Source organism: Bufo gargarizans, chromosome 6, assembly GCF_014858855.1.
Source record: "Bufo gargarizans isolate SCDJY-AF-19 chromosome 6, ASM1485885v1, whole genome shotgun sequence".
In the NCBI taxonomy this organism is placed as follows: Eukaryota; Metazoa; Chordata; class Amphibia; order Anura; family Bufonidae; genus Bufo; species Bufo gargarizans.
In genome coordinates, this window is record NC_058085.1 from 42,348,268 (window position 1) to 42,613,914 (window position 265,647).

The 265,647-nt window shown below is 45.1% G+C and overlaps 1 protein-coding gene across 1 annotated transcript; it reads left to right on the plus strand.

Moving 5' to 3' along the window:
- Window positions 1-1,865: 1,865 nt before the first annotated feature.
- STX8 (syntaxin 8) lies at window positions 1,866-238,743 on the plus strand. Its single transcript, XM_044299901.1, has 8 exons — window positions 1,866-1,925; window positions 6,272-6,371; window positions 20,695-20,789; window positions 21,745-21,855; window positions 40,948-41,066; window positions 48,753-48,845; window positions 177,343-177,444; window positions 238,469-238,743. Exons 1-8 carry the CDS (start codon window positions 1,915-1,917, stop codon window positions 238,534-238,536), a joined length of 699 nt encoding a protein of 232 aa, XP_044155836.1. The 5' UTR covers window positions 1,866-1,914; the 3' UTR covers window positions 238,537-238,743.
- Window positions 238,744-265,647: the final 26,904 nt, after the last annotated feature.

Genomic DNA, 265,647 nt, shown 5'->3' on the forward strand with positions numbered 1-265,647 from the left:
CCGCTACATTAGTATCAGAACAGCCCTCTACATTAGTATCAGACCAGCCCGCTACATTAGGGTCTGAACAGACCGCTACATTAGTATCAGACCAGACTGCTACATTAGTATCAGACCACAGACCAGACCAATTATTACATTATATTACACCCCAGATCAGACACCTAGCACATGGCAGCCACCTATCCACTAAAATTAGGGAAGCCTCTGAGTATTGGATTGGTGGAGGTCCATTGGTTGGACCCCCTCTTCCCCCCACAGATCACACATTTTTTTGGCATGTGATTTGATAGTGGATGCATGGAATAGCCTTCCTGCAGAAGTGGTAGCTGCACATACAGTGGAGGAGTTTAAGCATGCATGGGATAGGCATAAGGCCATCCTTCATATAAGATAGGGCCTGGGGCTATCCATAGCATTCAGTATATTGGGCAGACTAGATGGGCCAAATGGTTCTTATCTGCCGACACATTCTAGGTTTCTGACGGTAACACTCGTCCGTGACCAAAGCCCGCTGCGCAGTGCTACAGCAACGGAAATGACCCACAGCCCTGGAACCAGAATCCCCAGAAAAATCACTGCTGGAATTTTTGTGATTCTGGAATGATGGCAACTTGTGCATCACACAGCGACCCCCTTTAGTTCCATGGCTGCCCTGCTACATGGAGGTCTTTGGTCGTAAGACCGCCGTGTGGCCCCAACCTTATGACAAATATCACCTTCACCCCCTGGTGATAACATCATTCTACAGCGATGCTGCCCCACTGACTGCGCAGCTTAAACTATATTATAATGCACACATAAAATGTCCCAGCAATTAAAGGGTTAATAATCCAGCCCCTAATATAGGAATATTACCGCAGTGCCCCCCAGCCCTTGGTAAACTACAACACAGCATGGGACTTGTAGTTCTACAGTGTCTGCTTGGAGACCATTCCCATTAAACCAGGGCCACTGGGCGGTTACCAAAGCTAAATCCATAGAGCAGGATGTGTATCGCCTGCCTCTGTTCAGACTGCCCTGGCTGTGCGGTATATAGAGACGCCTGCCTCTGTTCAGACTGCCCTGGCTGTGCGGTATATAGAGACGCCTGCCTCTGTTCAGACTGCCCTGGCTGTGCGGTATATAGAGACGCCTGCCTCTGTTCAGACTGCCCTGGCTGTGCGGTATATAGAGCCGCCTGCCTCTGTACAGACTGCCCTGGCTGTGCGGTATATAGAGCCGCCTGCCTCTGTACAGACTGCCCTGGCTGTGCGGTATATAGAGCCGCCTGCCTCTGTACAGACTGCCCTGGCTGTGCGGTATATAGAGACGCCTGCCTCTGTTCAGACTGCCCTGGCTGTGCGGTATATAGAGACGCCTGCCTCTGTTCAGACTGCCCTGGCTGTGCGGTATATAGAGACGCCTGCCTCTGTTCAGACTGCCCTGGCTGTGCGGTATATAGAGACGCCTGCCTCTGTTCAGACTGCCCTGGCTGTGCGGTATATAGAGACGCCTGCCTCTGTTCAGACTGCCCTGGCTGTGCGGTATATAGAGACGCCTGCCTCTGTTCAGACTGCCCTGGCTGTGCGGTATATAGAGACGCCTGCCTCTGTTCAGACTGCCCTGGCTGTGCGGTATATAGAGACGCCTGCCTCTGTTCAGACTGCCCTGGCTGTGCGGTATATAGAGACGCCTGCCTCTGTTCAGACTGCCCTGGCTGTGCGGTATATAGAGCCGCCTGCCTCTGTTCAGACTGCCCTGGCTGTGCGGTATATAGAGACGCCTGCCTCTGTTCAGACTGCCCTGGCTGTGCGGTATATAGAGCCGCGTCCTCACAGACCAGGAGCGATCCGCGCTCACTATTCTGACCCGCAGGAGGACCCGTCTGCCACGTGATACAAACAGGAAGTGTCGCTCTTCCCTGCAGCAGCTATGGATCCTTGGTGGGTGCAGCAGTATCATCCCGGAGCCTTGTCTGTACATGTCATGTATTCTGCCTGATGCACTACAAGTCCCAGCAATGCGTGCTGCTGGTGATATCTATGTATCGTCACCTCATTCTCCTGTACCCCGGTGTCATTGTTCTCTGGCCATACACTGGGGATTGGGGGGGACCATTTTCTTGGGACTTTGGTGTGACTGATGGTAACAGATCTGCATCTCATCAGTGAAGGACAAGTCCACAGATCTATCTATCTATATATCTATCTATCAATCATGTCTGTCTGTCTGTCTTATATCTCTATCTATCTATCATGTCTGTCTGTCTTATATCTCTATCTATCATGTCTGTCTGTCTGTCTGTCTTATATCTCTATCTATCTATCATGTCTGTCTGTCTTATATCTCTATCTATCATGTCTGTCTGCCTTATATATCTATCTATCTATCTATCTATCTATCTATCTATCTATCATGTCTGTCTGTCTTATATCTCTATCTATCTATCATGTCTGTCTGTCTTATATCTCTATCTATCATGTCTGTCTGTCTGTCTGTCTTATATCTCTATCTATCTATCTATCATGTCTGTCTGTCTTATATCTCTATCTATCATGTCTGTCTGTCTTATATCTCTATCTATCATGTCTGTCTGTCTTATATCTCCTATCTATCATGTCTGTCTGTCTTATATCTCTATCTATCTATCATGTCTGTCTGTCTGTCTTATATCTCTATCTATCTATCATGTCTGTCCTGTCTTATATCTCTATCTATCTATCATGTCTGTCTGTCTTATATCTCTATCTATCTATCATGTCTGTCTGTCTTATATCTCTATCTATCTATCTATCATGTCTGTCTGTCTGTCTTATATCTCTATCTATCATGTCTGTCTGTCTGTCTGTCTTATATCTCTATCTATCTATCATGTCTGTCTGTCTTATATCTCTATCTATCTATCATGTCTGTCTGTCTGTCTTATATCTCTATCTATCTATCATGTCTGTCTGTCTGTCTTATATCTCTATCTATCTATCATTTCTGTCTGTCTGTCTTATATCTCTATCTATCTATCATGTCTGTCTGTCTGTCTTATATCTCTATCTATCTATCATGTCTGTCTGTCTTATATCTCTATCTATCTATCATGTCTGTCTGTCTGTCTTATATCTCTATCTATCTATCTATCTATCTATCTATCTATCTATCTATCTATCTATCATGTCTGTCTGTCTGTCTTATATCTCTATCTATCTATCATGTCTGTCTGTCTGTCTGTCTTATATCTCTATCTATCTATCATGTCTGTCTGTCTTATATCTCTATCTATCTATCATGTCTGTCTGTCTTATATCTCTATCTATCTATCATGTCTGTCTGTCTGTCTTATATCTCTATCTATCTATCATGTCTGTCTGTCTGTCTTATATCTCTATCTATCTATCTATCATGTCTGTCTGTCTGTCTTATATCTCTATCTATCTATCATGTCTGTCTGTCTGTCTTATATCTCTATCTATCATGTCTGTCTGTCTGTCTTATATCTCTATCTATCTATCATGTCTGTCTGTCTGTCTTATATCTCTATCTATCATGTCTGTCTGTCTGTCTTATATCTCTATCTATCTATCATGTCTGTCTGTCTGTCTTATATCTCTATCTATCATGTCTGTCTGTCTTATATCTCTATCTATCTATCTATCTATCATGTCTGTCTGTCTGTCTTATATCTCTATCTATCTATCATGTCTGTCTGTCTGTCTGTCTTATATCTCTATCTATCTATCATGTCTGTCTGTCTTATATCTCTATCTATCTATCATGTCTGTCTGTCTGTCTTATATCTCTATCTATCTATCATGTCTGTCTGTCTGTCTTATATCTCTATCTATCTATCTATCATGTCTGTCTGTCTTATATCTCTATCTATCTATCATGTCTGTCTGTCTGTCTTATATCTCTATCTATCTATCATGTCTGTCTGTCTTATATCTCTATCTATCTATCATGTCTGTCTGTCTTATATCTCTATCTATCTATCATGTCTGTCTGTCTGTCTTATATCTCTATCTATCATGTCTGTCTGTCTGTCTTATATCTCTATCTATCTATCATGTCTGTCTGTCTTATATCTCTATCTATCTATCATGTCTGTCTGTCTGTCTTATATCTCTATCTATCTATCATGTCTGTCTGTCTTATATCTCTATCTATCTATCATGTCTGTCTGTCTGTCTGTCTGTCTTATATCTCTATCTATCTATCTATCTATCATGTCTGTCTTATATCTCTATCTATCTATCATGTCTGTCTGTCTGTCTGTCTTATATCTCTATCTATCTATCTATCTATCTATCTATCTGTCTGTCTGTCTCATGTCTCTATCTATCTATCTATCTATCTATCTGTTACCAGAAGACCCCATCAAAAATCCCAACTCTATGGCCAACTTAATGGGGTCGTCCCATAACAACCACCTATCTGCTGCCCACAGGATAGGGGATGTGTCTTATGTTCAACCTCTGGGGCCCCCGCCAGTCATGAGAACGGGGCCCGTGTTCCTTTGAATGGTGCTGCTATCTGCGGCCGTCCCTAGAGCGGTATGCAGCAGTGGACACACACGCATATCAGCGGCTTCATTCAAATGGGGGAACACTGCTGGGGCCCCGGCCGATCACAAGAACGGGGTCCCAGCAGTTCCCCCTCCCCCCAATCAGGCAGTTATCCTTTGGGTGGCAGATAAGTTATGTAATGGGGTGACTTGTATAATGGAATCATCTGCAGCGTTCCAACAGGCTCTAAGCTTCAGCGCCTCCTCGTTTTCAAAATCTCTGCTTGCTGTAAGTGGGAAGCGGCACAAACCCTCTGTTCCTCACAGATGAAGATTTGTTACAGTTCTGCCCATTGTAGACTGTTCTCTGTGAGCAGCTTGATGCAATTCACCTTCGCTGATACATTGTAACAAACTCCGCTCCACAGAGAGATTTGTGCCACTGATGTGTTTAGCTCATTGTTACAAACCCTCAGCTGTGAGATGGTTTGGCTTCACCTTTACCCGTTAGAAGAAAATAATGTTGCCGTTCGCTGATCGCAAGCATAGGTTTCGAAAAATGGCGACTGTTCTGTACTAAAAGTATATTAGAAACCTGCTACAGTGTTCCCTTATACAGTCATTAAAGGGATTGTCCCAGCATTTAAAGGGGTTTTCCCAGAGAAGAAACTGATGACCTATCCGCAGGATGTCAGACCCCCGCCGATCACCTGTTTGAGAAGGCATCGGCGCTCCTGTAAGCACGGTGACATCACGTTCATCGGTCACATGACCTAGGAGCAGCTAAGTCCCAGTGAATAGACCTGAGCTGCAATACCAAGCATGGCCACTATACAGTGTATGGCGCTGTCCCAGAGAATAGTTATCAGTTACAAAGTCTTGGAAAACCCCTTTAAACAGACACCTTTATCCACAGTGTCCGCTCCGAGAACAGGGTCCTGTGCCCCCCCTATGTGCACGGAGCGGCGGACGAACACGCATGCTGCTTTTCCGTTCATCTCTAGCTGATCTCTGTACTCGGCTGCTCTCTGGCAGTCGCATAGAGATGAATGGAGCACACACACATCGCTGCGTTGGTTGGTGGTCCCAGCAGTCGGACCCCCACTGATCAGATACTTATCCCCTGGCTTGGGACTACCCCTTTAAGCTTATTTTATATGGATCTGGACAGTCCCTTTAATAGCGTGTTGCTGTGTGCTATCTTGTCCTTTTTCCACTGCTCTTATTCACTATTTATTGTGTACACATGGCGGCAGGGCTCCGACGCACACGCGTGTTTTCCACAATTTGTCATGGCGTATGCAGGTTATTATAAATCAGGTCATGCCCCTGATGTGCCGCCCAATCGTATAACCTGAACACTAAGGGGTGAGCTCCGGTCACCCCAATATCCGACGCTGTTTGTGCAGAGACGCAGCAGCTCTTCAGAGTGAAGACCATGTCCCCCACTAGACTGGAGCAGCGGTTGAGCATACGCACTTCCCATAGAGATATATGGAGCGGCAACGCGTATGATTGATGCCACTACAGTAAAGCAGGGCACGTGGGACCCCCATGGGAGACCCCTTCCCCCCCGATCAAACACTTATCTTCTATCTTGTTGGGTCAGTGATGAATTGTCGTCCTTGGACAAACCCTTTAGGCCACAGGCACACGCTGCATCCGGTAGATAGGGGGCTCCGTTTTTTCAGCAGGTGCTGGTCCATATATTGGGGGTACTGTGCCTTTAACTGGTGAAGGCTCGGGGTATGTGAATTTATTAAACGACTGATGAAGATTATATTTTCGTTGCAGGTTGTCCATGTATGAGTCCACCTATCAACTCGCACGAGAGATTACGGAGAAAGTCCATAGGCGGAATGTCTACCTACTTAATAAAGAGAACCCAATTAAGGTAAAAAAAAAAAAAAGAAAGTTTAAAGGGGAACTCCAGTGAACTTCCTGTGTCTGAAACCAGTGCTGTTCCTTCTGCCTGAAGGAATTAGCATGGGATGTTGCCTAGCAACACACCGTCCATGCAGCGGGTGATGTGCTGTTGTCACGGAGAGTTCCCCTTCATGTCCCTGGTATAGGACCAATGGCTTCCTCTCTACAGTGGAGCTCTAACCCCCTCAATGCTATGGCAAGACCCCACGTTATGAGGCCGCCTTTGGAAAACCCCTCACCACTCCTGCATCAACACTTCCCGGGTCCCCACTGGTCTCTTCTTCATGGCAGTTAAAGGGTTAGTCCCATCTTGGACATTTGGGGGCATATCACCAGGCACCTATCCTTAGAACGGACACCGCAAAGTGAGGGAGCACTGCGCATGCCCAGCCTCCCTCCATTGGCTTCTATGGAGCAGCCAAAAACAGCCGAGCGCCAGGCTCGGCTATTTTCGGGAGACCCACAGAAATGAATGGCAAGTGCAGCTGCTGCTCCTATCACTTTTATGAGGCTTGCGAAAATAGCCGAGCCTTCGCGGTGCACCCTCCGTCACTTTGCGGAGAGGTGCAGATCCCAGAGGTAGGCCCCGCACCTATAAGACATTGGGGACATATCCTAGTGATGTCCAAGATAGACAACCCCTTTAAGGTGTTATTCTGGTTACTAGATAGAGGATAACTGTTAGATGTACGCAGGGGTCCAACTACTGGGGTGCCCACCATTCGCAAGAACGTGGTTGAGCCTGCGCGATATCACTGAAATCACACTGTGCACCGTAATCCGCTCTCTCCGCCAGCCCAATAGAGATAAATGGAATGGCGGTGCACATGCTTGACTGCGACCCCCTATTCCTGTGATTGGTGGGGGACCCCACTGACTAAGTTATATCCCCTATCCAGTGGGATAGAGAGAGCTTATTACTGAAATGCCCCCTTAAAGAGGACCTATCGCCTCCCCTGTTTTAGTAACCACTTGCATTTCCCATTCATATAACTCTATGTTGTTTTGTTCCTCAGGTATTCCGACTAAAAATGTTTTTTTTTTTTTTTTTTATTAATTTACAACATTTGGGGGGGGGGGGGTCTCTGCACAATCTGACACTGATGGCCCTTATTGGACAGTATCAGACTGTGCAACGACACCCCCAAACTGTAACACTTAGGCCTCTTTCACACGGGCGTCATATTTTTGGCCCGGATAAGAGGCGGGTGCGTTGCTGGAAAATGCGCGATTTTTCTGCGCAAGTGCAAAACATTGTAATGCGTTTTGCACTCGGGTGAGAAAAATCGCGCATGTTTGGTACCCAAACATTGGATATTGATGTTCTGGGCTTGGGATTGATGTTCTGAAGATTTTATTATTTTCTCTTATAACATGGCGCTGGAGGGGTTAAAAAAAAGTTAACTCGCCTTCTCCTCTTGATCGCGTAGTTCCCGGTCTCTTCTTTACTTCTTTAATGATGAGCTGTGGGCTAAAGGACCTGTGGTGACGTCAGATCACATGCTCCAATCACATGGTCCATCACCATGGTGATGGAGCATGTGATCTGACATCACCACAGGTCCTTTAGCCCACAGCTCATCATTAAAGAAGAGACCGGGAACTACGCGATCAAGAGGAGAAGGTGAGTTAACTTTTTTTTATTTTGTTTTAACCCCTCCAGCGCCATTTTACTATGCATTCTGTATTCAGAATGCTATTATTTTCCCTTATAACCATGTTATAAGGGAAAATAATACAGTGAATAGACTGTCACCTAGCAACCATGCGTGAAAATCGCACCGCATCCGCACTTGCTTGCGGATGCTTGCGATTTTCACACACCCCATTAACTTCTATGGGGCCTGCGTCGCGTGAAAATCGCACAATATAGAGCATGCTGCGATTTTCACTCAACGCACAAGTGATGTGTGAAAATCACCGCTCGTGTGCACAGCCCCATAGAAATGAATGGGTCCGGATTCAGTGCGGGTGCAATGCGTTCACCTCACGCATCGCATCCGCACAGAATACTCGCCCGTGTGAAAGGGGCCTTAGTTTCAAATTCATTAATAAAACTTCTAGTAAGAATAACTGAGGAACGGAACAACATGGAGTTATATGACGATGCTGCAGAGTTGTTATTGTGTGGGGAATGCAATGATTTACGGAGGCATGTCACTGTCCTCTTCAGGTTCTGTTTGTTTTCTTTTTTCTAATCTGTCATGAGACACGCGATCATTAGCACTAATTACGGTCATTATCTCCGTGTTGTTGCTCTGTAAACTGCCTGAAATTACATTTTACGATAGCGACGGGCAGGAGGTAAGATGAATTTGTGATTTGGTTTGTTTGGTACATTTTTAGCCCCATCATGATGAGCTGATTAAGTTCTATATAGCGGTCACAGCTCCGTTTTCTGTTACAGAGCTCCAAACCCTCTGCCTAGGTATAGAATGAAATGAGGACTTGTTGTCTGCTTGCAGCCCCCACTAGGGGGAGCTCACGGCATGCTTTCTGTACACTGCGCTCAGCAATATGCAGTAAGCACATAAGCTCCCCCTAGTGGCGGCTGCAGGTGATCAGAATCTTAACAAGAGCGGCGTCTGCTTTGGTGGACCTGACGTCTGCACAGGTTTCACCCTCTGGATATAAGAAAGAACAATTCTGTTCACCGCAAGCAGAGATCTTAACAATAATGATCAGGCTGTAGTTGGATAAAATCTGCACTATTTTGCTGTCAGTAAATGGGAATTACTCCAGTGGGTTGAGTACTTGTACTGGCTTAATACTTGGGTTGTTACAGTTCTATCTAGTCTAGACTGTAGGTGTGATGCATGTTACCTGCACTGATACATTGTAACAAAAATCAGGACAAGGTTTGGGCTGCTGAGGTATTTAGATAGATACATTGATAGATAGATACATTGTAACAAACCATCAGACGTAAGAAGTATTAGGTCTGTGCAGGTTTCCAGCCTCAGGATGTAAGCAAGATTGCTTCTATTCACTGACAACAAGCATAAATTGCAGTTTTTCTATATGGAGCATATGAGTGTACATACAGAGCATATGAGTGTACATACAGAACTCCCCTGGGTTGTCATAGTCCTAAAGGGGTTTAAAAAATGTTACTATTGATGGCCTATACTTGGAACAGACTGTCAATATCTAATCAGAGGGGGTCCGACTCCCTGCACCCCAGCCAATCAGCTCTTTAGAAGTAGCTTTGGTGCTAGAACTACACAGCGCCATCCATTGTATAGTGGATGGATCTGGTTACTACAGCTCCCATTCACTTCAATACCCAACTTCCTGCTGCAGAGTTACTGCAGAACAGCTGATCGGTGCGGGGTGTCGGACGCCCAACAATCCTGAGGATAGGCCGTCAATAGTGAGCTCCTGGACAACCCCTTTAAATGATATATATCGCCATTTTTTTTTTATTGTCTCAGTGCATCTATAATGAAAATGAAGCAATTGTTGAAATAGAGCGTAATAAAATGTTTCTATTGTTCTACAGCTTCAGTGCTGACCTATGCGTCTCCATGGTAACAGACAACGAACAAACCCTGTGTAGTCGGATCCTGCAGTCATACATTCTGTCCCCCACTTCTTCCTAACATATGTCTTCAGGAAGGTGAGGAGAGACTGTAGAAAGTAGAACTACTGGACATGATCCGACTACACAAGGCTTATTTGTTGTCTGTTACCATGGCGACACGTAGTCTGCATAGGAGCTATAGGGACAATAATTAGTCTTTAATGAAGCCCTTTTGTAAAGCTGCTTCTTTCTTTATTTTAGATGCACTGAGGCAATTAAGAAAGCATGGAAAATCAATGGTGGCGCTATTTTTATTTTTTAAGAATGACCCCCATTGTCTGTTTTCTTCATTCCCCCCCCCCCACCCCCCTTCTATAATCAGTTATAAAAGAAACGCACATCTATTATTACTGCTGTTACCTTTGTATGGGAAACGGCACACGGTCCCGGAGACCTGTTACTTAACCCTTTCAGCCCCAGGCCATTTTTTATTTTTCACTTCATCTGTAGTTTTTATTGATACCATTTTGGAGTGTGTTAGACTTTTTGATCACTTTTATTCAATTCTTTTGGAATATAAAGACACCGGGCGCCATAATAACCTCACCGACCTGTATATTATATATATAAAGACACCGGGCGCCATAATAACCTCCCCGACCTGTGTATTATATATAGAAAGACACCGGGTGCCATAATAACCTCACCGACCTGTGTATTATATATATAAAGACACCGGGCGCCATAATAACCTCACCGACCTGTATATTATATATAGAAAGACACCGGGTGCCATAATAACCTCACCGACCTGTATATTATATATAGAAAGACACCGGGCGCCATAATAACCTCCCCGACCTGTATATTATATATATAAAGACACCGGGCGCCATAATAACCTCCCCGACCTGTGTATTATATATAGAAAGACACCGGGTGCCATAATAACCTCACCGACCTGTATATTATATATAGAAAGACACCGGGTGCCATAATAACCTCACCGACCTGTATATTATATATAGAAAGACACCGGGCGCCATAATAACCTCACCGACCTGTATATTATATATATAAAGACACCGGGCGCCATAATAACCTCCCCGACCTGTGTATTATATATAGAAAGACACCGGGTGCCATAATAACCTCACCGACCTGTATATTATATATAGAAAGACACCGGGTGCCATAATAACCTCACCGACCTGTATATTATATATAGAAAGACACCGGGCGCCATAATAACCTCACCGACCTGTATATTATATATATAAAGACACCGGGCGCCATAATAACCTCACCGACCTGTATATTATATATAGAAAGACACCGGGCGCCATAATAACCTCCCCGACCTGTGTATTATATATAGAAAGACACCGGGTGCCATAATAACCTCACCGACCTGTATAGTATATATAGAAAGACACCGGGTGCCATAATAACCTCCCCGACCTGTATATTATATATAGAAAGACACCGGGTGCCATAATAACCTCCCCGACCTGTGTATTATATATAGAAAGACACCGGGCGTCATAATAACCTCCCCGACCTGTGTATTATATATAGAAAGACACCGGGCGCCATAATAACCTCCCCGACCTGTATATTATATATAGAAAGACACCGGGCGCCATAATAACCTCCCCGACCTGTATATTATATATAGAAAGACACCGGGCGCCATAATAACCTCCCCGACCTGTGTATTATATATAGAAAGACACCGGGCGCCATAATAACCTCCCCGACCTGTGTATTATATATAGAAAGACACCGGGCGCCATAATAACCTCCCCGACCTGTGTATTATATATAGAAAGACACCGGGTGCCATAATAACCTCACTGATCTGTATATTACATATAGAAAGACACCGGGTGCCATAATAACCTCCCCGACCTGTGCATTATATATAGAAAGACACCGGGCGCCATAATAACCTCACCGACCTGTGTATTATATATAGAAAGACACCGGGCGCCATAATAACCTCCCCGACCTGTATATTATATATAGAAAGACACCGGGCGCCATAATAACCTCCCCGACCTGTATATTATATATAGAAAGACACCGGGCGCCATAATAACCTCCCCGACCTGTGTATTATATATAGAAAGACACCGGGCGCCATAATAACCTCCCCGACCTGTGTATTATATATAGAAAGACACCGGGCGCCATAATAACCTCCCCGACCTGTGTATTATATATAGAAAGACACCGGGTGCCATAATAACCTCACTGATCTGTATATTACATATAGAAAGACACCGGGTGCCATAATAACCTCCCCGACCTGTGTATTATATATATATAGAAAGACACCGGGCGCCATAATAACCTCCCCGACCTGTATATTATATATAGAAAGACACCGGGTGCCATAATAACCTCCCCGACCTGTATATTATATATAGAAAGACACCGGGCGCCATAATAACCTCACCGACCTGTATATTATATATAGAAAGACACCGGGTGCCATAATAACCTCACCGACCTGTATATTATATATAGAAAGACACCGGGCGCCATAATAACCTCACCGACCTGTATATTATATATAGAAAGACACCGGGTGCCATAATAACCTCACTGACCTGTATATTATATATAGAAAGACACTGGGTGCCATAATAACCTCACGACCTGTATATTATATATAGAAAGACACCGGGCGCCATAATAACCTCACCGACCTGTATATTATATATAGAAAGACACCGGGTGCCATAATAACCTCACCGACCTGTATAGTGTATATATAGAAAGACACCGGGCGCCATAATAACCTCCCCGACCTGTATATTATATATAGAAAGACACCGGGTGCCATAATAACCTCCCCGACCTGTATATTATATATAGAAAGACACCGGGTGCCATAATAACCTCCCCGACCTGTATATTATATAGAAAGACACCGGGCGCCATAATGACCTCACCGACCTGTATATTATATATAGAAAGACACCGGGCGCCATAATGACCTCCCCGACCTGTATATTATATATAGAAAGACACCGGGTGCCATAATAACCTCACCGACCTGTATATTATATATAGAAAGACACCGGGTGCCATAATAACCTCCCCGACCTGTATATTATATATAGAAAGACACCGGGTGCCATAATAACCTCCCCGACCTGTATATTATATATAGAAAGACACCGGGCGCCATAATAACCTCCCCGACCTGTATATTATATATAGAAAGACACCGGGTGCCATAATAACCTCCCCGACCTGTATATTATATATAGAAAGACACCGGGCGTCATAATAACCTCCCCGACCTGTATATTATATATAGAAAGACACCGGGTGCCATAATAACCTCACCGACCTGTATATTATATATAGAAAGACACCGGGTGCCATAATAACCTCACCGACCTGTATATTATATATATAAAGACACCGGGCGCCATAATAACCTCACCGACCTGTGTATTATATATATAAAGACACTGGGCGCCATAATAACCTCCCCGACCTGTGTATTATATATAGAAAGACACCGGGCGCCATAATAACCTCACCGACCTGTGTATTATATATATAAAGACACTGGGCGCCATAATAACCTCCCCGACCTGTATATTATATATAGAAAGACACCGGGTGCCATAATAACCTCCCCGACCTGTATATTATATATAGAAAGACACCGGGCGACAAAATAACCTCCCCGACCTGTATATTATATATAGAAAGACACCGGGTGCCATAATAACCTCACCGACCTGTATATTATATATAGAAAGACACCGGGTGCCATAATAACCTCACCGACCTGTATATTATATATATATAAAGACACCGGGTGCCATAATAACCTCACCGACCTGTGTATTATATATATAAAGACACTGGGCGCCATAATAACCTCCCCGACCTGTGTATTATATATAGAAAGACACCGGGCGCCATAATAACCTCACCGACCTGTGTATTATATATATAAAGACACTGGGCGCCATAATAACCTCCCCGACCTGTATATTATATATAGAAAGACACCGGGTGCCATAATAACCTCCCCGACCTGTATATTATATATAGAAAGACACCGGGTGCCATAATAACCTCCCCGACCTGTATATTATATATAGAAAGACACCGGGTGCCATAATAACCTCACCGACCTGTATATTATATATAGAAAGACACCGGGTGCCATAATAACCTCACCGACCTGTATAGTGTATATATAGAAAGACATTGGGCGCCATAATAACCTCCCCGACCTGTATATTATATATAGAAAGACACCGGGTGCCATAATAACCTCCCCGACCTGTATAGTGTATATATAGAAAGACACCGGGCGCCATAATAACCTCCCCGACCTGTATATTATATATAGAAAGACACCGGGTGCCATAATAACCTCCCGACCTGTATATTATATATAGAAAGACACCGGGCGTCATAATAACCTCCCCGACCTGTATATTATATATAGAAAGACACCGGTGCCATAATAACCTCACCGACCTGTATATTATATATAGAAAGACACCGGGCGCCATAATAACCTCCCCGACCTGTATATTATATATAGAAAGACACCGGGTGCCATAATAACCTCACCGACCTGTATATTATATATAGAAAGACACCGGGCGTCATAATAACCTCCCCGACCTGTATATTATATATAGAAAGACACCGGTGCCATAATAACCTCACCGACCTGTATATTATATATATAAAGACACCGGGTGCCATAATAACCTCACTGACCTGTATATTATATATAGAAAGACACCGGGTGCCATAATAACCTCACCGACCTGTATAGTGTATATATAGAAAGACACCGGGCGCCATAATAACCTCCCCGACCTGTATATTATATATAGAAAGACACCGGGTGCCATAATAACCTCACCGACCTGTATAGTGTATATATAGAAAGACACCGGGCGCCATAATAACCTCCCCGACCTGTGCATTATATATAGAAAGACACCGGGTGCCATAATAACCTCCCCGACCTGTATATTATATATAGAAAGACACCGGGTGCCATAATAACCTCCCCGACCTGTATATTATATATAGAAAGACACCGGGTGCCATAATAACCTCCCCGACCTGTATATTATATATAGAAAGACACCGGGTGCCATAATAACCTCCCCGACCTGTATATTATATATAGAAAGACACCGGGCGGCTATAACGTAACTACATGCTCAGTTGTGCAGCATTAGACCTTTCTATCTGTGTGCGGTATTTTTTTGTCAGTGAGTGTGTATAACGTATGGCCAGCCATTTTCCTTGCACAGGTAAGTACATAATTGGTGTTTCCGTATCCCTGTTATGACAGGAAGTGTTGTCATGAGGACGTCTGACCGCTGTTCTCTCTGGATGAGCGGCTTGACTTTGCTGACAGGCGCACAGCTCCTATCTGCTTGTACTGTAAACAGCTGTCCTTTGAGAGGCGCCGGCCTGTGTGTTTGTGTTGACAACAATGGCGGCTGACCCCGCCGCCGCAGATCACCGCGTTACTCTGAGTGGAAATTCTAGAGGGGAAACTGATGGTTTTATTGCAAGTTTGTTTTTCAGCTGAAAATTTTCCACAGCTTTCAAGGTACAGGGTAATGCCTGCCAGACACTACTGGTTCCCCCACACCACACTATTGATGTACATGACGGGATTAGATATACAGCTCTGCAGACAGTATCACACAGGATAGGATCAGATACACAGCTCTGCAGACAGTATCATACAGGAAAGGATTAGATACACAGCTCAGCAGACAGTATCACACAGGATAGGATCAGATACACAGCTCTGCAGACAGTATCATACAGGAAAGGATTAGATACACAGCTCAGCAACAGTATCACACATGATAGGATTAGATACACAGCTCAGCAGACAGTATCACACATGATAGGATTAGATACACAGCTCAGCAGACAGTACTCACACAGGAAGGATCAGATACCAGCTCAGCAGACAGGACCACACATGATAGGATTGGATACACAGCTCAGCAGACAGTATCACACATGATAGGATTAGATACAGTAGCTCAGCAGACAGTATCACACATTATAGATTTAGATACACAGCTCCGCAGACAGTATCACACATGATAGGATGCAGATACACAGCTCAGCAGACAGTATCCACATGGTAGGATTAGATACACAGCTCAGCAGACGTATCACACATGATAGGATTAGATACACAGCTCAGCAGACAGTATCACACAGGATAGGATCAGATACACAGCTCTGCAGACAGTATCACACATGGTAGTGATCGAGATACACAGCTCAGCAACAGTATCACACATGATAGGATAGATACACAGCTCAGCAGACAGTATCACACAGTATAGGGATCAGATACACAGCTCATCAGACAGTATCACACATTATAGGATAGATACACAGCTCAGCAGACAGTATCACACATGATAGATCAGATCACAGCTCAGCAGACAGTATCAACACATGGTAGGATTAGATACACAGCTCAGCAGACAGTCTTCACACATGATAGGATTCAGATACACAGCTCAGGCAGACAGTATCACACAGGATAGGATTAGATACACAGCTCAGCAGACAGTATCACACAGGATAGGATTAGATACACAGCTCAGCAGACAGTATCACACAGATAAGGATTAGATACACAGCTCAGCAGACAGTATCACACAGGATAGGATTAGATACACAGCTCAGCAGACAGTATCACACAGGATAGGATTAGATACACAGCTCAGCAGACAGTATCACACAGGATAGGATTAGATACACAGCTCAGCAGACAGTATCACACAGGATAGGATTAGATACACAGCTCAGCAGACAGTATCACACAGGATAGGATTAGATACACAGCTCAGCAGACAGTATCACACAGGATAGATACACAGCTCAGCAGACAGTATCACACAGGATAGGATTAGATACACAGCTCAGCAGACAGTATCACACAGGATAGGATTAGATACACAGCTCAGCAGACAGTATCACACAGGATAGGATTAGATACACAGCTCAGCAGACAGTATCACACAGGATAGGATTAGATACACAGCTCAGCAGACAGTATCACACATGGTAGGATTAGATACACAGCTCAGCAGACAGTATCACACATGATAGGATTAGATACACAGCTCAGCAGACAGTATCACACATGATAGGATTAGATACACAGCTCAGCAGACAGTATCACACATGGTAGGATTAGATACATAGCTCAGCAGACAGTATCACACATGGTAGGATCAGATACACAGCTCAGCAGACAGTATCACACATTGATAGGATTCAGATACACAGCTCAGCAGACAGTATCACACATGATAGGATCAGATACACAGCTCAGCAGACAGTATCACACATGGTAGGATCAGATACACAGCTCAGCAGACAGTATCACACATGGTAGGATTAGATACACAGCTCAGCAGACAGTATCACACATGATAGGATCAGATACACAGCTCAGCAGACAGTATCACACATGGTAGGATTAGATACATAGCTCAGCAGACAGTATCACACATGATAGGATTAGATATACCCCGCTCAGCAGACAGTATCACACCTGGTAGGATAGATACAGCAGCTCAGCAGACAGTATCACACATGATAGGATTAGATACAAGCTCAGCAGACAGTATCACACATGATAGGATTAGATACAACCAATCTCAGCCATACACACAGCTCAGCAGACAGTATCACACATGGTAGGATTAGATACACAGCTCAGCAGACAGTATCACACATGATAGGATTAGATACACAGCTCAGCAGACAGTATCACACATGATAGGATCAGATACACAGCTCAGCAGACAGTATCACACATGGATAGGATTCAGATACACAGCTCAGCAGACAGTATCACACCATGGTAGGATCAGATACACAGCTCAGCAGACAGTATCACACATGATAGGATTAGATACACAGCTCAGCAGACAGTATCACCACATGATAGGATTAGATACACAGCTCAGCAGACAGTATCACACATGGTAGGATAGATACACAGCTCAGCAGACAGTATCACACATGGTAGGATTAGATACACAGCTCAGCAGACAGTATCACACATGATAGGATTCAGATACACAGCTCAGCAGACAGTATCACACATGATAGATCAGATACCAGCCTCAGCAGACAGTATCACACATGGTAGGATTCAGATACACCAGCTCAGCAGACAGTATCACACATGGTAGGATCAGATACAAGCTCAGCAGACAGTATCACACATGATAGGATTAGATACACAGCTCAGCAGACAGTATCACACATGGATAAGCTCAGCAGACAGTATCACACATGATAGGATAGATACACAGCTCAGCAGACAGTATCACACATGGTAGGATTAGATACACAGCTCAGCAGACAGTATCACACATGATAGGATAGATACACAGCTCAGCAGACAGTATCACACATGATAGGATTAGATACACAGCTCAGCAGACAGTATCACACATGATAGGATCAGATACACAGCTCAGCAGACAGTATCACACATGGTAGGATTCAGATACACAGCTCAGCAGACAGTATCACACATGATAGGATAGATACACAGCTTCAGCAGACAGTATCACCACATGGTAGGATCAGATACACAGCTCAGCAGACAGTATCACACATGGTAGGATTAGATACACTAGCTCAGCAGACAGTATCACACATGGTAGGATTCAGATACACAGCTCAGCAGACAGTATCACACATGATAGGATTAGATACATAGCTCAGCAGACAGTATCACACATGATAGGATTAGATACACAGCTCAGCAGACAGTATCACACATGGTAGGATCAGATACACAGCTCAGCAGACAGTATCACACATGATAGGATTAGATACACAGCTCAGCAGACAGTATCACACATGATAGGATTAGATACACAGCTCAGCAGACAGTATCACACATGTAGGATCAGATACACAGCTCAGCAGACAGTATCACACATGTAGGATTAGATACACAGCTCAGCAGACAGTATCACACAGGATAGGATTAGATACACAGCTCAGCAGACAGTATCACACAGGAGGATTAGATACACAGCTCAGCAGACAGTATCACACAGGATAGGATTAGATACACAGCTCAGCAGACAGTATCACACAGGATAGGATTAGATACACAGCTCAGTAGACAGTATCACACAGGATAGGTTTAGATACACAGCTCAGCAGACAGTATCACACAGGATAGGATTAGATACACAGCTCAGCAGACAGTATCACACAGGATAGGATTAGATACACAGCTCAGCAGACAGTATCACACAGGATAGGATAGATACACAGCTCAGCAGACAGTATCACACAGGATAGGATTAGATACACAGCTCAGCAGACAGTATCACACAGGATAGTTAGATACACAGCTCAGCAGACAGTATCACACAGGATAGGATTAGATACACAGCTCAGCAGACAGTATCACACAGGATAGGATTAGATACACAGCTCAGCAGACTATCACACAGGATAGGATTAGATACACAGCTCAGCAGACAGTATCACACATGATAGGATTAGATACACAGCTCAGCAGACAGTATCACACATGGTAGGATCAGATACAGAGCTCAGCAGACAGTATCACACATGATAGGATTAGATACACAGCTCAGCAGACAGTATCACACATGGTAGGATCAGATACAGAGCTCAGCAGACAGTATCACACATGATAGGATTAGATACACCAGCTCAGCAGACAGTATCACACATGGTAGGATCAGATACACAGCTCAGCAGACAGTATCACACATGATAGGATTAGATACACCAGCTCAGCAGACAGTATCACACATGGATAGGATTAGATACACAGCTCAGCAGACAGTATCACACAGGATAGGATAGATACACAGCTCAGCAGACAGTATCACACATGATAGGATTAGATACACAGCTCAGCAGACAGTATCACACATGATAGGATTAGATACACGCCTCAGCAGACAGTATCACACAGGATAGGATTAGATACACAGCTCAGCAGACAGTATCACACATGGTAGGATTAGATACACAGCTCAGCAGACAGTATCACACATGATAGGATTAGATACACAGCTCAGCAGTCAGTATCACACATGATAGGATTAGATACACCAGCTCAGCAGACAGTATCACACATGGTAGGATCAGATACAGAGCTCAGCAGACAGTATCACACATGATAGGATTAGATACACCAGCTCAGCAGACAGTATCACACATGATAGGATTAGATACACCAGCTCAGCAGACAGTATCACACATGGTAGGATCAGATACACAGCTCAGCAGACAGTATCACACAGGATAGGATTAGATACACAGCTCAGCAGACTGTATCACACATGATAGGATTAGATACACAGCTCAGCAGACAGCATCACACAGGATAGGATTAGATACACGCCTCAGCAGACAGCATCACACAGGATAGGATTAGATACACAGCTCAGCAGACAGTATCACACATAATAGGATTAGATACACAGCTCAGCAGACAGTATCACACATGATAGGATTAGATACACAGCTCAGCAGACAGTATCACACATGGTAGGATTAGATACACAGCTCAGCAGACAGTATCACACATGATAGGATTAGATACACAGCTCAGCAGTCAGTATCACACATGATAGGATTAGATACACAGCTCAGCAGACAGTATCACACATTATACTCCCCTGTGTATGTGACTCTTCTGTCTCTGCAGATAAATATGACTGTGCGGCCTCTTATGAAGCGGTTACACGTGAGCATCGGACATCTGGGGGACTCCCTGCAAACATCGGTCTCCACACATCGGATGTATCCTTCACCGTCTAATCCCTGTGATTGCAGGAGTCCGCCATCTTGTTCTCCTTCTGACAAAGAAGCCATACGAGACTAGCACGTCCGTGGTGGGTAGTAGTAGGTGGCCTGTCTTGGATGTGCACCACTACCATATGCAACTCTATGGGAGGGCAGCCTAGGGGTCTCCTGTCCAGCAGAAGGTGGGGGCCTGATGACGGGGGATACATTGTAATGGTTGCCTAATACTGATTTTCTTCCCACAGTATTGTACTGGCCCATCTTGTGCACACCAACAGAGACTGTTCTTGCCTGCACTCCTGGTTAATCAATGCCACCCCCTCTAACCACCCAGAATATCTTACTGGGGAATTTTTTTTTAAGAATTAAAAGACTTAAAGGACCCCTGTCAGCAAATTTGTCCCTATGACGCTGGCTGACCTGTTACATGTGCACTTGGCAGCTGAAGGTGTTGGTCCCATGTTCATATGTGTCCGCATTACTGAGGAAAATTATGTTTTAATATATGCAAATGAGTCTATACGAGCAACGGGGGCGTTACCATTACACCTAGAGGCTCTGCTCTCTCTGCACTTTGACAGGACCAGGCAGTGTAAATGTAATCACACCTTGTCCTGTCAATCAAAGAGCAGAGGGCGTGGCAGTTGCAGAGAGAGCTGAGGCTCTAGGTGTAATGGCAACGCCCCCGTTGCTCCTAGAGGCTCATTTGCATATATTAAAACTTCATTTTTCTCTTTCGGTCTGTGGGGGCGGAACGCAGTGATGCTCCCCATGCCATGCAATATAGCCTTCGGTGACGCAAAATGCGTTATCACAATGCTACTATAGAAAAGCACCATGGTCCTGCATTTTATGGAAAGTGATATAAGCACAGCGATGCTTTTCTTTAGGTCCGAAGTCTCCCAAGTATACGCCATTACTATATTATTGTCTTAACCTAGAACCCATGTAGCACGCAACTAGAAGGAGATCGGAGGCAGAACCTCATCGACGAGCTCATCACCACACAGAAACAGCTGCAGATATCCTTTCTAAGTGAAGGCACAGAACCCGATGTCATAAGGTGAGAGTCCGAGTCCACCCATGTCACAGGAGGGGAGGTGCCCACCAAACCCTGATATTTACCTGGTCTCTGCTCATCCTGGGACCCTTGGGGTCTTCTTGCAGGATTTTCAACTTGTGCACTTGTGAGGAAGATATCGCCTTCCTGTAGACCTGCAACAGCCCAACCTGTGGCCGTCAGGGCATGTTGGGAGTTATACTTTTACAATAGCTGGACCTCCACAGGCTATGGAAATGAGACTATTTTGCTGGCAGATCTTGAGACAGTCTTTTGGCTGATGATTGTGGGTATTTGCACGCACAGCAGAGTTGCTTTAGAAATTTCTGTAACTGAAAATCTTCTCCATACATCCAGAGCATGGGTTTTATGCACTCTTATTTTACCCTTAGCAACCGCCAATACACCGTTTTTACAGGGGTCACTAACAGTCATTTCGCTAGGATGTTGCCTTTTTTTTACGGAGGTCTAGTCTAAGCACTGCACGGGCGAAGGTGCAGCCTTGATAGTGCTTGTCAGTATAGTACTGACAGTATAATACACTGTACTGCATGAGCAGTACAGTGTATTATAGAAGAGATCAGAAGATCACATGTCACAGTCCCTTTTGTGGGACTAAAAAATTGTAAAAATAAAAGTTAAAGTTTTATGAAATGAAAAAATACTATTTTTCCATTGAATGAAAAAATTCTAAATCCCCTACACATATTTGGTAGCGTCGCATCCGTAAATTCCTTAAAAAAATAAAAAATAAATGCAGCAAAATTCATGATGTAAAAACTCAGTTGCAGTGTTGCTGTTTTTTCCCATCCCCCTCCTCCCCAGAAAGAGTTAATAAAAGATAATCACTAAGTTATGTGTCCCCCAAAATGGTGCCATTAAAGACTTAACTTGTCGCGCAAAAAAAACAATCCCTCATATATCTGCACCGACGGAAAAAAAAAAAATGTACAGCTCTTGGAACGTAACGATGAAAAAATTGAAAAAAGAGGGAAGGGGCTGTGGCCACCGCACCACCAATGAAGATAACTAACCTTTTAATACAAATACAGGTGGCGGGTGCCGACAGCAGAATCGCACACCCAGCACCCGACCTCTATGACAGGGAGCTGCAATTTGCGGCAATTAACTTCTCAGATGCTGCATACCAACCACCCCAGTATTAAAGTCATTGGCTACAGGGTTCTCCCCCCTTCTCATTGGTGGCAGTGGCCCCAGGGCCCCCCCTCCCTCTCCATTGGTGCAGTTGCAGTTCCGATCGGAGCCCCAGCAGTGTAATCCTGGGGCTCCGATCGGTTACCATGGCAGCCAGGATGCTACTGAAGCCCTGGCTGCCATGGTAATCTCCCTGCTGCTGTGTGTACTATGCACAGGACAGCAGGGAGAGTGTGAGGTCCCATTCACCCCCACAGAGTTCTATTAGGGTGAATAGGACAAGGGATTAGAAGATCCCAGGTTCTAGCCCCTAGGGCCCCTTTTCACACGGGGAGATTTCCGCGCGGGTGCAATGCGTGAGGTGAACACATTGCACCCGCACTGACCCATCCGGACCCATTCCTTTCTATGGGGCTGTGCACATGAGCGTTAGTTTTCACGCATCACTTGTGTGTTGTGTGAAAATCACAGCATGTTCGGATGCAGTGCGCTTTTCACGCACGGTTGCTAGGAGACGATCGGGATGGAGACCCGATCATTATTATTTTCCCTTAAAACATGGTTATAAGGGAAAATAATAGCATTCTGAATACAGAATGCTTAGTACAATAGCGCTGGAGGGGTTAAAATAAAACAATTTAACTCTCCTTAATCCACTTGTTCGCGCAGCCCGGCTTCTCTTCTGTCTTCTTCTTTGCTGTGCACAGGAAAAGGACCTTTGATGACGTCACTGCACTCATGACATGATCCATCATCATGACCATGTGATGGACCACGTGATGAGCACAGTGATGTCATCAAAGGTCCTATTCCTCAAAGAAGACAGAAAGGAAGCCGGGCTGCGCGAGTAAGTGGATTAAGGTGAGTTAAATTATTATTATTTTTTAACCCCTCCAGCGCTATTGTACTAAGCATTCTGTATTCAGAATGCTATTATTTTCCCTTATAACCATGTTATAAGGGAAAATAATACAGTCTACACAACACCGAACCCAAACCCGAACTTCAGTGAAAAAATCTCATATGTTCCCGCAACGCACCCGCACCTTTTTCTGCAACGCCCGTGTGAAACCAGCCTAAGGAAGAAATAGTTATTAAATAAAAAGTAAAAAAACAAAACAAATGCCAAAATATTAAGTTTAAATCACCCCCTTTCCTAAATTTACATATAAAATATATAAACAATAGATAAATAAACATATTGGGTATCACCACATCTGAAAAGTCCAAACTATTAAAATATTTTAAAAAAATCTCCTAATTCGCCATTTTTAGTCCCCTTGTCCCCCTCCAAAATTAGGATCGGACTGTTCTATTATGGGCCGGATTTTTGGGTGTTTTATTTCTTTTGCGTGGTATCGAGTATCACAATACTTTTTTTATGGTATCGAATCAAAATTTTGGTATTGTGACAACCCTAATTATAAGACCCACCGCACGCCCTCAATTCTGAGCTGATCCCCCCCCCCCCCCCTCTGTTCTCAGTGGGGTTAGACAAAGAAGGAGCGCTCCCTCTGTCCTTCTTTGCCCCAAAAAACATTTTATATATTTATATCCTATTTATTTGTAATTTCTGTTAAAATATCTAATCGTCTATCCTGCACAGTGAGTGCCAGAATTAGTAATAAAAAGTGATCAGTAAGTCCATGTACCCCAAAATGGTACCAATATAATCTACAGCTGACCCTGCAAAGCACAAGCCCTCACACAGCTCCATACACAGAGAAATTAAAAAGTTATAGGTATCAGAATATGGCGCCACTATTTTTTTTTTTTTTTTTAAAGAGTTACTAAACTTTTGTAAAAATTTCTTTCAAATTGTTTTAAGTAGCCTTTACTTTATTTATTATACTGTTTTCCTACTCGACTAGGCATCCAATGTTTTGGGTGCTATCACTCCTTAAAATCATTATCCTAGTACAGCGCTGACATGTCAGCTCTGTACGGATTTCACTGGGGGCTAAATTCCTGTGCTCCCCTCAAGCTTGGCCAATTTCTGGCACAGCCCATTGGGCCCCTGTACCCAGTACACATGTGCTATGCCAGGATTTAGCCAAGCTTAAGGGGAGCACCGGCAGGAGCAGCGATTTGTGCTATGACCGCCAGTGAAATCCATACACCGGTACAGCTCTGTACTAGAATAATTATTTTAAGGCGCAACAGCACCCAAGACTTTGGGTGCCTAATTGAGTAGGACAACGGTATAATCAATTATTAAAGCATATTACCAAAATCATTTTTGGAAAATTTTAGAACATTTCAAATAAAGTACAAAAGCTTAGTTGCTCTTTAACCTGTTAGGGACACCTGACGTACCGGTACGTCGTGTGTATTTACGATCACCGGCGTGCAGTGATCGAAACAGAGTTCCTGCTGAAATCATTCGGCAGGGACTCTGTGACAATGCCGAGGGGGGGTCCTGTGACCCCCCCCCCCCCTTCTCTCCCCCCCCCCCCCCCCCCCGTATCGGCGATCACAGCAAACCACAGGTCAATTCAGACTTGCGGTTTGCTGCGTTATCCGGGTCTCTGGTGACCCGATAACCCGGAATAGGATGGCGATCGGTGGTGTGATAATACACCACCAATCACCATCCTTAGATCTTGAGAGGTGATGGTGACATCACCTCACAGGATCGCTTCCTATTGGCTGCACGGGCGGGCGGGGGTTAACTCCCCCCAGCTCTCCTCTCCTCCTCCATTCTGTGTCCAGGAGAAAGAGCAGCCCGCGTCGGATCTCCAGAGCCAGCACCCCCCTCTGACAGTCCACAGTGCCATCTTGCACTAAAAGATACTTTAGGAACAGGTTAGGGAAAGGTTTAGGTTAGGCAGGGATATTCAGGGAAAGTTTAGAGAAAGGGGGAAAAAAAAAAAAAGTTTGACTGTTGCATCACCCTGATTTGGGTAGCTAGGGTCCACAGCTCAGCTGTGTGACCCTACACCCCCCAGGCCACTGTTAGCGCATCGCCCACCCCACCGATCATCAGCTTCGGACGGCTGATCAGCAAGTTTGAATCTCTTTATTTATTTTTTGCATTTTTGGGGGGTTTTGACTTCATTTTTTTTTCTGTTAGGTTTAGGGCAAAGTCCGCAAACACCCGTGCCTCCAATACACACACACACACACACTCACACTCCCCTATGCCCCGCCGGATGTTCTCGTCCGAGGAGGCATACACCCAGCTTACCTCCGACTCAAAGAGCATCAGTGAGGACGAGGATGACCCCACTTTCCTCTTGTCATCCGCGTCCTCCTCATCATCTAGTGATGATGATGAGCCCCCAAGGCGGCGGAGACGCCACCAGGCGGAGTAAGGGGACCGCCATGCTAGGGACACTGTGGCCCACACAAGTAAGAGCAGCTCTGGGGCTTGTACTAGTTTTCCGGCCCACCAGATAAGTCTTACTTAGAAACCTAGAATGTGTCGGCAGATAAGAACCATTTGGCCCATCTAGTCTGCCCAATATACTGAATACTATGGATAGCCCCTGGCCCTATCTTATATGAAGGATGGCCTTATGCCTATCCCATGCATGCTTAAACTTCTTCACTGTATTTGCAGCTACCACTTCTGCAGGAAGGCTATTCCATGCATCCACTACTCCCTCAGTAAAGTAATACTTCCTGATATTACTTTTCAACCTTTGCCCCTCTAATTTAAAACCATGTCCTCTTGTAGCAGTTTTTCTTCTTTTAAATATTCTCTCCTCTTTTACCTTGTTGATTCCCTTTATGTATTTAGCAGTTTCTATCATATCCCCTCTGTCTCGTCTTTCTTCCAAGCTATACATGTTAAGGTCCTTTAATCTTTCCTGGTAAGTTTTATCCTGCAATCCATGTACTAGTTTAGTAGCTCTTCTCTGAACTCTCTCCAAAGTATCACTATCATAACTTGCATGGTGTACCCCAGTGGATTTTGAGCCTGCGAGTCTTGATTTTGTTGGCCAAGCAGGAATCCAGGTTCCCACAGTGGGCTTCACTGAATATGACTATTTTGTCTTTTTTCCAGCGACCACTTTGTAAATCTGACGGTGGAGCAAACAAACTTGTTCGCCCAACAGTTCATTGCTCAACGCCCGGGCTCCTTTTTGGCTAGGGCCGATGGCTGGACGCCGGTCAGTGCAGCCGAGATGAGGATGTTTTGGGGCCTCGTGCTGCACATGGGCCTAGTATATAAAAAAAAACTGTCGGGCATTACTGGAGTGGGGACGTCCTCTACCAGACCCCACTCTACTGTATGGCCATGACATGTACCCGGTTTGAGGCCACCCGGAAATGCCTGCATTATGCAGATAATGCAGCATGTCCCCGCCCCCCAGGTGATCCTGTCTATGACCGTCTGTATAAGATACGGCCGGTCATCGATCACTTTGGGGCCAAATTTGTACAGGCCTATGTACCTGGAAGGGAGGTCGCGGTTGATGAGTCTCTCATTGCTTTTTAAGGGGAGACTCCTATTCCGCCAGTATGTTCCCTCTAAGCGGGCGAGGTATGGTGTGAAGCTGTACAAACTTTGTGAGAGTACCTCAGGGTACACTTATAAGGTTTGTGTATACGAGGGGCAAGATTCCCTTATTGAACCCCCAGAATGTCCCCCCACTCTGGGTGTTAGCGGGAAACTCGTGTGGGACCTTATGCACCCACTGCTGGATAAGGGTTGCCACCTGTACGTGGATAACTTTTTTATACTAGTATCCCCTTGTTCCAGTCTCTCGCCGCCATATCCACGTGCGCTTGTGGGACCGTGCGGAAAAATCAACGCGGCCTCCCTACGCACCCCCTCCAGGTACCTTTCCCCAGGGATGAGACCCGTGCACTTACCAGTGGAAACCTGTTGCTGGTCAGATATAAGGACAAGAGGGATGTCCTTGTACTGTCCACAATTCACGGTAACGGCATCACCCCTGTCCCTGTGTGAGGTACCGTGGCAACGGTCCTCAAGCCCGATTGTATCATCGACTACAATCGGTATATGGCAGAAGTTGATCTCTCTGATCAAGCCATATAACACCATGCGCAAAACCCGGGCATGGTACAAAAAAGTTGCGGTCTACTTGGTGCAGGTTGCCTTGTACAACTCTTTTGTGCTGTCCCCGAGCGCTGGCAACACAGGGACAGTCCTTCAGTTCTATAAGGCAGTCCTTAAGGCCCTGATCTTTTCTGACCAAGAAAGAGCAGGCCGGAGTACCTCGGGAACTGTAGGCGCCCGGATCGTCCCTGGCCAACACTTTCCAGGTGTGGTCCCCCATACTGGAAAGAAGCGACGGACCCAAAAAAGACACCACCACTCAGTGTGAAACGTGCCCCGATCATCCGGGCCTCTGCATTATTGGTTGCTTCAGGGAGTACCACACTTCCATAGAGTACTAAATTTATAATCCCCTTCCCCAATTTTAATTCCCGTTAGCCACTGACAATCAAAAAAAAACCTATGGTTCTCAGACTTGAGACGCCAAAAAAAAAATACAAAAAAAAATGATATTTTGTAAAACTAAAATAAATAAAAAAGTTGACAAATTGGGTATTGCCGCGTCCGTAAGAATCTTTTCTATAAAAATACCCCATGACCTAACCCCTCAGATGAACACTGTCAAAAAAAAATAATAAAAACCATGCCAAAACAAATTTTCAATTTTTTTTCCAGTAACAAAGCAAGGGTTAACAGCCAAAAAAACCTTTAATATTTATTACCCTGACATATGGGGAATGTATAGTAACTTTTTTTGGAGGTATTACTATTTATTATAGAGGTAGAAAAATAGAAACTTGGATATTTGCTAAACTTGTTCCAAATATTTTATATTTTTATTTGCAAAGAATGGCCTGGTCCTTAAGGTGAAATATGGCCGTGTCCTTAAGGGGTTAAAGGGGTATTCCGGTTAAGTCTCCTATCCTTTGTGATAACTATTAGATCCTAATAGCTGCAGCTATTGATTATTTTAGTAATCAAGTATACTACTGATTAATCCAACAATTTATCAAGTACTCTAATGAGGAAAAACTAAATTAAGTTTTTTATAAAAACTCAACAGACCCCCCCCCCTGTCATGAGTCCCCTCTCCCCTGCCATCAATCTTCAGTGCCATCAGCCCCCCCCCCCTCCATGCCATCAGTTCATTCCCCCTCAGTGCCAGTCAAATACGTACCCTTCCTGCTAGGGGCGCCACCGACACTCCACAGCTCTTCCATCCTCTTCGTGCAATGCACTGGGACCTGACATTACGCAGCGTCGGGTCATAGTGTGCACTTATGTGCATTACATCCTGACAATGTGTGTACGTCAGGAGGACAGTGCAGCGCAGTGCCGGCCGGCGGGAGACCACGGAGCAGTGAGTAATAGCAAGCACTTCACTCGCGCTCTGTGGTCACATGGTACAAACGAATACTCGTTGCAATTTCTTTTTGTGTTGAGTTACTCGATTGATTAGAGTAATCTTTTCAGCCTTAGTCCTACCACTGGGACCCCCACTGATTACAAGAACGGGGGCCCTGTACCCCTGCAGCCCGCTGAAACGATACAGCCCTCTGCTATCCCCGTAAGTCCCATAGAAATGGATGGAGCGGCAACATGCATTCTTGTGATCGGCGGGGGTCTCAGCAGTAGGAACCCCCACTGATCAAATAGGATAGGTGATAACTTAATGTAACCAGAATTTTCTTTTAAGTAATAAAACAGAATAAAAACTATTAAAAAAAGTTAAAATTTTGGTATCACTGTAATTGTACTGCCCCGAGAGTAAAGTTAACATTTCAGTTTTACTGCACCGTGAACGCAAGCGTAAAAATAAAACCAAAAAACCGTGGCAGAATTGCCAAAAATTTTCCAGGATGTTACATGTACAGTAAATTATGCCATTTGAAAAAAAATACAACTCGCTCCTCGAAAAACAAGCTCTTCTATGTCCGTTATGGCTTTTGGAAGGCAGGGCTGAGACAACAAAAAGGCTAAAAGTGGCTTTGGTGCCACACCTATTGTGGTCTGAATTGCAGTGAATTTCCATTGCAAAGTCTGCACTGACAATGTGCTGGGCGCAAATTCCCCCCCAAAATGAAATGTATAATGTACATAAGTGTACATCGGCTGGTTGCTGCCTGTGTATGTCTATGTGTATTTTGATTCCTTAAATTATAACCCCTTGTTCCTATTGAGTATATTTCCACGCCGTTCGGACTCGCACAGCATGGAACGACCAGTTGACAGTCTAATTTAAACCATTACAACTGCCAGTTTGAATAGGGCACAGGGGCAGAGGTACCAGAGCGATGAATCCGCCCTTTCTTCTTACTTAAGAGCTGGAAAGTTTTGACTCCTGTTCCGGCCCTTCACTCCGTGTCCATCATTCCCTGCTCCTTGAGCTGACAGTTTCCGCCCCCCTTCCCCTTTGTGACGCTCTACGTTCCACTTACTGCTCTGCTGATCATATGAAGGTCCCCGTCCCCATACCCACATCTCCCTTTCCTTAGAAATTAGGGAAATTAATCTGAGTTTATATTTGGTCATAACTCACCGGCTCTCGGTCAGACAGTGGACGTTTCTCCCGGTCCTTGCTTTTCTGATGGAAATGTCACAATCAGCCGGATAGAACATTGCAAAAAGCAACATGACAAATATATGGGACGTAAATCTGTCGACGGGAATAATTTTTCTGCAGTTCTTACAAATTTTTCAAAATGGCTGCTCAGTTGCTGTATTTTTTTTTTTTTTGTTTTGTTAAAGGGGTTGTCCCATGGAAAAATTCTATGTTTTTCAAACCAGCACCTGGATCTGAATACTTTTGTAATTGCATGCGATTAAAAATTTAGTTTAACCCCTGAGTTTGATCAAATGTGTCTGTATAGTACCTGCTGCTTGTTCTTTTCCTTATTTCCTTATTTCCTTGTCCACCTCAGTAACATCGCTGAGGTGGTTGCACATGCTCAATTTCACCCTTCAACTGCCACCAGCCCTATATATAACTGTTAGAAGCTGTGATAGAGCTGCAGCAGAAATGACACCACGCCCCACGAGAAAGGACACACCCCTGAGGTGCTAGGCTGAAGAGAATCTAGCAGAGCAGTTGGAGCAATCAATGAAGAGATCTCTGTATCCATGTGAGGTACAGGGCTGGTTCTAGAAAGGTATTACCATGTGCTGTATGATTTCTAATTTTCATTTTTTACATTATTAATAGGATAACCCCTTAATTGATTTTATCCTGGTTTCCAGTCTCATGTCATTGCGTCCTGGAATCATGTAGAACTTGGCTATACACTGACTGACAAATATCCCCCTTCATGGCGGCGTTGCTCCCTAGTGGGCAGTGCCCTCTTGCATCAAAATAATACTCCAGCCACTCTGAAAAACCAATGTTCTGGAATGGTTTGAGGAACATTACAAAGAGATCAAGGTGATGACTTGGCCTCTAAATGCTTGAGATCTCAATCCAATCGTCATCTGTGGGATGTGCTGGAAAAACAAGTGCAATCGGTGGAGGCTTCACCAAGCAGTTTACAGGATGCGATGCTAACTTGGTACCAGATACCACAGGACACCTTAGACAGTCCATGTCTCAATTGGTCAGAGCTGTCTTGGCGGCATAAGTCAAAGTAACATCCACATGATGCCAGGATCCCAGGTTTCAAGCAGAACATTAACCACAGAATCACACTGCCTCCACCAGCTCGTCTTCTTCCCATAGTGCATCCTGGTGGCATCTCTTCCCCAGGTAGGTCATGTCCTCGCACCACATGATGTAATGGGATTCATCAGACCAGTCTGCCTTCTTCCGTTGCTCCATGGTCCAGTTCTGATGCTCACATCCCCAATGAGGGAGTGGACCGGTATCTGCATGGGCACTCTGAACAGTCAGAGGCTAAACCAGTCCTCTCCAACCTGCGGCTCTTCAGCTGTTGTAAAACTACAACTCCCACCATGCCCTGCTGTAGACTGATAGATGTAGGCAGTCTGGGCATGCTTGTAGTTGTAGTTTTGCAACAGCTGGAGAGCCTCAGGTTGTCAATCCTTGGGCTAAAAAATCCGATACAGATCAAGCCGCAATGTCCTGTTCTTCTGACACCTTTCTATCATAGGCAGAAGGACGTTTTTCAGTAGCTTGTGCCTCGGCATCTCTCAGAATTGCTGTCTAGCCTTCACGTCCCATGCATGAACCTCGAGTGTCCATGACCCTCGCTCTAGTTTATCAGTTGTTCTTCTTTGGTCCCTTTTGGTAGCTACCAACCACTACCTAACTGGAACACCCCACAAGACCTGCCATTTTGGAGACAAACTGACCCAGGCGTCTAAACATCACAGTTTGGCTGTGTTTTAGTCGCTTAGACCTTTTATGCTTCTTCATTTTTCCTCCTTCCACCACATCATCTTCAAGACCTGACTGTTTTCTTGTTGTCCAACCCTTGATAGGTGCCATTGTCACCAGATGTCGGATTGGTGTATAGTTCTGTGTATGAACTATGCTCCTCGGTGCAGTCTTTGTACTGATTTACAATGGTCTGGTGTTTATCTTACTTGCTCATTGTATTGAGGGGGCAGCGTACAGTTTTGGGGTAAAACAAGGGTCCTTTATCTGCCCCGCACTGGATAGACCAGCGATGTAACCCCCCTCGTCCTGCTTTCTCTTCATGTGTCCTTCTTAACAAGTGTGATAATTAGTTAAATCTGCTGGTGTAATCAGAAGCGATCTGCACAGTCCAGCGCACAGCCATGATTTCAGGGGTTTAGGCGATTAAGTGAACACAGGCGGTGGGTGGCTAATTGGATAATCTTTAATCTTCACACCAGCACGAAAGCTGAGCCGGGCCGATCACAGGACGTGGAGGAAGTTATGCCTCGTCCTGCCAGTAAGCGCTTACCAAACATGTCAGGGAGATTACACTTTCCTGCAGAGATAATCGGGCTATGTCTCCGCGTCAATATAAAAGAGGTGATAAAGAACGGGTGGGAGGGGGTACTCATTTTTTTTAATGAGTTGCCGCTTAAAGTGATTCAGTCCAGAAGAAAGAAGAATACCTCATCCAGTGTAAGAGGAAGGACTTCAATCTGTTTACCCTCACCTATGAGCGCCTTCTCTCCTCTCTTGGCCATCTGATCATCCAGTGTAAGGACAGCTGCCTAAGATCTAGGCATCCATATGTTCTGGTAGATGCCCTATGTTACAGCCATAGATGTGGAGATGTTTTTCTACTATCGGTGGTGGATTCTGGGACCAGATGAACTTTGCTGCAGGTCCTAAAAAGTTCTCCAATAGTTCTATGCCACCCCTTTATGGAGGTTGATATCTTGGACCCTCACTACTATTGAGCTCTGGGTGTGTCCTTTACAGGGCGGCTGTCCTGGCCAGTCCACTACGCCGCCCGAGCTAGTCAATTGCATATGGCTGCCTATAGTTCCTTTCACAGCCCCGTGACCAGGAGTAGATGTAGACTGGATACAATGCTACACCAGTCCTACGGAGGTACCGGAGGTCAGACATCCACAGATCATGAAGTGATGACAATACTTTACAAGATGGGAACACCCTATTCATTCTATGGTGCACACTCAAAATATCAGCCTATGGCCCCAAAACGTACCAACTGCAGTCAACCTCTCTGAACTGGGCTGGTAATTACTGTGTTCCAGGCTGTTAAATTTATTGGTTTCTGAAGACATTGTAAAGTCAGTTGTTCCTAGGTTACTCAGGTCAGGCCATTTTTGTGTAAATTGACCCACTTTGCGGATTTTAAATCCATGGCATGTCAGTTTATGCCGCAAATAGTCACCCTGTGGAATCGCAGCACAATCTGCAGTGGAATTTCCACCCTGTGTGGTGCCGTACAGAAATTGTCTTCACTCGTATAAGTCCATGTTCTCATTGGATCTAAATTCCAAATTAACCTCATCAGGATGTGGGAGAAAACCGGACTACCCGGAGGAAAGCCATACAAACATGGGGAGAACATACAAACTCTGTGCCGGGGTTGTCCTTGATTGCATTCAACCCCCAGAGCTGCAAGGCACCAGTACTAACCACCTTTTTGTCAGATGTATATTGAAGGACAATTAGGAGCATTTCAGAAGTTTTTCAACTTTTCTTGAAAAATCCATCAGGTTTCTGCAAAGACTGAATATTTCCAGTGTTGGTCCTTCTGTTTCAAGATTTCTGCCATTCGCCCTGGCATGCTGGATATCAGCTACTGGCCCAAATCCTGACCGATAGCGACCTGTTCTTGCATAATTAATGCTTGGAATTTATCACAATTTCTGTGTTTTTTTTGTCTAGCTGTTTTTGTGGTGCAGAGGTGGTCGTGCTTGCACACTGTAGGAAAAAGAGTTGGCCTCTCTGGTGGCCGGGATCACGGGAGCGCACATGGGCAAATATGCACAGCAGTTCCCATCCCAGGCATCTTTGTCTACATGATAAATGCCAAGTGAGACAACCCCTTTAAGGTTGTAAGCTAGCAAATGAGACAGGAGACCAGATTGGGTATTAAACCTACAAAAACCCCAATCAAGCACTGTGCGGCATAACACTTAATTACCCCAAAAAGACCACACATAATCGAGTATAATACAACATTTTATCAGTCCATTAAAAAATAATATAAAAATTCCCACAGCATAGGACATCTACAAGTGCTGTTGGAAACATTGCTCTGCTGCCCTTGTATGGTGCGCTACATAGCGATTAATATCTGCATACACTACTCTCAAAAAGTTAGGAATATTTGGCTTTCAGGTGAAATTTATGGAAAACATAAACGTTCCCACTCAGATGATATTATATCATGAAAGTCGGGCATTTAAGTAGAAGCAGCAATGGAGATTTCCTCATCTCAAACAATTTAGTGAAACAAAAGCCAACACCAGTGGTGGGTATACCGCCACAAAAATGTCAGTGTCTCAATAACTTGTCATGTGGCCTTGAGCATCAATTACAGCTGGACAACGACGTCTCCTGCTGTTCACAAGTCCACTTAATGTCTGCTGAGACATGGCATCCCATTCTTCTTAAAGAGCGGCCCTCAGGTAGTTGAGGTTCTGGGGTACAGAGTTACGAGCCTCTACACAGCGACTCGCTGATCCTATAAGTTTTAAATGGGATTCAAGTCTGGAGAAAGTGCAGACCACTCCATTTGAGGTCCCCCAGTCTCCAGCAGCCGTTCCCTAATGATGTGACCTCAATGAGCTGGGGCATTGTCCTCCATGAAGATGAAATTAGGCCTGTGTTGTTCATGCAGAGGCACAATGACTGGATTAATGGTGTTCTTCAAGTAGTATGGGCTTGTCACTGTACCATTCACACAGTTTCGGGCAGTTCTGTATTGACTAGACACACCTGCCCGCACTGTAACACCACCACCACCAAAGGCTTGTCTGGTGACAACAGTGGCTGATGCACAGCGCTCTCCTTGACGTCTCCAACATCATTGGCGGCCATCATTTCTGCTCAGCGTGAATCGACTTTCATCAGTGAACAGCACTGAGGCCCACTGGTCCCTCGTTCAGTGTAGTTGCTCCCTGGCTTATGTATGACCATGATGCCTGTGGTCAGGTACACTTGCAGGTCGTCTAGCGTGCAGACCACGTTGATGTAAACAGTTTTTTGAACGTGAAACTTGGGTGCCTCTCACCTCACTTAAATGTGTTTTGTGCCATTCATCATCCGGTTCTGCAGAGCATTGTTCACAATGAAGCGGTCATCAGTGTGGGATGTGGCCAAAGGACATCCACATCTATTCCTTTCTATGACTCTTCCAGTCTCTGTATCTCTGATACAACCTGCTGATGACCCTTAGGATACCAGAGTTTTTTTTTTTTTGTTTTTTTTTTCGCCTTTTTATTTTTCTTCCCTATCTTCCTTGAGCCATAACTATTTTTTATTTTTCTGTTCACATATCTGTATGAAGGCTTATTTTTTGCAGGACAGGTTGTACTTTCTAATGCCACAATTTAATATGGCATACAATGTGGTGGGAAGAGGGGAAAAAAATTCTGTGATGGAATTGTAAAACAAACGCAATTCCTCCACCGTTTTACGGGTTTTGTTTTCACAGCGTTCAATTTGAACTGACCTGTGCCCTTCATTCTCTGGGCCAGTACGATTGCAACGATAACACACATACACTCACCTAAAGAGTTATTAGGAACACCATACTAATACGGTGTTGGATCCCCTTTTGCCTTCAGAACTGCTCAGGTAGCCCGTGGCATTTAAACGATGGCCAATTGGCACTAAGGGACCTACAGTGTGCCCAGAAAACATCCCCCACACCATTACACCACCACCACCAGCCTGCACAGTGGTAACAAGGCATGATGGATACATGTTCTCATTCTGTTTACGCCAAATTCGGACTCTACCATTTGAATGTCTCAACAGAAATCGAGACTCATCAGACCAGGCAATATTTTTACAGTCTTCAAATTTTGGTGCGCTTGTGCAAATTGTGGCCTCTTTTTCCTATTTGCAGTGGAGATGAGTGGTACCCGGTGGGGTCTTCTGCTGTTGTAGCCCATCCTCCTCAAGGTTGTGCGTGTTGTGGCTTCACAAATGCGTTGCTGCATACCTCGGTTGTAACGAGTGGTTATTTCAGTCAACGTTGTTCTTCTATCAGCTTGAATCAGTCGGCCCATTCTCCTCTGACCTCTAGCATCAACAAGGCATTTTCGCCCACAGGACGGCCGCATACTGGATGTTTTTCCCTTTTCACACCATTCTTTGCAAACCCTAGAAATGGTCGTACGTGAAAATCCCAGTAACTGAGCAGATTGTGAAATACTCAGACCGGCCCGTCTGGCACACAACAACCATGCCACGCTCAAAATTGCTTAAATCACCTTTCTTTCCCATTCTGACATTCAGTTTGGAGTTCAGGAGATGGTCTTGACCAGGACCACAACCCTACATGCATTGAAGCAACTGCCATGTGATTGGTTGACTAGATAATCGCATTAATGAGAAATAGAACAGGTTCACGTGCGAGCGGGCGCCATGTTTGCCCATCGCTCCGAAGGGGTTAAATATCATTTCTAATTGAACCAGGAAATTTATTGGGTGTTTCATGGATCAAACACCAGTTGTGAATTTTGCCGTTGAGCTCCTTGTTAGAGAACAGCAAGTTGTGCGGAAAGTACTGAAACATTGAACAGTTGGACATGTGCCTTCAGAAGGTCACATTAAGTTCCTCTAAAGGTTAGAGGGCATTTTAGGTTCATCCTGAATTTTCACCCACAAGCCAAATATCCCTAACTTTTTGTGCGTAGTGTAGACTATATACTGTATCATGTAACCTGTAAGAAGACACTACCATGGCAACATCTGCATAATCATTGAAAATTAGACTTGAATATGCGTCTGTTTACACGTAAAAGAACCACTATAAAGATCGTGCATGCCAAAGAACTTTTGGGGTCATTTATAAGGATCTGTGTTTTAGACTCCGGTCTGATTACCCCTGTACTGGCGCCTGATGCACCTAAGTTATGTATTGGCGCAGGCCTCCACATAACTTGGGCGCATCACCGCCAGCGTACAACAGCCTTAAATCTATGCCAGCTCCCTTGCTGGTGTAGACTTAGATACTTTTTTTTTTATGCCAAAAACTGGAGTCAAAAATGTTAACTTCCCAAGGGGAAGAAGTTGCTGATTTTGCCGCAAATCACATTTGCGATAAAATCTGCACCAAATATACGCCAAAAAGTGGCATATATTTGGTCATAAATGACCCTCTTCCCCTATGTCTGTGTATGCAGAAATAACTCATCGATTGCACCTGGTCCACCCTTCAGTGCACTAACCAGGTATATTATAGGTAAAATCCCATTAAAGATATAGAAAAGACACATTAATGTAGGCACTACATGCTAGCAGGGATACCCCGATGTAGGTTTTGTCAAGCTTGGCTAAGCGTCCGTCAAGAGTATCGCTGCTCCACATAAATTTTGGTTTAGGGAGAGTTCACATCACCGTTTTGCATTCTGTTAATGTTTTCCAGTAGAACGGAAAATAACGGAATTCGTGAGACTGAAATCAAAATGGAAACCTTTAGAGGCCTTCCGTTTTGATCCGTCAGAATAGAAGTCTATGGGCAGCATAACAGATCCGTCTGGTTTCCGTTACGCAGGACGGAAAACGAAGTCCTGCCGTTATTTTCCGTTATATCTATGTTATAATTGAAAACAATAACGGAATGTATAATGGTGATGTGAATCCGCCCTTACTGGCTTCCTAGTGTCAGATGAAAAGATGTTGATGGGTCTAACGGAAATGGCATGCACACCTCCCCCCTGACGATGTGCAGAGAAATTCGGCGCAGTTGCCCGGCCATCACATAGAGACATGCCATATGTCACAGGGGTGGAAAACCCCTTGGGTCCATTCATATGTCTTCAAAATGGATACAATTTTGCGGAATGGGTGCGGACCCATTCATTTTTAATGTGGCGGGATCCACATCCACACTTCCGTTCCCAAAAAATAGAACATGTCCTATGCTTGTCCGCAGACACGGACAAGAAAAGGCATTTCTATTATAGTGCCGGATATGTGCAGTCCGCAAAAAATGCGGAACGCACATCGCCGGTGTCCATGTTTTGCGGATACGCAATTTGCGGACCGCAAAACACTTGCAGACGTGTGAATGGATCCTTGAGGCTGGGTTCACATCACCATTTCATTTTCTGTTCTTCTGGTCCGTTAGCGGAACATGAAAAAAGGGATCCTGTATTTTAAGCATCCGTTAAGCACATTTTGCATCAGTTTTTTAGCCATTTCCGTCTAAGATCTGTTTTTTAGACCGAAAAACAGGTGCCTCCTTCCTAAAAACCTTTTATGTTACAATTCCCTGTTAATCTTTAGCTCCCTGTTGGAGAGATTTCATGTTGGGGTTCATGAGTAAGTGCATTTCCCCAAACTGTCCACTAGATGGTGCCATACACCACCTAATGACCTGTAAGCCTAGAGCTGTGATGGCTAACCTCCGGCACTCCAGCTGTAGTAAAACTACAACTCCCAAGATGTAAACTTGCTTGGCTGAAAAATAAAGCTTCATGAATGTCTTCCCTTCAGCATCACATATGTCAGGAACTTCATTTTTGGTAGTGAAATGGTAGTTACACAACAAGTCTGGAGAGGGGACAGCTCCTCTTTAAATGTAAATGGTTATTTTGCATACGGACAATTTTTTATGTTTAACCCTTTCTGGACCGCTGCCATACATTTACGACGGAATTCCAGTCCTTAAAAATGGCGGCTGCTCGCGGGCGTCATAGCCTCCGGGTTTAAAACAGCAGATACCAGGTGCTAATGTCTGTGATCGCCGATAATGCCGATTGTAGACATTTAAGCCCTCAGCTCCATCTGAGGCGGCTTTCAGGGAAAAGCTTGTGGCGTTGCAGGCTAATAGAGCTGTAGTTCCTATTGGTCCTTGCAGGTGGCAGTGCTCTATTGGAAAATAGCGCAATTGGCTTATAATGCAATTCACTGCACTGTAAGTCTCGAGTGATCTAAGGATTGCACTCATCACCCCACTTTCTCCGTAATAAATATAAATAATAAAAAAATGTAAAGATCCTTTTACCCCTGCATCCCAAAACGCCTGTATTATTAGAATATAGAGGAATTTATCCTGCTCCGTGAACGCCGTTAATTCACCTCCCCAAAAAATTCTATGAAAAGTAATCACACTCCAAAATGGTATGAATAAAAAGTACAGTTAGCCCCCCCCCCCCGCCCTCCAAAAAAAAAACCCTCACACAGCATCGTAGACATAAATATAAAAAAGTTATGGGGGTCAGAATATGGCGATGCAAAGAACAAAAGTATGACGAACAAAAAGGCCGCAGTCATCTCCCACCAGTATAAGGGCGCATGCACACGACCGTTGGACGCAAATTTAGGATCCACCAAATGCGAATACCAGCCGCCTGCTTTCTGTATTTTGTGGCTGGACCCTAATAGAACAGTCCGTAACGCGGACAATAATAGGGCACGTTGTATTTTTTTGCGGAACAGCCATGCGGACATACAGACACAGAGTGTACATGGAGTAATTTCAGTTTTTTTTTTTTTTTGCTTCCCCATTGAAGTGAATGGGTCCACATATGGGACGCGAAAAAAACAAAAAACGGACGGATACAGAAAAATTTACTTTTGTGTGCATGAGCTCTAATATTGATGGGCTGTCATTTGAAAATCTGCATGGAGGCATACAGGTTCTGTATGGTATCCTGCGGCACATTTGCCCACAGATGTTACAGCTGGGCCTGTAGATCCTGCACACTTGTAGGCTCGTGAAGATGACGTCCCAGTTGGTCTCACAAATGCTGGATTGGTGATAAATCCAGGTGACCGGCAGCCTGGGAAGTGTTGTAATCTGGAGGAGACATTGCTGGGAAACCCTTGCTGTGTGCGGGCGAGCATTATCCTGCTGAACAATGCCAGCTGGAAGCCCTGCCATGAGAGGACATTCCATCTGGGTGCGTTATTTTTTGGTCAGTGAGTATTATTTGTACTTCTCTGGTGCAGGGGCGCACCATCAATGAGGCCAGGTGAGGCAGCACCAGGTAGGGGCAAGAGAGCGGCAGCCAAAGGGCCATGGGCGGAAGGGAAGGGGTTAGGTTAAGAAATTAGCATTGTGGAGGGGGCGCTTCAGTTATTTGCCTCGGGCAGCAGAAAGGCTAGGTGCACCCCTGCTCTGGTGGGATGGCTCCTGAAGACATTGAAGAAGCCTCCAGTGCATGAAGATGATTATGTATTGTGACGCACTCGCCCGTTGTCTGGAGACAACATAACGGTGCTTCATTGTCATCTTTAGGCATGACGCAAACGTATCTAGAACGGCAACTATGTGGGTGGACCTCTCCGTCGTCTTCACCCACCACTGACCAGCCGAGTGCCAGACTGTAAGGTTAACTCGCCATTGGGTTGGAGTTTGTAATTTACCAATGCTTTCATTTACTAGGTCGAGTCTGATGAGTGGCGGATCTACAGGATACAACCCATGGGTGATGGAGGAACCAGAGGAGACGCGAGGTTTCGGGGTTGGCGAGCTGAGACAACAACAGCAGCGGATGATAGCAGGTAACCTGTAATCTGGTGGCATCACTTGTGCTTATGCCGCATTCACACCACCGTATTTTTGGTCCACATCCAATCCACATTTTTTGCGTATAGGATGCGGAGCCATTCATTTCAATGATTCCACAAAAAATGCGGACAGCACACCGTGTGCTATCCACATCCGTATGTCCTTTCACTCAGCGATCCCTTGCTTCATTTAATCCATATGCAAATGCGCAATAAAGTGCACTGAGGGTGGGCCCATAGCCACTCTGTGCACCCTGTTTCCACCTTCCTCTGCCTGGGCCAGGCCCTGTCAATCAGGAAAAAGAGGGAGGGGCTGGCGAGGAAGCTGGAGGAGCAAGAGTGCACAGAGTGTCTTGGGACCGCCCTCAGTGCACTTAACTGCTTTTTCTACAGAATATCGCTAAATTAAAGGTATTCTGCTGATCTAGGCCTGCGAGGCATTGGGAGAGATGACATCAGCTCTATGACATCACTCATTTCCTGGGGAAACAAAGGAGAATGTCAGAACCCCCCCCCATATCTAATGTATCTATGGGGCCAAGAGTGCCCCCCACTAGAGTGTATGCAGCTGCATGGGCCGATGTCGCCCCTTCTCTTCGCTGCTGTACGTAAACTACTCTGTACAGTTCTGTGCAATAAACCACAGTTTTAGGTCCCTTCCTTCAAGACGGCAGCGCACAAGAAGATTGTACGGGAATCATGAAGCTTTAGGATAACTAGACGAGGAACATAAAGAAAAAAGCTGCCGGAATGAGAAGGTTCTAAAGTCATGTGCTGCCATTTTACTGGAAACATCGGGTGAAATTTATCAACACTGAAAATTAGCACGAAACAGAAGCCGTCCCGAATTGATCATCTGTATCCTAAATCTGGGGCACGGCACTAGACATGTGAGGCACTTTTCCTTTCACCTACTCTGTATTCACTTTGCCACGCTTTTCCAAACTCTCTAGTGAGGTGCAGAAAGTGTGGAAAACACACAAGACATCTGGTGCGGGTGACATATACCAGTTTTTACGTACCGGTACATTTGGCTTAGTATATGTTCCCCGTTGTGTTGCAGGCAGAAAGCAGCACAGGCGAGTAAATAATAAAGTGACAATTGTGTTAGGTACTGCTTTGTGGCACCAGGTACTATTTTTTGGCCCCAGCTAATACTTTGCGGCACCAGATACTACTTTGCGGCGCTAGCTACCATATTGGCTCCAGTTACTACTTTGGGGTTCCCGGTACTACTTTCCAGCGCTAGCTACTACATTGCGATGCCAGGTACTACTTTGCAGTGCCAGTTACTTATTTGCAGCGCCAGGTACTACTTTGGGGTTCCAGATACTGCTTTGCGACACAAGGTACTACTGTGCGGCGCTAGCTACTACATTGCGATGCCAGGTACTACTTTGTGGTGCCAGTTACTTATTTGCAGCGCCAGGTACTGCTTTGCGACACAAGGTACTACTGTGCGGCGCTAGCTACTACATTGCGATGCCAGGTACTACTTTGCGGTGCCAGTTACTTATTTGCAGCGCCAGGTACTACTTTGGGGTTCCAGGTACTGCTTTGCGACACCAGGTACTACTGTGTGGCGCCAGCTACTACTTTGTGGCGCCAGGTACTGCTTTGCGGCGCCAGGTACTGCTTTGCGGCGCCAGGTACTGCTTTGCGGCGCCAGGTACTGCTTTGCGGCGCCAGGTACTGCTTTGCGGCGCCAGGTACTGCTTTGCGGCGCCAGGTACTACTTTGCGGCGCCAGGTACTACTTTGCGGCGCCAGGTACTACTTTGCGGCGCCAGGTACTACTTTGCGGCGCCAGGTACTGCTTTGCGGCGCCAGGTACTGCTTTGCGGCGCCAGGTACTGCTTTGCGGCACCCGGAGCAGTTTTTACTTTCCAGGTGTGAAGGGCAGATCTCTCACCCCTGGTGGAAAACAGAACCAGCCTAAGGGCTCAAGCACACAAACTTATTTTCTTTCCTTTTCATTTTTTTGCGGACCGTATGTGGAACCATTGATTTCAATGGGTCTGCAAAAATAACGGAAGTTACTCAGTGTGCATTCTGTTTCCGTAAGTCCGTTCCGCAGATAAATAGAATAGGTCCTATTATTGTCCGCATTACGGACAAGGATAGTACTGTTCCATCAGGGGAAGCTGTTCTGTTCCGCAAAATACGTAATGCACATGGACGTCATCCGTATTTGTTGCGCATCCGTATTTTGCAGACCGCAAAACACATACGGTTGTATGCATAAGCCCTAAGAGAGGTTGAATTGAGCGTTCCCCCTCCTATGGTACGTGGGTGCAGATTGTATCCATGTGTGCCGCTCTCTCCGAGGAATTGCTTTTTAACCAGTTAGGAATGCCGGCCGATGCCGTACTGTTTCGTTTCTCCGTCTCCATAGACCTCAGCAAGGAAAGTGGCGATCACCAACGCCCTGTTTTCAGGGTTGTCTGCATCAATTATCAGTCGATTTGTTCTGTGGAAGAACGTTCACTGCTGCACCATTACAGAAAATTAGACCTAATTTGTAGCAAACGTTTTTCTGGGTCTAATTTCAAAGAACAAAGCTGTCAGATCGACGAGATTCCATGTTCGGTCAGCGCGAAAACGTTCCTAGAAATCAGCAAAACCCCCAGTCGTCGAGTTAAATTACTGTACCAATTGTCGCTCGTTGCTGGGGGTCCTGAGCTTGTAGGCTCCACTGGGGATGAGAACATATAGTAGTATACCGGCGTATATACCTGCCCGGGCGTACATCCATCTATAGAAATATTTTCTAATGCCGTTTCTTACTTAGACTCATTGTTGACTTTGGCTCAATTAGAGGTAAAGGAAATATCCACCATTTTTGACTATTTTCGCCTGATCTTTATGTTCTCCCGGGAGATAATCCACCGCCAGAAGTCTGTGGCAGCAGCTTTGTCCCCTCTCACCATTAAATACACATATACGTTTGGCCGAGATGTGTATGGGGGACCTGGGAGGAAGTCGGTAGAGATAGCTGATCATTCAATGTGTATGGCCGCCATTACTTTAAAAAAAACCTGCTACCGCCCCAGTTACTCATTTACGGAGGCAACTTTTGGGAGTGCTCCTTTGCATTTTGTCCGTGTCAACCAATCACAGCACAACTTTTATTTTACTACATGCAAACCTCCCCATTGTCCAGATGCGGCAGGACAGTCCCGGATTTCAGTGGCTGTCCCGGGACGGCTGAGGTATTTGGCAATTTGAATGCAATAGTAAAGCAGGGAGCCGCTAGCGTGCTGCTTCATCATTCCCCAGCCTCACACATCATGTCTGCTCTGCTGTGTAGGATAAGTGCACAGGCTGGGGAATCGGCCTCTGTGCTTCTCCTACTCAGCCCAGCAGGCATGATGTATGTCACCGCACCACGCAGTGCTGGGGAGCGCAGAATGGGCTCTGATCATTGGGGGAATGGGGCTAGGTGGGGGGCACTATCAAGGCATAAATACTTTGTGGGGGCACTATGGGGTATACATACTGTGTAGGGGGCACTATGGGGTATAGATACTGTGTAGGGGGCACTATGGTGTGTGTGTGTGTGTGTGTGTGTGTGTGTGTGTGTGTGTGTGTATATATATATATATATATATATATATATATATATATATATATACACACTGTGTAGGGGGCACTATGGGGTATAGATACTGTGTAGGGGGCACTATGGGGTATAGATACTGTGTAGGGGGCACTATGGGGTATAGATACTGTGTAGGGGGCACTATGGGGTATAGATACTGTGTAGGGGGCACTATGGGGTATAGATACTGTGTAGGGGGCACTATGGGGTATAGATACTGTGTAGGGGGCACTATGGGGTATAGATACTGTGTAGGGGGCACTATGGGGTATAGATACTGTGTAGGGGGCACTATGGGGTATAGATACTGTGTAGGGGGCACTATGGGGTATAGATACTGTGTAGGGGGCACTATGGGGTATAGATACTGTGTAGGGGGCACTATGGGGTATACATACTGTGTAGGGGGCACTATGGGGTATACATACTGTGTAGGGGGCACTATGGGGTATATATACTGGGTAGGGGGCACTTTAGGGTAAAGATACTGTGTAGGGGGCACTATGGGGTATATATACTGTGTAGGGGGCACTATGGGGTATATATACTGGGTAGGGGGCACTTTAGGGTAAAGATACTGTATATTCATACTAATAAAGCCTGTTTCTCACTGAGGTAGCTTCCATGAGTCTTTTATTGAGGAAAGACTTATTTTTGGTCACTCTGTCATAAAGTCCAGATTGATGGAGGCTGCAGTGATAGTTAACCTTCTGGAAGTTTCTCCCATCAGCACACAGGATCTGGGTTCTTGGTCACCTCTCTTATGAAGGCCTTTCACCCCGATTACTTACTTTGGTGGGGCGGCCAGCTCTAGTACGAGTGCCAAACTTGTACCATTTAAGAATTATGGCGGACGCTGTGTTTTTGGGAACTTTCAGTGCACCATAATTCCTTTGTTCCCTTCTCCAGATCGGTGCCTCCACACACTCCTGTCTCTGAGCTCTACAGGCACCTCTTTCCTTCTCATGACTTAGTTTTTGCTCTGATGCATTGTCAGCTGTGAGACCTTCTATAGACAGGGCCGTATTTTTCCAAATCATATCCAATCACCTGAATTTACCACCGGTGACTCCAATCAAGGTGTAGAAACATCTCAGAGATGATCCAGAGAATTGGGAGACCCCAGAGCTAAATGTCAAGTGTCAGAGCAAAGGGTCTGAATACTTATGTCCAGGTAAAGTGGCCCCTCAGAACACCCTCAAAAGACAGGACTTTAAAACAGCCCCCCCCGGCTTCACTAAGTGACGCCCCTGACCTGGTTAGGCCACACCCCTCCCATGACGCATTCGATGGGCATTTAAAAAAATGAAGGTAAGGCCTCTTTCACACTTGCGTTGTCCGGATCCGGCGTGTACTCCACTTGCCGGAATTACACGCCGGATCCGGAAAAACGCAAGTGTACTGAAGACGGATCCGTCTTCATAAATGCTTTCAGTGTTACTATGGCACCCAGGACGCTATTAAAGTCCTGGTTGCCATAGTAGTAGTGGGGAGCGGGGAAGCGGTATACTTACAGTCCGCGCGGCTCCCGGGGCGCTCCAGAAGTGACGTCAGAGCGCCCCATGCGCATGGATGATGTGCCATGCGATCACGTGATCCATGCGCTTGGGGCGCCCTGACGTCACTCTGGAGCGCCCCCGGGAGCCGCACGGACTGGTAAGTATACTGCTCCCCCGCTCCCCACTACACTTTACCATGGCTGCCAGGACTATAGCGTCCCGGCAGCCATGGTAACCATTCAGAAAAAGCTAAACGTCGGATCCGGCAATGCGCCGAAACAACGTTTAGCTTAAGGCCGGATCCGGATCAATGCCTTTCAATGGGCATTAATTCCGGATCCGGCCTTGCGGCAAGTCTTTCAGGATTTTTGGCCGGAGCAAAAAGCGCAGCATGCTGCGGTATTTTCTCCGGCCAAAAAACGTTCCGGTCCTGAACTGAAGACATCCTGATGCATCCTGAACGGATTTCTCTCCATTCAGAATGCATTAGGATAAAACTGATCAGGATTCTTCCGGCATAGAGCCCCGACGACGGAACTCTATGCCGGAAGAAAAGAACGCAAGTGTGAAAGAGCCCTAAAATCAACTTCAGGGTTTGGAGGGAGGGTGACTTTCTCTCTGCAGCTCACGCTCGGACAGCACAGTGTAGGTAGAGGCTTTGCAACTTTTGGGGATCACTTAAAGGGGTTGGGACCCGCGCCTACCCTGAGAATGGAGCCCGCAAAGTGCCAGTGGGTTCACTGTGTGTGCGTAGCCGCCCTCTATTAATTTCTATGGGACTGCCGAAATATTAGTCCCATTAAAATAAAGGGGAAACGTACCGCGCGTGCGTGACCACCTCTCCATTCACTTCTGTGGGGCTTACGGAAATAGTCGAGCCAGCCCTCTGCTATTTTCAGGCATTCCTTTAGAGATGAATGGAGGGCGGCCGCGCATGCAGGCTCTGTTCTAAGGATAGGTGCGGGTCCTGCACCTATCAGACATTGGGAGCATATCCTAGCAATGTGCCCCCAATGTCCAAGACGATACAACCCCGTTAGGCATACATTTTTAAAGATCTTGGAGTGACAATTTGGCATACTTTTACTGAAATAGGCACAAGCACATTGCATTGGTGCCAAATTTCCTACAGTGCTCCATTTTCATACATTTGGTGCGGGAGAGCATAGCAACTCCAATCTGAATTGTAAATACCTGAGCCCCCGCAGCAGCCCCCGCTTTCATGCAGCGAGGCACTGGAACAGTAAGAAAAGGAGGGAAAAATCAGACCCCAGAGTTTTCTAATACAGAGAAAATGCAATTAGCGCACGTCTGGGCCTCTGTACCAGACACCGCCATCTCTTTGTGGTGTCTGGAAGCCGGGGAGATGTTGCAGATTAAGACTATTGGATTCACTGTCTGCTCAATCCATTATAAACCTGCTGCTCCAACAAGAAGAGGTTTTCGAGAACTTCTCGCAGGATTTCTGACTTATGACAGGGGTGAATTGGCCATAGACCTTACAGGGAAATTTCCCGGTGGGCCAATGCCCAAGAGGCCGCCCGAGCCCTCCTTACGGCCGGCCAGTGGAAGTTTTTAGGGATGTATTTTGTGCTGCTGGCGGCGGTATTTTGTGATGGACTGTGATATTTGGCTCTGTTGGGGTGGTATAATGTGCAGCAATATGGTATTGCTGGCCCTGCCTTCCATCACTTTTGACCCAACTACAAAACGGGGCCAGATTTTTTTTATTTTTTTTGTGTGTAAAAAGTGTTGTTGTTGCAATTTTTTGTAAAAAAAAACAAAACATTCTTATTTAATGATAAATTCCCTCCCTTTGTGCTGGGTATAGGCTTAACATAACACTCTAATGCAAAGTCCTCAGTATCTGATGGGGGTCTGGCTTCTGGCACCCCCGCCGATCAGCTGTTCGGTGATCACTGCGGCATCCTCACAGCATATAGAGCATAGCGCCGAGCATTGTATAGTGGCTGTGCTTGGTATTGCAGCCCAGGCCTATCCACTTAAAAGGGGTATTCCGGTTGTTTGAAGTTATCCCCTATTCGCAGGATAGGGGATAACTTTTAGATCTATGGGAGTCCTACCGCTGGGACCCCCACTCATCACGAGAATAGGGACCCCATACCCCCTGCAACCCTCTGAAATGAATGGGTGGCCAATAGTGCATGCGTGCGCCGCTACCTTTATTTCTATGGGCATTACGGAGATAACCGAGTGCCATCTCTGGAACTCCCATAGAAAAGAGCAACTGGCCGCTCTGTTTTTTTCATGGGGGGGGGGGGTTTAACAGTTTTGATGATTGTGATCTTATAGTTATCCTCTATGCTATGGATAGGGGATAACTTCAATCATCCGGAATAGCCCTTTAGAGACTGGTCAGAGGCCATGTGACCGATGAACGCAAGGGCGCTGGCCTAGGAAGTGGCTGCGGTGCTACGCTGCAGCCTATTCGGACAGCTGAGAAGATGGGGTTCCAAAAGCAGCATACCCTTTAACGCAATAGTATACCCCCCATTGTACATGGGTGGCTACGGTTCCACGATGTTCTCGTGTAGTGAATTTACCGTTATTCTCTCTGCAGAGCAGGACGCCGGCCTGGACGCCCTCTCATCTGTCATCGCCCGTCAGAAGCAGATGGGGTACGATATTGGGAATGAACTGGAGGAACAAAACGGTGAGTGGCAAAGCCTGGCCCCATAGACTTATGTATTACAGCAGGAGGTAAGCGGGTGCGGACTGTAATATATGCACTGACCGGAGCCTATTGAATCTGATGCTGCCAGCCTCATATATGAGAGTTTCCACTAACCCAATCAGAGGGGCTATTCCAGCTGAGCACAAAAATGTTCAAAAGAAGGAAATGTGATAAAACTATTAAAAAAAAAAAACACAAAAAAAAACATTTTAACTATTTATTCTCCTGCCGTTCCAGCACCACCGCTCCATTCCTCGCCGTCAATCTCCCATGGATCTTAATGACCTCTGCAGCCAATCTCAGAGGTCTCATGGCATATACTGCTGTAGCCAGTGATTGGTTGCAGCAGTCATGTGGGTATATTAACACCTTACCGCTGCAGCCAAGCGGGGAGGGTAGGAGCAGTGGTGCCGGAATGGTAAGTCATGCTGCTTTTTTTTATTTTATTTTTATTTTTTTAACACATTTTTAAATCACATACTTTCTATGGTTCTGTACTCCACACACCCCAGACGCCGAGCAGAGTATGAACAGTATTTAGGGATGAGCAAGAGTTCTTCCGGGTAGCTGCTCATGCGCAGTCACTGCTCACAAAGCCGAATTTATCTTTAGCGTGCATTGTACAGGGCCCAGATTGTCAGCCGGCACTGGCGTACTCTGCATGGATGAGGCATGTTGTCACTTTCTCCCACTTCTCCTACATGGTAGGGGGCGACGGTGAGCACACAAGAACTTGATCCCAGACTAAAGGCCTGATTTAAAATATTTGTATGCTTTTACTCTCTAGAACGCCCCTCTAATGCACTTTTTAGTTAAGGGGCCGTTTTGCTTAAGTATTAGAGGAGCCCCCAATTCTGAAGTTAAACCCTTTGATCACCACGGTCAAGACTGACTAATGCATATTCATCAAGGAGCGGGGGGAAGTCCACCCTTTACTGGGTTTCCCAATGGTATGCTTGGGGTAATGAAGGACCCCCTATATAGTCAACCCTGGGGACCTAGAAAGGACCCCCGGGGGAGTGTCTCTATGCTAAAATAAGGATGATGTAGTCATTGCTTAATGAAATAAAAAAAATGTAACAAAAATTGAAAAAATGTCGGCAAAAAATGAGATCTTTTGTGCTTTTATTAGAACTCGAAAACCTGCACTTATTCGGGACTGTAATAACCTGAATGATTGATTAATTTCACAGGTTATTCAGTGTTAAACCTGAATGGTATAAAAATTTAAATCCCAATTTTTATACAGTAAATTACCCAAACAGCGCCAGAAAGAAAAATTCTCCCATAGAAAACGAGGCCACATACTGTGACACCAGTCCTAAAGAAATCGGAAAACTTGTATCTGCTCAAATGCAGAGAGGCAATCTTCTTCTTTTTTTTTTTTTTTTTTTAACGGTCATTAAGGGGTTAGCATCAACGTGGGAGCCTAAGGGTTAACCTTATGTGGTGACTGCTATGATGTCATCGCCATGATGTCACCCCTGGTTTACATAAGAGAGCTTCTCAGCCGCTTCCCCGAATTCCGTCTTGCTCGCCGCTCTTTTCTTGTCAAGTGGCTGATATTTGCAAGGTGCTTTGTCCTGCGCTGGGTCAAGCAGACAAGAAAACAAATCATTTCCTCGCCGCGGCAAAGGTTTTTCCCTTTTATTTTTTTTATCCCCTCTCTTCTCGTTCCCTTGCCAAAAGCAACACATCTCTGCCTGTAAATATTTGTCTCTTGTGAGAACCGCGCTCTGACAAAACAAACGCCGAAAGAGGGCGAGAATTATGCAGTCAGCTGTCGCCCTCCGACTGACAGACGCTATAAAGATGCCGGCGGGGTGAGGTTACTAAGCTGTGGCCGTATACAGGCAAGATGAGTGTGGATCGGTGCGGGGCCGCAATGGGAGCCAGGTTATAGAACCGTAATACGGACGAGTCTATGATCTCCTGTGCTTTATCTTCGATGTCAGACAGTTCTACATTTTTAATCAGCAATGGAACGATCATCATGTAGTCACCCAGGTCACCCATGCTTCATAGAAATGCACAGTCCCTACTATCTCCTCTATGTGGCTCCTCCACTATGACTGCCCGGGAAAAGACTGGCATTTCAGACGCCAGCCTTAATCAGAAGTGCGATTGGGTAACACGCGCCAAATTTAGGCCTCCTGGTGCCAGAAAAACTAATCTACCCCAATTGGCAGCTAGGCGCTATAATAGTCAACCTTTTTTTGGCAGAAATTGTAGTAAAAATTTTAAGCCATAGGAGTCCAGAGTCCCTCCTCCTAAGCCCCAGCCATCTCAGTTTTTGCACAAAATACTAGGGCTGCAGCTAACGATTATTCGAATAATCGATTAGTTGCCGATTAATTTCTACGATTAATCGGGAAAAACGACAAAATTACAAAACAAAGCGGTTTATATGATTTTACTTGAAAAATTATGTTCAAAGGCCATATTAAAACAAATTGTGGATAGCACTGTTATGGGGGGGGATCTGTGGACGGCGCTGTTATGGGGGGATCTGTGGGTGGCGCTGTTATGGAGAGGGGGATCTGTGGGTGGCGCTGTTATGGAGAGGGGGATCTGTGGGTGGCGCTGTTATGGAGAGGGGGGATCTGTGGGTGGCGCTGTTATGGAGAGGGGGATCTGTGGGTGGCGCTGTTATGGGGAGGGGGATCTGTGGGTGGCGCTGTTATGGGGAGGGGGATCTGTGCCCTGTTATGGGGAGGGGGATCTGTGCCCTGTTATGGGGAGGGGGATCTGTGCCCTGTTATGGGGAGGGGGATCTGTGCCCTGTTATGGGCATAACGGTGCACAGATCCCCCCTCCCCATAACAGCCCCGGCCCCGCTGCTTAGTCTGACTAATCACTGCATCTTTATTTTACCTTACAATGACGCTCCAGTAACGGGCAGAGCGGACGGCGGCGTAACGCCACTTACTCACGTGACGCACCTGCTCCGCCCACTTTATGAATGAAGGAGGCGGAGCAGGCGCGTCACATGAGTAAATGATGTTACGCCGCTGTCCGCGCTGCCTGTTACTGGAGCGTCATTGTAAGGTAAAATAAAGATGCAGTGACTTAAAGTAAACCGCCCGCATAGCACCGAATCGGCGATTATTCGATAACTGGATTCTTCGACAACGCATCCAGTTATCGATTATTATCGATTTATTATTATGGTTCCATTAGAGCCTGATGAAGGGCGTATGATAGCCCGAAACGTTGCACGCAACTGATATACCACTGTCTCCGGCTGAAATAATATGAAATAAATCGCTATTTATCATCACCACGAAGTGCTGTCTAAATATTTGTGTGATATCTACAGTTCTTGAGGTGGAGCTACAGAACACAACCAGGACGTGCACCCACTCCTGCCATTGTTTTGAAAAGAGTTTTGTGGCCTATTGATTTGAAACTATTAAAGGGCATCTGTCAGCAGTTTTGTACCTATGAAACTGACTGACCGGTTACATGTTGCGCTTGGCAGCTGAAGGCATCTGTGTTGGTCCTATCTTCATATGTGTCCGCATTGCTGAGAAAAATGATGTTTTAATATATGCAAATAAGGCTCTAGGAGCAATGAGGGCATTGCCATTACACCTAGAGGCTCAGCTCTTTCTGCAGCTGCCGTGTCCTCTCCACTTTGACAGGACCAGGCAGTGAAAACATCATCACACCTGGCCCTGTCAATCACAGTGCAGAGGGCGCGGCAGCTGCAGAGAGAGCACAGCCTCTTCATTCCCAGGATCGGTGGGGCGTCTCAAAGGTCAGATTCCCCCCCGATCATGAAGTGATTGCATATCCTAGCGATAAACATCACTTTGTGAGATGGAAATACCCTTCAAAAAGTAAAATATGAATATTCATTTATATGCAGTAGATTCAGATGAGACGTCAGGCATTGAGTCAGCCGACCTCCATCTTGTCCTCAGTCCTCCTCTGTGAGTCAGCCTTTCTGGGCTTTGTGACTAACCGCTGCCCATAAACCGACCTTCCCCACATTAATAGGGGAGACGTCGGCCCCTCGTTACCTTGATAAAATTTCCTCTCCCCATAATTGCAAACACAACCGCTTTCCTTTTGTTGCTCTGCTCGTTATTGACATCCCACAATTTTATGGTCACTTGTAAATGTTTATACGATGATTGGGCATCGAAACCTCGGGACGTTCCAGCATTGCTCCTTACCGTCCAGGGAGCAATTTGGATGGGACAGAAGCTGCAGCCGAAATAAACGCTAAATAGGTCAAGAGAAACACGAGCAAAGCCTTCACTGAAAGTTTACAGCCCTTAAAGGGAATGTGTGTTCAGAAAATGACGTATTGTTTAAATAATGTTTTTATTGGTAAACATATATTTTTTAATAATTTTGAAAAATTTTCATAATCGCTTTCTATATTTAAAAAAAATAGAATCGTGCAATTTTCTCTCTGAGCCTAAAAATCGTCTGACACTTCCTGTTCTGTAGCGATCACTACTTCTCATCAGTCATCTCATTATCCTTACAGGAAGGATTACAATGACAGGTAATATATTGCTAGATGAATATAAAGCAAAAATCTGGCAGCACTAACTCCAAAACTTAAACAAAAAAGGGTGCATGCTTGAGGGGACTAGACTATTGCCCAGTATACAAAATGGCAAAAATGCAGCACTCCAAAATCAGTAAAAATGCAAAAATACTTTTATTCACCCATGTGGATACCCGTATCCACATGGGTGAATAAAAGTATTTTTTCATTTTTACTGCTTTTGGAGTTCTGCCTTTTTGCTATTTTATATAAATAGATCCACCATTCACAATGATGATATCACAACTTACCTCCTTCCCCTCCCTGTACAATGACCCGAGAACTGGTTATAGGGGTTGTGAAGTCAGTACATATCGATGACCGACCCTCAGGATAAGTCATCAATATCTGATTGGTGAGAGTCTGACCCCCCCCACCCCGAATGATCAGCTGTTTAAAGTTGAGGCGACGCTCGTGTGATCCCTTTTTTTCTCTTTAAGATTGCGTAATTATAAATGTTCGTAACATTCAAGTGGGTGGAACAAGCACTTGTAATTACATGGCTCCTCCGAGACGACGCATAGTGTAATCTTGTTGAGCAAGCAGCGCTCGTATAAGCGTCACCTCCTCTTGAAACAGTTGACCGGTGGGAGTGAAGAGAGTCCGACCCTGGCCAATCAGATATTTATTAATATGTACTGGCTGCAAAGAGCATGCCCACCGCGCTCTCCTGAAGAAGTCAGTGAGTCGTCTCCAGCTCCTATATCCATGCCAGACAGCAGCTCAGACAAGGTGGCTGCCCCCGTAATCCTGTACAGAAAATAGAACATCAGAAAATAAAAACAGATTAGAAAAAGAATGTCTGGTTTTAATTAGTTAAAGAATATTGGTGATACATTCTCTTTAAAAGGAATCGGGAGGACCAGGAATCGGAAGGACTTTGCCTATCTTCCCAGGGCACTTAATTATATTGAAATCAGATAGTTCTGTCATCCAAGGGTCCAAGAACGACAGGTGATGACCACTTCTGGAGGGCCTCCTGCTCTGGAGGACACCAAGCCTATTGATTTCAGTGAAAGCAGTGTAATGCTTTATTTCCCCTGTGGCGGCGCTGCAGGGTAATTGGACACTTGCTTTCAGGTTCCTGATCGTGGCACACCTTGTGATCAGTTAATTTTTAGAGATTTCCAAAGCAGACTAATCCTAATTAATTGAACTGATTTTCTCTGATCGGCTAAGAGAGTGTCCCGTGTCTACCGCACATTCGCCACTGCTTTCCTGCCTGTATGTCAGCAGTCTATAGACTCATTTATGTCACTCTCGCAGTTCAACAATCATGCTTTTTGTAAACTTGGGGCCCAGGCGCCACGCTACCTCCTTGCCCTAGCGAGCGTCTGTCTGTAGCACAACTTCACACTTGGCAGAACGTGTTTATGGATCTTTGGGACCAAAAACAAGTCAACCAGCGGGAAAGGTTGTAGTAGACGCGCCCAAGGCGTGCGGGAATCGTCTCGTATAACGACAGGGGCAGCGAAGGTTCAGGCTACGGAGAAAATGGCATAGTCAAAGAAGAATGTTTGGCTCTGAGTCCTGAGGATCTGCAGCCACGCAAAGGAAGAAGGGATTATTTGCAGATTGGGATGCGGTTTATAGGCGCAGCGATGAGAGCCTTCACCATGACGTCTCGATGGCTTGTCATGCGAGGTCACAGCGATGCTTTGTGAATTGTTTGGGTGGAACGGTACACGCGTGTTGTACGTACTTCATTCACAGGCCTTGCATGCCTCCGGCACTAATAAGGTTGCCACTTGGCTCAGCATTAGAGGGAGGAATCCGCCAGCTACACTTGCCACCTGGCTCTGCATTACCAGACCAGATCCAGACTGTCAAAGTCTCACATCTGGACGGGAGGGTCTTTAAAGGTTTCTATCAGACGGGCCTGGTTCTGCGTCTCTCATTATTTGCGGAGGTTCCCCCCTGAGAAAGTCTGGATGTCATTGGGAGGGGAATAAAAAAAACAACAAAAAAAAACTCTGCGCCGTAGCAGAGAAGGAGTAAGTGAGCAGCCATATCTGCTACATGGTCTGACTCTGACCCTGTCCTCACACGTGGAGAGGGTGAAAACCCATCCTGACCCTCCGTGGTCTGAAGCTTTAGGGCTGTGCATCATTTTTTAGCATTTCGATATGAATAAGACTTTTTTCCAGTAACTAACGGCAAGCGCAGCTCCAAGGGTTAATAATAATAATAGCTGTGGGAATTACATGCAGCCCCAATCCTATCAACCCTTTTAAGAGTGATAGGTTATTATTTCCCCCCCCAGCCAAAGCAGCATAGGCAAGGAAGGGGTTAAGTAGGTTGGGGGCGGAGGGCAGTGGGCCGAAGGTACGAACGCGAAAGTTTCGCGCCCTGAAGGTACAGTCCCCGCCCCCAAACACTCTGGGAGAACGTGGCATAGTAGGCCGCAGAGTCGGAGCCTCTCGTACAGGTGGGGCCGACCTAAAGAACTGCCGGCTGGGAGAGCAGGCGTGGAGGAAGGCGAGGGGGCTGGGGACCGAAGACGGACCGAGGGCCAGTGAGAGGCCAAGGTTTTGATAAAAAAAAAACAAAAAAACATTTTACTGTGTTCACTTCAGAGAACACAGGAGAGGGGACCCAGCAGATGGTTAACCCCTAGAACCTAGTACAGGGGGGCAAGAAAACATGTCTGCCTCCTACAGACACTAATCTAAAACTCTTCAACTATGCTTTACGGCTTATATTAAAGGGTATGTACAAGTTTGGGGGCAATTATTTTTTTTTTTATTTATTATTGCATTGTACTTATTTTGAGCTAAAAATCTTTTTATTCTATTGGTCTTTATTAAAAATGCTCTAGTAGCACTAGAGCACCCAAGGTGCGTAGGTACATAAAAGTAAAAAAAAAAAAAAAAAAATGCTTCAGTATCATCTGCTTCCACTATGTAGCTCTCAGTCTCTAAAATACTCTGTGCTGTTGGAGACCGTTCCCCCTCCACGACGTAATGCCAGACATATGCGAGGTCACAGTAGGCCGAACACTCACTCTTCCGATCCCTCCACACACAGGCCGAGCATGGCACCTCAGGAGAAAGCCAGGCACCTCAGAACAAAAGGATGGGACACATTGAGATCCAACATCCAACTGTCTTCAGGGAAGAGTCGGGAGACTTTTCTGAAGCTCTTATCATCCAACCTTTGTTTCTGCTTTTAGTTTTACTAGTAACCAGGGGTCTTAGCCTGACTTCACCGCCGCAAGAGGCGCACAAGGAATGATGAGCTTTCTCCTCAGATCATTTAAACGTTTATATGTCCCAAAATAATGCCCCGTTTATAAGGTCAGAGAGCAGAGATGAGGAGTCTGTCAGCTTCTGGTCTGACGGAAAAGCCAAAGGGTGCTACTAGAGCATTTTTAATAAAGACCAATAGAATAAAAAGATTTTTAGCTCAAAATAAGTACAATGCAATAATAAAAAAAATTGCCCCCAAACTTGTACATACCCTTTAATATAAGCCGTAAAGCACAGTTGAAGAGTTTTAGATTAGTGTCCGTAGGAGGCAGACATGTTTTCTTGCCCCCCTGTACTGGGTTCTAGGGGTTAACCACCTGCTGGGTCCCCTCTCCTGTGTTCTCTGAAGTGAACACAGTAAAATGTTTTTTCATACCTTCGGCCCACTGCCCTCCGCCCCCAACCTACTTAACCCCTTCCTTGCCTATGCTTCTTTGGCTGGGGGAAAAATAATTACCTATCAATCTTAAAAGGGTTGATAGGATTGGGGCTGCATGTAATTCCCACAGCTAGTATTATTATTATTAACCCTTGGAGCTCCGCTCCTATTTTGGGCTTAGTTCCCATCGCCCTATAGCAGTGTATGACCAGCTTGTCATCTTAGTGCTTGTAGCGCCTCACGTTCAGGCTTACTGTGTCCTCTCTACAGTTACAGTGGAGCCAGTGGCGCAATGGATAGGCGGCGTGCTCGCCCTACACTAGCTGCTTACTACTAGGATACTGTACAGCCTGTAGCATGACCCCCTTCCATAGGCAGAGTAATTGCACTTCCACTGGATAATGTACACCCTGTAGCATTACCCCCTTCCATAGGCGGAGTACTTGCACTACCTCTGGATACTGTCCGACCTGTAGCATTACCCTCCTTCCATAGGCGGAGTAATTGGACCCTATACATCTGTCGGGTTTCCCTCTATCCGTCCTCGGAGTAACTCCACTACCACTGGAAACTGTTTATCCTGTTACATTATCCGTCTTTCTTAGGTGGAGATGGGTACCACACCTGCCTACTGTAAGATCCTGTAGCATTACCCTCCTTCCATCGGCGGGGTAGTTCCACAACCACTGGTACTTGTTCTACCAGTGGATACTGTATATCTTGTCGGACCCCCCTCTTTCCTTAGGCAGAGTATTCCCACTACCTCTGGAATCTTCCTCCCTATCGCATTATACCCTTGTCGCATTCCATCCCGTTCCAAGGGTGGTCTCCTTGCTAGACACAGACAATCGCCTTACCCCCTGTCATAGGCGGTATTTTGGCACTACCACGGGATACTGTTTCACACTATTCTTTTCCTCAGGTAGTTGTTGTACGGATTGGGGTCGGGCGCTACGTGGCAGCCTCTGTCTTTCCAGGGAGTTGACCCACGACATGCCTCTCCTCGTGTCTTGAGTCCCCATGCGGAGCATTCTAATTTTGTTGCTTTACCTTGGCACGCTCGGCATCCACACTCCTTCAGTAGGTGGAACGTCTGCACGGGTTGCCAGTTTTCTTCCTTCCCCGGTGGAGTATTGCTCTACCAACAGTTCATGTTGGCTACTGCTGTTTGACCTCATTTTCAGGTGGAGTTTCCCCTCTGGAGAGGCCATGGGTGCTGGTATGGCCTCCCCCTATAAGGCAGTCTTTGCGCTGGCCGTAGATTTTTGTGCTACTCCTGTTCCGTGGCTACTACTGTGTGACCCCTTCCCAGGGGGAGTTTTTGCGTTCTTCCTTCAAATGCCGACAGTCACTGGTTCTGGCTTAAAGGGAACCTGTCACCGGGATTTTGGGTATAGAGCTGAGGACATGGGTTGCTAGATGGCCACTAGCACATCCTCAATACCTAGTCCCCATAGCTCTGTGTGCTTTTATTGTGTCAAAAAAATGATTTGATACATATGCAAATTAACCTGAAATGAGTCCTGTCCCTGAGATGAGTCAGGGACAGGACTCATCTCAGGTTAATTTGCATATGTATCAAATCGTTTTTTTGACACAATAAAAGCACACAGAGCTATGGGGACTGGGTATTGCGGATGTGCTAGTAGCCATCTAGCAACCCATGTCCTCAGCTCTATACACAAAATCCCGGTGACAGGTTCCCTTTAAAGGACACATTGTCAGTGGGTGCGGCACCAGAGGTTCTTGCTGCATCCCCTTCCTCCATGGACGGTATTGACCCTGGCATTTCGTGCCATTTTCAGTTTGTTTTCTTCCCATGCCATGTCGTGTCTGTTGATCACTCTAGGGGGGGGGGGTCTTTTCCTGGGGTGCTGGTCCTTGGGTATCACGTTACTTAGAAGTCTTCTGGGCCCAGGCTATGTTTTCTCTCTCCGGTATATTCTGGGGCCTTTCTTCTGCCCATCTGGTTATTTAGACTCTCTCTTGCTGGCCTTCCTGGAAATGGTTCTTCCTGTCCTTTTTCAGGGGTCCGGGTGTGTCCTCCCCCCGCAATTTTGTGCAGGGCCTTATGACAAGACTTGGATTCGTTCTGGTCTTGTTCCCTCCCATGGTACTGCTCTTTAACGTCCTATGGTCTTCTGTGTCCCCCAACGATACGAGTGAGAAAGTAGTAGGATTTTTGTCTTACCTGTAAAATCCTTTTCTCGCTGAGTTCATTGGGGGGGACAGCTCCCACCCAGTAAGTACATTGCTGTCTCTCCTTGATGGGTCCCTCCGGTTCTTGATTCTGACCCATCTTCGCCTTCCTTTCTTACTCTTTTTATTGTTTTCTGTTGGCTCCTCTTGGCTGCTTCTACTGCTTTCGTACAAACTGATTAGCTCAGTGTCTGAAGGAGGGGTATAGCTGAGAGGAGGAGCTAACACTGTTTTGCTTAGTATCGCCTCCTAGTGGCAGCAGCTGTACCCTTGGTCTTCTGTGTCCCCCAATGAACTCAGCAAGACAGGTAAGACATAAATTCTAATTTAACTCCTTAGTGACCACCCATACGTGTTTTTACAGCAGTCACTAAGGGAGCTTGGGCTGGGCCACCGCTTTTTTACGGCGGCTCAGTCTAAGCGCTGCATGGGTCCCTTGTGCAGCGGGGAGGGAGGACCCGGCTCTCACATGAGAGCCGCAGCCCTGCTCGAACAGCCCAGACCGGCACTATTAAGTGGTTAAAAAAAAAGTAAAAAAAAAAACATTTATGCAATAAAAAAAATCCCCTAAAAAATAATTGCCCTTTTTTTCCATTTGAAAATACACTTTTCAATGAAAAAAATTGCAAATAAAAAAAAAAAAATCTTCAACATATGTTTGGTATTGCGACCCGGACTATATAAATATCATGTAAATTATCCCCTACAGTGAATGCTGTAAAAAAAAAAAAAAAGACAGAATTTCTAATTTATTCTTAGTTGCGACTGAAAAAATGTAATAACAAGCAATCAAAAGGCGCAATTTACTCCACTGCTAATGAAAAATACAAGTCGTCCTGCAAAAATCAAGCCCTCACACAACTCCATAGAAAGAAAAATAAAAAAGTTATGGGTCTTGGGAAGCGGCAATTAAAAAACAAAAAAAAATAATATATATATATATATATATATATATATATATATATATATATATATAATTTCTTTAAAAAAAAGTTTTATTGCAAAAAAAAGTTGTAAAATGTAAAAAAATAAATATATGTATTTGGTATCACTGTAATCGTACTGGCCCAGAGAATAAAGATGATATGTTATTTATACCGTAAAATGAACGCTGTAAAATTTATAACGTAAAAACTCAGTGACAATATTGCTGTTTTTCCCATCTCCCTCCCAGAAAGAGTTAATAAAAGTTAATCAGAAAGTTACGTGTACCCCAAAATGGTGCCATTAAAAACTACAACTTGTCCCACAAAAAACAAGCCCTCATAAAGCTATATTGACGGAAAAATAAAGTTATAGCTCTTGGAACGCGACGATGAAAAAAGGAAGAAAAATGCTTGGTCAGTAAGGCCCAAAACAGGCTGGTCACTAAGGGGTTAATGTAACCGGCATAAAAAAAAAAACTCCTCTGTATGGGGAAAATTTCATTTAACACTTCATGCAATTCTGTCTTGTCACCTGTTTGCATATATATCTGGTACAGGGGGCTCTCTGCTTAGATAGAAGGAACATCATCTTAAAGGGGCTTTCCGGGCTGCTGACATCTATGACCTATCCTTAGAATAGGTCATTAACCACCTGCCATCCGCCCATAGAATATAAACGTCAGGGAGTTGGTTCTCTATCTCTGAAGGGACGTTTTAAAAAGTCCATTCAGCGATCGCAGCTGCACGCTTATCGGGTTGCCTGCTGTCAGTGACAGCAGGGCAACCCTTAGAGAATGCAGGCACAGTTCCCAGGTGTCCCTGCCTTCTAGATCACTGTATACACAGCAGGATGCGCTCTGCGCTTTCTGTTCCGGCCTGGCGGTCCTGTGATCGCCGGAACCGGAGAGTGCAGGAGCTGTGAGGTCTTTCAGAGACCTTGATCAGCCCTGCACTGAGGCTGTACAGCGCTGTATTGCGCTGTACAGCCTCTATAGGGAGTGCATTTCTCAACAGTGGAAAAAAAAAAAAGTGAAGTTAATTGTCCCCCAGAGGTCTTGTATGACCTTATGGGGGATGCAAAGTGTAAAATAAATAGTGTTAAAAAAAATACAGTAAATAAAAATAAAAAGGTTTGACATGTAAAAAAAAAAATTCCCCAAGTAAGGAATAAAAAAAATGTTAAAAATAGGAAAAATTTAATAAAATAGACATATTTGGTATTGCCGCACCCGTGACGGTTGGCTCTATAAATGTCACATGGTCGACCGATAAACACCATTAAAAATTATAAGAAAAAACTGTCAAAAAAGCCATTTTTGTCACCTTACATCACAAAAAGTGCTACACAAAGTGATCAAAAAGGCGTATGTCCCACAAAATAGTAGCAATAAAACCGTCACCTCATACCGGAAAAAATCTGCCTCTACATTAGAAAATCGCTAAAAAAATATAGCTCTCAGAACATGGACACATTAAAACATAATTATTTTGTTTCAAAAATGCTATTATTGTGTAAAACTTACTAAGAAAAAGTATACATATTAGGTACCGCCACGTCCCATAAGCATCTGCTCTATAAAAATGCCTCTTGGCCGAACCCCTCAGGTGAACGCTGTCAAATAAATAAATAAAAACTGTGCTAAAACAACCAATTTTTTTGTCACCTTGCCTCATAAAGTGTTATAATAAATTATCAAAAAATCACATGTACCCAAAATTAGTACTAATAAAACTGGCACCTTATCCCCTAGTTTCCAAAATGGGGTCACTTCTTGGGAGTTTCTACTGTAAGGGTGCATCAGGGGGCTTCAAATGGGACATGGCATCTAAAAACCATGTGGTGTTCCTTTCCTTCTGCGCCCTGCCTTGTGCCCATACAGCAGTTTATGACCACATGTGGGGTGTTTCTGTAAACTGCAGAATCTGGGTAATAAATATTGAGTTTTGTTTGGCTGTTAACCATCGATGTGATAAAGAAAGTTTTTTTATTAAAATGGAAAATCTGCCAAAAAAGTGAAATTTTAAAATTTGATCTCCATTTTTCCTTTAATTCTTGTGAAAACGCCTAAAGGGTTAACAAAGTTTGTAAAATCTGTTTTAAGTAATTTGAAGGGTGTAGTTTCTACATGGGGTCATTTATGGGTGTATCTACTATGTAGGCCCCACAAAGTGACTTCAGACCTGAACTGCTCCTTTTAAAAAGTGGGTTTTGGTAATTTTCTTAAATTTTAAGAATTGCTTCTAAACCTCTAAGCCTTCTAACGTCCGAATTTTTCTAAATCTATGGTAAATTTTTGATTTTTTCATAAATAAAGGTGAAATATATTGACTCAAATTTATGACTATCATGAAGTACAATGTGTCGCAAGAAAACAATCTCTGAATGGCTTGGATAAGTAAAAGCGTTCCAAAGGTATTGCCGCATAAAGTGAGATATGTCAGATTTGCTAAATTAGGCCTAGTCGAGATGGCAGTTTTTGCCTTGTTACCGTCCGTTTTTTTTTTTTTTTGTTTCTTTGCACATTTATTCTGGCATGGTTTAACCTAAGGTAATAATGGAGTCTTTTTTTCGTGCTGATTCGCTCCACTATTCAGCTCCTCCGAGAGAACAGTCATTGTTTTCTGAGCCGCTGTATCATCCAGGACGGCGACTTGGCATCCTTCTGCTCATTTCTTTTTTCCCCCAATCTCTGGCATCACCCGTTAAGTGCCCTTTTTCTGAGAACACTCAGAGAACAATACAATGACATCGTGATACGATCCTTTCCTTGGCATCAGCTTGTTGCGGCTCCTTATTACCTGGCACGGCAGAATCCCAGGAGACGGGCGCGCGACAAGGAGCTCGAATAAGACGCGGAGAAAGGAGACCCGACCTTTTTAATTTTTATAATACAACATACAAGTTAGAAAGCTGCGGGGACAATAGCCGGCTCCATTTAATGCGGCTGAAAATAGCAGATTTTGTTCCGTTGACAGCTTTCGTATTGAGGATTAGGCTCCAACTGATGCATTTTTAATAGACCCACAGGTTGCCTTTCTGAACTTGAAGGAGTCCTTCCGGGCCTCTTATTTATCCCTCTCTGTGTGGTTTGATGGCAATTGGAATATATATGTAGAGATCAGATGCTTGCCAATAATAATTACCAGCACTAATTGAACAAGCTTCGGGGAGAGGATTAAGACAAAAATGTGTAAAATTCCAGGGACGCTTTCTGGTAGAATAGGAAGATAAAGCAGTGATGTCACAGCCCCGTGACTGCCCTGATTATGACATCATCCATTACTCTTCCCTGTCTGGAATGTATGCAAGGTCATAGATTTTATGGATGTTTGACCCTAAAGCTGGACCATATGGAAAAGTAGGCAAACTGCATAACGGCAGATGATGTATGTTCGTCCGCCGTGCTTAAAAAGACACCTAGCAGGATGAGTGGGAGGGAAAGGGCCCGAGGTTGCTATTTATGTTCTTTACCTTCTTTAATGAGATTTCTCAAGCTGCTTAATAGCATTCATCTGTGTGTGACGTCTGGGGGTATTTACTAGGCGAGCGGCCACAAAGGAATGTGTAACTACACCAAGTGAATATCTTATTCTGATATATATGAAGCTGGGCCACGGGATATGGAGGTAGAGGGGCCACTGACACTTGGGGTACAGGGTAGTGACACTGACACTTGGGGTACAGGATAGTGACACTGACACTTGGGGTACAGGATAATGACGCTGACACTTGGGCTACAGGATAATGACACTGACACTCGGGGTACAGGATAGTGACACTGACACTTGGGCTACAGGATAATGACACTGACACTTGGGGTACAGGATAATGACACACTGACACTTGGGCTACAGGATAATGACACTGACACTTGGGCTACAGGATAATGACACTGACACTTGGGCTACAGGATAATGACACTGACACTTGGGGTACAGGATAATGACGCTGACACTTGGGCTACAGGATAATGACTCTGACACTTGAGGTACAGGATAATGACGCTGACACTTGGGCTACAGGATAATGACACTGACACTTGGGGTACAGGATAATGACGCTGACACTTGGGGTACAGGATAATGACACTGACACTTGGGGTACAGGATAATGACACTGACACTTGGGGTACAGGATAATGACACACTGACACTTGGGGTACAGGATAATGACACACTGACACTCGGGGTACAGGATAATGACACGCTGACACTTGGGGTACAGGATAATGACGCTGACACTTGGGGTACAGGATAATGACACACTGACACTTGGGGTACAGGATAATGACACACTGACACTTGGGGTACAGGATAATGACACACTGACACTTGGGGTACAGGATAATGACACGCTGACACTTGGGGTACAGGATAATGACACGCTGACACTTGGGCTACAGGATAATGGCACTGACACTTGGGGTACAGGATAATGACACTGACACTTGGGGTACAGGATAATGACACCCTGACACCTGGGGTACAGGATAATGACACCCTGACACTTGGGGTACAGGATAATGACACTGACACTTGGGCTACAGGATAGTGACACGCTGACACTTGGGCTACAGGATAGTGACACGCTGACACTTGGGGTACAGGATAGTGACACGCTGACTGTCTGAGAGGTCCCCATATTGACCCCCTTCTCTGTCCCTTTTGATCAGGATACGGAAATCTGTCGAGCTCCTCTTCTTACCAGTTATTTCTCCCACAGACTAAATTTCTGGGAACAATTCAAAATTTCTCCCTGTGTTTTATGGGGGTCCTGTCTGAACATTAATCTACACAAACTAGTCCTGCGCAATACAACATTTTTTTGGCCCGCTCCTTATGACCAGTACACAGATCGTTTAATGAGATTTTAATTAAAAAGTTTTTATTAGACCCATAAATTTAGAATAAATCACTGGTATATTATAAATCCTACTTGTAGATAGGAGGTCAGTCGTACTCTAACCGCAAAGACGTTTCCTCAGGAAGGAGAATAGTTCTGGGATTTACGCTACTTTATTAGTCGCTCAGAACTTTTTAATATTCTACACGTTTTCTCAGAAGTTCAGTGTCGGCTGAAGCAAATCCTCTGTATCCTCCGCTTGCAGACACCTTGCTGCCTTTAATGAAAGCTTGGATTTGCGGCCATCATATTTTCTCTCCAGCGGTGGCTCGTAAAACCTCACCTGACAGCCCTGAGCTCATGACGTTCTGTGTGTGGGTCTCTCTGTGAGGAAGCTGTCGACTGATTTTGGAATTGTTCCCCATCTTACATTTTATTTACAATGGTGTCCTCACGTTATCTATGACCCTTTTTTGGTTGACTTTCCTTTTAAGACTAGAATTTACTATCGGAGATGGTTCCTACTTTGCTGTATTTTAAGCAGTACTCCAAGACGTCTTCTCTTTGGGTGTCTCATTCACAAGCATGGAGTCCGTGTTTCCTCTAAAGTGGCACCACATGTTTATTTCAGTTGCCGTCACAAAACTATTAAACTCTATTTTTAAACCCTCCTGCCTTTGTTCCTTCACCACGCTATCATTCCTGGTGTTCCTCCAGCTTTTCTTGACCTTGGCAAGTTCCCCATTTACGATCCTCCAGCCGTGACTCCCAATTCACAAGTCCTTTAACCCATGCCAGTGATGTTCAACCTGCATGTCAGGAATTCTCTTGCGACAGACCTTGACTAGTATGGTCAAAGTACAATCTGTAGGGGGCACCAAATACTCTTGAGGGATCAGTTTCGTGGTAGCAGATATGAATTTGGTTTGGTTTTTTGTCAAGCTGAAGACCTTGCTGGAGCTTCCTTCCTCGTTCCATCATTCACATGCAAACTTGGTCGATCCAAAGCTCTTATCATTGGCATTGTTTAGACTTTTGTCAGTTTCGTGTTTACACGATGATGGACAGAGCAAGTCTAGTGGGATCTGGTTTGTTTATAGCAATCATCTAGTTAATGGATCGAAACTGGTCAAAACCGTTCAAATAAGCAGATTAGACGGACATGTGGAGAGTTATTGCCCTCTACAGATACCGTACACGTAACATACCTGTCGCTGGAATACTCATTTGGCCAAATTTCTGTTGACTCCACCATCAACAGACATGTTCAACAACAGGGATAGAAGACTGGTCTTTTGCAGGAATTAAGGGGGCTACTTTTGCACTTTGTGGACAGTACAAGTGTTCGGAGTCATGCCACGTTCCCTCCATGTGCAGATTAGCTCACTTCCAAGGGACAGCATTCTCCATATTGTCATCTAGTGGAGGTTGCTACCCTAAAGTTAAAGGGGTTTTCCGGGAGTTACATAGTGATGGCCTATCCTCCGGATAGGTCATCGATATGAGGGGTCCAACCCTTGGCACCCCTGCAGATCACCTGTTTGAGGAATCACCAGAGTTCGATTAGTGCCACAACCTTCCTTGCTGCTCACCAAGCACAGAGCCATACATTTGGTAGTGGCTGTACGGTATCGCAGCTTCACCGATGAACATGACATCACGTAGCACTGCGGTCTCTTCGAGCAGTTGATTGGCAGGAGTTCAGAGAGTCAGACCCCCCCGTGACTTCAAAATGATAACCTTTTCTAAGGATAGGTCATCAATCTAAAAATCCTGGAAAAACTCCTTAATCTGGATAACTTTCTTCCCTTTCTGCAGATGGGCAGCAGCTCACATGAGACAATCAAGCACCTGCATCTCCCAGCATGTGTTGCAGTTAGCAATTGTTAAACCCTTCCTCCCCTGCATTAGAAAATGTTCTCCACATATAGCCCCAGAGATACATAGGGAATGTAATGCCCCCACAGTTTCCTTTTCCACTGTCTATATAGGTATATATTTCTATAAGTTAGAAGTAGAGAGGAATGAATGAACGGTATTTGGGCTGCTTCAGTATGAGATCACAATGCCAGCACTGAGGGGAGCTACTGAGCATGTGCAGTCCATATCTGACTGCATGAGAAGGCGGACCAGAAGGATAAACAGCAAGGAGCGTTACCAGAGAGGAAAATGTAATGTAATTAAAAAATGAACAATATTTTTATAACACATGTACTGTAATTATCCTTCATTTTCATGGGATAACCCCTTTAAACAAGCAACGGTCACTAAGGTATCAGCCAAACCAAGGGCCTTCTAAAAAGGAATGGGAAGCACATCATCTTACTGCTGTTTTGGGGGTTTTACCCCTCGTCAGTGCAGATCAGGTTGCTTGGTTGGCCAGGTGAGCGACCTTGTTGTAGGTCTCAGGGGTACTGTTTCTTGATTCGCCAGAGCAGGCACCTCAGAGACAGACTTCTTTCTCTTGGAAGAGAGCTAATCTGCATATGCCTTACCCCGAGGAGTACTATGTAGCATGCAAGACTCCCTGCGCTAGCCCAATGGCAGAAAGAAGAATCAGTGATATTGAATTTCAAAATGCCTGATCCCTTTGTTGTTAAAGGGGTCTGGGGAACCTTTTTATATGGTTTGTTGATCAGTCCAACCAGCATCCGTAAGGACGTTCTTTCCTGATTACTACCCAGTCTAAAAAAAGGCAGAGATCCTCCAACAAACCAGCATTAGGCTACTTTCACACTTGCGCTTGATCGGATCCGTTCTGAACGGATCCGCTCATATTAATGCAGACGGAGGCTCCGTTCAGTACGGATCCGTCTGCATTAATAACTTAGAAAAAATTCAGATTCAGCCATATGGTGACATCTTCAAGCGGATCCGTTCTCATTGACTTACATTGTAAGTCTGAATGGATCCGCTCGCCTCCGCACGGCCAGGCGGACAGCTGAACGCTGGCTGAACGCCGCCAGACTGATGCAGTCTGAGCGGATCCGCTCCATTCAGACTGCATCAGGGCTGGACGGAGGCGTTTGGGTCCGCTCGTGAGCTCCTTCAAACGGAGCTCACGAACGGACCCATGAACGCTAGTGTGAAAGTAGCCTAATGCGGGCAAAAAAATGCTCACTTTGTAATCAGGAGATGTGCTGCCAGTATAACGTCAGGGGATGATCCATTATAGCGATGATTGCTTGTTCCCCATACAGTTTACATGAGTCCACATAAGGGTCCATTCGCACATCTGTATGTGTTTTGCGGATCTGCAAATTGCAGATCCGCAAAACACGGACACCGGCAATGTGCATTTTGCGGACCGCACATCGCCGGCACTCATAGAAAATGCCATTTCTTGTCCGCAATTGCGGACAAGAATAGGACATGTTCTATTTTTTTTGCGGAACGGAAGTGCGGCTACGGAAGTGCGGATCTGCAAATGCGGATAGCACATTCCGTCCCTATTGAAAATGAATGGGTCCGCACCTGTTATGCAAAATTACGGAACGGATGCTAACCGATTTTGCAGACGTGTGAATGGACCCTTGAAGGCCTTTGTTAGGGGACAATGAGCTGTGTGACTGGGACCCTTACTCCACTATCCCTATTTAGAACACACGCACACTCAGCCAAGCGAGCATGCACTTGTATTGGTGTGTTGGGGTAGATGTGGACGACAGCTTTCAGAAGCACCTTGGCCAGCCTTATCTACGTGCATACCCTCTGTATTATATCAAGCTAAATGAGAGAACCTCCAGAGACCTCATTCCTTGAGGCTGCCGCACGCATCTTCTGGAAAACTACTTAGCCGAGTACTTATGACGACATCACGTGATCCGAGCTTTATCCAAAGATCTGCTATTTCTGAGCGGGTCAGACTAATTAACTTGTGTTTTACTGAGCGCTACTGCTGGAGATTTTTCCACAGGTTGTGCCATTCGAGACCCCAGTGATTAAGTTTGGCTAAATGGCTCCCCGAGGCCTAAATATTTTAATGTTTCTGACACGTTTCGAGCTCCATTATGTCTGATTAACATCAGTTGTTTGCTTACATTAAGAGACATTGGCGCTACGTCTATGAAAGATTCGTTTAGTAGTAGTAAATTCAGGGAAATCTTCCAAGTCACTTCTGTTCCATGCAGAATTTCCGGGAGTCGTTATCTTTCAAAATGATAAGTTAAAATGGACACGTTTTTATTGTAATATTTTTCAAACAGCAATTTGCAAACTTCCATAATGAAAAATGTGCTAATTCTTATCTTGTATTGATTTAACGTTCCGGGACGTTTTCTTCTCCATTCACATTTAAAGTAAAATTCTGAATTCCGCTGGTTACTAGCAAGACGTTCATTGTGGGGACTCAAATTACCTCTATATGTTACACACAAACGTCTTCAGCGCTCTGGAGACTGAAGACACTCTCCTTAGCAACACTCAGTTAGGGTTTTTCTAAGAAGACTCTTTACACCCTGTTTTCTAGAGCAAAGAAACAAACTCTTTTGATTAGCTTTGCTGTTTTTGTACGGCTTTTTGAGGGATATTACACAGTATTCTCCATTCCCCTAATAAGTATATTACAAAGATGTTTAACATCCCTGTCCCAACACTATATTAAAAATGAACTGAAAGGAAATGTACACTTTAATTGTAGATACCAGAGGCTGTTTTGCAAAAAGGAACCATCTTATGTCAATTCACATCATTATTCTTCGGACCCATATAATTGATGACAATATTTTCTATAGAAGATTCTTAAAGGGATATTTCCATCTTCAATATTTCTTCTGGATATGCTGAACATGCCTGCTAAAGTTTTTAGGTCCCAGAGGTGAAACCTAAACCTAACAGAAGAATGGGTAACCCCTGTTTACTTATTCCTGGTTGCTGTATTGTCACGGAAGGTGTACAGAAAACTAGAAGACACAAATGAAGATCCGACTGACTTGATCCAAAACTAAGGAACAGGAGGGTAAGCCCTGTAAGAGCCCTAGCTCTCTCCCTTACTGCTCAGCCTATGCAAAAATCTCAATGGTAGAAAATTGCATATCCTCGTTCCTCGACTGTATGCCCCTGAACACCCTATAATAGTGAGAGGACACGACCCCCGGCTCCCTACACTTAATACGGAGGGAGTCAGGGTCACCTAGGATCAAACCCACAGGCAAACAGAAATAAAGAAAACAGACTTATCTTGTGGATGCAGTAGTAACAGCTTCTAGCATCAGCACACTCCAGGAAGTTGTATAAACCGCAAAGTGATGCAGTATGGGAAGGGATTCAATCAGTGCAACTACATGTCAGCTGAGAGAGGCTAACGAGATGAGAAAACGAAAGCAAAACAAAAAGCACCTCAAGCAGGAGGTTCTGAAGAACATCTGTCAGAGCTTCTCAGATGTCTGGTGGTGACAGTACCCCTCCTTCTACGAGTGGACTCCGGACACTCAGAGCCCACCTTCTCAGGATGGGACCTATGGAAAGCCCTGATGAGACGAGTGGCCTTATTGTCCGTCAATGGGACCCACATCCTCTCCTCAGGACCATAACCCTCCCAATGAACGAGGTACTGGAGAGAACCGTGGACAACACGAGAATCCACAATCCTAGAGACCTGAAATTCAAGATTACCATCAACCACAATCGGAGGAGGAGGCAAAGACGAGGGTACAATGGGTTGGACATAAGGTTTTAATAAGGACTTATGAAAAACATTATGGATCTTCCAAGTCTGAGGAAGATCAAGACGGTAGGCAACAGGATTGATGACGGACAAGATTTTGTAAGGCCCAATAAACTTAGGACCCAACTTCCAGGAGGGAACCTTCAATTTGATATTCTTAGTAGACAGCCACACCAGATCACCAACATTCAGGTCTGGACCAGGCACACGTCTCTTATCCGCCACACGCTTATATCTCTCACTCATGCTCTTTAGATTATCCTGAATCTTTTGCCAAATAGATGACAAAGACGAGGAGAATCTGTCCTCATCAGGTAAACCAGAAGACCCCTCTCCAGAGAATGTCCCAAACTGCAGATGAAACCCATATGCACCAAAAAATTGTGACTTATCAGAGGACTCCTGACGACAGTTATTTAAAGCAAACTCAGCAAGGGACAAAAAAGAACACCCAATCCTCCTGATTCTCCGCCACAAAACAGCGCAGATATGTCTCCAGATTATGATTGACGCGCTCTGTCTGGCCATTCGACTGCGGGTGGAAAGCAGAAGAGAATGACAACCGAACCCCCAAGCGAGAACAGAAAGCCTTCCAGAATCTGGAAACAAACTGCGTGCCCCTATCAGAGACTATGTCTGAAGGAATACCATGCAATTTGACAATGTGATCAATAAATGCCTGCGCCAGCATCTTAGCATTGGGCAAGCCAGGAAAAGGAATGAAATGCACCATTTTGCTAAAACGGTCCACCACCACCAGAATCACAGTCTTCCCCGAGGAACGAGGCAGGTCCGTAATGAAGTCCATGGACAGATGTGTCCAAGGACGGGAAGGAATGGGTAACGGAAGAAGAGGACCTGATGGCCGTGAATGAGGGACTTTGGCACGAGCGCAGGTCTTGCAGGCTGCCACAAAACCCTCAACCGACTTACGAAGCGCCGGCCACCAGAATCTCCGAGCGATGAGATCCACTGTGGCTCTTGCCCCCGGGTGCCCAGCAAGGACAGTATCGTGGTGCTCCTTAAAAATCTTGTGTCTTTAAAGCGAGAGGCACAAACAACCTCCCAGGAGGACAAAGATCAGGAGCCTCTGACTGGGCTACCTGAACCTCTGCCTCCACCCACATGCAAACAGAAATAAAGAAAACAGACTTATCTTGTGGATGCAGTAGTAACAGCTTCTAGCATCAGCACACTCCAGGAAGTTGTATAAACCGCAAAGTGATGCAGTATGGGAAGGGATTTAAAGGGATGCAATCAGTGCAACTACATGACAGCTGAGAGAGGCTAACGAGAAATGAGAAAACGAAAGCAAAACAAAAGGAACCTCAAGCAGGAAGTTCTGAAGAACATCTGTCAGAGCTTCTCAGATGTCTGGTGGTGACATGTATGCTCTATTCCAGGGATGCCCAAACTGCGGCCCTCCAGCTGTTGCAAAACTAACTCCCAGCTTTCCCAGAAAGCCTACAGCAGGGCATGGTGGGAGTTGTAGTTTTTTACAACAGCTGGACGGCCACAGGTTCAGCATCCCTGCTCTATTCTGTTCGGTAGAGAGGTAGCTAAGATTGCACCCACCCCCTCTCCGTTGCATTCTGTCGAACTTCTGGCGTTTGGCTTTTGGCCTCTACACATGAGTCATTTGAGAAGCAAACTCCCATTGAAAAGCGCTTAGTTCTCATTTTCATCAGCATTCATTTATGATTGGTAAACAAACACGAGCAGCCAATATTAACAGATGGTTGAGAACATCCACCTTGGCCGATACACTGTCCACGAGGCAATAGTCAGATGTAGGCTTAAGGAGATTTTGTTTAAAAAAAAATTGCCCCCTGATGGCTTAATCGGAAGGTTAAACATTTTTTTAAGTAACTGGCTGGAGGTCTAATATTGACCATACACATTAGATGCCCGTTGACCAAACCCACAGTTTTCAGCAACATTTGATAATCATCTGTGTTTGGAGGTGTCCCTTCGCTACGAACAACAGATGTGTGGGAAGGAAAAGAAGAACTGGGTCTGTTGGATTTCAACATGCCTGATACTTTGTTCTCAAGGGAGATCAGCCGCCAGAGGAGTCTGGCAGCAACTTAATTCCCTCCCCATTGAGAACATATGCACATTTGGCTGAGTAGAGCATGCGTGTGTTTAGGAGGAGATCTGGAGGAAAAGCTGTGGTAGGTAGCTGTCTTAGGTGTTTGGCCACCATAATCTAGACTTGTGATTTTTCTTAGTAGCATTGCTGAAATTGCCATAAAATAATCACCTTGTAGGAACCTTTGGTCACTGGCGATCGTAGCAAATAGTACAAACAATGAAATTTAGTTCCTAAAGCAGGTGCGTGTCTTCATCATTGCCATACTGATCATCCTCAAAGTTTAGATGGTGGCCTCTGTTGGTCTTCCAGTAGTTGTGGTGGTACCATTGACACCTGTAAGGGTGGTTGCCTATGCCTAGATCAGTGATATGGTGTTTTCTGTTTGTATCGTACTGATATCTGCGACCTTCGAACACGACGCACATCCCATTTATGTTCCTGGCCCGTGGTCTCAGCCGTTCCCAACGGAAGAAAGGGCTGCATGATTAATAATTACACGTCATTGCGCGCTTCGCGGCAGCCCCAACACCAGGGCTCTTTAAATCAAAAGCCGTCAAACATTCTTTCGGTTAGGAAAACATAAGCCGGTGCCATTGCTGTAAATGAAAAGTCATAATTTTTCAATGAAGACCCTCCTGTATTTAACAGGTCAGGCTGTGTAGGACGAGGGTGAAAATTAAGTGTCCACAGATGTTCTGGAAATGCAGCTCAATTATCCGTCCTTTTATTGGGTGCGTTATAGAAATGTAAGAAACTGAAAAAAAAATAGAAATGTTAACAATTCAAATACCAAGGCTGATTGCAAGGCTTCAATGAAAAGTCTTTCATTTTGGTCTTGAATCTAGATGAATCGTAAGGTCAAACGCCAACAGGTGATTGTTTCCTTGGGGAGCTGTACATCTTAGATTGCTGTTGGCTAAATGCTCATTCGGTCAACTATCTGTTCCGATCTCCATACACATGCACGCTCAGCCGATCCTCAATCAGGAGATTGGATTAATCCACCAGACACCTCTGTTGGTGGATTATCTTTTTGAAGACGTAAAGGGTTGGAAGAATCCAGAAGCCCATTCCTCTGTCATCTGCCGGCAAGAGAGAGTCGGGAGGCCCCCATGCGGGTTTGCCCGATACATATCTGATGTGTATGACCAGCTTAAAGGTTTCCATACACTGTGGAGTATTGTCAGTCAACCCACTGTTTTCTTACAGAGCGGCTGCCAATCTAATGTGTATAGGAAACTTCCAACCCTCAGCCGACAGATGATGTTGGAGGAGAGATGGATCAGGCCTGTTGAACTTCTACACCCAATCTTTTTGTCCTCTGGGGAGATAAGACACCACCAGAGTTGTCTGGCAGCATCCTTTTCCTATTTCTCCATTGAAAACGCATTACATGCTCAGCCAAGCATGTATGCCAATGGGATAGTCGGAAGAGATAACCATCGGCGTAATGAGAGCTGTTGAAAGTGTGTGGCCATCTTAAAAGAGACAGTACAAGGCTTTAAGGGTTGACTTAATTCTTCACCTAATTCTGTTGGAAGATTAATGGAGGTATAATGGTTATAGGATGCCTAGATGTATGTTGACTGTAGCCATTGTTAGGTTGGCCCGACTCAAACATTTGAACCATCTTGACTCTTTCAATGGCATTTGGAGTTGACTGCTTTGGACAATTCCTTTTTGTTAGATGGATCCACTAATAAATATGAAACTGATCACAGCCTCTTGTGTTGCTAGAACCCCCACATATTAACTGCTGTACCACCACAGGGGAAATAAAGCTGATAGGTCCACCAGATCAAGAAACGTTCTTCCAAGTTGAAACCATAAGACAGAAAACTAGAAATTTCTTTCGAAGCCTTAAAAAATGAAGATAAAAATGAGCACTAAGCTAATACATGTACAGCAAGTCAGTCATCTCTCCCATATCTATATGTCCGTTTTGCTATCCGATATGTTCTCTATTCATTAATACATCATGGAAATTCGGAGAACTTGCGGCTGGTAACATTTCGCCTTCTGTCAGGTCCTATCTTTCAGCCTTTCACTCATCTGTGGTTCACACACATTAACACCTCAGATGTCCCTTCTGGGCTTTGCCTTGTTGAAAACAATATAATTCTGTCCTGTTTTAGGCCAAAGTCGTGAGAATGTTAATAAAAGACTTGTTATTAAAGAGGGAGGGTGTGTGCAGGGAGCGTCACCTAAAAGCATTTAGGAAGGGGGGAAAAAAAGTTACGGTAAAACTGTTCCATTCCTGAATGTCTCAGAGATCCGAACAGGACAATTAGACATAGTCTAAATATTTTGGGGGTTATATGAATAGAGTGTTAATCCTAGTCATTCTGGGGATCCCTCTAGGTAGTTACTGTTGTTTTTGGCTGATATTTCAACACTGAGTCATTGACTCTCATGGTGGTAATGTTTATCAATGTGGTTCTTAATCCTAGAGGCTCTTGTCAGTGTAGGAGCTTTACTCATTTGCCTCTGGGGACCTTAGAAGAGAAGACAGGTGAGTTTCAGCATTCAGATGGATTACTGTTGTTGGCCAAGTCATCATACAACAGGATTTATATACATTAAGAATATATATTATTTGTATAAGGATCCAAAAACTTCTTTGCACCACTTATAATCTTATGCACAATTTATAATTCTTATAATCCTGCTTTCATAAATGGTTGAGAGAACTATGGATGTCATGGTGTTTGTAATTTATGCCTCTACTACATCTATCACTCGACCAAAATGATAAAAGATAGAGAGAGGAATGATATAAATCCTGCTAAGTTGGTAAAACATATATAAATGCATGGAATAAGTCCTACTAAGACAGTAAGGGCCTCTTTCACACGGACGTCGCATGTGCGGGCCAGACAAGATTCGGGTGAATTGCGGGAAAATGCACAATTTTTCTGCGCTAGTGCGAAGCGTTTTAAGGCTACTTTCACACTTGCGTTCGGGTGTCCGCTTGTGAGTTCCGTTTGAAGGCTCTCACAAGCGGCCCCGAACTGATCCGTCCAGCCCTAATGCATTCTGAGTGGATACGGATCCGCTCAGAATGCATCAGTATGGCTCCGTCTGTCCTCCGCTCCGCTCAGCAGGCGGACACCTGAACGCTGCTTGCAGCGTTCGGGTGTCCGCCTGGCCGTGCGGAGGCAAACGGATCCGTCCAGACCTACAATGTAAGTCAATGGGGACGGATCCGTTTGAAGTTGACACAGTATGGCTCAATTTTCAAACGGATCCGTCCCCCATTGACTTTCAATGTAAAGTCAAAACGGATCCGTTTGCACTATCATGAACAAACGGATGGTAATGCAAACGGATCCGTTCTGAACGGAGCCACCGTCTGCATTAATATGAGCGGATCCGTTCAGAACGGATCCGATCGAACGCTAGTGTGAAAGTAGCCTAATGCGTTTTGCGCGTGAGAAAAATCGGCATGTTTGGTACCCAGACCCGAACCTGGACTTCTTCACTTAAGTTCGGTTTGGGTTAGGGGTTGTGTAGACTTTATTATTTTCCCTTATAGCATGGTTAGAAGGGAAAATAATAGCATTCTTAATACAGAATGCTTAGTAAATTAGGGATGGAAGGGTTAAAAAAATAATAATAATAAAAACTCAACTCATCCACTTGTTTGCGCAGCCCCGCTCGTCTTCTTTCTTCTTCTTTGAGAACCTGGGAGGAAAAGGACCTTTGGTGACGTCACTGCACTCATCACATGGTCCATCACCATGGTGATGGACCATGTGATAAGCGCAGTGACGTCACCAAAGGTCCTTTTCCTCCCAGGTCCTCGAAGAAGAATAAAGAAGACAAGCCGGGCTGCGCGAACAAGTGGATGAGGGAAGTTTATTTTTTTTAACCCCACTTAGCATTCTGTATTAAGAATGCAATTATTTTCCCTTCTAACCATGTTATGATCGTCGCCTAGCAACCATGCGTGAAAATCGCACCGCATCCACACTTGCTTGCGATTTTCACGCAGCCCCATTCATTTCTATGGGACCTGCGTTGCGTGAAAATCGCACAATATAGAGAATGCTGCGATTTTTACACAACGCACAAGTGATGGGTGAAAATCACCGCTCATGTCCACAGCCCCATAGTAATGAATAGGTCCGGATTCAGTGCAGGTGCAATGCATTCACCTCACGCATTGCCCCTGTGCGGAAAACTCCCCTACGTAAAAGAGATTAAAGGCATGGAATGAATCCTACCAAGATCACAAGAGATAAAGAAAGCATGGTTTAAGTCTGACAAAGACTGCAGGAGAAAGAGAAAGCATGGTGCTAGTCCTACCAAGACAGCAAGAGATAAAGTCATGGTATAAGTCCTACCAAGACGATAAGAGAGAAAGGCGTGATGGTAGTCCGACCAAGATACTACGATATAGAGAAAGCATTGTGTAAGTCCTACCAATAGAAAAAGACCTTTAATGAGTCCTACAATGATAGTAAGAGACAGAGAAAGGCTTGGCATAAATCCTAACAAGAGGGAGGGCAAGAGATAGAGTCTTGATAGTCTTGAGCACCATTTTTGCTTTAAAAATGGTAGTAGTCCTATCAAGATTGTAAGAGATAGAGAAAGGCATGATATAAGTCCCACCAGCTCCTCCTTTCGAACTGAAGACATTAGATGTTAGGCAATGTACCCCTAGCAACAAGACTTTTAGACATGGTTAGCATGACGGTGACTGAGGCGGATGGCCATGAGCTATGCTGCTTTTGCAGTAATGCCCCTTGTAATCACTGTGGTTAACAACTGGCTAACAGTACTTTCATCAATTAAACATACAGTCATGTGAAAAAATTAGGACACCCTTTGAAAGCATGTGGTTTTTTGTAACATTTTTAATAAAAGGTTATTTCATCTCCGTTTCAACAATACAGAGAGATTAAAGTAATCCAACTAAACAAAGAAAACTGAAGAAAAGTCTTTTCAAGATCTTCTGTAAATGTCATTCTACAAAAATGCCTATTCTAACTGAGGAAAAAGATAGGACACCCTCACATGTATTCCCTCTTAAATTGGCTCAGATCTCACACAGGTATATCACACCAGGTGCACATAATTAGTAGATCGTTACTCTGCATGTTGAATGAGGCTTGCCCTATTTAAACCTCAGACATTTAGTTTGGTGTGCTCCTGACTGTTGAAGTGAGAGTGAGCACCATGGTGAGAGCAAAAGAGCTGTCAGAGGACTTCAGAAAAAAGATTGTAGCAGCCTATGAGTCTGGGAAGGGATTTAAAAAGATCTCAAAAGATTTTGAAATCAGCCATTCCACTGTCCGGAAGATAGTCTACAAGTGGAGGGCTTTCAAAACAACTGCCAACATGCCCAGGACTGGTCGCCCCAGCAAGTTCACCCCAAGAGCAGACCGCAAGATGCTAAAAGAGGTCTCCAAAAACCCTAAAGTGTCATCTCGAGAACTACAGCAGGCTCTGGCTACTGTTGATGTAGAAGTACATGCCTCTACAATCAGAAAGAGACTGTACAAGTTTAACTTGCATGGGAGGTGTGCAAGGAGGAAACCTTTGCTTTCCAAGAGAAACATCGAGGCCAGACTGACATTTCCCATTGATAAAGTTGACAAAGACCAGGACTTCTGGAATAATGTTCTTTGGACAGATGAGTCCAAAATTGAATTATTTGGACACAACAGCAGAGGACATGTTTGGCGTAAACCTAACACAGCATTCCAAGAAAAGAACCTCATACCAACTGTGAAGCATGGAGGTGGAAGTGTCATGGTTTGGGGCTGCTTTGCTGCAGCAGGACCTGGTCAGCTCACCATCATAGAATCCACGATGAATTCTACTGTGTATCAGAAGGTGCTTGAAGAACATGTGAGACCATCAGTTAGAAAATTAAAGCTGAAGCGGAACTGGACCATGCAACATGACAATGACCCAAAACATACTAGTAAATCAACCAAAGATTGGCTGAAAAAGAAGAAATGGAGAGTCCTGGAATGGCCAAGTCAAAGTCCAGATTTGAATCCCATTGAGATGCTGTGGGGTGACTTGAAAAGGGCTGTACGTGCAAGAAACCCCTCAAACATCTCACAGCTGAAAAAGTTCTGCATTGAGGAGTGGGGTAAAATTTCCTCAGACCGATGTCGAAGACTGGTAGATGGCTACAAGAACCGTCTCACTGCAGTTATTTCAGCCAAAGGAGGTAACACTCGCTATTAGGGGCAAGGGTGTCCTATCTTTTTCCTCAGTTAGAATAGGCATTTTTGTAGAATGACATTTACAGAAGATCTTGAAAAGACTTTTCTTCAGTTTTCTTTGTTTAGTCGGATTACTTTAATCTCTCTGTATTGTTGAAACGGAGATGAAATAACCTTTTATTAAAAATGTTACAAAAAACCACATGCTTTCAAAGGGTGTCCTAATTTTTTCACATGACTGTATGGCTTTACCGAATTTCAGAATTTATTAGGGACCTGAATGCCACCTTTAAAGGGGTATTCCCATCTGGGACATTGATAGCATATCGCTAGGATATGCCATCAGCATCAGATGCTGGTTGCACATCTGGGACCTTTTTCCTATCCAGAATGGGACCCTAGAAGTAACAGAGAGCAGCCGTGCATGTGCATCCACCCTCCATTTACTGCTGTGGGAGTTCTGAAAATAGGTGATCGCTGGCTCAACTATAGCTCCCATAGTGATGAATGGAGGGTGACTGAGCTTTCGCGGTCTGTTGTTTGTTCACAGCAATGGGTCTTCTGAAAATAGGCAAGCGTGCTTACTTGGGTACTTTTGGAACTCCTAGAGCAGTGTTTCCCAACCAGTGTGCCTCCAGCTGTTGCAAAACTACAACTCCCAGCATGCCCGCACAACCAAAGGCTTTACGGGCATGCTGGGAGTTGTAGTTTTGCAACAGCTGGAGGCACACTGGTTGGGAAACACTGTCCTAGAGCGATAAATAGAGAGCATGCCGCACATGCCCGGTGTGCTCTCCTACACTTCAGGGCTATGTTCTCTAGATAGAAGGGGGCGTTACAAAGTTGGGACCTGCACCTATCGCATTCCATCAGTGTCCCAGATAGGCCAACTTGCCTTGGTTGATGTTAAAAAAAAAATTATGAAAACCATATAGGACATGACATGACAATCTCTTTCTAACAAATCTAGAACCAGACCGTGTACCTCACATGGATCCAGATCTCTCCCCATTCATTGCTCCAATTGTTCTGCTAGATTCTCTTCAGGCTGGCACTTTCTAAGGATGCGTGTCCTTTCTGCTGTAGCTCATTCCCTGTAACTCTCACAGCTTCTAACAGAACATATGACTGGTGACAGTTAAGGATTTGAACTGAGCGTGTGCGACCACCTCAGTGTGGTGGACAAGAAATAAGGAAAGAAATGAACAGCAGCTGGCGCTATACAGATACATTTTATTGAATAGCTCAGTGGCTATAGAAACTTTTAATTACATGCAATTACAAAAGTATTGAGATCCAGGTGCTGGTTTGAAAAATGTACAATTTTTTTTTTTTTTTTTTCGTGGCACAACTACTATAAAGCTCTGATGAAACAACTCCCTCCTGACTGGAGCTGTAGGTCCAGCTACTGGTAAACTGTAGCCAGCCAGATCCTTGGAATGCATATCATTGCATGGCAGCCATTTGTGGAGGCTGATCCCAAGGGAATCCCCTCTGTGACCTCCATATGCCCTCATATGGACAGACGTTGTCCATGAGACACCCCCTTAAAGTAGAGAACCACCAAAGTGTCCCATTTTACAGGCACTAGACAGCACACTTGGAGCTGACAGTTCGGGCACCATCTTAAAGGTCCTCTAAGGGTTTTAGAAAGTACATAGAAATGTTTGCAACCAAAGTAGTCACCAGGCTGTTTTCATTGAGAAGCATGCCGTCATCGCGGCCGGCACCCCCACCAATAGGCATCTCTGAAGGACTTTTTTACGCTCTCCTGGCAAACAAGAAAAGGAGGACCAATTCTTCATTTCCCTCTGAGACTGTGTTGGGAGTTTGAGAACTTCCAAACCGACCCCCAGAATAAATAACATTTTTCCTGACAACCTCTAAGCAGTTGGGAAGAGATTTTGGATAGGGTGGTGGGGGGGGGGGGGAGGAAGCAGACATGGGTCTGTTGTTCATGGCACCTGCAAAGCTATGAGCGTCTTTATGAGTTTTAATAGGTGATTAATCATGATTTTTGTCAAATTTTTCACATGTCTTCATTTCTTGGCTTGTCCTTGCAGTCTATTAAAACATAAATCCCCGTGTTCCCACCATGCTTAGGAACACAAGGAACCCACCCGGTCTGGTCCAGATGTCATCCTGTTTAGTCCCACATGCCCAAAACTTTTACGGAAGCATCCAAGGTCATTCAACTGAATTCTTCATCCCTGCGCTCACTAGGAGAGCAAATTTATTGTGCTGTCAGAGACGTGACTGCCTCGTTTCTGCCGAAGCTATATCTTTTTGGCAAGTTATTATAGTGGCATAAAACTAGCGTGCTTCATTGTGGCCACAATAGTTGCTCGTAAATTCAGTCCGAGATTGGAATGGCTTCTTCCCTGAGATGGAGGATGAGGACTGTAGAGATAAAAACTGACAGTGCTCTGTATGGTGAGGCGACGCAAAAAGATGATAGCTTGCACATACGTGTTCTTCAGCCATAGATGGTTCAATGCTCCAGACATCAGCCACGTGTCCAATCAGTCAGTGGTTGCTCCCCTGCGCCTTCCCACTTACCTAAACAGGGACTACTAACAGAAGCTTGATGAGCACATATGGCTTCTTCTTTGTCCTGAAATCCGGACCGATGTCCTTGATGAGAAGGTTTGGATTTCATTTTGCACTGAAGCTTTGGCCAGCTTTTACGTTGCATTTTGCAGCGTTTCTGGGAAAGCTCCTGATGCTTATGTCAAACGAATCCTTAGACCCCGAGTCAGTGCCCTGGTGGCCTTTATCAGGATGCTATATGTCGGGGCCAAAAAGATGATGGCTGCACATACGTGTTCTTCAGCCGTAGATTGTTTGACGCTTCGGACATCAGCCACACGTCCCGTCAGTCAGTGGTTGTACCCCTGCGTCTTCCTACTTGAGTAGACTGGGACTGCTGACAGAAGCTTGATCAGCACATATAGCTTCTTCCATGTCCTGAAATCCAGACCAAGGTCCTTGATGAGAAGGTTCGGATTTCATTTTGCACTGAAGCTTTGGCCACTTTCACGTTGCGTTTTGCAGCATTTCTGGAAAAAGCTCCTTGTGCATATGTCAAATCCTTAGGCCCCGAGTCAGTGCCCTGATAGCCTTCATCAAACCTATAGAATAACCTATCCTCTAAAAACGCAGGTAAAGCATACTTCGTCATAGAGAAATTGTGTCAATGGTTCGGATTAGTGATGTAAGAATCAATTTATTACATCATGCACAGTTCTGCCACAGGGTGTCCCTAAAGCTGACGACTCCAGCCCCCGGCGCTTGATTAACAGGCCTGGACATCTTGGCCAACCCTATTTCTCGCTCCAGGTAGCTGTTCAAGCGCAGAGACCCTGATACAGTAGCAGAAGCAGAGCCTATGCTCTTGTGCTGCTATTCGGAGCAGCAGCGTAGGCGCGAGATTGTCAGGGCCAGTTGAGGTGTCCTTCCCCATCAATCAAGCGGCAGGGGGAGCATCCTGATCTTTGAGACACCCCATCGCAGGTGCAAAACTCTGCTCGATTCCCTCATCTCTAGTTCAGAAGATTGAAAAACCTGAAAGGTTGTATAGATTCCTCTGCAATTTATATACCGCTGCTTGCTATCAGTGAATGGAAACAGTCTTGTTTTACATACAGTAGCTGAAACATGTCCCAAAAATATACTGTTCATACAAAGAAGCGCTTTAATACCTGTAGTACATGGCCGCTGTTTTATGCCAGGACAACTCAAAATCAGAGGTAGGATGTCCATCTGGACATTTATGGCTTACCGATAAGATAACTGGCTGATACGGGTCCTACCTCTGGAACCTGCTCCTATTTCAAGAAAGGGGACCTGAAGTGAATCACACTTGGCTATTTTTGGAATTCCCATAGAAGTGCTTGTAGAGGACACTGCACATCTGCCGTCATCCCTCCATTCACTGGTATGGGAGTGATAAAAAAACGGATCCAGTGGTACGGCCCCATTCTTGAGACTAGAACAGATTCCCTCTGCTATTGAAAATGTATGGCATATCCTATCCATACGCCATAAGTGTCCAAATGAGACAACCCCTTTATTACAATCTTGCCTTGGTCCCCTTAAAAGGAAACTATCGCTCAGTTTGGGGGTCACTAAACCACCAGCTTGTCATTATGCAGCTTGGGTTTCGCTTTCCAAACCTGACCCTATTACAACCGGGCTTAAAAGGCTATCTACACCTTCGGGGGAAATTTATTATATGATTGCATTTTACTCATTTTAGGCAAAAAAAGCTAAAACATTTTTTCAATCGGTCTTTATTAAAAATATTCAGTTGTTTTGTTACAAAGGGTTGACTGTGTGAATCCTACTTTCACTTTCTGCTGGTCATCTAATAAACCGTATCATTAAATTACTAAAAAGTTCCTAAACACGTATTTAACCACCTCAGCCCCCCTAGATTAAACACCCTTAGGGCTCTTTCACATCTGCGTTCTTTTCTTCCGGCATAGAGTTCCGTCGTCGGGGCTCTATGCCGGAAGAATACTGATCAGGATTATCCTAATGCATTCTGAATGGACAGTCCGTCCTTCAGGATGCATCAGGATGTCTTCCGTTCCGTTCCGGAACGTTTTTTGGCCGCAGCAAATAGCGCAGCATGCTGCGCTTTTTGCTCCGGCCAAAAATCCGGAACATATGCCGCAAGGCCGGATCCGGAATGAATGCCCATTGAAAGGCATTGATCCGGATCCGGCCTTAAGCTAAACGTCGTTTCGGCGCATTGCCGGATGCGACGTTTAGCTTTTTCTCAATGGTTACCATGGCTGCCGGGACGCTAAAGTCCTGGCAGCCATGGTAAAGTGTAGCGGGGAGCAGCATACTTACCATCCGTGCGGCTCCCGAGGCGCTCCAGAGTGACGTCAGGGCGCCCCAAGCGCATGGATGACGTGATCGCATGGGGCACTCTGACGTCATTCTGGAGCGCCCCGGGAGCCGCACGGACTGTAAGTATGCTGCTCCCCGCTCCCCACTACTACTATGGCAACCAGGACTTTAATAGCGTCCTGGCTGCCATAGTAACACTGAAAGCATTTTGAAGACGGATCCGTCTTCAAATGCTTTCAGTACACTTGCGTTTTTCCGGATCCGGCGTGTAATTCCGGCAAGTGGAGTACACGCCGGATCCGGACAACGCAAGTGTAAAAGAGGCCTTAATGACCAGACCACTTTTTACAATTCTGCACTACACTACTTTCACCGTTTATTGCTCGGTCATGCAACTTACCACCCAAATGAATTTTACCTCCTTTTCTTCTCACTAATAGAGCTTTCATTTGGTGGTATTTCATTGCTGCTGACATTTTTACTTTTTTTGTTGTTAATCGAAATTTAACTACATTTTTGCCAAAAAATGAAATTTTTCAGTTGTAAATCTTTTTTTAAAAAACGACATCTATATATAAATTTTTCTCTAAATTTATTGTTCTACATCTCTTTAATAACAAAAAAATGTTTGGGTAAAAAAAATAAAAATGGTTTGGGTAAAAGTTATAGCGTTTACAAACTATGGTACAAAATGTGAATTTCCGCTTTTTGAAGCAGCTCTGACTTTCTGAGCACCTGTCATGTTTCCTGAGGTTCTACAATGCCCAGACAGTAGAAAAACCCCACAAATGACCCAATTTCGGAAAGTAGACACCCTAAGGTATTCGCTGATGGACATAGAACTTTTTATTTTTTGTCACAAGTTAGAAAATGATGAATTTATTATTTTAAAGTCTCATATTCCACTAACTTGTGACACAAAATAAAAATTTCCATGAACTCACTATGGGGGGTAGTTATACTGCCCTGGCATTTTAGGGGCCCTAATGCGTGCAAAGTAGTTTGAAATCAAAATCTGTAAAAAAATGGCCTGTGAAATCTGAAAGGTGCTCTTTGGAATGTGGGCCCCTTTGCCCACCTAGGCTGCAAAAAAGTGTCACACATGTGGTATCGCCGTACTCAGGAGAAGTTGGGGAATGTGTTTTGGGGTGTCATTTTACATATACCCATGCTGGGTGAGATAAATATCTTGGTCAAATGCCAACTTTGTATAATAAAATGGGTAAAGTTGTCTTTTGCCGAGATATTTATCTCACCCACCATGGGTATATGTAAAAAGACACCCCAAAACACATTGCCCTACTTCTTCTGAGTACGGCGATACCACATGTGTGACACTTTTTTGCAGCCTAGGTGGGCAAAGGGGCCCACATTCCAAAGAGCATCTTTCGGATTTCACAGGCCATTTTCTACAGATTTTGATTTCAAACTACTTTGCACGCATTTGGGCCCCTAAAATGCCAGGGCAGTATAACTACCCCACAAGTGACCCCATTTTGGAAAGAAGACACCCCAAGGAATTTCGTGATGGGCATAGTGAGTTCATAGAAGTTTTTGTTTGTTGTCACAAGTTAGTGGAATATGAGACTTTGTAAGAAAAAAAAAAAATCATCATTTTCCGCTAACTTGTGACAAAAAATAAAAAATTCTAGGAACTCTCCATGCCCCTCACGGAATACCTTGGGGTGTCTTTTTTCCAAAATGGGGTCACTTGTGGGGTAGTTATACTGCCCTGGCATTTTAGGGGCCCAGATGAGAAGTAGTTTGAAATCAAAATCTGTAAAAAATGCCCTGTGAAATCTGAAAGGTGCTCTTTGGAATGTGGGCCCATTTGCCCACCTAGGCTGCAAAAAAGTGTCACACATGTGGTATCGCCGTACTCAGAAGAAGTAGGGCAATGTGTTGGGGTGTCTTTTTACATATACCCATGGTGGGTGAGAGAAATATCTCGGCAAAAGACAACTTTTCCCATTTTTTTTTTTATACAAAGTTGGCATTTGACCAAGATATTTATCTCACCCAGCATGGGTATATGTAAAATGACACCCCAGAACACATTCCCCAACTTCTCCTGAGTACAGCGATACCACATGTGTGACACTTTTTGCAGCCTAGATGCGCAAAGGGGCCCAAATTCCTTTTAGTAGGGCATTTTTTGACATTTGGATCCCAGACATCTTCTCACGCTTTAGGGCCCCTAAAATGCCAGGGCAGTATAAATACCCCACATGTGACCCCATTTTGGAAAGAAGACACCCCAAGGTATTCAATGAGGAGCATGGCGAGTTCATAGAATTTTTATTTTTTTGGCACAAGTAAATATTTTTTTTTAGTTGTTTTTTCTCACAAAGTCTCCCTTTCAGCTAACTTGGGACAAATATTTCAATCTTTCATGGACTCAATATGCCCCTCAGCAAATACCTTGGGGTGTCTTCTTTCCAAAATGGGGTCATTTGTGGGGTGTTTGTACTGCCCTGGCATTTGAGGGTCTCCGCAATCATTACATGTATGGCCAGCATTAGGAGTTTCTGCTATTCTCCTTATATTGAGCATACAGGTAATGAGATTTTTTTTTCCGATCAGCCTCTGGGGTGAAAGGAAAAAATGAACGGCACAGATTTCTTCATTCGCATCGATCAATGTGGATGAAAAAATCTCTGCCAAAAAAAAAAGGGAGGGGAAAGGCTTCTGCCAGGACATAGGAGCTCCGCCCAACATCCAAACCCACTCAGCTCGTATGCCCTGACAAACCCGATTGCTCCATTCACATCAATCGATGTGGATGAATAAATCATTGCCGGGATTTTTTTTTATTTTTTTTTTATATATACAAAGTGTTTGCCAAAGCATATGAACACCGCCGCCCCCTCAGCTCCTATGCCTCGGCAAACGTATCTTTTACTGCAGAGGATAAATCTCGTCTTGCAGCGCCGCATACACCGACTTTTGTGTAATCTGACAGCAGCGCAATGCTTCTGTCAGAATGCGCATCAGTGCTGCAGCTAGTCGATCGGTTGGTCCACCTGGAAGGTAAAAAAAACAAAAGAAAAAAGAAAAAGCCAGGCCGCAACACAATAAATTTATTAACTTTATATGTTCCGTTCAAATGTAATTATAAACTTTATTTAACTTTTTGAACAGAACGTTAACTTTTTTGCTTACTGGTGATTTTTTTTTTTTGATTTTTTTTTTTTACCTTTTATAGGACAAACCTCTCCTTCCCCATGGGACAATGTGCAAAGCGCAAATCGCCCAAAGATGTGGCGAAGTGCGTTATGCACTTTGTCCCAGGTGAAAGGAGAGGTTTGCAGCAGCTCTGTGTGAATGGGCCCTAATAGCCCTGTGTGCCTGTCCTGTGAGATGCAATCCCTATGCTATGTGTACCTGTGTGTGGTACTTCCGGAAACACTCCCCTAAGCATAGGGCAGGGTGGTCAGGGCAGTCAGGATAGAAATAGCGGGTGTCACACCTTATTCCACTCCTGCTACAGACACAACATCTTTTTCGGGGTGATGGTTGGGTTGAGGTACCAGCAACGACATTGGGGAAATGTCGCTCGTGTAGACGGCTCACTACACTGGATGGGGCCACGGAACCTCCTGGATACAGGAGGTTCTCGATGATCTCTTCCTGAAATTTGAGGAAGGATCCTGTTCTCCCAGCCTTACTGTAGAGAACAAAACTATTATATGCAGCCAATTGAATTAAATATACAGACACCTTCTTATACCAGCGTCTGGTGCGTCGGGAAACTAAATAAGGAGCCAACATCTGGTCATTGAAGTCCACCCCTCCCATGAGCAAATTATAGTCGTGGACACAGAGGGGCTTTTCAATGACACTGGTTGCTCGTTCAATTTGTATTGTTGGGTCTGCGTGAATGGCGTCACGCTTGTCTCTCCATTTCACCGTGAGCAGTTCTTCATTACACAAGGCAGCCCTCTCCCCCCTTGCAAGACGGGTGGTAACGAGCCGTTGGGGGAAGCCCCGGCGACTAGGTCGCGCGGTGCCACAGCAGCCAAACTGTTCTAGGAACAAATGCCTGACGAGGGGCACACTTGTGTAGAAATTGTCCACATAAAGATGGTACCCCTTGCCAAATAAGGGTGACACCAAGTCCCAGACTGTCTTCCCACTGCTCCCCAGGTAGTCAGGGCAACCGACTGGCTCCAGGGTCTGATCTTTACCCTTATAGATCCGAAATTGACCCCATATACAAATTGACCCCATACCGGGCACGCTTGCTTGGGATGTTTTGTTTGAAGCCACAAACGGCTCCGCAGTCAAGAACAGCTCAAAAAATCCCAGGGCCAAACCGATCTGAGCTGTCTGAACCCGAACTCCAGACTGGGTGGTGAAAGGGGGAACTAATGGTGCGGCTGAAGTTGGGGACTGCCAATCAGGGTTTGCCAGCACCTCAGGGACTCTAGGGGGTCTACGGGCCTGTCTGTGCGGTGGCTGCGACGGGGTAACTATTGCACGTGCCACCGTACCAGCTTCAACTGCCCTTCTGGTGCTCGCCAAGTCACCATGTTCTACGGCAGTGCTGGTACTAGGTCCATGGTGGGCTGCGCTGCTGGTGTATGCCTCGCCACGTAATCCGACAGCGCCAGCCCCACTCTGCTGCCCTTGAAGCGGATCCTGCGCAACCTGTGGTCTAGCAACACGGGGCCGGGTACGCCTGGTGCTATCAGGGACCTCAACCTCCTTGTCCGAACTTTGGGTCAGACTGCCACTGCTTTCTACAGCTTCATATTCTGACCCGCTGGATTCGTCAGATGAGGGTTCCCATTCCTCACCCGACTGGGTCAGAAGCCTGTAGGCCTCTTCAGAAGAATACCCCTTGTTTGCCATTTGGACTACTAAATTTAGGGGGTATTCCCTGAGACTACCCAAGAAAAAAAGCAAGCCTGTCTTACAAATGGGAGGCTAGCGAAGTACCGGAGGCCGCTGCGATTGATTAAAAAATATCAAAACTGATTTTTTTTTTTATCACCGCAGCGCTTGGAAAGTGATTGTGCAGTGATCAAAAAAAATTATATTTTTTGTCACTGCGGCGGGGTGGGCGTGGGTGAACGCACGTGTGGGCGACCGATCAGGCCTGATCGGGCAAACACTGCGATTTGGGTGGAGGGCGAGCTAAGGTGACACTAATACTATTATAGATCTGACTGTGATCAGTTTTGATCACTTACAGATACTATAAAAGTACAAATGCTGATTAGCGATACGCTAATCGGCGAATCAGTGACTGTGATGCGGTGGGCTGGGCGCACACCAATTGCTAAACTACCTAACCAAGGGGCCTAAACTATCCTAAAACCTATCAGTCAATACCAGTGACAAAAAAAAGTGACAGTTTACACTCATCACTTTTTTCCCTTTCACTAGGTGATTGACAGTGGCGATCAAGGGGTTAATTGGGGTGATGGGGGGTGATCTGGGGGCTAAGTGTTGTGTCTTGTGTACTCACTGTGAACTGTGCTCCTCTGCTGAGACCAACCGACGAAAAGGACCAGCAGAGGAGCACAGCAGCCATTTAACACCTTATATTTGTAAATATAAAGTGTTAACTGGCTTGTGTTTAGTTTTTTTTTAAATCATCAGCCTGCCAGCGATTATCATTGGCTGGCAGGCTGATGATGTAACCCCCCTCGAACTTTTGCTAGCCCGCGATGCGCATGCGCGGGCCGGCTGTGAGCGTCATCTCGCGTTTCGCGAGATGACGCGTATATGCGTGACTCTGCCTGAGACTGCCGCCTCCAGACCGCGATCCTGCGTTAGGCGGTCCGGAGGCGGTTAAGCCACATTTTTATCGGTGAGATAAGAATTGAGCAATAATAAGAGTTTCGTTTTAGGAGGTCTGAGAGTAGATATAAGGAGCCGTCAGCTGAGCTGCCTCAAGGAACAGAGTAAAAATTCAGATCCTGCTACTAGAAAAACTCAAATTTCTAATAAATATTTACCTAAAAAAAAAAAAATTGCCCCCAAAGGTGTACAGTCGTGGCCAAAAGTTTTGAGAATTACATAAATATTGGAAATTGGAAAAGTTGCTGCTTAAGTTTTTATAATAGCAATTTGCATATACTCCAGAATGTTATGAAGAGTGATCAGATGAATTGCATAGTCCTTCTTTGCCATGAAAATTTACTTAATCCCAAAAAACCTTTCCACTGCATTTCATTGCTGTCATTAAAGGACCTGCTGAGATCATTTCAGTAATCGTCTTGTGACGCTGGGTTCACACCTGAGCGTTTTACAGCGCGTTCAAACGCGCTGTAAAACGCTCAAGACATGAAAACCAATGCTTCCCTATGGGAATGGTTCACACCTGGGCGTTTTACAGCGCGTACGAACGTAAAACGCGCGTTTGAGAAACGCTCAGGTGTGAACCCAGCGTTAATTCTGGTGAGAATGTTGACGAGCACAAGGCTGGAGATCATTATGTCAGGCTGATTGGGTTAAAATGGCAGACTTGACCTGTTAAAAGGAGGGTGATGCTTGAAATCATTGTTAACCATGGTGACCTGCAAAGAAACGCGTGCAGCCATCATTGCGTTGCATAAAACTGGCTTCACATGCAAGGATATTGTGGCTACTAAGATTGCACCTCAATTAACAATTTATAGGATCATCAAGAACTTCAAGGAAAGAGGTTCAATTCTTGTTAAGAAGGCTTCAGGGCGTCCAAGAAAGTCCAGCAAGCGCCAGGTTCGTCTCCTAAAGAGGATTCAGCTGCGGGATCGGAGTGCCACCAGTGCAGAGCTTGCTCAGGAATGGCAGCAGGCAGGTGTGAGCGCATCTGCACGCACAGTGAGGCGAAGACTTTTGGAAGTCTTTGGCCTGGTGTCAAGAAGGGCAGCAAAGAAGCCACAGGGACAGATTGATCTTCTGCAGAAAATATGGTGAATGGACTACTGAGGACTGGGGCAAAGTCATATTCTCTGATGAAGCCTCTTTCCGATTGTTTGGGGCATCAGGAAAAATGCTTGTCCGGAGAAGAAAAGGTGAGCGCCACCATCAGTCCTGTGTCATGCCAACAGTAAAGCATCCTGAGACCATTCATGTGTGGGGTTGCTTCTCATCCAAGGGAGTGGGCTCACTCACAATTTTGCCCAAAAACACAGCCATGAATAAAAAATGGTACCAAAACACCCTCCAACAGATACTTCTTCCAACAACAGTTTGGTAAAGAACAATGCATTTTCCAGCACGATTGAGCACCGTGCCATAAGGCAAAAGTGATAACTAAGTGGCTCGGGGACCAAAATGTTGACATTTTGGGTCCATGGCCTGGAAACTCCCCAGATCTTAATCCCATTGAGAACTTGTGGTCAATCCTCAAGAGGCGGGTGGACAAACAAAAACCCACTAATTCTGGCAAACTCCAAGAAGTGATTATGAAAGAATGGGTTGCTATCAGTCAGGAATTGGCCCAGAGGTTGATTGAGAGCATGCCCAGTCGAATTGCAGAGGTCCTGATAAAGAAGGGCCAACACTGCAAATACTGACTCTTTGCATAAATGTCATGTAATTGTCGATAAAAGACTTTGAAACGTATGAAGTGCGTGTGATTATATTTCACTACATCACAGAAACAGCTGAAACAAAGATCTAAAAGCAGTTTAGCTGCAAACGTTGTGAAAACTAATATTTCTGTCATTCTCAAAACTTTTGGCCACGACTGTGCATAGCCTTTAATGCGTTGTATAGGAGAAGAAATCGTCTAGAATCCATCTCCAGTGGAATGGGGTGCATGCGCATTGTGCAGATGAGTGAAACAACGTGTGTGTGCCCTTTTACTACAGTATGCAGAACGGCCTTTTCTGGGATTATAATCCTCAGGATACGTCATCAATATGAAATTGATGCAGGTCCAACTCCTTGAACCCCCACTGATCAGCTGTTTGGGAATACCCGAGCGCCTTGGCTTCCTTGCAACTTACCAAGCACAGCGCCATCCATTTGATAGCGGCGGTGATTGGTATTGCAGCTCAGCTCATTCACTTAAAGGGAACCTGTCACCTGGATTTTGTGTATAGAGCTGAGGACATGGGTTGCTAGATGGCCGCTAGCACATCCGCAATACCCAGTCCCCATAGCTCTGTGTGCTTTTATTGTGTAAAAAAACGATTTGATACATATGCAAATTAACATAAAAGAGTCATATCTTACTTGTGTGACCAGAGAAGAGCCATATTTTCAAGCTCTGACTCATCTCAGGTAATTTTTATATGTATCAAATCGGTTTTTATACACAATAAAAGCACACAGAGCTATGGGGACTGGGTATTGTGGATGTGCTAGCGGCCATCTAGCAACCCATGTGCTCAGCTCTATACCCCAAATCCCGGTGACAGGTTCCCTTTAAATAGGACTGAGCTGCACCTAGGCCCTGTGACCGATGAATGTGACGTCACATGGCCTAGGAAGAGGCCTAAGCGCCCACAAAGCGCAGTGGCTTCTTCATACACTGATCCCCTCCAATCTCGTGTTGATGACCTAACCTGAGGATAGGTCATCAATATGTTTAATTTGAAAACCCCTTTAATCAGGGCAGGTCTGTGTCTGGTATTGCAGCTCGGGCCCGCCCAAACCTTTTTGCTAATCTCAGAGCTCTCCTTTAACCACTACCCGACCACCTAACGCAGGATTGCGTCCTGCGGGCGGTCGGTCTGTTCCTCCTGGACGCGCCGGCGCGACATCTCGCGAGAGACGAGATTTCCTGTGAACGAGCGCACACAGGAGCGCGCGTTCACAGGATCGGAAGGTAAACGAGTGGATCAACAGCCTGCCAGCGGCGATCATTCGCTGGCAGGCTGTAGATGCAATTTTTTAACCCTTGAAAGGTATATTAGATGCTGTTTTGTTAACAGCGTCTGATATACCTGCTACCTGGTCCTCTGGTGGTCCCTTTTGCTTGGATCGACCACCAGAGGACACAGGTAGCTCTGTAAAGTAGCACCAAACAACACTACACTACACCCCCCCCCCTTGTCACTTATTAACCCCTTATGAACCCCTGATCACCCCCCTGTCATTGATCACCCCCCTGTAAGGCTCCATTCAGACGTCCGTATGTGTTTTGCAGATCCGCAGATCCGCAAAACACGGACACCGCGGATCTGCAAAACATGGACACTGGCAATGTGCTTTCCGCATTTTGCGGATTCGCACATTGCCAGAACTATATAGAAAATGCTTTTTTCTTGTCTTGCAATTGCGGATAAGAATAGGACATGTTCTATAGGCTCTACAAAAAACGCAGTGTTCGCCCGATCAGGCCTGATCTTGTGCGCACACTTGCGTTCAGTCCGCCCCACCGCAGTTTTTTCTGATCACTGCAAAAACACCGTAAAATCGCTGCGGCGCTATAAAGATCACTTTTGAGGGGCATGGCGAGTTCATAGATTTTTTTTTTTTTTTTTGGCACAAGTTAGCGGAAATTGTTTTTTGTTTTTTTTCTTACAAAGTCTCATATTCCACTAACTTGTGACAAAAAATTAAATCTCACATGAACTCACCATACCCCTCCCGGAATACAAATGCGTAAAAATTTTTAGACATTTATATTCCAGACTTCTTCTCGCGCTTTAGGGCCCCTAAAATGCCAGGGCAGTATAACTACCCCACAAGTGACCCCAATTTGGAAAGAAGACACCCCAAGGTATTTCGTGAGGGGCATGGCGAGTTCATGTAAAATTTTATTTTTTGTCACAATTTAGTGGAATATGAGACTTTGCAAGAAAAAAAAAAAAAAAACATTTTCCGCTAACTTGTGACAAAAAATAAAAACTTCCATGAACTCACTATGCCCATCAGCGAATACCTTAGGGTGTCTACTTTCCGAAATGGGGTCATTTGTGGGGTGTTTCTACTGTCTGGGCATTGTAGAACCTCAGGAAACATGACAGGTGCTCAGAAAGTCAGAGCTGTTTCAAAATGCGGAAATTCACATTTTTGTACCATAGTTTGTAAACGCTATAACTTTTGCGCAAACCAATAAATATACACTTATTGCATTTTTTTTTATCAAAGACATGTAGAACAATATATTTAGAGAAAAATGTATATAGAAAACTGAAAGTGAAAAATTTTAATTTTTTTGCAAAAATTTTGGTAAATTTCGATTAATAACAAAAAAGTAAAAATGTCAGCAGCAATGAAATACCACCAAATGAAAGCTCTATTAGTGAGAAGAAAAGGAGGTAAAATTCATTTGGGTGGGAAGTTGTATGACTGAGTAATAAACCGTGAAAATAGTGTAGTGCAGAAGTGTAAAAAGTGGTCTGGTCATTAAGGGGGTTTAAGCTAGGGGGGCTGAAGTGGTTAAGAAGGTTCGGAATTCGCCTGAATCTGGTTCTAGAAATAAAAACCTAAAAATGAGTCTGTATTTCTGCTCAGCTTTTACTTCTAGTTGCGGCTGACATCTCCACCGAGGCCCCCCCCCCGTCTCACCTGTAGACCTGGCACGGATCTGCAAGCCGGCTTCTGAAGATAAATGGCCCTGTTCACGGGAAACCCCTGCCGGTAGAATAAGCACATCCAGAACGGGGGGCGGCAGAGCGGCGAGCGTCGCCATAGATCATAGCTTTATAATAGGAAAATGTGTGCGAGGCTGTGCCCTGCCTATGAGCTGCGGCCATTTATCAGCAGGACTGCCTAGAAATATAGCCACCTGCCTGTCACCTAGAAGGATGCCCTGTCTGCCGCATGCTTTACCTTCCTGATGAATGCCTGGAAAAAAGCCGCCCGTCGTGGCCATTTTGTCCGCCTGCGTTCTGATGTTGATGGAGCGTGTCCTAGAGAACAGCCTTCACTTTGTGGGGCTTTTTGTTTTAAAATCTATATGGCCACTTTTCAGCAGTACTGCCATTTTTCAAGACTATTTGGCCACTCAGGAGCCTATTTTTATATTTTTTTTCCACCTGGCCCAGGAGGCCCCAAAGATTACAGTTACAGGCCCAGCATTACTGCCTGATGGCGTTCACGTGCGTCATCTTACCACTTAAAGGGCTCCTGATATTGATAGGTCATTAATTTCCGATCGCTGAGGGTCTGCCACCCTGCATCCCATCGATCAGCTATTTATTGCAGTCTCTGGTGCTGGAACTAGCACTGCGAATGGAACAGGAAGCACAGCGCTGTTCAAAATGTAGTGGCCATGCTGTGGTACTGCAGCTAAGCTTTTACTGAAGTGAATGCGGGTTGAGCTGCAGTACCCTGGTGCGGCCACTACAGCTGAACGGCGCTGTGCTTCCTGTTCCATTCACAGTCAGAGGCTTCAGGGAACAGCTGGTCGGTGGTGGTGTGAAGTGTCAGACCCTCACCAATCGGATCATCAATATCAGGAGCCTGGAAAACTTCCTTTAAATCAACCCTTTCCTCTGCTCTCCCTGAATTCCAAAACATTTTTGTTTTTGGGAGGGATTTAGTTTTATGAATAGAATGCTAGAACTATAGTAAAGACTGACACTGATTTTGGCGAATATCTTATGCGTATGGGCCTCAGAGGAGATAAAGATCAGTCATGCTGGATTTCATATGCCTGATTCTTATGTTCTCAGGAGAAAAGGGTAGTGGCTATGGCTTTTTCCCCTTTCCTCATTCACCTCTTGGACATTCTCTGCCAGTATACAGGGCGGTATTATTCTTTTTACATTGGGAGTCCGTGGATGATGGATGTAAATGCATGTGGCCAAGTGACTGAGAAAGGGACCACATACAGGGCGCACCGCCAATGAGGCAAGGTGAGGCACCACCTGGTAGGGACAAGTGGGGGGCAGCGGAAAGGCCTTGGGCAATGAGCGCTTTCGTTGTGGAATTGTTCATCTCTGCATATTCAGCGGTATCGCTATATTAACCAGTATGATTTGTAGTACCATATGTAATGTTTTCCAAGTATGCCTTTAACAGTAAGGCTGGAGGGAAGGGGTAAGTTGAGAATTTGGCATGGGGGAGGGGGCGTCATTTCAGTTTTCACCTCAGGCGGCAGAAAGGCTTGGTGCACCCCTGACCACATGCATAGGAGATACATTGAGAGGACCAGCTGCAACCTTCTTAGGCTACTTTCACACTAGCGTCACGGACCTCTGGCAGGCTGTTCCGTCGGGTGAACAGTCTGTCGGATCCGTCCTGCCGCTAGTGACCGTGTGCCTCCGGGCTGCCGCTCTGTCCCCATTGACTATAATGGGCGGGGGGGCAGAGTTCTGGCAAAGCACGGCAGCAAACAGCGAGAGGCTGCCGGAATAAATGTCGGACATGTCGTAGTTTTATTCCGGCAGCCTCTCGCCGTGCCTCGCCGGAACTCCGCCCCCTTATAGTCAATGGGGACAGAGCGGCAGTCCGGGGGCACACGGTCACTAGCGGCAGGACGGATCCGACAGACTGTTCACCCGACGGAACAGCCTGCCAGAGGTCCGTGACGCTAGTGTGAAAGTAGCCTTATGTATATAGGGGCCTCCCGACAGATGAGGTTTCAGCACCTGGTCAGTGACTTAAAGGGGTTGTCTCATCTGAGACATTAGTGGCATATTGCCAGGATATCTCCAGAACGGGCCCCTGAAAGTAAAGGAGAGTGCACCGTTCATGTGCTACATGTTCTCCATTCACTTTTTGGGAAATGTCCTATAGAAATGAATGGGAAGTCGACCACGCAAGCGCAGACCCCACTCTGGGACTGCCGAAGATGCAGTAGCAGTCCGATAGAAATGAAAGGAGGGTGGTCTCGCATGCGCTACGTGCTCTCCATTCATTTTTTGGGGGGAAATGTCCCATAGAAATTAATAGAAAGTCCACTGCGCAAGCGCAGACTCCACTCTCTTGGGACTCAATGGGACTGCCAAAGATAGAAATGAATGGAGGGCGGTCTCGCATGTGTATATGTGTGATCAAATTCTGGTGTCTGTAGGGTTGTATGCAGGACATGGGGGGTCTTTTTGAATGCAAACCTACCTCTCCATCCTGGAACAGGTTCCCCCTCCCAGCCCCTTATAAAATGGAGAGGCATCTACCCCACCCCCCACTTCTTTACTAGAACTGTAGCCCGGCCCGTGTTCGCCTTGTCCATCGGGGGAGGGGTAGACGGGCCGCTCTGTGCCCCCCATGTCTCCGCGCTGCCCTCTGCATACATCCCATCGGTTGCAGCGGGATCTGACTTTTTGGATGGATTTCGTTATTTTTTTTTTTCCAGCCCACAGATGTTCTCCTGTTTTGTCTGTTCGGTGAAATGACCCCGAGGTGTATAATTATGGAAATAAGCAATAACTTTCTTTCCTGATTATTTTGTCCATGATATTCTCATTTTTTCCTTGTTCGTACAGTATTTTATGAGGTGATACGGTCCTGGTTTCCTGCCGGTGTAATTACCGGGACCGTTTTTTATATAGCGGTTGTACACATTAGTCTTTATTGTTTTATGCCGCTGACGTGGATTTAACATCTTACCTCGGTAACCTGTGTGACCGCGGTGTGAGGTTAAAGGGGTTTTCTGAGACTTTTATACTGACGACCTCTCCTCCAGGATAGGTCATCGGTATCTGATCAGTGGGGGTGTGACACCCGGGACCCCTGCTGATCAGCTGTTTGAGGAGCGCCGCTACCTTCTCTCAGCTTTCCCTATACCTGTGACATCACGTTCATCGGTCACGTGGCCTAGGAGCAGCTCAGCCCCATAGAAGTGAATGGGGCGGAGTGCAATACCAAGTACAGCCACTATGCAATGTATGGCGCTGTGCTTGGCAAGCACAAAGAATGCCGCGGGGCTCACAGCGGCGCCACTGCCCTCTCAAACAGCTGATCGGTGGGGTTCCTGGGAGTATAATACAGGATGTAACTCGGGATCAGTACAGGATAAGTAATGTAATGTATGTACACAGTGACTGCACCAGCAGAATAGTGAGTGCAGCTCTGGAGTATAATACAGGATGTAACTCAGGATCAGTACAGGATAAGTAATGTACGTACACAGTGACTGCACCAGCAGAATAGTGAGTGCAGCTCTGGAGTATAATACAGGATGTAACTCAGGATCAGTACAGGATAAGTAATGTAATGTATGTACACAGTGACTGCACCAGCAGAATAGTGAGTGCAGCTCTGGAGTATAATACAGGATGTAACTCAGGATCAGTACAGGATAAGTAATGTAATGTATGTACACAGTGACTGCACCAGCAGAATAGTGAGTGCAGCTCTGGAGTATAATACAGGATGTAACTCAGGATCAGTACAGGATAAGTAATGTAATGTATGTACACAGTGACTGCACCAGCAGAATAGTGAGTGCAGCTCTGGAGTATAATACAGGATGTAACTCAGGATCAGTACAGGATAAGTAATGTATGTATACAGTGACTCCACCAGCAGAATAGTGAGTGCAGCTCTGGAGTATAATACAGGATGTAACTCAGGATCAGTACAGGATAAGTAATGTAATGTATGTACACAGTGACTGCACCAGCAGAATAGTGAGTGCAGCTCTGGAGTATAATACAGGATGTAACTCAGGATCAGTACAGGATAAGTAATGTATGTATACAGTGACTGCACCAGCAGAATAGTGAGCGCAGCTCTGGAGTATAATACAGGATGTAACTCGGGATCAGTACAGGATAAGTAATGTATGTACACAGTGACTGCACCAGCAGAATAGTGAGTGCAGCTCTGGAGTATAATACAGGATGTAACTCAGGATCAGTACAGGATAAGTAATGTATGTATACAGTGACTGCACCAGCAGAATAGTGAGTGCGGCTCTGGAGTATAATACAGGATGTAACTCGGGATCAGTACAGGATAAGTAATGTAATGTATGTACACAGTGACTGCACCAGCAGAATAGTGAGTGCAGCTCTGGAGTATAATACAGGACGTAACTCAGGATCAGTACAGGATAAGTAATGTATGTATACAGTGACTCTACCAGCAGAATAGTGAGCGCAGCTCTGGAGTATAATACAGGATGTAACTAAATGATTTTCCTATTTCATGACGTAAAGTCATAGTTTTATTAAAGACACGGAGGCGAGTAGTGCTATCTCCTTCTTTACTGAACCACCAATAGCAGCAAAGAGAAAAAATTTACATACAAGGAACCATAGCAACCAAGGTCCCTCCCCACTGGCCCCTATAATAGGCCGCTCCTCCTCTGTAACTTCCTCTTTCTTTGACACTCTGGTGCTGACAACCCGAACATCCCAACGATAACTCCAAACTGCAACTGGAACGGAAAGTCCAACGCCCATGAAGCGCAATCAACTAGCCAACCTGGCTGAACTCGTAGAACACATCCACCGGTAATACGGCATCTTGTCACGAAAAGACTTCATCCTGGAAAATAAAACAGACCATAGGCCTAGGTGAAACAAACATATCAGGACAGAACGTCCGGACGCCATTTACGCCACTGACTCAACAGGCGACAAGGGACAGAAAACAATAAGAATTGTAATAAATAACATGCTATACAATGGCAATGACAGAACATTAGGACAATAAAACCTAAATACAACAACATAAAAAGATCAATAATACATAGAGGCAATGACACACGACCCCTGAAATAAAAAACCCCAAGGGAGGGAATAGGGTGGGCAATACTCGCCTCCGTGTCTTTAATAAAACTATGACTTTACGTCATGAAATAGGAAAATCATTTAGTTTTACAGCAAGACACGGAGGCTTCGTATTGCAAGTTCAAAGCCCGTCTATGATTGAAGAAAACAAATTAGGTGGAGGACGAAAATAGAACTCCCTGAACGTTGTGACATTGGACCAATCAGCCAGACGCATAACATCCTCCAATCTGGCTCCCGAAACTGCCAAGGCGGTGGCAGAGGCCCCGCGCGCAGAATGGGCCGTGAAGACAGAAACGTCAACCCCCGCTAACGACATGACCCATTTAAGCCAACGTGCTAGCGTAGGGCTAGAAACCGGTCCAAAAGGATGACGCAGAGAAATGAACAACTGAGGACTGGCCGGGGACCGATGCGCCAGAGTCCTGGACTCATATTCCTTAAGGCACGCCACGGGACATAAGACCGGAGAAGAAGGAAAACTGGGGTAGGACACAAAACGGATGCTCGTCTTGGTGCGACGCGAGATGTTAAAGGTAACCCCATCCGGGGTAAAGGAACGTGCATCATGATCAAGCGCCCTCACATCCGAGACCCTCTTGCAGGAAATAAGGCAAAATAACGCCAACAACTTCGCCGACAACTGCCTAAGTGTGAGGTCAGAGTTCCCGGGCCAAGAGGCCAAGAAGGAAAGGACCAGGGAGACGTCCCAAGTAGTGGAAAAACGAGGCCGTGGGGGACGAGACAAGCGAGCCCCCCGTAAGAGGCGGGACACCGAAGGATGCTGGCCAGCCGCGACGCCCTCGAAGCCCGCGTGGGTAGAAGAAATAGCGGACCTAAAAAGGTTGATGGTCCGATATGCCTTTCCCGCCTCAAAGAGAGAGGTGAGAAATTCCAGCAAGTGGCCTACAGGAGCCGAAACGGGATCCAAGTCCCGTTCCACGCACCAGTTAGCCCAAGTTCTCCAGGCCGCCCGGTACGATTTTCTGGTGCCGGGGGCCCATGCACTGTCCAATAGCTGTCGAGTTGCTGCCGAAACTCCCTCGAACGATCCAGGTGTCCGGAGATCCGGCACGCCAGCAGCCGCAAGGACCCGTCCAGAAGAAGGGGGTGCTGTAGACCCAGAGGGCTGCGGAGTAGATCCGACCGGGTCGGGAGAAGCACCGGAATCTCCACTAGAATCCTCAGCAACGAAGGGAACCAGACCTGAGACCCCCAGAACGGGACCACCAGAACCAGGTCCGCCTGATGACGAATCACCTGCAAGAGCGTCCTCGGAATCATCGAGAACGGAGGAAACGCGTACAGACGGGACACCGACCAATCTTGAAGAAACGCGTCCACCGCCAATGCCTCGGGATCCGGACGCCAGCTGAAGAACCTGTTCAGACGAGTTGCCTGTTCAGACGAGATGCGAACAGATCGATAGACATCGGACCCCACAACTCCGAAATTGCAGAGAAGACCAGAGGATCCAACTGCCAATCGCTGCCGTCCGACAGGTAACGCGAATTCTAATCCGCCTGGACGTTGTTCAGCCCCGGCAAGTACTCCGCCTGCACCATAATGTCCCTGGAGAGGCAAAAGGACCAAAAATCTTTGGCCAAACGAGCCAAAGTTGCTGAGCGGGTACCCCCCAAACGGTTGACATACTGGACTGCTGATATATTGTCCATCCGTAGCTTGATGCACGCGTTGGCGATCCCGTTGGAGAAACTCCGCACCGCAAAAGATCCCGCAAGGAGTTCCAAGGCATTGATGTGCAAGAGGGACTCCTCCGCCGACCAGGGGCCCCCCGTGGAAACGCCATTGCAGTGGGCACCCCAACCCTGGAGGCTCGCATCTGATTCTATTGTCAACTCCGGCAAGAACCCGAAGATCGCCCTGCCGTTCCACGCCTCCAGATTGGCAATCCACCAACGCAACTCCTCTCGGGCCTCCGCGTCCAGAAGCACCGCGTCCGCAAAAGAAGCACCGGTCCGAAGATGGGCGATCTTCAGTCGTTGGAGCGCCCGGTAATGTAACGGGGCTGGAAACACCGCCTGAATGGACGAGGCCAAAAGCCCGATGATGCGGGCCAGGTGGCGTAATGAGAGATGGGGCAAGAGGAGCGCATGTCTCAATTCCTTGCGGATCGTCCGCAACTTCGCCGTCGGGAGACTGAGGGACTCCGAGAACGAGTCCACCGTGAATCCTAAGAACTCCATCCTCTGAGCCGGGATGAGGCAGGACTTCTCTACGTTGAGGAGGAATCCGAGATCCAACAGCAAATCCGATGTCCACTGGAGATGTTCCAGTAATCCCACCCTGGATTCGTGCATCAGGAGGATGTCGTCCAGGTAAATGATGAGGCGGACGCCCCGAGTCCTCAACCAGGACACGACCGGACGCAGCAACTTGGTGAAGCACCAAGGAGCTGACGACAGACCGAATGGCAGACAAGTGAACCTCCATATCTCGCCATTCCACCTGAACTGGAGCAAGTCCCTGGAACAATTGGCCACTGGGACCGTCAGGTAAGCATCCTTCAGGTCGAGCTTTACCATCCAGTCCCCAGGCACTAGCAAATCCCGTAGAAGATGGATCCCCTCCATCTTGAAATGACGGTAGCGAACTACCGCATTCAGCGCGCGAAGATTGATGACTGGCCTCATCTGCCCGCCTTTCTTCTGAACGAGAAATATATTGCTGATCACAGCCCCCTGCGCAGGGGACGCTCGTTCTATCGCCCGCCTCTGTCTGAGGGAGCGCAGCTCCGCGTCCACCAGGGCGCAATCTGGGCGCGACAGGGGGACAAACGGGGGGGAGGGGACCAGGCAGGGAGACCCCGTGAGCTCTAAGTGAAACTCCCTGACCGTGGTCAGCACCCACGGATCTGAGGTGATGAGACTCCAAGCTTGAGAAAAGAGTCGGAGTCGGCCCCCTACACAAGGTACCATAGAACCCCCGATCAATGGAAGACTTACCCAAGGGTCTGCGATGGCTGGGGTTGCCCCGGAAGGAGCGAGAACGCCACTGCTGTCCTCTGGATGCGAAGAAGGGAGACGGATTACGTTGGTCCTGGAATGGTGGCCTTTGTCCACCGGCGCCTCTATTCGCTCCGCGGGCCTGGAAACTAGCACGGCCGGACAGGCGGCCCCTACCACTGCCGGCCCGATGAGAGACCCGTCCGTGAAACACCCTGCGCATCGAACTTTGGGCCTTGTCAAGCGCCGTAAAGGTGCCGACAAAACGGCTCATGTCCTTAATCAAGGACTCGCCGAAAAGGAGGCCCTGTGCTTCCTTTCCCGCCTCAGTGAGCGCCAAGTTAGCTAACTTAGGGTCTATCTTGAATAGAATAGACTTGCGCCTCTCAACCGCCACTGATGTATTGGCGTTACCAGTAAGGCAAATGGCCCTCTGAGCCCAGCCACGCAATTCCTCGTGGTCTATTGGGGATCCCTCACTCCTAGCTGATTCGGCCATCTCCAAGATCTTGGTCAGTGGACCGAGGACATCTAGAATCTTGTCCTGGCAGCTGCGGAGCGCTGAATCCAGTCCCTTTTTAGAGTTCCAGCCAGTTTTGGCTAGAAATTGAGCCATCTTGGGATCCACTATTGGGGTCTCGCACACCTTATTAGGAACCAATGGCCTGGGACACTCAGCCCTGAGTTTGTTGCGTGATTCGCGGGAAAGCGAGTGACGCACCCAGTGCTCCAAATAGGCCCCTACATGAGGGGAGGGGAGCCACTCCGCCGAACGCGGGTGGTGTAAAGATTCAGGGTCGAACATAGGTTCCCCTGTGTCGTCCAGAACCGTCACAGAGTGGGAAGCGGTACAAGGGGACACCACATCCCTGGCAGAGGAGGTAGCTGCAGCGGCAGCCGTGGGGCCCTGAACTGGAGGGGTGACATCCTCCTCCGCCTCATAATCCATATCCGCAAATGCCTCCTCGTCTGAAGCTCTGTCAGAGCCAGACAATTCCGGAGATTGCGCTCTAGCGCTTTTCCATGTCCGCGCCCGTTCTGCCCGGCGGGAATGGGCCCTCTTCCGTGAACTAAGCACGGTCTCTGGGGTGGCAATATGCGCACCAGTCAAAACCTCCTCTGTAATAGGAGAGTCGTTTGAGGTAGGCAGCGGTGTGGCAATGGGGTCCTGCAAAGGTACATTGGGAGGTGGGACGGACAGGGCCTGAGTAATGGTCTGAGAAAGGATGGATGACATGGAGCCCATGGCTGCCATGATCGCATCCGACACTGATCGCTGCAGGGCCAGCGCCTGAGCATCCACATGAGAGGAGCCGGATCCCTCAGGGGGGAGGGGGGCCTAACAGCAGTCTGAGGGGAAGTGGGTACCGACATACCTGCAATCTGGCCTAGCTAAAGTGCTAACCGGAAGAATAGACACTCACTGACTAAGGGAGAGGTGCCTGGGAGAAGCGCTGGGTGTTAGCTGGCAGAGGGAGCAGGAGCCGCCGACCGAGCTGAATGCAGGAAGCGAATGGCCGGAAGGAACAGGAGACGCTGTAGCTCCGCCCCCTAAAAGCCCGCGAATCGCGGCCGCCAACCACAAGATGGCCGCCGAGATCTCGCGAGATCTCGCTGCCCCACTGCTCAGGAAGCGCCCGGAACGATGCCGCAGCTAGAAGCAGAGGAATGCGCCCACCAGATGCCGGGATCTAAGCGGCAAAACGGTAGGACATACAAGCGCAAACCCACTGGCTGGGGTAGCGAAAACCTCCCTGGGATAGGGGAGAAGGGAATGAAGGGAGGGAAGCAGGGAAGCGGCACCGGAAGCAATTCAGCGCGGTGATAAGCGCAAAGCAAACTAAACTATCCGTCCCAGCAATAGGCAGAACGCAAAAGGCAAAACGCATAAGGCAAAGTGAGCGCTGCGAGCAAGCAGGGTTAGTCACCCTGGGGTATACAGCGCAAAAGACACCAAACATCAATGACACAAGCATAGAAGAAGATGTACTTAACTTGGTGGCAGCAGCAAAGAAAGAGGAAGTTACAGAGGAGGAGCGGCCTATTATAGGGGCCAGTGGGGAGGGACCTTGGTTGCTATGGTTCCTTGTATGTAAATTTTTTCTCTTTGCTGCTATTGGTGGTTCAGTAAAGAAGGAGATAGCAATACGAAGCCTCCGTGTCTTGCTGTAAAACTCAGGATCAGTACAGGATAAGTAATGTATGTACACAGTGACTGCACCAGCAGAATAGTGAGTGCAGCTCTGGAGTATAATACAGGATGTAACTCAGGATCAGTACAGGATAAGTAATGTAATGTATGTACACAGTGACTGCACCAACAGAATAGTGAGTGCAGCTCTGGAGTATAATACAGGATGTAACTCAGGATCAGTACAGGATAAGTAATGTATGTACACAGTGACTGCACCAGCAGAATAGTGAGTGCAGCTCTGGAATATTATACAGGATGTAACTCAGGATCAGGAATGTAATGTATGTACACAGTGACTCCACCAGCAGAATAGTGAGTGCAGCTCTGGAGTATAATACAGGATATAACTCAGGATCAGTACAGGATAAGTAATGTAATGTATGTACACAGTGACTGCACCAGCAGAATAGTGAGTGCAGCTCTGGAGTATAATACAGGATATAACTCAGGATCAGTACAGGATAAGTAATGTAATGTATGTACACAGTGACTGCACCAGCAGAATAGTGAGTGCAGCTCTGGAGTATAATACAGGATGTAACTCAGGATCAGTACAGAATAAGTAATGTAATGTATGTACACAGTGACTCCACCAGCAGAATAGTGAGTGCAGCTCTGGAGTATAATACAGGATGTAACTCAGGATCAATACAGGATAAGTAATGTATGTACACAGTGACTGCACCAGCAGAATAGTGAGTGCAGCTCTGGAGTATAATACAGGATGTAACTCAGGATCAGTACAGGATAAGTAATGTAATGTATGTACACAGTGACTGCACCAGCAGAATAGTGAGTGCAGCTCTGGAGTATAATACAGGATGTTACTCAGGATCAGTACAGGATAAGTAATGTAATGTATGTACACAGTGAGTCCACCAGCAGAATAGTGAGTGCAGCTCTGCAGTATAATACAGGACGTAACTCAGGATCAGTACAGGATAAGTAATATAATGTATATACACAGTGACTGCACCAGCAGAATAGTGAGTGCAGCTCTGGAGTATAATACACGATGTAACGCAGGATCAGTACAGGATATGTAATGTATGTGCACAGTGACTGCACCAGCAGAATAGTGAGTGCAGCTCTGGAGTATAATACAGGATGTAACTCAGGATCAGTACAGGATAAGTAATGTATTGTATTTATAAAGTGACCCTATTTTAACTCTTTATGTATTATCTGTAAAATGATGTTCATATTTCCTTGGTGCTATTTGGGGTCAGCCTGGACCATATTCATTTAATGAAAAATGCAGTTGCTTCTCTTTCCGCTTACCACACAGTGAACTTCATCTTCTTAAATAGTTTTTCTTGCACTTCCCCTCCAGCAATATCTGTGTTATGAAAATATGAATTAATATCCTCGCCGGTGTGGAACGGCATAAAAGGAGCGAAGGTTGTTTATTGGGATTTTGTCAGTTAGTAAACTGTACCAGGTGGTCTCCATCACTGAGACAAACCAAAAAATGAGACCTAGAAAAGCAAAAATAAACACGTGCCTGCAGAGCCTATGACCACTTCCCTACCATCTCCATATTTTGTTAACCCTTTATGAGGCCTGGAATCTTGAATAGATGTTCCGGAGCTCTTCACACATAGCGTTGGTAGAAATGTAGTGGGTGCAACATTTATCCAAAAAGACATACTCTCGCTCTTGACCATTTTTTCTCTATTTTATGTGCGTTTATTCCTTGACTTCAGGAGCTTTACTATAAATCCGTGCTGCTTTTGTGACTTTTTTTAGTCCATTCCCAAGATCTTACTAGCCAAAACATCACAGCAACCACTTTAGGGTCCATTCACACGTCCGTAGTGTATTGCGGATCCGCAGTACACCCGGCCGGCACCCCCAATTGTGGACAACAATAGGACATGCTCTATTTTCTTGCGGAGCTGTGGACCGGAAGATTGGGGGCGAGCTCCGGAATTGCGGATGCCGAGAGCACATAGTGTGCTCTCCGCATCTCTTCTGGCCCCACAGAGAATAAATAGGTCCGCACCCGTTCTGCACAATTGCAGAACGGGTGCGGACAACACTTGCGGACGTGTGAATGGAGCCTTACACTGATACCGTGGCCAAATAATGTTGTAAGACATTTTGGCCGGCTGGTTCCGTGGTGGTGCAAGCCAAAGGACTGTGAAAGAAGTCTTAGACGTGAGGATCCTGCAAACAGTGGCCTGTACCTCAGCTTTTTCTGAGACTGGAAGTGTTTTGCAGATCGCGGTTCCGCAAAACACGGATACCGGTCATTTTTTTTATTCATTTTTTTACTTCTGCAGAAATGTCCTATTCTTGTTCGCAAAACGGACAAAAATAGGACAAGTAAAATGTTTTTTGTTTTTTTTAGGGGCCACAGAACGTGGATCAGATGCGGAATTAAACTACAGCTGTGTGCATGAGCCCTTAGTATGACTTTTGCGCAACGGGAAGCTTTGCTTTAGGCCTCATGCACATAACCCTGTCGTGTTTTGCGGTCCGCAAATTGCGGATCCGCAAAACACTGATTCTGTCCATGTGCCTTTCGCAGTTTATGGAGCTGGCCACCCATAATTATTTATAAAATTTTTTTACAGAGCAACGAATGCATGTTGTCGGCTTCTTTTGCGGTCCGCAAAACACAGATCCATAAAAAAAACTGATGACGTCCGTGTTACATCTGTATTGCTTTGCGGATCCATTGTAACAATGCCTGTCCTTGTCTGCAAAACGGACAAGAGTAGGACATGTTCCATTTTTTTTTTTTGCTCAACGGACTTACGGATAACCACGGAGTTATTTCCGTTTTTTATGCAGCCCCATACAAGCTGCAAAAAAACGGAACGGACACGGACAAAAAGTACATTTGTGTACATGAGCCCTTAGGCCTCATGCACACGAATGTTGTTTGGGTCTGCATCCGAACCACATTTTTTGCGGCTCTGATGCGGACCTATTCACTTTAAGGGGACCACAAAAGATGCGGACAGCACTCTGTGTCCTGTCCTTATCCGTTGCTCCATTCCGTGGCCCCACAAATAGGATAGAACATGTCCTAATATTATTATTAAATGTTCTGCAAATTGTGAAACGCACATGGACAGAATCTGTGTTTTGCGGATCCGCAAGTTTGCGGACCACAAAACACGAAGAGGCCTTAAAGTGAAGCCGCATTTTTGTATCAATTTTGAGCAATTGTGGCTGTAGCATTAAACTCCTTTTCTAAGCAGAAATGTCTGGATTCATAGGGCGGACTGACAAGCGCCATCTGCTCCGCGGCCCTCCATCTTCCCTTTTTCCCAGTAAGACACTGATGGACAGTCCTGAGCCCACAGCAGGAAACCATTACAGTGGATTCATCATGCCTGACACCACCTAATCCGTCATCCTCTCCCTGCTAGAATAGTGCTGCCGGTCTGCAGGAGACCCCATAGTTCCCGAGCATTCCTGCCTACCTAAGCTAGGAATCCTAATTTGTATACATCATTACCCAGGAGCCCCCTCTCCCGGCTTATTTGCATATGATCCCCGGGGAGTCCAGGTTAATACCCTCCCTAACTCTTTTCACATGTCCCCCAGAATTGTTCACAGACGTGTTGCTGCACAGGTCGGCATCACCCCCGCCCCAAAAATTCATTCCTATCTTGTTCTGTACCTGACATTGTGACAGAAATGTACAAGAGCTTGCAATCTAATCCAAATCTTACGTCTCGCCTTACATGCTTCATAAGAAGTTTACATACTTTCCCTTTTATTTTTTTACACTGGATGTGTGCCTTGAGCCCCTCCTTATGGAGTCGCTGGGGTCCTAATTCACTGACCACAGGTGAAGAAGTTGGTTCATCCAAGACGGTGATCTGCGGGAAGTCTGAGGCCTCTTTCATACGAGCGTGACGGAATAGGTCCGGATGCGTTCAGGGTGCGTTCAATGAAACTCGCACCATTTTGCAAGCAAGTTCCGTCAGTTTTGTCTGCAATTGCGTTCAGTTTTTTCTGCGTGAGTGCAGTGCGTTTTATTGCTTTTTTCCCGTGCATGATTAAAGAAACGAAGGTTTACCTACAACATCTCTTAGCAACCATCAGTGAAAAACGCATTGCATCCGCACTTGCTTCCAGACGCATTGCGTTTTTCACTGAAGCCCCATTCACTTCTATGGGGCCAGGGCTCCGTGAAAAACGCAGAATATAGAACATGCTGCGTTTTTCACGCAACGCAGAAATGATGCGTGAAAAAAAATGCTCACGTACACAGACCCATTGAAATGAATGGGTCAGGATTCAGTGCGGGTGCAATGCGTTCACGTCACGCATTGCACCCGTGTGGAAAAGTCGCTTGTGTAAAGGGGCCTAAGGCTACATTCACACAGCTGTGAAAAATTGAAGAATTTCATGGACTTTTTTTAAACACCGATCCCTGCAATGCCCTCAGGCTATATAAAGGCCCATCATAGTGCAGTATAAATAATGCCCCCACACAGTGCCCTCAGTATAAATAATGCCCCCACACAGTGCCCTCAGTATAAATAATGCCCCCACACAGTGTCCTCAGTATAAATAATGCCCCCACACAGTGCCCTCAGTATAAATAATGCCCCCACACAGTGCCCTCAGTATAAATAATTCCCCCCACACAGTGCCCGCTGTATAAATAATTCCCCCCACACAGTGCCCGCTGTAGATATAATGGTCCTCCGTTTTGCATTCAGGATATATTAATGCCTACACAGTGCCCTCAGGATATATTAATGCACCCCATAATGAACTCACACAGTGCCCGCTGTAGATATAATGCCTTCAGTATATATAATGGTAACCCATTTTGCCCTTTGTATATATTAATGCTCCCTACAGTGCCCTCAGTATAAAACATTGCCCCCACACAGTGCCTTCAGTATATATAATGGTCCCCAGTGCTCTCGCTCATGTTTTTGCCCTCGGTGTATATATAGTGAAGCCTTACCCAATAAACCCCTCCTTACCCTGTATTGCCAATAAATCAGGGGAAAAAAAACTGACCTCACCTATGGCACACGCAGGAACACTTGCTCCGTATTGGAGGCAGCAGGACCTGACTCTCCCAGCGTGATCATGTGATGTAGCCATGCTGTGAGCGTCAGGTCCTGATGCCTCCAGTGTGGAGCAAGTGTCCCCACGAGTGGCACGGGTGAGATCTTTTTTTTTTTTTTTTTTTACTCCAAGTACATTCCTCATGTACCCGTTTTTAATTGCCCTTAGACAGGGGCTCATTTTAATTCAGTATGGTCCGTTTTTGACGGCTGCTATTCACTGGGCATTGAAAAAACTGCTGTGAATAGGTCCCTAGACATCAGTGGTTATGAAAATGGTTGTGTGATAGCTGTTAAAAAATACTGTCTTGTGAATGTACCCTAACCAGAAATTTAAAGGTTATATACAGCTTTTGGAGGCAATTTTTTTAAAAATTATTATTGCATTGTACTCATTTTGAGCTACAAATTATTTTTTCAATTGGTCTTTATTAAAAATATGGCTTCCTTTTTTCTATGCAGAGTTGAGATGCTCTGGTAGCAGCCTTTGGATTCTCTCTCTTTTCCGTCAGTTAGGGAGCTGACAGACTCCTTATCTCTGCTCTCTGACATTTATAAACACTCATTATAGCTCAGTTCTTATCTTACTGATAAAAATGTGGCTTAACCACTTCCCGACCACCCATTGACTATAAATGTCCTTAGGCGGTCGGTTTATCTCTGAATGGACATTCTGGAACGTTCATTCAGAGATCGCAGCTGCACGCTAATCGTACAGCTGCCGAGCAGGGGACAGCAGGACACTCCAGAGAGAAGGCAGGGACCTTTCCTGGGTGTCCCTGCCTTCTAGATCACTGTATACACAGCGCTCAACGAGTGCTGTGTATACAGATCAGGAAGCGCTATGCTGCTGTCACGCTTCGGTTTGGGAGGGAAACACCACACCGAGCATTGGAAGGAAGGGGGGGGGGGGGGGGGGCAGGGAATCAGGCCTGAGAACTAGGGAAGGAAAATGGACACCTCCTAGTGAAAACCCTAATTAAAATCCTGACTGACTACCATTATGGACAGACCCAAAAGGTAGGTGTTCAGACACAGGAATACCTAGAGTCCTATCTAGCCCTATAGGACCCTGGTATTAATGGCAGGGTTGAGACTACCTGTTCCTCCAAAAGAAAGGACGAACAGGAGTCTCCTTCAGGCCTAATGCTAACAATGGGGAAATGCAACACACAGAACCCAAACAAACAAAATACAAAGGGGAAAGGAAAGACTTGACTTCAAAGGAGCAATGGAAGCACCAGGAACTCAGCCGAGATCCAACCACAATCTATCCAAAGGTTCAAACAGAAGCTATAAACCGCTCAGCCTTGTGGGAGAAGCCACTATAAATAGAGAAGGTTAAATGACACTAATAGCCACACCTGGGGATAGAAGGTGTGGCAAGCACCAGAAACAACACAGACGTCATTTGATCCAAGCGGAAAACATGTCAGATCAAACCACGTGTTGCAAGTCTCAACTATCTCTTGCCACCTGTCGTGGGAATGTCCGTGACAACCGCTTTCTGTCTCGGCCCGGTGGTCATGTGACCGCCGGGGTCAGGGGAGTGCAGGAGCTGTTGGGTCTTCCATAGACCACGATCAATCCTGCACTGAGGCTGTACAGCGCAGTATACGGCTGTACAGCCTCTCTGGGGGGATGTATTTCCACTGCAACGGGCTACTATGTCAGCCCCAGTTACAGGAGAAATCAATAGTGAAAAAACATTATATTAATTAATCAAAAAGTCATATGTACCCTAAAATGGTAGCAATAAAAACGTCACCTCATCCTGCAAAAACTGAGCTCTATGAAAATTGCAACACAAAAACATTATATTTTTTTTCTAAAAATGCTCTTATTGTGTAAAATAATATAAAACATAGACCTATTTGGTATCGCTGCGTCCATAACAAGTGGCTCTACAAAAATATCACATTATCTACCCCATCAAGTGAACGGTGTAAAAAGAAACAAATAAAAATTATGCCAAAACAGTTTTAGTTTTTTTGTCACCTCGCCTCGCAAAAAACATAATAATCAATCAATCAAAAAGTCGTATAATAAAAAGTCTCACCTTGTCCCGCAAAAAACAAGCCCTCACACAAGACTATAGCCAGAAAAATGAAAAAAATATGGCTCTAAGAAAATGGCAACACAAAAACATGATTTTTTTTTCTAAAAAATGTTTTTGTGTAAAATGTAAAAAATAAAAAAGAATTGACATATTTGGTATTGTTGCGTCCGTAATGACCAGATCTATAAAAATATCACATGATCTACCCCATCAAGTGAACGGTATGAAATAAAAATTAGAAAAATGACTTCACCTCCCCAAAAATATATAAAAAGCAACCAAAAAGCCAAATGTACCCCAAAATGGTGCCAATAAAACTACAGCTCGTCTCCCACAAAATAAGCCCTCACTCAGCTCATTCAACAAAAATAAAAAAGTTATTGCTCTTAAAAACCATGACAGAAAATTCCATGTTAGAAAATCCAGATGCCGCTCCTTTTCTTCTGAGCCCTGCCGTATCCCAAAATAACAATTATTAGGGATATTTTCCTGTTATCTTTTGTGAAAAAGAAATTTTGGGCCTAAAGCACCATTTTTTATAAAAACAAATGTAATTTTTCATTTTCACACCCAAATATTAAAAATTATATGAAACAGCTGTTAAGTGACGTGCTCGCTACACCCCTTAAAAAATTCCTTGGGTGGTGTAGTTTACAAAATGTGGTTGCTTTTTGGGGGTTTTCACTGTGGGGTTACCTCAGGGCCTCTTCAAATGCAACATAGCGCCCTAAGGCCATTCCAGTAAAAGATGCCCTCCAAAAACCACATGGCGCTCCTTGCCTTCTGTGCCCTGTCGTGTGCCCAAACAGCGGTATACGACCACATATGGGGTGTTTCTGTAAACTGCAGAATCAGGGTAATAAATATTGAGGTTTGTTTTGTTGTTAACCGTTGATGTGTTCCAGGAAAAAATTGATTAAAATGGAAAATATGCCAAAAAATGTGACATTTTTAAATTTCACCTCTATTTTGCTTTAATTCCTGTGGAATACCGAAAGGGTTAACAACATTTCTAAAACCAGTATTGAATAGTTTGAGATTTTTCATTTCTAAAATGCGGTCATGGGTTGGTTCCTTTATGTAAACCCCACAAAGTGACTTCAGAACTGAACTGGTCCTTAAAAAAAGTGGGTTTTGGAAATTTTTTAAGAATTGCTTCTACAATTCTAAGCCTTCTAACGTCCTAAACAAATAATAAGACATTTACAAAATGATGCCAATATAAAGTAGACATATGGGGAATGTTAAGTAATAAATATTTTATACGTTTTCACTTTCTGTTTTAAAAGCCGAGAAATTAAAATTTAGAAATTTTAGTAAATTTTCATTTTTTTTCATAAATAAAGGTGAAATATATTGACTCAAATTTATGACTGTCATGAAGTACAATGTGTCACGAGAAAACAGTCTCAGAATGGCTTGGATAAGTAAAAGCGTTCCAAAGTTATTACCACATAAAGTGGTATGTCAGATTTGCAACATTAGGCCCGGTCAGGAAGGGGATAAATGGCCCGGTCTGGAAGTGGTTAATAAGTGTTTATGACCTCTTAGTAGTTTAGATATCAGGTTTATTAGATGACCGGTGCAAAGTAAAAGTATCAGTCACACAGTTAGAAAAACAGTTAACCCTTTTATGATAAAATATTTTTAATAATGACCAATTGAAAAAATTATTTTAGCCCCAAATTAGTAAAATGCAGTCATAAACAGAAATTGCTTCCGAAGGTGTATGTAGCCTTTAAAACTGGTAGCATATCCTTGTGATATGCCAATAATGATTCTAGTAAGAAAACCCTTGTACATTTGTCCTTTGCGTATGGACCTCATAGAAGGGTGTGCCCTGCCCTCACATCCTCCGTCCCCCTGACCCTCGTGATCACCGATAATCCAGAACATAGAGCAGACTTATCACCTCCATGTGTTATGCGGACTGCCATTTATTTCTATAGCTAGATGTGGCTTCCCCTGATAATAACAGCGGACCACTGATGGTTAGAGGATCTGGATATATGGCAAATAGTTTACCACCAGGCCCGCTTCCATGCACACAGAGGTTGTCTTCATGAGACCAGCCCTTTGTCACAGGATGAATTATTCCATAAGGACAATCCCCATACCAAATGCTGCCCCCATATAACCGGCTGATGGCAGAAGATCAAGCCCTTCCCAGCGCCTAGCCATAAAAATCTGAGGACGCTGCTGGCATCATCACGTCTCCCCTGTAGTGATGCTGCAGGGGAAAAGTAATATCATGTTCAAGGGTCATGCCAGATACTCCAGGGCGTAAGATGCTCTTTACAGAGTGAAGGAGACGCAACCCTTGCAACTTCGAGTACTGTAGCCGTCGCCATTTTCTGCCTATACGTTCAGTAAAATCCTGCAGCAGATGATGAGGCTGTTTGGAAATGATGAGAGTCGAATCCCGTTCTTCTTGAAAATTTGGACGGCGCTTTCTATGTTTTCCTATAGTCCACAATACCTGATAGTCTGGTGCCTCTCAGATCCCATTGATCCAGAACGTAAGGAATTTTACACTGTATGTGTAAATAAGTGTGTGTGTATACTGTATGTATTATAATTTATTCCTTTTATCCATCATCCAGAATTTCTAAAGATCCAGCAAAACCAGAATACGCCTTCTCGCGTTTTAATTTTGGGACCCTTCTCTACCCTTGGCAATGAAATGTCATGTAGTTTTCATTAAATAGCATCTGTCAGCAGTTTTGTACCTATGAATCTGGCTGACCTGTTACATGTGCGCTTGGTGTCACGGTACCTCCCGTGACAGAGGTTAGAAGATCTGAGAGACTGGCTGCATGTGAGGTTAACTGACAGTCTCTTGATTCTCAGTGTTGTTGTTTGATAATGACCACACCTCTTGTCAGGTGCAGCTTGTGGTCATCACTGCTTCCCTATTTAGTTTGGTCTCACACTTCATACCATGCGGTTGATATTCTCTGCTTGGGTTTGGAAGAGTTGGTGTGCGGACCTTTCCTGTGTTCCTGCTCATCCTTTTTCTATAAGATAAGTTGTACTGCTTTTGTATTTGGTTGTTCCCTTGTGCTTGTTGTTACTAGGCCTCAGGGAGACGCTGGTTCGTTCACCTGGGAATTAACCAGTTGTCTCATTCCCTGTCACTCCCTCTAGGGCATTTCAGAGCTCCTAGGGTCTAGGTTCCAGCATATGTATTTTCCCACCTTCAGGGTCTATACATACTGACAGGAGTCAAGGCCAGGTTTAGGGGTTTCCTATGAGGTGACCGTTCCCCTCTCCCTAGCCTTGAGACCTAGTTCTTTGTCTTTCCCCTTCTGTTATTATTCAGGTGTTCCTCCCCTCCCCTTTATACGTGACACTTGGCAGCTGTAGACATCTGTATTGGTCCTGTGTTCATATGTGCCTGCATTGCTGAGAAAAATGATGTTTTAATATATGCAAATGAGCCTCTAGGAGCAACGGGGGCATTACCTTTACATCTAGAGGCTCTGCTCTCTCTGCAACCACTGCACCCTCTGCACTTTAACTGAGAGGACCAAGTCATCACACCTGGCCCTGTCATTTTAAAGTGGAGAGAACGCAGCAGCAGAGAGAGCAGAGCCTCTAGGTGTAACGGTAACGCCCCCGTTGCTCCTAGAGAATCATTTGCATATAGTAAAACATCATTTTTCTCAGCAATGCGGGCACATATGAACATGGGTCCAACACAGATGCCTTCAGCTGCCAAGTGCACATGTAACGGGTCAGTCAGTGTCATAGATACAAAACTGCTGACAGATGCCCTTTATCCGATACTCCAGAATATCAGATAATTTATGCTCCCGATTAATGGAATTGTGCTGTAAATATCTGTGTTCCATATTCATTTCAGAAGTTGCAGTTCAGAAGGGCGCTTGGCACGGCCGGGCGTCGCACACGCTCGCCTAACCAATGCCTGTAATGCTGGAAGTATCTTTCTTGACGATGGGTGGGTGACACGCTCCAGAATTTGGCAACCAGACATTTTGTGGTATTTACAGATCTCCGTCAGTGGTCTGCATTACCTCACTGCCCCCGGCCTCGCCACTTCCACATGGTGGTAAGAATTATAGGGCTAGCGTTCCCAAACACACACGCGTTCCTCCCCCCCCTTCACCGCCACTGTGTGAACACATATTCCTGGGCAGATCTGCTGAGCTTATCCTCCTGGAATTAATTGGCAGTCCCACAAGGTTTCTTACCTTTCCTGCAGAACCCCGTCCCCTTCTGCTAGGCACCTACTGCCTGCCAGATGTTTTTTGAAGCTAAACAAATGGGGCTCGGAGGCTGACATGATTAACCTTGCAGAATTTCGCAAGAGCTTGACCGTGTTTTGAAATAGGGGTCGAGCACCCATAATTTTACCATTTGTAAAAGGTCTAGGTGGGGGGGATGATGCCTCCTAAAGGATTCGATTGACTTGAACTACTGGGATTCTAGATTATCCTGTGGATTCCACATTTATCTCATCGCGTGCCACCAGCGACACATTGATCTCAGGGTACGGCCATGTGTGCATGCAAATCCACTGCTGCTATTGTACATGCCGCAGGTTTTCTGCATGCAATTCCGCTAAGGGGATGAGGTGATAAATAAACTCTTCCGCACGTTGCAGAAATTTTCCGTAAGTGAATAAAAGGGTGGAACCTTCTGCAAATCCTTTTTTTTGCACCAAAATATGTTCTATACCCTAAATACATCACCCATGCCCAGCTGTGACTATTACTAGCCAACCTATACAATTTTGGGGCCACTGGGAAAATTATGGTTCAAGAATGTGCCTAAGGACTCCCCGATTTATGGAGTTCTCCTTTAAGTGGCCCCAAATCATATTATTCACACTATAATCAGCCAGAACGGGTAGTGTATGTATTTTTACAGTGCTCGATCTGCAACCCTCCATTCCATTTTCCCCACCGGCTTCACAAAGGTGAAAATCTGTCAGCTCGCCTAGCCGTCCCATCCCAGAAGGTTTTTATTCGGCATTAACACAGAGATCAGAGCGGCCGGGTGACAGTTTTATGACTAGCAGGCACTGTGCTCATTATTTTCCAATGAATAACATGTGCTCTCCCCTCTCCTCGCTCTGAAAGCAAGACATTTGCTATGGAATATTCATAGGTGAAAAATGCCGGCCCTGACAACCCCTCAAGATGTTTCTGATTTAAAGAATCTGCAGAAAAAAAGGGGGGAAAAAAAGCAAGCGAGGGAAGGGGAAATTGCTCTTCACACAGAGGAGAATGTGACTGCACAGATTACACGTGTATATTGTCTCATGGCTTGATTTAGCAAATCGCTGACAAAATGGTGTGAAGCAGAGGAGATTGATATCAGCTGCTGATTGCCAGACCAATGCGTATTATAGGCATTTACTAAAGGACTCCTGTCATAACTTAGGTATGTCGCTGGGAAATTAGATTTACAGATTTACAAGGAAAACTAGTATGTGTGTGTGTGTAATATATATATATATACACTCACTCACTCACTCTCTGGAATAGTCAGATAATTTTAAACATAAAGATAAAAAAAAAAAAAAAAAAAAAACATTCCATAAACAATCATACACAAGTGTAAAACTACCATAGTACTGCCTCCTATGTGAGAGAATATAACTACTATAATACTGATCCTATGTACAAGAATATAACTACTATAATACTGCCTCCTATGTGCAAGAATATAACTACTATAATACTGCCTCCTATGTGCAAGAATATAATTACTATAATACTGATCCTATGTACAAGAATATAACTACTATAATACTGCTCCTATGTGCAAGAATATAACTACTATAATACTGCTCCTATGTACAAGAATATAACTACTATAATACTGCCTCCTATGTGCAAAAATATAACTACTATAATACTGCCTCCTATGTACAGGAATATAATTACTATAATACTGCTTCTATGTACAAGAATATAACTACTATAATACTGATCCTATGTACAAGAATATAACTACTATAATACTGTTCCTATGTACAAGAATATAACTACTATAATACTGCCTCCTATATACAAGAATATAACTACTATAATACTGCTCCTATGTACAATAATATAACTACTATAATACTGCTCCTATGTACAAGAATATAACTACTATAATACTGCCTCCTATGTACAAGAATATAACTACTATAATACTGCCTCCTATGTACAAGAATATAACTACTATAATACTGCTCCTATGTACAAGAATATGACTACTATAATACTGCTCCTATGTACCAGAATATAACTACTATAATACCGCCCTTTATTTTGCAAAATTGTGCTACTCTGTTTCCTCTCTAAGCCTTCTTGTGGAAGCTCAGTTCACATCTACGTTCTGAGCCTCAGTCACGGATTCCTGTGGTGACGTGTGGTGCCATTGATATTTTCGTACCCTGGATGTAAAAGTAAACCATGAAGTATAAACAGAGCCCTAGCTTTAGGCCGAATGCACACGGCTGTGAGCGGTCTGTGGTATGCTGGCCTGGATTCCTGCTGACAGCGGAAGCGCACGGCATCATTGGTTGCTATGACGCCGTGCACTTCCTGCCACCGCTGCACTACAGTAATACAATCGTATGATCTATACGAGTGTATTACTGTAGTGCAGCGGCGGCAGGAAGCGCACGGCGTCATAGCAACCAATGACGCCGTGCGCTCCAGCCCTGCATACCACGTACCGCTCACGGCCGGGGAACACGGCCGCGTGCATTCGGCCTTAGACAGTGGAAGAAGGAGCAGCAGAAGAGAAGTGGCATGATCAGACTACAGAAAGGGCTTGTTTGAAGTCTGTTGCTATGGTGGCACATAGGTTAGCATATGAGTTGTACACACAAAACTGTAGGAATTGTTTTAATTGAGACTATGTGGAATGGTATTTTTATAATTTTTTTTTTTGGTGTATTGAGGAAAAATTTGCGGTGCACCCGGGTTGTCGCTTCATTTTCACGTTTCAAAGCAAATTGCCTAAAATTGAAAACCAGCAGCCTTGCAGTGTGGTGAGGCACACACCTCACTTTGACATAAAGGCTATGTACTCTGTTGGGGATAAAAAAAAAATTATTAATGCATTGTACTCATTTGGAGGTAAAAAAAAATTCAATTGGTCTTTGTTAAATAAAAAGTTGAACCCCTGTCTTTGTGCAGCCTTGAGTTTCTCCAGTAGCAGGATCTGAATTTTCATTCTGTTCCTTCAGGCAGCTCAACTGACGGCTCCTTATCTCTGATCTCAGACCTCCTAAACTCTTATTATAGCTCGAGTGTTTTATTAGATGACCGATTCACAGCTAGAAAAACAGTTTACCCTTTGTGGCAGAACGGCTTAATATTTTTTAATAACGACCAGTTGAAAATATGATTTTTAGCCCAAAATGAGTAAAGTGCAACCATAAAAAAAAAAAAAAATTCCCTCAAGGTGTACATAGCCTTTAAAACTAACGTACCTGTATGAGCCGCAGAAATAGTCACCTGTTGCTGCTGTGACGCTGACTATTCTGTATGTTGTCACAGGTAGAGATGGCCTTGCGGTTCGCCCGGCGGTCGTTTCGCTGCAAATTTTGCGTGTTTGCGATTCGCCGAACATGCGAACATATGGAGATATTCGCGCCCGCCATATTCTTTTACATTGTGAAGAACTTTGACCCATGACACATCCATCAGGTGGTACAGGACAGCCAATTGAGACGTTTCAGCACATGGACATACCCCCTACCCCATAAATAAACCTGATCTGGCCGCCATTTTACATTTTAGTTTTTTTCCAGTGTAGGGAGAGGTTGCTGTGTGGAGCAGGGACAGGCTGTTAGGGACACCAAACACTAGCTAATAGGGCCACAAAAGTCATTTTAAGGACTAGTATATGTGTGCTATCGATAGGTGTGATACACAGAGGGGTGCGATATACTTATAATATACTTTTATAATGAGTCAAAAACACACAGATCCATATAGTGATCACCTGGAAGTCAGGGGCCTAGGGGCTTACTAGGGCCATTTTTATATAGGGTAAGGTTCTGGACGGGGTCGCTCTTATCAGGGCGGGTGGTCTGTGGTTAGGCTATCGGGGCCAGAATAGCACCCCCTGTAGGGCAATATCAGGGGCAGTTCTTTGCCCACCCTGTCCTTCAATACCACATCATCATCTAGCCCAGGGATAGATGTTTTTTGCTTTCCCTCCTGGATTCATGGATGTGCACTGGAACCCCCCGGATTGTGGTAGGACATATGGTTTCTGATTTGGTGCCGCCGAGCACCTGATTTAGTGCCGCCGAGCACTTGTTATTGCCGACCACATCTATGCTTTTTACTTCACTTTAATAATTTAATTTATTTTCATTTTGAGGGATATCTTTTCCATTCACACGTCCGCAAAATGAGTCCGCATCTGTTCCGCAATTTTGCAGAACAGGTGCAGACCCATTCATTTTCAATGGGGCCAGAATGTTCTGTCCGCATCCGCATTTGCGGATCCGCACTTCCGCATCCGTGCTTCCGTTTCCGCAAAATAATAGAACATGTCCTATTCTTGTCCGCAATTGCAGACAAGATTAGGCATTTTCTATTATAGTGCCGGCGATGTGCGGTCCACAAATTGCAGAATGCACATTGACAGTGTCCGTGTTTTGCGGATTCACAAAACACATAGGGACGTGTGAATGGACCCTCATAGTAACATTATTAAAGGGTACGTTTTATCTTCATGTATATTCTAATGGATTGCCTTCCTTGTACAATGTTATAATACTTTCTATGTTAGACAGTATATTATAGTGCATTTGTATTGTGCAGCAGTTGTGTGCGGTTCTGCTGCGATACTGCAGGTATATAGAGGGACAAGCGTTATTGGAACAAATAATTTCTACTGGTGTGATATACCTGTTGCCCCCCAAAAAAACTGATTGAAGCGGGGTGTTATATACCAATATACTTTCTTTATAGTGCATTTGGGTACTGTATAGTGCATTTGCGCATGCGCGTACGCTATATTATATTGCCGATATTTTGCATGGAAAAAAATTATGAATGGAGATTGCAGATTCGAATAATACTTCTGGTATGTCACTGTCCATGTTGTGGGACTATTTGTGCACTTCTAGTAATTATTTCTTGGCTGCAAATATGAGCTGAAGGTTTTTCAGGTTCACCTGCCATTAAAATAAATGGGACCCGCCGCAAACTTGCGGTTCGTGAACATTTGATCGCATTCGTGCAATCACGTTCGCGAACCGTCCTGGCAGATTTTCATCCATCACTAGTCACAGGTAGGGGCTCCGTCCGGTAAGTTGCCATCCTTGTCAGTAGGTCGCCCGTTTCCTTAGGTTTGTAGAGTTTCCTCAGTCTTTACCTCCCACCAGCTCTTCAGCTGCTAAGGTGAAGTTTTCATCTTGGATGATACTTGAAGTGGAAGCCAGTCTCCGTGTCCATGGCAGCTTGTGTAGGAGGGCTTTCCATATTCTGAACATGCCAGCAGATCACGCCTGCCAGGAGAACACGCCTGCCAGAACCGGTGCCCTTTTCCGACTAGCTCGCATCAAAGACTCGATGACTAAGAACAGAGATTCCATGCAGGGCTGTTTTTTTTAAGGAGCCCTAAATCATGTCTGGGGGTGTGTTTAACTCCCCGTCACCTCAGGTGGAAAGAGCAGCATTTGTTGGCGGGTGGCAGGAGTATGGCACGGAGATGACACTGCGGGGTGTGATTGAAGGGCCGTCATATTGTTTGATTTAAAGCAAGCTCATGAGGGCTTGAATTGATTGTTTTGTTCTGAAAACAGCACCACTATTGGGCAAAGGCCGAGGGTGGTATTGCAGCTCAGCGCCATGTGAAAATGCTCTTAGGGTCAGTGACCATTAATACCACTGTCATTATAACATCTATAGCAATTGAAGCCCACCTTTCAGGAGCCATGTGGGGTACACATGACATCAGTAGCTTCATGGGGGTAATGTTTGAGCCCAAGGAGGACAAAATAATGGGAAATAATGCTTGGTGCTTAAAGGGGTTTTCCAGAAGAGCATATGATTCCTGCTGCCGATTGTTGACGTCAGGAGTATTCAAAACGTGACCTCTGCAGCCAGTCACCGGCCTCAGCAGTACACCACTGAGTCCAGTGATTGGCGCAGTGGTCATGTGTTGGTGTGATGCCATCATTGCAGTGGATCAGTAGCGCCAGAACAGCAGGGGATTTATAAGCTGACTACCTACTACTTTTATTATTTTACCTCATTCCCTTGCCTTGGGCTAATTTTGTCTGATCCTGTACACCCTAGAGGGCCAGGTGATCGCTTCCCATTGCCCAGGGACTAAGTGTCTCCCCAATAGCAGCAGGGGGTTAGAGTTCCAGCCATAAGCCAGAACCCCACCCCCAGACCGAGGATTCGGGTTCCCCAGGCACCGAGATGGAATAACCAGAAAAGGTTTTGCAGCAATGGGCGACGTTCAGCTCCTCAGGCCTCTTCTCAAGGCGTCGGGCTCCAGGGCGCAGCCCTCGCAGCCAACTTGGCGGCATGTTACCACAAACCAGGGATATCCTTCCACTGCTCTATTAGCGCTATAATAATGAATTAATACCCCCCATACCTGATCACCGATTCTTCCCATGACTTTCTTTGACTAATTGTGTGCCTGTCTCTGTACTTCCTATTCCAATGATGACGTCCGAACATGGACATTTGACTGCCGCAGCCAGTCACTGCCCATAGTGGTGACCTGTTTAACACCATTGAGGTCAATTAAGGCCAGTGATTGGCTGCAGCGGACATCAGGACATCATCACTGGAGAAGGAAGTCCAGAGGTCAGTGGGGAACCAAGAAACATCAGAAGAAGGACGCCAAGGGATCAGTAAGGTGAGAATGACTCCCATCATTGTTTTATTTCATTCTCTAAGTGGCTTCCCAAATTTTCCCTTGGTTGGACCACCCTTTTTAAAGTCCCGATAACCCCTCGGGTTCTGTGCCCTTCTGTGTTTTTTTTTTATTCCATCGTAGGAGCAGAAAGCAAAAGAAACATAGAGGGATGGATCCATCACATGACTGACAGCAACGTAGGGTCCATAGGGACTTTTGAGGCCAATCCCTGGTCTCATTGGTGACACCCTTGAGACCAGCGATTGACCTCAGAGATCATGTGCTTAGAAGCTTGTGATCGCTTGCTGGAAGCCAACGGGGGTCAGAGTGACGGTGGCGCTGGGTAGAGTATTTTAGGGTTCTCCCAGCCCTTCACATGTAAGGAACTGGCATGCAATGCACCGAAATCAGCATCATATCCAACGACAATCCGCACCTCATGCACTTGACAGGTTGTGTTTCCGCAAACTTATTCACACTCTCCCGAAAACTTTCTGCATGGAAAAGAAATCTGTGAGAATAAACAGTGTTCTGGAAAAAACGCGTAACCCCAACGCAGATTGAATAAGGCTGATCCATGGCACATTCATAGCAGAAAGCCTCGGATTTCATCTGCGGAAATGTGTTGGATTTACAATATGCTCTGCCTTTATCGCCCCACGTACCAGCGAGGAGGCTTGGAAAGCCGGACACCCATGCTTGTTGGTTGTTACCCAGCCTTCCGAGAAACCGATATATTCTTATTAACTACTTCCGATTCCACCTCTGACTTTGGAAGTGGAGGAGTTAAGCCGACCATAAAGACTCGCGCGCGCAGTTTACTTTCACACCTGCGCTGGAAAAAAGCTCTCGATGGAAAATGAAGGAGAATCGACCGTTTACATTTCTAGATCATTGTTAGGTGCTTCATCTCCGACGCACTTAATTTCTCTCCCCCTTTTTATTTTTATATGTACTTCTCTTCTGCTGAGGGGAAAATCTGAGAATCGGAGAGCTGTGGGAGGTCAATCTCAGATCCTCAAATGGTGGAAATTAGTCCAAAAATATATTGGTAACCACAGACCATTGACAAGACAAATAGATTTGGAGGGAGAAATGACTCCCTGTTTTTCCTCTAACATTGTGTAGTGTTATGATACAGGAATTGACAGATTTTTCCACACGGAGGACTTGTGATCATCTGCTCCAAATGAGGAACATAAATATCTTCATGTTTTTTCTTCTTTTACCGCTTTACAATGTATTGCAGAAGTGTTTAAGCTGGACAGGACAGATGTGCCGATGGATTCTTGAAGGGCGGGCTGCAGGTTTTTTCCACCTCGCTCACGGCGTACATAGGGCTGCAGCTCGTTACACTGCGCCGGTCTACAGTTTGCTGGGCTTTTAAATGTAACAAGCCGTTTCTCATATGAAGTTCTGTAGAATTAGCAAAACGCTGCCGCAGATTACGGGCGAGGAAGCATGCACGCACAGGATTTGTTGAGCGGTGTGGCGGACTGTTAGAGGCTTGGGTCACCTTTACAATTCTTATTCAGGGGCAGACTGGGAGCTTAAAGTGGCCCTATTTTGTAGGCAGGTTCAAATTGACAGAAGGCAGGGCCAACACAAGTAAGCAGAGATAACAGAAGTAGAAGGGACAGCAATACCATAGTGCAGCAGAAGAGACCGCCCCTGCAGAACCAAATACCACAGTGTAGCACAAAATACCGCCCCTGCAGAACCAAATACCACAGTGCAGCACAATATACTGCTCCAGCAGAACCAAATACCACAGTGCAGCACAATATACCGCCCCTGCAGAACCAAATACCACAGTGCAGCACAATATACCGCCCCTGCAGAACCAAATACCACAGTGCAGCACAATATACCGCCCCAGCAGAACCAAATACCACAATGCAGCACAATATACTGCTCCAACAGAACCAAATACCACAGTGTAGTACAATATATTGCCCCAGCAGAACCAAATATCACAGTGCAGCACAGAATACCGCCCCAGCAGAACCAAATACCACAGTGCAGCACAGTATACTGCCCCAGTAGAACGAAATACCACAGTGCAGCACAATCTACTGCCTCAGCATAATCAAATATCATAGTGCAGCACAATCTACTGCCTCAGCATAATCAAATATCACAGTGCAGCACAATATACTGCCTCAGCTGAATCAAATACCACAGCGCAGCACAACATACTGCCCTAGCAGAACCAAATACCACAGTCCAGCACAATATACCGCCTCAGCAGAACCAAATACCATAGTGCAGCATAATATACTGCCTCAGCTGAATCAAATACCACAGCGCAGCTCAATATACTGCCCTAGCAGAACTAAATACCACAGTGCAGCACTGTATACTGCTCCAGCAGAATCAAATGTCACGGTGCATCACAATATACTGCCTCAGCAGAATCAAATATCACAGTGCAGCACAATATACTGCCCTAGCAGAACCAAATACCACAGTGCAGCACAACATATTGCCCCAGCAGAACCAAATACCACAGTGCAGCACAACATACTGCCTCAGCATAATCAAATATCATAGTGCAGCACAATCTACTGCCTCAGCTGAATCAGATATCACAGTGCAGCACAATATACCGCCTCAGCATAATCAGATATCACAGTGCAGCACAATATACCGCCTCAGCATAATCAGATATCACAGTGCAGCACAATATACCGCCTCAGCATAATCAGATATCACAGTGCAGCACAATATACCGCCTCAGCATAATCAAATATCACAGTGCAGCACGATATACTGCCTCAGCTGAATCAGATATCACAATGCAGCACATAATACTGCTGCCTTCGTCTCAGTATTGAACTATACTATCTTCTTAAGGATGGCGATACAGTTGAATTCGGAAGGCACTGGAGCGGCTGGCCAGGTGCTTAAAGGGGTTTTCTCAAGACGCAGTTTTATACTTACCTGCTCCCGGCGCGCCGTCCACTTCCTGGTTTCGGCAGTGGGCGGGCTCCATCTTCATTGATGTCTTCTCTCGGCCGGGCCGCGCGCTGTACTGAACGCGCACGCTGAGTCTGCGCATGCGCCCTGGTGACTTCTTCCTGGCCAGTATAGTATACTTGCCAGGAAGAAGTCACCAGGGCGCATGCGCGGACTCGGCGTGCGCGCTCAGTACAGCGCGCGGCCGGCCGGGAGAAGAAAAGAAAAGTCGTCTGCGCACGCTCGGCCACCGCGATTCCTGAGAAGAGCGGTGGCCGTAACCAGGGGAGACGGAAGACAACAGTCAGGTAAGTATAGGTTTATTTTTTTCTAAGGGGTGGGGATTTGTTAATAAAATATATTTAGAAAAATGATCACTGTTAAATCATTAACAGATTTAACAGTGATCATTAAGATGATAATACCCCTTTAAGTACCTGATGCTCCTGGCATTAATTAATGCTGAGAGCATTAGATTGCTATGTAACTGGATGGTGGCCATGAAAAGGGCTCAGGTGGCCCCCTGGGCATCGGCCCACCGGGAAAAATGACCCTGTAGGGTCTATGGCCAGTCCTCCCCTGTCCGTATTGCTCCAGTGCATACGCATCTCTTCTGCTTACTTATGTGTCTCCATGGTTATAAAACAAATCATCCTGCAGACTTATTCCCATACTTGCTAACATACATTCTGTAGGCTGGCAAGAAATAGGGAAATTTGCAAGGGAGTATTACTGCAGCATCAGAGCACACAGGGTTTGCATGTAAACGTGTAAGCATGGAGACAAATTGGTCTGCAGAAGAGCTACATACACAAAACAGTAGGACATATTTAATCGCAACTATTTCCAATGAAATTGGCAAAAATGGAGCTATGATGTAATATTGATGGCCTATCCTAGACCAGCACCCCTGACAAACAGGTGTGTGAAGGGGCTGTGGTAATCCAACCCCTTCATTGTTTAACGTCTCCGTACATTTGATAGCGACTGTCCCTAGATTGGACTAATCTGCAATACCAGGCCCAATCTCTACCAGAGGTATAGTCAACGAGCACCTTCAGTCGGTTGATCAGTAGGGGTGCCGGGAGTCGGACCTTGCCCAAAATCATATTGTAGTAAACTTTAAAGTGTTTGTGCCAATATTTGTCACGAGGGTGTCAAGAGCCACGTCTGACTCCGTTATACCCGGGGTCAGGAAGTCGCAGCGGGTGGCTGCGCGCTCTATGTCTAAAGATCACGGTGTTTCTTAGTGTTTGTTTTCTGTGTTTGCCTTGCTATCCTTTTTGTCTCACTCAGGGATCCGTAGCTTCTCCTCCTCAGCTGTTTCTTGTCTGCCACTCCCAAACTCCTTATATTCTCCTCTCACACTTCTCTTGTTGCCAGTTATAGAGCTTCCTGCCTGGACATCTATACTGACCCACTGGAGCTGTGAATCCTGGTTGTTGTTCCAGAGTGCTTCCCTCCGGATCCCTGTTGGGCTTTTGTTGTCTCCTGTTGTTGCCCACCTGGGATTATATGTTTAGTTTGTATTGTCTGTCCTCCCCTTGGTGTTTTCCTCTAGAGCTAGTGGTGCGGACTAGTGTTCCCACCGCCCTGTTCACTATCTAGGGCTCATCCTAGGGAAAGCCAGGGTTTTAGGCACGTGATCGGCGTACGGGTGAGGAACCCGTCTAGGGACGACAGGGCAGCCAGGTGCCAGACGCAAGGTGAGTCAGGGGTCACCACCTTCCCTCTCACTAGGGCAGGGCCTCCCTCTTTTCCTCCCTCCGTGTCACGTATGTGACAGTTACGCCGATCGTGATATTATAACTGGCCCTTATTTTTTGAGAAAAAAAAAATATATATATATATATTTAATTTTTTTTTCTCTACTTAGAATCCAATATGGATCCTATTGCTGCTTTGGCAAAACAGCTTCAAGGCCTGTCTTTGGAGGTGGCAGGATTGAAGGCGTCTGTCCTCCAACAGCAGCAGCAAATGCAGCAGACCGTAAGCCCAGCGGTTGCTATGGGTAACCAGGTTGTTACAGAACCCAAGGTTGTTCTTCCTGACAGATTCTCTGGGGGAAGGGACAAATTTGTGTTGTTCCGTGAGGCCTGCAAATTATATTTTAAGCTGCGCCCTTACTCCTCAGGTAATGAAGAACAGCGGGTGGGGATTGTTATTTCCCTGCTTCAGGGGGACCCGCAATCCTGGGCGTTCTCGTTACCCCCTGGTTCCCAGGCTCTCCGGTCAGTGGAGGGATTTTTTGGGGCTTTGGGTCTCATATATGATGACCCTGACCGTGTCGCCCTGGCTGAGTCGAAGTTACGGAGACTCCTACAGGGAGAGCGGCCAGCAGAGGAATATTGCTCAGAGTTCCGCAGGTGGGCTACGGATACTCAGTGGAACGACCCGGCTCTCAGGAGTCAGTTCTGCTCTGGGTTATCTGAAAGGGTTAAGGATGCGCTGGCGCTGTATGAGACCCCCCTTTCCCTTGATGCTGTTATGTCCCTCTCTATCAGGATAGATAGACGTCTTAGGGAGAGATCGAAAATTCCTGAGCAATCGGTAACCTCTCCCAAGCAGCAGTTAGTCTGTACGGACTTGGATGAGCCTATGCAGCTAGGAGGAACTTCTCGTCAGGTCCGTCCTCCTGAGGTTCGCCGTAGGTGGGGGGCTTGTTTTTTCTGTGGGGGGAAGGGTCATTTCATTAATGTCTGTCCCTCCTTTCCCAAAAACAAAAGACCGTCGGAAAACTACTAACCCCAGGCTGTGCGGAGGATGTCAGCCGGGGGGTATACGTTTCCTCCATACGAACATCTCAATTTGTGTTGCCAGCGGTTATTGTTTTTGGTGTTAAGACGGAGTCTATTTCTTTTTTTCTAGACAGTGGTGCAGGGGTAAATTTGATAGATGCCCATTTTGCCCGCACTATGGGTTTGTCTCTCTGTACGCTGCAGAGACCCATTCCCATATTCGCTATTGACTCTGCTCCTCTGTCTCAGAGAAACCTCACTCACGTTGTCCATAACTTACATCTTCGGGTAGGGGACCACCATAAGGAGCGTCTTTCATGTTACGTTCTGGAGGGCCTTCCCTCTCCTGTGGTATTGGGTCTTCCCTGGTTGGTAGCGCACAATCCAGTGGTGGATTGGCAGGCCAGGGAGATATTGGAGTGGAGTGAGCATTGCAGAGAGAATTGCTTAAATAACAATTGCTTAATCGCCTCCATAGCTTCCCTACCTACATTTATTTCGGACTTTGAGGACGTTTTTTCTGAAAAGGGTTGTCAGAAGCTACCACCTCATCGTCCTTATGATTGCCCGGTTAACCTGATTCCCGGTGCAAAATTACCCAAGTCCAGGTTGTATAATCTTTCGGGTCCCGAGAGACAAGCCATGAAAGATTATATCTCCGAGAGTCTGGCCAAGGGACACATCAGACCCTCTTCTTCACCCGTGGCTGCAGGGTTTTTCTTTGTTAAAAAGAAAGATGGGGGCCTGCGTCCTTGCCTAGATTTCCGTGAGCTAAACCGGATAACCGTCCGAGACCCATACCCTCTTCCTCTCATTCCTGACCTTTTTAATCAGATTGCGGGTGCTAGGTGGTTCTCCAAACTTGATCTTAGGGGGGCCTACAATCTGATTCGTATCAAGGAAGGGGATGAGTGGAAGACAGCTTTTAACACCCCTGAGGGGCATTACGAAAATTTAGTCATGCCTTTCGGTCTGACCAATGCCCCTGCTGTCTTCCAACATTTCGTTAATGATATTTTTAGTCATCTCATCGGCAGGTTTGTAGTCATATACCTAGATGATATCTTAATTTATTCGGCTGATCTGAAAACACATGAAGTACATGTCAGGCAAGTACTGCAGGTCCTACGGACGAATAAATTATATGCGAAAATTGAAAAATGTGTCTTCGCCGTTCAGGAAATACAATTCCTGGGATATCTATTATCTGCTTCAGGTTTCCGTATGGATCCTGGGAAGGTCCAGGCAATTTTAGATTGGGATCTTCCTGAGAACCTTAAAGCTCTACAACGGTTTTTGGGTTTCGCAAATTTCTACAGAAAGTTTATAAAAAATTATTCAGTGATCGTTAAACCCCTTACTGACATGACTAGGAAGGGGACTGATTTTTCTAAATGGTCTGACGCCGCTAAAATTGCATTTTCCTCTCTAAAAGAGAGATTTACCTCGGCACCTGTCCTAATTCAACCTGATGTCTCCCAGCCTTTTATTGTTGAAGTTGATGCGTCGGAGGTGGGAGTGGGGGCTGTATTGTCTCAGGGTCCGTCTCCTGGCAATTGGCGTCCTTGCGCTTTCTTTTCCAAAAAATTATCTGCAGCAGAAAAGAACTATGATATTGGAAATAGGGAACTGTTGGCGATTAAACTGGCGTTTGAAGAGTGGCGTCACTTCTTAGAGGGAGCAATCCACCCCGTCACGGTAATTACGGATCACAAAAACCTTCTGTACCTAGAATCGGCTAAGCGTCTCACCCCTAGACAAGCTAGGTGGTCGCTATTCTTTACCAGATTTAACTTTGTAATCACCTATCGTCCTGGGGCAAAAAATACCAAGGCAGACGCATTGTCCCGTAGTTTCCCTGGAGGGGGTAATGTTAGTGATCCGGTACCTATTTTACAAAGAGGAGTGGTTGTCTCGGCTGTACACTCTGTTCTAGAGGGAAAGGTGTTAGAGGCCCAGGGGGACGCCCCGGCCTCTTGCCCCTCAGAGAAATTGTTTGTACCGTTAAACCTGCGTCTTGAGTTATTGAAGGAACATCATAATTCGGCACTTGCTGGGCACCCAGGTAGTAAAGCAACCTTGGAGCTATTGTCTCGTCGTTTTTGGTGGCCAAGGTTGCGTCAGGATGTAATAGATTTCGTGTCTACTTGTTCTACTTGTGCACGCGCGAAAGTCTCTCATACACGTCCAGCAGGGTCTTTATTGCCACTTTTCATCCCCAATAGACCATGGACACATCTATCAATGGATTTCATCACTGACTTACCTTTGTCTGCGGGTAAAACAGTTATCTTGGTAGTAGTAGACAGGTTTAGCAAAATGGTACACTTTATTGCGCTACCCGCACTTCCTAATGCTAAGACTCTTGCTCAGGTGTTTATCAGTGAAATCGTGAAGCTTCACGGGGTCCCTTCCGATGTGGTTTCGGATCGGGGAACCCAGTTTATTTCTAAGTTTTGGAAAGCTTTTTGTACCCGTTTAGGGGTACACTTATCCTTTTCCTCAGCTTTCCATCCTCAGTCGAATGGACAGACTGAGCGTACCAACCAAAACCTAGAAACATATTTAAGGTGTTTTGCGTCTGAAAACCAAGAGGTGTGGTCATCATATTTACCGTTAGCCGAGTTTGCCATAAATAATCGCCGTCAGGAATCCACTGGCAAGTCACCATTTCTTGGTGCATACGGTTTTCATCCCCAATTTTGTACTTTCAAAGAGGGGGGGTCTTCTGGGGTTCCCGAAGAGGAACGGTTTTCTTCATCTCTTTCATCGGTATGGCAGAAGGTGCAAGCTAACTTGAAAAATATGAGTGGTAAATACAAATGCATGGCCGATAAGAAACGGTCGCCAGGTCCGGACCTAGGAGTGAATGACTATGTGTGGTTGTCTACTAGGAATATTAAGTTGAAGGTTCCCTCTTGGAAACTGGGTCCTAGGTTCATTGGTCCTTATAAAATTGTAGCCGTCATTAACCCTGTGGCTTTTCGCCTGGAGCTACCTCAGACTTTTAAGATCCATAACGTCTTCCATAAGTCGTTGCTCAAGAAGTATGTTCCACCTCTAGAACCATCACCGCTGCCACCTCCTCCTGTTGTTGTGGATGGTAATCTGGAGTTTCAAATATCCAGAATTGTTGATTCTCGTCGGGTCCGCCGCTCTCTTCAGTATCTGGTGCATTGGAGGGGTTACGGTCCCGAGGAAAGAATGTGGGTTCCAGCGTCAGAGGTAAACGCCAACAGGTTGATTCAGGCTTTCCATGTCTCTCATCCGGAGAGACCTGGTCCTGAGTGTCCGGAGGCCCCTCGTGAAAGGGGGGGTACTGTCACGAGGGTGTCAAGAGCCACGTCTGACTCCGTTATACCCGGGGTCAGGAAGTCGCAGCGGGTGGCTGCGCGCTCTATGTCTAAAGATCACGGTGTTTCTTAGTGTTTGTTTTCTGTGTTTGCCTTGCTATCCTTTTTGTCTCACTCAGGGATCCGTAGCTTCTCCTCCTCAGCTGTTTCTTGTCTGCCACTCCCAAACTCCTTATATTCTCCTCTCACACTTCTCTTGTTGCCAGTTATAGAGCTTCCTGCCTGGACATCTATACTGACCCACTGGAGCTGTGAATCCTGGTTGTTGTTCCAGAGTGCTTCCCTCCGGATCCCTGTTGGGCTTTTGTTGTCTCCTGTTGTTGCCCACCTGGGATTATATGTTTAGTTTGTATTGTCTGTCCTCCCCTTGGTGTTTTCCTCTAGAGCTAGTGGTGCGGACTAGTGTTCCCACCGCCCTGTTCACTATCTAGGGCTCATCCTAGGGAAAGCCAGGGTTTTAGGCACGTGATCGGCGTACGGGTGAGGAACCCGTCTAGGGACGACAGGGCAGCCAGGTGCCAGACGCAAGGTGAGTCAGGGGTCACCACCTTCCCTCTCACTAGGGCAGGGCCTCCCTCTTTTCCTCCCTCCGTGTCACGTATGTGACAGTTACGCCGATCGTGATAATATTTAAATTGTGGATAAAGGATGATTGTTTGACCAGTTGGGGCCCAACCACTGGGACCCACTCTAGTCAAGAGAACCCCATAGGAATAGACTGGCAGTTGAGCATGGGCCCTGACTGCCTCTCCAGTCATCTCCATCTGACAGCCAGATATTAGCTGAGCCATACCGAACACCATATAAAAACATACAGAAAAATGTACTGTCCCACTTGGAACCTCAGTGGTGCAATGGTGCAGCTGCCGAAGAGACAGCGGATAATGGAGATAGAGGCTGTGGCTGGCAGATGATGCTCCTCGTAGTTCTAGAGATCCAGAGCCTATAGTCACGTTCATCAGGAAGGTCTAGAGATTGGGTCAGAATCTCGAGTGCCAATATGGAGGTGACTGGAGAATAAGACGCAATAGAGCCAATAAAACACATAACCTGCACAGTGATTCCACATTTTATGGACCATAACTATTCTATGTAATCATTTTGTCCAAAAGTTTACTGCTGAGAAGGTTTTGGATCCATATCATGCCATGTGTCCTGATCGGCTGCTCAGAAATGGCGAGTATGAATATTTGGGAGATGGTTAGAAAGATTAATGCAGTCCTGCATCCTGGAGAGGTGGAAAGTACGACTTAAAGGGTTCACTGGAAGGTGACTGAGTCAGTCCTATAAATCTCTTCACTTTTGGGTTGAAAAGAAGCGATGATGAGTAGAAGAGCGTCCTGCGTGCTTTCCGTTGGCTCAGATTTAGTAGCGGGGTGTTTCTTCTTCTTTTTTTCCTTCTCGTCCCAGCCAGCGACTTGGAAGAGCCAATTTAAGTTTGGTTGTTATTGTTTAAGTTGCCAGTTTTAGTTTCTTGGATTGACCTTTTCATTGCCAGTGGTATGCTTTAATTTTTTGGGTTTCTATTTTGGCAATTAGAGGTAAACATGTATATTTAATTGTAAGATGCGTCCTTGACCTAATGGGAAGGTTTTGCTCACGAACTTGTCAGACGGACATGACCTTCTTGTAGATACTTTACAAATGATGAATCAAATGGGGCTGTGGAGTTGTAATAAAATTGTTTGCGTCGGTAGAAGAGTACAGCTTCAATGTAAAAATTTGATACACTCATTGACAAGAAAAAATCCGGCACCAAGAAGGAGTTGTTGGATAGAGCTTTCTATGCGTGACTGTAATGATGATAAATGGATGTGATTGCACTATTAGAGGAAAGAAGTTTATTGGGGAAAACTGTACAATAGCAAGGAAGTTCTAGGGCTCTGTTGGGCAGCCTCTATCCTGGATACAAATTGAAATACGGCCTCTAGCCTGGATACAAATTGAGATACGGCCTCTAGCCTGACTACAAATTGAGATACGGCCCCTAGCCTGGATACAAGATGAGATACGGCTTCTAGCCTGGATACAAGATGAGATACGGCTTCTAGCCTGGATACAAGATGAGATACGGCCTCTAGCCTGGATACAAGATGAGATACGGCCTCTAGCCTGGATACAAGATGAGGTGCAGCCTCTAGCCTGGATACAAGATGAGATACAACCTCTAGCCTGGATACAAGATGAGATACGGCCTTCTAGCCTGGATACAAGATGAGATACGGCTCTAGCCTGGATACAAGATGAGATACGGCCTCTAGCCTGGATACAAGATGAGATACGGCCTCTAGCCTGGATACAAGATGAGATACGGCCTCTAGCCTGGATACAAGATGAGATACGGCCTCTAGCCTGGATACAAGATGAGATACGGCCTCTAGCCTGGATACAAGATGAGATACGGCCTCTAGCCTGGATACAAGATGAGATACGGCCTCTAGCCTGGATACAAGATGAGATACGGCCTCTGGCCTGGATACAATGATGAGATACGGCCTCTGGCCTGGATACAAGATGAGATACAGCCTCTGGCCTGTATACAAGATGAGATACGGTTGGACATGGAGGCATACAGGTCCTGTATGGTATCCTGCAGAACATTTGCCCACAGATGTTACAGCTGGGCCTGTAGATCCTGCACACTTGTAGGTTGCATGATGCTGTAGTCCCAGCTTGTCACATAAATGCTGAATTGGCAATTTAAATCTGATGATCGGGCAGCAAAGGAAGTGTTGAAATCTGCTGAGTGTGCTGGTGAACATTATTCTGCTGAAAATGCCCTGCCATGAGACAACACATGTGGCCATAGGATGTCCTGCACATATCACTGAGCTGTTAGTGTCTCTCATATCACTACTAGGGGTGACCAACTGTGTGTTGCTCCACAGCAAAAGCTGGATTAAAGATCTCACCACCAGGCTTCCATGCTTTAACCCGACCATTGTGGGATCTAAAACAGAAACTTGATTTATCACTAAATACAATAAGATTCCCATCCAGAGCTGACTAGATTTCTTGTTCATGACTCCACTGCACACAAAGGAGACAGAGGTTGGCTGTCAACGGCTGGATGCATAATGGGCGCTGTGACACAATTTTTTTTTCTACTTGGCACCTGGAAATTGTCCTGGCAGAGACATAGGTGTGTAATGAAGGAGCCACCTGTGTCTGGAGGGTGCACAACAAAACTATGGGAGCTGCTCTTGTTTGTCAGTGAATCAAACGATCCTCTCTACTGGTGGTCTGTCTGGGCCGTCTGGAGGCTTTTCTCTGTGTGTACATGCCCTCACATAACCACTGCTCCCAACACCTCCTTATAGCTAGGTCAGAACAGCTTAGATGGCATGTAGTTCATGGAAATAAAAAACATCCTGCTCCTCTCAGTCCAGTGAAGCGCGCCCTCCCAGTCTGTCAACTGGGCAAGATGTCTACGAGTGTCAGAGTATTTCCAGCAGTCCACGATCTTTTACCTGCCAGCACTGGATTATAGTTGATGGTTTCTTCCAGCACTGGATTATAGTTGATGGTTTCTTCCAGCACTGGATTGTAGTTGATGGTCTGTACCAGCACTGGATTATAGTTGATGGGCTGTACCAGCACTGGATTATAGTTGATGGTCTGTACCAGCACTGGATTATGGTTGATTGTCTGTGCCAGCACTGGATTAAAGTTGAAATTTCCTTCATGCACTGGATTATGGTTGATGGTCTGTGCTAGCACTGGATTATAATTTATGGTCTGTGCCTGCACTGGATTATAGTTGATGGTTTCTTCCAGCACTGGATTATTGTTGATGGTTTCTTCCAGCAGTGGATTATAGATGATGGTTTCTTTCACCACTGGATTATAGTTAATAGTCTATGCCAGCACTGGATTATGGTTGATGGTCTGTGCTAGCACTGGATTATTGTTGATGGTTTCTTCCAGCACTGGATTATTGTTGATGGTTTCTTCCAGCACTGGATTATTGTTGATGGTTTCTTCCAGCACTGGATTATAGTTGATGGTCTGTGCAAGCACTGGATTATTACTGGTGGTTTCTCAGGTGACTGGTGATTTCCAGCTGATTCTTCTCCATCCAGGATCGTTGATGGAACTTGATTAGGTTATAGGTTACTGGTGTTTAGGCTCAGTGTTTTTCTGTAGGCTCACCCATGCTGCATGACTTGACCTGGCGCCCATTACTATAATTTGATTGGATGTTTTACAAACCTCAGGAATTAGCGTGGGTCTTGCCTCTGCTGCAATAACACTTGACCTTTCAGGTAATGGCTAATGAAAACTAATGGCCTCACCTTGTCCCTTTTCAAGTCTTGAGTTAAATGCACCTCGTTTTACTACTCAACAATCCTTAATAACCCTGTAAATCCGATACGCAGCCGCCAAAACTGATTCTCCAAAGAGATTAATCTCCTCGCTCCTTGTAAACGTCTCCTAATAATGTAACCGGCCTGATCTGCCATTAAAAAGCTGAGGGCTGCTTACTCTCGTTAAAAGAAGTAAAGAGAGATTTAGACTCTTATCTGCCTCTTGTCTGGCTTTAGGTCTCTACTGGAAATGGAGCTATAAAAATCTCCCATAAAACCCTACCCCGGTGACTTATTTCTCCTCCGATCTGTAACACTAATCTCTTGGCATGTGTCTACGAGGCTTTTGTGGCTTTTGTTTCTGCCTGCAGAAACCTCCCCTCGCCCGGCCGGGATTTGTTTTATGACTTGTTTTTTTACTAATAGTCTTTAACAACTTGTTTTCAGTATTTACTTCTGATGTAAAGGTGCGGTCCGGATTGGCCTCTTCATCGTAACGTCATGACGTTCTTCCAGGATGGGAAGCCGTTGCTCCTACCAGTATCTTTGTAACTAAGATCGAATAGTCTTTTACTGGTTGCCGAACTTGTTGCGAAGGAATTCATTTTCAAAACCCGTTTTCACCTAAAATCAAAAAGTTTGGCTCCGTTTACATCATGTTTATGGCCTTCTGTTCAGTCCGTATTTTGGTCCGCAAATCAGGGATCCACAAAATACAGATGCCCTCTGTGTGCTTTCCGCATTTTTCTCTCTCCTACAAATTAGAAATGGCCATTCTCGTCTTCATTGATGGACAAGAATAGGACATACTGGTCCAAGTGATTTGCAAAAAATGTGTATGGGATGTGAATGCAGTATTCTTACCTTACTAGCCAGTTAGAGGCCAAAAGGGCACTATTCTCAGAAGATTCTCAGTAGGAAGGGGGTAAGAAGTTGCTGGCAGGCTTCTCATAAGGATTAGGCAGTTGAATGGCCTCTGCCATCGAGGTAGAGTTGCAAGGCCCCCCGTTAACCGTTCCAGCTTAAAATGGCGTATTCAACTGATGTGTATGGCCAACTAGTGGAGGCCTATGGACACACCTAGGATGTATCTTGGGAGCTTCCCGGTGCACACAGTAAAAGTACATCCAAAATATGATGTCAATTTAGTCTTGAAAGTAAGTGCTTTTAATCTCTTGCTTTAAAGGCTTAAAGGCTAAGGACACCTTGTGACCTGCAGTTGGGACGGCAAGCAGGTAAACCGTGAAGAATAGGCAGCATTTGTACAAGTGCTTTGTACAGAGAAAGTGATTTCTCTGCAAATAGCTGATCGGCGAGAGTGCTGGGAGTAGTAGTCTCCCCCCCCCCCCAGTCCTCAATATAAAAAAAAGTGGACATTTAACCCCTTAAGGACACTGCTTAGAAGTTTAGAAGCAAATCTTGAAATTTTTCTGAAATTTGCCAAACCCACTTTTTAAGGACCAGTTTAGGTCTGAAGTTACTTTGTGAGGCTTAGGCTACTTTAACACCTGCGTTTAGGTGCGGATCTGTCTGGTATCTGCACAGACGGATCCGCACCTATAATGCAAACGCTGGTATCCGTTCAGAACTAATCCGTCTGCATAAGGCCTCATGCACACGACCGTTGTGTGCATCCGTGTCCGTTGTTCCATTTTCCGTGATTTTCTGGGTCCGTTGAAAACTCACCTTTGTTCATCCGCGTCAGTGATCCGTGTTTCCTGTCCGTCAAAAAAATGTGACCTGTCCGATTTTTTTGACGGACAACGGTTCGTGGCCCCATTCAAGTCAATGGGTCAGTGAAAAAACACGGATGCACACAAGATTGTCATCCGCGTCAGTGATCCGTGTCCGTAGGCTACTTTCACACAGACGGATCGCAGATCGTGAAAACTCAGATCCGACAGTATATACTAACACAGAGGCGTTCCCATGGTGATGGGGATGCTTCAAGTTAGAATATACTGAGAACTGTGTACATGACTGCCCCCTGCTGCCTGGCAGCACCCGATCTCTTACAGGGGGCTGTGATCCACACAATTGACCCCTCAGGTGCCGCACCTGAGGGGTTAATTGTGCGTATCATAGCCCCCTGTAAGAGATCAGGTGCTGCCAGGCAGGAGGGGGCAGACCCCCCCCCCCCCCCTCCCCAGTTTTAAATTCATTGGTGGCCAGTGCGGCCCCCCCCTCCTAATTAAAATTTCCCCCCCCATATACTATGGCCCCAGTTGTGCCCCCATCTTTATATTATGGCCCCAGTTGTGCCCTCATGCATATACTATGACCCCAGATGTGTCCCTATACATATATTATGGCCCCAGTTGTGCCCCCACAGATATATTATGGCTCCAGTTGGTGGCAGCGGAGAGTTCTGATCGGAGTCCCAGTTTAATCGCTGGGGCTCCGATCGGTAACCATGGCAACCTACTGGTAAGTGACAGGTCTGTGCTATAAGCAATGCGCCGCACAGACCTTTCACTTACCAGTAGGAGGAGCGCCCAGCTGGCCACAGACAGCGCAGGTAAGTATAATGCTTCTAAAATTGCTAAGTAACCATGGCAGCCAGGACTGCAGTAGCGTCGTGGTTGCCATTGTTACCGATCGGAGCCCCAGCGATTAAACTGGGACTCCGATCGGAACTCTCCGCTGCCACCAACTGGGGCCATCGTATATGTATGGGGGCACAACTGGGACCTTAATATATGTATGGGGGCACAAATGGGGCCATAGTATATGGGGGGGGGATTTTAATTAGATGGGGGGGGGGGAGGGGAGGCTGCACTGGCCACCAATGAATTTAAAACTGGGGAGGGAGGGAGAGATCGGATGCTGCCAGGCAGCAGGGGGCAGTCATGTACACAGTTCTTAGTATATTCTAACTTGAAGCGTCCCCATCACTATGGGAATGCCTCTGTGTTAGAATATACTGTCGGATCTGAGTTTTCACGATGTAACTCAAATCCGAAGGTATATTCTAACACGGAGGGGCTCCCATGGTGATGGGGGACGCTTCAAGTTAAAATATACCATCGGATTGGAGAAAACTCCGATAGGGACTCCTGACATTACATTGAAAGTCAATGGGGGACGGATCCGTTTGCAATTGCACCATATTGTGTCAACGTCAAACGGATCCGTCCCCATTGACTTGCATTGTAAGTCAGGACGGATCCGTTTGGCTCCGCACGGCCAGGCGTACACCAAAACGACTTTTTTTTTTTAACTTTCCTTCATGTCTGGTGATCCTCCAAAAATCACGGAAGACACACGAAAAAAAAAACTGACACGGAACAACGGAACTCCGTTTTGCAGACCGTGAAAAGAAACTGTTGTGTGCATGAGGCCTTACTATGTAAAAAAAAAGTTTAAGTGTAAGTCAGATGGATCCGTCCTGACTTACATTGAAAGTCAATGGGGGACGGATCCGTTTACAATTGCACCATATTGTGTCAGGACGGATCCGTTTGGCTACGCATCTCCAGGCGGACACCAAAACGCTGCAAGCATCGTTTTGGTGTCCGCCTCCAGAGCGAAATAAAGGCGGAACGGAGCCAAACTGATGCATTCTGAACGGATCCTTATCCATTCAGAAGGCATTGGGGCTAAACTGATCCGTTTTGGGCCACTTGTGAGAGCCTTAAAAAACTGATCTCAGGGGCGGACCCAGAAATGGCAGTGTGAAAGTAACCTTACATAATAGAAACCACCCAAAAATGACCCCATTCTAGAAACTACACCTTAAGGTATTCAAAACTGATTTTACAAACTTTGTTAACCCTTTAAGTGTTCCACAAGAGTTAATGGCAAATGAGATAAAATTTCAGAATTTCTATTTTTATTTTGGCAAATTTTCCATTTTGATCCATTTTTTCAAGTAACAAAGCAAGGGTTAACAGCCAAACAAAACTCTATATTTATTGCCCTGATTCTGTAGTTTAGGCCTCGTGCACACAACCGTTTTTGTGGTCCGCATCCGAGCCGCAATTTTTGCGGCTCGGGTGCGGACCCATTCACTTCAATGGGGCTGCAAAAGATGCAGACAGCACTCCGTGTGCTGTCAACATCCGTTGCACAGTTAAGTGGCCCCGCAGAAAAAAATATAGCATGTCCTATTCTTGTCCGTTTTGCGGACAAGAATAGGCATTTCTACAATGGGCCGCCCGTTCCGTTCCACAAATTGCGGAAGGCACATGGGAGGCTTCAGTTTTTTGTGGGTTTGCGGACTGCAAAAAACGGCACGGTCGTGTGCGTGAGGCCTAATAGAAACACCCCATATGTGGTCGTAAACTACTGTACGGGCACACAGTAGGGCGTAGAGGGAAAGGTTCGCCGTGTGGTTTTTGGAAGGCAGATTTTGCTGGATTGGTTTATTTACACCATGTCCCATTTGAAGCCCCCTGATGCACCCCTAGAGTAGAAACTCCATAAAAGTGACCCCATTTTGGAAACTACGGGATAGGGTCGCAGTTTTGTTGGGACTATTTTTAGGGTACATATGATTTTTGGTTGCTCTATATTACATTTTTGTTAGGCAAGGTTACCAAAAATAGAAATTCTGAAATTTCATCTCCATTTGCCATAAACTGTTGAGGAACACCTAAAGGGTTAATAAAGTTTGTAAAATCAGTTTTGAATACCATGAGGGGTATAGTTTCTTAGATGGGGTCACTTTTGTGGAGTTTCTACTCTAGGGGTGCTTCAGGGGTTCTTCAAATGGGACATGGTGCCAAAAAAAAGGCCATCAAAATCTGCCTTCCAGAAACTATATGGCGTTCCTTTCCTTCTGCGCCCTGCCGTTTGGACATACAGCAGTTTACGACCACATATGGGGTGTTTCTGTAAACGGCAGAATCGGGGTAATAAATATTACGTTTTGTTTGGCTGTTAACCCTTGCTTTGTTACTGGAAAAAATGGATTGAAATAGAAAAATTTGCTAAAAAATAGCTATTTTGGAACCGTTTTTATTAAAAAAAATTTGACCGTGTTCATCTGAGGGGTTAGGTCATGGGGAATTTTTATAGAGCAGATTCTTATGGATGCGTCGATACCTAATATGTCTACTTTTTTATTTTTTTATTTAGGTTTTGCACTATATTATCCTTTTTTAAACAAAAAAAAATAAATGTTAGTATCTCCATAGTCTGTCATTTTTTTTTTTTTTTTAGCCGATTGTCTTAGGTAGAGGCTAATTTTTTGCGTAATGAGAGGACGGTTTTATTGGCACCATTTTGGGGGGCATATGACTTTTTGATCGCTTGCTATTACACCTTTTGTAATGTAAGGTGACAAAAAAATACTTTTTTTGCACCTTATTTTTATTTTTTTTACAATGTTCATCTGAGGGGTTAGGTCATGGGGTATTTTTATAGAGAAGATTCTTACGGACACGGCGATACCTAATATGTCTACTTTTTTATTTATTTTAGTTTTATAAAATATAATTTTTTGGTGTCTCAAGTCTGAGAACCATAGTTTTTTTTCGATTGTCAGTGGCTAAATGGAATTAAAATTAGGGAAGGGGATTATAAATGTAGTACTCCATCAAAGTGTGGTACTCTCTTAGGCTGGTTTCACACGGGCGTTGCGGAAAAATGTGCGGGTGCGTTGCGGAAACACCCGCGATTTTTCCGCGCGAGTGCAAAACATTGTAATGCGTTTTGCACTCGCGTGAGAAAAATCGCGCATGTTTGGTACCCAAACCCGAACTTCTTCACAGAAGTTCGGGCTTGGGATTGATGTTCTGAAGATTGTATTATTTTCCCTTATAACATGGTTATAAGGGAAAATAATAGCATTCTGAATACAGAATGCTTAGTATAATAGTGCTGGAAGGGTTAAAAATAATAAAAAAGTTAACTCACCTTATCCCCATGATCGTGTAGATCCCGGTCTGTTCTTTAGCTGTGGCTGAATGACCTTTGGTGATGTCAGATCACATGCTCCAATCACATGGTCCATCACCATGGTGATGGAGCATGTGATCTGACATCACCACAGGTCCTTTAGCCACAGCTAAAGAACAGACCGACCGGGAACTAGGCGATCATGGGGATAAGGTGAGTTAACTTTTTTAATTTTTTTTAACCCTCCCAGCACTATTATACTAAGCATTCTGTATTCAGAATGCTATTATTTTCCCTTATAACCATGTTATAAGGGAAAATAATACAGTGAATAGACTGTCACCTAGAACCCATGCGTGGAAATCGCACCGCATCCGCACTTGCTTGCGGATGCTTGCGATTTTCACGCAACCCCATTCATTTCTATGGGGCCTGCGTTACGTGAAAAACGCTGAATATAGAACATGCTGCGATTTTCACGCAACGCATAAGTGATGCGTGAAAATCACCGGTCATGTGAACAGCCCCATAGAAATGAATGGGTCAGGATTCAGTGCGGGTGCAATGCGTTCAACTCACGCATCGCACCCGCGCGGAAATCTCGCCCGTGTGAAAGGGGCCTTAGGCAACCAATAATGCAGAGGCCCGGATGATCGGGGCACGTGTCACACTGAGTGGTGGTGTCCTTCCATATCTCCCTTCTGACAGGGCCTTTAGGACTGCTTCATAGAACTGGAGGAATTTCCCTGTGTTGCCAGCGCTCCGGGACAGCACAAAAGAGTTGTACAAGGCAACCTGTAGCAAGTAGACCGCAACTTTTTTGTACAATGCCCAGGTTTTGCGCATAGCGTTATATGGCTTGAGGACTTGATCAGAGAGATCAACTCCTCCCATATACCGATTGTAGTCGACGATACAATTGGGCATGAGAACCGTTGCAGCGGTACCTCACACAGGGACAGGGGTGATGCCGTAACCATGAATTGTGGACTGTAAAAGCTCATCCTTCTTGTCCCTATATCTGACCAGCAACAGGTTTCCACTGGTAAGCCCCTGGCCCTAGCCAAAAAGGAGCCCGGGTGTTGAGTTATGAACTATTGGGTGTACAAGTTCGTTTGCTCCACCATCAGATTCACAAAGTGGTCACTGAAAAAAGACCAAAATAGTCATATTCAGTGAAGCCCACTATGGGAATCTGGATTCCTGGTTGGCCAACATCACAGGCTCAAAATCCTCTGGGGTACACCATGCAAGTTCACCGGTAGGGGGCTCAGGTGGACTTATCTGGTGGGCCGGAAAACTAGTACGAGCCCCAGAGCTTATCGTACTAGTGTGGGCCACAGGGTCCCTGGCATGGCGGCCCCCTTGCCCCGCCTAGGCGTCGTCTCCGCCGCCTTGGGTGCTCATCATCCTAGCTAGATGAGGAGGACGCGGATGACAAGAGGAAAGTGGGGTCATCTTCGTCCTCACTGGGGCTCTCTGAGTCAGAGGCAAGCTGGGCGTATGCCTCCTTGGCCTAGAACATCCGGTGGGCCATAGGGGAGTGTGTGTGTGTGTGCGTGCAAAACTTTATTTAGTGTGTGTGTGTGTGGGTGTTTGCAGACTTTGCCCTAAACCTAAGAGAAAAAAATTAAATAAAAAAGTGAAAACCCCAAAAAAGGCAAAAAAAAATAAAAATAAAGATTCAAATTTGCTGATCAGCCGTCCGAAGGTGATCAGCGGTGGGGTGGATGGTGCAGGATGGTGATTGGTGATTTATTTCCGAATAACCCGGAAACGCAGCAAACCGCAGATTCGGGGGGGGGGGGGGGCTGGGCATTGTGACAGAGTTCCTGCTGATTGATTTCAGCAGGCACTCTGTTCCGATCGCCGCGCGGCAGTGATCATAAGTACACATGACGTAACGGTGGCATACCGGTACGTCATGTGTCTCCAACAGATTAAAGGCTATGTACACCTTTTGGGGGCATTTTTCTTTTATTAGTGCATTGTACTCATTGTGAACTAAAAATCTTTTTTTTATTAGTCTTTTTTTAACTTATGGAGCCCTTTTCGCTGTACAGAGCTGAGATGCTCTACTGGCAGGATACATTTCCTCTCTTCTCCATCAGGCAGGGAGCTGACTGGCTCCTTATTTCTGCTGTTAGACCTTATAAACACTCATCAAAGATCAATCCTTATCTTACTGATAAGAATGTGGCTTCAGTAAGTGTTTATGACCTCTAATTTAGAGATAAGAGTTATAGGCTAGAAAAACTGTTAACCCTTTGTGACAGAACGGCTCAATATTTTTAATAAAGACCAATTGAAGAAAAAATTATATTTAGCCCCAAATGAGTAAAATGCAATCATAAAATAAAATTGTCCCCGACGCTATGCATAGCCTTTAAGCCATATTCTTGCCAGTTTGATAAGTTTATCTATAATGGGTGTTTAAGGTCAGGAGATCAAATGAAGGCTTCACATGAGCCGTCAGCTAACAGGACTGAGAAGTGATACTCTGCAGGCAGACCAATTTTTCACCCCTGTATTACAAAAAAAGCTTTTTTTTTTTTTTTTTATGAAGACCAATTGAAAAAGTTTTTTTTTTAAAGGGATTCTGTCACCAGGTTTTACCCCTGTCCGCTAAACATATGCTGATGTTCAGGGCCTCATCAGGATTCCTAATGTGGGCTTCTAAATGTGATGTGTAGCTTTATTTTGCTAAAAAACAGGTTTTACTAACCTGTCACTCAAAGAAATAAGGTGCCCAAGGGGATGTCAAGGGATGCAAGGTGCCGGCCGCACCCACCGCCGTTCGTGCCCAGCCCCGCCTTTCCAGACTTCTGCGCCGCCTCCTAATCCTCTGTGCCGCCTCTCGCTCTCCCTCCCTCCCCCCTCCTCCTGCTGTAAGATCTTGCGCGTGCACACAGGGCTCTGAGAGGCACGTGACGCCCCATCCTACAGCTCTACCGGTGCTAGTGTTGGACCATGACAGCACAAAATCATATGCCATTCGGGGGTCTCTGACAAGCCCGGTGGGCGCTAATAGGGATGCTTTTAGTGCTATTTCTACAGACATACATAGAGGGTATGTAGTTTCCAGATTGGACGCCCCTCCACGACCAAGCGTGTGTCATGCTCTATTATATCACGGCCGCAACGTGTTTGTCATTAAAGTTTATACCTATATATTACAGATGTGTGTTGTTTCATTTAGCAAAGGATTGTGGGTAGGCGGCCGCTGCGGCAGAACAGATGGTGTTATTGTAAGTGAAGGTTCTCCTTCTTTCTTTCGTTCTTTTTTAATTGCCTTCGTTAGGCACCTGTATTCCCAGTCTACAAATATTTTCATTCAGTGTGTAAGTGTTTCTAAACGCCCGCATGGGATTCTTACAGGGTGTATGTCATCTGATTAGAGAAACGAGCTGTGACCCCTTCTCAGAAAGCGAGGCCAGCCTGCCTGCCAGCTTGGGCGCAGGGGGGTTCTGGGAAATGGAGCCTTTGCTCCAAGCCGTGGCACTTTATGGTATTATTTGCAGACCCTTTTATTTTTTTATAAAAATGTTCCCTTTTTGTCATGTGAGATATTTTAATATAATATAGAAATGAACATTTTCTGCCCCTTTTTCTATAGATAGGTCTGAAGTGATCACCTCTGGTGCCAGTCAAAATGTGGACTGTGGTAGAAGCCAGTGCCTGAGCCTAGAAGGGCATCTGCGGAGGGCAGGGGTAGTTTAAATATCTTAGGTTGTCTGAGGCTTTGTTCACATCACCGTTCAGCCTTTCCGTTCTCCTGCTCCGTTTTGAAGCAGGAGAACGGAAAGGACGGATAAGGCACATAACTGATGTCAAACGGAGCCCTTAGGACCCCATAGACTATAATGGGGTCCGTTATGTTTCCGCTCAGAAGCCGAGACAAAAGTCCTGCATGCACAACTTTTGTCTCCGTTTCAAAATCATCTTCTGAGCGGAAACATAACGGACCCCATTATAGTCTCTGGGGTCCTAAGGGGTCCGTTTGACTCAGTTTGGCGTCAGTTATGTGCCTTATCCGTCCTTTCCGTTCTCCTGCTCCTAAACAGAGCAGGAGAACGGAAAGGCTGAACGGTGATGTGAACGAAGCCTTATCGGGACCCCGCAAAAAAAATATAGCATGTCCTATTCTTGTCCTTTTGCGGACAAGAATAGGCATTTCTACAATGGGCCGCCCGTTCCGTTCCACAAATTGCGGAAGGCACATGGGAGGCTTCAGTTTTTTGTGGGTTTGCGGACTGCAAAAAACGGCACGGTCGTGTGCATGAGGCCTAATAGAAACACCCCATATGTGGTCGTAAAATACTGTACGGGCACACGGCAGGGCGTAGAGGGAAAGGTTTGCCGTGTGGTTTTTGGAAGGCAGATTTTGCTGGATTGGTTTATTTACACCATGTCCCATTTGACCTGACCAATAAGTGAAAAAAAGCCACGCGCTTGTATTTTTGGCTAAGGCTTCTTTCGCACTAGCGTTAGGCTTGTCCAGCAGGCTGTTCCAGCAGGGGGACAGGCTGCCGGACAAGCCTAATGCTAGTGTGAAAGAAGCCTAACCACAGACAAAAAAAAACTCATCCCTGCTAGAGATGAGCAAATCACTCAAAATTCAACTGGGGCTCGAATTATTTCCATTTGGGTCTCCAACTGGCCTGAACATTTGTGTAGAAGACTCTGCCATCTCCTATGACCTCTCCTTTCTCTATTTTTATTTTTTATTTTATTTTATATTTTTATTATTCACTTTTCCCCCCTAAACCTTTCGCTCGCTCTCTACCGAAACGCCCCCCCCCCCATTGAATCACCAAAAATTTTAAATCTGATCCACCTCAATTTTATTTTTATTTTTTTTACAAAATTCACGTCAAATCCTATTTAGAATGGATTCGCTCATCTCTCATCCCTACAGATCTCATTTTTTAGGTAATTGTATGCCCTGGCCATCTTTAACCATTGCATATAACTTATGTCAGTGGTTAATATCTTATGTATTTGGTCTGCTTGACCCAGAATATCCAATCTGCAGGCAGCATGTTATAGAGCGGGAGACGCAGGGAAGATTGATATATGGTTTTATGGGTAAAGATTCAGTAGAGCTTCTCATTTATTGATCTAGAGCTCCACTCCCTGGGCTTAGGAGTCCAGTGGGTGGTCATACCGCCCACCGGACTCCTAAGCCCAGATTGAGCATGGGCAGGATTTAGGTCAATGAATGAGAGGTTTTACTGAATCTTTACCCATAAAAATATATATATCAAACTTCTCAACTTCTCCTGCTCTGTAACTGTCTGCTTGCAGATTACTTGTTCCACATGATAGTTTCCCTTCAGGGCTAGCCTTATAAATCGATTTCTATACCCAGCCCAAATCTTCCCGTCCCCTGGCAATTATTTGTTAATACTAGGAACGTTCATATTTGCTCAGTACCCCTGTAGCCCGAGCACTGTGACCAGTGGGCAACATTTTTATGCATGGTTGATGCTGATCGCCCATGAGCATGCCTCTCTACCCTCTGACGATCACATGGCCACTGTACGCATTGAAATGAATGGGTGGCCATGGGTTGGTTGAGTCGAGTCCACCCGAGTGAGATCCACTCTTTGCAACACGACTAAAGTCATCGCCATTTTTCATCCATCATCTGAATATCTTGGATTGTTTTCAGATGAAGCAAGGCATCATTTCATAACCTCACCATTATTTCTTCTTGCCCCGTCCCTCTATTCAGCAGATATTACTCAATTTATGTATTTCTAAGCAACAAAAAAAAAATCACAACAGAAACTAATAATGTTCATCCCCCCGAACTTCAAGGGAAAAAGGCCATAAAAAGCAATTTGCAATTGGCCGCAGCGGTTTATTTGTGTAAGGTTTGGTTCCAGAAGTATGGTGTTTACAGATGGTGGTTTTCCGGTTATAAAGCACATTTCTACAGTCATATAAAATGTTCACTGGGTTTTCCTACCAGAACCGAAAATATGAATGTAAATGTGGTGAGCAGTGAAAGTAACACCAGTGTTAGGGCTTCCTAGCAAAAACCAAAATAGGGCCCCTGCTGCTGTATGACCTTACATCCCATCATCCCCAGCCGGGATGGCACTGCCCTTCTTACTCCCTACCCTAGGGCAAAGAATTGCAGCAGGACCCTCTAGCTATCACTCATAGGGTTGTGCACTCCAGCCAGTGGCTCAGGTGCCAGACGTGGTTCTTGGGCCACCTGCATGTGATGCCCCATTGGCACCAGCAATTTTAAAGCACAGGGGCCAGCGACCTCAGGCACTCCAGCTGTTCTGAAACTACAACTCCCAGAATCCTCCTTTCACTTCTATATCAATTACAGAAGAACAGTCGAGTAAGTGTGCATGCTGGGAGTTGTAGTTTCACAGCAGCTGGAGTACCGGGCACAATATGACTCAGTGATGTTTTTGATAAATGGTTTCCCTTTTTAAAGGGCTTGTCTAGGGTTAAAAAAAAAACATGGCTGCTTTTTTCCAAAAACTGCTCCACACACCTGACCATGGTTTGTGTCTGGAATTGCGGTTCGGCTCCATACTTATCCTAGCCTTTGGACAGATGTGGCGCTGTTTCTGAAAAAAAGCGGCCATGTTTTTCTAATCTTGGACAACTTCTTCAGGGTGCATTCACACACGGACCTGGAGGCACATGGAAGGCTCTCCGTGTGTTTTCAGGTCCATATCTGAGATATATCCTATCTTTCGCAGCATCTAGCAGATGCGGTGTGCACGTGGCTGTTACCCGTGTTTCGTGGATGCGCGGTTTGCATGGCCTTCCCACGGTTATGTGAATGTGGCCTTAAAGGGAGTCTGTTATCATAGAGATCACTGATAAACCAAGGCACACAGTCCTGTAGTCCTAGCTCAGCTGAATGTAAAGATACTTTTCACCTAGCGATCTGTTGCTTCATTCTGGAGATAAAACATTTTTAATATGCAAATGAGCAGTTAAGTGCACTGAGGGCAGGCCCAAACCACTATGTGCACCCTTTCTCCTCCTGCTTCCTCTGCCAGCCCCTCCCTCTCCTTGATTGAGAGGGTCAGGTTCCTGCATAGTCATCTCGCCTGACCCTTTCAATCTGTCAGAGGAAGCAGGAAGTAAGGGTGCACAGAATGGCTTGGGCCTGCCCTCTGTGCACTTAACTGCGCATTTTTATATACATTAATGGCACTGTTTCTCCGAATGAAGCGAAGAATCAGTAAAGGCATCATTACTTTCAGCTGAGCTAGCCCTACAAGGCACTGTACTTGGTGCATCAGTGAATTGCCTGCCGACAGTTTCCCTTTAATGCCTTTGTATTTGTTTGTATTCTTAGCCCCCCGACTTTACGATCACCTACTGACTTTACTGATCACCATGCAGTATATTTTGTTAATCACGTTTTGGCCCCAGTCGCCTTGCTCCGGCTGCCATCTCTTTATCGGGGAAGCTGCTTTATCAAAAGCAGATCCCTTTGTATACTCAGCCCCCCCATTTCATGATCACCTACTGACTTTACTGGTTAACATGTAGTATATTTTGGTAAATGTGTAGGCGCCCATCACGTTTTGGCCCTAGTCACCTAGCTCCGGCTGTCATCTCTTCATCTGCGTTGTCAACAGTGGATTGTTCTTAGTTGTCACCTCGTTATAGTAATCAAATCGCTCTAAAGTCACATCAATGATCCTCCACTGGGAAATTGCTCATAATGCAATTGCTTAGTGTTGCGTTTGCTCTGACATAGAGAATTTATCTCTTAGTTCGGCACATGTCCGGAAACCATTGCATAGACTTGATTGTGGATCAGGTGCCTACATAGCGATCCGCCCTCGGTGGAAATATGACTATGAGGCTGTGTTTTTCAGTCTGGGTGGCCCACACGTTTCCTGTCTGTCATTAAACCCTATATTTCCTCGTTGAGTTGGTGCAAAGACCGGGAAACGGCAACAGTTCAAGGACCGGCGGTGCCATGAATATGCACGCTGGTGACCTCGGTTCCTGCTGCGAGATGGGAAAGATGATGCGTGCGTTGCCCATTCCCAGAATCCTATTGCACTCGTAGGATTTGTGGTCTGCTTGCAGGAAGGTATATCCTTGTGTTTAGCTGGAGCTGGAGTCATGTCAGTGCTGGGGAGGAGGTGTATGATACAGCGTAGAATGGACCAGCAGTCCTCTTTCCCTCCTCCTTGTGATTTTCTTCCCTTTCTTCTCATGCCAAAACCTTGGATTGTGTAACTTCCTTGGTTAACGGTCAAACGCAACAACTCCATCGAGGCACATCTGACACACCAGCAAAGTTTGCAGTGAGTCAAAGCAAACTTCCATCTGTGTTCCTGGGGACGGCCAGCAATAAGCAGAAAAACAGAGCTTTACAGGCACATCTCGCCCCGCACATTATCCGTCATTACGGCATACTTAACCGGTGACCAGCACAACCGGCGGATACACAACTTCTCAGGACACCTGCCACCCTGGGGGAGAAAGAGACCTGACCTGGCGCCATACATCTTCACATCTGTTTGTACCGGTATCCTACAGGCTAACCTGTGCTGGGTGACAACCAATAAAGGCTGCCGATACAGTGCCCATAGCGGTTGTCACCGACCATGAATGCCCTATACATTCTCTGCTGTCCTACATCTGTGCCGGTGTTCGTGTCAGACTAAACTACTGTAAATCTCTGCCGTTCTACTCATGACCCAGATTGTCAGGATGCAAAGATATTTGGGCCCCACCCACAGAGGAAGCTTGTGTGGAAGATCACGGAAAAAGTGAATTTTGACATTTTTCTAAATCTTTTTTTTTTGTATTTTTATTTTTTTTACCATAGAGTTTTCATCAGCAAACAGAGCTCCATCTGGTGCTGCAGTCTATGACGCCTCCTGTAATAGCCCTTTGATTAATATGTAAAGCTTGTTTCCCTTTGTTCACTAGACAAGTCATTTGACTTGTCGATTTGTATTTTACAAATGGTGAGAAACTAAGTAGGGCAGTCACATCTCACCAGGACCACCGTCTGGTTTTAGGTGGTCATGGTAGGCCTATGATTAGGACATGGACTCATGACTGCATTGTGTTAGGCTAAAACTGATTGTTGTGATGCAGGGTATGTGGGTTTTCAGGACACTAGTTCAGTTCAGTTGCATAAACATATGTGTTCTATTGGGCAAGAGGCCAATAAAATCCAATAGAAATAAAAACAATAAATAAAACGATAATAAAACCCAATACAAATTAATACAATAAATAAAACGATAATAAAACCCAATACAAATAAATCCAATAAATAAAACGATAATAAAACCCAATACAAATAAATACAATAAATAAAACGATAATAAAACCCAATACAAATAAATCCAATAAATAAAACGATAATAAAACCCAATACAAATAAATACAATAAATAAAACGATAATAAAACCCAATACAAATAAATACAATAAATAAAACGATAATAAAACCCAATACAAATAAATACAATAAATAAAACAATAATAAAACCCAATACAAATAAATACAATGACTAAAATCATAATAAATTCCAATAAAAAATAAATGCAATAAATAATGTGATAAATCCAATAAAAACAAATAAAATGATAATAAAACCCCATAAAAATAAAACCAACAAATGATATAATAAGGTACATTACAAATAAATACAATAATTGAAATGATAATAAAACCACAAAAAATAAATACGAGACATAATACGATGATATAATCTAATAAAAAAATAAATACAATAAGTAATAAGAATAAAATACAATGAAAAATAAATACAATTACCGTATTTATCGGCGTATAACACGCACAGGCGTATAACACGCACCTTCATTTTAAGAGGGAAATTTCAGGAAAAAAAGGGTAGCTCAGAACTTTTTTTTTAATTAATATTATTACCACTTATAAGGTAAATAATGTAAAAGGATGACACTTATGGGGCTCTGTGGATTACACTTATGTCATCCACAGATCCCCATAAGTGTCATCTACAGATCCCCCATCAGATGGATCAGTGTGGAGAGAGGAGGCGGGGACACTCATGGCGGGGCATGTTAAACATTCAATCTGATCTCTTGTAGACGCGCTGTACGGTACTTACTGTAGTACCGGAGGTATAACATTAAGACGGCGCAGACCGGCATCTCCTTCGGTCATGCGCCGCCTGTCTCAGCTCCCTCCTGATGCGCCGCCTGCCTCAGCTCCCTCCTCATGCGCCGCCTGCCCCAGCTCCCTCCTCATGCGCCGCCTGCCCCAGCTCCCTCCTCATGCGCCGCCTGCCTGCTTATCTCACTTTATGAATGAACAGGCAGGCGGCGCATGACAGAGTGAGCTGGGGCAGGCGCCGCATGGCAGAGGGAGCTGGGACAGGTGGCGCATGAGGAGGGAGCTGCGGCAGGCGCTGCGCCGTCTTAATGTTATACCTCCGGTACGTAAAAACATGGCTTCTTAACATTATATCGGCGTATAACACGCATACATCATTTTCCCCCTATTTTCAGGGGGAAAAAGTGCGTGTTATACGCCGATAAATACGGTAAATATCATAAAATCCAGTACAAATAGATACAATAAATAATACAATAATAAAATACAATAAAAATACATTTGATAAATAATACAGGGTGGCCCACGAAAAAGTTACCTGCCTCCAGCAATAGTATGACAAGATGAACAACCAAGTCACAAAGGATGCTGAAGTGGTCCCCGTTCAGGTCACCAGACACCTTTGGGCCGTCGGATTATAGTGGCTGATGCTGCCTGTGAAGTTGCGGATGATGTTTGTGATGTTTTCCTTCAGTTCCTCCAGGGGATGTGGATGTGAATAAAATACAACAGAAAATAATTGCGATAAATAATATGATAAAATACTGTACAATAACTATACATATAGAAGCAGAGCCTGCTGGCTTGTGCCCGATGGCAGATGTCTGTGAAAAGAAGAATCGGGTATTTGAAATTTCACCATTGTTCCCATTGGAGGTAAGCCGTGACTGGCAGCGGTTTCCTCCCTGCTTCCCAATAAGAACACATGCATGCTTGGTCCGTCTCAGTATGCAAGTGTACAGGGGAGTCTGTCAGAATAGCTCAGAGCTGTGGTAGAAGTATGGGAATGATTCCATGTCTGAATGCTGACATCCTGCAGCTTATGTAAGTGCATTGTGTTTTATATCAGGTTCTCCCAACAGCACAGAGTATTTAAGCATTGCTTTCCAAGAATTCTCTACAGATAACCTCGCATAGAAACACATTCACATGCAAAACTTCTGTTTAATTGCTGCACCTACTATATGTGGGAAAGCCCTATTGTTGATCCCTCCTGGGACTTGTAGTTCTTCCGCACCTGTCCTGCCAACAGCTTAGTGTTTTGTGTAACGGTATAAAGAATGGAACATCTGCCCTGTCCCCTCGCCCACCGGGGATGGGTAGAAGAATCCAGGCCTGTCAGACTGTAAATACCCGTGTGAGATAGCACAAGTGGCGTCTGACAGCGCGGTGCCCGGGTCTGCATGTAGTACAAGCTATTCCTGCCTCCCCACAGCTTCTTATCTCCTCCGTGCAGCACATGCTTTTAATTACAAGACCTGTTATCCACCGCCAGATAACTGCGAGGGGATAGTCCAAATACTTCTCCCTGTAAATATAGCCCTCGCCTGCGCCGTGTAGCTGGGACTGTTGACCACATCTGGAAGAGAACGCGTTCCAGTAACATTAAGGAGTAGTATTTAAGTTGGCACATGGCGCCCACGGTATATGCCAATTGGTAATAGCTCTTGGACGCCCTTAAATCCTCCGTGAACTATTCCCATAAGAAATCATTCAATTAAACCTGGCCAAAATTTTAACCCCCAAAAAGCTGCAGCCGGAAAGCGCTGTTGACAAGGATTACAGCGCTGCACACCCGCCTTGGCCGGTCCTTGGAGCAGCGGCGGTGGGGTCTCGCTCGTCATTTGTATTTCAGCATTTTGTCAGGAGTCGTCAACATCACCGGAAAAAAAAAAAGCATTGGCTCCTAAGAGCGAAAAATAAAGTCCTTGTTATACTGGCGAGGAGTGCAGAAACACCAGGGCAGGTTTACTGGGGTTGTGCTGAGTGAAGCGCACACTGTGTTTATCCTCAGGATTACATAAGAGCTGAAAAATTAGCAACCGTTAGCTGTGAAGTGAGTGCAGAACTGCAAGTCCCAGCATGCACTCCCTACCTATGGCCTGTTCTGTATTAGAAGCAGGGTCTTCTGTCCAGGCAAGTTATATGCTGGGCTTGTAGATTAATGGCCAGGTGGACAGGTCACTGCACCTCCAGTATACTCCTCTCCTGAAATGCTCTGTGCTGCTGAGAGGGACTTTCCACTATGTAACATTCATGCGATGACCTCCCACTTGTCTCTATTTCCCTCTGCACATCATGGCCCTGCCCTTGTCACATGCAGCTGTGTCCCCTAACATCATCACTTGTGTAGACAGGTCACTTTCCCTCTCACATTCAGCATGCTCATCTCCTGAAGTACTCTGTGCTGCTAGGAGGGACCTTCCACTATGTAACCCTAATGTTGGGACCTCCCACTTGTCTCCATTCCCCTCCATAAATCTTGACATTGCCCCTGTCACATCAAGCCCTGTGCTGTCAGGTCACTACAGGACCAGCACACTTCTGTTCTGAAATACTCTGTGCTGCTTATGCCATTCTGAATGGTATCCCTGCTGTGTTGCAGTTCTAACATTCACTGTCAGTTACTGGGCTCATGTTCCTCTTCTGGTGGTGTAATACCATGTTATTACAAAGTATTTATGATTTGGCCAGTGAGTGGCGCTGTTCTCTGTATTCTTCAGGAGAGTGCATAATGGCAGCTTCCATTCGGTGATATTACAACTATTAGTATTTCCCTGTGAACCCAGGGTTCTGGAGACCTGACAGAGCTCCGGCTTCCGGAGGCACGACAGAGCTCGGCTTCCGGAGGCACGACAGAGCTCCGGCTTCCGGAGGCACGACAGAGCTCCGGCTTCCGGAGGCACGACAGAGCTCCGGCTTCCGGAGGCACGACAGAGCTCCGGCTTCCGGAGGCACGACAGAGCTCCGGCTTCCGGAGGCACGACAGAGCTCGGCTTCTGGAGTAACCTCATATTAAAAAAATTATTATACTGTACATTCAGTGCTGTGCAACAGTGAAAAATGGAAAGAGAATCCATTTTTCTAGGTACACTTGTGCACAGTTTTTGAAGGAACTCGGTAGGGAGGTTGTTCCAAACATCTTGGAGAACTAACCGCAGATCTTTTCTGGATGTAGGCTTGCTTAAATCCTTTTGTCTTGTCATGTAATCCCAGACAGACTGGATGATGTTGAGATCAGGGCTCTGTGGAGGCCATATCATCACTTCCAAGGCTCCTCGTTCTTCTTTAGGGCTGAGGATTATTCTTAATGACATTGGCTGGATGTTTGGGGTAGTTGTCCTGCTGTAGAATTCATTTGGTGCCAATCAAATGCCTCTCTGATGGATAAGTATCTGCCTGTATTTCTCAGTATTGAGAACAGCATTAATCCTGACCAAATCCCCAACTCCGTTTGCTGAAATGCAGCCCCAGACTTGCAAGGAAGCTCCACCGCTATTCACTGTTGCCTGCAGACACTCTGTGAACGAACTGTCTTCTGTTACAGCCAAATATCTCAGCGTTTGATTCCAGATCAGTCCAGAGCACCTGCCATTTTTCTGCACCCCAGTTCCTATATTTTCATGCATAGTTGAGTGGAAACATGGCCAAGCAACTCTCCATTTCTCCTCTGATTGGAGTGGTTAATGCTTATCTATCCGGCGCAGACCACCATGATGACTTCTACCAGCCACAACTCAATAGTGCCCCTGAAAACAGTAGTGCACAAAGGAGCCCAATTGTGCTGTTTCAAACAGCAGGCACCAGGGGCTCATGTCTGTGACCGGCGGTAACGCCGATCACAGACTTTTAACCCTTCAGATGCCGGCATCTGGAGCCACAAAAACCTGGAAGTGTGCTCTTCTGGGTGTGTTCTCGGAGCCAGAGTGTGTGTGCAGCAGTCCCTGTCCTCCTGTGTGACAGGAGACTGCCGGACATTGGGGAGAGCCTGCCTGCATTGGAGTCTTTGAGAAAAGCAATCTAATGATTACTTGCTATAGTTCTCTAGGGGAACTATAAAAAGTGAAAAAAGCTCTTAGAAATATAAAAAAAATATAAAAATTCAAATCGCCCCTTTCCACAAAATTAAAATAAAAGTACATAAACAATTAAAAAATAAACATCATGGGTATCGCCGCATGCGAAAATGCTGTTCTATTAAAATATTAAATTATTTATCTCATTTGGCAAATGTTGTAACCATACTCATCCAGAGAATGAAAGAAACAGGTCATTTTTCCCTCATAGGAAACGCCAAACAAAACAAAATTCATAAAACTGAGGAGGAATTGTGTTTAAAAAAAAAATAAAATAAAAAATCCCACCCCATTTGTAATTTTTTCCCCGCTTCCTACTATATTCTATGCAACCGTATATGGTGCCATTAGAAACTACAACTTGTCCTGCAAAAAACAAATCCTCATACAGCTATGTCAATGGAAAAATAAAAAAAAGTTTATGGTTTTGGGACAAGTTTTTAGTAAAAAACTAAAAAATTTAAGAACAGAAAATTTCCTGGTCATCCGGATCAACCCCACCCTACCAAGCATAGAGTCTGGCAGGGTTGATCCAGCTGAGTAAAACCATGCCTTTCTTATGTCCGTCAATACTATGGTTCCAGAGAAATATGAACTTTTAAAATTACGCAAATGAGCCATTCGAGCACCATGTGGCGGGCATATACAGCGACGATCCCCCTTGTGCTAGTCTATGATGTCCCTCTGCTTTTAATCGCGCCCTCTATTGGATTGAGAGTGCGAAACCTCTCAGGTTTAGCACTGTATCCCGCGCCTGCGCACTCCTTTTGTAGAAACGTGTGAGCACATCTTTGTCTTCATACCAACACGTCGTCACGTCACTGCACCCGGAAGTGGTGGCGCAGACAGCTCTGATGTAGCCCGCGCTGCCACTACTCGATGCAGTGACGTGACAACGTACTCTACAGAGGGAGTGCACAGGCGCAGGATACAGCGCTGTCAATCTAATGGAAAGAGGGGCATGATTAAAAGCAGAGGGGCATCAGTCATAGTTGAGCGCCAGGGATGTCGCTGGAACGGTACTTGAACCGCATAAGCCCACCTCCTGGTGCTCGAATGGCTCATTTGCATATTTATTTTTTCAGGAAACGTAGTACTGACGGACATGAGTAGTGTTTTACTCAGCTAGATTAAACCTACCAGGTTATATACCTGGTAGGGTAGGGTTGATCCGGGTGACAGAGCCTCTTTAAGGGGTTAAGAACAGAATCGGGGAAGAAGCTGATATATAGATGACTGTTCCTAGTAATTCTTGCTATTAGAATATAAGACATGAATGTACATTTACTGATGGGATAGGTTGACTTGTATAGCTGGTAGATGTCCATTCACTACTTTTGGTTTTGTTTTCCAACAATATTAAGGAAAGTAGAAAAGTACCAACCAAAGGGCCATAACGAGCGTTGATCGGCGATACTGCAAGTTTATTGGCACTCATTCAAAGAGGCGTCACACCGACTGATAGATACTGCATCGGGGTAAACAGTCGTAACCACAATCGACCATCTCCCACAAATGTCAGCACTTTTACTGTTTATATGGGGAGATGTGCCACTGTCCAGCGAGCAGTTTTAGGCATGCATCAGTAGGCTGTAACAGTACATAGAGCAGCTGCTGCGTCCTTAAGGAGCAAGATGGCGGTAGTGACTTGATTCATCCATGTCACTGCCTTCTATGCCATCTCTGGACAGACGCTGTTCTGCGCTTGCGCTGAACATGTTCATCTACTGTTTCACAGACGATAATCCATCCAGGCACAGCACAGGAAGCCTTTAATATATCATCTAAAATTGACTTATCATCACAAATAAACTAAAATCCTAAAACCATAAATATGCCGATGTCTCTGCTTCAGCAGCTGCCCTCCTCCCTTTTGTTTTATAGCACCAGGTTGTGTGAGGTCTCGTCCTACCATGGTAGCTTATTTATTTGTGAGTAAGACAACAAAAACTTGCAGGAAGACAATCGGAGTAAATAAACCACGTGCCAACTGCTTGCAACCATTGAGGCACATCACAGACTCCCCCGCCACTGGGATGCATCAGATCCGGTTACTAAACCGCAGTTCTGTTGTGTTATCGTAACTCAGCAGGTTGGCCCTATTTTCAGATTCATTGGTATTGGCTTAAAAAATATTTCATTTCAGTATTGTCTTCTCGGAAAAAAACTTGAGATATCTGGGAATATTTTATGGTTTGGTGAGATGTGCTACTACTTGGAATGTTAAAGGGAACCTGTGAGTAGTTTTCTCCTCTCCAGGCCTGTGGTTATATTACCTGCTGTGTTTGCGAAAGGTCTTTTTATGGCAGTGGTTACCTGGAGTAAAAAAAAAAGTTGCACTAAGCACAGTGGCCGGGTTTAGGGTGGCACCAATGCTACACTGGGTCCCCCGGACACCATCAAGGTGTCACCAGGTGTTGCTACTCTCTGGAAGGAATGGTAAGGTGTGGTGCACCCCAATGGGAAATCAGTCTAGAGAGTCAGGGTCTGCAGTAAACCAGTGTGCATTTTTAGTGGAGGAATTCAGGTACAAAACAATACAGGTGAGGCATAGATCTGGCTTCTCCAGTCTCCTCCTGTCACTGAAGGTGTACAGAAAACTAGAAGACACAAAATGAAGATCCGACTGACTGGATCCAAAACTAAGGAACAAAAGGGAGAGCCCTGCATCAGACCTGGCTCTCTCCCTAACTGCTCAGCCTATGCGAAAATCCCAATGGTAGATGATCGCATATCCTTGTACCTCGACTGTATAACACCTGAACACCCTATAATAGTGAGAGACACGACCACCGGCTCCCTACACTAGATACGGAGGGAGTCAGGGTCACCTGGGATCCAGCAAACAGGAAAACACAAATGAACGAACAAAAATATCTGTAGAAGACTCAGTAGTAGGAATAGCATGCACACATTCCAGGAAGTAATGTAAACCGCAAAGTGATGCAGTATGGGAAGGGATGCAATCAGTGCAACTACCAGGGCAGGAACGAGACGTTGTAAAGTGGAATTACTATATGCCTTTGTTGAACAACTTTGTTGTGAGTAGATTAAAACCTTTTTATACCATCTGGTAAAGGGTACTTCACTATTTTGCCTGTCCTTTGAACCTCACAGAGGCTACTGTGTTTGGAAGATCGGACCCTGTTAGAGTGACAGAGAAAAGGCGTGTGGAGCCCAATACTATTCATCACTGACCGGGGAACCTAATCTAGAGCAGCGCGGTTCCAACCCCCTTTTTATTAAGTGCAACTACATGACAGCTGAGAGAGGCTAACGAGATGAGAAAATGAAAGCAAAACAAAAGGAACCTCAAGGAGGAGGTTCTGAAGGACGTCTGTCAGAGCTTCTCAGATGTCTGGTGGTGACAGTACCCCTTCTTCTACGAGTGGACTCCGGACACTCAGAGCCCACCTTCTCAGGATGGGACCTATGGACCTATGGAAAGCCCTGATGAGACGAGTGGCCTTAATGTCCGTCACTGGGACCCACATCCTCTCCTCAGGACCATAACCTTCTCAATGAACGAGGTACTGGAGAGAACCACGGACAACACGAGAATCCACAATCCTAGAGACCTGAAATTCAAGATTACCATCAACCACAATCGGAGGAGGAGGCAAAGACGAGGGTACAATGGGTTGGACATAAGGTTTTAATAAGGACTTATGAAAAACATTATGGATCTTCCAAGTCTGAGGAAGATCAAGACGGTAGGCAACAGGATTGATGACGGACAAGATTTTGTAAGGCCATTAAACTTAGGACCTAACTTCCAGGAGGAAACCTTCAATTTGATATTCTTAGTAGACAACCACACCAGATCACCAACATTCAGGTCCGGACCAGGCACACGTCTCTTATCCGCCACACGCTTATATCTCTCACTCATGCTCTTTAGATTATCCTGAATATTTTGCCAAATAGATGACAAAGACGAGAAGAGTCTGTCCTCATCAGGTAAACCAGAAGACCCCTCTCCAGAGAATGTCCCAAACTGCAGATGAAACCCATATGCACCAAAAAATGGTGACTTATCAGAGGACTTCTGACGACGGTTATTTAAAGCAAACTCAGCAAGGGACAAAAAAGAACACCACCAATCCTCCTGATTCTCCGCCACAAAACAGCGCAGATATGTCTCCAGATTCTGATTGACGCGCTCTGTCTGACCATTCGACTGCGGGTGGAAAGCAGAAGAGAATGACAACCGAACCCCCAAGCGAGAACAGAAAGCCTTCCAGAATCTGGAAACAAACTGTGTGCCCCTATCAGAGATTATATCTGAAGGGATACCATACAATTTGACAATGTGATCAATAAATGCCTGCGCCAGCGTCTTAGCATTGGGCAAACCAGGAAAAGGAATGAAATGCACCATTTTGCTAAAACGGTCCACCACCACCAGAATCACACTCCTCCCCGAGGAACGAGGCAGGTCCGTAATGAAGTCCATGGACAGATGTGTCCAAGGACCGGAAGGAATGGGTAACGGAAGGAGAGGACCTGATGGCCGTGAATGAGGGACTTTGGCACGAGCGCAGGTCTCGTAGGCTGCCACAAAACCCTCAATCGACTTATGAAGCGCCGGCCACCAGAATCTCAGAGCGATGAGATCCACTGTGGCTCTTGCCCCCGGGTGCCCAGCAAGGACAGTATCGTGGTGTTCCTTAAAAATCTTGTGTCTTAAAGCGAGAGGCACAAACAACCTCCCAGGAGGACAAAGATCAGGAGCCTCTGACTGGGCTACCTGAACCTCTGCCTCCAATTCAGGATAAAGAGCAGAGACCACCACACCTTCAGCCAAAATGGGACCCAGGTCTTCAAAATTCCCACCTCCCGGAAAACAACGTGACAGGGCATCCGCCTTCACATTCTTAACCCCAGGGCGGAACGTGACAACAAAATTAAACCTTGAAAAGAACAAAGACCATCTGGCCTGTCTCGGGTTCAGACGCTTGGCTGACTCCAAGTAGGCCAGATTTTTATGGTCGGTAAACACGGTAATAGGGTGTCTTGCTCCCTCTAGCCAATGGCGCCACTCCTCAAAAGCCAACTTGATGGCCAACAACTCCCTATCTCCCACATCGTAATTTCTCTCTGCGGAGGAGAGTTTCTTCGAGAAAAAGGCACACGGTCGCCATTTGGCAGGAGAGGGACCCTGGGACAAGACCGCACCCACACCCACCTCAGAAGTATCAACCTCAACTATGAAGGTTAGAGAAATATCAGGCTGTACCAAGATTGGGAGCGGAAGCAAAACTCTCCTTGATATTAGAAAAGGCCTTGCGCGCCTCTACCGACCAGGGGGAAAAATCTATCCCTTTCTAGGTCATATCAGTGAGTGGTTTAACAACAGAGGAATAATTAAAAATAAACTTTCTGTAATAATTGGCAAAACCCCAAAAACGCATCAGCGCCTTCTGATTCTCAGGAAGCTTCCACTCAAGCACAGCGCGGACCTTCTCGGGGTCCATGCGAAAACCAGAAGCGGAGAGAAGAAACCCCAGAAATTTTATTTCTGGAACCGCAAACACACATTTTTCCAGTTTAGCGTACAATTTATTCTCCCGCAGGATGAGCAAGACCTGACGTAAGTGTTCCTTATGAGTTTTGAAATCAGGAGAAAAAATCTAAATGTCATCTAGATACACTAATACAAATTTCCCCATTAAATGATAAAAAATGCTGTTCACAAAATGCTGAAAGACGGCTGGAGCATTCATCAAACCAAAAGGCATAACCAAATTCTCAAAATGGCCCTCAGGGGTATTGAAGGCCGTCTTCCATTCGTCTCCTTCTCTGACCCTGACCAGGTTGTATGCCCCTCTTAGATCCAACTTGGAAAAAACTTTAGCCCCAACAATCTGGTTAAACAGGTCCGGGATCAGAGGAAGCGGATATGGGTCACGAATTGTGATACTGTTCAGCTCCCTGAAATCCAGACATGGTCTTAAAGAACCATCTTTTTTCTTAACAAAAAAAAAAACAGCGGCAACAGGTGACTTCGAGGGTCGTATGTGTCCCTTTCTCAGACTCTCAGAGATATAAGCATGCATAGCGACCCTTTCAGGTTGGGGGAGATTGTATAAACGAGATTTAGGCAGCTTGGCGCCTGGGGTGAGATTAATAGGGCAATCGTACTCCCTGTGAGGGGGCAAGTCCTGAACACCACTCTCCGAAAACACATCCGAAAATTCAGAGAGAAAAGATGGTACAGTCTTAGTAGAAACCTCAGAAACAGATGTTGTGAGGCAATTCTCTCTGCAAAAGTCACTCCAACCATTTATTTGCCTCGCTTGCCAATCAATGGTGGGGTTATGTTTAGTGAGCCAGGGTAGCCCCAACACTAGAGGAGTAGGCAACCCGCTTAGGACGAAACATGACACATCCTCAACATGAGTATCACTCACAATCAAACGGATATTGTGAACTATGCCCTTTAACGATTTCTGAGAAAGTGGAACAGAATCAATAGCAAAAACAGGTATAACCTTTCCCCAAGTGCATACCTGGAAACCATGAGTTATATCAAATTGACTATCGATGAGATTGACAGCTGCTCCACTATCTAAAAAAATCTCACAAAAAATGTTCTTGCTCTCTAGCGCCACCCTGGCAGGTAGGACAAAACGGGAACTACAAGCAAACGGAAAACCTTCAATTTCCGCATCAACCTTGCCAATAGTAACAGATGGAACGTTTTTAGAGGATTTTTTTCTTTTTGTTACTTTATTACTCTAAAAAAACTGCCTGAATCTCCTAGAGGGACAAACATTTGCCAAATGATTTATACCCCCACAACAGAAACAAACCTTCCCATGAGGGCTGAATCTTGTATTGTCAGAGGCAAGCAAACCCAGCTGCATAGGCTCCTGCTCAGAAGGGATTGAGAGCGACTGAGACCCCTGTGCACTGAATTAGACCGGAGCACTGTCCTTGGACTGAGTATGACAGGAAGGAGTGATCTCTCCTCTCTCTCTAAGACGCCTGTCAATACAAACGGCCCGAGACATGGCAGAGTCCAAGGAGGTATGTCTCTCATGAAAGGCAAATGCATCTTTCAATCCCTCTGAAAGACCATGGCAAAATTGACTTTGGAGTGCAGCATTATTCCAACCAGTATCAGCTGCCCATCTCCGCAATTCTGAACAGTATATCTCTGCGGACTGTTTACCCTGGCATAAAAGACGTAGTCTAGACTCAGCCAAAGCAATACGATCCGGATCATCATATATCTGGCCCAGGGCTAAAAAAATTCATCCACTGAACGGAGGGGCCGTGCCCCCACCAGCAGCAGAAAGGCCCAGGACTGAGCGTTATCCCTGAGCAGCGATATGATGCTCCCCACCCTCCGTTCCTCATCACCAGAGGAATGGGGAAGTAGGCGAAAATGGAGTTTGCAAGCCTGTCTAAAACGAACAAAATTCTCACTACCCCCAGAGAACGTATCCGGAAGCGAGATTTTAGGCTCAGAACAAATTCCATGAACGCAAGCAGAAACGGTCACCTCAAACTGAGAGACAGTTTTCCGGAGATCTTCTACCTCCAGTGAAAGACCCTGCATGCGGTCAATCAAGGTTGAAACCGGATTCATGTTTAAGACTGTTTTGGTGGTTTATAATGTCATGGAAGGTGTACAGAAAACTAGAAGACACAAAATGAAGACCTGACTGACTGGATCCAAAACTAAGGAACAAAAGGGAGAGCCCTGCATCATACCTGGCTCTCTCCCTAACTGCTCAGCCTATGCGAAAATCCCAATGGTAGATGATCGCATATCCTCGTACCTCGACTGTATAACACCTGAACACCCTATAATAGTGAGGGGACACAACCACCGGCTCCCTACACTAGATACGGAGGGAGTCAGGGTCACCTGGGATCCAGCAAACAGGAAAACACAAATGACGAACAAAACTTATCTGTAGAAGACTCAGTAGTAGGATCAGCATGCACACACTCCAGGAAGTAATATAAACCGCAAAGTGATGCAGTATGGGAAGGGATTTAAAGGGATGCAATCAGTGCAACTACATGACAGCTGGGAGAGGCTAACGAGATGAGAAAATTAAAGCAAAACAAAAGGAACCTCAAGGAGGAGGTTCTGAAGGACGTCTGTCAGAGCTTCTCAGATGTCTGGTGGTGACACCTCCCTGGCAGAAGAAGGGTTAATTGCCGAAGAAAGGACTTGGCTAGCTGTTGCTCTCTCTCTCTCTCTCTTTTTCTCTCTCTCTCTCTCTCTCAGAAGGCAGGGACCCCAGTCAAAGGCTGAAGACCCACAGTCTGTAGCTCAGTAGTCTGGATGGCTCCTTAGTCATAGGGCTGGTGACCCATGGTCTGTGGCTCACCATTCTTATCTCAGTGTCTTCTTCTGGTCACTACATAGTTGGGCAGAGTCTTCACCTCCAAGCACTGGTCCCTAACTGCCGGACACTAGGGGCTCTGACTGCTCTCCCCTCTATACAGTTTCTGGCTCAACTAGAACCTTCTAGTTGGAGTGGTGGAATGGAGAATCTCTGCACAAACAGATACATTGTTACACTTTCCATCTGTCATAGACTTGTATAGAGCTTAAATTTTACCCAATGGCAATGACACAGCAGTTTTTCCAGACAAGTTTCCAGACATAACAACAGAGCTAAACTAGACAATCACAAGGTCAGTCTGCCTGGTGTTGGTGGTAAACAAGTCTGGCTTTTCCCCTTCAAAACATGCTCTACTTTAAACCCAGCTGTGGAAAATTACCAGCTTCTCATTCAAAGTCCCAAAAGTCTCCTAGTATTCATTAACCCTTTCAACAAAGCCTCGCAAATACAGTGCAAATGAACAGGATATATATCAAAACGTACATATAAAATGCAGTTAAACAGTATTAAACAGTGCAAGTTAACCCTTTCAAGTCAAATAATGTAAGAAGTTTATAACTTTGCATAGGGTAAACGGGGGCAAATGTCCACAATTGTCCAAACATCAAAGTACCCCTGCTCCAGTTTGATGCCTGCTAGTTTCAGACTTTTCACACGTGGACGTATCCTTCCTAGTAATACATGCTTGATCTGTGTGTCTGGCATGCTGCAATCTTCCCCCACAATCTTAATTACATGTGATTTCTTCCCTGTCTACAGCCTATGTGATCTGTCCTTCACATATTGTTTCCCCCTCTCAACACTCCGATCTGCATGTACAACCTCCTCCCCCTCCCTACTGCTATCTCTAACACTAAGAGAAGGGACGGAGAGAGTACATAGAGTTGACAGAAACAAGAGCAGAGTTCTGACAGATTTCTATCTGATTTAGCAGCATCGGCAGCTAGGTGAAGGATTTATACACACTATGCAATAGCAAAATGGTAGGAAACTTGTAATGGAGACTGTGTAATTTTGCATTCGAAAAGCAGATGTAAAATAAAAAAAATTAGTACAAGACCACATAAAGCATCATAAATGAATGTGGATTTATACATTCCTGAAAACGTAAGAAATTTTACCACCTAAAAGTCTTTTGTGCCCATTGTGTGATGTCAGCCACGTCCCGATGAACGACTGTGGGCAGTTTTGGTTCTTGTGCCTCTGGCCTCGTTCTACCATTTTTCATAAATTCTCCTCTTACAGCCCGGAGCTATAAAACGTCTAGTAAAAACATTCTAACAAATGATAGAGTTATCAGCGCCGCATATATACTTCATAGTCTCTGAGCTGAAACCATTTTGGCACGCGACACAAAGCAGCCGGGACGAGCACTGAAAACTTTCACGAGGATGAATAATTACCGAGCTGCAGTCGTACAACCAAATATTTTCACTTGATGTATCCTGAACTTGCTCATGAATAATAATTAATTCCCAGTCCTGAAAGGAAAACAGTTAAAATAATATGTATCTAACATTGTGTGTCTAATTTATTGCATATGTTGGCACAGGGATAATGAGCCAGTATGTGGAGTGGTGCTGTGCCGTGCCCTGGGAGTGTTAATATGGTGGTCTTGGCCCAGCTCCATACAATACACTTAGCATACAGCATATTAGTATTGGAAGCCATGCTCTGCATAGCCTTCTCCCGCCATATTATATGAGCATGTGGCTCATTACCGCTTTTATTTTCTTATAGAAGTCACCCGTCTTTCAGGAATCATTTTGTGGAGTTTCAGCTTTCAGGGGTCAACCATATTGTGGATCAAACCTACCGCACTTCCCAAGCCAGGAGGTGATATTTCTGCTCAGTCTGTGTACAGCTGGTCTCCATGATGTTGGGCTACTTTCACACTCGCATTTTGGGCGGATCCATCATGGATCTGCAAAAACGGATCCGTTACAATTATACAACTGCATGCATCCGTCATGAACGGATCCGTTTGTATTATCTGTAACATAGCCAAGACCGATCCGTCATGAACTCCATTAAAAGTCAATGGGAGACGGATCCGTTTTCTATTAACACACATGCCAGATTGTGTTGGAGAAAACGTTTGGCTCAGTTTCGTCAAGCGGACAGCAAAACGCTGCAGGCAACGTTTTGGTGTCAGTCTCCAGAGCGGAATAGAGACTGATCGGAGGCAAACTGATGCATTCTGAGCGGATTCTTTTCCATTCAGAATGCAAGCGGTCCAAAACTGATCGGTTTTGGACCGCTTGTGAGAGACCATGACAGATCTCACAAGCGGAAAGCCAAAACTCCAGTGTGAAAGTAGCCTTAGTTAGTTATTGGTTGTTTAGTTTCTTGTAGTTTATAATTATTCTCCATGCATCGAGTTCCTTCTGAACGTCTGTGCTTTCATGTAACATAAAGTCTGGGTGAGAGGAGAGGAGCTGCAGTCTAAAGCATGGTGCAGCAGCCAGAGCCACTATTGAGTTAAAGGGCATCTGTCAGCAGTTTTGTACCTATGACACTGGCTGACCTGTTACATGTGCACTTGGCAGCTGAAGACATCTGTGTTGGTCCCATGTTCATATGTGCCCGCATTGCTGAAAAAAATGTTGTTTTACTATATGCAAATGAGCCTCTAGAAGCAATGGGGGCGTTACCATTACACCTAGAGGCTCCGCTCTCTCTGCAACTGCCGTGCCCTTTTTTCATTGACAGGGCCAGGTAGTGTAAACATCATCACACCTAGCCCTGTCAATCACAGTTTAAATGGTGCAGCAGTTGCAGAGAGAGCAGAGCCTCCAGGTGTAATGGTAACGCCCCTGTTGCTCCTAGAAGATCATTTGCATATGGTAAAACATAATTTTTCTCAGCAATGTGGACACATATGAACATGGGACCAACATAGATGTCTTTAGCTGCCAAGTGCACATGTAACAGGTCAGCCAGTGTCATAGGTACAAAACTGCTGACAGATGCCCTTTAAGATGTTTGTTTCATAGTGACTTAGATATCATCATGTAGCTAAGATAAAGCCATTAGCCTACATGGGAGTCAATGTTCATAAAAATAATAATGCACCCCCCCCCCCCCCCCTCATGAAGATATCTGACAACCAGACCCCCTTCCCTCTTCCTGGTACGTCTCTCGTGTCATACTAATCACCATCTGTGGTTGGTCATTTAGGGGGCTCGTTTAGGCTCTCTAACATATATTGAGGCATGTGCGTTGAGCTGGCCATATACATTAGATCTATCATGGCAAAACACGCCATATTCGGTGCGGCCAGTTGACCATATATTGTGTACGGGGGGCTTCTGAATAGTCTGACTACAAATGTCATGGGACATAAGGATCGGGCATTGGTTTCGAACACCATCCTTTTGTTCTCGGGGAGATGAACATTCTGTTCACATGCACGCTCAGCTGTGCATTTATACGGAGGAGCCGGGGGGATAGCTGTCAGTCGAAGAAGCGTCACCTCACCCCTTTCCAGCGACGACCTCCTCGTCTCTTGCCACACCTTTCAATTCTTATCTCTCAGCCCCATGCGAATTTGACTCATATGGAAGACCTCATCAAAGCCTGTATATACTGCCCTCAGCTTGTTTCTGCCTGTTATTGTCCTACTGTTACTGCTTCCAGTCCTTTCTTTGGCTCTGTTTCTGGTTTATCCTCTTGGCTAATTTGTATGCACCGTTAAATCCCAATTTGACCATATGATCCTCTGGTTCTGTTCCTTATTGCTCTCCTGGACCATTTGCTTCATCCTGACTACAAGTTCAGCATGCTCCAATTTCCTGCTTCCAATCTGAGGTCTGTGATCTGGCAATTTCCAGTAAGAACTTAGGCATTTTACAGGGTGTAGACAAGAGGGTCCATTAGACTTTGCACCCTGGTTTGTCCAGCGCCAGTCCGGTACATGGTGTCCAGTTCTCTTAAGGAGAAACCGAGGTTGTTCGGGCACTCAGCTTGCAGTGTGGTGATCTTAGTATACAGATGTATTTTTTAAAATATAGTTCAGAATATTATAAAGTTGGATCTTGGCTCTAGTGATTACGGTACCATTGGTGTCCAGTAATGAAGTGATCTAGGCTCACAGAGACACAGATCTCCTCTAAAATATCTGTCTGAAAAACAACAGCCTGCCTTGGGGTTTTAAGCTGAAGCCGTCAAAATCATTTTTTATTTTATTATTTTTTCTAAGAAAAGCACAGCTGCCGTGACAGACATATGCAGCACGTTCCAGCGGATTGTGGCAGTCAGAACAGAGGGAATTGTGTAATCCGAGCACCGAGAACAACATAAAACATCCATGTATTGGAATGGGAATATTTGGCATGGCGGTGAGAGATGGAATACAATTTACCCAAGACCTGCCAGTCAATCACGTCACATTCACATGCTCCCGTCCATCAGTAAATCCAGAGCTCTCCAATCCTTGGGATTTGCCAATCATCCGGAATTAACTGCTACATGGAAATTGATCCATCTGCACCCAGATTAGGGATGGTGGTGGAGGGGGGCACAGTTGATGGAAACTAGGTCCATATTGGCCAATGCATATTATTGTCAGCAGCAAATTATAGTTTTATTTCCTGTTGCTCATAAAGCACCAACATATTCCACAGTGCTATATAGAGACGGCCATTGTTCTCATCATTCACAATACAATGTAGAACACTAGGAGAGATTTCCTTGGAGGTAAATTATTGGTATGTTTATCGGGTGCAGAAGGAAAACAAAGAACCTGAAGAAACCAGAACATACAAACCCCACGCAGGTGTTCTCCTTGGTTGATTTTAAACAGAGGACCCCAAAGCACTATTGCTAACCACTGAGGCAAGCAGCCAAAGTTTTTACTAAAATTGCCCATACACCTTACATAGTATTTGGTTGGATGCTCATTTGGCCAACAGCTATGCCTCCTGAAATCCAACATGCCATCAGGGAACAGTAGGGACACCCCCATGTACATTAGATGGTCAACTGGTCCAGCTAAAATTTGAGGTTTTGGCCAAGATGCATCTAATGGCGATTGTAGGATTTGAGGGGCAGGCTCCTTTTGGTTTTTAGTTGGGACATAAAGTCTGGGCGATGGATTCTCAAGCGGTTCTGTTGTACGGATGTTTTTAGGTGGGATTTGGTCTATGGACCCTCTTGGCTTTAAGATGGGACATGAGGTCTGGTTAATGGATCCTCAAGCAATTCTGTTGTATGGATGTTTCTAGGTGGGATTTGGTTGATGCACCCTCTTGGTTTTTAGCTGGGACATAAAGTTTTGTCAATGGATCCTCCAGCAGTTCTTTTTTAAAAATGGTTCTTCATGGGATTTGGTCGATGGATCCTTTTGGTTTTTAGTTGGGACATGAGGTCTGGGCAATGGATCCTCATGCAGTTCTGTTGTGTGGATGTTTCTAGGTGGGATTTGGTCGGTGAACATGAGGTTTTGTCAATGAATCCTCCAGCAGTTCTGTTTTATGGATGGTTCTTCATGGGATCAATGGATCCTTTTGGTTTTTAGATGAGACATGAAGTCTTGTCAATGGACCCACCGGCAGTTCTGTTGTATGGATGTTTCCTTGTGGGGTTTGGTCGTAGGATCCTTTTTGTTTTTTCAATGTCAAAAAGTTGATGTAGTCTATAAATTCTCATTTTGTATTTTTTGTAGGGCAAACTCCTAACATCTACCTCTAACTTCTGTAACTACTTTTGTAACATGCATTTTTTTTCAGCAGATCTTTGTTTTCCATTCTGTATCACAATCTTCAAGTATGACAGGGTAAATCACTGCAGGGTCCGACTGCCAAGAAGGAAGCTTCCATAATTCCCTTAGGGGACAGGCAGAAGATTTTGTAGAGATGATAACAGGAACACTATGCAAACCTTGTAGCTTTTCTTCAAGAGCATTCAGAGCTTAGATTGTCGATTTGAAGCTTGTCCTGCGGCCACATTTTGTAAGACAAAATGCATCTTTATGATTGCTACTTCCACAAAGTAAGATACTTAAAGAGACAGTGTCACTGTTTAATGTCTGGGTGTGTGGTGCACGATTTAGCAAGAACGAAAACAAGACGCAAAAATGAAAACTTAGCTTCTTTCAGAGCTCCTCTTGTCCTGTGTTTTATCTATGCAAGCCAACTAAATTCCTGACCTCTTCTTCCTCTCTGGGACATTGCCAACTTACCGCATCCATTTTTAAGCAGTTACGGAGCCATTGTTTTGTCACTCAAACTTCACAGAAAAGCATAAACCCTGCTTTCTCCTCTTTATTTCTATGATCCTGATCCATGTCAATCACATCCTGATCCACATCTCTTCTTTTGTTACTTGCTGCACGTGGCATCATTTGCATTGGCACCAGATAAGTTTTCAGGACTCTCTCCTACTAATAGCTCCAGTATCGGGGTTGTCACTCAAATTTACCAAAGCCCTGATGGAGTCTTAACCAGCTCAAGAACATTGGAAGGAAAAGGCTGTCTCTAGTGCCACCTATAGCTATCTATCCTGTGAGTCAATGTCAGACCCATGAAAGAGCATTGAAACATAACTAGAGATGTCAGCCCAGCCAGAGACTCTTATCTGTAGAGAGCACTGTTTGGGAGTTGTTGCTCCTCATCAGTGAAGAATAAGTTGAAGAAGCTATCAGATGGTACTGGTTCTCCTTGTGGAGATCCAACTGGTATAGGAAGTCTTACAGGCATTGCTGGTAGGGAAAATTTGCAAATCATTTCTCCTCAAGCAGAAAGAATCCAGTATTTGTAGACCTTGGAAGGTACTGGATCTTCTTATGGTGATTCTTGCAGGCAATGCTTTCTGGGAAAGGATATGCAGATTAGGAAGGAGGCTAATGGACATAGCTTTCTCCCTAATGAAGAAAGCTCTTTCTAGTGCCGCCTATAGGTAGCTATTCTGTAAGCCAGCGTCCAACCCATCAAAGATCTATAAAACATAACTAGGGTAATCAGCCAAACCATAGCATTGCCTGTAGGACTTTCTCTGGAGGAGAAACTAGGATAAACAGTACCTTCCAAGAACTGCATCTAAGGCATCTCATCCAGCCAACCAGAACTCCACTGTATACTGTTGAGAAGCAGAAACTGCAGAACTGGACTGTCTACAGATGGTTGGGAGGATATCCCTAGCTATGCTTCAAGGCTCTTTAATGGACTGGACTCTAGCTTACAGGATAGCTACCTATAGATGGCACTCGCAAGAGTTTTCTTCCTTAGGGAGCAAATTATGTACAGTCGTGGCCAAAAGTTTTGGGAATGACACACATATTAGTTTTCACAAAGTTTGCTGCTAAACTGCTTTTAGATCTTTTGTTTCAGTTGTTTCTGTGATGTAGTAAAATATAATTACACGCACTTCATACGTTTCAAAGGCTTTTATCGACAATTACATGACATTTATGCAAAGAGTCAGTATTTGCAGTGTTGGCCCTTCTTTTTCAGGACCTCTGCAATTCGACTGGGCATGCTCTCAATCAACTTCTGGGCCAATTCCTGACTGATAGCAACCCATTCTTTCATAATCACTTCTTGGAGTTTTTCAGAATTAGTGGGTTTTTGTTTGTCCACTCGCCTCTTGACCACAAGTTCTTAATGAGATTAAGATCTGGGGAGTTTCCAGGCTATGGACCCAAAATGTCAATGTTTTGGTCCCCGAGCCACTTGGTTATCACTTTTGCCTTATGGCACGTTGCTCCATCGTGCTGGAAAATGCATTGTTCTTCACCAAACTGTTGTTGGATTGTTGGAAGAAGTTGCTGTTGGAGGGTGTTTTGGTACCATTCTTTATTCATGGCTGTGTTTTTGGGCACAATTGTGCGTGAGCCCACTCCCTTGGATGAGAAACAACCCCACACATGAATGGTCTCAAGATGCTTTACTGTTGGCATGACACAGGACTGATGGTAGCGCTCACCTTTTCTTCTCCGGACAAGCCTTTTTCCTGACGTCCCAAACAATCGGAAAGAGGCTTCATCGGAGAATATGACTTTGCCCCAGTCCTCAGTAGTCCATTCACCATATTTTCTGCAGAAGATCAATCTGTTTCTGATGTTTTTTTTTGGAGAGAAGTGGCTTCTTTGCTGCCCTTTTTGACACCAGGCCATCTTCCAAAAGTCTTTGCCTCACTGTGTGTGCAGATGCGCTCACACCTGCCTGCTGCCATTCCTGAGCAAGCTCTGCACTGGTGGCACTCCGTTCCCGCAGCTGAATCCTCTTTAGGAGACTATCCTGGCGCTTGCTGGACTTTCTTGGACGCCCTGAAGCCTTCTTAACAAGAATTGAACCTCTTTCCTTGAAGTTCTTGATGATCCTATAAATTGTTTATTGAGGTGCAATCTTAGTAGCCACACTATCCTTGCCTGTGAAGCCATTTTTATGCAACGCAATGATGGCTGCACGCGTTTCTTTGCAGGTCACCATGGTTAACAATGGAAGAACAATGATTTCAAGCATCATCCTCCTTTTAACAGGTCAAGTCTGCCATTTTAACCCAATCAGCCTGACATAATGATCTCCAGCCTTGTGCTCGTCAACATTCTCACCTGAGTTAACAAGACGATTACTGAAATGATCTCAGCAGGTCCTTTAATGACAGCAATGAAATGCAGTGGAAAGTTTTTTTTGGGATTAAGTAAATTTTCATGGCAAAGAAGGACTATGCAATTCATCTGATCACTCTTCATAAGATTCTGGAGTATATGCAAATTGCTATTATAAAAACTTAAGCAGCAACTTTTCCAATATTTATGTAATTCTCAAAACTTTTGGCCACGACTGTACATTAGTCCCCTTGTTAATTTACATACAGTTGTGTTCAAAATTATTCAACCCCCACTGAAATTGAGTGTTTTGGCCAGTTTGACATTGATTTTGATCATTTCAGTCATCTTATTTAAAATTAAATCAAAGAGGCACTTGTAAGTCAGACAAATATAACATAACATTTATAATGAAATTACCACAAATGTATTTTCTGTGCTCACATCATTGTCCGTTTTATTCAACCCCCAAGTGACATTCAATCTTAGTACTTAGTACAACATCCTTTTCCAGTTATAACTGCTTTTAAACGTGAAGCATAGCTTGACACAAGTGTCTTGCAGCGATCTACGGGTATCTTCGCCCATTCTTTATGGGCAAAAGCCTCTAGTTCAGTCACATTCTTAGGCTTGCGCGCTGCAACTGCTTTCTTTAAGTCCCACCAGAGGTTCTCAATCGGATTTAACTCTGGTGACTGCGATGGCCACTTCAAAATGTTCCAGCCTTTAATCTGCAACCATGCTCTAGTGGACTTGGAGGTATGCTTGGGATCATTGTCCTGTTGAAAGGTCCAACGTCTCCCAAGCCTCAGGTTTGTGACGGACTGCATCACATTTTCATCCAATATCTCCTGGTACTGAAGAGAATTCATGGTACCTTGCACACGCTGAAGCTTCCCTGTACCTGTAGAAGCAAAACAGCCCCAAAGCATAATTGACCCCCCGCCATGCTTCACAGTAGGCAAGGTGTTCTTTTCTTCATAGGCCTTGTTCTTCCTCCTCCAAACATAACGTTGATCCATGGGCCCAAACTGTTTCATCAGTTCACAGAACACTATCCCAAAACTTTTGTGGTTTGTCCACACGACTTTTGGCATACTGCAGTCGACTCTTCTTATTCTTTGGAGACAGCAAGGGGGTGCGCCTGGGAGTTCTGGCATGGAGGCCTTCATTACGCAGTGTGCGCCTTATTGTCTGAGCTGAAACTTCAGTACCCACATCTGACAAATCTTTTTTCAGTTCCTCAGCAGTCACACGGGGACTTTTCTCCACTTTGCACTTCAGGTAGCGCACAGCAGTCGAAGTCAGCATCTTCTTTCTGCCACGACCAGGTAGCGTTTCAACAGTGCCCTTTGCCTTGAATTTGCGAATGATGCTTCCTATGGTGTCTCTTGGTATGTTTAACATCTTTGCAATCTTCTTATAGCCATTGCCCTTCCTGTGAAGAGAAATCACCTCTTCTGTTGTCTTCCTGGACCATTCTCTTGACTTCACCATGTTTGTAAACACACCAGTAAATGTCTAGAAGGAGCTGAGTATCACAGTCATTTTCATTTTCAGTTTGTATTAAATTACCCAAAATTTTAATACAAATCTTAAAAAAAAAAAACAATTTGACATTTAGATCTCTGAAGATCTCCACGTGATTTCTGGTAACAATTTTCTGAAACTATATTTTGCTGCTTCTCGACAGATGTGTTTCTTCATTAAGAAAAAGGGAATCGAAACTCGTTAATTTTCACAAATGAAATCCAGCCTTTGGGTTTACTCAGAGGATTAATCTCCCAGGTCGCTGGTATGGTTAGTGCTGTGAACAGTGGAATACTTAGGTGATGAGAAGTTTTCAGCCTGAAGGGCCTTTTGCACATCCAAAGACATAAATAGGAAAACACTAAGAGCCCAACGCAGAGACCGAGACGCGCGACCTGGGCGGGCCGGATGGCTACACGCATATTTGTCCGATGATAGAAAATCCTTTTATCTGCTCTTCGCTTAAGGGTCTCTTCACCTGAACAATCGATCTCGATAATTGGCCAGTATAAACATGTCAAGCAGTCGAATGACGCATAATGATTTAATTGTTTGTCCTTGATAGTCCATTTTATGAAGACATCAAAATTATTCTTTGTCGTCAGCACAACGCCTCGTGTAAACCAGTAATACTAACACTTGCAATTCAAAGAAACGGAGTGGATAGAAACATGGTATGGCCCAGCAGCCGGATCTGCGTGTGGATTTCTGCAAATTGGTAGCCTGCATCTGAACTTGAAATAGTGGCAAGTACACGTGCAGCCTGGCATGTAGCAGTAATCTGCATGTTCATCCCATGGCTTGGCCACACCATGATGGTACGTACAGGTGAAGTCCAGCAGAGAGCAGCAATCTGCAGGAGAAACTCGCAACCTGGCCACACCATGATGGCACATGTGGGCAGCCCAGTATGTAACAGTACTCTGCATATTCAAATCATGGCTTGGCCACCATGGCCTGGCGGCCTGCATCGGAACTTGACATTTGAAACCATGTCAAGTACAGGTGCAGTCCGGCATATAGCAGTAATCTGCACACGGCCTGGCCTCACCATGATGGTACGTATAGGTGCAGCCCAGCTGAGAGCAGCAATCCCCAGGAGAACTCGCAGCCTGGCCAAACCATGATGGCATGCACAGGTGGATAGTACGTACAGGTGTGGCCTAGAAATTAGTAATAATCTGCATGCAGAACCCATATGTCTGGACACATTGTGATGGCACGTGCAAGTGCAGCCCGGCAATTAGCAGTAATCCTCATGAGAAACCTGTGGCCTGGCCACACTGTGATGGCACATAGTGGTAATCCACCTGCAGAACCCATGGGGGGGGGATGCATGGTGTGCAAACATCCTAAATGGGGTATTCCAGCCAAATAATTCAGGCTAGCAGTGGGATCCTATTTTTGTGGAAAAAAAAAAAAAATCAAGCTTATGCTTAATTCACCAATTTGCTGCCGTTCCAGTGGTGCCCGGGTTCCTGCTGTGCTCCACTTCCTGCTTTCCAACACGCCATGAAATGGCTGAGAATGCAGATCAGCCAATCACTGGCCTCAGTGATGACCCGCCTCAGTCAGTGATTGGCACCATTCGCAGGCAATTCCTGCCACATCGGGGCATCAGCAGAAAGTGGAGTGCAGCGGGGAACTGGGCATCACCAAATTGGTAAGGTAGGTAAGTAGAAGCCTACTTTTTTTTTTACAACGGTAGGATCCCACTGCAAGCGTTTTTAATTTGGTTGGAATACCCCTTTAAACGACCGCTGATCTACTTGCTATATTGTCGGTCGTCGCATATTTTGGGCAGTTTATCTGCCCTTGTAAAAGGAGCTTTGGATATTGGGAGACAAGAACATTCCCTCTTATTTTCTGCTCCTGGAAAGTTGTGAGGCGACCAATATGGCCTCTGCATTCTGCAGTCTGAAGACGCTGCGTTACAACCTCTCCAGCAGCTGTAGTGGAAGTCTTATTGGCCATCACCCAGCTTTCCGGGATAAAGATATTATTCAGGAACGAATAACAAATTGTTTTCGCCCTGACAAGTCTAAATACTGTATTAGCGAAGAAAGAAATCCTGCATTTGTGTAATGGAACTTAACGGCGGCCACTTAATCCGCTTGGACGCGCTATTGTTATGCGTTGCATTGTGGGTCCGCCTGGCATCACAAAGGTTAAGCACACTACACGGCCGCCCCCTCCGCTTTCCCAAGTCTGCTCTCTCTACAGAATATACAGAATTTTTGCCGTGATTTATTTGGATTGCATTGAACTAATCCTCTTATTATTGAAAGCAATACATTTCAGAGCTGAATGTTAACCTCTCCTTATTTGGCCTCCAAAATTTCCGTGGGGTTTTATTATTTGGAAATCGCTCTCTCATACTGATGAGAATTTCCAAATCGCATATGAGGAGCGCAGGAGAAAATTGGTGGGACGAGAGAAAACCTATGGGAACCTGGGGGGTGGGGGGCTGAAGGTTGCACCGCAAATGATTTACAAACTTGTGACCGGCGGCCATGTTTCCCTCTAATTCTAGCGATGGGTGGGGGTCACAGTCCATGGACCCCAACTGATAAAAACTTCTTTCTCTATCTCGATCCTCTTTTCTGTTGGATTCTTTGTCGGTGGTGTATATAATGGCAGAGGCTCCCTCATTATGAGGCCCACCTTTGCCTAAAAGGAAGGACCTTTGGGCCATTTCCTGACCCCTTGTTTATTAGCAGTGCTGTTATAGAATCCTGCACGGACTCTTGTCACCAATTTCAAAAGTTGATAGGACCAGCCAGAGCTGGGCCCCCTCTCTCCAAGAGCCCGGTAGCAGCCATAGTGCCTGCCTCTATGGTACATATGCCCTTGTTCCTCATCAGTGCTGGAGACAGGAGTTGGACTATGACAACCTTTGTAAAAAACTGCACCATTGTAAAAGACTGTTGCTAACAACTTCATCTAAAGGTTCTCCAACTTTTATGTTTTCCAGAGATAATTGATGACCTGGCAAACCTCGTCGAAAACACAGACTCCAAGGTCCGCAATCAGACGAGACATGTGAAGCTTGTGGACAAGAAATCTGGATCATGTGGTAAGTCATCAGTGTCGGGGGGTTGTCCTATCTAATTTCTGGCATATCCATGGGATGTTTACCTCTGAGACCCGCACCATCTCAAGAATAGGGCTACTATGAGACCTTGTGCCATGATTGCAAGTGGAGAGGTGGATGTCCATGCACAGATGTCTCCATTCACTTCCATACTTACGCCGTTATTTTTGGAACTCCCATAGCAGTGAATAAAGAGATGGGTGGTCTGGGGGCCCCTATATTTGAGCTAGGTACTGGTTGCATAGGTAAGACCCACACCTTTTGGCCATTTATGACATTCCTGTAAAATTTAACTCATGTACGAGGCTCAAAATGCAAGATGGACTTATTAGGTAAGCTTTATACATATTTTTGCAATGAGCTCCCCCTAGTGGTGGCTGAAGGCAGGCTGAATATTATTACTTAAAGGGGACTGGAACAATGATCCTCAGCATAGGCATTAATATCAGATTGGTGGGGCTCTCTGCCAGTTAGCTGGATGAAGGGCTGTAGTTCTCATTCGAGTGAAGCTGCCCCTTCATTGTTTACATGGAGCTGTCAGACCATCTATTTAGTAGCGGCAGTGCAAGGCATTGCAGCGTTATCCTAGCCAGGTGGCAATATCCTGCTCTGTCGCTACTCAAATCAACCACATTCCCATTAGGTAAAGCGAGAGGACCTTGACACATATCGGTGGTGACCCATGCTAGCGGCAAGTCTACCAGTTCAGCCACATGTCCGATACCAAGCGTTTGTCTGACACCCTGAAATTCACATGAAATCATGGCTGCGTACAATAAGGTTGAGTTTGCGCATAACAGTATATGGTGTATTTTACAAGGGGTGTGTGAATTTGGGCTTAGTCTTTTTGTTTAGTTTTTTTTTAGAATCAGGTTGCCAGGTGTTTGAAAACCTGCCAGGAATCAGCGGGACGCCCCCCTCCTTCCTCCACCTCACTCCATAGTTCACCGCCCCTCCCCCACCATTCTGCTTTGAATTCTTTTAAGAACCATTTTTCTCATAGTTTCAATATGAAAACACAATCGTGCAATATTGGCTCTTGTTAACCCTTCCTGGGTCGTTTATAGTGAATTCTGCGCTGGCTGGAGCATGGGTTATGAGGTTCTGCAGAATTTTTGACTGGTTATGCTGGTTATTAAAGGGTCACTGAGTTTTCATAAAAATGTGATATGTTAAAGGGACATATCAGAGTTCTGAGTGCTGGGACCTCCACTGATCACTAGAACGAGGAGAGAGAAGTTCTCGCATATTGCACTCTCCTTTCTCGGTGCTGGAGATGGAAGCTGGATGGGCCTATAGACCTTCTACTTAGTGCGTCTCCAGCTACGAGGAGAGAGAACGTGATATGTGAGCATTTCTCTCTCATCCTTCTAGGTATTGGTGGCGGTCTCTGCACTCAGACCCCCACCAATCAAAATCTTTGATATGTCTCTATGATATATCAAAAGGTTTGTGAAAGCTCAGTGGCCCTTTAAGACCGTTTTAGGCCTATTGGGTCCTTTTTCTGCTGACACTTTTCCTTTTAAGAGGCCCTTGGTCTTTTCATCCCTATGGACGTCGACTTGATTTTTTTCACCGGCAATAAATACAGGTGAAAAAATAATGACCGTCTTTCTCAATATATGAACATGAAAGTGGGGAAAAACTAGGCAAAGATATTAGCCGCCTACGTATACGTGAAGCCTGGCCATACTGTATTTCATTATAGCAAATTCATCATGGGAGCGTCTATATGAAAGGGTTTGGAAAATCACAAGCAGGTCCCATTCCAAAGAAAAATCTGATGACTTCCAGATTTTAGAGAGATACCTTGTCCCATGCGAGATATTTGTCGGATAATTCATCGAAGGTGTTACAGAGTTTTTCCTCAGTTGCTTGTCGTGATTGATAGCAGCATTTAACAGGCCCGGCCCATTAATAAACCACATAGACCATCAATTTGTAAGAAAAACCGGCTGGTTCTGGGGCGTAGGTCCTTATCCGTGGAGCTTCAGCTTCCTTTAAAGGGGTTGTTTTGAAGTTGCCTCCTATCCACAGGATAGGGATTAACTAACGGATATGCACCTTGCCACTCAATTCCTTCTCTGTGGAACCACTAGAAATTGCCAATCGCCGTACTCGGCTATCTCCCGCAGTTCCATAGAGAATGAATAGAGCGGCAGGGAGCATGTCTGACATGCCGCTCCATCAGATCGGGGTAATGGGACTCCTGTTCTTGGGATCAGTAGGGGTCCTGTCAGTCAAACCCCCATTGATCAGTTATTTATTCCCTATCCTGTGGATAACTTCAATGCATTAAAACCAATGATAGGGGAAATGAGCAGTAGTGTATCTCTTATTACAACTGCTCCTGTTAGTGGTGGGATATAATAGACAGCAAATGAACAGTGTTGTAAGCAGGAAAAATGGGTGTGTAAAGACCAAATTGAGATGACTAGACAACTGAGACAGAGCATCTCCAAAACAGAAGACTTTGTGGGGTGCCTCCAATACGCTGTGGTTAGTACCTACCAAATGTGGTCCAGTGAAGGACAACCAGTCAACCAGCTAGTGGGTCATGAGTGCTCAGGGCTCACTGATCTTCTTGGGGAGTGAAGGCTGGCCTACCCATTTGGTCCAATCCCGATTGGTGAAAAGTTCAAGCTGACGCCAATACCAAGGTGTCAGATCACACAGTGCATCACAGCCAAAAGGCACTTACGAGAGGCATGTGAGCATCATGGAAGAAGGCAGTCTGGCCTAATGAATCGCTTTTTCTATTTTATCATGTGAATGATCAGGTGCATGTACATCTGATCCCTGAGGAGGAGATGGCACCAGGATGAACTGCTAGAAGGAGACAAGCTAGCAGGAGACAGTGTGATGTTCAGGGCAATGGTCTACGGGGAAATCTTGAGTCCTGCCATTCACGGGGATGTGACATGTACCACCTACCTAAACATTGTGTGGACAAGTACCCCTCTTCATGGTAGATCTGCCCGCTGGTGGGTATTGGTCTGTTTCTGCAGGATAAAGCCACGGGACACACTGCAAAACTTTGAAGAACATGAAGAGATCAAGGTGACAACTTGGCCTCCAAATTCCCCAGATCTGCAGAAAAAAGTCCAAACTATGAGGCGCACCAAGCAACTTACAGGTTCTGCTGCTAATGTCTTAAGGTAGATTTAGACAGGGTGATATTCGGGCAGATTATCAGGAACGAAATTCCCTGCGATTCCAACAATCGGCCCGTCTAAAGGTGCAGCCGATGACCCAATGAAAGAGCGAAACTTCTGTTTTTGCAGGCAAGTAAATTATCGTTTCTGGGCAGCAGATTGTGCTGTCTAAACAGCGATCTGCTGCCCAGAAACAATGCACCTGTATCAGGACCAGCGATTTCAATAGTGATCTCTCATCCTCATACTGTGGAGGTGATCGCTGCATGTAAATAGTGCACTTCACCTCCATTTAAGGAGCAGCCAACTGTTGGGAAAGAATCCTTCCTTCCCGACAATCTGGTTCTACTTGCCCCGTCTATATCCAACTTTAGTGCCAGATACTATAGGACACCTTCAGAGGTCGTGTTGAGTTCATGCCTCAATGGATCAGAGCTGTTTTGGCAGCAGAAGGGGAACCAATAGACTATTAGATCAGTGGATCTAATGTTATGGCTGATTAGTTATTAAGTTTACATGAGATAGGTATTTTGATTATTGTTATCCATCTTTGACGTTTTTGCCTCATAGAATGCGAATCAACAGCAAACTGGCTCTGGACATTGAACCAGCAGGGAAAGCCGGGATATTTTAGCTCTGAACACTTCAGAATTGTGAATTCTCTGTTGCCAGTCCAGGGTCAGATTGACATAGTCTTTACACTTATGGTCTACCTTAAAACTTTGACGACACAAATCCTCCTTTGGAAATGATTACATTGAAAATCCTGGTTTACCTACAGACATGACTTGCACATTCCAAGGACATCTAGTCTTAAATGTAAAAACATTGAGCTATTTCCAAGGAATTCTTACGGGCAGAACCACCGAGCCCCATAGATAGACTCGCCATTTATCACCACAAGCATGTGTAAATGGAATTTCATGGGAGATAAGATACACTTAGACCACCCAAACATGTTTTGGACTGTTCCTCCATCTTCCTGTAAAGTCACGGTAGACATCTCTATTACATTAGTTCCCTGTGAATCTGACATGCAATTTTTTTCCTCCTCAAAGGCAGATGGGTTTATTTTAGTTTGAAGTGATTTTGTTGATTTCACACGAACCAACAAACTTTTTTCTTTTCCGTTAACCATTCTCACCCTGATTTTACACACTTAGCTTCACATGGGTGAGTTCTTTTGTAAGCCGAGCACACCAGGAGCAAGCGTTGAGGAATCTTTAAGCCAAGTAATACGTGTTCCTGCTGGTCACTGAAGGATTAGCGCGGAAGACCCTCCATTTCAAGAGAGAGAGTCCAACTCCTTACAACCCTAGAGTGGACAGGGTGACAGAGGGCTAAGTGGATTAAGGCACCAATTTGTTAAGTTCCTTTTGATTCGAGAGAGATCAAGGTCACTTATCCCAGTTGGAGATCAAGGTCAGGGAACAAGGGTGGTGGCTTTCAAATGCCAAGACAAACCAAGCATCCCACAATGGCATTGTTATTGCCCTCCCTGGGTGGCCCTGGACTTGGAGACATTAGGATATTAGGATTCAAAAGGCTAACAATATGTTTCTGAGGGAACCACTGGGAACCGGACCAAAATAGATGGCAAACGGGAGACAAGCCAACCAAGGAAGCATAACCAAACAGGTCAGGAAGTTCTCCTTAAGACTAGTTTGATCACGGGAACTTCAAACCTCTATATTTTTTTTCCTTAATTCCACAGTTAAGACTCCTAAGCGGTTTTCATGGACGACTTAGCCAAACACTTGTGTCTTTGTTACCCTCAAACATTGGATAATCAATGAAGAAGTCTTTCTTCAGCCGTTGACTTATCTGCTTGCTCAAGAATGTTTTGAGAAGGTCACTCAAAGCTACTCATTTTCTGAAACGTAAAATATGCAAGACATAGTATTCATTATGTAAATTCCAACAGGGAGGAACTTGACAAATAATTTGAAGGACAATTGATGTTTGTTGCGTCTTCTCAAGGATATGGTGATGAGCCATGGATGTGTCTTTTTCTGTGCTTGTTTTTCCTGATAATATTAATGACAAATGAAATATTGTACTAGCTTTTTCCCTGAAATATTTGTTGCAGATCAACCTCATCTTCCTTTAAGTGAAAAGGTTATTAAAGAGGTATATACAAAAAACATATTTGCCATGTCCATCAAATGCTTAAAAAAATTGAATGAGTTTATACTCACCTCTCTAATCCCCTGTGCTGCCCAGATTCCGGCTATGTATCACATCTTGCTGACATTACGACACACCAGGAAATGGCTGGGTAAACCGCTCAGTCAGTCATTGGCGGGTCAAAGCTGAATGGCAGTTTCCAGCCATTTCCTGCCATACCGGACAAGCAGCAGGGAGTGAAGTACAGGAAGGAACTGGGCACCATCGGAATGGCGGCTGCAGAGGATCGGCAAGGAGAATATCAGCTATTTAATTTGGCCGAAGTTGCCCAACTCGTGTTCGGTTCCAAGTGGTACCTTGGAACCGAACCTGAGTTCGTGAAATGTTTTTTTTACAGTACAAATTAATTTATGAAGTCATTGTGCGAAGGCTCCCACGACTTTGCGAAGCAATAACTTTGGCTCATCAGAGCCAATACATTCTTGTGCATCTTCTTTAGAAGAGGCTTCCTTCTGGGACAACAACCATTTAGACCAATTTGATGCAGTGTGCGGTGTATGGTCTGAGCACTGACAGGCTGACACCTCAACCCTTTAACCTCTGCAGCAATGCTGGCAGCACTCATACGACTATTTTGAAAAGACAACTTCTGGATATGACTCTGAGCACGGTCGACCACAGAAGTTGAGTGCACATGTCCCGGGTTGTTCTGAGTGGAATCTGTCATGTTAAACCACTGTATGGTCTTGGCCACCGTGCTGCAGCTCAGTTTCAGGGTGTTGGCGGTCTTCTTATAGCCTAGGCCATCTTTATGTAGAGCAACAATTCTTTTTTTTCAAATTCTCAGAGAGCTCTTTGCCATGAGGAACCATGTTGAACTTCCAGTGACCAGTATGAGAAAGTGTGAGAGCGATAACACCAAATGTAACACACCTGAGACCTTGTAACACTAACGAGTCACATGACATCGGGGAGGGAAAATGGCTAATTGGGGACAATTTGGCCATTTTCGCTTATGGGGTGTACTCACTTTTGTTGCCAGTGGTTTAGACATAATGGCTGTGCGTTGAGTTATTATGAGGGCACACCAAATATACGCTGTTATACAAGCTGTACACTGACTACTTTACATTGTATCTAAGTGTCAGATCTTAAGTGTTGTCCCATGAAAAGATAGAATAAAATATTTACAAAAATGTGAGGGGTGGACTGACTTTTGCGAGATACTGTATCTAATGATCTTTTCCTGTAATATCCTTCAGTGGAAAGTCTGGTGAAGACTCTGATGTTTCTCAGTGACATGGATTTTGCTTTTTATTTAATAATACAATATTTTGCCTAAAAAGTGACTTCATAATATTAAGCCCTTTCTGGCTTGGATTGCGCTAGTACATTGGGGTAGGAGGCTTGTGCAGAACACATCACATAATCCGGTCCTGTGCGTAGCCAGAAGCTTGCAGGCATTAGCACCTAATTTTAGGATATCTTGACCAATCCACTCAAAATAAGAGACGAGAAATGTAAATGCCCTGATGATGTAGCAGAAAACACTTGAATCTGGATATTTCCTGCTCGGGGAAGTGTTAAGTCACTAGCACAATACCAGGGTAAGAAAGTGTGTTTTGCAAGGGTAGGGTTACACTGTGTAGTTTAAAGTGTAGCTCCTACAGTTTAAGTCTAGACTGGAGTTAAATCACAACGTGTACTCTAGTCACATCCAAAGCTGCATTGAGGATAATGCTTGCTGCCAGTGGATACTGTAAGTGCTGTGCTGCCAGATTGACGCCAGCCTGTGTAACTGAAATGTAAAACATGTAAAGGATAAATTTAGGCTATTGAGGACGGTCATACAGAGTGGACCATATTTCCCATAATTTTCAAGCAGTGGTGGGCAGGGACAGTGTGGTCCATTCACAGGGGTTCCTCTCAAATTTTGTCAGAAGATATGACTTTCTGCCTGAGCATATCAGTTAGATGATGATGGTGAGGGCTTCAATGATTGGCTGAATGGTCATTTCCTGTGTGTTAGGAGGGACCAGGAAGTAGAGGCAGTGGAGACCTCAGAACGGGGGATCTGTGAGGCGAGTTCCACTTTTTTTTTTTTTTTTTATGCCATTCTATTATAATAAATTATCTATCAAACCCCCCTTTAATGACACGTAGAACTTCAAGTTGAAGTTTGCTGTTGCAATTTATAGCAACCTACCTCAAGTTTACTGTCATTGGTACCTTGGCATTTGAAAAAAATGTTCCAAAAATATTACTATGAATTTCAGCAAAAACGTTCTCCACCTCTGTTGAGTATTGATATCAATTAGTAAAATTTGCTGTAAAATTTTTACTTTCACACATTTATATATTTTTTCTAATAGAGATAATGTAAATAGCAAATTTCTGAATAACTTAATTTAAAAAATCTACCTGCATCCACCCGAAAAAAAAACTGTTAAATCATGGCCATCAGGCGTCTCGCTTCCACCTAAGTTGCAGTCCACTGCGTGTTGTCAGGCAAGATCCCTCCCTGGTAACAGAAACACAGAAGATGGCTGAGAGGAAGTCGGGGTGGTCAAAGCTACCTGAGATCGTCAGCCTGATAAAGAAAATGCTGTTGCTTCTGAGCGAAATGCATCTAGCTGTGCAGCTGAAACAGAGGTTAATATGGCTGAAAAAACATTAGGGAAGTACAAACATAACTATTCTTTCACAGTTATGATTTTACAAAGAAGTGCAGCCATTATACAAACTTTTAAATGTACCTGAGTTTTCAGCTAAAAAATATTGTCAGAATTTTTTTTTATTTTTTGGGGGGGGCACTAGCCACACCCCTTTTTCTCAAACAATACCATTTTCTTTGGGTCACGATCCTTTTATGTGCTTTGGCATCGCCCCCTGTATTTGTCTGCCAGTGCGGTCTATGATGATGCAGCCCCAGCGCCAAACAAAACTAGAGGCCAATCTCTAGGAAGTGACAATCGTTTTGGGAATCTTTTAGGTTCTTCAATGATCCTGGAGCCTCCCGGACATTTCAGGAGAGTTGGGGAGTATGGCATATCTACCGCAGATTTCACAGCATGTAGCCTGAAATCTGTAGCAAATCCACGAACGTTTATACTGCAAAATCCACACAATTTGCAAAACTTGGGAACATACGCTGCAGATTTTTCACAATGGAAAATCCGCAGCATAAATGTCCTGCCTGGAGAACTCCACCTTCAGAGTGATGATCTGAAGAGGTCAGCATTCAGACTTTGTCTCCCGTCTTCATCAGAGTTTGTGGAGTTATAGATTTATTAACAGCTGTGAACACCTTCAAAGGCAGTTTTTATGATTACATTTTACTTGTTTTAGGCTAAATATATATTTTTTCAGTTGTTCTTTATAAAAACTTTTTAGCTGTTTTTGTTGTACAGGGTTAAGTTTCAGTCTGTCTGCAGACTGTCACTTTCTGTTTTGTTGCTGCTCTGACAGCAGGAAGTATAGCCCTTATCTCAGAACTCCTGACAGTTCATGCACAATTATTATAGCTCACCTCCTATCTAATAAGAATATGGCTTAAATGAGTTTGTATGAGCTGTCAGGAGTTCAGAAATAAGAGTTTGGGGGTATTATATCTCCTTATGGAGTGTGCATTAATCGGTGTGAGGAGGCTTAGGGTACTTTCACACTAGCTTTTTTGTTTTCCGGTATTGAGTTCCGTCCTAGGGGGCTCAATACTGGAAAAAAAATGATCAGTTTTATCCTAATGCATTCTGAATGGAGAGCAATCCGTTCAGGATGCATCAGTTCAGTCCCACTTACGTTTTTTGGCCGGAGAAAATACTGCAGCATGCTGCAGTTTCTCTATGGCCAAAAATCCTGAACGCTTGCCAGAATGCTGAATCCGGCATTCATTTCCATTGAAATGTATTAATGCCGGATCCAGCCCCAAGTGTTCCAACAAAACTGATCTGTTCTTTCCGTCAGCGCATGCGCAGACCATTAAATCTGTGAAAAAAATAAATACCAGATCCGTTTTTCCGGATGACAACCAGAACGATGGATCTGGTATTGCAATGCATTTGTTAGATGGATCCGGATCCGTCTCACAAATGTATCCGTTTGCGTCCAGATTGCCAGCGATGGAACTGCCTGACGGAATCCTGTGCTGCAAGTGTGAAAGTACCCTTATAAGCCATACATGCTACTCTGGAATTATGGGAAGAAAGTATGCAAATAAGCTGTTAGCAAGCTCTGCTTTTGATGCCACCCGATGTAAGGCAAATATCCTGTAAGTTGTTCAATCCTTTAAATAGGCCTTGAGACATGACTTGGATAATAAATAAGCCAGCATCTCATCTGCAGACAGCTGTTTCGGGGTGACATGCAGACATAACTTTCCCCTCATCAGTGCAGAGCAGAGAGTACTGGTTTAACTACGTGAGAGGCCTAGGTCAGGATTAGGGAGCTATTGTATCTCTTTTTGGAGAGCGTCTTAGTCTGTGTGAATTCCAGAGGAGCATGTATGGCTTATAAGCCTCCTAACGCCGATTAAAGCACTATCCATAAGGAGATATAGTAACCCCCAAATTCTCACCTTGGACTCTCACCCAGTTAAGCCAGTACTCTCTGCTCTGCACTGGTGAGGGTCAATCACCCCGAAACAGGTGTCTGCAGATGAGATGCTGGCTTATTTATTTTCTAAGTCATGTCTTGAGGCCTTATACTGGAGGATAGCTGCCTTACATCTGGTGGCATCAGAGGCAGAGCATGCTAAGAGATGAGGGCTATACATCCAGCCATCAGAGCAGCAACCTGATGATTCAGTATGAAACTAGATACTCTGCAGATAGGCTGAAACTTAACCCTGTATAACAAAAACTGCTGAAAATAATTTTAATAAAGACCAATTGAAAAAATTATTTTAAGCCCAAAGTCAGTTCATCCATTGCAGACACTAAAACAAATTCTCCTGTAAGTTTCCAGTGCGAAAAAAGCCAGACTTTTGCAGACAGCGTTCCTGGCATCCTTTTCCAGATGATAATGAGATGACACATTTAGACACAAATTTTCAGTGATTCGATGGGTAAATTGTATTGGAAATGACAGGTTCTCCTTGTAGTGATTGTGTTCTGGCTAATGCCGATTGCTAACATGTAAGGTATGGAACATTTGGGGCCTGCAACAAATGCTGAACAGGCCTCGCTGGCAGTACAAAGGTTCATCTCTGGCATCCGTAACTAATTCCAGCATCCTCTTTTTACTGCACTGGGAGCAATAAATCTACATTCACTGGATATCGCCATCTTGCACAATGTTCTCTCTCATGCCTAGGAGTCTTTCTGCAGGCCGAGGCTTCTGTGACAGATAATTTGATTTGTAAATGGTGATAGTTTTATCGTCCTGACCTAGTTACGTTCTTAGCTCCTGGATTTAGTTTTCAAGGGGTGTTCCGGATATAAGACCTTATGACCTGCCCACAGGATAGGGGATAATTATTAGACCTTGGGGACCACCTGACAGAAACTCCCGCAATCACCATAATGAGGACCCTGAAAAGAATGGGGCAGCTGGTCAACCGTGTGCCATGCTGCTCCATTCTCTAGGGAACCGCCAAAGAGAGGTGAGTACAGCACTCGGCTATTTCCACCAGTAGAGCAGCATGGTGCATGTGCGATTAGCCGTCTCCACTATTTTTGGGGTGTGGGGCCCCTGTTCTAATGATTAGTGGTTGGACCCCATTGACTATGGCTGGTCTATAACTTCTTACCCTGAAATACCGAGAACATTTTGGACACTGCTTCTCTGAGTAACATTAGGTTAGCGTTGGCTAAAGCCACCAATTTTAGTGTGGCGGGGCCAGCCAACTAATGTGTATAGGGGCCTCCCAACACTCCCCTGACCTATGATACTGAACGGGCAAAACATATGGGGCAAGTTGAATTTCAACACCCCATCCTTTTGTTCTGGAGAGGGATAAGACACCACCTGTTGTGTCTACCAGTGGCCTTCTCCTCTGTTGCCATTGAAAACACACAAGCATGCATGTGTATGGAGTTGGAAAGAGTAGCTGTCGGCTGAATGCTCTATCTGCACTTTCATGTTGCCGTGAGGAGTTTGGGAGGGGCAGTGTAGGTTGGTATTCTTCAAGTCCATTGCATACTATCTCTACTGCAGGGCAGTAGGCGTATTTTCAGGTTTATGTTCTATTTTCGTGCTGTCAACTTTTTAGATGCATGTGATAGACAACCAACATGGATCCCTCATAATACAGAACCCCTTGATGACCAGGTGATGTTTATACTGGAGAGCCTGGGAGTGTCCATGCTTTCCTGCACATACATGTACACAGGCAACGAAAAGCTTTTTCAGTCTGTCAGCCGCCTTGGTTTCTGAAACCTGACAGCTGCAATTTTACAATGGGAAGGAAGCCGATGGCTGATCTCACCCTTGAAGAAGTTATACAAGGGGCAAGGTGTCATTGTGCTTAGCAGATGGAAATAGGATGTGCACGGTATTGAGGAAGAAACGCGTTGTTATATGGGGATAAGAGGTGTTAATGCGCAAGTGTAAAGTTTTACGTTGTGTTAGACTCTTGTTTCGGGGCCATCGCAGAGCGTAGGATGTGAGCCTTCGATTCTCATGTTTTCCAACCAGGCTGGTGCTTGCATGACGGTGGAAAAAGACAAAACATAAATAACGGGTCCCAGTTCTCCCAGTCACCCCCTCTGCAGCCCCAACTAGAGTGTCTCACACCAGCTTTATTTGCCTAATAAACCAAGTCTTCAATAGCCTAGGAAATGCCTCCATTTTTCTGCCAAAGACGCCTAGTAACGGCCAAACAGATAGCCTCCAGCCTGCGCCAAAGGAACAACAAGACGAAGGACCACGGGATATCACCCTTCATTCCACGTCCTGCTACCCATGACAGCAGGGAGTCTTTATTTGAAGATCCCAGACCCTAGAGTCACTGCCCTATTGTTATCCCCTCCGAGAGCTTCCAGCAAAAGGAAATTAATGTATTCCAGAGATCAGCTATTTGTTTCCCCTGCAAGCCTGGTTCATCTCACCCCTCTCTCCCTTTTCATCCACTTTATTTGCAGAGGAGAGTACGAGGGGGTGTGTGAGAGTTAGTGTATAATGAATGCTGGGCACAAGGGATGGGGGGGGGCGGCTGGTGAGGGCGAGAGAGATAAATCACCCAGGCGACCGGGAACAAGCTCTATCCATTCCAAGGACTTTATACCCGATTGGTTTCATGTATAGAAGCCTCAAAAGGTTCCTTGTAGACCCTTGCTGTGCTGGAAGAGGTCAGCAGCGTGGGAGCTCTGGTGTCTAGCCTACAGACTTGCAGGCTGGGATACAAGAGCTTGCAATCTATTTTCAGCCCAAACAAGGTCATTTGGTAAACTGTCCAATGATCTGATGAGCGGCAAGTTACTAAATATCATGATGTGATTGGGTGGACACAATACAAAGCAATATAATTACCAATGGCATCTAGTTTATGTGGTCAAAGGTACGTGGACCCCTCTCCCCTATTGTGGGTTTTGCCATTTTGGCCTGACTCGTTGCTTACCGATGTATGACATGAGGAATAAATAGACACAACTGACCTGGATCTCAGTGGCTTTCATCTTTCGATTGAATCTTTGTCAGATTCCTGAAGAACAGATGTAAAGAGCATCCCTCGCTCTGGAGGACCTGTCCTGTCCTGCCTTACATAGACAACACATTGATGTGAATGTTTAATACTTTATTTCCCCTGCGGTGGCGCTGCAGGGAAATTAAACACTTACTGCCAGGTTTCCCTACACCTAAGAGCTGATTACCCGAGGTCCTAGCAGATGGATGTTTTGTGATGAATTTATCTTTATGGGACCCTTATAACAATTAGAAATTGTCCAAACCAAGGAACCTGGTCAACACCATTGAGATCAGTTTGGAATGCCAGCGGTGGGCCCAGCCATACTACCCAACATTAATACCGGACCTCACTAATACTCTTATGGCTGAAGGGATGCAAATTTCTGCGTCAATGTCCTAAAATGTTCTGGGAAAAGACTCCTATAGCACTAAAGGGGGACAGAAGGTCCATCACTGGCCATATTTAATAAGCGCGTTATGGATGTGATGTTGGACTATCTGCATACTCTTTGCCTTTACCATTGATGACCTTATTTTTCTAGCCAGTTGGGCATTTGATACAAAAGTCGACTATATTTCTATGTAATATAGATCACATACACAGAAATCTCTGCGTGGTGTAATTGGGTCCATCTGTCTGTCTTTTTGATCAATAAGATTCATGTCCAGTTTTTCCATAAGTTTTCCATTTTATAGGAATAATTTTTCACTTTAAAAAAAATCTTACAAGTCAAATACTGAAGGCTTTAAATATACTAGATGTTATAGTATTAAGCTTGGTGAGTGCAGCCATCCTTCTTTCAGATAAATGTGCCGCAAGGTCCATCCATATGGACTGATGAATGATTGCACTTTTAATGCCAAAAAAAGAGAAAATATCTGATCGCACACAAATCATTGGTTGCCCCCTACATATCTTCCCATGTCAACAGGAATGTAACGTAATCTTGTCTAAAGGTGGTTAGATGTTCATCTTGGCTACGCTCATGAGAAGCTTACAGATCATTTGGAACTGGTACTAAATTCCTTCCGTTCAGCATCCAGGCCTCGGACCCAGAAAGTTGACAACTGCTATGGGCAGACATATAAGAATGGATATGGAAGAGAAGGATCATTGCCCGGATGAACAGTTGTTTAGGAGTAATTTTTAGTTGGCTCCTGATGTAATTTTGGTACAACAGACCTACTGCATCCTGCATCAGAATCCCCCTCCAGATGCTATTTATCCCGATAAAGTACATTAGATCGGAAGTGATTCGCTCCGGAGGCCTTTCACTAAACATGCGGGTAATGTCTTCACCGTGGTCAGGCACCTTCTAATGACTAGGATTTTGCTCAAGGGTTTGGCCTCACGAGGGGATGCAGACTATTGAACGGTAAAAAGCAGACAAGGAACCTCATTGTTCCCCTCTACCTTGGCCTAGAAATTGAGAGGGCCCTTCAGACTCCTTTCTCTTCGTAATACTTGGGTACTGGAACCATAATTTTTCAGACTCAGGCTCAGCTCTTTCTCCTCGAGGATGCTCAGTCACAAAAAGCGGGGTGCTTGTCGATAAAGACTCTCAGTCCCTATTGTTCCTTCTACGGAGAAAGCCTGAAGCTTGTTGGGGCCATTTGTTTCTTTTTAGGCAGCATTAGGAAGCCGTGCTGGATATAATTGTTGTTCCTTCCTGAATGATGGAATGTAGGTCCTGTGTGGCCTCCGTTTATGAGAAAGGAAGAGTACATTGTGCACACCAGTATCAGAAATACTAGTAGGGTTCTCACTGACAGGTCCAGTAGAATAAGATTTCTGTTAACACAGAGATTGTGGGGACCATTGTCCTCTGCCAACTGGGCAGGACATGTAAGCCTACTGGTAGAGAGAAGGTACTGGTTGTGTCTACTACTGCAGCTGGATTAGGACATCTATCCAGGGCATCCCAGTGATATATACCCCTTAAAGTGGTTGTCCGAGATAATTACAAATCTTGACAAGCTCCCGAATGGTTTGAAATTAAAAAAAATATGTTTTCTCCAGCGCCGTTCTCTCGCCGCTGCTTGTTTACAAACTGCAGTGGTTCCGTGCCAGTATAAACTACTGCAGCCATTCACTGTCTTCAGCGCTTTACAGGGATTTGCTGCGGCATTCACTTGCTGTTTTCAGTTTGTAAAAAAGCAGCAGAAGAAAGGGGCTCACCTTGCTCAGATCTTTAATAGTATCTTCAAATTAGCAATAATCCTATTTAAAAGTGGATAGATTTAAGATGGGGCGTCCCATGAAAAATAAATAAAAAAGCATCATTGGTTTTGGCACATCTGAAAATGCAGTTTATCCCGAATGCCAAAAATGGCATACATACCTCAAAATGGTATCAATAAATCCAGATTGACCCGCAAAAATGAGCCGTTACACATCTCCAGAGATAGATATATAAAACGTTATGTGTGTCAGAATATGGCGATGCAAGAAAACAATCTTTTCAGAGTTTTTTTCAAGTATAAAACATAACAAAAAGTATATAAATGTTATCACTGTCATCATACTGAACTACAGAATAAAGCCTCCTGCACACGAATGTGTGCGTCCCGTGGTCATGCTGCGGGCCGCAATGCATGAACACCGTCCGTGGGGCAGCCGTAGCGGATCACGGACCCATTCACTTTAACCACCTCCCGACCGCTGTACACACATATGCGTCCGGGAGGTGGTTGCTTTACTCCTCCTGGACGCATATACGCGTCCTCTCGCGAGACGCGAGATCTCCTGTGAACGCGTGCACACAGGCGCGCGCGCTCACAGGAACGGAAGGTAAGCGAGTGGATCTCCAGCCTGCCAGCGGCGATCGCTCGCTGGCAGGCTGGAGATGTGATTTTTTTAACCCCTAACAGGTATATTAGACGCTGTTTTGATAACAGCGTCTAATATACCTGCTACCTGGTCCTCTGGTGGTCCCTTTTGTTTGGATCGACCACCAGAGGACACAGGCAGCTCTGTAAAGTACCACAAAACACTACACTACACCCCCCCCCCGTCACTTATTAACCCTTTATGAACCACTGATCACCCCTGATCACCCCATATAGACTCCCTGATCACCCCCCTGTCATTGATCACCCCCCTGTAAGGCTCCATTCAGAGGTCCGTATAATTTTTATGGATTCACTGATACATGGATCGGATCCGCAAAACACATGCGGACGTCTGAATGGAGCCTTACAGGGGGGTGATCAATGACAGAGGGGTGATCACCCATATAGACTCCCTGATCACCTCCGTCATTGATCACCCCCCTGTAAGGCTCCATTCAGACGTCCGTATGATTTTTACGGATCCACTGATACATGGATCGGATCCGCAAAACACATGCAGACCTCTGAATGGAGCCTTACAGGGGGGTGATCAATGACAGAGGGGTGATCACCCATATAGACTCCCTGATCACCTCCGTCATTGATCACCCCCCTGTAAGCCTCTATTCAGACGTCCGTATGATTTTTACGGATCCACTGATACATGGATCGGATCCGCAAAACACATGCGGACGTCTGAATGGAGCCTTACAGGGGGGTGATCAATGATGGAGGTGATCAGGGAGTCTATATGGGTGATCACCCCTCTGTCATTGATCACCCCCCTGTAAGGCTCCATTCAGAGGTCCGCATGTGTTTTGCGGATCCGATCCATGTATCAGTGGATCCGTAAAAATCATACGGACGTCTGAATGGAGCCTTACAGGGGGGTGATCAATGACAGGGGGGTGATCAATGACAGGGAAGTGATCAGGAAGTCTATATGCGTGATCACCCCCTTGTCATTGATCACCCCCCTGTAAGGCTCCATTCAGAGGTCCGCATGTGTTTTGCGGATCCGATCCATGTATCAGTGGATCCGTAAAAAAATCATACGGACGTCTGAATGGAGCATTACAGGGGGGTGATCAATGACAGGGGGGTGATCAATGACAGAGGGGTTATCACCCCATATAGACTCCCTGATCACCCCCCTGTCATTGATCACCCCCTGTAAGGCTCCATTCAGACATTTTTTTGGGCCCAAGTTAGCGGAAATTTTTTGTTTGTTTTTGTTTTTGTTTTTTCTTACTAAGTCTCATATTCCACTAACTTGTGTCAAAAAATAAAATCTCACATGAACTCACCATACCCCTCACGGAATCCAAATGCGTAAAATTTTTTAGACATTTATATTCCAGACTTCTTCTCACGCTTTAGGGCCCCTAAAATGCCAGGGCAGTGTAAATACCCCACATGTGACCCCATTTCGGAAAGAAGACACCCCAAGGTATTCCGTGAGGGGCATATTGAGTCCATGAAAGATTGAAATTTTTGTCCCAAGTTAGCGGAAAGGGAGACTTTGTGAGAAAATACAAAAAAAAACTATTTCCGCTAACTTGTGCCAAAAAAAATAAAAAATTCTAGGAACTCGCCATGCCCCTCACGGAATACCTTGGGGTGTCTTCTTTCCAAAATGGGGTCACATGTGGGGTATTTATACTGCCCTGGCTTTTTAGGGGCCCGAAAGCGTGAGAAGAAGTCTGGGCTCCAAATGTCTAAAAATGCCCTCCTAAAAGGAATTTGGGCACCTTTGCCCACCTTGGCTGCAAAAAAGTGTCACACATGTGGTATCGCCGTACTCAGGAGAAGTTGGGGAATGTGTTTTGGGGTGTCATTTTACATATACCCATGCTGGGTGAGAGAAATATCTTGGTCAAATGCCAACTTTGTATAAAAAAAATGGGAAAAGTTGTCTTTTGCCAAGATATTTCTCTCACCCAGCATGGGTATATGTAAAATGACCCCCCAAAACACATTGCCCAACTTCTCCTGAGTACGGCAATACCACATGTGTGACACTTTATTGCAGCCTAGGTGGGCAAAGGGGCACATATTCCAAAGTGCACCTTTCGGATTTCGCAGGCCATTTTTTACACATTTTGATTGCAAAGTACTTCTCACACACATGGGCCCCTAAATTGCCAGGGCAGTATAACTACGCCACAAGTGACCCCATTTTGGAAAGAAGACACCCCAAGGTATTCCGTGAGGGGCATGGCGAGTTCCTAGAATTTTTAATTTTTTGTCGCAAGTTAGTGGAATATGAGACTTTGTAAGGAAAAAATAATAATTAAAAAAAATCATCATTTTCCGCTAACTTGTGACAAAAAATTAAAAATTCTAGGAACTCGCCATGCCCCTCACGGAATACCTTGGGGTGTCTTCTTTCCAAAATGGGGTCACTTGTGGAGTAGTTATACTGCCCTGGCAATTTAGGGGCCCAAATGTGTGAGAAGTACTTTGCAATCAAAATGTGTAAAAAAAAATGGCCTGCGAAATCCGAGAGGTGCACTTTGGAATATGTGCCCCTTTGCCCACCTTGGCTGCAAAAAAGTGTCACACATCTGGTATCGCCGTACTCAGGAGAAGTTGGGGAATGTGTTTTGGGGTGTCATTTTACATATATCCATGCTGGGTGAGAAAAATATCTTGGTCAAATGCCAACTTTGTATAAAAAAAATGGGAAAAGTTGTCTTTTGCCAAGATATTTCTCTCACCCAGCATGGGTATATGTAAAATGGCATGCCAAAATACATTCCCCAACTTCTCCTGAGTACGGCGATACCAGATGTGTGACACTTTTTTGATGCCAAGGTGGGCAAATGGACCCACATTCCAAAGTGCACCTTTCGGATTTCACCGGTCATTTTTTACAGATTTTGATTGCAAAGTACTTCTTACACATTTGGGCCCCTAAATTGCCAGGGCAGTATAACTACGCCACAAGTGACCCCATTTTGGAAAGAAGACACCCCAAGGTAAAAAATAAAAAGTTCTATGAACTCACTATGCCCATCAGAGAATACCTTAGGGTGTCTACTTTCCGAAATGGGGTCATTTGTGGGGTTTTTCTACTGTCTGGGCATTGTAGAACCTCAGGAATCATGACAGGTGCTCAGAAAGTCCGAGCTGCTTCAAAAAGCGGAAATTCACATTTTTGTACCATAGTGTGTAAACGCTATAACTTTTACCCAAACCATTTTTTTTTTTTTGCCCAAACATTTTTTTTTTTAAAGACATGTAGAACAATAAATTTGGCGAAAAATTTATATATGGATGTCGTTTTTTTTTTTGCAAAATTTTACAGCTGAAAGTGAATAACAAAAAAAGTAAAAATGTCAGCAGCAATGAAATACCACCAAATGAAAGCTCTATTAGTGAGAAGAAAAGGAGGTAAAATTCATTTTGGTGGTAAGTTGCATGACCGAGCGATAAACGGTGAAAGGAGTGTAGTGCCGAAGTGTAAAAAGTGGCCTGGTCATGAAGGGGGTTTCAGCTAGCGGGGTTGAAGTGGTTAATGGGTCAGCGATCCGGCCGTTCCGCAAAAAGATAGGACATGTTCTATCTTTTTTGGGAACAGAAGTACGGGACGAAACCCCACGGAAGCACTCCGTAGTGCTCCCGCAGGGTTCCGTTCCGTGCTTCCGTTCCGCACCATTCCGCATCTCTGGATTTGCGGACCCATTGAAGTGAATGGGTCCGCATCCGTTATGCAGAATGCACACAGAATGGTGCCCTTGTATTACAGATCCGCAAATACGGTCCACAATTCGGCAAAGGGAAGCACACATTCGTGTGCAGGAGGCCTAAGGCCGTTTACGTTCCGTTTTTTGCGTTCTGTATACTCACTGTATACGGAACCATTAATTTCCCATTTGGATCCACAAAAAAAAAACGGAAGGTACTCCATATGCCTTCCATTTCCGTAATTCCGTTTTTCCATTCTGTTCAAAGATAGAACAATATCCTATTATTGTCCGCATAACGGACAAAGATAGTCCTGTTCTATCAGGGGCCAGATAAATGGAATGAACACAGATGTCATCCGTATTTTTTGCGGATCCATTTTTTGTGGACCACAAAATACTGAAAAAGCCATACGGTCGTGTGCCAGAGGCCTAAGGCCTCTTGCGCATGAAGGTTTATTTTTTCCGTTCCGTTTCAGTTTGCGGTCCGTATGCGGAACCATTCACTTCAATGGGTCCGCAAAAACAACGGAATGTACTCCGTATGCATTCAGTTTCCGTATTTCTGTTACATTCAAAGATAGAACATGTCCTATTATTGCCCGCAAATCACGTTCTATGACTCCATTCAAGTCAATGGTTACCGCAAAAAAAAACGGAATGCATACGGAATGCATCTTTATGTCTTTCACATCCATTCAGTTTTTGCGGAACAGTCTATTGAAAATGTTCTGCCTAGCCCAATTTTTTTATGTACTTACTGTTTAAACATTATTGTATGCTTCCGTTTTCGTTTGCGATCCACAAAAACGGATCACAAATGGAAAGAAAACGGCAAAACGGAAAAGAAGCAGAACGGAAACACTACTGAAACAAAAAATATAAAAAAACGGATCAGTTTAAAATGAACGCAAAACCATACGGATGTGTGCAAGAGGCCTAAGGGCTCATGCACATGAGCGTTTTTTCTTTCCGCTTCCGTTCAGGTTTTTTTTGCGGACCGTATGCGGAACCATTCACTTCAATTGGTCCGCAAAAACAACGGAAGGTTTCAGTTTCCGTATTTCTGTTCCGCAAAAAAGTAGTGCATGTCCTATTATTGTTTGCAAATCACAATCCGAGACCCCATTCAAGTCAATGGGTCCACAGAAAATACGGAATACACACGGAACACATCCGTATGTCATCTGTATTTCACCCGTATTTTGCGGATCCATACTGTAGAAATGCTATGCCCAGCCTATATTGCTTATGTGTTTGGTGATTAATAAGTTACTGTTTCCATTTCCGATCCGCAAAAAACGGATCGCATATGGAAACCATACTGATATGTTTTGTGGAATAACGGAACGGAAGAGGACTTAAATCAGAGGGGAAAAAAAAACTTACGGAACAACGGATCCGTGAAAAATGGAGTGCAAAACAACAACGGTCGTGTGCATGAGCCCTAAGGGTTCCACACCATTAAATAATTTTTCATATGGAATTTTAAACGGTGTCATTAGAGAGTAAAACCTGTCCCTCAGAAGGCAAGTCCTCGTGTAAATGAAAAAAAATTAAATTATAGCTCTCGGAAAACGTCAACAGTGAAAATGAAGAAAATGGCGGTAGTATTAATACAAAATGTATGTGGTCCCACTGCAAAGCTAGGATTGGTTACCCAAGTTATTTTGAGTAACCTCAACTGTTGTACCATAAGCACAGCACAGCATAGCCAATTAATTGTGAGAGATGCACTTTAAATGATAAAGTTCAGCTTGCTTGCAGCCACCTCCAGGGGGAGCTCATGTTATGTGGAGTTATTGTATTTTGTTCACTATGTTGTCCATAATTTGGAATGAGCTCCTCCTAGTGGTGGTTGCAGGTAGTCAGAATTTTATAAAATGCTATTTAATAATGGGCTCCTTACCCCAAGAAGTACCCATCTTGCATCTAAATGGGAACCATAGCATCTGCTCTGATTGTAGCAATAGTACGAAACCCAATACATTTGATTTATCTGGAGTGAGTGCAGTCCATGCAGATGAAAGTCTATAGCCAACTCCTCTTCTTCATCGGCACCAGTCTTCATACATGAGGCTATGATATTATTACACACAGCTGGCGTATGATACAGCGCAGTCAGTTTCATATATCTTGCTACAATCACAGACTCACTTCACAGTCTTCCACATCTGGCCAGTCCATACGCTCAATCAAATATGATTTCAAGCTGAATTTTAAAGCAATTTTTGCATTCCATCTTCTGTTTTTAATTCATAGTCTGTTGTAAAATAGATGGAAAGAACAGATTTTTTTTTTTTTTCATTATTATTGGTATTTTTGGCAGCTGTAACTAGAAATAGAATGGGTGTTAATTATTAGTGATTGGTATTGTGGAAAACCTTGCTATGAATTTTCACTGTGAAAGTAATTAGATGTATCAGGTGACGTCTGCATTAGAATCCATTCATTCCTCAACCCCAGAAAAATACATCCTTAAACATAGACCTATAAGAATTCTAATCCACAGTAATGCAACTAGTAAATGTTTTCCTACATCTTACCAGAATAAGTTCTTCAATTAGACAAAACAAAGGATGTAAGTACTAGAATACTCCCCCTATGTTCAAGAATATAACTAAAATAATACTGCTCCTATGTACAGGAATATATCTACTATAATACTGCCTCCTATGTACAACAATATAATTGCTATAATACTGCTCCTATGTACAAGAATATAACTACTATAATACTGCCTCCTATGTACAAGAATATAACTACTATAATACTGCTCCTATGTACAAGAATATAACTACTATAATATTGCCTCCTATGTACAAGAATATAACTACTATAATACTACTCCTATGTACAAGAATATAACTACTATAATACTGCTCCTATATACAAGAATATAACTACTATAATACTGCTCCTATGTACAAGAATATAACTACTATAATACTGCCTCCTATGTACAAGAATATAACTACTATAATACTGCTCCTGTGTATAAGAATATAACTACTATAATACTGCTCTTATGTACAGGAATATAAATACTATAATACTGCTCCTATGTACAAGAATATATCTACTATAATACAGTTTAATATGTACAAGAATATAACTACTATAATACTGCTCTTATGTACAGGAATATAACTACTATAATACTGCTCCTATGTACAAGAATATAACTACTATAATACTGCCTCTATGTACAAGAATATAACTACTATAATACTGCTCCTATGTACAAGAATATAACTACTATAATACTGCCTCCTATGTACAAGAATATAACTACTATAATACTGCTCCTATGTACAAGAATATAACTACTATGGGGGCGGAGCTTGACTTCCGGCCAAGCCAGACGCATGTGAGAGAGCTCCTCTCCATGTGAGCCAGCAAACTAGTTAATTTTGCTACCTAGCTTTGAAAGAATGGGCAAAGTGGGTCGGTACATACCCAGAGAAACGCCTGAGCACCTGAGATCGGACCGCGGTCCGCAAGAAATGGACAAATTTCTACATAAGAAGGCTCCGGCCGCGAGTGCCGCCAAGATGGCGCCTCTGGAGCAGGAGGACTGGCCACAGGAAGCGGAGGGGGCGGACGGCGTCTCATCAGATCTGGATGCCGGACCCCGCGCCTCCACCTCGGCGCCTATTTCACGCCAATTCATCCAACAAGCCCTATCGTCGGCACTAGCCCCGGTGATTCAGGATCTCACCGAAATCAAGTGCGACGTGAAGCACATCGGGCACCGCGTGGAGAAGCTGGAGCACACGCAGGCAGCAATCCTGACTTATGCTCACACGCTGGGCGACAACAGTGCCGCACTCGCTGCCTCTTTGGATACAGCTTACGCCCTGATAGAGGACCAAGAGAACCGCAGCCGACGTAAGAATATCCGGCTGCGAGGCCTCCCAGAGCGGGTACTACATGAAGCATTGCCTGAGGCGGCATCCGCCATCTTTTCCGGCCTGCTAGGTGCAGAAAGAGCAGCTGAAATCTGCGTGGAGCGCATCCACAGAGCGCTCAGGCCAAAACCGAGGGACAATGACCCACCGAGGGATGTGGTCTGCGGTTTGCTACGATATGTGGACACAGCAGCGATCCTAAAAGCGGCAAGAGAACAGAAAGAACCGCTCTACGAAGGAGCCAAGATCCTCTTATTTCAAGACCTGGCACCCTCTACTTTGAGTAAGCGAAGGATCCTACGACCGCTTACGGATCATCTGAGGGCTGTTAAAATGCCCTACAAATGGCTATTCCCGTTTGGTCTGACTTTCGCATCGGAGGGTAAGAGGTGCACGATTCGCACACCAGCGGACTTGCCTGCGGCGTGGACTCTGCTCCAGACGACCCCCCTGGATATACCATCATGGCTCCCGTCGGCTGACACAGGAGTCCCTCTGCCTGACTTGCCAGAAGAGCAGAAGTGGGTTAAAGCTTCTACTAAGAGAAAGTCCAACAACAGGCCGTGAGGTCTGCCGCACGGTTTGCAGAGGTCTATTTCACTCATGGACGGTAGCTCACTGAGCTAATGCTGCTGGACTGCTGGACGTTACAGATGATCTCCGGGTCCCTGAGCGCAAGTATTAGTGGCGGCCGTCTGAGCCTTTTCAGTTTGTTTGTAGCCTGCCTCAGTTAGCCGGCGGTGGTCGGATAGGTAGGGGCTCGTTCTGAGTGGCCCTGAGCAGTTGGACCGCGGGCGGTGGACTCTTGGGTCAGGTCGGCCCCACGGGGCGATCCGGGAGCCACTGTTGTATCGGCACGTTACTACTGCTGTGGTTTGTTCACATCCACAGGTTCCACATGTTTAGCATGCATGTCTATACTGCATATGTTTATGATAGCTATGGTGTGGCTGTAAAGAGTGTTAGTCCCTGTGACTGGCCTCTGGTTCAGTCAGGCCATTCATCTACTGGCTGGGACTCAGCTTATTGTTACTAATGTTATGTTTGCTATGGCTCGCAGGACAAGCAGGCTTACTCCCCCCGTATAGCCGCTTGCCTTAGACCATTATGGCATTCACCAGGAACTTACTGGCGCAACCCTGGTGCAAGCGCCTTACAATTGGCTGGCTTGGGCCATTCGCGCTTGGCCTTGTTTTGCTGGGCTGCGCGCTAGGCACAAGCCACCCGAACCCTATGTTGGAGATTTTCTCCACTTCCCGGTTGTTCATGAAGTTGGATACTCCATTTTGTTTCCCTGGTCACACGCATGATTTTAAGCAACTAGCAGCTCTAAGGTCTACACTTGTAATACGTCATGGCATTGATTAAGTGTACTTCCCTTAATGTCAGAGGTTTTAATACACCGCAGAAGAGGTCACAGGTTGTTCGTATGTTAAAAAAATCTCGCACTGACATATGTTTTCTACAGGAATTGCATTTCAAGTCGGCACATGTGCCTACTCTCCCTAAGTCCTACTTCCAGCATTGGTTCACCAGCACGTTCAGTAGTGCAGCTAGGGGAGTCGGCATTGCCATATCAAAGACAGTTCCCTTCCGGTTATCATGTATACAGGATGACCCAGAGGGGCGATATGTATTTGTTAAGGGTTCAATAGGCACCCAGGTAGTGACGTTAGCTAGTCTATACTGCCCAAATCGCGGTCAAACGAAATGGCTCATCAATACCCTAAAGACGTTTGCCTCCTTTGCTGAAGGGATTAGATTAATAGGCGGAGATCTCAACATGACGCTGAACCCCATAATGGATGCGTCCGATGGCTCTTCCCAATTGACCCAGGTGGCTCTAGGTAGAGTTAATGCCTATCTAGCGGAGGTAAATTTAGTGGACTCCTGGCGGTTGCTTCACCCTGCTGACAGAGACTACACTTTCTTCTCGGCACCGCATAATACTCATAAGAGGCTGGATTATGTCCTGATCTCGGGCAGCTGTGCTGACAGGGTGGAGCGGTCTACCATTGAGCCCATAACGGTCTCAGACCATGCCCCGGTGTCGACTTCGCTTCATTTCCCTACGCTACCTACACAAACCAAACAATGGCGTCTAAATGAGACACTCCTGGATAAACAGTCAGATGTAGATACCCTCAGTCAGAAACTAACATGGTTCTTTGCTGAAAACTCTACTGATGGGATGCCACTGGCTACTGTCTGGGAGACACATAAGCAGGTCATGAGGGGCGAGCTCATTGCACTAGGCAGTAGGGTTAAAAGAACTAGACAGGAGCACTTAAATTCCCTCCTTAAGCAAATAGCGGATATCGAGTCCGTACATAAGCGCTCTAGAGCCCTAGAGGCCAGGGATCAACTAGCAATTCTGCGTAAGCAACTGACAGACCATCTAAATGGGTGTTATGCAAAAGCATACCAATATTCGCAATTTCGCTTTTACGCGCATGGGGACAAGGGCACGAAATTGATGTCCTCTCTCCTGAAACAGAAGAAGGACTCAATGTATATAGCAGGGATTAATAGGAGAGATGGTACCACTGTCCACAAAACGTCAGATATAGCCATTGAGTTCCAAAAATTTTATCATGACTTGTACGGTCTCCCTGAGGAAGTAGCAGGGTCCACTGTAGATAGGGCTTCCCTAATTGATGACTTCTTACACCGCTTACAGCTCCCCACTCTAAATGAAGAGGAGGCCCAAACTCTTCTGTCCCCAATAACGGAGAGAGAGGTTATGGGCGTTTTAAGCTCTATGCCAATGGGGAAGAGTCCGGGTCCGGACGGTTTCCCGGTGGGATACTATAAGAAATTTTCAAAAATCCTGGCTCCCCACATTACTGCCTGGTGCAATGAGCTCCTGGGTGGCTCACAGTTACATAAACAGTCCCTGGAGGCCACAGTCACTATTCTCCCCAAACCCGGGAAAGACCCTAAGTTGTGTGGCAGCTACAGACCAATTTCGCTTTTGAACGTTGACATTAAGGTCTGGGCGAAATTACTTGCCACTAGAATCAGTACCCTTCTTCCGAAACTCATTAACCCTGAACAAGCAGGCTTCGTCCCTGGCAGGGAAGGCAGTCACAACTCCTGCAGAATCCTATCCACCATACAGCTAGCAAAGAAAAAACAAGTCCCCCTGGTTCTGCTGGGTATAGATGCGGAGAAGGCCTTTGACCGGGTGAACTGGGCTTATATGATTAAAACCCTGCATAAGTTTGGCTTCCCTGCGCAATTTCAGAGAGCTATTATGTCTCTGTATGGTGACCCTAGCGCCCGGATCAGAGTTAATGGCACTTTGTCATCTCCCTTCCCTATTAGGAACGGGACGAGGCAGGGATGCCCCTTGTCCCCTGCCCTGTATATATTAGTCATGGAAACCTTGCTGCAGGCCATCAGAGATCATCCTGGCATCAGGGGTACTCAAGTTGGAGAACAGCCCCATAGAATATCTTAATGCCGCTTATGCAGACGACCTCCTAGTCATGGTCTCCAACCCGGTCGAGGCCTTCCCGCATCTGTTATCCCTGTTTGAGCAGTATGGACAAGTGTCCAATTTTAAAGTAAACTATACAAAATCAGAGGCCATGAATGTATCAGCTCCGACCAAGCAAATCCACCTGCTGAAAACGAAAACCCCTTTCATATGGCAAACATCTCACTTGTCCTACCTGGGAATTAAGATTCCTTGTAGAATGGATGAGCTTTTCCGGCTGAACTTTGCTGCACTGCTGAACGATGCTCAACAACAGCTGCACACACTGAGAATTCCATATATTTCATGGATGGGCCGGAAAAATCTGCTAAAAGCATTTATTATGCCCAAAATACTGTACGCCATGCAGATGCTGCCTGTCTTTCTTCCCTCCTCCTTCTTTACACAAATTAGAAGGCTCTTCAGCACCTTTCTTTGGGGGGGGAGGGGGGCGAGACTGGCGCATCGCACGCTGATTCTGAGAAGGGACCAGGGAGGTATGGCACTACCTGACGCTCAGCTATACTATAAGGCCATTCACCTGAAGAGGTGGCTACACCTCCACGCCCCCTGGTCTCATATCCTGGGTAAGGAGCTTGAGATAGCCCAGCTCGACAAAAAGCAGAGAGCGGGGTTATGGGGTCTGAACTCATCCTCACTTCACTCACATGTGCTGCTTAAAGGCACAGCGGCCGTTATCAAACAACTGAACAAGGACAAAGGCTTGCTGCATACTCTCTCACCGCTGATGCCGGCCGACCTTGCTCCATTTATTGTGAGGCCCTCTGCTGACACTGTATCACCTGTGTGGAATAAACTACGCAACTACACTGTCACAGAGTTCTTAGATGGGGCATCAGGTGCTCTCCCTGCTCATCACCCTCTAAACCACACTTTATATTCTAGCAACTTCCTGGATACCATAGAATATAACTCGGTCAGCAAACCATTATTAGCTTCTAGAGTGCCCACTCCGGAAACAACGTGGCTTGAGAAGTTGCTACACTTAAAATCCCCCCCTAGTAAAATAATATCTAAGCTATATCTGGCTCTTAATGTTCAGCCTTCTATGGGAGTCCCACAGTATCTGAAAACCTGGGCATCTGAGCTCAACTTAGAATTTTCGGAAACAGACATACTACGCATACATGCTCATTCTCACGGGTTCTCAAGATGTGTGAAAGTGCAAGAGCACTCATACAAAGTGATGACCCAGTGGTATCAGACCCCCAAACAATTGTTTGTGAAAGGTCTTAGTCAGTCTGACACGTGCTGGAGGTGTAAGGAGGCGTCGGGGACACAAACACACATATTCTGGTCCTGTCCAAAGCTCCGCCAGTATTGGGACGGGGTAGCGGCTATGATAAATAAGGTACTGAATGCTTGTGTGCAGCTATCGCCTGAACTGGTGCTTCTCTGGCTTCCCACACCGACCTTCACACCTTCCAAAAGGAGCTTGGCAACGCATTTGATACAGGCAGCAAGGCTACTCATACCACAGAGATGGCTCAGCGAAGACTCACCGACACTCTCACATTGGGAGCAGAAAGTAGATCAGCTATGCAGATTGGAGGAGCTGGCGGGGTGGGAGGCCAGACAACACGAGAAGTTTCTGAAAGTTTGGGGACCATGGTTGTCATTTCGTAACAATAGAGTGGGTGGCACAGACCCACCGAGCATTAGTGGGGCAAGTTAACCTGACATAACCTGACATAACCTGTGTTCCCCTGTGGTCTCACCGCTATGCCAATCGACATCGATTACGCCTGCTAGTACAAGGTTTAGATCAGAATATTTGAACGAGAAGCGTAATTATTATGCGTGTACAGGAGGGCCTCATTTGGGGCCTGCACACCCCGTTTCCCCCCCCCCCCCCACCCCCCCCACCCCCCCCACCCCCCCCCCCCCCTCCTTCCCTATCCTAGTTTGGGTTTAGACCTGCCTAAGGTTGTTCTTAGTTAGCTGACATAGGGACGGATATGATCTGCACAACCTACACTTAGCAGATATCTATTGAATAAAGTTTTTTCTGCGCCTTTTGCACAGTCAGTCCTTCATCTGATAGCACTAGGTGGTTTCTTACAATGTATAATATAGCTTTACAAAGATTTGCGGGTTTTCACCAGAACTGTAAACTTCCAGATGATATACTCAGTGTACATTGTCATGTGTTCACATGTATATGTTGCATTCATCTGCTTTGTATATGCATTCATGTGAGTTGCTGCTACCTTGTATGTGCAAAGGTGGTAAGGGGGCGGATCCCTCCGCCCGTTTTTGTTACTGCTCAATAAAAAGAAATTTGACAAAGAATATAACTACTATAATACTGCTCCTATGTACAAGAATATAACTACTATAATACTGCTCCTATGTACAAGAATATAACTACTATAATACTGCCTCCTATGTACAAGAATATAACTACTATAATACTGCCTCCTATGTACAATAATATAACTACTATAATACTGCTCCTATGTACAAGAATATAACTACGATAATACTGCTCCTATATACAAGAATATAACTACTATAAATCTGCTCCTATGTACAGGAATATAACTACTATAATACTGCTCCTATGTATAAGAATATAACTACTATAATACTGCCTCCTATGTACAAGAATATAACTACTATAATACTGCTCCTATGTACAAGAATATAACTACTATAATACTGCTCCTATGTACAAGAATATAACTACTATAATACTGCTCCTATGTACAAGAATATAACTACTATAATACTGCTCCTATGTACAAGAATATAACTACTATAATACTGCTCCTATGTACAAGAATATAACTACTATAATACTGCTCCTATGTACAAGAATATAACTACTATAATACTGCTCCTATGTACAAGAATATAACTACTATAATACTGCTCCTATGTACAAGAATATAACTACTATAATACTGCTCCTATGTACAAGAATATAACTACTATAATACTGCTCCTATGTACAAGAATATAACTACTATAAACAGTACATCTCCTATGTACAAGAATATAACTACTATAATACTGCTCCTATGTACAAGAATATAACTACTATAATACTGCCTCCTATGTACAAGAATATAACTACTATAATACTGCCTCCTATGTACAAGAATATAACTACTATAATACTGCTCCTATGTACAAGAATATAACTACTATAATACTGCCTCCTATGTACAAGAATATAACTACTATAATACTGCCTCCTATGTACAAGAATATAACTACTATAATACTGCTCCCTATGTACAAGAATATAACTACTATAATACTGCTCCTATGTACAAGAATGTAACTACTATAATACTGCTACTATGTACAAGAATATAACTACTATAATACTGCTTCTATGTACAAGAATGTAACTACTATAATACTGCTACTATGTACAAGAATATAACTACTATAATACTGCTCCTATGTACAAGAATATAACTAGTATACATTTAAAAAATAAAAAATAAACTTAATTGGTATTGCTGTGTCTAAAAATGTATGGAATATTGTATAAACCAGGCATGCTCAACCTGCGGCCCTCCAGCTGTTGCAAAACTACAACTCCCAGCATGCCCAAACAGCCTACAGGTATCAGCCTACAGCAGGGCATTCTGGGAGTTGTAGTTTTACAACAGCTGGAGGGCCGCAGGTTGAGCATCCCTGGTATAAACTATCATGCTTGTTGAACGCTGTAATGGAGGGGAAAAAGATTAGCTGTTTTTTTTATCACTTTGTTCCCTGAATAAAATATGATATAAAAAATGTCATATGTACTCCATAATGGTCCTAATACAAACTGCAACTCTCTCCGCAAAATAAGAAGCTCTCACACAGTTAGGCTACTTTCACACTGCCGTTGTTTAAATCCGGCGTTCAATTCCAACACCGGAACTGCCCGCCGGATCCGGAAAAACGTGTGAAAACGGATTACATTTGAATCCTGATCAGGATTTTGATCACAATGAAAAAATGCATTGGAAAAAACGGATCCACCATTTATGGACTTTAACTTTTTTTTCAAATTTTTCGGGTTTAACCTCCAAAAGCCGGATCCAGTTTGACTTAACACACGGCGCCAGATCTGGCGTTAATGCAAGTCAATGGGAAAAAGGCCTGATCCGGCGTTCAGTCAAAGTGTTCAGGATTTTGGGCCGTAGGTAAAAATATAGCATGCTGCGGTTTTATCTTTTGCCTGATCAGTCAAAAAGACTGAACTGAAGACATCCTGATGCATCCTGAACGGATTGCTCTCCATTCAGAATGCATGGGGATAATCCTGATCAGTTATTTTCCTGATTTGAGCCCCTAGGACGGAACTCAGCGCCGGAAAAGAAAAACGCTAGTGTGAAAGTACCCTCAGTAGACAGAAAAAGTTATGGCGGTCAGAATAGGTCAAAAATAAAAATGAGAAAACTGTATAGATTTGTTATCGCTGTAATCGTACTCGCCCACAGAATAAGGTTTTCAGGTCATTTTAATGCTCGGTGAACGCGGAAGAAACAAACCTGAAAAACATAGTGAAGTTGTGAATTTTTTTATTTTTTTTTCAGTTTCTTCCTACAAATATTTTTTTTTCCTGTTTTTCAAAACTTAATATAATAAACTAAATAACATAAATAAATAAAAAAAATACAGCTTAGGGTCCATTCACACGTCCGCAAATGGGTCCGCATCCGTTCCGCAATATTGGGAAGAGATGCAGACAGACCCATTAATTCTCTAGGGGCAGGCCCCGAACTTCCGGGCTTTGGCGCCGATCTTCCGGCCTACGGCTCAGCAAAACATTGTGTATGTATTGCGGATCCGAGATACACTACGGACGTGTGAATGGACCCTTATTCTGGAAAAAAAACAAGCCTTTCTCTGGCTATGCAGCCAGAAAAGTAAAAAAAAATAAAAAAAAATTATGGTTCTTTGAAGGTGGGGAGAAAACAAACAAAATCAGAAAAACAAGTATTGGCTGGGCACTTAAGGGGCATCTGTCAGCAGCAGTGGCGTAGCTATAGGGGTTGCTCTTTCCGCTAAATGATATCTGTGTTGGTCCCATGTTCCTATGTGCCCGCATTGCTGAGAAAAATGATGTTTTAATGTATGCAAATGGGCCTCTGGGAGCAACGGGGGCGTTACCATTACACCTAGAGGCTCTGCTCTCACTGCAACTGCTGCGCCCTCTGCCATTCGATGACAGGGCCAGGCAGTAAACAGAACATCATGTCTCACCCTGTTAATCAAAGTGCAGAGAGCGTGGCAGTTGCAGAGAGAGCAGAGCCTCTAGGTGTAATGGTAACGCCCCCGTTGCTCCTAGAGTCTCATTTGCATATAATAAAACATTATTTTTCTCAGCAATCTGGACACATATGAACATGGGACCAACACAGATGTCATTTAGCTGACAAGAGCACATGTAACAGGTCAGCCAGTGTCATAGGTACAAAACTGCTGACAGATGCCCTTTACAGTGGTTGGCCCCTCTGGGACATCACTGGGATATTCTATCAATGTCACGGTAAAGGTTCGAGTCCTGCCTCTGGGACCTGCTCCTATCTCCAGAATGGAACCCTTAAAGTGAACACAGAACAGCAAGAGCAGCGCCCTCCGTCCGCCACCATGGGAGTTCTGAAAATAGCCATGCGCTCTCATTTTGCAGTTTTTGGAACTGCCATAGCAATCAATGGAGAGCATGCTGCGCAAGTGCTCTGTGCTCTCCTTCACTTCAGGGCCACATTCTCTAGATAGGAGCGGGTCCCAAAAGTGGTACCTGCACCTACCTGACATTGATGGCATATTCTAGTGTTGTGCCATCAGTGCCTCAGACGGGAATGCCCCTTTAAGGGGTTGATCGGCTCCATGCGGCTGATCAGACAAAATTTACCCATGATGCAGTTAGTAAAAAAAAATAAAAAAACGGACTCCTTGAGGCTCGCACTAAGTGTAAACTGACCGCGCCGTACACTTGTGCTTTAAGACGATCCTTTTTTTCCTGGCTGATTAACATTTCCGTGCAGATAATGGTGACACACGGCTTCTAATTGTGAAATGATAAAACCTCCTCCATGACTGGTGCCATAAATCTTCACCCCATCCCTGGTCCCGTGTGGCTCCCTATGTTCCAGCACACGCACACGTTAGCCTTTCTATGTAATGGATAAAATATGCATGTGTATATAATTGCACTTCAATTCCGATGCCCCCACAAGTCTGTGCTCGCCGCCTGCCAGTGTTTGCGGCTCTCGGAATTCGCCGTAGTGCTGACCCCGTTTAGAAATCCCATTGAAAATAATTTTTGCTGTAATATTTGGCTGGAATTTGTTAATTGCTGCAGGAGTGACAGTGATGTGTGCGATTTGGAAAATGAAGGCAATTTCCTAAGGGAAGCACCAGAGAGAAAGAGAGAGCGTGTGCAAGTATGTGGCGAGCCATGTATGTGAGCGTGTGCGTGTATGTGGCGTGCCATGTATGTGTGTGCAAGTGGTGGGCCATGTATGTATGTGTGTGCGTGTATGTGGCGGGCCATGTATGTGTGTGTGTATGTGCGGGCCATGTATGTGTGTGTGTGTGTGTATGTGCGGGCCATGTATGCGTGTGTGTATCTGGCAGGCCATGTATGTGAGCGTGTGCGTGTATGTGATACGAATCCTTTTGTTCTGCATGTATTTTAATTTGAAATGGGTTTTCTCACAAAGTACATGCACCCCCTGTCCACAGGATAGATATCTAATCACTGGGACCCTCACCAGTCAGTTACAGAGGGGTCCCAAGGCCCTCATGTGAATAAAGTGGTGGTGACCCATCTATCTGCTGCTCCATTCCCTGTCCATGAGGCCGACTGAGAGCAGTCAAGTCTATCTATCTGCTATCTATCTATTGTGGGGACTCTGGAAGACAGGATTAGCGGACGCATTGTAGAGGCAACAACAAGTTCTTTGATCAGACAGTTCAGTGTTTTATTCACAGGCAAATAACAAAACAAGCAGTCATATTCAAACAAAAAGTCACCTTGCGGTGTTGGTGGTAATTCACACCATGCAGCAATTCTGCCTCAAAGAGTCCTTGCTGATAGCAGCACCAACCTGTTTTCACACCAAACAGGTAGCAAGCCTTCATCCAGACACAAGGCTCCCAGATCCCAACACAGAGACCTGGCTTCTGAGCCCAGCTGCCTGTTTAAGGACAGCCAGGTGCTGCCAAAACCCGGACCAGCATTTTAAATCCAGTCCGATATTTGACCTCACCTGGCTGTAAATCTGTTTTCCCAGACCAAACCTCTCACTGTGTCACTTACCATCCCCCTTTGTTCAACCCTGAGGGGGTGAACACACGCCAGACAGTGTACCCGGGACAGGGCATCCACGTTTCCCTGTAACTGTCCACTGTCCTGCCCTGTGTTCCACCGAAAACGTAAAGTTTTGTAGGGATAGAAACCATCGGGTGACTCGGGCATTTCTGTCCTTGGCCTGGCTCATCCACTTGAGAGGGGAGTGGTCAGTCACCAGGTGGAATTTTCTCCCCAATAAATAATAGCAGAGAGATTCTAGTGCCCACTTGATGGCCAGGCACTCTCTCTCCACTATACTATACCGGGTCTCGGCTGGGTTGAGCTTAAGGCTGAGGAAGACAACGGGATGCTCCTCCCCGTTGACTTCCTGAGACAGTACAGCACCGAGGCCTACTTCGGAGGCATTGGTCTGTACTACAAACTCCCTTTTGAAGTCGGGCAGCACCAAAACCGGGGACCCGCACAGAGCCGACTTCAAAGCGGAGAAAGCCCAGCTAACCATCATGGACTTGTGTCCCTTCAAGAGTCCTGTCAAGGGCGCGGCTAGAGTAGCAAAGTGGGGGACAAACCTCATGTAATACTTTATTTGCCTAGTGGTGACAGGTCATGGCCAATTCCTTATTGCCTCCATTTTGTTCACTTGGGGTTTGATGACTCCGCGCCCAATGACATACCCCAGGTACTTAGTCTCTTCTAACACTATCGCACATTTTTTTGGGTAAGCGGTTAGGCCAGCTTTTCAAAGGGAGTCCACTACAGCCTGCACTTTGGGTAGGTGACTTTCCCAGTCAGTACTGTGGATGACAATATCGTCCAGGTAAGCCGAAGCATAGTAAAGCTCTATTTATAGATGAAAGGGGTAGTCGTAGAATTATTAAATCAATATCACTGAATTACGACTACCTAAAATTTAACATTTATTTAGGTCAATTAAAATTCCCTGAATGAGGGACACCTTGTACCGCAACACACAAAAAAAAAATATACAAAAAAATACGTACAAAACAATAACCACACGAACGAGCAAGATCGGACAGGTAGGTTAGTATGAGAGGAAGAAAGGGGGGGAACGCGCCAGGGCAACCCGTGCCATGGCCCACTCAATCCCTACAATATCCCTTTAAAAACTTATCCTCAGCCCGGAGATGTGTCTTGATGGTAGGCACACTCCGTCCCCGTACCTGTACTGTCTATCCTTAAATTGCCCTTTATACACTATCCCATATGGATATCCGGGTATTAGTGTATAAGAAAAGATATCGTTTAGATAGTCACGTGTCCCGACGCGTTTCCCCCCCTCCTCTCATTAAAGGGGTTCTTCAGGGGACAAAAACAGTGTCCATCAAACATATAAAATGTTCAACAGTCGTCTGACAGATATCAGCCGAAAACGGATCTTAAATCTGAAGGCCACATATCAAAAGACCCAAGGGTCAAAAAACTGACAATAGAGGAAGTCCGTATATGTCTATGTGTATATACCCAGACTTACATACCAGTGACGAATATACTTAGCTGGCACAACTCCAAGTCAGCAGGTCCAGATGCACCTGTTGTGGTGTGAGGCCTCCAGGGGGCAAGATGTGATGTAGCTCCAATGTGTATGGAGTTCCCACTGAAACTATATAGCCATGTGGGGTTAGTCCCAATTATGAGGGACCAATCAGTGTTAGTAGTAATGATCATGTGGTACTCCAGAGAGGGGGAGCCACTCTAAGGTATCCAAACTATTAATTTAAACTAGAAGTAGAGATCAGGTATAGATCGATTGCAGCCAGGCTTTAATATGCTGTGGGTCTTGTCTCAAAATATGCACATCTACTGAAAAATGAGGCATCCCGGCCGTCCGGGATACTAATGGAACGCACGCCATATGGTAACATGGCTGTGCATTCCAACTTAGACCAATGGGGACGTCACCGGAAGTGCGTCACCGGAAGTGACGCACTAGGAATTACCGTGCGTTCCCCCAGCGGCCAGTAGAGAGCCGCCACCAGCACATGATGGAGATAGATGGTAAATAAGATGTCCCCCCGTTAGGTAGGATGTACACCCTGTAGGACGCACCGCCCGGGATAGCAGCTGGAACGCATGCCAAATGGTAAAATGGCTGTGCGTTCCAACCTCAACCACTGGGGACGCGACCGGAAGTAGCTGGATGGAGCGCACGTCACAAAGAAGGTATCGTGCGCTCCACCAGCAGCCAATAGGGAGCCTCCGTCGTCCCGGATGAACAGGTCCCACAGGGGCACAGTAGACCACTATGCTATATGAAAAAAACAACACAAAACCAGAGTGTTTGATATAGGTTGCAATCGAGAAAACCTAATTAGAGGCCCCCCGCACCATAGATAGATATAATTATAATTATAAGGCCAAACCATTTTTATAGGGGATTATTAACCCTATCTATCACAAGGCGTGGAGGGCATCAATAGTTATAATTCGACACCAATCATTATACTACACTTATTGTCCACCTTAATTTGATCTTTTTAGGGAACTACCACATGATAATAAATAACGGTGTAGTTTCAATTAATGTTATGTTATGGCACAAGCCAAATATAGCGTACGATAAAAAATGGGTAAGTGATACATGTCACCCCTAAGATAAACACAAAAGTGACACTTTGCGTGTCGATGATAATTCTATCCTTTATATTAGGATCAAGTGCATAGGAGTATGCTGGGTATTTCCAATAGTGTCTCTCTAGATTCTACACATGCCAGTCTACAGAAAACATGCAAACGCAAGTTTTTCGTTCAAACCCCCAGGGGACTGGGATCGCAACCGATGAATCCATTCGGCTTCCTTCTGTAGGATTTTGCGGTCCCAGTCCCCTTTTCTAGGCGATGGTCTCACGATCTCCAGGGCTGCAAATTTAATAGACTTAGGATCCCCATTATGGCATTCCCAGATATGATTAGCCACAGGAGTTTCTTTACGCTTTCTAATATCATTAATATGTTCCAGGATGCGTCTACGGAATTCTCTGAAAGTTTTTCCCACGTAGTCCAGAGGGCATGTACATTGCGCCAGATAGATCACTCCTTTGCTCCTACAATTCGAGAAATCTCTGATGACATAGTTCGTGCCAGTCGCCGAACAAACATTAATTTTTGTATTATTGATGTAACCACATGCCATACAGGCTCCGCAACGAAATGTTCCCAAGGGTTTACGGTCCAGCCACGTACCCTCAGGGGTAGGTCTTATGTAGTGGCTGTGTACCAGGCGGTCCCGGAGACTCCGACCCCGCCTGAATGTAATGCTTGGACGTGCGGGGAGCACGTCAGCGACACCAGGGTCCATCAACAAGATGGGCCAATATTTGGTGATGATATTGCGGATCTCCCTATTCCTAGTATCATAGGTAGAGATGATCCTCATAATGTCATTATCATTCTTGCTTGATTCCCTTGGTACTAATAATGTCTCGCGATCCCTAGAAACCGCACTCTGGAAAGCTCCCCGGAGTACGTTCTGTGGGTAACCCCTCGTTTTAAAGCGTTCTTGTAGTTTTCTTGATTCTTGGTAGAAACTATCATGACTAGAGCAATTTCTTTTCATGCGCAAGTACTGTCCTCGTGGAATGCCTTTTTTCAGGTTCATGGGGTGATAGCTCTCCCAGTGAAGGAGGCTATTCGTTGCAGTTTCTTTTCTAAAAGTGGTGGTAACCAGTTTGTCACCGTTTTTGGTAATTCTAATGTCCAAAAAGGTGAGGGATTCATGGTGGAATTCAGATGTGAATGCCAGTCCAAGGTCGTTGGTATTAAGTGCTTTTACAAAGAGCATGAATTCCTCCTCATTACCATTCCATATTATAAACACATCATCGATGTATCTTGTCCATAATGTGATCTTCTCTGCCCACCATGTCTGTGAATCTGGGAAAACCACTCTGTCCTCCCACCAGCCCAGGAAGAGATTAGCATACGACGGGGCACATGAACTCCCCATCGCAGTCCCCCTGAGCTGGTGGAAGAAACGTGTATCGAAAAGAAAGAAATTATGCGTGAGAACGAATTCCAAAAGCGTCAGAACAAAGGTATTATGGGGTCTATGTGAGACAGCTCTGGTTTTCAGGAAGTCGGACACCGCCATCAGACCCCTATCATGAGGAATACAACTATATAAGGATTCTACGTCTATGCTTGCCAACGAGCATGATGTTTCAATACTAATAGATTCAATCTTTCGTAGAAAATCCATTGAATCACGGGTGTACGAAGGGAGAGCGGATACAAAACCCTTGAGTACACGGTCAATATAAATCCCGCTATTTTGTGTTACCGAGCCCACCCCAGATACAATCGGGCGTCCCTTTAGTGGGGAGGTTCCCTTGTGGATTTTTGGTCAACCATAAAATGTGGCAATCTGAGGTGTGCTCGGCAACAGAAAACGGTATTCTACATCAGAGATCACCTTTTTGAAGAGGCCATCCCTCAAGATATTTTCCAATTCATTCAGGAAAATGTCTGTGGGATCCGAGGGCAAAATTCGGTAACAACTGCGATCATTCAATAGGTGTTCACACATATGTTTATATTCTACGTGACCCATAATCACTAGGTTTCCCCCCTTATCCGCCGGCTTGATTATTATGGTAGTGTCTTTTTCAAGCCCGCGAAGGGCCTCCATCTCAGGACCAGAAAGATTATGATAATGAGGTGAGTTCGTGGGCAGTCTTTCAATCTCCTCTATGGCCATTTGTAGAAAAATTTCTATGTGATCGTAATTCATAGGAGGTGCAGATTTTTTGCTTTTAGGTCGCAGATCAGTAAATGGACCTTGACCAGGTATCCGTGTACCTTCCTCCATCAGATCACAGAGGATTTTGAAATCAGCATAGTCACTCTCCTGTAGGCCCAATTGTTCACATGTAGCTTTATTGTTATTTTTCATGAACTTATGCCATTTGAGTTTCCTTGAGAATAAATGTAAGTCCTTGGTCCACACAAATGGATCAAATCTGGTAGTGGGGACGAAGGACAGGCCTCTTTTCAGAATATTTTCTTCAATAGTACTGAGAGTCCGTGAGGAGAGGTTAATAATTTGTAATTCATCAACAGCGGCCTTACTGGTTATCTTCCCTATACGCGATTGCGAAGATCGTAAGGCCCCCCCCCTGGCTAAAAAATTCCCCTGCGATGTAAGAGATGGGATAGATGTAGCAGAGGAAGAAGAGGACTGAGAGGGTGCCGAATAATCGCCACCTTTCCCCCCTCTGTTGTCCGATTTTGCCCATTTTTTGTTGTTATAGCGGCCTCTTCCACCTCTTCCACCTCTTTTATGACCTCCTCTATAATTGTTGTTAACCCTATTTTGTGGGGGTTCTGAGTCAGAGAACTCCTGCTCAGATGAAGAGACGTCCGTCTCGGAGGGGGGTTGGGATCCCCCAGTAAATAAGTAAGCCCTGTTCTCCTTGAATTCTTTTAGGTCCTTGTTGAATTGTCTATGTTTCCTTTCTTTGATTAACCCCTGAAATCTTTCCACCGCTGTCTGCAGGGAAGCCTCCCTTCTATTGAAGTCAGGGTCCGTATTATAGGAAATAGCCAAATCAACAAGGCCTTTAAGTTTCTCTGAGGATCTCTCAAAATATAATCGTTCCTCTGCTAAGAGTATATTCATTAATCTTAACGAGCTATTGGTCAGTTCCTGCTCCCAAAGGGTAAGTAAACCTGGTGATCGTACCCTCTCTGCTGGTGTGATCCTTATTCGTAATCCTTGAGGGACAATTCGATATTCAAGGTAACTTTCGATGGACTTAATCTCCCACCATGATTTTATGTTATTTTTGTATTCCTCATACAGGTCAGTAAATGTGAGTTTACATGTTAGTGAATTGGAAAGACCCGGCAACTCCTTATCAGAGAAAATATCCCTTGCTTCTTTAACAAGATCCTCTGTATACAATGTACCGGATAGAAAACTAGCCATGAGGACAATCAAAATAGTAAAGCTCTATTTATAGATGAAAGGGGTAGTCGTAGAATTATTAAATCAATATCACTGAATTACGACTACCTAAAATTTAACATTTATTTAGGTCAATTAAAATTCCCTGAATGAGGGACACCTTGTACCGCAACACACAAAAAAAAAATATACAAAAAAATACGTACAAAACAATAACCACACGAACGAGCAAGATCGGACAGGTAGGTTAGTATGAGAGGAAGAAAGGGGGGGAACGCGCCAGGGCAACCCGTGCCATGGCCCACTCAATCCCTACAATATCCCTTTAAAAACTTATCCTCAGCCCGGAGATGTGTCTTGATGGTAGGCACACTCCGTCCCCGTACCTGTACTGTCTATCCTTAAATTGCCCTTTATACACTATCCCATATGGATATCCGGGTATTAGTGTATAAGAAAAGATATCGTTTAGATAGTCACGTGTCCCGACGCGTTTCCCCCCCTCCTCTCATTAAAGGGGTTCTTCAGGGGACAAAAACAGTGTCCATCAAACATATAAAATGTTCAACAGTCGTCTGACAGATATCAGCCGAAAACGGATCTTAAATCTGAAGGCCACACATCAAAAGACCCAAGGGTCAAAAAACTGACAATAGAGGAAGTCCGTATATGTCTATGTGTATATACCCAGACTTACATACCAGTGACGAATATACTTAGCTGGCACAACTCCAAGTCAGCAGGTCCAGATGCACCTGTTGTGGTGTGAGGCCTCCAGGAGGCAAGATGTGATGTAGCTCCAATGTGTATGGAGTTCCCACTGAAACTATATAGCCATGTGGGGTTAGTCCCAATTATGAGGGACCAATCAGTGTTAGTAGTAATGATCATGTGGTACTCCAGAGAGGGGGAGCCACTCTAAGGTATCCAAACTATTAATTTAAACTAGAAGTAGAGATCAGGTATAGATCGATTGCAGCCAGGCTTTAATATGCTGTGGGTCTTGTCTCAAAATATGCACATCTACTGAAAAATGAGGCATCCCGGCCGTCCGGGATACTAATGGAACGCACGCCATATGGTAACATGGCTGTGCGTTCCAACTTAGACCAATGGGGACGTCACCGGAAGTGCGTCACCGGAAGTGACACACTAGGAATTACCGTGCGTTCCCCCAGCGGCCAGTAGAGAGCCGCCACCAGCACATGATGGAGATAGATGGTAAATAAGATGTCCCCCCGTTAGGTAGGATGTACACCCTGTAGGACGCACCGCCCGGGATAGCAGCTGTACCGTAAACCCTTGGGAACATTTCGTTGCGGAGCCTGTATGGCATGTGGTTACATCAATAATACAAAAATTAATGTTTGTTCGGCGACTGGCACGAACTATGTCATCAGAGATTTCTCGAATTGTAGGAGCAAAGGAGTGATCTATCTGGCGCAATGTACATGCCCTCTGGACTACGTGGGAAAAACTTTCAGAGAATTCCGTAGACGCATCCTGGAACATATTAATGATATTAGAAAGCGTAAAGAAACTCCTGTGGCTAATCATATCTGGGAATGCCATAATGGGGATCCTAAGTCTATTAAATTTGCAGCCCTGGAGATCGTGAGACCATCGCCTAGAAAAGGGGACTGGGACCGCAAAATCCTACAGAAGGAAGCCGAATGGATTCATCGGTTGCAATCCCAGTCCCCTGGGGGTTTGAACGAAAAACTTGCGTTTGCATGTTTTCTGTAGACTGGCATGTGTAGAATCTAGAGAGACACTATTGGAAATACCCAGCATACTCCTATGCACTTGATCCTAATATAAAGGATAGAATTATCATCGACACGCAAAGTGTCACTTTTGTGTTTATCTTAGGGGTGACATGTATCACTTACCCATTTTTTATCGTACGCTATATTTGGCTTGTGCCATAACATAACATTAATTGAAACTACACCGTTATTTATTATCATGTGGTAGTTCCCTAAAAAGATCAAATTAAGGTGGACAATAAGTGTAGTATAATGATTGGTGTCGAATTATAACTATTGATGCCCTCCACGCCTTGTGATAGATAGGGTTAATAATCCCCTATAAAAATGGTTTGGCCTTATAATTATAATTATATCTATCTATGGTGCGGGGGGCCTCTAATTAGGTTTTCTCGATTGCAACCTATATCAAACACTCTGGTTTTGTGTTGTTTTTTTCATATAGCATAGTGGTCTACTGTGCCCCTGTGGGACCTGTTCATCCGGGACGACGGAGGCTCCCTATTGGCTGCTGGTGGAGCGCACGATACCTTCTTTGTGACGTGCGCTCCATCCAGCTACTTCCGGTCGCGTCCCCAGTGGTTGAGGTTGGAACGCACAGCCATTTTACCATTTGGCATGCGTTCCAGCTGCTATCCCGGGCGGTGCGTCCTACAGGGTGTACATCCTACCTAACGGGGGGACATCTTATTTACCATCTATCTCCATCATGTGCTGGTGGCGGCTCTCTACTGGCCGCTGGGGGAACGCACGGTAATTCCTAGTGCGTCACTTCCGGTGACGCACTTCCGGTGACGTCCCCATTGGTCTAAGTTGGAACGCACAGCCATGTTACCATATGGCGTGCGTTCCATTAGTATCCCGGACGGCCGGGATGCCTCATTTTTCAGTAGATGTGCATATTTTGAGACAAGACCCACAGCATATTAAAGCCTGGCTGCAATCGATCTATACCTGATCTCTACTTCTAGTTTAAATTAATAGTTTGGATACCTTAGAGTGGCTCCCCCTCTCTGGAGTACCACATGATCATTACTACTAACACTGATTGGTCCCTCATAATTGGGACTAACCCCACATGGCTATATAGTTTCAGTGGGAACTCCATACACATTGGAGCTACATCACATCTTGCCCCCTGGAGGCCTCACACCACAACAGGTGCATCTGGACCTGCTGACTTGGAGTTGTGCCAGCTAAGTATATTCGTCACTGGTATGTAAGTCTGGGTATATACACATAGACATATACGGACTTCCTCTATTGTCAGTTTTTTGACCCTTGGGTCTTTTGATGTGTGGCCTTCAGATTTAAGATCCGTTTTCGGCTGATATCTGTCAGACGACTGTTGAACATTTTATATGTTTGATGGACACTGTTTTTGTCCCCTGAAGAACCCCTTTAATGAGAGGAGGGGGGGAAACGCGTCGGGACACGTGACTATCTAAACGATATCTTTTCTTATACACTAATACCCGGATATCCATATGGGATAGTGTATAAAGGGCAATTTAAGGATAGACAGTACAGGTACGGGGACGGAGTGTGCCTACCATCAAGACACATCTCCGGGCTGAGGATAAGTTTTTAAAGGGATATTGTAGGGATTGAGTGGGCCATGGCACGGGTTGCCCTGGCGCGTTCCCCCCCTTTCTTCCTCTCATACTAACCTACCTGTCCGATCTTGCTCGTTCGTGTGGTTATTGTTTTGTACGTATTTTTTTGTATATTTTTTTTTTTGTGTGTTGCGGTACAAGGTGTCCCTCATTCAGGGAATTTTTATTGACCTAAATAAATGTTAAATTTTAGGTAGTCGTAATTCAGTGATATTAAGCCGAAGCATACCCACGATGTGGACGAAAGCACAATGTCCATTAGTCGCTGAAAAGTGGTGGGGGCGCCATGCAGACCAAAGGGTAAGACCTTATATTGATACAGCCCCTCAGGTGTGATGAAGGCAGTTTTCTCTTTGGCAGCCTCCATTAAGGGCACCTGCCAGTACCCTTTCGTGAGGTCTAAAACAGAAAAATACTGGGCTTGTCCTAACCTCTCGATGAGCTCATCCACCCGGGGCATGGGATACGCATCAAATTTGTAACCTCGTTAAGTTTTCGAAAGTCGTTACAAAACTGCAACGTCCCGTCCTGCTTGGGTATCAATACCATAGGACTGGCCCACTCATTTTTTGACTCCTCAATGACGTCTAGCTGCAACATTAGCTGTACCTCCTCCGATATGGCTTGACGCCGAGCCTCGGGCACCCGGTATGGTTTAAATTGGACTTTAGCCTGAGGCTCGGTGACAATGTCATGCTGGATTATGGAAGTGCGTCCAGGGAGGTCCGAGAACACATCCGTGTTCTGAATAACGAACTCCCTGGCCTCCTGAGTCTGTTTAGAGGAGAGGCTGTCAGCAATTTTTACTGTGGCAGCCGCCTCTCTTGCATCAGACAGAGGGGCCGGTACCTCTTCTCCTAGAAAACCCAGCCATGGCTGTCTTCTGTACAGGTTTCCCTATCTTTCCACAGTTTAAGTAAATTCACATGGTAAACCTGCTCCGGCCTTCCTCGCCCTGGCTGGTGTACCTTGTAGTTTACATCTCCAATTTTCTCGAGTACCTCGTGGGGCCTCTGCCACCTAGCCAGGAACTTACTGTCCACGGTCAGCACCAGATCCAAAACCCGATCACCCGGGTTAAAGATCCGGACCCAAGCCTGTCGATTGTATACCCGACTCTGGGCTCGCTGAGCTGCCCCCATATCAGGGGTGTCGTTAGGTCAAAACATTCGGGGCTGGAGCGCCAGATTTTTTTCCAGAGCCCCGAATGTTTTTGCTGGTGGGATTTTATTTTATTTTATTAGGCTATTCCTAGCCGTCTGGGAAATTACACAGATCATCCCCTTCTCGTACATCGCCAGGTAGATTTTGTTGTCGTCTGTGGGGGTCATATTTCGGGCATCATGGACGCTCGTGGTTGCTCCTACTGTCTGCAAAGCCATCACGTGTTGTAGCAGCAACTAATTGGTCTCCTGCTGCGTTGCTGCAGGTTTGTATCTCGCTGCTGCAGAATAGCCTCCATGAGGGCCTTCACAACAGCTTCCATTTTGTCGTGGGGCACTGTTTGTAATACAGCTGGTTTAATGTACGACCGTGCCTGAAAAATGCAGAAGCCAAAAATATCGGCGTTCACGCCGGCCTCACTGCTCTTGCCCGCATCCTCCATCAATTGTGGGGACTCGCTCTGGAAGACAGGATTAGCGGACGCAGTATAGAGGCAACAACAAGTTCTTTGGATCAAACAGTTCAGTGTTTTATTCACACTTTAGGCAAATGACAAAACAGTCATATTCAAACAAAAAGTCACCTTGCGGTGTTGGTGGTAATTCACACCATATGTCAATTCTGCCTCAAAGAGTCCTTGCTGATAGCAGCACCAACAGGTAGCAAGCCTTCATCCAGACACAAGGCTTCCAGATCCCAACACAGAGACCTGGCTTCTGAGCCCAGCTGCCTATTTAAGGACAGCCAGGTGCTGCCAAAACCCGGACCGGCATTTAAAGTCTAGTATTTGACCTCACCTGGCTGTAAATATATCTATCTATTATCTATCTATGTCATATCTATCCCTATCGGTTATCTGTTATCCCTATCTATCTATCTTATATCTTTGTATCTATCTCATCCCGTTTTTCCTGCATTTTTCATCAGTTGCAGGTGTAGATACAGTTTAGGTTTGATATTGATACATCCTGTATTTCTCTCATTATTATCTCTTCTAGACCATCTTCTCTGATCCTATCTCAGCAGGACCTCTTCCCTAATAGTTTGTTACAATGTACCAGTGCAGTTAAAATGTATTATTCAGCAGTACCAGCTGTTTCACCTGACACCATTGTCTAGACTGGATACATTTGTAACTAACGGAAAATACTGGTCCTGCACTGAATGCAAGCAATAATGCTCTCAGTCACTGACACCAAGCAGAGATCTAGTAAATGGTGAGGAATTGAAGCTTAGAGAATATTAGGAAGTTACAGTGATTACGGCAGAATATGTTCTGCATTTTTTCATATCAATATTCTCCTTCACCCAGTTCTCATGACATTGTCCTCTTCTCATCAACATCCTCATGTGACAAAAAGATAACCCTGCAGATCACAGACACCCCCGTCCCGCAGCGGCCGCAGGCCTGTACATCTGCTGTGTCCCACCTGGAGCTATGTACAGTTAATGACACTAATATCTCTTCAAATAAACCGCCGTTACATTCCTTTCTCATTGATTTGTGGTTAAAATCCCTGAAAGGGTAATTGTCCCTGTGTGCACGGTGGGGGTTATGCCTGACGTCCTGACAAATCATTGTAGAAGTGCACAAGCCCCGTCCCATGTTTTCATGCGCTCTGCTCCGTATTATACAAGGGTTGCCCGGCCCCCTCCTTTCTCCTCCATTTTTCAGGGTTGTGAATGAATTGTCTAGTGTTTTGGTGCTAGGAGAAAGTTTAACAAGGGAATACCCTTGTCCTCCCCTCCTTTCCAGACAATAAGGGGGCGGGCGAGTAACCGGGAGCTGTGTGTGGTCCCCAGGTCTGTCTTAACCCCCAGTGCGATGGGCCCCGAATATCATGTATTATAATAGCACCCAGGACTGCGCCCGTTACTGTAAAATCCTTGTGCTTGAAGTTATAGGTCCACCATCTGCAACTGCTTTAGGGCTCATGCACACGACCGTATGTTCAGTCCGTGTCCGATCAGCATTTTTTGCGGATCAGATGCGAATCCATCCATATCAATGGGGCCGCAAAAGATGCGGACAGCACACCCATGTGCTGTCTGCATCCATAAGTCCATTCCACGGCCCCTTTTTTGCAGACAAGGATAGGACATTTCTGCGGGTGAAAAAAAAATGGCTGCAGGCTTCTGACTGGTATCCGTGTTTTACATATCCGCGATTTTCAGACCGCAAAAATGGATACGCTCATGGTCAGTGTTCAGAACCTTGTATTAATCCAAATTGCCACCCATATTAACGTCTACACATCATGACTACTATTCCAGCTAATTAAGACGGCAGATATTTAATTGAATCTACATAACGTCCCTCTGACAAGGCTGACGGGCCACAGTGCAGAAGTGTTATCATGAAGACGTAGGCTACAGACTTCAAGTCCGTCATCTCTAACCGTGATCGCCCAGATATCATTTATATTTATCTCTGGGTACCCCATTAATCGGAGAGTCCTCTAGAATCCCGTACACGGGGACTTTCGCCATCAATCAGAAATTGCCCCTTCTGGATAGATGAAGTTGCATTGCGCAACCTAAATGTTGCATGAAAAAAATTCCAACATGGCCGCTAAATTTAGGGGGGAAAAAAGTCATCCAATCATGTCCTTGTTCTGATTAGTCCCAGCTCTGGTTGAAAGGAATAATTGCTGTTGAAATTGTCAGGTGCTCTTTAAGAAAGGTTAGTCTGATTTGTTTGCCACAGAGCTAGAAATATTCTACACTTTTATATATTTTTTCTAATTTAAAATATAGAGACGCCGCTGGCTCGGCCAGGAGAAAGAACTGAGGTTCGGTCACTTAAGGTTAAAGCAGTGGAAATATTGGCGGCGTATAATCACGAGAGCGACTCTTTTCTGCCCGTAATTCTCTCCCTACCCCTCCAGCTTGCCCTTTGTCCTCGCTGTTCCTCCTTTAAATCTCTATGGCCAAGTAAGAAATGAAATCCAGACCTTTGTGGTTTTGCTGACATTTGAACACAGTGCTAACAAGTCGCCGAGCATCAGGTTGACATTTTTCCGTCCATCTTGCGGTTGGAACACAGGCTCTGCGCAGACCGCCGAGCACACGGCCCATCTCAGAATTAATTATAGCATATTGTTTCATTCAGGGCAGAGATATGATGGCAGACACATACAGAACAGAGAATAGCATAGTGCACATTGGAGGAAGTTCATTCGTTCCTGATTTCTGCAAAGTGGGCAGAGGCTTAGTCTAGAGACTACCATGTGATCTTGTGTTTATACCCTACCACAGTGAGACAGCAGCGGGCTGACAAAGATGTACAAGAATATTATATTACTGCCTAATATGTGCAAAAATATAATTACTATAATACTGCTCCTATGCACAAGAATATAATTACTATAATACTGCTCCTGTGTACAAGAATATAACGACTATAATACTGCTCCTATGTACAAGAATGTAACTACTATAATACTGCCTCCTATGTACAAGAATATAACTACTATAATACTGCCTCCTATGTACAAGAATGTAACTACTATAATACTGCTCCTATGTACAAGAATATAACTACTATAATACTGCTCCTATGTACAAGGATATAGCTACTATAATACTGCCTCCTATGTACAAGAATATAACTACTATAATACTGCCTCCTATGTACAAGAATATAACTACTATAATACTGCCTCCTATGTACAAGAATATAACTACTATAATACTGCTCCTATATACAAGAATATAACTACTATAATACTGCTCCTATGTACAAGAATATAACTACTATAATACTGCTACTATGCACAAGAATATAACTACTATAATACTGCTCCTATGTACAAGAATATAACTACTATAATACTACTCCTATATACAGGAATATAACTACTATAATACTGCTCCTATGTACAAGTATATATCTACTATAATACTGCCTCCTATGTACAAGAATATAACTACTATAATACTGCTCTTATGTACAAGAATATATCTACTATAATACTGCCTCCTATGTACAAGAATATAACTACTATAATACTGCTCCTATATACAAGAATATAACTACTATAATACTGCCTCCTATGTACAAGAATATAACTACTATAATACAGCTCCTATGTACAAGAATATAACTACTATAATACTGCTCCTATGTACAAGAATATAACTACTATAATACTGCTCCTATGTACAAGAATATAACTACTATAATACTGCTCCTATGTACAAGAATATAACTACTATAATACTGCCTCCTATGTACAAGAATATAACTACTATAATACTGCTCCTATGTACAAGAATATAACTACTATAATACTGCCTCCTATGTACAAGGATATAACTACTATAATACTGCTCCTATGTACAAGAATATACCTACTATAATACTGCTCCTATGAACAAGAATATACCTACTATAATACTGCTCCTATGAACAAGAATATAACTACTATAATACTGCCTCCTATGTACAAGAATATAACTACTATAATACTGCTCCTATGTACAAGAATATAACTACTATAATACTGCTCCTATATACAAGAATATAACTACTATAATACTGCTCCTATGTACAAGAATATAACTACTATAATACTGCTCCTATGTACAAGAATATAACTACTATAATACTGCTCCTATGTACAAGAATATAACTACTGTAATACTGTCTCCTATGTACAAGAATATAACTACTATAATACTGCTCCTATATACAAGAATGTAACTACTATAATACTGCTCCTATGTACAAGAATATAACTACTACTATAATACTGCTCCTATGTACAAGAATATAACTACTATAATACTGCTCCTATGTACAAGAATATAACTACTATAATACTGCCTCCTATGTACAAGAATATAACTACTATAATACTGCTCCTATGTACAAGAATATAACTACTATAATACTGCCTGTTACAACTAATCTGTGTTGAGGAACAGTTGTTGTCGCAGTACTATTTTTTGAGGGCTCGGGCCCCTGATGGTGATGCCAGCAGCACATAATGCTGATTATTTGCTAATTCCTGTCTTGGTTGCAGCTGGTGCCAGATCTGCAGTCCAGTAACTGAGCGGTTTGTAGCTATTAAATGAAGGCTTGTGACCTCGGAGCCTGGAGCAGGACGGGCACTGGGGAAAAATGCTGGATGTAACACTTAGCTCACATCCTCTTCACCAACAGATGCCACTTTTAACCCTTCCATTCACAACAAAATACCATTATTTTGTCACTAGCTCATAAACAGAGTGACGAGACAATCCGTATGTAGAAATGGGTATCACACAATCCCTGGGTTGTTCACCAGGCTGATGGGATTGACTGACTTGACACCCCCCACAATAAAGAAGTATGGAAAGTAGTCTTCTGTGATCACGTTTTTGGCCTCTTGGAAGTGCACCGAGCGCTCATTATACGAGCAGCAGGGAACGCAGTGACTTTCTCCATGTCTGTTTGTTGGCATCAAAGTGTAACCTAAAATGTAGAAAGTCTTGTGTGCTGAGCTGGCTCGGTGGGTATATAAGGTGTGCTGAGCTGGCTCGGTGGGTATATAAGGTGTGCTGAGCTGGCTCGGTGGGTATACAAGGTGTGCTGAGCTGGCTCGGTGGGTATACAAGGTGTGCTGAGCTGGCTCGGTGGGTATACAAGGTGTGCTGAGCTGGCTCGGTGGGTATACAAGGTGTGCTGAGCTCGCTCGGTGCGTATACAAGGTGTGCTGAGCTGGCTCGGTGGGTATATAAGGTGTGCTGAGCTGGCTCGGTGGGTATACAAGGTGTGCTGAGCTGGCTCGGTGGGTATACAAGGTGTGCTGAGCTGGCTCGGTGGGTATACAAGGTGTGCTGAGCTGGCTCGGTGGGTATACAAGGTGTGCTGAGCTGGCTCGGTGCGTATACAAGGTGTGCTGAGCTGGCTCGGTGGGTATACAAGGTGTGCTGAGCTGGCTCGGTGGTTATATAAGGTGTGCTGAGCTGGCTCGGTGGTTATATAAGGTGTGCTGAGCTGGCTCGGTGGGTATATAAGGTGTGTCATAGGCTGTCTGCACACATATCTCTCATTGCTGCCATGGGTAAAAGAGGCGATTTATTAGAGATGCAAAAAGAGATGATTATTGGGTTTCGGGCCCCAGGTGGCGGTATTTCTGACACTGCTCAGTGTGAACTGTTCTGTTGCTGCGGTGTATGGTGAGCAGACAAATGGCACCAGTGTGAATAGAGTTGAACGAACCTGCTCCTCGAGTTCGGGGTTTAAGTGAATTACGTAATGGATTCTGTTCTTACGGAATCCATAACCTAATTCAATGCCGGCATGCCGCATAATACTATACGGAGCTAGCCATACACTTGTATTGTGCGGCATGCCGGCATTGAATAACGTGATGGATTCTGTGAGAATAAAATCCATTACGTAATCCAATTTAACCCTGAAGTCAAACCTGCCAAAAGGCAATTTCACTGAACTATAATTGTGAATAAGCAACTTGGAAACTGGAGTGTCACGTACAACTGATGTGAAAGGTGAAAGTCGGCTACGAAGGTGCACAAGGGAGGACAGACACCCTACAGTGGAGCAGTCACTGCCAAAATAAACCAGGGGACTACCAGACGTGTGTCTAACACAACAGTTCAATGACCCTACTGAGTATGGGGCTCTGAAACAGAGGGACGGTCACTCCACCTCTGATAACGAAGCTGCATCGGCAAAAAAGGCTTCAATTTTCGCAACAGTATCAGAATTGGACCTCCACTGATTGGATCAGAGAACAAACACCCTACAACCATTACTGATAGAACACAAGCTGGTGGGGGCAGCGTTATGGTCCGGGGAAGGTTTTCGTGGCCTTCTCTGGGCCACTCATCCTTGGGGAAGTCACTCTCAGCCGATCTAGGTAGGAATCAATCCTTGCAGATCACGTACACCTTCCAACAACACAATGCAACATTTCAGACGGCTAGAAATGTTTGTTATTGGTTGGAAGAGCCTGGCCAAGACTTCAAGGTTCTACCCTGGCCCCTAATTCTCCAGAGTTGAACCCAATGGAGCATCTGTGAGACCACCTCGATTAACGTGTTCTTTCGATAGACCTCCCCCCTCGCCCCCTCCAGCAGCTGTGTAATGCCCTGCAGTCAGTATGGCTCCAGATACCTGTTACAACCTATGAGGACCTTATTGCCCCCCCCCCCCCCCCCCCGCAGCCCGTGTAGCTGCTGTCCGTGCTGTACACGGCGGTTACTCTGGATATTAGCTGCTGCTCAGAATAATGGGACTCAACTGTGTGTGTGTATATGTGTGTGTGTGTGTGTGTGTGTGTGTATATATATATATATATATATATATATGTATTATCTTACTTCTGTGCTGCATTATCTGAGCTTCAAGTTGTAGCACCAATACTTGTCAGCTTACAGGACCTCATGGAAAATGGAGATGCAGCATGCATGCCCGACCTGCCATCCCATCCCCTTATACCGGGGCATGGGACCCCATTCTCTTGACCAATGCAAACAGTGCCTACAAATTTAATATAAACCCCCCTTTATAGAGAGATGAAATTACAGGTGGTCCATGCTGGTCACCCCCCAAAACTGCACCCATCTCTGCATAGTCTTTAAAACAAGTGGAGGGGCTTCCTAAATAAAACCAGGCCCAAAGTCTAGTGTCTATATGAAAAGCCAAAGCACGGAGGTGGAAATGATGTAGAACATATGCAGAAAATGCCAATTGCGCTGCATTTACCTAACAAATGCAAGAACAGTGTTTGTTTGTTTTTGACCAGCACCACGTTACCTTTTTAGAAGTGTTATTTTTTTTTCCTATATGAAGGGATTCTGCAACCCAGTTCCCAGATAAGTGGCCACTGTGACCTTTCCCCTATCTGATTGTTAACGGAGAGTTTCCATCATTTCTCTATTATGGCCTTAACCCCACACTTTTAGGAACGCAGAGGTCCTAAGGTCATACCTCTACTTTTCAGACTTTTATTGCTTATCTAGTCGGTTTTCCCTTAACCACCTCCGGACCGTCTAACGCACAGATGCGTCCGGAAGGTGGTTGATTCATTCCTCCTGGACGCATCCGTGCGTCATCTCGCGATAGCCGAGATTTCCTGTGAACGCGCGCACAGGATCGAAAGGTAAGCGAGTGGATCTCCAGCCTGCCAGCGGTGATCGTTCACTGGCAGGCTGGAGATGCGATTTTTTTAACCCCTAACAGGTATATTAGACGCTGTTTTGATAACAGCGTCTAATATACCTGCTACCTGGTCCTCTGGTGGTCCCTTTTGTTTGGATCGACCACCAGAGGACTCAGGCAGCTCTGTAAAGTAGCACCAAACACCACTACACTACACCCCCCCTGTCACTTATTAACCCCTTATGAACCCCTGATCACTTCATATAGACTCCCTGATCACCCCCCTGTCATTGATCACCCCCCTGTCATTGATCACCCCCCTGTAAGGCTCCATTCAGACGTCCGTATGATTTTTACGGATCCACGGATACATGGATCGGATCCGCAAAACGCATACGGACGTCTGAATGGAGCCTTACAGGGGGGTGATCAATGACAGGGGGGTGATCACCCATATAGACTCCCTGATCACCCCCCCTGTCATTGATCACCCCCCTGTCATTGATCACCCCCCTGTAAGGCTCCATTCAGACGTCCGTATGTGTTTTGCGGATCCGATCTATGTATCCGTGGATCCGTAAAAATCATACGGACGTCTGAATGGAGCCTTACAGCGGGGTGATCAATGACAGGGGGTGATCAGGGAATCTATATGGGTGATCACCCCCCTGTCATTGATCACCCCCCCTGTAAGGCTCCATTCAGACATTTTTTTGGCCCAAGTTAGCGGAAATTGTTTTTTTTTTTTTTTTCTTACTAAGTCTCATATTCCACTAACTTGTGTCAAAAAATAAAATCTCACATGAACTCACCATACCCCTCACAGAATCCAAATGCGTAAAATTTTTTAGACATTTATATTCCAGACTTCTTCTCACGCTTAAGGGCCCCTAAAATGCCAGGGCAGTATAAATACCCCACATGTGACCCCATTTCGGAAAGAAGACACCCCAAGGTATTCGCTGAGGGGCATATTGAGTCCATGAAAGATTGAAATTGTTGTCCCAAGTTAGCGGAAAGGGAGACTTTGTGATAAAAAAAATGGGAAAAGTTGTCTTTTGCCAAGATATTTCTCTCACCCAGCATGGGTATATGTAAAATGACACCCCAAAACACATCCCCCAACTTCTCCTGAGTACGGCGATACCAGATGTGTGACACTTTTTTGCAGCCTAGGTGGGCAAAGGGGCCCACATTTCAAAGAGCACCTTTCGGATTTCACCGGTCATTTTTTACAGATTTTGATTGCAAACTACTTCTCACGCATATGGGCCCCTAAAATGCCAGGGAAGTTTAACTACCCCACAAGTGACCCCATTTTGGAAAGAAGACACCTCAGGGTATTCCGTGAGGGGCATGGCGAGTTCCTAGAATTTTTTATTTTTTGTCACAAGTTAGTGGAATATGAGACTTTGTAAGAAAAAAATAAAATAAAAAATAAATCATCTTTTGCCGCTAACTTGTGACAAAAAATAAAAAGTTATATGAACTCACTATGCCCATCAGCGAATACCTTAGGGTGTCTACTTTCCGAAATGGGGTCATTTGTGGGGTGTTTCTACTGTCTGGGCATTGTAGAACCTCAGGAAACATGACAGGTGCTCAGAAAGTCAGAGCTGCTTCAAAAAGCGGAAATTCACATGTTTCTAAACGCTATAACTTTTACCCAAACCATTATTTTTTTTTACCCAAACATTTTTTTTTATCAAAGACACGTAGAACAATAAATTTAGCGAAAAATTTATGTATGGATGTCGTTTTTTTTGCAAAATTTTACAACTGAAAGTGAAAAATTTAACTTTTTTTGAAAAAAAATCGTTAAATTTTGATTAATAACAAAAAAAGGAAAAATGTCAGCAGCAATGAAATACCACCAAATGAAAGCTATATTAGTGAGAAGAAAAGGAGGTAAAATTCATTTGGGTGGTAAGTTGCATGACCGAGCAATAAACGGTGAAAGTAGTGTAGTGCAGAAGTGTAAAAAGTAGCCTGGTCATTAAGAGGGTTTCAGCTAGGGGAGCTGAGGTGGTTAAAGGGAACCTGTCACGGGATTTTGTGTATAGAGCTGAGGACATGGGTTGCTAGATGGCCTCTAGCACATCCGCAATACCCAGTCCCCATAGCTCTGTGTGCTTTTATTGTGTAAAACAAACAATTTGATACATATGCAAATTAACCTGAGATGAGTCCTGTATGTGAGATGAGTCAGGGACAGGACTCATTTTAGGTTAATTTGCATATGTATCCAAAAAGTTTTTTTACACAATAAAAGCACACAGAGCTATGGGGACTGGATATTGCAGATGTGCTAGCGGCCATCTAGCAACCCATGTCCTCAGCTCTATACCCAAAATCCAGATGACAAGTTCCGTTTAAAGCGGTTGTCTTGGGGAGATAATTTTAAAATTTTATTATTTTTTAAACCCCAGAATGGGTTAAAAATAAATCATAGGCATTAGTCACCTCGCCGATCCCCTGGCCACTGCCGTTCAGAGTCTGCCCAGGTCCCTGCGGGCCTCTATTTCTTGGTTGCGGTATGACACACAGGAAATAGCTGAAAATGGCCAATGACTGGGTAAGGTGGGTCCCTTCTATTGCCAGTGATTGGCTGATCAGTCTTTTCCCAGGAAGTAGCGAGCATCAGGGAATGGTGTCGGAACAGGAGCGTCAGGAGATTGGTGAGGTGAGTAAAGCTTATTTTTTTTATTTTAACCCATTCTGGCCCTTTTAAAAAAAAAATGTATACCCCTTTCCCTCTACAATCCCTTTTAATTTTCCTCTCAGGAAAAGACCTTTAACCCCTTGGACTTTTTGAGAGTTCTTTATCTAGTACTTTAAGCAGCCATTCATCCTGATGTGGAAGATCACACACCTAGCAAATAAGGGCAGGTTTCCTAGATGACCGCTGACCTCTGCTCCATATTTGGCTCCCCTGATGGGCTTCCACTTCCCATTGCCCGGAATATCAGGGCGGTGAAGGAGTTCTTTTAGAAAGACAAAAATAAGACCTTTTCCATATTTTCTTATGTTTCTTCAACTCTTCTTAGAAAATGGCCTCCTGCATGGTCCATTGACTCTTCTCATACCGAGAAACCATTGTATAACTTGAATGGAGTAAAAAGGGGGATGAATCCCTGTTTCCCCATTAAACCCCCTTCCTCTTATTAAAAACCCATTAGCCGCGTCCCCCTTAATTGATACCATATTCTCCACACTTCGGGAGAGCGACACCTCGGAGTGCTCCTTCACGGTAAATCAGCGGAGCCGCAGCGCTGAATGCTCCAGACTTGTGCTTCCAGGCGGCCAATACACAAGGGAGGCTGTCAGAACAAGACATATTTATGATGCTCTTTTTTGTTCACACACTACTTGAATGGGTGCCAGGATCTCAAGCAGGTTCTCAGCCGCACAGCGAGCCGGGGAGCTGACAGTGTAAATACCACCATGCCAGGGAGACAGGGCCCTGAATCTCACAGTGACACGACACAATCGCCGCCTTTGTGCGCACATGAGAAAGCTCTTGTACATTTAGTGCTGCCGTTATCCTGATATATTCCATAATCTATGGCCATTGCCCTTTGTTGCCGGTGTTCTCTCAGGCGTCACAAGGGTTAATGTTACCATGGAACGTGAAGAACACAAGCGAAAAAATGTTATAATGGGGAAAAAAGTTCAGATGAGATGATTGAGCTGGGAGAAAAGGGGCAAAATTATGTAATGAAAGAAATATTAATTAGAGATGAGTTAATATCCTGAAATTTGTTTTGGTTCAACCGGCAGATGAATTTTAGTCCAAAGTGCCCCAATTCACCCAAATGTGACACTCCGTGGTCTCCTCGGACTGTACCTAACCCCTTTCAATATCATAGTCAAAGTGACGGTGACATATAAAGCTATGGGTGAATGTGTGGTAGCCTCTTTAATAAGACAATCCACTCTCCGATTTGTTATGCTTTTTAAAATTTAAAAAACAGTCTAAAAATGATCCCTTATTGGGGGCAGATGGCTGCCGGTGTTTATACACACACGTGGAAGAAGCAATGGCTTATTTTAAAGAAGTGCTTGAAATGATCCCTCCTTAGGGAGTCGCAACAGGTTTGTTGTTATTTTGCAGAAAATGTTTATCATGCTAGAAAGTGGAGAAGCAATGGCTTATAACAAAAGCTGTCAAAAAATTATTCCTTTTTTGGGACCAGTTTAGGTTTGTTAGACTGTGGAGGGTAGAGTTTCCAGCAGTACAGTACAGAACATGATGGGGGTATTAGAAGCAGCAGCAGCACAATATGGAACATGACAGACAAGGCAGGAGATGTGCTGCTGTGTAGGGGTAGTAGTAATAGTAGCAGCAGCACAGTATGGAACATAATGGAGAAGGCAGGTGATGTGCTGCTGTGTAGGGGTAGTAGTAATAGTAGCAGCAGCACAGTATGGAACATAATGGAGAAGGCAGGAGATGTGCTGCTGTGTAGGGGTAGTAGTAATAGTAGCAGCAGCACAGTATGGAACATAATGGAGAAGGCAGGAGATGTGCTGCTGTGTAGGGGTAGTAGTAATAGTAGCAGCAGCACAGTATGGAACATAATGGAGAAGGCAGGAGATGTGCTGCTGTGTAGGGGTAGTAGTAATAGTAGCAGCAGCACAGTATGGAACATAATGGAGAAGGCAGGAGATGTGCTGCTGTGTAGGGGTAGTAGTAATAGTAGCAGCAGCACAGTATGGAACATAATGGAGAAGGCAGGAGATGTGCTGCTGTGTAGGGGTAGTAGTAATAGTAGCAGCAGCACAGTATGGAACATAATGGAGAAGGCAGGAGATGTGCGGCTTGTGTAGGGGAGTAGTAATAGTAGCAGCAGCACAGTATGGAACATAATGGAGAAGGCAGGAGATGTGCTGCTGTGTAGGGGTAGTAGTAATAGTAGCAGCAGCACAGTATGGAACATAATGGAGAAGGCAGGAGATGTGCTGCTGTGTAGGGGTAGTAGTAATAGTAGCAGCAGCACAGTATGGAACATAATGGAGAAGGCAGGAGATGTGCTGCTGTGTAGGGGAGTAGTAATAGTAGCAGCAGCACAGTATGGAACATAATGGAGAAGGCAGGAGATGTGCTGCTGTGTAGGGGTAGTAGTAATAGTAGCAGCAGCACAGTATGGAACATAATAGAGAAGGCAGGAGATGTGCTGCTGTGTAGGGGTAGTAGTAATAGTATCAGCAGCACAGTATGGAACATAATGGAGAAGGCAGGAGATGTGCTGCTGTGTAGGGGTAGTAGTAATAGTAGCAGCAGCACAGTATGGAACATAATGAAGAAGGCAGGAGATGTGCTGCTGTGTAGGGATAGTAGTAATAGTAGCAGCAGCACAGTATGGAACATAATGGAGAAGGCAGGAGATGTGCTGCTGTGTAGGGGTAGTAGTAATAGTAGCAGCAGCACAGTATGGAACATAATGGAGAAGGCAGGAGATGTGCTGCTGTGTAGGGGTAGTAGTAATAGTAGCAGCAGCACAGTATGGAACATAATGGAGAAGGCAGGAGATGTGCTGCTGTGTAGGGGTAGTAGTAATAGTAGCAGCAGCACAGTACAGTATGGAACATAATGAAGAAGGCAGGAGATGTGCTGCTGTGTAGGGGTAGTAGTAATAGTAGCAGCAGCACAGTATGGAACATAATGGAGAAGGCAGGAGATGTGCTGCTGTGTAGGGGTAGTAGTAATAGTAGCAGCAGCACAGTACAGTATGGAACATAATGGAGAAGGCAGGAGATGTGCTGCTGTGTAGGGGTAGTAGTAATAGTAGCAGCAGCACAGTATGGAACATAATGGAGAAGGCAGGAGATGTGCTGCTGTGTAGGGGTAGTAGTAATAGTAGCAGCAGCACAGTATGGAACATAATGGAGAAGGCAGGAGATGTGCTGCTGTGTAGGGGTAGTAGTAATAGTAGCAGCAGCACAGTATGGAACATAATGGAGAAGGCAGGAGATTTGCTGCTGTGTAGGGGTAGTAGTAATAGTAGCAGCAGCACAGTATGGAACATAATGGAGAAGGCAGGAGATGTGCTGCTGTGTAGGGGTAGTAGTAATAGTAGCAGCAGCACAGTATGGAACATAATGCAGAAGGCAGGAGATTTGCTGCTGTGTAGGGGTAGTAGTAATAGTAGCAGCAGCACAGTATGGAACATAATGGAGAAGGCAGGAGATGTGCTGCTGTGTAGGGGTAGTAGTAATAGTAGCACATTATAGAACATGATGAATAAGGCAGGCGGCGTACGACTCTTTAGGGGTAGTTGCAGCAGTAGCACAGAACATGACAGACAAGGCAGGAGATGTGCGGCTATGTAGGAGTTATAGTAGCAGCAGCAACACAGTATGGAACATGATGGACAAGGCAGGAGATGTGCGGCTTGTGTAGGGGTAGTAGTAGTAGCAACAGCAGCACATTATAGAACATGATGAATAAGGCAGGCGGCGTACGACTCTTTAGGGGTAGTTGCAGCAGTAGCACAGAACATGACAGACAAGGCAGGAGATGTGCGGCTGTGTAGGAGTTATAGTAGCAGCAGCAACACAGTATGGAACATGATGGACAAGGCAGGAGATGTGCTGCTGTGTAGAAGTTTATAGTAGCAGCAGCAGCACAGTATGGAACATAATGGAGAAGGCAGGAGATGTGCTGCTGTGTAGGGGTAGTAGTAATAGTAGCAGCAGCACAGTATGGAACATAATGGAGAAGGCAGGAGATTTGCTGCTGTGTAGGGGTAGTAGTAATAGTAGCAGCAGCACAGTATGGAACATAATGGAGAAGGCAGGAGATGTGCTGCTGTGTAGGGGTAGTAGTAATAGTAGCAGCAGCACAGTATGGAACATAATGCAGAAGGCAGGAGATTTGCTGCTGTGTAGGGGTAGTAGTAATAGTAGCAGCAGCACAGTACAGTATGGAACATAATGGAGAAGGCAGGAGATTTGCTGCTGTGTAGGGGTAGTAGTAATAGTAGCAGCAGCACAGTATGGAACATAATGGAGAAGGCAGGAGATGTGCTGCTGTGTAGGGATAGTAGCAGCAGTAGCACGAACAGAATGGACAAGGCAGGCGATATGTGGCTGTGTAAGGGTAGTAGTAGTGACAGCAGCAGCACAGTATGGAACATGATGGGCAAGGCAAGAGATATGCCCCACGTTCACCACCTTGTGACTGGTCATGTGCTCCTGAGCACCATTAAACCAAATTTGGTTCTTATAGGACAGAAGGGTGGTTGGACCCCTGGCAGACCTCCCATCAGAACAGAGACCAGTGTAGGCTCACACCGCCCATTGTAAAAGATGGGGGCAACCTCAAGGCCGCTTATCTGTTTAGACCTGTGGATAGTTCATCAATATTATTTCCCGACTAACCCCTTTAAATAACTGAAATATCCTTTCCTTTACTGTTTCTTCTCCATTCACGCCCGAAGTGAATGCCTAAAAATCTTTGCTGAAATCTCTATGCAATTTGTATGGGATCTGACAACCGTGCAGCTTTATAAGCCGAGCTCAGAATCTGTATCTCAGCTGATCTCCCATAATGCACTTCTGGCAATAAGAATCTGTCTGAACATCATAGAATAATATGCAGAATCGAGATTAATGAATCCACACATATAGGAGTACATACTGGAGATTACCCCCCAGGGTCAGTGCTGAGAGGCGGCCACGAGGTGCATTTTGGAAGTTTGAAGTTGAGCCCATTATAAAAGTTTAGGACTCTGGTTATTGGCCATAGTGGGGACAGACTGGCATCGGACCCCAGCTCTGCCCTGTGACAGCACTGGAAGGTTACTGCGTCCCTCCCCGATCATAAAGACCTGCAGACTTTCCCAGAAGCCGTGGAATTGTAGTAATAGAGCGCGTAATTACAACAGGACCTGGCCAGGCCGGGAGGAATGTATAGCTCATAGGACTGATCCCAAACTACTCCCCCCATACTCCTCTGCCACCTGTTGTCTTAGACAGGCTACACATTATGGCCCTGTGCTTTTTAAATGACCATGAATGTCAAATGGAAGTAATAAATTACCAGTGAAGGTCCAGATCATAATATTGAGCACTGTTTATCACGGTTCATGAATTGAATGAAAGAGTTGCAGTAAATACTGACACACCAAGCAGCAGGAGGAAATAAAAGGGTTGTAATGGTACATAATGCATGCATGTATGTCATTCACGGTGTCTGGAAAGCTGGGTGGCAACCACGGCAACTGTAGTAGTTGGCGCCCATTTTTCCCAAAATTGCACTGTTTTATGGGGGTATGCAAAACGAAATGATCTTCTCTTTCCTCTTCTTACAGCCATGATGGTGGTTATTGTTCTACTTCTCATCGCTATAGTAGTCGTTGCAGTTTGGCCAACGAAATGACCAGGAAGGCAGGACCCGACATCTCCGGTAATGAAGACATTGGCCCCTGGTCTGGAGTCCTGGCGGTCCGGTAAGAGGCTGCAGAAACGGACGACTCCAGCAACGGACGGACTAATATATATGATTCTAACGATTCTAACCCTCTCACACGATTCGTCTTTTCTACACTCTTCCAATGATTAATGCAAAATAAAGCCGTTTTTTTTCACAAGCTGTTAAAGGAGGCCCTGTCTGATTTTCTGATATTTGCAGCGTGCGGCCTTAGTTTGTGTTCAGAAGGAATTTGGCAGTGATTGGGTTACAGTCCGAAGTCTCCCCGGTGCTGCAATAACTATAGTACATTGCAGAGTAATATATACGAAGTGCATATAAATATTCACAGACGCAGCAGCCGACGCCCAGCCGTATTCAGACCTGCGTGACACCAAGTTACCTGAAAACAGCTGTTCTCTAAAGACCGAACGGATCTCGCTGCCCTGGAGGAGAGGGGGATATTTAGTGTAAGTCCGCCAATGAACATCAGGGTACATATAGATTAACTTACAGATGAAGCTCAGTCACTTCCTTATTACATTGTATTACATATGTTGTACTTATTCTGAATGACAGCCTGTAATATACTCCAGAGCTGCAATCACTATTCTGCTGGTACAGTCACTGTGTACATACATTACTTATCCTGTACTGATCCTGAGTTACATCCTGTATTATACTCCAGAGCTGCACTCCCTATTCTACTGGTGCAGTCACTGTGTACATACATTACATTACTTATCCTGTACTGATCCTGAGTTACATCCTGTATTATACTCCAGAGCTGCACTCACTATTCTGCTGGTGGAGTCACTGTGTACATACATACATTACTTATCCTGTACTGATCCTGAGTTACATCCTGTATTATACTCCAGAGCTGCACTCACTATTCTGCTGGTGCAGTCACTGTGTACATACATTACATTACTTATCCTGTACTGATCCCGAGTTACATCCTGTATTATACTCCAGAGCTGCAGTCACTATTCTGCTGGTACAGTCACTGTGTACATACATTACATTACTTATCCTGTACTGATCCTGAGTTACATCCTGTATTATACTCCAGAGCTGCACTCACTATTTTGCTGGTGGAGTCACTGTGTACATACATTACATTACTTATCCTGTACTAATCCTGAGTTACATCCTGTATTATACTCCAGAGCTGCACTCACTATTCTGCTGGTGGAGTCACTGTTTACATACATTACATTACTTATCCTGTACTGATCCTGAGTTACATCCTATATTATACTCCAGAGCTGCACTCACTATTCTGCTGGTGAAGTCACTGTGTACATACATTACATTACTTATCCTGTACTGATCCTGAGTTACATCCTGTATTATACCCCAGAGCTGCACTCACTATTCTGCTGGTGGAGTCACTGTGTACATACATTACATTACTTATCCTGTACTGATCCTGAGTTACATCCTGTATTATACCCCAGAGCTGCACTCACTATTCTGCTGGTGCAGTCACTGTGTACATACATTACTTATCCTGTACTGATCCTGAGTTACATCCTGTATTATACACCAGAGCTGCACTCGCTATTCAGCTGGTGGAGTCACTGTGTACATACATTACTTATCCTGTACTGATCCTGAGTTACATCCTGTATTATACACCAGAGCTGCACTCACTATTCTGCTGGTGCAGTCACTGTGTACATACATTACATTACTTATCCTGTACTGATCCTGAGTTACATCCTGTATTATACTCCAGAGCTGCACTCACTATTCTGCTGGTGCAGTCACTGTGTACATACATTACATTACTTATCCTGTACTTATCCTGAGTTACATCCTGTATTATACTCCAGAGCTGCGCTCATTATTCTGCTGGTGCAGTCACTGTGTAAATACATTACATTACTTATCCTGTACTGATCCTGTATTATACTCAAGAGCTGCGCTCATTATTCTGCTGGTGCAGTCACTGTGTAAATACACTCACCTAAAGAATTATTAGGAACACCTGTTCTATTTCTCATTAATGCGATTATCTAGTCAACCAATCACATGGCAGTGGCTTCAATGCATGTAGGGTTGTGGTCCTGGTCAAAACAATCTCCTGAGCTCCAAACTGAATGTCAGAATGGGAAAGAAAGGTGATTTAAGCTATATTGATCGTGGCATGGTTGTTGGTGCCAGACGGGCCGGTCTGAGTATTTCACAATCTGCTCAGTTACTGGGATTCTGATCCTGAGTTACATCCTGTATTATACTCCAGAGCTGCACTCACTATTCTCGCTCTCTCCCCTGTGGATGACTTCCTGTGAACTACAAGATGACATAATCACCAATCAAATCCCCCCCCCCCCCCCCCCCCCCCCGACAGCTCTCAGGCACCTCCCCTTCCTCTGTATATCTATGTATTCTGTGGAAGATATAATTTCTCCCCTATCTAAAGGTATATAGTAGATGGGAGTATGCAGTGATTAGCTGCAGTAAACCTCCTGACTCGCACTGCCTGTACTATCTGTGTGTGCGGACTCTTCAGTGTAGTTCTATGAGACCTAGCGTCACACTGCCCTTATGGACGCAGTGCAGTGTGGTGAGACTCCACCTCATCTGTCTCTGCAAAGCCAGGCATGATGGGAAATGTAGGATTCATTAGGAAAACCATACCTGAGGGGAGAAGGAATCTAGATGGCTGACATCCCACACATTACACCTAAAATAATACAGGTGTACACAAGGGCCTCCATCTTATTCTTTAAGAATGGCTTATTCTGCACTACATAGAAAATAAAAAAACTACTCGGAGTGCTTCTTTAACTTTAGGCACAACTCCCAACTTTGTAAACAGAAAGAACACACTCGGTAGACACTCACCGGTATGTACTCCAGCGCTGCTTGTCTCTCCTCCTTCCCCTCACCATTTCCTCTTGTATACACCTTATCATGCCTTCACCCTCAGTCCTTATATTACCACCCAATAGCACATCATGCCCTTGTTTTTTTAATATATTATGTATCCACCGTATAGGTCCATTGACCCTCAGCTAAAACTTACATAAGTGACGCTGTAGCAATAATGCAACGCCCATCCTGCGTCTCTTTTTTGACTAATCATATTGGCATTTTTACCATGAAATTAAATTTTTTACTGCTTAAACTTTATATTGCATATCTATATCAAGATTGTTTAACTTTACACGCGCCCTGCAAACAGCTATTCACCACCAGCTATTTATTATCAGCCACGTAATCAATTGGCGCCTCTAATATATATATATACATTTTTATATTTTACAATTGATACTTGTTTATATTTTCATTATTATATTATATAATTTTTTACTTTTTATTGACATCATGGTATTGACGTATATATGTATCCATTCATTTATTTATATCTACATTCAAATCTAAGCTTGACGGCCATATTATTATTGCTACTATTATTATTACTATTATCCCTTTTTATATAATTTGTATGTACATGTTTTTTAGACTTGAAAAAGGAGTCCACAGAACCCCGAAACGCGTTGTCACGATAACAAAAATAATTAAACAAAACCTATTGGTTTGAAACAAACTCTGGTTGTGTTTTGCGCCTATGGTCCACCCTCCACTCGAGTCCAGTGGATACGTACTTCAAACTTTGTAAACAAACAAAGATGGACACATTGTGCGGCGTGCGAAGCAAATTTTTTTTATGCACTAGACAACGCCTCTAACTACGCCCAAAACATAACTATACACCTAATCCCACCCAGTCCCCTTAATGCCCCCACTTAGTAATTATTCCCCTTTCATGCCACTGTACAGTATTTATGCTTCACAGAAATATGCCCAGCTGTGCCCCCAGTAATATGCCTAGTTATGTGCCCCCAGTAATATGTTCACATTGAGCCCCCCAATAATATGCCCACCTGTGAACCCCCAGTAATATGCCCACATTGTGCCCCCCAGTAATATGCCCACATTGTGCCCCCAAGTAATATGCCCACATTGAGCCCCCAGTAATGTCCCTCACAGAAAGTAAAAAATAATAAACAACACATACTTACCTTCTTCCTAGAAGCAGCAGCAGGACGTTGGCTCTAGTCTGTGAAGGAGACGGAGCTGAGGCTAGCTGCTGGCTGGCCCCGCCCCCGCACAGACCAGAGGTGTGGAGAGCAGGCGTGGTGGGGCGATGATGAAGCAGGGAGCCGATGCCAGCGATGGCTCTCTGCTTCATCATGGCAACTGTCTCTGCTTCCTATAGGGATAGCTGCCATAAAGCAGGAAATAGCTCCCCCATACCGGGACCGCGGGACAGCCACCGTACTCCGGGACTGTCCCACCGGATCCGGAACAGTTGGGGGGTATGCTTTAGACTCTAGAGCTTATGGTTGTTAAACCAGGAACTGTGCAGGAATTTTATGAGGGACCCGGTGCCCAGCTTTTTAGGAGCTGAGCTATCGGTGGGTGAGGGGCTTACACAGTGGTATGACTACAGGGAAAGCCACTGCTTCAGGGCCCGTGAGCAGTGTCTTTTTTTTTAGTACAATTCAGGCCAGGCCAGGCCCCCCCAGTCACATTGGGGGTCTCTGCCTGTCATAGGTGTACATACCAGAGTATGACGGACCTTTGAGAATTAATAATGGTTGGCTAAAGGACCTTTAATTATCTCATCTTGTCACATGATCGCAGGTCCTTCAGCCTTCAAAAGACACCAGAGGAGAACTGAGAATCTGCAGCAAATAAGTGTCTGTGTGTGTGTGTATATATGCGTGTGTGTGTGTGTGTCAATATCTGCTTATTGTGTATATAGGAGATAGCACCAGTGTCTTAAATATCGGATAGAAGTAGTAGTGTATGTATATAAAGAATAAGAGCACTACTACTCCTATCCAGATATTTAGGACACTGATACTGAGACAGATACTTGTTAAAAAAAACATCTTTCACAGTGTGGTTAAGGTGCTCTAGTCTAAGACTGATCCCCCAATCAGTCAAGGTAAAATGAAAAATTGTAAGTATGTTAATAAATGCTGTCGTTGTGACCCACATAGTGAGTGCCAGTCGCTTACTTACAATACACACTCACCTAAAGAATTATTAGGAACACCATACTAATACGGTGTTGGACCCCCTTTTGCCTTCAGAACTGCCTTCATTCTACGTGGCATTGATTCAGCAAGGTGCTGATAGCATTCTTTAGAAATGTCGGCCCATATTGATAGGATAGCATCTTGCAGTTGATGGAGATTTGAGGGATGCACATCCAGGGCACGAAGCTCCTGTTCCACCACATCCCAAAGATGCTCTATTGGGTTGAGATCTGGTGACTGTGGGGCCATTTTAGTACAGTGAACTCATTGTCATGTTCAAGAAACCAATTTGAAATGATTTGAGCTTTGTGACATGGTGCATTATCCTGCTGGAAGTAGCCATCAGAGGATGGGTACATGGTGGTCATGAAGGGATGAACATGGTCAGAAACAATGATCAGGTAGCTCGTGGCATTTAAACGATGGCCAATTGGCACTAAGGGGCCTAAAGTGTGCCCAGAAAACATCCCCCACACCATTACACCACCACCAGCCCGCACAGTGGTAACAAGGCATGATGGATACATGTTCTCATTCTGTTTACGCCAAATTCGGACTCTACCATTTGAATGTCTCAACAGAAATCGAGACTCATCAGACCAGGCGACATTTTTCCAGTCTTCAACAGTCCAATTTTGGTGAGCTTGTGCAAATTGTCACCTCTTTTTCCTATTTGTAGTGGAGATTAGTGGTACCCGGTGGGGTCTTCTGCTGTTGTAGCCCATCCGCCTCAAGGTTGTGCGTGTTGTGGCTTCACAAATGCTTTGCCGCATACCTCGGTTGTAACGAGTGGTTATTTCAGTCAACGTTGCTCTTCTATCATCTTGAATCAGTCGGCCCATTCTCCCCTGACCTCTAGCATCAACAAGGCATTTTCGCCCACAGGACTGCCGCATACTGGATGTTTTTCCCTTTTCCCACCATTCTTTGTAAACCCTAGAAATGGTTATGCGTGAAAATCCCAGTAACTGAGCAGATTGTGAAATACTCAGACCGGCCCGTCTGGCACCAACAACCATGCCACGCTCAAAATTGCTTAAATCACCTTTCTTTCCCATTCTGACATTCAGTTTGGAGTTCAGGAGATTGTCTTGACCAGGACCACAACCCTACATGCATTGAAGCAACTGCCATGTGATTGGTTGACTAGATAATCGGACATTGATGAGAAATAGAACAGGTGTTCCTAATAATTCTTTAGGTGAGTGTGTGTATAAATAAAATGACAAGTAACTGTATCTCAGTATTAGTGTCCTAAATATCTAGATATGAGTAGTACTGCGCATATATATATATATATATATATATATATATATATACACTGTATATAAACAACTTGGGGGACATTTATCACGATGGACGTTTTGCGCACCGGTCTTGATTTCCTCTGTGCTGCCAGACGATGCAACACATTAATGTTGAGGCACAGCACAGGCCTCTCATTATTTTTTTTGCCTCCTCCGGCCGCCTGTGCAACATACTTAAAGGGGTTGTCCGTTTTTTACTATTGATGACGGATCCTCATGATAGGTCTTCACTATCAAATAAGTAGGGGTCCAACACCCGTCACCCCCGCCGATCATTTTTCACCTCAGGCAGCTGAAAGGCTAGGTGCAGCTCTGCCGGTACAAGGAAGGGGGGGGGGGGGGGAGTCCACCCCGGGTGCCAGACGCAATGAGTGCGTCACTGCTCCAGGCCGGCTGCTTCACCATTCAGCCCAGCAGGCACAGATTGCGCTGCAGGACTGTGTAGGAGGAGCCTTGGGAATCTGCCCGTGCAGTCCTCCCACGCAGCACTGGAGGGGATCAGATCATCAGGAATGGGACAAGGTGAATAGTTACTGTTGTATTTTTATTTTATTAAGGGGGCACAGAGAGATCATTACTTCTGTGAAGGGGCACATAGGGGACATTACTACTGTGAAGGGGGCACAAAGAGGGCATTACTACTGTGAAGGGGCACATAGGGGACATTACTACTGTGAAGGGGGCATAGATAGGACATTAATACTGTGAAGGGGCACATAGGGGAAATTACTACTGTGAAGGGGCACATAGGGTGTATTACTACTGTGAAGGGGGCATAGAGAGGACATTAATACTGTGAAGGGGCACATAGGGGAAATTACTACTGTGAAGAGGCACAGAGGGCATTACTACTGTGAAGGGGCACATAGGGTGTATTACTACTGTGAAGGGGGCATAGAGAGGACAGTAATACTGTGAAGGGGCACATAGGAGAAATTACTACTGTGAAGGGGCACATAGGGTGTATTACTACTGTGAAGGGGGCATTACTACTGTGAAGGGGGCACAGAGGGGGCATTACTACGGTGAAGGGCGCACAGAGGGGGCATTACTACTGTGAAGGTGCACAGAGGGGGCATTACTACTGTGAAGGGGCACAGAGGGGACATTACTACTGTGAAGGGGACACAAAGAGAGCATTACTTTTGTGAAGGGGACACAGAGAGGGCATTACTACTGTGTGTGGGGCACAGAAGCGGCATTACTACTGTGAGGGGGCACAGAGAGGGCATTACTACTGTAAAGGGGCACATACGGGGCATTACTACTGTAAAGGGGGACACAGAGAGGGTATGTGCCCTGGCCCCTGCCTCAACAAAGAATGTCCTCCCTGACCTGGCGATACAAAGACAAATAGTTTTTTTTCAAAGGTATTATTTTAAGTGAGGGGGTGGGGCCGTAAAAAATTTACTGTAGCATGCGGATAGTTCTATCTACGCCCCTGGGCTTACGATATTTTTGCAAACCCTTATTGGCTGTTGTGGACAGCTGAGTGAGCAGGTTGCGCCCCCTGTAGCATCGGTGATGTATAACTGTGTGCGGCGTGTGCGCTTACATTTTCATTATTCTCTGGAGGTTTGTGACTTGGTTTGGCGGTCTTCTATATTTATCCCAGCATTTAGTAGACCCCAGAGAGGATTCTGGGAAATAAAAATGGCTGCTGGTCTTACTTATACGCCTGTTGCTGTTTTCCGCAAATTTCTCTTAGGCTACATGCACACAATGCAAATGTACACATGCAAGTTGCGGATCCGCAAAAAAACCGGCATGACATCCGTTATGCCATTTTTTATTTTTTTTGCTGATCCATTGTAACAATGCCTAAAACGGACAAGAATAGGACTTTTTTTTTTTTTTTTTTTTTTTTTGCGGGGCTACGGAACGGACATACTGGTGGCATTTTTTGCGGACCCATTGAAATGAATGGGTCAGCATCCTATCCGCGAAAAAAAAAACTGAACGGGCACTGAAACAAAATACGTTTGTGTGCATGTAGCCTTAGGCCTCATGCACATGAACGTATTTTAATTCCGTGTCTGTTTAGTTTTTTTTTTGCGGACCATATACGGAACCATTCATATAAATAGGTCTGTAAAAGAAAACGTAAGGTAATCCGTGTGCATTCTGTTTCCGTATGTCCGTATTTCCATTCCGCAAAAAAAGTAGAACATGTCCTATTATTGTCTGCAGTACGGACAAGGATAGAGCTGTTCTATTAGGGGCCAGCTGTTCAGTTCCGCAAAATACGGAATGCACACGGATGTCATCCGTATTTTTTGCAGATCTGTTTTTTGCGGACTGCAAAATACATACGGTCATGTGCATGAGGCTTTAGAATAGGAACTGATCATTTTCCCTCACAATTGTCCATCCACAGCGCGTTACACAAGGCCGCTCCGAGAGCCTTACCTCCGAGAAAACAAGATGTAGAATAGCGGTTTTCCCAAAGGCTCCGCTTGTGTGAGTGCTTCCATATGGCGGCACATCGCAGGCAATTTATAAGCTCCACACACATTTCTCAACAATCTGCAGATGACAAATCTAACACCGTGAAACGAAAAACCTGTTGTGGTGAAGAAGAAAGATGGCGGGGGAGGGGAGGTCAGAAGAGAGGGGGCTGGAGACAAAATTATAAGCAGCAGTGCAACCCCAATATAACGAGCGGAGCAGTGTAATGGTATCCAGATCTATCTATCTAATATCTGTCTATCTCATATCTATATCTATACAATTAGGGTACATTCACACGACCACACATTATTTTTTCCGTGTCCGATCCGCATCCGTTCCGCATTTTGCGGAATAGAAGCGGACCCATTCATTCCTATAGGTGAATAAAATGTGCGGACAACATTCAGTATGTTTAAATGAAGGAAGAGACCGGCACTCCTTGGTACTGCAATTATATCGGGTTTATTCGCCACTGATAGAAGAGGTGACGCGCGTTTCGACACATGCAAGTGCCTTTATCAAAGCAATGTGAGCACATTGAATGTGTCGAAACGCGCGTCACCTCTTCTATGAGTGGCGAATAAACCCGATATAATTGCAGTACCAAGGAGTGCCGGTCTCTTGCTTCATTTAAGCATCCGAAGTGACATCCGCTAACCGCGCACCCATACCTTCACGCAGTGCCGCCCAACTATTCGTAACCAACATTCAGTATGTTGTCCGCATTTCTATTCCGCAAAAATATGAAGCATGTCCTACTAGTATCCGTACAGATCAGTCAGCAGCACAATTCAAGTCAATGGATCCGCAAATTGCGGATGACATACAAAATGGTTTTCGTATGTCATCCGTTTTTTGTGGATCCGTTTCCGTATTTTTTAAGGCCTTAAAATTCATTTTTTCTCTCTCTCTCTCTCTTTTTTTTTTTTCTTACATTTTTGCGGACCGTAAAAAACTGAAGACATACGGAAGTCATTTTTCCGCAAAATGCGGACACACGGTTCCGTTATTTGCAGACCGCAAATCAGAAAGGATTACACACGGTCGTGTGAATGTACCCTTATCTACATATCTATCTATGTATCCGTCCATCTATATCTATTTTCTGTCTATCTATACTATATCTTATCTATTTATCTCTATCTATCTATCTCTACAATTATCTACATATCCTTCTGTCTATTATCTATACAATTATCTACATATCTATCTATGATTGGCCCATGTAAAGATGCCGCAGATCACCTGATGAATGAACAAAACACTCGATCATCGGGTGAAATGATCGTTGATGCGGACACCTCACTCATCGTTCCCGGTGTCTAAACGGCGATCTGCTGCGCAGGAGCAATGATTGTGTACGGGGATGAGGGATAGCAGCAGCGATCGCCCTCATACTATGGAGGTGATCGCTTCATGTAAATGCCCGGTCACCTCCACTGAACGAGCAGCCGACTGTCCAGAAGGAATGCTCCTCACAGCATCTAAATGCACCATACAATTCACGACTAATCACGGCTCCATTACCTGTACGGATGAGATCTATCACGGTGGCTGCACGGCCAGACATAATTGTGTAACTTTATACCACCTATTCATTGGCTTCATTTGCAATAGGATTTTGTGCCAAATTTTTGGTGCTGCAGCTTAAGCCATACCCCTTCCTGTTAGGCCACGCCCCCATCAGTCTAGATAAGTCTAAAATGAGACGCACCAAGATGTGCCATCTTACAGGGAAGCTCCACATCCTCGCCGTGTGTTACATCGTGTCTTATACTTCCCTTACACCCAGGGCCGTCTTTAATATTGATTGGACCCTGGGCAAGAATTTACTTAGGCCCCCTGGATCCCGACACCATAGCAGGCAATCACGCCCTCCACCACAAAACACACACAAAAAAACTAAATCCACACACCTCGTAGAGTAGTAAACTTTAATAATGATGAGTGGCCACTAGAGGTGTTCCTTGGCAGTAATGGAAATGCTGCCTTTTTACATTACAAAGCTTGCAGACACATGCTATAGACACCGGAACTACGACGTTTAGCTGTTGTGCTTCTGGTGACTATAGCGTCCCTTATTATATATATAGAGAAAAAAAGAATCAGCACAAAAGTATCAAATACAATTATAGCCATATGTAATGCTATACAGTATTCTGGGCACATAAGAGGCTTAGATACACCTCACAGAAGAAATTATCAGACATGATAGACTTAGATACTCCACTCAGAAGAAAGTGTCACACATGATAGACTTATATACACCTCTCAGAAGACAGTGATAGGCATGGATACACCTTTTTCAGATGACAGTATCACACAAGATAAAATTGGATACACATTTCGGTAGACACATGAAAAACTTGGATACAGCAGCTGAGCAGAAGGTATAACACATGATAGACTTAGATACAGTGGCCCAGGAGACAGTATCTCATATGATAGACTCTTAGATGCACCTCAAAAGACAGCGATAGACTTGGATATACCGTTTAGATAATAGTATCACACGATAGACTAAGGCTACTTTCACACTTGCGTTCAGGGCTCCGCTTGTGAGCTCCGTTTGAAGGCTCTCACAAGTGGCCCCGAACGCATCCGTCCAGCCCTAATGCATTCTGAGTGGATGCGGATCCGCTCAGAATGCATCAGTCTGGTACCGTTTGTCCTCCGCTCCGCTCAGCAGGCGGACACCTGAACACTGCTTGCAGCGTTCGGGTGTCCGCCTGGCCGTGCGGAGGTAAACGGATCCGTCCAGACTTACAATGTAAGTCAATGGGGACGGATCCGTTTGAGTTTGACACTATATGGCTCAATTTTCAAACGGATCCGTCCCCTATTGACTTTCAATGTAAAGTCTGGACGGATCCGTCTGAAGCTACTTTAACACTTAGAATTTTTTCTACAATATAATGCAGACGGATCCGTTCTGAACGGATCCCATAGTCTGCATTATAGGGGCGGATCCGCTCTGAACGCAAGTGTGAAAGTAGCCTTAGATACACCTCTCAAAAGACAGTGTCACATATGACATACAGCAGCTGGGCAGAAAGTATGATAAGCTTAGATACGGTGGCCCAGAGACAGTATCACATATGAAATCAGTATCAGATGATAAGCTTAGATACAGATGCTTCACAGATAATAACACACATAAAAAACTTCGATGACTTAGAAAACTGTTTCATAAATGATAGTACTGGATGCACCTCTCAGAAGTATCACACATGATAGGCTTAGATACTTTCTCAGAAGACAGTATCGGGGGGGTGCACTCACTGGCTGATGGTCAGATAGCGGGCAGCACGTAACAGAGCCGAGGACAAGTACAATGCCGGGTGTGCGCCCGCAGCTGGAGGTCAGACAGGGAGCGGACGCGTGAACCAGGGAGCGGGGTGGGGGGCTGGGTGGGTGGTTAGGCAGTCGGGTTGACTTGTTACTCGGAGCCGTAGGGAGAAGTGGGCAGGCCTGGGGGGAGGCAGTCGGGTTGACTTGGAGCCGTAGGGAGAAGTGGGCAGGCCGGGGGGAGGCAGTCAGGTTGACTTGGAGCCGTAGGGAGAAGTGGGCAGGCCGGGGGGGAGGCAGTCGGGTTGACTTGGAGCCATAGGGAGAAGTGGGCAGGCCGGGGTGGAGGCAGTCGAGTTGACTTGGAGCCGTAGGGAGAAGTGGGCAGGTCGGGGTGGAGGCAGTCAGGTTGACTTGGAGCCGTAGGGAGAAGTGGGCGGGTCGGGGGGAGGCAGTCGGGTTGACTTGGAGCCGTAGGGAGAAATGGGCGGGCCGGGGGGGGAGGCAGTCGGGTTGACTTGGAGCCGTAGGGAGAAGTGGGCAGGTCGGGGTGGAGGCAGTCAGGTTGACTTGGAGCCGTAGGGAGAAGTGGGCGGGTCGGGGGGAGGCAGTCGGGTTGACTTGGAGCCGTAGGGAGAAATGGGCGGGCCGGGGGGGGAGGCAGTCGGGTTGACTTGGAGCCGTAGGGAGAAGTGGGCAGGCCGGGGGGGGGGGCAGTCGGGTTGACTTGGAGCCGTAGGGAGAAGTGGGCAGGCCGGGGGGGGGGCAGTCGGGTTGACTTGGAGCCGTAGGGAGAAGTGGGCGGGCCGGGGGGGGAGGCAGTCGGGTTGACTTGGAGCCGTAGGGAGAAGTGGGCAGGCCGGGGGGGGGGGCAGTCGGGTTGACTTGGAGCCGTAGGGAGAAGTGGGCAGGCCGGGGGGGGGGGCAGTCGGGTTGACTTGGAGCCGTAGGGAGAAGTGGGCAGGCCGGGGTGGAGGCAGTCTGGTTGACTTGGAGCCGTAGGGAGAAGTGGGCAGGCCGGGGTGGAGGCAGTCAGGTTGACTTGGAGTCGTAGGAAGAAGTGGGCAGGCCGGGGGGGAAACAGTCGGGTTGACTTGGAGCCGTAGGGAGAAGTGGGCAGGCCGGGGGGGAAACGGTCGGGTTGACTTGGAGCCGTAGGGAGAAGAGGGCAGGCCGGGGGGGAGGCAGTCGGGTTGACTTGGAGCCGTAGGGAGAAGTGGGCGGGCCGGGGGGGAGGCAGTCGGGTTGACTTGGAGCCATAGGGAGAAGTAGGCGGGCCGGGGGGGAGGCAGTCGGGTTGACTTGGAGCCGCAGGGAGAAGTGGGCGGGTCGGGGGGGAGGCAGTCGGGTTGACTTGGAGCCGTAGGGAGAAGTGGGCGGGCTGCCTCAATGCATTAACCATGAATAAAAACTGTCTACAGTCTGTGTCTTGTGGAGAGTAGACATAAGTGGCAGGGCCTTCCATGCGCTCCGGGCCCCCCTTTGTCGCGGGCCCCATAGCAACGGCGTGGTCTGCCTATATTGGCGGTACGCCACTGCAGCGGGGCTCAAGAGGCAGCTGCCCCTTTTGCCCCGCGTTAAAGACGGCCCTGCTTACACCCAGAGCTGCATTCACAATTCTGTTGGTTTCCTAAGCAGTGCAGGCAGCTCATCGTTCGAGCGACCTGCATGACATTGACTATAAACTGCAGCCTGTTTCTAAAGGCAAGAAGAGTAGTATGCAGCTCTGGATGTGACAGGAGTATAATATCTGAGTTTTTTGTTGATTAGGTAGGATCATTAAGTAGATGTCTTATAGCCAGCCTCGCATGTCTTGGCTCAGGCCGTTATCCTATGCTGTAAGGGAAGGTTATGGGCCCCCGAACACGGGGACCTGGGGTGTGATTCCAGCACCCATGCGACGCCCTGGAGCAGAATCTTCCCACACACAGCGGCTCAGCCTCGAGAGCCTTCTACAGTCATAGGTTCTAATTAAACCCGGCACAGATTATAAGAAACAAAAGGCGCTTAATTGAGTTCTCAGCCTATGTTAATGAGAGTGGAGTGTGGTGTCCGGGGCTGGTGGAGTGTCTCACCGCCGCGCTTGTAGAAAACTCGCCCTTTGTCTGATCGTTTCGCTGTATATCTCCAGCACAACACGAGGACAACGGCCAAAAGATGATTATTTTGGCGCCGTAAAAAGTTAATTAAACTCCGACACTTTTGTCTGCTCTGGAGATGTTTTGTAAAAGGTAAGACAGAATCCTGGCAGCGTCTTCAGACAGCGCATGAAAACCTGATGTTCTCCACTTGTGCGCTGTTCTGTAAACACACAGGACGAGGGAGATCCGGAGATTTAATAGGGCGACTCCCATCATCCCATCTGCAATGGATCTTTACTGCACAATGAAAGCCAAGTCACAGATTGCTTCTGTATGAAATACATGTAGATCCGTATATCTATCTCTCTCATATCTATCTATACACAGTGGATATAAAAAGTCTACACACCCCTGTTAAAATGTCAGGTTTCTGTGATGTAAAAAAATGAGACAAAGATAAATCATTCCTGAACTTTTTCCACCTTTAATGTGACTTATAAACTGTACTACTCAATTGAAAATGAAAAAAAAAAAACAAAAACAGAAATCTTTTAGGTGGAGGGAAGAAAAAATATAAAAATAAAATAATATGGTTGCATAAGTGTTCACCCCCTTAAACTAATACTTTGGTGAAGCACCTTTTGATGTTATTACAGCACTCAGTCTTTTGGGGTATGAGTCTATCAGCATGGTGCATTTTGACTTGGCAAGATTTGCCTACTCTTCTTTGTAAAAAACAGGGGAGGATATAAGCCGGTGCAGCTGCACAGGGGCCCGGCGTGTGAGGGGGCCCATTCATACTAGTAAGCGCATCCAGAAGCGTTCACTAGTATGCAAGAGATCGGCGCTTACTCCTCCGGCTCCGCTTCCTCCCTGGTCTCCTCCTGTACGCAGTCAGGTCACGGGACTGTGCAGCGCGAGCTGTTGGAGACCAGCAGGGCAGGCGCTCACATCAGGACACCGAGATCAGCGGAGCAGGAGAGGTAAGTTTTAATTATTTTTTAGTCTATTCTGAGGTCTGATGGGGGCCCTGGGGGGTCTGTCACATCGATATGGGGGTGCCTGACTCTGGGGTTCCTGAGCAAGTGACATTTGGGGGGCCTGAATGAGCATATGGGGGGCCCTGAATAAATAAACAACTGATATTGGGGGGGGGGGGGGGTCCTGGGCAACTGACATATGGGAGGCCTAAATAAGCAACTGATATAGGAGGTGGGTCCCCCTGAGCAACTGATATGGGTGGGGGTCCTGAGCAAGTGACATATGGGGCGGCCTGAATGAGCAACTGATATGGGTGGGTCTGAGCAACTGATATGGGGACGTGAATGGGCATCTGATATGTGGGCCTATCTGAGCAATTGACGTATGGGGGGCTTGAATAAGCAACTGATATGGGAAGGGGGTCCTCCTGAGCAGCAGATATTGGGGCCTATCTGAGCAAGTGACATATGGGGGGGCCTAAGCAATTGACATATGGGGGGCCTGCCTATTTTATATTCTGGCAGAAATGGGGGCACTATGGAGAGGGAGGAGCACTATGGAGACCCTATCTTATATACTGGCACACATGGGGGGCACTATGGAGAGGGAGGAGCACTATGGGGACCCTATCTTATATACTGGCACACATGGGGAGCACTATGGAGAAGGGGGGAAAGGAGCACTAGGGGGGCATCTTCTGGGGCCCTATCTTATATACTGGTAGACATGGTGGGAGCACTTTAAGGGTCCTATCTTATATACTAGCACACATGGGGGACACTATGGAGAAGGGGGGAGCACTGTGGGGGCATCTACTGGGGACCCTATCTTGTATACTGGCACACATGGGGGGCACTATGGAGAAGGGGGAGAGGAGCACTATTGGGGTCATTATATAGGGGAATTACACTGGCACACATTGTGGGGGAATTTTATACTGGCACATTGTCAGGCACCATGGGGATAAGGGGGGGCACGATATAGGAGTATTTTATACTGGCGCAAATTATAGGGCACTATGGGGACCTTGTCTCAACTGGGGGCACTAAGAGGGTTTTTGGGCACACAGGGGGCATTGGCACACATTATGAGGGTACTATGGGGACATTGGCTCTACAGGGGGCACTAAGAGGAGGTATTTTTTATACTGCCCCACAACAGGGCATTTTTATTTTTACTGTAACACATTATAAAGAGTATTATTACTAGCGGGGGCATTATGGTGGGCTTTATTACAGTTGAGGGACTATGAGGAACATGAATACTAGTATGAGCACTATGGGAGCATTATTACTTCTGGGACACAGTGGGAAATTATTACTGTAGGGGCACTATTACTACTACGTGTTGTCTGGTAGATAATTATTTCTATTGGTGGGACTTTGGGGAGCAGTATTACTGTGGGGGGCACCCTGGCACGGTATCAGCTTAGCACAATTATTTTTGGGGAACATTATGTTTACACTATTAGTGTCAGGGACACTGTTTCCTGGGCACAGTTATTTTTAGGACACTGTGTGCCAATATTGAAGGGGAATTATCTGTGTGTAACTTGTATAGGGAGCACAGCGGGCACAGTATTGGTGGTGGCAGGATGGGGTGTTCAGAAGGTGGGAGGATGATGGAAAACTAGGAAACTAAGATGTCGGTCAAACTCTGCAGAGAGAAGAGATGGCTGAAAGAAATCATCATGGCGGTCTGGTCTGAAAGGAGCAGATGAGGACAGAGAACATCTACATCAGAGGAGACGTCACTGTATGGAAGAGGCATGTGGACCTGTATTAGGCTACTTTCACATCTGCGTTAGTGATTCTGGCAGGCTGTTCCAGCAGAGAACAGCCTGCTGGAATTCACTGGATCCGGCACTGCAGACAGAATGCCCACCGACCCCATTGACTATAATGGGGTATGGCAGAGATCCGACCAAAATCTGGCAAAAATGCAGAGAATCAGTGGGACACGAAACGCAGCATGCTGCGGTTTGTGTCTGGCCGATTCCTTGCATTTTCTGCCGGATCAGGTGGCCGGAGTGTAGTGCCGCAGGTGTGAAAGTAGCCTTACCCTGTATGTTTTGTATTGCTATAAGTAATGTTAGGATGGAATAGGTTAGGTTGCGAATTAGGCTTGGGGGGGGGGGGGGGGGCTTAGGCACATTCTTTGCACAGGGGCCCTCTGCTGTCTGTGTCCGCCCCTGGCAAAAACATTCCCAATCTGACAGCTTTCCCTGCCTTTCCGTATTCTACACAATTAGGCTCCATTCAGACGTCCGTACTGCATTGCGGATCCGCAATACACCCAGCCGCCACCCCCATAGAAATGCCTATTCTTGTCCGAAAAGAATAGGACATGCTCAGTTTTTTCCGGAGCTGCGGCCGCGCTCTGGAAATGCGGATGCGGACAGCACACTGTGTGCTGTCCGCATCTCTTCCGGCCCCATGAATGAATCCGCACCCGTTCCGCATAATGGCGGATGCGGACCCATTCTACAGACGTCTGAATGGAGCCTAATTCTTATTTTTAGCTTTTCCCTTCACTGTCCCTGACACTAGAATAGAAGCTTGGTTTGGACTGTCCCTAAGATTGTTTTCTACAACCATCCACCGCCATTCACAGCCCAACACAGAATAATGTTATAGTGGTTCTGCAAGGGCACCTCCCTTCCTGCTGCAGAACTGATTGGTTTATCCAGGGTGTCTGTCAGCCTGTGAGCCAATCAGGACAACCCCCCCCCCCCCCTCTATCAAGGTCATGTGAGCATTCTTCTTATAACCCCCCCCCCCCCCGTCCCTCATGGTTTGTGCTTGTCTTGTGAACAAATTTTTGGGATGTTCATAATGAACCCAGTTCGTTACAAACTGAATTGCTCATCTCTAGTATTGGATCACACCTCTTAATCATTGTAATTCAGGTGTTTCATTTAGTCCCATTGCCACAGGTGTATAAATTCCAGCCACTAACCATGCAGTCTGCCTGGTTCATTCTAAAGAGCTCACTAGATCCCAGTGTGGTCCTGTAATAGGATGTCAGCATTGTGAAAAGTCAGTTCCTGAAATGTCTTCCTTCCTAGACCACCATCATCTGTGAGTGGTATTGTAAAGTGGAAGGAACCACAGCAACTCAGCCACGAAGTGTATACCACGTAAAGCTACAGAGCGAGGTCCCTGAGTGCTGAGGAGCATAGTGCATAAAGGTCACCAATGCTCTGCTGACTCCATAACTACAGAGTCTAAACCTCCTCCGGTATTAACATTGGCACAAAAACTGTACTGTTCCGGAAGCTTCATGGCATGGGTTTCCATGGCCGAGCATCTACATGCAAGCCGTACATCACAAAGTACAATGCCTAGCATCAGATGGGGTGATGTAAAGCACGCCGCCACTGGACTCTGGAGCAGTGATGACTCACACTTCTCTATCTGGCGGTCTGATGGACAAGTCTGGGTTTGGGGTATGTCAGGAGACCGTTACCTGCCTGACTGTATTGTGCCAGCTGTAGAGTTGGGATAATGCTATGAGGTGTCTTCAGGAGTCAGCATTGGCCCCTTAGTTTACATCTTAATACTTCAGCATAACAAGACATTGTGGACAATTGTATGCTTCTAACTTTGTGGGAACAGTTTGAGTAAGACCCTTTTCTGTTGCAGCATGACTGTGCCACCGTGCACAAAGCAAGCTCCATAACGGCATGGTTGGGGAAGTATGGTGTAGAAGAACATGCCCAGCCTCACAGAGCCTTGACCTCAACCTCATCCAACACCTTTGCCATGAACTCGAATGGAGATTTTGACCCAGATCCTCTCTAACATCAGTGTCTGACCTCACAAATGATCTTCTGGAGGAATGACCAAAAATTCCCACAGACACCCTCCAAAATCATGTAGAAAGCCTTTCCAGAAGAGAAAAGGGAGGACTAGCTCCATATTAATGTCTATGGATTTATAATGGGATGTGATAACAGCTCCTGTTGGTGGGATGTGGAGGTGTCCCAATACTTTGTCCTTACCGTATAGGATAGATTAGATGATTTTTTTATATGACTTATCTTCATTTATGCTCCTAGCTGCTGTAGTTTTTATTCTGGGACACAGACTGCCTACGCCTCATCATAAATTAGTGGCTTTCTCTGGCAGGCCAGGAAACATAGAAACATAGAATGTGTCGGCAGATAAGAACCATTTGGCCCATCTAGTCTGCCCAAGGAGATTTCGAAGACTGGCGTAAAACCCCGGTTTCTGGTAAATGTTCTCCATGGGGTGAAATGCCAGAGGGAACTGAAGGACCCAAATAATATAGAAACAAAAATAAGCAGCATTCCTGTAATATTAGAAAAAAAATAAGTATTATTATTTGGGTTACTATGGTTTTTTTCACCAATTTTACGCAGCATTGCCACATTTTTTTGTTTTCTGTGGGAAAATTGGATTAGAGAAATTTTCTTGTGGCAGATGGTGGGAGTCACCAGCTTACACATTATTTGGCACTCTGCGGTTGGCATGAGAACTGTGTGACCCCCTGTACAGTACAGACCAAAAGTTTGGACACACCTTCTCATTCAAAGAGTTTTCTTTATTTTCATGACTATGAAAATTGTAGATTCAAACTAAAGGCATCAAAACTATGAATTAACACATGTGGAATTATATACATAACAAAAAAGTGTGAAACAACTGAAAATATGTCATATTCTAGGTTCTTCAAAGTAGCCACCTTTTGCTTTGATTACTGCTTTGCACACTCTTGGCATTCTCTTGATGAGCTTCAAGAGGTAGTCACCTGAAATGGTTTTCACTTCACAGGTGTGCCCTGTCAGGTTTAATAAGTGGGATTTCTTGCCTTATAAATGGGGTTGGGACCATCAGTTGCATTGTGGAGAAGTCAGGTGGATACACAGCTGATAGTCCTACTGAATAGACTGTTAGAATTTGTATTATGGCAAGAAAAAAGCAGCTAAGTAAAGAAAAACGAGTGGCCATCATTACTTTAAGAAATGAAGGTCAGTCAGTCCGAAAAATTGGGAAAACTTTGAAAGTGTCCCCAAGTGCAGTCACAAAAACCATCAAGCGCTACAAAGAAACTGGCTCACATGCGGACTGCCCCAGGAAAGGAAGACCAAGAGTCACCTCTGCTGCGGAGGATAAGTTCATCTCAGTCACCAGCCTCAGAAATCGCAGGTTAACAGCAGCTCAGATTAGAGACCAGGTCAATGCCACACAGAGTTCTAGCAGCAGACACATCTCTAGAACAACTGTTAAGAGGAGACTGTGTGAATCAGGCCTTCATGGTAGAATATCTGCTAGGAAACCACTGCTAAGGACAGGCAACAAGCAGAAGAGACTTGTTTGGGCTAAAGAACACAAGGAATGGACATTAGACCAGTGGAAATCTGTGCTTTGGTCTGATGAGTCCAAATTTGAGATCTTTGGTTCCAACCATCGTGTCTTTGTGCGACGCAGAAAAGGTGAACGGATGGACTCTACATGCCTGGTTCCCACCGTGAAGCATGGAGGAGGAGGTGTGATGGTGTGGGGGTGCTTTGCTGGTGACACTGTTGGGGATTTATTCAAAATTGAAGGCATACTGAACCAGCATGGCTACCACAGCATCTTGCAGCGGCATGCTATTCCATCCGGTTTGCGTTTAGTTGGACCATCATTTATTTTTCAACAGGACAATTACCCCAAACACACCTCCAGGCTGTGTAAGGGCTATTTGACCATGAAGGAGAGTGATGGGGTGCTGCGCCAGATGACCTGGCCTCCACAGTCACCGGACCTGAACCCAATCGAGATGGTTTGGGGTGAGCTGGACCGCAGAGTGAAGGCAAAAGGGCCAACAAGTGCTAAGCATCTCTTCAAGACTGTTGGAAGACCATTTCAGGTGACTACCTCTTGAATCTCATCAAGAGAATGCCAAGAGTGTGCAAAGCAGTAATCAAAGCAAAAGGTGGCTACTTTGAAGAACCTAGAATATGACATATTTTCAGTTGTTTCACACTTTTTTGTTATGTATATAATTCCACATGTGTTAATTCATAGTTTTGATGCCTTCAGTGTGAATCTAAAATTTTCATAGTCATGAAAATAAAGAAAACTCTTTGAATGAGAAGGTGTGTCCAAACCTTTGGTCTGTACTGTATGTAACATGCATATATTACCCGTGGCCTGCTGCTCCATTCAGTTTCTATGGCACTGATGGATATAGCCAAGCACTGTACTCCATCACTCCCACAGACATTTAATGGAGTAGAAGAGCACATGTATGAACATCGCTCCATTCAATCTCAAGACTGGGGGCTTGTGGCCCTTTCAATTGATTGGTGGGGTCCCAGACTTCCAGTGATCATACATTTATCACCTATCCTGTGAATAGGTGGTAAATGTTTTTTCATGGAACACTTATCCAGAAGACAGCAGACAGACCCCCAGAGGTCGCGAGAACAGGGGTCCTGGGCTCTTCTAGGTGAGTGTAGTGGTAGTGATGGAACCACCATATTATTGATACCTGATCACCCCTAATATCTCTTCCCCCGGAAATAACCGGACACGGCTGATGAGTTTAAAGAAAAGTTTAATTAACCAGTTGCTGATTTAGTCCTAACAAGTGGGTGTTTCAGTTACAAAGTTTCCAGCTACACGATACGTCATGGAAAATCCACACCTTTTTTCACGTGTCATTAAATATATTCATATATAATAAACACAATATATTAGTATGAAAACACAAAAAAACATCAAATCCAAACATCCCCCCCTCCGGACCCTAGAAAGATTTGTGTATAATGTGACATTACAGGCCAGACATTTAGATCATTGATGGATTGGTGTCTGGTGGGAAAGAGGAAATATAATGAAGAATTTTCTGGGTATATTGGGGGGGCTCACCGTAGGGGTCCTGGTCGGTTATCGTGACAAACTGCAAAATTCCAGATTCAGTTCATTTTATAGAAGAAGTTCGAGGGTCTAGGACAGGGGTTGGCAATCTTCGGAGCTCCAAGTGTTATGAAACTACAACTCGCAGCATGCACACTTGCTCAGCTTTTCTTAGAACTTTCACAGAAGTGAATGCAGCATGCTGGGAGTTGTAGTTTCACATCAGCTGGGTTGCCAGCGGTTAGTGATCCCTGGTCTAGGAACTCACCTATAATGAAGGGGGACCCAACACTTGGTAAATGGTAGGTTCCCACTACTCTCATGCGGCTCCTGAAGCCATTAACATAAGTGGCCTTTCCTTCCACCCATCTTGACCCTGATTTTGTCCTCATTAATGCTAACACGGAAGACTTACATACTGGGAGCGAAGACATCGAAGACATGTCAACACACGGGACATAAGGTGCCACAGAAAATATCCAATGCAGATTTTCAGCAGAATTTTCAGCAAAATCCATGTTTTCTAACATAAACCAAACAGCTATACCAATAAGGCCCCATTCACACAACCATATTTTTGGCCCGCATCCGATCCGCATTTTTTTTGCAGAGAGTATGTGGATCCATTCATTTCAATGGGTCCGCGAAAAATACGGACAGCACACTGTGTGCCGTCCGTCTCCGTATGTCCGTTCTGTAGCCCCGCAAAAAAGACAGAACCTATTCTTGTCAGTGTTACAATTAGTGGTACCTTGGAACCGAACTTGAGTTCGGGAAAAGGTTTTTAACAGTAGAAATTATATTTTTGAAGTTATTACCCGAAGTCTCGCAAGACCTTGCTAAGTAATAACTTCGGCTCATCTGAGCCAATACATTCTAATACTGTACAGAGCTCTCGCTCCGTACAGTATTGAAACAAACTTGTTTGAGAATCAACTTTAGATGTTTCATCCGAAGTCGATTCGCTCATCCCTAGCTACAATATCCGCGTTTTGTAAAATACATAAGGTCATTTGAATGTACCCTAAGGGTAGAATGAAAGCAACTCCCACCGTGCTTGCGGATGTTAGTGTATGATGGGTGTTGTAATTTTGCCACTGCCGGAAGCCACCAGATCTATGCTCTAGAAGACTCAGCCAGACCATACGGAAGTCAATGTAACCCACGTCACGTGTAACCGTCATATGACGTTTCTAGTCCGCTTTGCTGCCGACTGCGTGTCCTTACCTAGCTGGGAGGGGGGAATGAGATGTACAGTATTGAGATCATACTTGCATGTATTAGATTTGACTCCAGAGACTTGATTCGCTCGGTTGTGACGTGCAAGCTTATATTTAGCAAGATCTGTAATGTTATCTCAAGTGAGAAAATCTCCCTTAATCCAATGTTATTTCGCAGCGCTTATGCATCAGCCTGTAACACAAGACTCCGCCTGATAAACCAGGCTGTTGAAGTAACAAAGGATTAGGGCAGATTTTCTCTCTCAAAACAGAATTTCACTACTTGATTAATCTTCAGCCGGGGTTTTGTGTTCTAGTAAAAGTCACCATAAAGTCAAGTACAAGTCCTTACATTTACATCCGGCCCATTGGCCCCAAACCTGTGGTTTTCAGTGTGATCCTTTCCTTATTTCTTTTCACAATACTGTGACCACAGGGTGGCGCTCTTCTGCTGTCTATAATGTGATTGTATTGTATTGATTAGATAGGCCAGCGCTGGTCTCAATGCTGGAAGCTCCTGCAAAGCCTAAACCAGTAATGGAGAACCTCCGGCACTCCAGCTGTGGTAAAACTACGGCATGCTCCATTCATTTCTATGGAGTTCTGAGAACATCCAAGCAAGTGTGCGTCTTGAGAGTTGTAGTTTTACCACAGCTGGACAAAGGGGCCACAGTGTTCAGTAAAGCATATTGGCCCTTTCCCCCCACCTCAACACAGCGCCAGCTCCTCAATATTTTCTGTAAAGCAGCTCCAAACACATACAAAGGACACATGGGTATGTGAGTTAGGACAGTTGTCCCCTCCGGATACCGAGGTGGCTTCATCTATGACCCTTCCACGTGCCTTGCAGTTTACAGTCCTTCTGTTCATAAAGTGAATGGCGTTTAGCAAACATCATTTCCAGCTAACTGCTCCTTCTCCCACCCCTCCTAGATCCTAAATCCAGACTTCCGATATCCTACCGGGACACCTGCCTTTTTAAAAATGTTTGTTTTCATTGCGTGAGGCGCTCGTGCCAGCTGAGATCATGTATGTCAATATTAGCACCCGCTGCCCAGCTCGGGAAATGTCAGCCTTCCAAAATCTTAACCCCCGGGAAGAAGGTTTCCAGAGGGTTAAGATTTCGGAAGGCTGACATTTCCCGAGCTGAAGCCTTCTGGATTATTAATCTGCTCTTCTTTTTTCTTAGTTTTCCTATAAAGTAATCGTTACAAGAAAATATTTTCACAACCTTTTAGGTAATGGAGGATATTGAGCACGTTCAATGATCCAGATGGTGTCATGTCGCACATGTACGGACAACCTGGAGACGTGTATGAAGATCAAAGACAGACAGATTGCCGCCCTTAATACCTGCACACGTTGCGGATTATGCTTTATTTTTCTGCGTGGATTTTCGTGCGTGACTGAAATCTCATGGACACTTTGCTTTCTTTTTCCGTGCGGAAATTGACCTGCCATGCAGATTTAAAAATCTGCAGCATGTCAATCGTTTGTGTGATTTTTGGTACGGAAAAGCACAGAAATCCGCACAAAAAAACGCGCTAAAATGCTGTCTCACAACCCGCCCTCATGTGTAGGTAGCCTAAGGGTTCATTCACGCGACCGTTGTTGTTTTGCGGTCTGCAATTTGCGGATCCGTAAGACACAGATACTGGCCGTATTTTGCGGTATGGAACAGCTGGCCCCTAATAGAACTGTCCTATCCTTGTCCGTAATGCAGATAATAATAGGGCATCCTCTATTCTTTGCAGACTGGTTATGTGGACATGGAATGCACACGGAGTCATTCCGTTTATTTTTTGTAGCCCCATTGAAGTGAATAGTTCCGCATACGGGCCGCAAAAAAAGAGACAACTCCTTGTTTAATGCGACTGCAGGTAATTGAAGCAGATCTGGAAGGAAGCCTTGTCTGTCCAAAATTTTGTGTTATATGGTGGCTATTCGGATGAAAAAACATGGAGAACTTGCGTCCCCGAGCATGCAATCCTCTGTACGATGTCAGTATACTCTATGAATTTTTTATAGGACAGCCCCTTACAGCATCATTTAACATAAAGCGTTGCAGGTATACCTCCAATGGAAACCTCAAAGTCATTGGCCCTGATCTATCATGATCAAAATTGTGGCTTCAAAAAGTCACAAAAAGGGTCTTTTCCAGCTTGAGTGAAAGTTTGCAACTTTCTGCATTTTTACACCACTCACTCCAGTTTTGAAATACGGGTCGGACTGTGTGGGTGGTTATCTATGTTAATGACTGTCACTCCAGAATTATCACTGAGACGTTTTAATTCACAATTTCACTCCAGGAGGAGGAGGACGGAATAGGAAAACTGGTGGAGCTTTTCTACACAAAAGCGTTAGGTTTAAGGATAAGACAAATTTATCAAACAACATGAGACATTGGATAAATGTGGCGTAAAGTATGACAACACAGGCTCAAGCAAAATTGACTTCAAATTAAAATGTGGCTTAATACCTGTCCTTGTACGTCTAAGAGGAAATATTCAATAATGAGTATAGATCGTGACCCAGTTTGAGGCCGGTGAATGAACACGTCCGCCCGCCGACTAGATTACTTGAGTTATCAGCCGTTGTGTTCTGTATTTGATTTGGAAGAATTTCTTTTCTTGGAGCTAGATCCTTGTGTCCTGAGCAATATATAGTAGGACGGATGTGTGGAGTACAGGGTTAACAAGATCAAGTCCGCTCCACATAATCCTGTAATTGCCACATAATGTTATTTCATTCAAAAACAAGTTGTCTTGTGTCAATACCGCCACCGTCCCTCACCAGCTCGTAACACATGTGGCCACAGTAACTTCAACAAATTAATCCATTTACTGAAACCACAGGCGTTACTTGTGCCTCAGTGAGAAAAAGCTCCGTGTTTAACTCCTGACCTCTGAACGGATGCACCGCAGGGTAATCCCATCAAATTAACTGGGCAAATAGAGCATCTGAAGTCCAGGAAAAGGTATTTGAGAGCAGTTTCCAGGACATGCGGACAAGTATTACTGTAAGAGGGTCCGCACCTTGACCCTTGCTGAGGAGATGAAACCACAACCTGAGGTAATTATCTATGGTATGGCCACAAGGAACATTCTCCTGAACCTCAGAAGGTTGGATGGATTTTTGTATTTCTGCTATGGTTCTCCTTTAACTCTCATTTTGAGACATCCTGGAAAGGTACAGAAGGTTGTTCCAAAATCCATCACACATCCTGACCCCACCACTCCAAACAGCCAGGTCCTGTCCCCGGGCCAAGACAAACGCCAATTAACTCTACCATGATCTTTTGCTTTGAAAGGGGAATTTAGGTCTTGTATTTTCACATAAAAAGGAAATTTGAAAGGCTGATTTTTTTAATAGCAGGTTATATTTAGACTATAACCTGTGTGTAATGCATAGTACTGCCCCGAGTGGCCTTGTTCCCTATCTATGTTTTTGTAGGACCTGATTTGGTGATCAAATATTACATCTTAGAATCCAAAAACATCACTCAGGATGTGCAGGTCAGAGCACTTTGATCGTTCTTGGTTTAGCCATTTACCGTACATAGTATCTGCCATAACAATTCCCACGTTTCCAATCCATTAATTTTTATTGGTAGAGGAACACGAGAATCGTGCCAAACATTGTTTTTGCCATACAAATTGGGAATGCCACTTGTATGGGGCACACAAAAAGGCTTGGCAAGGGCAGGTAGACATGTCCCACATAATTACTGTGTGCCAGAGTAATTTCAAGTTGTGGATATCTAGTGTTCGAACAACTAATGGTCTTGCAATGTATTAATGGCTTTTCCTACCAGATCAATA

What these genes read in the sequence shown, in the direction of transcription:
- STX8 (XM_044299901.1), top strand. An exon ending in TCGGTCTCCACACATCGGAT is followed by an intron (nt 20,790 to 21,744) that starts GTATCCTTCACC and finishes GAACCCATGTAG; the next exon opens with CACGCAACTAGAAGGAGATC. An exon ending in TGAACTGGAGGAACAAAACG is followed by an intron (nt 48,846 to 177,342) that starts GTGAGTGGCAAA and finishes TATGTTTTCCAG; the next exon opens with AGATAATTGATGACCTGGCA.